Source organism: Balaenoptera musculus, chromosome 7 (assembly GCF_009873245.2).
Source record: "Balaenoptera musculus isolate JJ_BM4_2016_0621 chromosome 7, mBalMus1.pri.v3, whole genome shotgun sequence".
NCBI lineage: Eukaryota > Metazoa > Chordata > Mammalia > Artiodactyla > Balaenopteridae > Balaenoptera > Balaenoptera musculus.
Window position 1 is genome coordinate 77,495,915 of NC_045791.1, and position 288,358 is coordinate 77,784,272.

The 288,358-nt window shown below is 39.3% G+C and overlaps 4 protein-coding genes across 20 annotated transcripts; 2 read left to right on the forward strand and 2 right to left on the reverse strand.

Moving 5' to 3' along the window:
• Nucleotides 1-29,287: 29,287 nt before the first annotated feature.
• On the reverse strand, nucleotides 29,288-159,330 carry FTCDNL1 (formiminotransferase cyclodeaminase N-terminal like). 14 transcript variants are annotated; one of them, XR_005020585.1, is made up of 7 exons: nucleotides 114,102-114,214; nucleotides 111,855-111,981; nucleotides 109,102-109,197; nucleotides 107,384-107,536; nucleotides 85,955-86,140; nucleotides 79,112-79,268; nucleotides 75,819-75,952 (listed from the first exon to the last, which is right to left on the reverse strand). XR_005020585.1 is itself a non-coding variant. In XM_036857789.1 (6 exons), exons 2-5 carry the CDS (start codon nucleotides 111,967-111,969, stop codon nucleotides 106,904-106,906), a joined length of 375 nt encoding a protein of 124 aa, XP_036713684.1. In that variant the 5' UTR covers nucleotides 111,970-111,981; nucleotides 114,102-114,213; the 3' UTR covers nucleotides 45,949-46,570; nucleotides 106,868-106,903. The 14 variants fall into 14 exon arrangements, 11 of the variants coding, with proteins under 11 accessions (XP_036713684.1, XP_036713685.1, XP_036713682.1 ...); XR_005020587.1 differs by lacking the exons at nucleotides 75,819-75,952; nucleotides 79,112-79,268; nucleotides 85,955-86,140 and adding exons at nucleotides 29,288-29,378; nucleotides 36,868-36,958 and having other exon boundaries at nucleotides 114,102-114,213; XM_036857789.1 differs by lacking the exons at nucleotides 75,819-75,952; nucleotides 79,112-79,268; nucleotides 85,955-86,140 and adding exons at nucleotides 45,949-46,570; nucleotides 106,868-106,914 and having other exon boundaries at nucleotides 114,102-114,213.
• A 150-nt stretch (nucleotides 159,331-159,480) lies between these two features.
• Nucleotides 159,481-173,400, forward strand: C7H2orf69 (chromosome 7 C2orf69 homolog). The gene is made up of 2 exons (XM_036858874.1): nucleotides 159,481-159,954; nucleotides 170,411-173,400. The coding sequence occupies exons 1-2, from the start codon at nucleotides 159,601-159,603 to the stop codon at nucleotides 171,236-171,238; spliced, it is 1,182 nt and encodes a 393-aa protein (XP_036714769.1). The 5' UTR covers nucleotides 159,481-159,600; the 3' UTR covers nucleotides 171,239-173,400.
• A 3,125-nt stretch (nucleotides 173,401-176,525) lies between these two features.
• Nucleotides 176,526-196,440, reverse strand: TYW5 (tRNA-yW synthesizing protein 5). 2 transcript variants are annotated; one of them, XM_036858245.1, is made up of 8 exons: nucleotides 196,284-196,440; nucleotides 191,253-191,407; nucleotides 186,846-186,915; nucleotides 184,077-184,121; nucleotides 183,312-183,449; nucleotides 181,490-181,577; nucleotides 180,649-180,765; nucleotides 176,531-177,895 (listed from the first exon to the last, which is right to left on the reverse strand). In XM_036858245.1, the coding sequence occupies exons 1-8, from the start codon at nucleotides 196,359-196,361 to the stop codon at nucleotides 177,639-177,641; spliced, it is 948 nt and encodes a 315-aa protein (XP_036714140.1). In that variant the 5' UTR covers nucleotides 196,362-196,440; the 3' UTR covers nucleotides 176,531-177,638. The 2 variants fall into 2 exon arrangements, with proteins under 2 accessions (XP_036714142.1, XP_036714140.1); XM_036858247.1 differs by lacking the exon at nucleotides 180,649-180,765 and having other exon boundaries at nucleotides 176,526-177,895.
• A 108-nt stretch (nucleotides 196,441-196,548) lies between these two features.
• MAIP1 (matrix AAA peptidase interacting protein 1) lies at nucleotides 196,549-204,962 on the forward strand. 3 transcript variants are annotated; one of them, XM_036858249.1, is made up of 6 exons: nucleotides 196,549-197,139; nucleotides 198,864-198,935; nucleotides 200,248-200,374; nucleotides 201,623-201,770; nucleotides 203,083-203,140; nucleotides 203,525-203,616. In XM_036858249.1, the coding sequence occupies exons 1-5, from the start codon at nucleotides 196,690-196,692 to the stop codon at nucleotides 203,126-203,128; spliced, it is 843 nt and encodes a 280-aa protein (XP_036714144.1). In that variant the 5' UTR covers nucleotides 196,549-196,689; the 3' UTR covers nucleotides 203,129-203,140; nucleotides 203,525-203,616. The 3 variants fall into 3 exon arrangements, with proteins under 3 accessions (XP_036714144.1, XP_036714143.1, XP_036714145.1); XM_036858248.1 differs by lacking the exon at nucleotides 203,083-203,140 and having other exon boundaries at nucleotides 203,525-203,927; XM_036858250.1 differs by lacking the exons at nucleotides 201,623-201,770; nucleotides 203,083-203,140 and having other exon boundaries at nucleotides 203,525-204,962.
• Nucleotides 204,963-288,358: the final 83,396 nt, after the last annotated feature.

Here is a 288,358-nt window from a genome sequence, read left to right on the forward strand (position 1 = left end):
GAAGAATATTTTGAGAAGCACGTTTTCTAGAAGAAACCTTATGCCTAGAATGTACTGTTATCCTTCATCTTCAAAAACTTAACAAATGGTTAGCAAACTATAGCAATTATTTCAATAACTTTTTAAAAATTCATAGTTCCTATATTAGATTTCCAGGGTTGCCATAGCAAAGTACCACAGACTAGGTGGCTTAAAACAGCACAAATTTATTCAAGACACTGAATACCAGGCAACAAAGAACAATGACCATTAAGAGATGGAAAACAAAACGGGTGAGCCCTACAATTTATCCAGCTTAGAGCCTAGAGAGAGTTTCCAAGACCTCACATTTCCTAGATCTAAATATGCACATTACCATGTAGATTGTGGAAAAGATTTTAAAAGCCCCCTGGATCTCATTTTCAGTGTCCCTTATTTTAACCTCAAAATTTCCAAATATTTGCTAAATCTCTAAAACAGAGATCATTTGTAAAAACGCACAAGTAAACATTACTAAGCAGTTTGACCATCATTGTAAGCAACCTTTATGTCAGGAAGATCATCTCTTTGCCAAACACACTCACTATCAATTCCCAAATCTCACTTTTAAAGCAACATTCTTGTGAACTGAGCAGTAAAAATACAAATCCAATAAGCCTATCAACCTTCCCTATCTAAGTGTAAATTGAATTCTCCTTCTTTCCAAATGGACAATTCAAAGTTGATAATGGGAAGAAAGTCCCCAGGTGAAAGAAAGCTTGGCTGAGGAGCACAGGGCCACCCAAGTGGCACAGAAATGCTGGAGGGCCAAGGAGGATGTGACCATCAGAGGACAGGAAGGGCCACACATACAGGAAGAGCCAGGCTCTGCTTGTACAGGGACAGTAGAACAGAAACACAGATGCTATTGAAGCTGTCATGCCTGCCCTGGGTACCTGCCTTCAACATTTTTTTTTTTTTTACCTAAATGAGAAATATATTTCTACCTTGTTTGAGTCACCATTATTTTGTGTTGTATCACATAGGAAGCCAAACCTGATCCTATATTATACATGAGAAATTATCTCATTTAATCATCCCAGCAACCCTTCGAGGTATGTCGTATCATTACCTTTACTTTATAGAGGAGCAAACGGAGACACAAAGAGGTTAAGTTACTTGCCCAGCGTAACATAATTGGTAAGAGGGTTTGCCAACAGGGCAAGGATAAAGGAAAAGAGTAGAAAAGGGCTGGCAACATGGCAATCAGAGTAAGGGCACAGTAAAGGGTCCTTAACCCAGCAGATTAATCCTCGCTCAAAAAGTGTTGTCTCTATATTTCATCCATGGGAATATTAGTCTTTAGAATTATCTGAAGTCTTTAGAAACTTATACCACACATAAAATGGGATTCTTAACTGTAGAGACTCTACTAAAAAAAAAAGTAAGAAACACACATAAGAGAATTTAGAGCAGAGACGTAGCAGCCTTGAGACATTCTAGATAATTGACAGCTCTCTTTTGATTCAAGACTGAGCAGAAAATGCTCTCTGTTTTCATTCTCCTTTCAAAAATTGATCAACTAATTCTTCTTCTTTACTAAATGTAATGAAGATAGTGGAACTTTCATTTGACAAGTGATGATCTAGGAATTGCTGTAAGCCATTACACCAAATCAAACAGTCATTTTGGGTACTGAGGCTTGCGTTCTAGTCCATCGCGGCCCCTGATGAGCTCCTGGTTTTAGACATTGCAACTGACATCCTTGCTCCCTGTTTCCTCATTTATTAAAAAAAAGATGGCCTTAGAAAAAGATCACATTTTCTAAGGCCTTTTCTAGTCCTAATTCTCAATGATTCTGAATATGACTATATCACATACAAATGAAGAAAATATAGAAGGTGTGTCCTAGAAAGTTTTTTTCCTCTTTGTAACTCCCTGTGATGAAGTTATTTAATTGACTCTGTTGCCCGACCCCAGCTCCCCCAAAACAACAGAGTGCAGTAAAAACACTTCAGATTGACGGAGGCCCCTGATTATTTAGGAGCTGCTTAAGTAGGACTTGACTGTAATACTATTTACCATGAGGCCTGAGAAAATTGGTGGGATTCGAGTTACAGCCCTAATAATTTGCCTTTATAGATTTAACCTGAAATAACAGGCTGAAGGGACAAATAAAATTAGCAGTTTCCTAGGTAATTCCTAGATAAATGTAAGTATAAAATCCTGTTTGAAGAAAAGCAACAAGTAGGTAGCTATGGTTCAAAAGAGGCAGAAAAGAGAAATGGCTAAGGTCACTCTGACCCTAATTAAGGGCTCCGCAAAGTTCTGGCTCCTGTAGTTTGCTGCACCTTGGGACAGCTCTGCTCCTTCTCTGGCGTGAGGTGTCAGAGGGACGAGTGTCTTTCCTTGTGGGCAATTTCCCTCGTGTGGAAACTTGCCAGGAATCCAGAAATAAGCAAAAAGGAAAGGAAGGAAGGAAGGAAGGAAGGAAGGGAGGAAGGAAGGGAGGAAGAGAGGGAGGGAGGGAGGGAAGGAGGAAGGGAAGAAGGAAGGAAAGGAGGGAGGGAGAGAGGAAGGAGGGAGGGAGGGAGGGAAGGAAGGAAGGGAGAGAGGGAGGGAGGAAGGGAGGAAGGAAGAAAGAACAAACCTCTTAGGAGCCCAAAGAGCAACAGAGAATATAAATTTAGCTTGTGTCCTTAATATCAATACATTCTCATTCATTCATTCATCCACTCATTCATTCAAGTGCCTCATTAGTCTAGGGGTTGTGGAACCCAAAACGATTTAGAAGCTATAGAAGATACTATCTCAGTTATCAAAGAAATGACAGTCTGTATCACAAATATTTCAACTTCCCATTGACAGGAAGGTGTTTTTATAAAGTTGTTTTTGTATATCCTGTACCTTTGCTTCCCAAACTTCTATCCTTATGGGTTTTTTTTTTTTTTTTTTTTTTTTTTTTTTTTTTAAAGCTGCATTTTATAGCTACTTTATTTTTTATTTATTTATTTATTTTTGGCTGTGTTGGGTCTTCGGTTCGTGCGAGGGCTTTCTCCAGTTGCGGCAAGCGGGGGCCACTCTTCATCGCGGTGCGGGGACCGCTCTTCATCGCGGTGCGCGGGCCTTTCACTATCGCGGCCCCTCCCGTTGCGGGGCACAGGCTCCAGACGCGCAGGCTCAGTAGTTGTGGCTCACGGGCCCAGCCACTCCGTGGCATGTGGGATCTTCCCAGACCAGGGCTCGAACCCGTGTCCCCTGCATTAGCAGGCAGATTCTCAACCACTGCGCCACCAGGGAAGCCCTCCTTATGGGTTTTTTTTTCTCTCATCTTTATCCAATATTTCTTTAGAATTGTTCAAAAGCCATAGACTCTCCCAAGAGCAAATGTTCACATTACAAGTAGAGATGTTTTTGCTTCCTTGGACATGCCAAAGCCTTTGCTGTTTTCATCGAAAAATATTACAACCAACAAAGACTACTTCCAAGTCTTCATAAAAGCACATTTCTACTAAGAGAAAATTTAAATTTCAGGGGGAATGCAGGCACAACTGATTAGCAGAGCTCCTTCCTATGAGATAATGAGGGCAAGGAGGGCAAGACTTGATTTAGAGCTATTCAAAGAGGAACCTGTACTTCCACGGCCTGACGAATTACACCCTCTTTATTCCTTCCAGCACTTGTCATCAGCAGCGCATAAACATCTCTGCCCAATCATTTTCAAAGAACAAGATCCCAGTTACAAATGCAGCCCAGAAGACCCACGACTTGCTTCTCCCATGTTCCTCTGCCAACTCCGCCATGGGAAATAGGCGGGTGACAAAGCCTGCGGCAACACCATCATCCCTGCATTCACTGCTCAAAACATTCTCTTAGGGGCTTCCCTGGTGGAGCAGTGGTTAAGAATTCGCCTACCAATGCAGGGGACACGGGTTTGAGCCCTGATCCGGGAAGATCCCACATGCCGCAGAGCAACTAAGCCCATGCACCACAACTACTGAGCCTGCGCTCTGGAGCCCGCGAGCCACAACTACTGAGCCCGCATGCCACAACTACTGAAGCTCACGTGCCTAGAGCCCATGCTCGCAACAAGAGAAGCCACTGCAATGAGAAACCTGCGCACCATAACAAAGAGTAGCCTCTGCTCGCCGCAACTAGAGAAAGCCTGCGCACAGCAACGAAGACCCAATGCAGTCAAAAATAAATAAATTTAAAAAAAACCGAAACATTCTCTTAATTCTCCTGCAAAAATGGCCTAATGTTTCCAAGGAATTGTTGAGTTATGTGATGCCAGTGAAGTTGTCCTTGAGTACTTGATTCCTTTGCAGGAAAAATTAGGCAAGATTGATGAGGAGGAGAACTTTATAGGACAATACGAAAGTGAATCTAGTTGGTGAGTTACTATTGGTATTAGTTTCCTAGGGCTGCCATAACAAATTACCACAAACTGTGTGGCTTAATACAGCAGAAATTTATTCTCTTATTATCCTGGAGGGGAGAAATCCAAAATCAAGGTGTTGGCAGAGCTGCAATCCCTCCAAAGACTCTAGGGGAGAATCCTCCTTTGCCTCTTCTACTTCTGGTGGCTCCAGGTGCTTCACAGCTTGTGGTGGCATCCCTCCAAACTCTGCTTCTGTCTTCTGTCTTCACATGGCTTCTCCTTTGCATCCTTTCCCCATCTCTTCTCATATGACATTGGATTTAGGATCCAATGTAATTTAGGTTGATCTCATCTTGAGATTACTAACTTAATTACACCTGCAAAGACCCTTTTTCTAAACAAGGTTATATTTATGGCTTCAGGTAGATGTACCTTTTGGCAGGGTGGTCATGACTCAAAGGCATACACTATGTTATTCCTTTAATCGGATCTTATCTATTTCAGAAAGCTTTGTACTACATAGTATAAACAACTGTAACCTGGATTGAAGTCTTCCTGTTCTTTAAGATAAAGATATAATTTGCTAGAATCCCAATTCCATGTCCTGGGGAAATCCAATCCCTCCCCAGGGCTTCTGCAAATTCTTAGAATGGGGTGAGAGAGCTGGGTAAGTGCCACTGAATTAATTCAGTTCATGAATTCTCACTGCTTGTTCTTTCCCTTATACCTTGTTGATCCAGAAACAAAATTTGGCCTAGTTCTTCAATCAAAAACAACCACTCTCACAAAGCTCTAACATAAGTAACAGATTTTATTGGATTATCAATAATGGGGGGGGGTTGAACATAGGAGGGAAATTCCTTTAAATTGAATATGAGAAATTCTTTTTCTCTCTCTCTCTTTTATTTTTATTGGGATATAGCTGTTTTTCAATGTTGTGTTAGTTTCTACTGCACAGCGAAGTGGAGCTCCCTGTGCTATACAGCAGGTTCTTATTAGTTATCTATTTTGTACATATTGGTGTATATATGTCAATCCCAATCTCCCAATTCATCCCACCAGCCCCCCTTTCCCCCCTTGGTGTCCATATGTTTGTTCTCTATATCTGTGTCTCCAGAGAAATTCCTTTTCTTAAATTCTTCAGCCACATTCTCATGTGGCTTGGCCATCATATCTCTCTTTTCCCTTTAATACCTTCTCATTCCTATTTTTTCTAAGTAGTACAGTTTCATTATCTACTTTCCTCCTTCAGCAAGCCCTGCCCTTAGGGGCTTACCTTTACCCTGGAATCTTATTTAAACTAGTTTCCTTTTAGGGATAGTCTCAACCTGAGAAGAATTCTCATGTCAACTATCAAGATTCTAATCCCCTCTTCCCTGCTTACTATAAACCATTTACAATCTATTAGAAAAGATCTTCAAGATAATTTTTTTTTTTAAGTTGCATAACAACCAAGAAGCAAAACCTTTGTGGTAACATTGCTTCTAAGGGAAAAGTCATAAAGAACTTTACTACTTTTATCTATAAAATGTGTTCCAGGCTGCTATTTAAACAATAAAAAAGGGGAGAGGGAAAGCACAAAAAAAGAGTAGGTATTAGAGACACGAAGAATTATTGCCATGATCATGATTGAATCTGATCTATAATTTGATCACATTGAGGGTGTACTGATTCCCTCATTTAATAATATGGAGCCACAAGTCGCTTTCTACCTCAAAAGAAAATTTAAGCCTCAATCAAAACTTATCAGCTTTAATACTCAGGGTGACAATAAATGAACAGCAGGACATGATTAATGTGTTCTGATTTCCCAGTTTCTAACAGCCCTACACTAACAAGTGCTAAAAGTACAAACCCTAGCATTCAGTTTGTCTCTTCAGATGATCAGGGAAGGACTAAAAAGAGAAAGGCGTTAAGAAGCAGCTGTTGTTAAAAAGGAGGGTAGATTTTACAACACTGAGGGCTAAGGCGACCAGTCAAGGCCACGGAGGAAACAAGCTTCACTTCTGCCTAGTCAACTACTCTGGGATGAAATGATGCAAAACGTGGTGTTTGTTTGGAAAATGAAAATGTGAATATACAGGGAATAACTTAAATGATCCTATTAAAGGACACAGGTCTGACCCATGAATATATATTTCTAGAATTAGGTCTACATTCAAAGCCCATCCATGACTCAGTTCATGATCTACTGATGCTGATGGAATTGTAGCCTAAATGAAGGTGAAAGACTTAAAAGGCAAACTTCAACCACCAACCTACCTGAAAGAATTTATTTCCAGAGAAAGACAATTAAAAGGTGAAGGAAAAAAAGTTAGGAACAATGCAATTAAATAGATGACTTGGACCCTCACATTTTACCCATTCATTAACCCAAAACTAGTGCCCCCTAGGAATTTTGAATTTGCTAAACCAATTATAATAGCATAAGCTAAGGGCTTAAAGATAATTATGAACTTAGTTCTCCATCAGGAAATATCCTGACAAGTCATCTATTCCAGCCCCTTGCTATTAAACAAGACCACTGCCGTACTCTTCCTAGAGAGGAGACACAAATTGCTCTCACAAGTCTCCAGGAGGGGGATCTCGTTATCCTGATCTGAGAATTCTCAGGCTGAATCAGCTTAATGTGTTCACAGTCTTCTCCTGCTTCTGTCTTTGTAGCGAGAGAACAATGATCTTCACATAGGAAGACCATTCTCAAGTTCACTGTCAGCCTCATTTTAGCCTTTCTTCCTCACCCTTATTTTCTACTTCTCTAATCTTCATTAGCTTTATTGAAACCCTCCTTTATGTTTTTCACATTTCACCCTAAAATTGTGAAGTCCAAATATGAGTTGTCCTCAAGGAAATTCCTTTAGCCTGCCTCAAGTGGTTATTATTCCTAATCTCTTAAATGAAATGTTAACAGGGTCAAAGGCATTTAGGAACTCCTTGGTTTGGTCAATTCCACAAATATTTATCAAGTACTCACATGTGCAAGGCACTGTGCTAGGTTCTAGAAAAGAGAGACACAGGTATTTGTAATAACAGAAAAGTAAACATCCATTCCTATTATGCTGTGGGGCAGTTACCAAGTGAGATAGATCTCCGGGTACTGACATGACCGTGCCTCCAAGACAGATTACTGAATGAAAAGGACAAACAACAGAGCAAAAGTAATAACAGCTAACACTTAACATAGGTCTTGGCATGCACACAAAAAATAAAGCTACTGTAACTGTCATATATCTAAATACATAAAAAATTGAAAGGTCTTAAAAAATGCACCCCAAATGACCAAACACATGATCATGGTTACCCAAGAAACAGAGTAGGGATTAAGGGAAAATTAACCGTCTTCGTGATGGTTGACCTCTTATTTTTGTGGCAATGGGAATTTATGTGTTAATCAGTAATTGATAACTTTTTAATTTAGAAAATTAAGAAGGCCTGACCCTCACTTCAAATTGTCCATAATTGTGTTGGGCTGGGGGAGAGCAGAGGGAAGTTGTTCAATCTAATCCACAAAACTGTGCTGGGCAAAACAGTATCTGTGTCAGGTGAGGGGTATAGGTTGTCCACAGGGAAGGACAGAGCACACCCACCAGCAATGGCATCTCAGGGAAGATGGTGTTTGGTGTAAGCTTGGAAAGATGGGCAGGATGCAAATGTCAGGATTTTGGAGCTGGGGGATATTTTAAGTTAAGAGGGCAGCTTGAGAAGAGGCTAAAAGGCAGGAAAGAGTAAGGCAGGCAGTGTTTAATTTGACAGACAACAGGGAGCCTTAGAAGGTTTGTGAGCAAGGAATTGCTCTTATTAAGGATGCAGCTGAGGAATGAGTGTGAAGGGTACCTTAGACTGGACAGAGGCTGGTGATGGTCTGAGAAGGAGACCTGCCCAGGAGGGTAGCCATAGGAAGAGAGAAGAGAAAAGAGATGTCTCAGAAGTAAAAGTCATGGGAACTAGATAAGGGAAATGGCAGAATCAAAGAGGCTGCCAAAGCATGAAGCCCAAGATCATCACTGAAAATTTAAATGTGAAATACTACTCAGAAATATGTCTGGTAAATGGAGCAACTTTACCTAGGAAAGCAGGGAGAGAGGTTGTAATTCAAAACCACAACATGACATGAAGTTAGGAACCATCATTGTCAGGTGCTGAAAGAAGCACGTCCCTAGGACAATAATGACAGGCAGATTCTCCCTGCTCTGTTTGCCAAAGCACAGCTACTCTAAGTGTGGTCCATGGACCAATGCTAGGCTATGAGCTGTTTGTTACCCCATGTGATGAGATAGATAGGAATTGAAATCAAGGGAAAGAATTTAGAAAGTTTTATACCAATTTAACAGAGTAATTTTCTGTTTATTGGGGCAAATATTTCTTACAATTGTGCTTATATTTTTCTATGTCTTTTTATTTCATTACTTTTATACCAGTTTAATAGAGTAATTATATGTTTATTGTATCTATTAGTTCTTACAATTGCACTTATATTTTTACATGTCTTTTTTATTTCACTTTTCTAGCAATTCATTTTTATTGTATTTTATAAAAGTTTCAACCCACAATGGATTGAAGGAAAAAAACTGTCTTTCACCAAGAATAGTTTAAGTACCATTGTAGAGTATGCTTCATATTTAAAGATTTTAAAGTACTTTTTATTTATTATTTCATTTTATCCTGAAAAATATCTTCAAATAAGTAGTGCAAGCCTGGTTCCCAGGCTTGTGTAAATGTGCAATTTTACACAGGGAAACCCAATTCTAGAGGGGTTTTATATATTTAAAAAATTTTTTATGGAGGCATATTTGACATATTATATTAGTTTCAGGAGTACAAAATAATGATTCAGTATTTGTATATATTGTGAAATGATCAGCACAATAAGTCTAGATAACATCCATCACCCTACAGTTTCCCTTCTAGAGGGGTTTTACAAATTATCCCCAAATCACACAAAGATGTAGGGGGTCAGGGGTGGAGAAGCATGTGTGGAAAGCCAGGTTTCTTACTCAAAGCCAAAGAATCTCCAGTAGCTCTTACTGGTGCATGTTGAAATTGCTTTTAGGATTAACAATTTTGCTTTTTTAAAACAAGCAACAGGGCTTCCCTGGTGGCGCAGTGGTTGAGAATCTGCCTGCCAGTGCAGGGGACATGGGTTCGAGCCCTGGTCTGGGAAGATCCCACATGCCGCGGAGCAACTGGGCCCGTGAGCGACAACTACTGAGCCTGCGCCTCTGGAGCCTGTGCTCCGCAACAAGAGAGGCCGCGATAGTGAGAGGCCCGCGCACCGCGATGAAGAGTGGCCCCCGCTTGCCGCAACTAGAGAAAGCCCTCGCACAGAAACGAAGACCCAACACAGCCATAAATTAATTAATTAATTAATTAATTTAAGAAAAAACAAAAAAACAAACAAAAAAAACCACGCAACATTTACCGCAGAGGTTCTCAGAAGCAAATTTAAGGTACCCTTAGACAGAGGCAAAAAGCTTCCAAATTCTTAATTCCTTTAACTCTAGGATTCAAATGAATCGCAAATGATTCCAGCTAGACAGGCATCAACCAATATTTTTAATCAATTACTAATGATTATATATTAGGTGAGATATTGGAGAGTATCACACTTCCCCAAATATCCCTTTTCAGAAAATCTCCTTTAGGCGTTGATACTCATCTTAAAAGTTACCTTATCCTAAAATCAAATTATTTTTCTTATTTTTACTCTGGGCCCAACAAAGTTGGATGACACACCATCATCAAAGGCTGTGAACACATTGGTATTTCAAACAGCACCCAGAATGATTGGTTCCTGAGAATACAGAATTGTAAAGTTCAAATTTTGCTTATTCTCAGAAACTGTGACAGAAAAAGAGATAGAGTTTGCTGGAGGATTCACCAACCTCCTAGATAATGAAAGATCTCCAGTAAAATGACATTCTGATGACCTAAGTGTAAATGAACCAGAGATATGTAGATTAAATTTCTTTTGAAACACACATGGTTTTTAAAAATTATGGAGAAAGTACTTGGCAAAATGTGCTAAAATAATTTGCCAAACCCCAAATGTTTGATAGACAGTTGGAGAAATGAGGCTAATACAAAAACTCTGCTTGGTCATTCATCCTCTCCAGGTACTAACTACAAAGGTGTCTTAGACTTCCATCAAGGCTAACAAGCAACTGGAATGTTCTTAGACTTACTTGAATAGTCAATTACACAAAACCACTAACTTTTGAAAAACTGATTATTTCTCAGGGAAACCAGTCCTACATATGAGATTATCCTAGGGGTTAGCAACACAGAAACTCTAAAAAAAGCTTGACTTTTAAAGGACAATTGGCTCAAGGGATGAAAAACATAATCCCAACTTTGACCTGTCAATCGATGGAAGGTTGGGAAAGGTGTGGAGGAAACCCACGTGCCGCATCAATTACGCTGTGCTTTGGTGCAAGCCTACCAACATTCACGAAATAGACTAAGTGTTCAGCTTTATGAGATCCTTTGTACATAAAAGTATTTTACAGAGTAAACGGTTGGTTTGACTTATCCAACAGTGAATGTGACTCTGCTTTTTTTTTTTTAAACGTGTGTACAACAAATTAATGTTTACAGCTTATTTATAGGAGCCTATTCCATGCTTCCTTGGTTTCTCCCTAGACATATCTTTAGTGATGCGCAGGAAGCATTGCATCTGCCCCTCAGGTAAAAGCTTCTTTTATAGAAATGGGCTAAGAACACTGAAAATTTACAAGTGAAAGGGTTCGTGTTTGTCTTTTCCTGTTTATTAGTGAAAATGTATGTATCCAGATACCATATTTGTGTGTTCTTCTCTTACCAAAATTGAAGCTTGTGTAGGCACCATTCGTGTCTGCCACATTCACAGCTTCATTGTGGTTCCTAGCATAGCTCTAGACAGAAAGAAGGCACTCAATAAATATCTGTTTCATATTTATGAATGAATAAAGCAGCCTCGGAATAACTGGCATCTATTTTTCTCTCAAACAGAGACTCACCTATGACAGTGGACAAATCTATTATTTGACTATGCACACTACCTTCTAACAGCCTTTCCTTTCACAGCTTTGAATTCATTCAGAATGAATGGTCTAAGACTTCCTGCGCAGCAAAGTCATTGGAATAGCCAGTGCCAACCCGGAAGAGCTTTGAGACTATTGGGAAGCAAATGGGACAGATGGCATTTTCATCTTTCCACCAGCTCCAGTGTTAACTGCCTTTTAAAAAGTGCTTTTTGATAAGTAAAGCTCCCTAAGCCTGCAGGCACTCAAACATTGATCTGTAAATATTTAACAGTGATAAAGAGATACATGCATGTAAGTGAAATCATCCTGCAGATCTTTACAGAGCAAGGAGACTATCCACCTGACACTTAAAGACATTCCTCAGGTTTTCAGTGTTCTGCCATGCTTCCATGAGCCTCCTTGGGTCATTTACCTGCCTTAGTCAACCTTAAACAAATACCAGCTTGCCCTCTGGCCTCCAACTTGTTCTTCCAGAACCGTGCGGGATACCTGACTTGCTCACTGGCTTTAGAATTTACAAATGTGGAAACTAACCTTGACTTTCTAAATAGAAGGAAATCTTTCCAGTATTATCAGCAGCATTCTCCCATAAAGGTATAAATAGCAGTATGCCTTTTGTTCTTTATTTTGTCTTTACCTCTGTTTTACTAATTCAGTCCATTATTTAATCCATCTAGCTGCCTTCACAGAGGAATAACAACATTTTTACTTGCTTAGATTTGATTAGGAAAGAAGCAAATGCCCTTTCCACAGAGTCAAGCCCGGTAATGTTGATTTTTACAGGAAGAACTTGACTAGTGTCACTCAGCATCACAGCAGTGGCATCATTTCAATCAAAGGCTGTGTCTACACTGCCCCAAAAGACTCAGCTGCCCATTCACTCAATTCAGACAACCAATCAACCAAGTCAAATAAACAGTCAGTGAAATTGGTTATTTGACTAAGTTGAATCATTGTTTGATTAGATTGAATATTTCAGTTCAGTCATCCTAGGGGCCCTGTGTTGCCTGCCTGTACAGCCCTACAGTGGAACGAATGCTCACCACAGTGGACACAGAGAAACAGGACTGTCTGGCAGAAGGTAATTGGCTGCAGGATTGCGGAAGCACAGTGCCTGAATTGTCATGGAACAAACTTCCAAAACAGTAACTTCACTCTCCGTGTCCTCCAGCCTCTCCAAGAGCTGTGATATAGTGGTTAAGGGTATGGACTTTGGAAACAAGACTACCTGGGATGAAATCGCAGCTCTGTCACTTACCATCTTTGTGACCTAGAGTGAGCTACTTAACTGCTCTCTGCCTCCAATCCAAAATTTGGACATAATACTACCCATCTTAAGGGGTGGCTTGTTTGGTGGAATAATGGGTGAATACATGTAAAGCACCTGGTAAACACTCAAAAAATATTTGCCATCATTATTTTGTTACTACGATTTAACAGAAAGACACTTCAGATAGGAGCCTTCATGGTACGACCAGAAGTTCCCAGTGCCTCAGATGCTTTTAAATTTGAAATAATATATCTCCCAGCAAAGACATTTTCATTTGTCAATGAATATTTTATTTTTCCAGAGTTCTCCAAATATTCATAGTTTATACTAGATATAACATCAACAGGAAGGTTATCTGGAATTATCCTATTGAAAATTCCATATTGGCTCTAAAATGACCAGACTTCTTCTTGTACTGACTAAAACATATCACCTCCTAGCGAGATGGACAATGTAAGAGAAATAAATTCTGTGTGGAGGACAAGGGGCTGTTGTCTTCCCGGTGCAGAGGCAGCTTCATGAAGGTACAACCTGGGCAGTTTCACGGGCCTCACACTTACATGGTTTTATGCTCTGTTGTCGTCTTCTTGAAATTCTTAATAACTTTTGAACAAAGGGCCCCAAATTTTCATTTTTCCATGGGGCCTGTAAAGCAAAGCCTGGGTGTGATCTATCACCAGTAGCTAAGATCCTAGGGTAAGGCACGTTCCACAGACTGGAGCCTTTCTGTTAGAAGATTTTAATAAAATATTGATTAGCTCAGCTGGCATGATACTTGTAACTGAAACAGAAGTTTTCCTGTGCTTATTGCCCATGAAGGAGTTGCCTCAGAAGGCAGCAGCTGCCTCAGAATACAGACTCACAGGACGGGCCACAGGCCGGTTCCACTTAGCACCTCCCTCGATCTCATAGGTCAGGGGGATCTGATGAGCAAGGGAGATTCGGAGCTGTTTCCCTCATCCGTGATTCCACTGATGTCGGCTCATTAGTCAGAAACATATTTTGAATAATCTTAAGAGCCTGAAAGTATCTTGATTCCAAACACTGAAATAAGGATTTGGAGTCTTCTGTTCTCCGTCCCAGCCTTCTTTAGTTCACATCTCATTCTTAAGCCCTTGACATGGTCTCTATTGTTTCTCTACAGCAGGAGATAAAAACCACTATTTTAGTTGTTTGATTTTTACTGTGTGATTAGTCTAGGCATGATGGAGAGAAAAGCACGTGAAGCATTATTTTATTTGAAAGCCAGAAGCACATAATGTTTATTAATAAAGAGCCTGGTTTACATAGATTTTATTATTATTGAGAATAAAATGGTTTATATTACAAGCAAGGGTGAAATTACTAACTAATTAGCCTGTGAAGATCGTGTTTAATGGAATATATAAATCTAGGGTGTTGCTTTCTTTGTAAACCTTAAGGGTCTTATTCATTAAACATGTACATATGCAGCCTTTATGCTGAAACAGGGGATTGTCATATATAATTCAAGGTCAAATGATTCAATCTGTGTTTCTCAAAGTCCAAAAATCTCAGAGCTTTAAATTCCTTAACTCTTATGGAAATTGGTTTCAACACACAGCTGCCTTAGTGTACACACTGAATTCAACTATAAATGATGGCAACTGAGAAAAGCAAAAGTGAAGAATTGAAGGGCTAAATTCTCTGTCTGTCTGTCTCTCTCTCTTTCTCTCTCTCTCTGGATACTGTAGCTTAAAACCTACTTAACTCTTCCAAAGGAACTTTGTTTCTATTAATTTAGAGGATTGCACAATCTTTGTAAACACACCATTCTCAACGGGTTTGCATGGTGGAAATAGAGACACAGATGTAGAGAACAAACGTATGGACACCAAGGGGGGAAAGTGATGGGGGGGGGGGTGGTGGTGGTGTGATGAATTGGGAGACTGGGATTGACATGTATACACTGATATGTATAAAATGGATAACTAATAAGAACCTGCTGTATAAAAAATAAAATTCAAAAATTCAAGCAACAACAACAACAAAAACACACCATTCTCATATATTTCAGTTAAATTTTGTAATAGCACCATAAAATGTGTCAGGCATTGCAATAAACTATCAGTCACAGGAAGCACAAATTGTATGAGAAAATTCCTAGAAGCCATGTCTTAGAAGGTAGAAAAAAGCAAAATTCTTCAAGAACTTGGAAAAATAATCCTTAATGTTTCCTTAAAATGTGTGTTTCTTCTTTAAATAAAAATAGAGACTATGTGTTTTAAGTAAGGTATCGGGATTTGAAGCAGTGTGGCTACTTTAACCCTTTGACTTCACCCACCTTCTTCAATGCTAGTTCCTCAAGGCCACTAGAGAGCAGATAAGCTTCCTTCTTTACCTACCCCCTACCACTTCGGAGTCGCAGAGTTATCAGGGGCTAAAGCAGGGAGAGGCAGACATATGCATGCTGCCATTTTTTACTTTCAGAAGAGGTTTTATGGGCAAAACTTAGAGCATATTGGGTTTGCCATATATTACATAATTGGTTGAAAGTTGACTTTCAACTATCCTGATTCTAGTCCTTTCATTCAAAATCCAAGTTACCACAGGTGATCAATTCACTTCTGCTCTGGGAAACTACAATATGCTTCTTTGCAAGAATAAAGAGGCCTCAGCTGAGGGCTTGGACTGGCTGAATGGTAGCAAGTTGTTTTGTTTGTCTCTTGCTTATTTGAACAGCCTCGGGGTGACTACAATAAACAAAATCAAGCACAAACAGAAAACTCAGTTTAGCTACCATGGTAATACTAGAATGATTTTCAGTTACTCTGGGACCATCCCAACAACTCCGAATGATGAAAACATTATTCACAATGAGATAAGCCTGCATGTTGCCATAAAGGCTCTGACGTTCCGTTTTATGGAAGTGCTTTTGTTTTAATCTCAGAACTCAGAACGAATCTAGACCTACCAAACCATAAGATTTGTATTTAGGAAATTTGTGTTTAGGAAGAACCTCGAATGTTTGCTCTGGAGGGCGTGGGATTCTTGGACACGGGGGTTTGAGGGCTCTGAGGGCTGGCCTGGCCACGAGCACATCATTTAAAGATGAACACTGCCCCCTGCTGGGGAGAGACCACATTACCTCCCGAAGGTACGTCTGAGGGTGGAAAAAACCACTGCTATATAAGAGGGAAATTCATTTTGATTCTTTCACTTTTTTTTTCACTTCTTAACTTGACAGCTAAGTTCAGAAATATTATAACTGCCAAGCATCACTATTGCATTTCAAGACAACTTGGTTTATTTTATTATTCTCAGCGCATTATTATGAACTACCGCCCCTGGCAGAAATCCATCTAAATGAAAAGATAAGAGAAACAAAGGCAGCCACTGTGGTGACTGGGGGGCTTTTGAGATGGAACAGGGCATGGAAAAGAGAAAACTCTGTAAAAGGTTTTGATAGTTTATAATTCGACCATAGCCAGTCACAACATCAAACGTTAGAGAGAGAATTCGAGCTTATAGTGCTCGGGGAGCTTGCAAAAGCATCTGAATCATCTGATTTTCTGTCCATACCTTTTCCCCCTAAACTGAGCACCACGACAGAGCTGCCCAGAGAAGGGCATGGAGACCAGGGCTGGGGATCCAGACCCCTTCTTCTAGCCCCAAGAAGGGGTTAGAACACTCCAAGGACACTCCAAGGTGTGCCCTCACCCCAGCTCCCTTCCTGCCTCCTAGGGTGAACTGCAGTTAAGGTGAACTCCAAGAGCAAGGGCTCTTTTCATGAGGAGAATCTGTGGGCAGGTTGCTGAGGGAACCCCTGGAAGCACAGGTCAGATTCAGTTACTGGTGCCCCATCACCAGTAACTGTGCACTGTGCACCATCTTCCTACAGTGTTATTATTCACACTAATTATTCACATAGATTGTCCTTTTAACACTGTCCTATCAACACAACAACTTCCTGAGGAAGGAATTACCCCAGTCCTCTACAAGTTAGGAAATTTGGAATTAAAAAAGATAAAATAGCTTGTTCATGGCCATGCAGTTAGTAGGTGGAACAGACCCTGTGCTCATCCTGCCTTATACATCTTTAGAGTTGACATGCAGCTCTGCTTTCCAAAGTTGCTCTATCAACCTGTATAAATATGTACAGCAATGGGCTGCATGGGGTAATCAAAGAATTCTATTAAATATTCATCCACTTCATTGATGAATTTCCTGCAGGAAGTAATTCTGGCCTCCAAAGCACCACCATGCTTTGTAAATAAGAATTAATTCAGTATTAAGTGACATATTTTTATGCCCAATTTCAGAATAATTATTATACTTAAAGAACAAATTATATATTCCCTCAAAACACCTTCCTCCCTCATAGATACTAACCCTAAATGAAATATGATCACATGTCACTCCCCTCCTCAAAATTCTTCATTGTTCTCTGGAACTGGATATTAATAGTTGCTCAGTATGAAAAGTATTCTAAAATCAAATCAGTTTAGAGAAAGCTTCATTTTATATCCTACTGTGGGTATACCAATAGCTCTAGAAAATCCTACTGTAAGAAAAACTATTTAATTTCTTTGGACCAAACATTTCTCCAACTTATTGGGCCAAAGCATTGTATTAATGGAATATCTATTAACAGATCAAGGAATCTGGGGAACGGAGTTTAGGGAATATTGGCTTACATGGTAAAATCTAGACTCTTTAGCTTGGCAATAAGCCTTTCATAAACCAATTCTTGCCCACCACCTCCAGCTTCATTTCTTCCAATTCTCTTCCGTGCAGCCTAAAATTGAACCAAATATTTGCTGTTTCCTGAATTTATCTTGTTATTTCATGCCTGCATGTCTTTAAACACACTGGTCCTTCTGCCTGGAGCATCCTTGGACCTCCTTATCCACCTGGCCACCTCCTAACCATTCTTTCCAGCCTCAAGTCAGCTCTTTCCCTGTGAAAACGCTTCCTTCCCTAACTTCCTCCAGGAAGGTTTAGCCACTGCTCTGTCTATATCTGGGCCTTTCTGGGTACGTCTTTCCACTTACCACATCATTGTGTATTTTTTTCCCTTCTCTTTCCGCATTAGCCCTTCCAGAAACCCAAAGTATCCCTATTCCCCAGGATTTATTGATGCCTGGAGCATTCATGGATCAATGACTGGGGAATTTGTTCTGAGATTTCTTTCCTTAACTTCCTTCTTTATTCAAAGCAGTCCTATACAAAGTAATTTCATCTCCTCTTAAAAATCTTGATAATACTAATAATAATGATAATGGCTAATATTTGAGTGCTTCCTATGTGCCAGGCTCCACACTATTTTTCACAGACTAGCTTGTTCAATTATCATAACCAAATGATACGAATATATGATTGTTCCCATTTTACAGATAGGGAAATAAAGGCACATGGAAGTCAAGTAATTTGCTCAAGTTCACAGAACAGGTGAATGCAGAGCTAGGATTTGTACCCAAAGATCCTCTATGTATTCTCTATATTGTCCCATAACTTTGTAATATAGGAGCTCTATTATAATATTCAAACATGAAAAAAGTTCATTACAATAGAAATAGAAAAACAAGGAATAAGCTTTCTTCCAATTCACCAAGGAAGGGGAAGAATTAGATATTTATGGTGCAGCGTAGGAGGATCACAGAAGAACCACAAACAGGTCTCGAAAAAAATCCACCTGTCAAGTTCTTGGGGAAAATAAGAGCATTATAAAGAAGGCTGGAAATGTTCGTTACTCCTCAGTAATGAAGCGGCCTTCCGAGGTTACCTGGAGGGCCCGATGGAGGCTAACCTCTGAGTAAAGCTTCTGCTGTTCTGTCATTGGGGGCAGTGGGCTATCAGTGGCAGCTGTGGTTCGGGCTGCAGTCACGTGGTCACCACAGCCACAGCGACTCCCACAGCTGAAATGCATCTGTCCTTTGCCCTGCAGCTTCCCCTTTACAGATAGGAAACTGAGGCTCTGTAAGACCAGTGACTGCTCCAGCTTACCCAGTTAGTAACAAAGTTGAGCTCAACTCCAGATCTCACCCTGGAGGCCCTCCAAAGACTCCCAGGAAAGGAAGCCGTCTTTAAAAGCCCATTAGCATTTTAGTTGCTTCTGTGAAATTTGTATTTGCTCTTGTATTTTCTTCTTGAATTTTAGTCTGGTCATCCAAAACCAGACTGGATATCTCTTGAGACAGACTGTTATGCTTTTGTCTGTTGCTGTGGAGTGCAAAGTACATCTTCATTGAACACTTGTTCACCAATTAATTAAATGAGGCCCAAGACCAAATGTGTAGGTCAAATGGGTGGACATTTTCCATGACTCTCAGGCAGCTGCCAAAGTCAGCCCACCAGAAGGCTGCAGACGTTTTTACATCACTACATGCGGAACCCAGCCGCCCTTCCTCTCACTAGCTGCAAAACGTTCATTAAGTCTCTTGATTTCTCTGTGTCTGCAGTGCCTCATTAATAAAAATGAGGATATAGATTTCTCTGAGGGTCCCTCTAGCTCTAAATTTCTAGGGTGAGATTTTCAACATTGAAGAGAGTAGAAATTCCCCCAAGAATGCTGACATTACTGGTAAATAATTTGCATTTGCGTGGTTTGCAGAAGAATGTGAAAGCCTAAGTACTATGTTTCCAGTATATAGCTTGCCTAGCACAGGGAGATCAATCAGCTCTGTGCTTTGTGACCACCTGGAGGGGTGGGATAGGGAGGGTGGGAGGGAGGGAGATGCAAGAGGGAAGAGATATGGGAACGTATGTATATGTATAGCTGATTCACTTTGTTTTAGGGCAGAAACTAGCACACCATTGTAAAGCAATTATACTCCAATAAAGATGTTTAAAAAAATAAAATAAAATAAAATAAATAAATGAATACAGAAATAGACGGGCTCTCTTCCTAGTTCACATCCTGTTGCCTAGGCTTTCCAACCATAAAGCAGGCTGTAGGCTTTACATATATTTTGTGGTATGGCCGATGCCACAATTCAGTAGTAATAACGGTGCTTCAAATAGGAGCCAGAGATCATAGCACATGCCTTACATTGCCACCACCTTAACACATGGGAAGATCCTTACCTTTTTTTTTTTAAGAAATTCACGTTCTTTTATTTATTTATTTATTTATTCATGACTGTGCTGGGTCTTCGTTTCCCTGCGAGGGCTTTCTCTAGTTGTGGCAAGTGGGGACCACTCTTCATCGCGGTGCGCGGGCCTCTCACCATCGCGGCCTCTCCCGTTGCGGAGCACAGGCTCCAGACGCGCAGGCTCAGCAATTGTGGCCCACGGGCCCAGTCGCTCCGCGGCATGTGGGATCCCCCCAGACCAGGGCTCGAACCCGTGTCCCCTGCACTAGCAGGCAGACTCTCAACCACTGCGCCACCAGGGAAGCCCCGATCCTTACCTTCTAATGACTCTGACTGCTTTACGAAAACTGTTGGGAGGACATCAGAGGTGCCCCTGGTTGCTGACACCTCCACTTTAACCTGAGAATGGACTGTTAAACTCTGTTATGGAGTGAATTTTGTCCCCCCAAATTTATACATTGAAACCCTAATTTCCAATGTGACTGTACTTGAGGCAGAGCCTTTGGCGGGGGGCGGGGGTTAATTAAGGTTAAATGAGGTCATAAGGGTGAGGCTCTAATTCAATAGAACTGATGTCCTCATGAGAAGAGGAAGAGACACACAAGAGATCTCTCTCTCTCTCTCCACCAACACAGAGAAAAGGTCATGTGAGGACACAGTGAGAAGGTGACCATCTGAAAGCCAGGAAGAAAGGCCACAGAAGAAACCAAACTTGCCAACACCTTGATCTTGGACCTCCAGCCTCCAGAACTGTAAGAAAATAAATTTCTGTTGTTTAAGCCACATGGTCTGCGGTACTTTGTTATGACAGCCCTAGCAAAATAATACACCCCCTAAAACCAACGTTGTGATAGCCCCTAAATTAACTTCCATTTTTATTTAGTGACTAAATCGCAGCCTCTGAGACTTAGCCAAAGGCCACAGGCCAAGAGATGGGAAAATGCCACACAAGGCCCTCTCCATTTTGTCCTTAGAGAACTGGTGACTTCATGCCTGCCTCTCAGCTAGCAGCATGGAAGCATGACCACCCAGGGCAGCGGGTTCCAGAATTTTGTACTATTCTATCTGCCATGTTCCCCACCTGTCAGTCTACTGCTTTGCCCAAGGAGAAAAAAAGAAGGCAGGCCATCACTCCTCTGCTGTGCTAGTTTTACTAATATTCATCCATCCATTCTGTCATTCAACAAATATTTATTGAATGCCTACAATATGCCAGGCACTGTTTCAGGGACTTGGGATATTACAGTGAGAAAAATAAGTAAAAATTCCCATCTCCATGGAGCTTACATTCTAATGAAATAACTTCTAATGGAGCCAGAATTCTTGGGTTTTTTTAAATCTTATTTTAACACCGCTCTTTATTTTCCATAAGTTACCTTATCCTACACTACAACAGGTTTCCATCTTTAACCATTTTCTTGATCTGCTTTCCCATGTCCTTAAGAAAGTGAATAACATTACCTTTAGTCCATTTTACCAATAGGGACGTTGAAGGGCAAAAGGTAATTGAGTCTACTTTTTCCCAAAGCACTGACACACCTCATATCAGTGCAAGGGTTGGAAACTGGGATTTCTCAAGTCTGGAGTACAGATTAACCATCAGAAAGCAAAGCACAAGTGCTTCATATTCTTAGTTTCCACTAAAGCCCTGTACTGGCAGTAAAAATACAAACAAAATTCCCCATAACTTCTCCATGGGGACCCTTCTTGGCTGATTTCTTGTAACTCCATTGCACTGGTTCAGACAAAATCAACCAAGGTCATGACAGTGAAATTCATATTGCACGCTGATCCGAGAATTTGGATAGGAGTTACAAGCATGAACTCAAAGCCAGAATACAGAATTTACCCTGTAATTATTTTATTTTTGACTATAGCAAGTCTCAATCAAATGGCTATCCTGGGTTCAAAGCACTGTTTTTTGAAAACATCTAAAAGCCAACTTATACTTATGTGTAAAATGTACACATTAAATATAAATGATTCAGCAACATGGATCAGATTTTACACAGTGTAAAAATCTCTTCTTTAAAGCCAGCCACTCCAGAAATTAGCTTTATCATATTTATAAATCTGTTTGAAGATTAAATCTTTTTTCCCCTTTACCAAAATCAGTAAACAACTATCAATGTCCCAAGGTTTTATGTTAAAGCACGAGAATTTCTCTAGGTTGTGGTTAACCACCCTTTGTATCTTGTGTTTTTTTTCTTAATTCCTCTGACTGTTTTGTCACACTGGAAGCTCACCCTCTCCAAAATTAAGACAGTGACCACAGTACTACTGGCGAGTAGCGTATGGGGGAGGATGTGCTTGGGTCAAAAAAATAGAATGGGGTTTCATTCCAAGAAACTTATCTTAGAGAAGCTGCCTAGACTTGACCTTCTGCCATAGGGGAACACGTTAGAATCAGCTCTTGGAATGGTTGTATAGAGTCAAGGCAATCTGATCATCGAGGCAAAGCTTAATAATCATGCTACAGATCACCAGAGAAATCCAAGTCCTTGCCCTCAGACCGCTATGAGGAAGTCAGCATCTAATGTACAGATGAAACCCAGCCTGCGAGACATTAAAAAAAATAGGCATTGCTTAAAATCACTGGTATTTGGCCACCATACATCAAGCTGGTTTTGAAAATAAATTATAATCTTTCTACTCAGGGCACGGATCTTCTTAAGACCAGCAGAAGCCCTGAACCCTCATGACAGAGAAGGGAAAACAACCTCCATCGAGAATCACAAACAGATGGTTACGACCTCCCCTGGACAAGGTGTTCTCTGCATTTATTTTTCTTTGGGAAATTAAATAAAAAGACCCCACTGCCTGGGCCTGGGTTCAATCCCTGGTCAGGGAACTGAGATCCCACAAGCCGCGGGCTTCTCGTTGTGGTGGCTTCTCTTGTTGTGGAGCACGGACTCTAGGCGCGCAGGCTTCAGTAGTTGTGGCTCACGGGCTCTAGAGCGTAGGCTCAGTAGTTGTGGCACACGGGCTTAGTTGCTCCGCGGCATGTGGGATCTTCCCGGACCAGGGCTCGAACCTGTGTCCCCTGCATTGGCAGGCGGATTCTTAACCACTGTGCCACCAGGGAAGTCCCGAGAGTGTGTTCCTTGTGTTCTGCCAAACTGAGGTCCTTCTTAACTCCTCTTCCCTCCCTCACCTCCACTAACCTCCAACCTGTCAGGTCACGAGGTCAGCTTCAGACTGATGTTCTTCTGCATTTTGTCGTCAGTGTTGGCATAAGCAACATCCTGTTTCAAATAAGAAGGTTTAAAAAAAACCCTCATAAAGCTCCTTGGACATCAAATGACTCTTACAAAACAACAATTTGATAAATTAAGTGTAAATGAATCAGAAACATGTGGATCAAGTTTCCCTCGGAATACGCATGGGGTTAAGTATTCAGAGGGAAAGTGCTCGGGAAAATGTATTCTGAACGCAGAATGTTTGAACAATAAGCTCAAACTTGACAGTTTCCCCACCCCGGGTCAACCCAAGTGATAAATATGCGTGTGTAGGTATGGCGCAGGGTCACGGGGTGCTTGCAGCCCTGCCACCCCGCTAATAACTATGGTATATGGAGTGAGCCGTGAAGAGGGGCTGCGAGGCTGAGGCCTCAGGCTCATCTGTGTTCCCACTTACCCAGGGTTTGTTTTTGTTTGGTTTTTCATATGAGAGCAGAACGTTGTAATGATTTCCACTGCCACTCACCCACCCCCTCCCCATCATTTTCTTCCCATCGCAGAAACCCTCGGGGAGAATCTACTGTGTGTGACAAAGAAATATGTCTTTTCTCTGTGTTACAGACCTTGGATCGCATCCAGGGCCCCCCTTTTCCCCGGAGGCCAGCTCTGCTCGTTTATGATTTGCATTTCATTGCCGTACACTGAACCCAGCGAGAAGTTGTCTGAACCAGCAGAATGGTGAGAGCTAAAAGTAGCAAGCAAGAAGCCTCCATTCTCCCGCTCATTCTGCACAGAGTCTGCACTGCCAGAAACCCAAAGCCAAATTTGATTTAAAATTTATACAAGCAAAGAACATCAACATGAGTACACTCAGTCTCTCTTCTCTTCCCCTTTCCCAAGACCCTTCTTGGCCTGGGAACCTCTATTTTATGTTTAATTTAATTTTGGATTGCTAATTATTATCTTTTTCTCTTCCCCCACCCTTTTATGATCTTGTCATTCACTTTCACAAGGTCCTTATTTTATTTTCTTAAACTTTTTTACCCATGAATCTTTAATTTGCAAAACTGAACAAAGTCAACTTTTGGAATACGAACAATATGAACTTGAAAGAGGAAGGAGTAGGCTCAAGAAGAGGAGTCTAATATTTGGAGGGGAAAATTCAATTTAGAAGGCATTAAAATATACAGAATATACTCTATATAGGGAAAGAAGATCCATTCATCCTGTTCTGTACATTAGCATTTTATAAATGCTAATGAAAGAGTTATAGGAAAGTTTTTTTTAAATGAAGTCATCTCTGATATTCAGATTAGTTTGCTGGGACTACAAAACAAAAGTACTGATTTTAAGACAGAGCTCTGTCCTAAACTACACACCCAATTTTTGGAAGTGATATTGAAATGTATTCTTACCAGCACTTCAAAATAACAAGTAAACTGCTTCCCCTCCTGTATCCCTACCTTTGTTAAGGATAAAGGATGAAGCTACCTCTTCTCACACCCCATGTCCAAGAGGCCATAAAGAGTGATTATTTTCTAAATGCTTCCGATTTCATTCACACCTGAGCCCCTCTGCCTGAATTTGTAAAACCACATGCTCTTCTGTCCCTGACCTACGTGTCAGTCCATCACCCGCACTGCAATCCTAGTCATTTTCTAATATGCACCCCTGAGTGTGACCCTGCCCTGCTGAAATCCTTCTATGTCTTCCGTTCCTGGGGAAGGTGGTTCTCAAGGGTCAAGGGATGGAGGGAAGAGAACTGACTCAAATCTCCCCAGGGAGCTTTTCTACTCTGCACCATTTCTACAATAACTGCCCTTCCTCCCTCTTGACTGGGACATGTGCGAGGGTTTGAAGGGGAACTGGAAAGGAGTCCGGTTCATTGTGAGGTAGTCTCTCTTCCCCTTCCTGCTCACCTCCCCTTCTCCTCCACCCCTCAAAACCTTCTGGCCTTGAAGATGAAGTCTAAACTCCCCAGGGCATAGGAGGCCTTGCAGAAGCAGGGACCAGGGAACCCTTCCCTGCCCCCTGCCCTGCATATATGCTACTTGACCATCCAGACTCTCTCCCTTTCCATATGGGTAGTGCCTGCTTTTTTCTCCGTCTGAAACGCCCTTTCTTTCCTGGCTAACTCCACTTCTCCATCAAGCCTCAACTCAAACATTTCTTCCTAATCACCTGGGGCGCACTGGGCCCTTCACACAAGGACCTGGTATGTTTTACATGTCTGTCTCTTTCCCAGCGCAGGACTTCCTGGGGATGAAGCCAGATCTTAAAGAGTCTTTGTTCCCCCTAGAAGATGCTTAATGGTTTTTGAATGACTAGATGCAGTCATGTGTAAATAAATAAATGGGTGAAAGAAATCACAGTAGTCAGGTCTACATGAGCTGACTCATCATATATGTTTTGCAAACAGTTTGTAGCAATATCTTATTATTGCACAATTAATCCAATCTGGCCACTAAGCTACGAGCAATAACCAGACTACGGTACAAGTGAACTAGTTATTTTGGTCAACTTAACATGCAAATGAGACTTAGACATTTGTTGATCGACTCACATATGAAATAAACTTTCTCCCTAAAAAAGAGTATATAGCAACTATTATGAATTTTAAAATGCTAACATTTATTTCTCGAGTACTTACTATGTACCAGGCAGTGACTTACATGTTTTCTGTGCATCGATTCATTTAGTCCTCACAGAAACTCTAGAAGGAACATGCCTTTATGGTGCCCACTTTACAGATGAGAAAGATACCCACAGGCACCAGCAGAGCACGCACAGCCCATGTTCTCACCCAGTAGGTTACCCTGTCTCTCAGGAAACAAATGGGCAATGTGTGGTTTCTACTAGAAACAGCAAACAATATTTTCCAAAGGAGAACCATAATTAAACTATATACAGCTTCCATCTTATATTCAGATCAAAAAGGCACCGCAAATCCCAGCTGTTCTTGTAGTTAGATCCTGTCACTTCTGTTGGTCAATTCATTTATGATACATAACACACCAAAAGTTGGGAGGTAAAGTTTTTTCTGACTTGACTGAACTGATTTTTGCCCCCTTCCCCATAAAACTGGTTCTGAGATGACTTTAACTTAACCATTCTCTGGAGAGCAAAAAATATGGGTGCCCTGCAGCTTCTAGGACACTGGATTCCAGAAAGGGCCAAAGAAATGTAAACCAGGGGAGGGGACACAGAAGCCGGAGTGACCATGAGAGGCAGGGAGGGGCTCAAGGTCTCTGAAGTGGATGCCGTTCCAGATGGCTGACTGTCCACACGGCCTGCTCTCCCCTCAAGATTCTGAGCTTTTAAATAAAAGCAACCACCGTACTTGCCTGTCAGTACTCTGTTTATCCAAGACAGGAAACGAGGCTTAATTAAAGGTGAAAAACACACTTGTAGCCATGTCATCTTTCACTATATCCTTTTGTAATCCTGTGTTATGTTATAATTACTATAAAATAACAATAAAAATTAAATCAATAATGGTTCCTCTTTCATAAAAGGTAGGCAGGAGGCTCTGACTTCCCATCCTCACCTCCACAGCCCCTTCCCACTTCCCAGAGAACCACAGTTGAGACTTCTGGTCTACCAGGAGACCCTGTACCCTTGTGTACCTGACACTGAATTCTGTGCCCAGCTCCTCAGCGGAAAGCAGACCATTTAACCTCCCTTCGCCTCTATCTCTCCATCTGTAAAAGGTCTGAAAAAATGCAGGCCACCTGCTTTCTTCACAGGAGAGTGGCGAGAATTAATGATATTAGGTTAATGCTGTCAGCTTCCTGAAGGGCTCAGGGAATTTGGAATGAGAGACCCTGTATGGATATCAGATATGATTCCCTAATCAAAGGACTTTGGGCTGTCCATATATCTTTAGAACCAGGGGCACTGGAACACCAGCTTTTCTATTTGTTATTTGAAATGGTACCCAAAAGAGAAGAGGACAAGACATGACTGAAGGATATGACTGAGACAACCCTTCTGGTGACCGTCCATTCAACATCTGTCCGAGGGGAGGCGATTATGGGCCTCAGATTGCCAAGTCCATTATCATTAGCACATTATTTGGTGCTGAACGCATTGAAAGGACAAGTCAGGCCACAAATGTCTTTGTTAAATGCAGAGCAACACCCACCCTCCTCCTGCCCACTCCAGGCCTGTGTAAAGTGAGCCGTGGGGTGCCTTTCTCCCCTCCCCACTACGCTGCCTGCACTACCATCCCACCCCTGGCCCCCACCCCTCATTTAAGAGTTCACAAACTGCTCCTGCCAGTTTAAGCAAAAAATGTTCCAAGAGGTAACAGGGCCACGGTAATTAATTTTGCTCCTTGACTGGAAGGTGAAAAGCTTTTTATTATGTAAATTATAAATGTCCTGAAGGGAAACTTTATCTCCCTCTCACCAATGAGCCCATCAGGCTGCCTGAATCAGGATTTTTTTTTATGTTTATTAGTCTAGGGGGGCCAGTTAGGACGTTTCATATCTTCTAAGTGCTGACATTTATCTATTGCTTCCAAATAAGCTTAGTGGCAGGGAGCCACAGGCAGACCACTAAGTAGGGAGGGGTGGGAGGAGTCTGTCTACAGACAGGCAGAGCACAAAGGGAGCAACCTCTGGGCCTGAAAGGTGGGTGGGAGCCCACTGTTCCCCATGTTGAGGGCTTTTGTCTCTCTCTCGTGTTACCCCTTCACCCCATCCTCCTCCCCTGTGATTCCTTCTCACCTGTCTCATCTCTGCCTTGGCTAATGATACCTTGGGGCTCTGGGCACAGCAAACCCTCCCTGGGGCTGAGGATGCTCTGCTCCTCCCTCCACAGCCATCAGCATTCCCAGCCATACTCTTTTGGCTCTTTGTTGGGGGACCTCCTTGCTCTCAAAAGAACACTGGAGTTTTTTCTTCCCTCAGAGGAACAAGTTTATACGCTATGATGTTTGCATTTTATGTATCACCTTGACTGGGCTCCAGTGCCCAGATATGTGGTCAAATGTTATTCTGGATGTTTCTGTGTTTTTGGATGAGATTAAAGTTTAAATTGGTGGGCTCTGAGTAAAGCAGATTGTTCTTCATAATGTTGGTGGGCCTCATCTAATCAGTAGAAGGCCAGAATAGAGCAAAAGACTGACCTCCCCTAAGCAAGAGGGGATTCTGCAGCAGATAACTTTGGACTTGAATTGCAACATCCACTCTTCCCTGGGTCTCCAGCCTGCTGACTCACCCTACAGGTTCAGGGCTTGCAGCCTACATAATTGCAGAAGCCAATTCCTTAAAATCTTTCTCTATAGATATAGATATAGATATTGATATATCCTATTGGTTCTGTTTCTCTGGAGAACGCTGACTAATACATATGCCACTGAGAATATAGACTACAAACACCACTCTACTCCAAAAGGTTAGGGTATATGATAGTGACTGGGACCTAACAAACCTTGAGAAAGGGTAAGCTTTGGTGTTCTTATTTTACACAATAACATCTCTCTTTTTTTTTTAACATCTTTATTGGAGTATAATTGCTTTACAATGGTGTGTTACCTTCTGCTTTATAAGAAAGTGAATCAGCTATACATATACATATATCCGCATATCTCTTTCCTCTTGCATCTCCCTCCCTCCCACCCTCCCTATCCCACCCCTCTAGGTGGTCACAAAGCACCAAGCTGATCTCCCTGTGCTATGCGGCTGCTTCCCACTAGCTATCGGTTTTACATTTGGTAGTGTATATATGTCCACGCCACTCTCTCACTTTGTCCCAGCTTACCTTTCCCCCTCCCCGTGTCCTCAAATAGGGGAGGGGGAAGGGTAATCCTACTAGAGGATTCTCTTGTAGGTCTGCGTCTTTATTCCCATCCTGCCCCTAGGTTCTTCATGACCATTTTTTTTTTTTTAGATTCCATACATATGTGTTAGCATATGGTATTTGTTTTTCTCTTTCTGACTTACTTCACTCTGTATGACAGACTCTAGGTCCATCCACCTCACTACAAATAACTCAATTTCGTTTCTTTTTGTGGCTGAGTAATATTCCATTGTATATATGTGCCACATCTTCTTTATCCATTCATCTGTCGACGGACACTTAGGTTGCTTCCGTGTCCTGGCTATTGTAAAGAGTGCTGCAATGAACATTGTGGTACATGACTCTTTATGAATTATGGTTTTCTCAGGGTCTATGCCCAGTAGTGGGATTGCTGGGTCGTATGGTAGTTCTATTTTTAGTTTTTTAAGGAACCTCCATACTGTTCTCCATAGTGGCTGTATCAATTTACATTCCCACCAACAGTGCAAGAGGGTTCCCTTTTCTCCACACCCTCTCCAGCATTTATTGTTTGTAGATTTTTTGATGATAGCCATTCTGACTGATGTGAGATGGTATCTCATTGTAGTTTTGATTTGCATTTCTCTAATGCTTAATGATGTTGAGCATTCTTTCGTGTTACACAATAACACCTCTTGATCTGTAGCTGGGCTGTTGGGTAACACGTCCTAGGCTTCAGAATAGAGCAGAAAGCTGAAGGAAAAGAAGCAGGGAGAGGTGAGATGAGTGTTTTCTAACCAGCCCAGATTTGAGGGCAGGCTCTGCATCCTCTGTTTAAAAAGTAATAAATCATAGCCAGGACGTGGAAGCAACCTAAATGTCCATCAACAGAGGAAAGGATAAAGGAGATGTGGTACATATATATACAATGGAATATTACTCAGCCATAAAAAGGAACAAAATTGTGCCATTTGCAGAGACATGGATGGACCTAGAGACTGTCATACAGAGTGAAGTAAGCCAGAAAGAGAAAAACAGATATTGTATAATATCGCTTATATGTGGAATCTAGAAAATTGATACAAATGAACTTATTTGCAAAGCAGAAATAGAGACACCGATGCAGAGAACAAACGTATGGATACCAAGGGGGGAAGGATGGTGGGATGAATTGGGAGATTGGGATTGACTTGTATACACTATTATGTATAAGATAGATAACTAATGAGAACCTACTGTATAGCACAGAGACCTCTACTCAGTGCTCTGTGGTGACCTAAGTGGGAAGGAAATCCAAAAAAGAGGGGATATATGGATATGTATAGCTGATTCACTTTGCTGTACAGCAGAAACTAACACAACATTGTAAAGCAGCTGTACTCCAATAAAAATTAGTTTAAAAAAAGTAATAAATCTATCTCATTGATGGACAGATGGCACAATTTCATAAGAAGCTTATAGGGAGAATTGCAATATCCTCCATCCTACAATACTACAAAGCCCTGGGTACATGGTGGGGGTGAAACAGTGCCTTGTTTTCCTGGAACTTATAATCTAGTGAAGGATTCAGGTATTAAACAGATAAAGTCACATGTAAATGCATGTCATGATACCTGCTGAATCCCATTAGAGGAAATAAACCTGTTTTGTTATAGATTGAAAGGTTAGGAAAGGCATCTCTGAAGAGACAACAGTTTAGAGAAACTGAAAAACAAATAGGAGTTGCCCAAGTTGGGGGAGAGCATTTCAAGTGAGGCAGTAGCAGATGTGGAGCTTTTAGGCAGCGAAGATCTTGATGAAAAGCAAAGGGGAGGGGGCCTGGAGTGAGGGGGGTAGGCCCAGCCATGCACACAGGAGCCTGTCTGCCCTGCAGAGGAAGCTGTGTCTTCTCCAAGTATAGTGAGGAGCTAGTGGAGTATTTTAAGCAGAGGAGTGACATTATCCTAACTTGTATTTGTAAAAATTATTTTGGCTACCTCTGTGTGGAAAATGGATTGGAGAATACATATGGCAAGGCCAACATGATGGGCATTCTCTTTTTACTCTCCTCGCCAACTGGACGAGGAAAAACCTGTATTGACTATTCTTCCCTTGGCTTGTTACCTTTCAAGTGGAGAGATTCTTGCTTACCTGGGGATTGAAATATATAATTGAAAAATGGAGCAATGAGAGAGAGAGAAAGAGAAAACCCATCTGGGGTTAAATATACAGAGGGGGTTTTTTTTTTTTTTGACGTGGGTGAGGGAGGGGTTAGAGGGAAGGAGTTGTAGTAAATAAGAAGCTTATTTGAGGCGTCCTTCTTTTTCTGGGAGAAACTTTCAAGCATAGAAAACCAGGGGGAATGGAAAGGGAAATTTAATCTATTACTGTGGATTATGATGAGATCTTTCTATATCTATCAAGAAAAGTAAGTTAAGGATAGGAGTCCTTTATTAATTACTGTTGGTTGTTAGATGGTGCTTCCTTGGATCTTCCACTGCTCCATGACTGGAGTATGTAGGTTTTTACAAAAGGGTTTCACTTTACAAAAGGGATGCTCAAGCACCCAAAAGACAAGAGCAATGGGCTTGGCCGTGATAGAGCAGGGCCTCGGGACCTTCCTGAGGTGGTGGAGACATAAACAGAAGAGCGAGCAGAGCTGACACTGCCCCCAAATATCTCTCTCCTCTTCTTCCCTTCTTCCACAGTAAAAACATTTAATCTCAGCATTTAGACACCCAGAGCACAGACTCTAATTCCCAGCCTCTTTTGGAGTTGAATATGAGTGACCTTGTGGTCACATTATGGCTAATGGGATGAGTGCAATTTCCAGAACATGCCCCCAGAAGAAACTGTTGTCCCCTCTCCCAGCCCCTTTTCCCTGCTTCCAGGGGCTGGACCGTGGTGTGTGGTAAGGCATCTTGGATGACAGGGTAAAGGCAGCATACCGGGGGCGGTGGAGCTCCAGATGGAAGGCGCCTGGGGCTCTGACACCTTACAGTCCTCACACCCCACCAGGTCAGGATGGCTAACGCCTGGACTCGTATGTAAGGAAGAAATAACTTCTAGCTTATTTAAGCCATTATTTTAAACCATATCCTAACTAATACATGGTGTTTCCTAGAGGGCCTCCAGTGCTCTCCAAAATTTCCCACTAGAGATGTGGAGGTAAAAAAACAAGGGTAGAATCTTCCCACTACCCTGTTCATAGACTGGGGGACTCAGGAATCTCATGACTGTACCCTGAAGTTTAGATAAGCAGGGATTTACAAACTGAATCCATGTTGTTCTGTAACCACTTCCTTAGCTGTGGTTAATTAAAAATTTAAACACACAACTGAAAAAATTTTTTTCCCAGTATTTCTTTAAAAAAAAACAGTTTCAACACTTAGAGTGGTAGAAAGTTCCAGTCAGGCTTTGGAAATCTCTGCAAAAGACATTCCCACATAGTCGAAACTGTGAAATCCATCATATAGAACATGAAATCTGAGTAAAAGACTCTAGTTTTACTACCAGCCCCACAAGTGACATCACAGGCAGGCTGCCTGAGCACTTTAATGCTCTGTACCTTTATTTCACACTTCAGAAAGAGCAGCTCTCCTGAAGAAATATCGTGAGGATTAGCATCATAGAGACTCAGGGTGAAAGAGGACATCCCTGGGCACCTGGTCAAAATACCCATCCAATGCCTGTTTCCCTGTCATTACTTCCTTGATAAGAAGACTGCCATCCATTCTGCTCACAGTCTATGTTTCCAGGTGATAAAGACCTCACTATTATTCAACTTCGTATAGTTGAATCGTAAAGCAGTGAACGTTTGCTAAAAACACCACTTACAGGAATTCCCTGGTGGTCCAGTGGTTAGGACTCGGTGCTTTCACTGCCAGGGCCTAGGTTCAATCCCTGGTCAGGGAACTAAGATCTCACAAGCCGCGCAGCATGGCCAAAAATAAAAATAAAAAATAAAACACCACTTTTACTTTGTTACACTGCTTTTTTGTAGAGATGACACAAAAAGGAAAAAGCAGGGAGGACAGGTTCTGAAGTCAGACGGATCTGGCCTAAACTTAGGTCCACCATTTATGTGATCTGGGGCAAATCACTTAATGTCTTTAAGCTTCAGCTTCCTAAGTTATTGTAATACATATTTTAGGGACCACAAATGGTGAAATATAAAGTGACACATAATTCCTGTACATAGCAATTACTTAATAATTACGTGGTTGTTGTTTTGCTGTTATTATTTTTATCATTATCAGTCTTGTAGTCATTCTAGGAACGGTCCCAGCTTTGCCACTCACCAACTGTGTGACCTTGGGTAAGGTTCTTAATTTTTTCGGTGCCTCCATTTCCTCATCTGTAAATGAGGAGTGATAGTAATACATCACAAGTTTGCTGTGAGGGTTGAGTGTGTAAAAGAATACAAAGCGCTTTGAACAGAGCTTTAGTAATTGTAAGCATTATATAACATAAATGTCAGCTTCTGTAATTGTTAAGGAGTAAAACTCTTAACTGTATGGTAAAATGAAAAGATCGTGAATGGGGATATTTCGGAACAGTGCCTAAAAGAAAAACCTCTTAGGGGAATTCCCTGGTGGCGCAGTGGATAAGACTCCGCACTCCCAGTGCAGGAGGCCCGGGTTCGATCCCTGATCAGGGAACTAGATCCCACGTGCATGCCGCAACTAAGGAGCCCACGTGCTGCAACTAAGGATCCCACGTGCTGCAACTAAGGAGCCAGTGAGCCACAACTAAGACCTGGTGCAACCAAATAAATAAATAAATAAAATATTTTTTTTTTAAAAAGAAAAACCTCTTATATTTGCCCTTTATAGTAAATTTGCTTCTCTAAATATGCTTTTCATTTTGATAATATTAAGTGTTCTCAACGTGAAGCAGTAAGTAGTACAGGGAATAGGAGACAATCTGGGGTTTAAAGCGGGCAGATGGAAGTCTAATATGTTTAAAGTTTTCAGAAATATTTTAAATAAAATGACAGAAAATTTGCATTTGGGACCCTTCTCTTATCTTATTCCCAGCGCTAGCTGAGCTGAAAAACTCAGGAGAAAGCACGGTTGACGGAGCATGGGAGTAGCCTGGCTTCTTCCGGGCTGGGCCAGGTCTTTCCACCAACCAGCTGGCTGACTTACAGTGTGTCACTTAACATCTCTGAGCCTCCATTTCCTTATGCAAAATGAGAGGCTTAATTAGAAGAGCTCTAAGATGCTTGCAATTTCTCACAGTCTAAGATCCCATGTGAACCTGGTCAGATACACATTAGCAGGCAAGCAGCCCTGCCTGGTTTTAGGGATAACTTTCCTAGATGTCTTATTCCGTGTTCTACTAAGTAATCTCAACATGTTAGAGTGGGTTTTTTTGTTTTGTTTTTTTGTTTTTTGTAGAGACCTACAAATGAAATGGTATTGTATCAGTCACAGTAGGTTAGGTTAGGTTATGCTGCATGGCTTTCAATGACTCAGTTTTGTTTTTACTAATGCTACATGTCCTTCAAGGGTCAGCTGTTGCACTGCTCTACGTCTTCATTCCAGGACCTAGGCTGAAGGAGCAGTCTCTATCTGGGTGTTGCTGTTCTTCTGGCAAAGGGAAAAGAGACATTTCAAACAACCAGCTGGCTCTTAAAATTGCTGCATGTAAGTTATATACATCACTTTTGCCTATATTTTATTGGCCAAAGCAAATCACATGGTTTCTCCTGACCTCAGCAAAGAGGGGATGAATAATCAATCCACCCATGGGAAAAAACACAGTGGGGGAAGAAAATAGAATATTTGGTGAACACTAGTACAATCTCCTACAGATGTCAATGGAGAAGGAAGAAGGAAGGAAGGAAGGAAGAAGAACTCTCTCTTTGTTGAGGGGAAACATCCGTACAGGAGTGTTTGGAACCCAAGATCATAAATGTAAGAACACTTCTAGGAAAACTACTAGCAGAGGAAACAGTTTCTTTTTTGCTACTTTGTGAGAAAATAAATGCCAAACAAATAAAGGGGGAAAAACAAGGAAAGGGGTGTTGTTAGGGATGGGGAGAGAGAAGAGGAGCTGGGGAAACCCAGCCTTGGAGAGATGACACCATTTTCTGCAGCTCCAGGCAGCTCCAGCTAATGACTGTGTGCAAGCAGAATGTGAATGCTAAGGGTGCCAGCAAGTACATAAAAGGCAGAGGAAGAAGGATCAACATGTTTTGCTGCCATTTCCAGGAAAGGGATGGTGTCCCCAGCAGCCTCCCACAGTAGATGACCAGAAAAAAAAGCAAACACAAATAACAACTCATTGAAAATCCGAGTCGTGACTACTGTGTTTCACAGCACATCCTCCCTCAAATCCTGGCTGCAAACCAGCCCAGCCACTTAAAGCAGCGCTGGCAGCTTGCTCTCTCTTGGCACCGGGTATGCATGGCAGCTGGATGGCTTGTAGTCAGTGCAGTTTTGCAGCTGGTGGTGGTAGCAGTTGGCAAAAACTAACTGTCCAGATGGGCATTAAATTTTCTTTAATGTTTATAATATGTCAAAAGAGAATACTCCTATGTCAAAGTGGCTTAGAAGAACTTTTACTCAGGAGCTTACAGAAATTCCTTTTTGACAAGATGGAGGTTGCTTTATCTCAACTACATATGTGAGTCTTATTCCCTTAAATTAGGTCGAGGCGCTCCTCCGCAGTGGAATCTCCTTTAGTTAAAAGGGCCTGGAGAGTCTCCAACCTATTCTCTTTCTCAGGTTCTCCACAATTTGTTGATCATTAGCCAACATTTAGCAGTATGGTCACAGGATTTGAACTGAGGACCCAAAAGGAGAATAATGTTTGATTCTGGAATTGTTATGTTCCTCAGAGGGACCAGTACCATTCAGGTAATGTTATAAAATTAGGAGTAAAGTAATAACCGTGTTGTATAGAAAAAAGAGCACTGGGCAAAACATCTTCAGACACATAAAACAGGCAAGGAATTAATATCTGAAATATATATTTTAGAATCACTATAAATCTATGAGAAAAACAAACCAACAACAACCTATTTTAAAAATGTGCTTACGGTACAGTATGCAACTCATAGAAGAGGAGATTATGATGGTTTGTATTGAGCACATTATGAAATGGTGATCAGCCTCATTAGTTTAGTGATCAGGGACAAGCAAGATACCATTCTCACCAAACGTACTGAGGACAAACTAAAGATTGTTTACAGGAAACGTCGTGAGCTTGTGAGGAAACAAGTGCCCTCGTACTTCATGCACTGCTGGGGAGTACAGCCAAGTAGACAAAGCAGTGTGACCACTTTGGAGGATAACTTCTCAGTATCTATAAAAGGTAAATGCAAACGTCCTACGTCCCAGCAAATCCTTCCTCACATCTATCTCCTTCTCCCACCCTCATGCAAGAACATTCACAAGTGTGCACAGGAAGTCTATGCATTGATATTCATTACAGCAGTGTAACTCAGGATGGTCCTTGGACCACCAGCATCAGAATTCCCTGAGAATGTTTACGTTAGCATTTCTAATCATTGTTAGAAATGGGACCATTATTCCATCCCAGAACTACTGAATGAGAGTATGTGTGGGTAAGGCCAGGAGTCTATTTTAACAAGCCCCTCTGGTGATTCTGACGCTAACTAAACTTTGAGCAGCACTGTGTCATAACATTGTTTGTAATGGAGGAAAAATGAAACAATCTAAGTGCCCATGATACACTTATTTATATTTTAGGAAATTAGCCAGCAGTTTAAAAGAAGAGGGAGAAATGTCCTGATCTAGAAAAATATCCGAGACAGACTATATTGTAGAACCGATGTAAAGTATAATAGTAGTTATGTTTTTTAAAAGTTACAGAACAATATCATATATCTCTATACATACATTTCTACATATATGTGTACGTTGTACGTATATGTGTAAACATTCAGCAAAACGTCTGGAGGATACATATCAATTGATAACAGTGGTTATTCTGGAAAGGATTTGGGATTAGAACAGCAGTCAAGAGAGACTGTAGCTTTTGGGGAACTACACTCAATATCTTGTAATAACCTATAATGGAAAAGAATCTAAAAGAGAATATATACATACATGTATGTATGTATAACTGAATCACTTTGCTGTATACCTGAAACTAACACATTACAACATTGTAAATCAACTATATTTCAATAAAAATCTTTTTAAAAAAAGAAAGACTGTAGCTTTTCATTTGTCATTTCATATTTTGGCAAGAGCTTATATTTGTACTATTTGTAAAACTGTATTTTTACCTGGAGATCCGGGTTCTAGACCCAACCTGGGCACCATCCAGCTGCGTCACCTTGAGCACATGCCAGCTTCCCTAGACTTCAGCTTCCTAACCTGCCAAACCAGGAATTAGACCAGTCAAGCCCAGAGTCATTTTACCCAGCTTTATCTTGCTACAATTTTTGCCAGAGTTGTCGAGTATGAAAATTAGGTTGTGTAATAAATCTGACCAAAGAAATAAAGAGAAACATGTATATCTATCTATGCCCCTTGAGGAACTCGTTAATAATTACTTCCACATGTCATCTTAAGACAAATGACTTACATGAGATTTCCTGTGTTTAAATATCACTGTGGCTATATGAAGCTTTTTATATTTAAAGTTAAAGTTTAGAGACCTGATAAAACAAATTGCTCCTCAAACTTTTTCCAAGGGCTTGAATTTAAGTGAATCTTTAGGACCCTGGTTCCAATAGCATCATGTGTGAAAATAAATAATGACTGCCCTGTCCTAGCAGAACACATTGGCTCAGACAATAATCACGCATGTGGTGAGCATATAATTACTTTAGAACACATAGATGGTATTAGATTGAAGAGCTGCAGTGATAGTATCATGTTTTCATTCTAACAGAAAAACTAGAGATTTGTTTTCTTTCTTCAATTTTATATATCATCTTAAAAAATTAAGAAAGAGAAGCAGCTTGTATCATGTATGAATCTAGATTGGTTTTGACTAAGCTATAAAGAAATCTGAATAAACCAGAATTCCCATGGGGACAGATATAAGAACCTTGATTAAATAAGAATTAAAAAGAAAATAATATTTATACTAAAAAGCAAAGAGTAAGGCAAAAACGCTAAGTACAAAGTTCAGTCAACCCTGCCCCATAAGAGAAAGTCCTGCTTTCCTGATCAAATGCAGTATTTAAACACAGCAGTGAACCAGAAGGAGTCTTACAGACCATTAACCACCCCATTATTTTATAACCAATTAATGATAAATTTGAGACTAGAATCCAGCCTTCCTGTCTTTTAGGCCAGGGCTTCTTTCTGAGTGTTAATAGGACAAACACAAATGCCTTTAGCACCTTGAATACGAGTGGATGAGTCAGCCCAATTTTATAAAGAAATTATTTTTGAAAATAGACTTAAACACTTTTCATCATATATCTTTAAAGTGAATTTAAAGAAGATTTATGGGGGAAGCCTTTTATAAGTGTAAATACAGTATACCTTTTAGTAGAGTTTAGTAATTCTGGATATGGAGTCATTTCTACTCCTCTTTTTAAAAAAAGAATGAAATTATAACAGTGTGTCGGTTATTTTCTATGTGCCACCCCAGATCCATTCTCCAACTTTCCCGGCCCTGCTCTGGCTCCTGGAAGCTGACCTCCACGTTGGGCCCCTTGCCTCCAGCCTTCTGCTGAGTTTGTCCAGTGGGAAATAAGGCAGAGATTAGTATTTGGAGGGGACAGTGAGGTTAGGGCATTATCCCTCTGCACCCAGTGCCCATTCCTGTGCTGTCTCCTCACTGCCTTGCTGGCAGTGGCTAGCTGGCAATCCCCCTCCCAAGGCTCCGAGCTCCCTCTGGTCACAGTGATCCCTGAGTCCCTCACCACCTTTTACGGGTGTCCTTGACCTAGCCCTACACCTCTGTAACTAGTCCCTTCACGAAACCCTTATTTGGTTAGTCCCATAAGTGTACCATCAATTTCCTGCCAGGACCCTAACTGCTTACTACACAGAGTAATCAAAAGCCTATAGGGGGGCTTCCCTGGTGGCGCAGTGGTTGAGAGTCTGCCTGCTAGTGCAGGGGACACGGGTTCGAGCCCTGGTCTGGGAAGATCCCACATGCCGCGGAGCAGCTGGGCCCGTGAGCCACAACTACTGAGCCTGCGCGTCTGGAGCCTGTGCCCCGCGACGGGAGGGGCCACGATGGTGAGAGGCCCGCGCACCGCGATGAAGAGTGGCCCCCACTTGCCTCAACTAGAGAAAGCCCTCGCATGAACCGAAGACCCAACACAGCCAAAAATAAAATAAAATAAATAAATAAAGTAGCTATAAAAAAAAGGAAAAAAAAAAAAAAAGCCTATAGGTATCTGTGAATACTGGTATAAAGCCAGCAACTGGTAAATGAAGTCCCAAGCCATCCCTGAATAAATCCCGGCCAGGACCAGATCTAGTCCTGCACAACTGGAGTCTGCACGCTCCACCCTCCTGTTAGGAGAGGCCGCCTGCCGTAGACCTGAGCATCGTGCGAGTTCTCACTCGGTGGGCTGAGAGTGCAAGGCCCAGGCTGCTCTCCACCCAGGTAGTTGGATGAGACGATGTCTCTTTCCAGGACAAAGAGCAGTCTTGCTTACCACTTGCTATAAATAAGGCAGTAGGTTCCCAAGCTCAGTGTTCCTTGGCTGGACACAAACCCACTGGGCATGGAGCAGCCACCCGGCCCATCCATAATGCCCTCGTGGGTCTCCAGGAACAAAGGGAACTGACACAAACATGATGCCCCTACTGCTGGTTGTGCTGAGTCTGACCTGGGACCCACGTGTCTTCTTCATCCATGACATAGGAACAGGCTAATTTATGAGCTTGTAAGTGGGGTAAAATCCCAGACTCCGGCATCTTCAGCCTCTGACTCTAGCCACTCTGGCCTCTTCCTTCGCCAGGCACACAGCTGAGTCCTGTCTTTAGGATCCTGCACTTTCTCTTCCCTTCAGGTGGAACGCTCAGTCCCAAGGTCTTCACATAGCCGATTCCAGCTGTTCTCAAGCCTCAGATCCCTGTGTGTCATCTCCTCAGAGAGGCCTTCCGTCACCGTCCCAATCAAGAGTCACTCTCTCCCATCACGCATTTTAGTTTCTTCTTAACATTTTTTACTCTCATATTATCTCTCAGTTGTTTGTGTAATGCTTCTTTCCCCCACTAAAATGTAAGCTCCAGGAGAAGTGGAGTCTTTGGGGTCTTGTTCTCTGTCTCCCTAGAACTTAGAATAGTTCCTGCCCAGTGAAGTAGCACAATGGATATTTGATGAATAAATGAATAACCAAATGAATGAATGAGTTTTTACAATGCTACCCTTTATTGTGTGATATTATATACTCATTGAATTTCAGGTACCTCGTCTGTATAATAAAAAGTAAGAAAATAATCTGCCTTGTGGCAGATATGTATTATATTATATTGTATTATATTATATTATAATTGTATTTGCATATAATTATAAATTTCATCTTATATGCTATATATAACAATAAAATAACACAATATTCTGAAAACTGTGAAGTACAATATCATTCCTGTAAAATGCAAGGTTCAGTTTTAATATAAAAGTACACATTTGAGGTCAATCTTAATATTTTCTGCTTTGTAATAATATCATTTAGAGAGGCCACATAATAGTCACTAGATGCATGTTCGATGCATGCTTAATTCGTTCCACTCAAAAAGGGGCTGTTAGAAAGTGAAGGAGTGAGAGGCATTTTTCAACACATCTAGTCCTAAGTAATAACACATCAGCGTCTTCCAACCAAAAAGCACTGCTAAGAGCCTATCCAGTTCTACGTCAGCACAGTTATGGAGACCTCATGCAGAGATGACAACACTCCAGTGATTTCCAGGGCTTCACCCTCACTAATTAGGTGGATTCCACCAACCCTACAAGAGAACCAGGCTCATTGCTGGGTGCTCCAGCTGGGGTTTGGAATGTTCACACTCTCCTCTCCCCCAGCATGACTTGCCGTTTGTATTGAGTTTCGCAGAGCCTCCTGCAAGGTCCCTGATTTGCATCCTTATGCTACAAAATAAATCTGATACAATATTACAAGGCAGTGGGGGGACAGGAGGCTCCGTGCTTTACCTATTTTTACGTAGCACCCTCCAACTGAAGATTCACTGGAGATCTTTATAGAAGAAATAATGGTGCCTTCCCCACCTCATTCCAGCTCCCTCCTTGCCTTTCCCCAGCCCTCCACTTGTCCTCTTCTGTTCCCTGTCTGCTGTCAGTGATCTTATTCAGGGATGGAGCAACCTGTGGACTTGAACAGAGAGACCACTCCATAGGAAAGAACCTCATGCGATGCTGAGAAGTAATTAGAAAAATCTCAAACTTTCTGACACCAGTGTCTTCGTGAATACAAGATATTATGGCCAGACTGGAGAAAATCTCTTCGAAAATTTGAAGTAAATTATGTCTAAGAGAATTTCCTCATGTGTGAAATGACAAAGTTGGAGTATTTATTTAACATACACTGCCAGAGTACACACTGTGTGCCAGGCAATGTCCAATAGGATCGCCACTACTAAAACACTGCTAAACATTACTTCGTTTAACCCTCACAAAAACCCTTTGAGGCAAGCACTCTTATTATCCCCATTCTACAGATGAAAAAGTTGAGTAAACTGCCCAAAGTCATGCAGACGACAAAGCAGCAGACCCGGGTTCTGATCCCAGGCAGCCTGGCCTTAGAGGCCATGTCTCAGCCATGGTGCCATGATGGCACTTAGATTCTCACCAAAGTCTCGTACTGTGCTAATGCTCATGATTCTATTCTCTCAGGGCCTAGTTTCCAACACATTCTAACATGTCTAATATTCATACGATAGATGGATTATTTGGCCAGAATTTCTATCTTATAAGCCATCTCATACAGGAGAGGGATTCTACTGCCATTCGGTATTCAGAGGTATTGAAAGCTACTTCTTTCTAGGGCCCAGAGAAGCCAGCCTGCCCTTTATTTTACTGGAGTAGAACTTACTATGGATGCCTTAAAGAAAATGTCCTCAGTGGACCCAGGCATGTGAAACCTGGAATCTAGATGTGCCTTCTGTTGTGACAGCTCTGACCTGGATACACCGTCCCTGTGACACTCTCTCGTGTCATCTAAGTATCTTGTGTCATCTCAGACCATCTAAGTGGGTGGTCTGAGGCCCAACAATATGCCTCAGTGTCCTTCATGGTTAAACAGCCCACACCGAGAATCTGAATACATCTAGGTCTTCTTTCTCCTGTCTCAACACCCAGATGAGCAAGATTCAGTCCCACAATACTCAACAGCAAAAAGCAGTGAATAATAACATGAATTATGAATAGGCAGAGCACAGAGGATTTTTAGGGCAGTGAAATGACTCTGAATAATATGTATAATACCATAAAGGTGGATACATGACATTACATACTTGTCCAAACCCATAGGATATATAGGACCAAGAGTAAACCCTAATGTAGAGTATGGACGCTGGGTGATAGGGTTGTGTCCATGGGGGTTAACTGACTGTCACAAAGGTACCCCTCTGGTGTGGGATGTTCAGAGTCAGGGAGGCTGTGGGTCTGCTGGGGCAGGGGGTATATGGGAACTCTGTGCTTTCCACTCAATTTGGCCATGAACCTAAAACTTTTCTTAAAAAATAAAATCTATAATAACATGAGTTTTTACTTCAGTCTCCTGAAAAGGAGACAAAAAGGAAATCCCACCCTGGAACTGCACCCATATGGCACCTCTTTTCTGTCTTCCCTGAGACTTCAGCTGCTGCGGTTATCCCGCCTCGCCCTTGGGTCTCTTCCTCATTCTCTATCCCTCCCCATTTTCTTCTCTTTCTACTTACAGGTCCACACACATAAGCACACGTACACCACACACATGCACACACACACACGCACACACACACAGCAGCCGAACTTTTCTCATGTAACTTAAGTTAGCTTCCCTCTCTGCCATCCTCCTCCTGCCCTTAGCCCCATCACTCACCTGCCAGGGCCTACATGGAACCCTCCATACATTGTCCAGTACCTGGAAATGCTGTTAACACAATAAGGTAGTACTATAAGTACAAACTTAACATTTTAAATTGCATGCAATACAAAATTACGTGATTTTGAAACAGCACAATTTTAACAATATTAAGAGCTTTATGCATGAATTTTGAAATGTGTATCTCCCACAAATAAACATTTGTACAGATGACGTAACTTAAAGCTGACAAGCTGAATAAACTGCAAACTGAATTTAGCCGTTGCCGTGGCCTTACCACATTAGCCTGTGAACAGAAACCCCCATCATAGTTCGCTTGTCACAAACTATGGCCTTGAACTCAGGCAGATTAGAACTCCATAAGGACTTCAGGGTGTATCTTTTGATTAAATGAGAAGGAGTGTTGTTATACTTTAATAATTTTGTTCCTGCCATATAATTTAGGTAAATATGTAGATAATCACAACGTACTAAACTGTAGGTTTAATAGGGAATTCAATATTTCATTTTCTGCATAAAGTGTTAAGCATTTTCCAAAGAAAGATAATGTATTCATATATAAAACAGTGCTTTTTCAGCATATGTGGCCCTGAACTTAAGCGTTGACTTGATGGTTAATGATGCATCTGCTAAGTGTGCAGATTGTAAAGAAAGTACTTTCTATTGTTCAATAATATGCCCTATTTAATTGCTCTATTATTGAATAAAAATCCCTAAAGAGTTTTCACTTCCAGCAATGGTTTCTGACTTTCTTTTGGTGTCTAGACAATAATGATTTACTGAAATGTGTGGGGAGCAACGTAAGAAAAGGCCTTAAAATATTTAATATTTGTAGTTATTGGAGTAGGGGGAGGGGAGAAAAGACAAAGCAATATTACAGGTTGCTACTAAGTTTCCAGATCAAAACAGTTTTGATATAAATATTGAAAAATTTTAATGATCCAAAACCTCAATGTAAAATAGAAGGGATGAGTGATGTAAGAGTTTGTCCCTCCAAAAAGAGAAGGTCGGAATGGTTGGGCATGGTGAGCACTCTCACGGCGGCCAGGAAATGCTCAGAAGTGTTCTCCCAGCTCTTTCACACACCCCCAAACTCTTCGAGCAAGTCTACGGTGGTCCTGCACTCAAGGGACAGACGCTGCTCAGTGGCCATATGTGTGCAATTCCCTTCCTGACTTCCAAGACTTTTGATGGATGGAGAGTTCTCCACCATGCCTTTTGCTTTCTACTTGTACATCTGTGAGCGCTCATGGTCTCCTGCTCTGCTGATATCTTCTGTTTGCTTCTACAGATCGACTTTTCATCCTTTCCCACCTGTGCCCCGGGAGGCTGAACTTCATCAGTCTTCCAGTTGAATTTAGCCAGGCACAGCCTCCAGAAGGAAACTGAAGGCAGGAGGAGAATGAGATTTGGGTATCTTCCCCCACCCCCAGCTCCCGCTGGCAGAGTTGCAATGGGTTGGCTTCCATCAGCCCCTCTACTGAAGGCTTTCCTTCCTCCAGGACACGCATGTCCTGTTACGACGACCACTCCAACCTCTTGCTTCTTCAGGTCTAGAGTGGTAATGACTCCTTTCTTTTGCCAGCCCAGGGCATTGCATCATCTTCAGTTGTTTACCTAAGCCATGGCTACACCTGTGTAAATGTCCTCTTTATTAAACTCTTCTCAATTACCCAATTTGATTGAGTCATCTATTTCCTGCCAGGAGCATGATTTCACCCTCAAACCAGGAATGACCTATTAGCCCTTCTCCACCCACCCCAACCCTTCCCATCCTTTAAAGCCCAGCTCCCATTTTAGTTCAAATCTCACCTCCTTACTTGTGCATTTTACATTGATATCTTTCATCTGAGGTGCTTTAGACTTATCATCTACAGCACGCAGTGTGTCCCGTTTCAGTCTCTTTTTTATCTCCTCAGCATCGCCAGTACAGTTGATAACGTTCTTGGCTTATATCCTTACAACTCAGTACTGTGTTGGCTGAGTATTAAGTATTCAATAAAAGTCTTTCTTGGGCTGTAGAGGTCATTCCCTCCTTTAAAGGACTGCATGTTCATCCGAAATCTTCAGAGCATGTCACAGGATCATAGATGGAGTAAGAAGGAACTAGGGAGATAATTTGGTCCAATCTCCCCATTGTGGTGATGTGAAAACTGAGGCTCGGAGAGGTGACCTAACAGTCCAACATCTCAGAATCGGGAGGTGGCAAAGCTGGAGGGGAGCCCAAAGCAAGAATTTTTCTATCATTCTTTGCCACTCTGATACTAGTTTTAGTGTCTCTGTGTCTTATTACCAAAAAATTCATCTCTTCATACCTGGATCCTTAGTATATTCCTTCCCTTTCAAAGACAGCAAACATTTGTTTCTCCTAGTGAAATACCATTTCCTGAGTCCCCCAGAGCTGTTATCTATTCATGCATTATCCCTGCACCTACCACTTTAAAAATTCACCACCCAGACAAAGGCTGGATTCTATTCTTCCCTGCATATCTGGGAAGGGGAGAATAGAGAGCCCTTTGGCTGTTTACTTCAATAGTCTCAGATAAATTCAGGCTAGCACAAAGAGGATTCTGGCCATTGTCTGCAGCTTCACTCACAGCTACATGCTGAATAGGAAAGGGATCAACTACCCACATTTAAAATATTCATAATTACACACTCTGTCCTCCAAGGGGCATCTGCCTGCCGGCGGATGCACACACATGGAGAACTGCACAGGGCCGGGAGCTCTTACTCTGCCACGGAATCCAGCCCCTTTAGAGGCGGAACGCTGGAGTTCTGAATATTCAGACCAAGTGCAAGCTGGCAGCGCTTCCTCTCAATCCTCTGATTGCCATGTGCTGGGGATCCTGGACATGCAGGGGGCGAATTTACTCCCCGCTCTGATGGAGAATGGGAGGCATGTGCATCAGCCACCTGACGTTTAACTGGACTCGAATGGCAAGACGAGCACTTTATTACACCATTCCGTTTAGTCACTCAAGTCAACTTCAGCACAACAGAGAAGATGAGGACAACGGGCGGTGGCCCATGGCGTGACCTGGAACATCCCAGCGTGGGTCTCAGACAATGGGTGTGCCACTTTTCCCGTGTTAGACGTATCACTTAGTGCAACACTTTTATTACGTTAAAGGAGGTTCCACATAAAAATGTCAGCAGCGTCTAGTTGACTCATGGAATTGAGAACTGTGCATTAGCTGCCGATTTAAATTGATTTTGCTTCTTGAACCATGAAAAATCGTTCTTTGAACAAGAATTCATGATAAATACACACGTGTAAAAGGCCTTTAATCATAATTATTTTAAATACATAAAACACGATTTAAGCTTCTCAGCCTCATTAATTTCTTATGGTATAAAAGAACAAAAACAACCGGTAAATGAGAAAAGTATAAGTCATAATTTAAATGTGTTATGCATGGTCATTTAGCTCATTAAATGAAAAGATTCTTTGTAAACTCCGAGCCATAGAACATTTCTGTGTTACCCAATGATGGAAGCAATGTTACAAATTTTTTTTGCAGAGAACAAATTTTTTTTTATCATTTAGGTCTTAAAAGAATATCACCAACAATTAAAACAGCAGAATTAGGATAATGAAATCATCTTGTAACTCCTTGGATGCCCTCTTTTGGAGCACTTAGCCCTTGTTTTCCCTGCAGAGGACTAAAGAGCAGGGGTCACATTCTCACGGTGTGGCACATAGTAAGGGCTTAGTAAATAGCAACTGGACTGACTCTGTGCTGGGCAGGATGCTCTATATCTATACAAGGGTACCCAAATCTTCCCCACAACCCCAGGATCCGAATCATGGTAGGGTTTAATCTTCCATTCTCTGCAGCACATGTGTCTTCCCAAGGCTTCCAATACACCTGCCACTTCTGGTCATCCAATCTGATTAGCATGTCTTCATTAATATGGTGGGCCACTATGATGTTCTTCAGGACATCCAGATGAGCCAGGTCCCCTCAGACTGTATTGTGACAGAGGGTGGGATTGTGACAGAGGGCGGGACAGTTAACATAGCCCTGAGGTAAGACCTTAAATGTACACTGTTGTCTGTTCCACCTGAGTGTAAACTGCTTCTGCTCCCACTTCCTGACAAAGATGGGACAGAACACATGTGCCAGGCCTGTGGCTGCACACCCCGTAGTAATAACCGCCGTGTCAACCTGCTAGGTAAAAGACTAACCTGGCTCAGTAACTGCAATCGGGGCTACGACCTGGCTGAGTTTGGAGAAGTCCACTGTCATCCTCTAAGATCTGTTTGGTTTTTGAAGGGGCCAGAAACGGATTCATTTAACGGGGGGATGTGATTCACTACCCCTGAGTCCTTTAGGTCTTAAGGATGGCTCTAATTCCTGCCATTTTCCTTAGATACAATGTTGTTTTTTATTTATTATTTGGTTGTGATGGGGGCAGGGGGAGTTTCAAACACTTCCACTTGACTTCCCCACTATGATAGCTCTTAACACTCAAGCCCACTACTCAACGTAGGGGTTTCGCTAACTACCAAGTATGAATATTCCAATTATGCATTTGAGGAACAGAAAATGACCACTGGGTGGTGAGTTCACGGACCCAGTAGAACCACCATGAGCTGGGCCTAAGCCAAGATACCACTTTATTACCAGTCCTCAAGGGCCCCCCAGTCTAACCAGGGGCCTGGATAACAATTTCACTCCCCAAGAATCAGTGCTACTGTGGGCCCTGCATCCAGCAGCACTCACAAATGTCTGAGTACTACCCAGTCCCCAGTGTATAGTTACCCGAGTAAATGGTCATAGGTCCCTTTGGGAAAAATATGGATAAGCCACTGTATTGTATATACTGCCATGTATACCTGTCACAGTGATGTGGGCCGTTCGCCCTAGAGACCTGGCCTTTCCTTCTAGGTCTGAGAACTGGCTAAAGTCCAGACACCGGTTTGGGATTGTGACTTTTTTTTTGCAGGGGAGGAGAGGCCTGCTTTTAGCCTCCTTAATCTCTTTCCCATTGTACAGACTGAGAGATTCCCTTGCTGAGATTCCCGTGCTGTGTTTTTAACCATCTCTGTGGCCCTATGCGTGTCACATCACTCTGACTACTACCGTGACCTTGCCGCTCATTATGATAAATGCATCACACCTTGCTTCTGATGTTTAAAACCACCACCTGGCCTCTACTATTTTGGGATCCCATCATCCTCGTGGCAGTGAGGGAGCCCAGTTCTCTAATAGCATGTTCCTGGCTTACAGAGGACACCATTGCACTTCTTAGTGTTGCTGGTCCCTCTCTGACCAATGAATTCCTTATTACTTTGGTCGGTGGAATGGCCTCTGGGTTGTCCTTGGAATGTAGTCAGCTGGTGGCTTTTCCAGTCTTATACAACATACCTATTCTTGCATGTCCTCATGCCTGAGCCTTTTGGTCCTTCCACCATCTGTCCCACCAGTTTGGGCTTTTCTATATCACCTAGTGTGGGTCATAACCTTTTCCAGTCATCCAGGAGCCAGCTTAGCATTGTGTTATCTTGTGTAAATATAACCAGTGCCCATTTCAGAGGGTTACATTTTATAGATTAGGACAGTGCTTCATTATCAATATACTCTCCCTTACCCAACTTCACGTTCTGCCCTTATAAATCCAGCATCTTCAGGATCCAGTCCCATATATTTTCTCCCAGATTGTGTGGCCAACTCTTCCAGCTTTTTTGTTGTTTTGTCCCTTTCCTCCCTCTGCAGGCCCAGCAATTCCCTGGACAGGTTACGTTGAACTCTACTCTCTGTTTGCCTAGAGGCCAGAGGACTGGTCGGGGTAGATCCTGAAGGGTACATATTGTCTTGCAAAGCACAGGCCTCTGCAGTTTTCCATCCAGGAAGGGGCAATGCTAGCCTTTAATAGGGAGAAGTAGACCGCATTTGCCAACTGAGAGGTTTCAAGGGAATGGGGGCAGGGTGTTAAGATTTTTTTAGAGCATCAATTCATATATCCCCTTTTTTAGACTCAGGGCTCAATTCTTTCACAAACAGGGCCCTAGTCTTGCTATAACACACTTTCTGGAGCTGAAAATCCAACCTTCTCTGGGGCTCTGCTGGCCTTAAAATTATGGCTTAGAAATGACCCTCAGGTTCTTCTGTCCTTGATCATAGGAGATAAGAGTTTCTTTATATGTTCCCAAAGAGTTCCTCTGACATTCACAACACCTCTTACATTGGTGATTAATCACTCAAACCCTTCCACTGTCTTTATCCAATGCCTGGGATAGCTTTCAACAACAGCCGTTCCGTTCCATCATCCTTACTACCTCCCTCAGAATCTCACAAACTCTGAGATATTTGAGTGCCTTCCCTCCTACCATTATTCTATCCCTGTTCACAATTGATAAAGCTGAAACAATTGCAATGCTCCACTTTGCACCAGCAATAGTTTCTCATTGCCAGCTGGCCGCAGAGTAAGGCAGCTCCAAAATCACATTTCATTGTCTGCTTTCTTAAACCACTCCTGACACCAACTGTCTTAGGTCCAATTCTCCAAGAAATAGATTCTAAGGTTGTGTTTCCTGTTGTGGAGAAAGTGTTTTGGAGCATGCTCTCAGGAATGACACCCAGAAGGGAGTAAAGAAAGTAAAATTAAGCAGAAGGAAGGGTTGAATGCAATGGTGCTGCAACAAAGAACTGAGCTGATCCCCTAGGGAGTTCTTGAGACGAAATGCCCCTTCAGAGTTGGCCCAGAACTGGTCTTTGTTTCCTTGCATTGACCAGTCATTTCCCTGGTAATGGATGTAAACTTGAGTGAGGTAATTCCATTGAGGCCAAGAGCAATTCCGGTAGGGACTTGTTTGCAAGCTCTCGGTAACCAACACTTCTCGGCACCATGGGAACTGAATGACTTGATTTTGAACCAACCACAGAGTCCTTTATTTCCCCATTTTGAAGATCAGAAAACTGAGACAGAGAGTAAAATTAATTTTCCCATAGACACACAGCCCTAGGGCAAGTTTAAGTCCAAATATTTGAATGCAGGTGTATAGAGGTCTAAATCCTAAACCATAACTAAACCATAACTTCCACTAAACCATAAACAGTACAGCTAAGCCTCTGATTGTTCTCCCACCAATTCTGGGGTAACTTCAGCTTTGCTCACATTCTTCCCAAAGAGTTATCAAAGTTCCTGGTTGGGGGCTTCCCTGGTGGCGCAGTGGTTGAGAGTCTGCCTGCCAGTGCAGGGGACACGGGTTCGAGCCCTGGTCTGGGAAGATCCCACATGCCGTGGAGCAACTAGGCCCGTGAGCCACAATTACTGAGCCTGCGCATCTGGAGCCTGTGCTCCGCAACAAGAGAGGCCGCGATAGTGAGAGGCCTGCGCACCGCGATGAAGAGTGGCCCCCGCTTGCCGCAACTAGGGAAAGCCCTCGCACAGAAACGAAGACCCAACACAGCCATAAATAAATAAATAAAAATTAAAAAAAAAAAATTTGTTAAAAAAAAAAAAAGTTCCTGGTTGGGGGAAAGAGTGGAGGTGGTATCCAAACAGCATGCGCTAGTGGACACGTCTTGCTTTTCTGCTCCAGATAGCTGTGCTCATGTGTCTGGTCGCTGCCAATAACGATAGCACTGAGTAGAATCTCCCCATCCTCCATTTCTCCCCCTCTTCCCACAATCTACTTTAGAAAATAAAGAAAGGAACTGAAGAAGGAAAGGTGGGCAGGAAGGAAGGAAGAGAAAGCAAATGAAACTAATATGCCTTGAGAACCTAATATGTACTGGGCTCGGTACTAATTTCTTTAGTTTGTTTCCTGATTTACCCCTCACAACAATCCAATGAAACAAGGAGAGCTTCCAGTTTATAACGAAACCAAGGCTCAGAGTAGATTATTACAGTAGCAGTATCCCTTTTTAAGTGGCCATGACTCCTTGGAATCATGATATAACGTAGGAAATCCAGAAACTGATCTTGCCCAAAGAACCTTAGATTTTTAGGGCTATATCTGTCATGTAATGAGAGCAAGGGTACAGATGTCTGTCACCTAACTCTAATGAGCATCTATTAACCAAAGCTTATATTTGTCACAAAACATCTCACAACATCCGTCTCGGTTTTAACCATGCTCCTCTACTGTACTCGCATTGCCAGCTCCATCAGCCTAACAGCCTAAGTCCTGTGACAGATGGCAGGGACACTACCTGTTATCCAATGACATATAATCCTGAGCACTGAGAGTTTCCCATGCAAGTATGGGATTTAATTAAACATCTTGGCCTCATGAGCATCACTTGGGTCTCTCTCTGTGTCCCTCTCTGTGTCTCACGTTACCAAAACTGCACACAACCCAAGAGTCAACTGGGCAAGGTAAGGTTGGGAAATAAAAACAAAATATTCTACCACTAAAGATGTTGTGGACACTCTTGTAGATACAGGGTGAACCCCACCCACTATTTGGTTCAGATATTAAGATATTATAATGCCACACACACACCAAAAGTAAATGAAAAAGATTACTCACTGTATTAGGGTTCTCCAGAGAAACAGAACCAATAGGATATGTGTGTGTGTGTGTGTGTGTGTGTGTAGAGAGAGAGAGACAGAGACAGAGAGAGAGATTTATTTTAAGGATCAGACAATTATGGAGACTGGAAAGTCCAAAATCTGCAAGGTAGGCTGGCAGCCTGGAAACCCAGGGAAGAGCTGATGCTACAGTTCAAGTCTGAAGGTGGGTCCTGGCAGAATTCCCTCTTCTTCAAGAGAAGTCAGTCTTTTTCTGTTAAGACCTTCAACTGATTGGATGAGGCCCACCCACATTACAGAGGATAATCTGCTTTATTCAAAGTCTACTGATTTAAATGTTAATCTCATTTTTAAAAATACCTTCACAGAAACATCTGTAATAATGTTTGCCAAAATATCTGGATACTGTGGCCTAGCTATGTTGACGCAAAAAATAAAATAAAATGACCATCATACTCACATGATAAAGCTTTCTGGGGAGAGCAGGGCAACTCCAAAGCAGATCTGAAAATGGCTCAAGAGAATTTGGAAAAGGGACTGGCTTGGGGTTTTTATGGTGGTGAGTGGGTGAGGCCAGGGTGAGGGTTCCCACACAGGCAGGGGTTTGCATGTTTTGAACCTCCCTCCAGCACCAAAGCATCCAGACTTTCTTATCATGGATGTGTAGATGTGGGGTGCAAGTGGGGGAAGGAGCATTGAGGCTTAAAAGTTTTCAGCAACCACAGATCAAAAAATGGAGTCAGACTCTGTTGCAAAAGGGTATGCAGACTTTAGTCAGTTTAGTGGATATAAAAAAACATAATGATAGAACCAGTGAAGCAAGAAGAAGAAATATTAACCAAAGTAGGTATAAAGCCTATTGGATTAAAATTGCTGACACCTGCACTTAAACAGGAAGTCCATTTGAAGTCACCACCATGCACAGTGGACACTGACCCAGGACAGCACAGCCAGCAACTGGAATGTGGCCAGTGGGTGCATTTCTAGGTCTAGAGAGGAGCTAGGCCTTATCTCCTAACACATGAATAATTCTTTTTCTCTCCATATTGAGAGCACATTTGAAGAAATTACCACCTAGAAGCTGGTATGTTTCTAGGTGGGGAGGAATAGAAAATTGGGAACACAGTAGAAATGCATAAAAATAGAGACACTCTCCATCAAGTGGGATGACCCAGAAAGTTCCCATAGAGTCTAACTTTGCAGAGAACCTTTCTGCACTGCACGTTACTAACAGAAAAATACCAGTGTCAAAATTCAGTGCCCTCCATTCTGAGTGTCTAAGGGCACCTGAGAGCACTTTAGGCCCCTTTAAGCCATCATGAGACTTTAATTCCTCCTTCCAGGGAGCCAGGAGGATGGTGAACTCAACAAGCTTATAAATTAAGTCCTGAGTCTTATTTTCCCAGCAAAGCAAGCTCAGAATGTACCATATAATTCTACAGGCTTGACATATCTCCATTAAAGGGGATGCCCACTGAGTGTGGGAGTACAAAAAAGAAATTACAGATTTTCTAATAAATGCCTCAAACTGCCAAGAAAATCTGGTTCTCAGGATATTTTTTTTCCTCTGTGGCTGAAAGTAAACATGTTCATTGCTTTATAGTTTCCTGAAATGATGACATTCTAGTGTAATTGCAAATTCCTGTGAGAGGCAAACAATTTTTACCAACTCCAGTGATCTATGAAGTGCATTTATAATGGCTAAAGAAACCTCTATCACTGGACATACGTATCAAGTGATCATCACGAGGACTGTTTTTTTTACTAAGAAGGAGCACTTGCTCAGGTACTTTTCCATCAGATTACAACTGAAACCTTCGCTCAGTCTTAAAAGGCACCTCTCCAAGTTCATGAGTGCAAAGATTGACTGCAAAACAAAGATTTCACACAGCACTGCTTTCCTTAATTTAAGTAAAGAGAAAGCCAACTGAAATATCTCCTGCTATTTTCAAGTCATAGTTACACAGAGAGTGAATTTTTTTGTAAGTTGGCTACATCATCTGAGCAAAAGACTTTATTAATGTCCGTTCAAGTAAAATTTCAAGACTAGAACTAGAAAGCTGAAGCGAAACATATTCTAGAAGGGTTATTTGGTATGCCAAGGAATCTAAACTTCTCAAATTTACTGGAAAATGTAAGTGTTCTTGCCAATTATCTAGGCCTGGTGTAATCATTTCATAGAGAAAATCCATCCATTACCCACGTGCACACTCATAATTCCAACCTGTGTGTCTCTGTTGGACCAAACAGAGGCTGGAGCCCTCGGGCTCTGCTACACATTAGTGGAACAACTGCCCAAACACGTGAACTGGGTCCTGCAGCACCTTCTGGATACAATTCCTCTCCTTCCTTAGCAGATCTAGCCATTCTCTAGCCAAGTTATACTGTAAATCACCGAGTTATTGGTCTGGTAGCCTGCAGGCAGGTAGGGTATATTCTGATTGAGGTGCATATTGTGCTGAAATAAAGAAGACTTTGCAAACAAGGAAGGGAATGCCAGCCTTTGACAGGGAGGAGTGGGCCACTTCTGCAGACCTAAAGAGTTCAGATAAATCTGCAGATTCAAGATTTTCAAGGGCATCATCCCACACGTCCCCATTCCAAGTCTCAGGGTCCCACTCCATCCCAACTGCGGCCTTAAATTCAATGTAGCCAAACTCTCAGGGTTGAGAATTAAATCGGTGTTGATGCTCCATTGCCCTTGTTTAGCCTTTTCTGCCTTCCAATGACTGGAAATGAGAATGTCATTATATGCTACCAAGTAGGCCCACTTGGTGAGTAACTACCCTCAAACGTGCCTTGCCCTGATGTATCAATGGTTGTCAGCAACAGCAGTCTGATTCCAAAATTCTTATAATTCCTATTCTCAAATGCCTGCAATATCCCTCCATCAGTGCATTCCAGTCTACACATATCAATTCCTTGCTCACCACTAGGTAAAGTTTATGATTTGCACCCAAACTGTATGCCAGGGGCTATTGGCACTCCATTTAACACCAGGGATGGGGGGTCCTCACTGCCAATCAGTGGCACGTGATTCAGCTCCAAAATCCCCATTGTAGATTGTGTTGCTTGGGAAACAGACTCTGAGACTCTGGGATTTGCATGCTGGTTTATTGAGGATACCTGTCAGGGGTAAAGGGAGCAGGATTAGGCCGAGGAAGTTTAAAGGCAGTGCAGTTGTAATAGAGGCCTCAGTCAATCCACTGGGGGCCATCGGACCTGGGAAACTCCCTCAGAGTTGTTGAGATTGAGGCAAGGAGGCTGGGGCTCTGTACCACACATCAACCAGTTATGATGTAGGCTCTTTCCAGGGAGGAAGCGTGACTTGGGCAAGGCATCTCCCTTTGTCTGGGGGCAATTGCTGGGAGAAACTCATCTGTGAGCTGTCAGCAACCAACTGTCTCAGCAGCTGGGAACTGAGGGTTTTTGGAAAGAGGGATCTGAGTTGTTCAAAACAGCATCTACACCACCACTGAAGAGTGATTTGTAGCCAAAGAATAGTTAGAACACATGCCCAGTTAACTAGAAATGCTGGAGAAGTTTGATATTCATTTGAACAGAAATAAGAAGAGGAAGAATACTTGATGCTACTCATCTGAAGCTAAAAATTAGGATTTCCCAACCATATGATGAAGTGGAAAAATTTGCTCTCACCACTGTTTGTTCTTTCATCTTCCCTAACTTGACTTATCTATCCTGCTTCACTCACTGTTTGGTTAGAGCATATTCTTAAGTATTTTCACAGATCTCAAATGTGAGTGACCTGAATTATTATATATCATCAGATACTTTTCTTTCTATAAGGGTCTCTGAAACCTTAGAGATTCTTAAACTGTAGTGCTTTTTATTCATAACCTGTAGATATTATTTCAAATTACATCTTTATAAAGTTTTAGCTATTACTGGCAGTAATTCACGATTGGATTTCATGCTGCTTAGTCACCAACAGAACAATAATGTTGTCCTAAACAATTTTGTGTCACACCCTTGATTGTGAGGTTGTGCAATGACCACAGGCGTGAACATTGTCCCAATTCTTGTCTGGGACAATAGGCTGCCTCCAGAATTGTTTATAGTGTATAATGGGGGGCTCCAGAACTTTAAAAGAGGGTTACACTTAGCCCATATCCCAGTTACCATATCACTTGATTAATTTACTCTTATTTTTTTGGCTCTTATGGTATTTACATATATTCCCACCTAGCCCTAAAGACCTTTAACTTGATGGAGTCCCACTTCTTTCCATATTCTTCTGATTTGGCAGTGACACAATTACCTCAGACATTAAATGATGTCTAACTGGATTCTGAGTATTACAAGACCATCTTAAGTCCACAGTCACAATTGCTAAGATGACCCTTCCTATGACACCTGTTTAATATACATTTACCATATTTCATCAATTTCAAGGTAAATATTTTTCACATTTTAATGTCTCAGGGTATGTCTTCAACTTGCCGTCAGCCAGGGGTCAGTATTGAAATATTATCATTGCTTGCACACTGTTTTAGTCTTCTATTGCTGTTCAACAAAACCACAAAACTAGTGCCTTAGAACAATACAAATTTATTATCTTCCCATTCTGGGGTCCAGAAGTTTGGAATGGGTCTCACTGGGCTACAATCAAGGTGTCAGCAGGGCTGCGTTCCTTTAGGGAGGCTCTGGGGGAGTTCCGTGCCTTTCCCAGTCCTGAGAGGCTGCCCTCTCTCCTTGGCTCACGCACGGCCTTCTTCCTCCACTTTCAAGGCCAGTGATGATGGGTCGAGTTCTTCTCACACTGCACCACTCTCACTTCCTATTCTGCCTCCCTCTTCCACATTTAAGGATCTTTGTGATTAGGTCGGACGCACACAGATAATCAAGGATAATCTCAATATTTTTAAGGTTGGCAGATTGGCAACCTAATTCCAACTGCAACCTTAATTCCCTTTTGCCATGTAATCTAGTCACAGCTTCCAGGGATTAGGATACAGATACCTTTGGGGGCCATTATTCTGCCTACCACATGCATTTTTAAAAAATTGATACATAGTTGATATAACAAATTGGCTTCAGGTGTACAACATGATGATTCATTATTTACCACATGCATGTTTATCAAAACTTGTAGAACTGCTGTCAGAGGTTTGGGAGGAGATCTCAGAGATAATAGTGAAGCATTCTTTTAAAATATTTTGCATCTTAATGTCATAGAGGATATTTTGTGATAAAAACATATATGACTATCAATGACTATGATTTCAAAGTGACTCAGAAAAGCCAGACTCTGAATGTGAAAGAAGTTTGGGGAATACTTCATCTAATTTATTCCACTTATACATTCAATTTTATCTATGCAAGAGTAATACATGATTAAAAATCAGTCTGTCATACTAAGTGAAATAAGTCAGAAAGACAAATATCATATGATATCACTTATATGTGGAATCTAAATAATGGTACAAATGAACTTATTTACAAAACAGAAACAGATTCACAGACAGAAAAGAAACTAGTGGTTACCAAAGGGGATAGTAGGGGGGTGGGGGGGAAGAGATAAATCAGGAGTTTTGGATTAACAGATACACACGACTATATATAACATAGATAAACAACCAGGACCTAGTGTATAGCACAGGGAACTATATTCAATATCTTGTAATAACCTATAATGGAAAAGAATCTGGAGGAGAATATATATATGTGTAACTGAATCACTTTGCTGTACACCTGAAACTAACACAACATTGTAGAGCAACTATACTTCAATTAAAAAAATCTATGTCTAAAGAAGTCTAAAAGCAATCGTTAAGTACAAGATTCTAAGTGCTAAGAAGCATCGAGTCATTGAGTTATCCAAGCAGCAGAAATTCTTCTTTCTCAATGGTAAAAAAAAAAACAATGATATGACCTAGACTCAATGGATCTTAGATTTAATAAAACACAGTACATATTCACAGATAGCCAATTTTAATATTTTCATATTTAAATAAAAGTATAAATTATACAAATACATACGAATACATATGTTTTCCAAGGACATAACTTTGTTTTGTATCCTTGTGGTGACAGTGCCATTACCACTAAATGCAAAATTGGAATTGTAAGCATTGCATATTTTCATTCCATGCAAGGAATGTGACTTCTGCATTAGAGAATAATAGCCAAAACATTATGAATAGGTAATGAGAACAGGAGTGCTGAAGGGAAGGGAAAGAAAGGAATGCTATGGAAAAGGACTGTTTTTAAGTAGAAATTTTAACAGGGCATACTCTATGATCACAATGTAATAATATTAAAAGTAAATAATAGGGCTTCCCTGGTGGCGCAGTGGTTAAGAACCTGCCTGCCAACGCAGGGAACACGGGTTCGAGCCCTAGTCCGGGAAGATCCCACATGCCGCAGAGCAACTAAGCCTGTGTGCCACAACTACTGAGCCTGTGCTCTAGAGCCCACGTACCACAACTACTGAAGCCCGCGCGCCTAGAGCCTGTGCCCCGCAGCAAGAGAAGCCACTGCAATGAGAAGCCTGCACACTGCAACCAAGAGTAGCCCCTGTTCGCCGCAACCAGAGAAAGCCCATGCAAAGCAATGAAGACCCAATGCAGCCAAAAATAAATAAATAAAATAAATTTTTTTAAAAAGTAAATAATAAAAGGATGACCAAAATCATCACAGCAACTTGGAAATCTAAAAACACTCTTTTAAATAAACCCTGAAGATGAAGTAAAAAGAGAAATTATTAGATTACAGAAATGTTTAGATTATAAAACTTAAAAAAGATACAGCAAGATCTTTGCAGAGGAAAATTTATGGCCTTAAATTATTTGTTTTTATAGAAAAAAGGCTAAAAATTAAAGAATTAAGTGCTCTCTCTCAAAAAACTGGGAAAATAACCACAAAATAAACCTAAAGAAACTAGGAAGCAAGAATCAATAATAACAAGAGATAAAGTAATAAAATAGAACACACAAAAAAATGGAAAGGATAAATATATCATAAACAGTTAATCCTTTGAAAAGACCTATAAAGTTATTTTAAAAAAATACTCAAAAGCCAGATAGTGATAAAAGTGAAACAGGACGCATTTTAACCACAGGTATAAAAGAGATTAAAAATTATGAAAATACTATATGTAACTTCATAGCAAACAATTTGAAAATCTAGAGGAAATGGATGATTTCCTAAGTGAATACAAATCACCAAAATCAACCTAAAAAGTAAAAACTTAAATATGATAATTACCACAGAGAGAGCTATCATTTTGAAAAAGTCAACAGGGCAATATGGTTTTATCCCATCTTTCAACAATTAGAGTTGCAAACACACTTAAATTATTCCAGACTATAGCAAAAGATGGAAAGCTCTTGAATTTATTTCAAGCATAACTTTAATATCAAAATCTATTAAAGATGGTAACAAAAAAGAAAAAAACCATAGATCAGTTTCACTATAAATATGGGTAAAATTCTAAACATAATATTAGCAAAAATAGAACCAATGTGCCAAAGGAGTAGTTAATACAACTAAGGGCAGTTTATTTAAGGAATGTAAAGTGGTTTAATGTCAGAAAATCTATCACATAAATACTTACATCCACACATTTAAGAAAAAAAATCATTGAAAATATTAATAAATGCCAAAATGATATTTGATGATTCAACAGGCATCTCCAATTATAAAAACTCTAAGAATAATAGCAATAGAAGAAAATAACCTACAATAGAATTTACTAAAAATCAAGAGTATATATTATCCTAAATGGCAAAACATTGCAAGTATCTTAATTAAAATTAGGAACTTAGCAGATATGTTCAGTATCTTCCTTATTATTTAATCCTGTCTTGAGGATTTTTGAAGAAAATAAAACATCTAGTATAAAAATTAGAAAAGAAGATATAAAACTATGTATTTTCTGTTGGTAATATGAATGCATGACCAGGAAGCCTATGAGAAATGCAAGTTTAAAAAAAGAAAAACCTTTAGAATTAACAAAATTGGCAAGATAGCTGGATATAAGATAAATATCTAAATATCAACATCTTTTCTCCATTTAGGTACCTATAAATGATAAATATATTTATAGTAGCAACAATAAAATACTTAGAATAAATTTTCCAAGAAAGATACAGGACCTCTTTGAAAAGGACCATAACACTATTGAAAAATGTCAAATAACGTCTGGCTAGTGGAAGGACAAACCAGGTTCTTGATTGAGAAGACGTAATTTCATAAAAATGTCAATTATTAAATGTAATGCCATTCCAATTAGAATTTCAACAGGATTTTGTTTTGGGGAGGTAGGAAAAGAATTAGATAATTTTATCTTAAAATACTTTTTGAAGGGCTATGTAAAAAACAAATTTTAGGGACTTCCCTGGCATTCCAGTGGTTAAGACTCTGTGCTTCTACTGCAGGGGGCATGGGTTCGATTCCTGGTTGGGGAACTAAGATCCTGCATGCAGCATGGTGTGGGCAAAAGAAAAAAAAATTTTTTTAACTTATGTAATGCATAAAACATCTGCAAGGCAAGAAAGAAACAATAGATATAGAAAAAACATATTTGCATCAGAGATGATATACAAAGGGGTATGTTTGTAATATACAAAGAGATCTCACAATTTGATTTTTCTTAAAAGGCAGAAACTAATAAATGGGTGAGGATATGAATAGGCAACTCTTATATAGATACAATTTTTCAGTAAACATATTCTTTAAACTCATCCAAACTGTCTGCCAACAAATTCACTAACAGTCAGGAAGAGGCAAATTAAAGCAACAATAAAATTTTACTTTACACCTATCAGAGTAGCAAAAACTAAAGAGAATTATAACACTTATCGCGGTAGGGACACAGAGAAAAGATACTCCCAGGTATTGCTAGGTATGAAAATAACGTATTACTGTCCTTCGGGAAAGTAACATGGTAACTTCTATGAAAATTTAAAATACATAATATATTCCTTGACCCTGCAATCCCAACTTCTTGGACTCTAGCCCATAGAAATAAAAACACCACCAGTGAGGACAAATGTACAATGATGTTTACTGAAGCATTATTTATAGTAGAAAAAATAGAAATTAAGCGGTTAAATAAATTATGGCCTATTTACCACATGGAATATTAAGTAGCCATTAAAAGGAATAAATAGGAACTATTGTATATCAATTAATTTGGAAGGATTTCCATGAAATACTGCTTTATTTTTGTAAATGCATATATAGGTCTGTATATAGTTGTATGAAAACAGAGGGGAAAAATGAAAGGATACTTATCATTTGTTAACACTGCCTACTGGGGGAAGGAAGAAGAGAAGTGAGATGTGGGGACCCAGCAAAAAGAGGAAGAGAAAAAGGAGATTTTACTTTAAGAGTGTGAACATGATCAAATTATACATTTATGTAAAGTTATAAACCTATATGTGAGTATACAAAAAAAAATTTTTTTGAACAGGAAAATCTAAACGTCACCTATTGGATTGTGATTGAAAAAACATGAAACTGAAGTAAGACCCAGGGGAAGGACAACACCATAAAGCACTACAATTTAGTCACTATGGTAACCTGCAAAGTATTTTTGCAGAGCTGTTCTCATAGTTCCCACACGTACAATCAAAACAAATATGCTAAACATTAAAATTTAAAGAGAATTGGTCATTTTATGTGTTGTATTAACACATTTAATAGTGTCATTGTACATAATGTGAAATTTATGTTAAATCCGTGTAATATTATACAGTAAAGGCCATCTATTTTGTTTACTCTGATGACTGTGGTTTCCAAAGGACTAAGAGTATAAAGAAAAAATTTTGATGCTACAGTACAAGGTGATGAGAGAGGCTACATGCAAATATAAGGTGTCCTTTTCAAACATATATATGCACACAGGTATACCTATATACCTATTTGTATATACTATATGCTACACTGTATTTGTATACGCTATCAGATTTGAAAAATCACATCACTTATGTGAGTTCATTTTCATAGTGGTACTAGAAGAATTAACTATATTACCCCCTTTAGAAGATAAAAACATGTAGATAAATAATGTGGAGGGTTTTCCATTATAAATTTTGTCTTTTTTCTCCTTACAATTTTATGTATAAAAAATAATTCACTGTGAATTTTGTTAAAAAGAAAAAAACCTAAAAACCTAAAAAATAATGGAAGATGTAATTTGGGGAAAATTATAATTTTTCCATTACACTTGATGAATTGACAATTTTCACAAATATGAAGTCCCAAAGCAATTGTGCAACAAGGTCTCACAAAGTAGTAGGTCTTTCGTTAAATTTAGAAATAATTGATACTAGATTTTAAAGTGCATGGAAGATTGTTTCTCACTAGAGATCACGTCTATCCAACCAAATCTGGTATTCCTTTTGTTGAAAGTGCCTGTCCCGTTCTTCAAACTTTACCTCCTTCTTCAAGAAGCCTGCCCAGACTCCCTCCAGTAGCACAGGATTTTTTACTCTTACCATCTATTCTCACTTACTGTTGCTATATTAGGTGGCTTGCATACTCTTCTCCCTGCTGACTATGAGCTCCTTGAGGGCAAAAACCAAGGCCTGGGGCTTTCTAGACCTTCAGTGTTGACTGCATACATGCCTACCAACAGCACATTTAGGTACCGTTTATTTCCTATTTCTGTGCTCTTGCTTATGTTATCTCATTCTTCAATATTCTCACCCTTCTCAATAATTTATGTTTCCTGAAAAACTGATTGAATTTCCTCTGATGATTTCTTATTTCTACAGACCATTTATGCCCAGCATAGAGATTTATCTCCTTCTTGTGTCCATGTACTGCTTCAAATTGCTCTCTAATTACTCCATATGTGCATACTTTGTATCCAAAGCTAGATCTTAGACAAAAACCATGTGGACTGTTTTTTAAATTTTCAAATATCCTAGTACCAAGCACAAGTAATTTAATCATCAATTCTGGTTAAACTAAGGAAGACATCTTTTTTTCTCTCTCTAGATTCTCATTGTACTCTCAAATATGTTATTAAATTTAGAATTCTTTGATTTGTATTTAATGGATGGATTCAGGGGCACACACACAAACACAGTGACCTCAAAATGCTTCTGGAATCACACAATGGCCAGAGGAGACCCTGGGAAAGTGATGAAATGAGGCTTTCTTCATCTCCCTGCAAGAGGACTCAAGTTCCTTTCTCTTACTGGAGACAGGCCTTGATCCTAATCGCCACGCTTGTACATGTGAAATTAACACCTCAAACCGCCTGCAAGTATCTCTCTGTCCAAAGTTCCCTCAGAAACATAACAAGACTGTTGGAAATGTAAATAACACATGAGGTTGAAAAATAATAATAAATTAGGTGAGATAGGAATAAAGGACATATAACCCAAGGCATAGTTCTTGTCTGGTTTTCCATAGAAACCCTCTGGGGGTTAATGCAAGTTGCCTGGGAATAGATTGAGGAGAGGGATATTTACTTGAGAAGCAACTGACAGAAACATAAAACATATATGAATGTTCATCGTCCATTTAAAAAATAATAAAATTACCAAAAACAAACTAGAGAACAAAGGAAGGGATAAGTATTTTTGAAGTTTGGTGAAGTACATTTATACAGTCATTTTGCCCTTGTGAATCTTTACCACAAAAGCTTATCCATTCTTCAAAGCTAACCATGATTTGATTACAAAGACAGTTAAAACTCTAAGCCAATTTTTGATCTAGACCTTTTCATTTTAAAAAAGCAGAATCCAGTATTAAAATAAATGCAGAGCACACATGAATGAAGAGAGGGTCTAAATGGCTATTGGAGTGATATGTCCCCCTAAACATATGGCACTGACATCAAGAACACACAACCACTTGGGCCAAGACCTAAAACCAGCTGTAATGTGAATCTGCTAAAGAAGTAGAGAAAATTCCTGTGTTGCATTAAACTTCAGTTTCTTTCCAGAGCTATTATTTTAACAGATACTCATTATATGTGCACTTCACTTTGCTATCACTGTTTTTTTCTCTGCAAGGTTAGTTCAAAGTGTAGGGCCAAAACCTTACAGAAAGGAGCCACATGAAGAGGAAAATCTGCATCGCTAATCATCCCAGTTGAAGATCACTTTTCCATACACTGATGTTCAAATGAATCAGTACCCCACCTGACATGTCTTGGATGGATAGAAATCCCTAAACTTCATCACTGAAAATACAGATGCCCTAAAAAATGTATAATTCCAGATGAATAGTAATGGGCATTAATCTCATTAATATTATCTGTTTGAGTACAGACTGGTAGAAAAGGTGGGAGTTGGCAAATTTTTATTTTCCCATAAATTTTTTATATTTTCAAGTGTGCCTAAAGAAAAATTTCGACTTGGACTGTTGCAAAATGCCCAACCCAACACCTGCCACACAGGCATTCAATAAATAGTAGAGGGCAAAATTATTTTTCTAGAATGGTATTTACTGGAGAATCAGGGACCCTTTGACCTGAATACTCTTGTAAGTTGTCTCTTCCGCACTTGTGATGCTGTGTCAAACATGATCACTCAGTACAAGGTAACTAGACAGGAAGGTTTTGTCTGGTTTATTCCAGCTGTCCTACTGCCTTGCCTTTCTTCCATACAAGTACACTGTGTTCTTTCTGCCCTATCTCAGCTCAAAAGGCATCTATCAAATAGGCCATCTTACAAAAATGCAAACACACCCTAGACCCTCACATCCTCCGTATTCTGCTTTTTATTTCTATGTAGTAATTAGCATCAGATGACAGCTTTTCTATTTACTTGCTTATTTGTAGACTATCACTAGAAAGCAAGTTCCCTGAGGGCAGGGGCCTTGTCTCATTCACAGCTCTATCTCCTAGAACAAACACTGCCTGACGCACAGAAGATCCTCAATAAACAGTTATTGAATAAATTCTTTTCTGAGAAGAATAAGCTGCCTCCTGCCAGGTAATGACCTGAAAGCACCAATAGACTGGCACCTCTTCCAAACCCACTGTGGGATTTCCTTCAAGGAGGGGATCTCTGTGCTCACTTTCAGGCTGAAAATGACAATGCAGAGTTTGGGGAATGCTTGTCCCTCTGATCTGTCTATAGCACACTGTCATTCATCCTCTTTTTACTTGTTTGAGTTCTGTCTCTCTTAATTTCAAGCTTTTAGGAAAAAGCTCCGTGTCTATATGATTTTCTACCACCAATAACTTTTAGGTGCTTAGTAAATGCTGAGAGGTGATTTTTGCTTTGTGGAAAACATGCAGCCCTCTGAATTGTAGCTTATTAAAGACAATCTTTACATTCTAGAAATGGTACACTACATGTTGGGTGATATCTTCTATGTCTTCCAGAGATTTATGCTGTAAAAAAGACACAATAGAACACATGAAGTGACTGTGATTTTTAACATTTTAAACAGGATTAAAAATAATTTTTTACTTTTTGGTTACTGTCATTTAAAATTTGGTGTAAGTTCATCATGGTGACAATAAAAACAATGAATATACCAAATAATTCAGAAAAAGCATAATTGTACCTGAATTATTTAGAATGGCTGCTCCAAATTGCTACTTTCCTATGTATCATATTAAATAATGACTAAAAAAAAATCAGTAGTAAACAAAATATTCTCATTCAGTGGACTCATCCCTAACTGAAGCATCTTTCCCCAGCAAATAATATCATCATCGGAGTAAAAATATGTGAACTGTATTTATAAAACTCACAAATTGTATACTACCTAAAACTGACTTCATTGGATTACAATTAAGAGACTATTGACCTTCTGGATGTTGAGTGCACTTGATTTTAACTGTAAACAATCAGCTCTAGGTCAGTCACTTCTTCAAGTCGATGCCTAGATTTTAACGGGTAATTGAAGATTTCAGATCACATACTCATAAGCTGATTAATTGTGATTGACACAGTCCCTGCTGCTAAAGTCTGGATCAATGGCAAATTTACTCATATTACAGAATTTGTTCATGTAGCGATTTTCTTTCTTTAAGTGCTATTCTTTAAAAAAACAAAAGAAAACCAATCTGTTTACCCCAAAATGCCCCTTCTGGCTCAGAAAACAAGCAGTAAATATTTAATAGCCTTTTAAATGTCTAATCCTTTAAAAAGTAAACTGTATTAAATTGTAGGACTCAATGCTTTAAGCCACCTGGATCAACTCTACACTGGTGAGATCTAAATGTGAGCAGTAATACTCTCTCCTTTGCAGCTTCTCATGAAACTGACACTAAATATTCCAGAAAAAAAGTAAAATATAAACAAATCCTACATTTTATTTTATTAAATATTAGAATCACAACCACAATTATAGCAATAGAGCATTATTGATAGGTAGTATGTTTGCTCATAAGCTATAGTAATCATTTCTAATGAGAAATATGATATTGAATAGCTATAAAAGATATACTTTCAATTTCATTTTCAATCTACGTTCATTAGCAACAGTGGAGGCTAAATCTTATTTAAGTAGAAATGAATTTCAATATGCAGGATGAATGAATCAATTTATACTGCAGTTGAAATTCCACAAGATAAACATCTATTTAGTCTAAGTAAGTAAAAAGCCACATCTTCCACTGTCTGGGTAGGAATACCTGAAATTTCATGCTTTTAAGGGCTTTACTTCTTTTTTTATTTACAAAAAAGTCACAAACTCAAAATGCTATTTTAAAATCAAAGAAATCTGTTCTGAATCTCATTTTACTATTTAATAGAGCAGCTGAAAAATGACTTAAAGATGTGGCCATATGGTGTGAAAATCCAGAATCAAGGAAAGAATGAGATACTGCAAACACGTAAAAAGCAATAAGAGGAGGCAACTCTGAGCTCAGTTGAGAATGAAACGCTGATGATGGAGACTGTCTTTTATTGATGACATTTGAGGACACTGACTCACTGGTGTTTTCCAAAACATGAATTCTGCATTTCAAGTGTTTGAGAGATTTAGCTAAGTCTCCTTCCCTCAGCCTGCGGTTGTTTGCACAGAAAGACTCCATAGAATAAATTACTGAACCTTCCAGCACAGCTCAATTAACTGAATGAAGCAGGGAGAGAAAAGCTCCAATCTGGTAACCACAGAACAGAACCTGGCATCATTTTTGTTTAAAGAGTGTACAAGTGGATCACAGGGCATTTAAGAGACGGTCTGAATCTAAGAGTAATGACAATACGGAGAGGTGGGAGGCACTCAGACTAACACTTTGCCCTCTGCTGATCTTTCCATGGGAAGTTAGAGTCAGGTGTTTGCATTCTGGAGTCACTTTATTGCCTGTCTTCATGAAGAATTTTGGTGTCTCCACCCTGTTTCCCCAGCCTCACACATAAGCTGAGTCAAACTTTCTGTTCCCCGGAAGTTCCAAACGGTTCCTTCCCTTAAATGCAACGCCTCAATGTAACTCAACTTCATGCAACAAAACCTCAGGTCTGATAATGAACGATTAAGCCATCTATGCCTAAAGAGTTGACTAGTTCTGACCCACCTCCAGTGTTCTGAATTCAGTTATTTGTCCATTAATTCATTCAACAAAGTTTTTCTCACACCAGGCACTGGTATTACCAATGTGAATAAAACAGTCTCAAAGAGCTCACAGTCTAGGGAGGAAAACACGCTTGCAAACAAAATTTAGAACAGATGAGTTAAATATGCCAGCCAAGGTACACACAGTTTCCAGAGGGGACTTCTGAATTGGGGAAATGCTACAGGTTCTGCTGAGTTATGGTTTACCCAAATCCACAGAGCAATTTTAGATTTAATTTCTTAGGAACATGTGGATGTTTTGAAGGCATCTGAGACATTTCCCTTGCCGCCCTGAGAGTAAAGTGTGGTCCTTCCTACCCAGCCCTTCCCCTTAATTCCAGCATGTGGACAGGTGGCAGAGGAAGATCCGAAGGGGACTACTCTGAGGTTGACTTGCAGGCAAAGAACTTAGACTCTGCTCCTTGGCTCTCCCAAACCACTTGGTGACAAGACAACAATAAAGGAGGAATAATGTTAACGATCGCAGGGTTTGCTTACACATTAAAAACTGACTACTGCCCTCAACCATACATGACCCCACAGTCAAATAAGTCAGTAGCTGTGGAAGTGCAAAAACCACAACTTAAAGGCTGAAAGACCCACATTGTACCAGTGGTGTTTCCTTCAAAACAGACAATATCCTGGTCAGTAGAAAGTGCTGAAAACACAAAGAATGACTGAAAGATAGGAGGGGTGGGCACGTGAGAAAGCAAAGAGATGTTTGCGAGAGCTGAGAGGAAATCCTGACACACCAACCTGACCCCCTCCCCACAAAATCACTAGGTCTCCTTTCAGCCCAAGGCTCCCTACTGCCTGGGGAATCTGGCCTCATTCCAACAGCAGTGCCCTCATGTGCTGAACTGAAAATAAAACAAAGGATGCCATTCATCATATTTTTCAACAACTGGTTTCTTTTCTTAGTTTGGAAGAAAAACTTGGCAATCATAAAGCTCAGTTTTTTATTTTTATATATTTTTTTCTTAGTGACAAAATAAACTGAAAAAGAAAAAAAAATGCCCAATGGTAAGAAAAGAAAAATATACAAGACCCTTCAGAGCTCAGTTGGCCACACACTGCCATTCGGCTGACACCAAAGCGTGGAATACAACACTCTTAAGTTCTCCCAACCCAAAGGGCCAGCTGCCTTCTGCTTCTGTAAGATGTGGCTACTTAGGGAAATTCACATAGGCTCCCAGTGTTAACTATGCTGCATATTTACTTTAATCAAAGTGACATTTCCCAGATGGTGTCATCAGAAAACCTCATCTGAAATGAGGAGTATAAGAGAACTCAGTTGCATATTCTGGGGAAAATTGGATACAGGTGTTCCCCCATTTTAAGATGCCTCAGTTTACGAAAATATAAAAACGATGAAACAGATACATTTATGACATGTGACCAGCACCCCCGCCCCCTTAGAAATGGGTGTCTGGTACCTAGAATGGGTATCAGGCAGCCACATGAAGGTGAGAATGAGTAAATGATAACATCTCTCCATTACCAACTGCACCATCCCAACACTCTCCGGTGTTAACTCTGAGCCTAATGTTTTGTGGTTCCCAGGACCCCCTCCACCACCTCCACCTGGGGTGGGGAGAGGAGGAAAGGCGAGAAAAAGTGTTTGAAGCAAGAAGCTGCTCAAAGGTACCTCTGAAAATTAGTAGACCTAAAGGATCTAATTCACTGACTATACATGCTGAGCCCCTATGCCGTAAACAAAACAGACGGCTTCCTCCATGGAAGGTGAAGCATAATGATGACATTTACTTTAGTAATTCAATTATTGTGATGTGGGCTTTGAAAGAAAGGACAGGCATTATGAAGTCTATAACCTAACCTAGTGGTCTAAGAAGATGTTTCCGAGGAAATGATTCATTGCTCCAGAAATTAGAGAGCAATGGGTAAAAAGCACAAACTTTAGAAAGGACAGACTAAATGGAAACCTGGTCCTGCAACTTAGCAGCTGTACGACCTTAAGGAAGTTACTTAACCTCTCTGAGCCTCAGTTTTTTGTTTTTCCTCCACAACTTATGCATTTCTGGTGCTGGGTACCAGAAGACATATTCATTTGTGACAACCTTTTGGTCCTGCTTTGTGTGTCACAACACTGGGTAAGCCATCGCAGTGGGAGAGAGGAGTATTCCTGGAAGCCATTCCCCCACTGGGAGAGTTGGCAGTAACTTTACGCATGGAAGTGACTATGAACCACATAAATATATCGCACTAAATCCTAATTATCCCCAACTCAACCTCCCTTTAACTGGGTCCAAAAATGCCCATGGCCACTCCCAGAACCAGCTACATAATTTGTGGGGCTCAGTGCAAATGGAAAATTATTCAGAATTTCAGTGACAGCAGAGCACTGGACAAGCACAGGACACCGTGCTACTGCACAGGCTGTAAGTCCATGAGGCCGACCCTGGCCACTCCAATACCACCTGTCATGAGGAGAAGTTTAATAAAGTATAATTGGGAATATACAGCAGTTTCAACAAATTGTGGCTAAAATATCTTATGTTTGCAAGTTTTACAAAATCATACAACACTATGAGCTTATTACCAGGGCCTGTCCCAGGCTTCACAGGGACTTCACACAAGTGAGGGCACTTGTAGCTTAAGTTTCATTAGCATTGTGGTAAATCTGCCCCACTAAAATACAGTAGGTGCTCAATAAATATTAGTGGATGAAGCCTTATCCTCAGAGACTTTACAGTCTAGCCAGCAAGCCAAACAAGAGATCAATTAAAGCCCTGCCACAACTCAACAAATCAAGCCCAAAAAACATAACTGCATGAAATGTGGGGATGTGAATTCAGAGTAGAACAAATAACCCAAGTGACTCTCGGCGGTCTGCCAGCCAGGAGTTCTGGGGTATTGACTGCACAATCCAGATGTGCCCTGGTGCTAGCTGCAGTTTTGGCACCATCTGGTGGCAATATTCTTCCCTGACTTAAACAGTGACGGGGACCATTCTGGGTCCTACAGACATCGTGGCTCTTTCAGGACTGTGAGAGTGATTCCAGGAATCTCCCAATTAATTGTAGCAAGTTTTGTGGCTCAATCCGCAGAAATTCATCTGGGAGAAATCTGGGGATGCGGCGATTCGTCCTCCACTTCCTCACTTGTTGAGGCACGGCTGTGCTTAGCAGCCCTGAATCAGTCCTGCAGAGGAGACACTGACAGTCCAGGGGAGGAAGCTATGAAACTAGACGCTGATGGATCTTCCAGGTACAGGAAGGAATAAATGGGCAAGAATTCAGTATACGATAATTGTGTAAAAGACAGATCTCAAAGAGATTTTAAGTGAGAAAAGAGTACAGAAGTACAGTCTGGAAGAAGTTTCAGGATTCTGAGGTGGGCCATCCTATGGAACTGCCATGGAAGGGGATGTTCAACCAACTGGATGTACAATTTCTCACTAGATCACAAGAAACTAGAGGCAAATGCTGACCAGGTCTAGGAGGAGAGGCCTGAAGTCCTGAGGATGTGGGTCCAAGGGCATTGTTTAGGGTTAGAGCAGTATAAATCTACAGAATATGGGATATGGTGGGAGGAAGCTCCTGACTGACCCAGTGGGCTAAAAAGAACTTGGGGAATTTTATTTCTTTACAGTCATCTACTCCAAAGGGTTGTTGTGAAAATCACATAATAGTACTTGACACTTAGTTGGAATTCAATGAAAGGTAGCCACGATTAATGATGCTAAAAGGGTTCACTGAAGACTTCCTTCTGTATCTCGCTCTTTCATCTTGCTTTTATCCTTGTGAAATAGTGGAGTGGATATCATGAAGGAAGGTGAACTACTAAACACAATTGTAGGGTAGACAGAATAATACTTATCAATTACCAAAAATTCTTTATACTTACTAGAAACAATATAATTTTATAACGCTTGGTCATTGCCAGACTACATCAATCATAATGATTACTTTTCCCAAAGCAGTTGGTCTTCATGAAGATAGAGGTACCTAAGAAGTTAGGAAACAGTAACTGGTTGCAGATGGGGTTTCCTAAAAAAAAGTTAATAGGATGGTACATAAAAGGCTTGGGAAAGATGTTTGGCTAGGAGTCTACCGCCAGCTAAAAAGCATCATCTACCTGGCAGGTGAAGATGGCATGAAAGGAAAGACATACAACTATTAAAAGATTGAAAAGACTTTAATTTTCTTTTCTTTTTTTTTTTAAATGAATTAATTTATTTGTTTATCTTTGGCTGCGTTGGGTCTCTGTCGCTGCGTGCAGGCTTTTTCTAGTTGCAGCAAGCGGGGGTTACTCTTCGTTGCTGTGCGCAGGCTTCTCATTGTGGTGGCTTCTCTGTTGCAGAGCACCAGCTCTAGGCGCGCGGGCTTCGGTAGTTGTGGCACGCAGGCTCAGTAGTTGTGGTTCACGGGCTCTAGAGTGCAGGCTCAGAAGTTGTGGCGCACGGGTTTAGTTGCTCCGTGGCATGTTGGATCTCCCCGGACCAGGGCTCGAACCCATGTCCCCTTCGTTGGCAGGCAGATTCTTAACCGCTGAGCCACGAGGGAAGTCCTGACTTTTAATTTTTAAAATTATATTAGTCTACATTTTTAATGGTGGACTAAGCTACTACATGAAAGACATTCACTGGAAAACTCCATCCAATGATTTACCATGATATTTCCAATCCTTACCCCAATTCAACACTCAGACTCCCTATTAGATGAAAGAATAGCAAGACTGTCAAAGGGAACACAGAACGTGACGATAAGAAAACAATGAAATTCAGAGAATACAATGCGAACGAGAAGAAAAGGCAAGTAATCATCAACAATCATCCTAATGAATAATGAATATTTTCTGCCTTTTTCTCCTTTCCTTCCATTTGGTCTGTTGATAGGTTTATTTCTGACAGGATCTAGTCAGGAAGACAGAAACCACACCAAGTATTTCAAAAGAAATCACGTTGAAAATTTGGTCAACAGTTGTTGGAGAACCAAAAGAGCTAGGAGAGAACGTGGTGCCCAGAGATAAAAAAAAACTGCAGGAAGCACTACGCCCCAAGGCTGGAGGAACAAAGGGAGGGGGCAGGGTTCTCAGAGTCTAGAAGCCTAGAGAGGCCTCGCAGAGCCGGGGCTCAGCCACTGCCGGCGCTGCTGAGCGCACACCGAGGCCAGTTCTCAAAGTGACAGGAGAAAAAAGCTGGAGCCTGGAACCAAGAGCCACTGTCAGGTCAAGAGCCACTGCTGCGGGTGGGGCTGCCCAAAACGGGAAGGAACTTGAAACAGCAAAAGCCCCTCTCCTCCTTCAGCCCTGCAGCCACCCAGTCCAGCTCCCCTGAGAGGCGGAGCCTAACAGCACAGTCCTGGTGGCATAAAGCAGCAGAGGTGAGGGTTGGCGTGGGGCTGAGAGACAAAAGCTGGACCATGCGCGCACTACACATTTAGAAAGAGAAATTCATCCCATGTTTAGGTCTCTGTCGCTCATCGTAACTCACGACAAACCAATTAGCCGCAAAATACTGCAAATTGGGCAAAAGAAGTGACAGAGTAATCCAACGTCAGGCTGAGTTCAACCAGAGCCACGCTTCACCAGCACCTTTCCTTGTACCTTAGAGGAGCGCTCTAAGGGATTGCTGTTAGCGGCCTAACTGTTCTTACCTATGAAAAATGGGCTCCTTTGAAGCCATGTGCGGGCCTGCTTAAAACAATAAGCTTTTCGAACCCCCAAGCGCGACATACTCCGGGAGCATGGTCTGGATGCTTATCAGACAAGTTCCTGGGCCATTCTCTGAAGTTTCTGGGCAAGTACAAACAAAAGAGTCAAATAAAATGCCTTTTAAAAGCAAGGCAGTGGAGCACGTACCCTGTCAGTGAGATCCTCATATCCCCACAGAGTAAACAGTAACATGAGAATATTTATACTAAACAAAACTGTATATCAAGCCTGCTTTGGCTCAGCCAGAGGGAATGATAAATTCCTTGCAGATCTCTCATAGAGTGGTCCTTTGTGGTCCATGGACGCCACTTCCAAGACGGTACAAACCAATTACAGAGCAAGGCTTTTCATTATGTTGAGGAATGAAAATATCACCCCCCATTTTGTCTTATTTTACAGTTATATTTTACTTAGCCCGTCCCTCCCCCTTATGTTAAAGACATTTTAACTTGTGGAGCCAAGCCCAGGTTCAGGTTGGAAACAAATGACAGCCCCCGCCGCACCAACAACAAAAGCCCTTATCACCTCACAGCCTAGCTTTTTGCTTTCCTTGTCCCTCTTCTAAGAAACTAAAACTTGAAGTTTAAAGTGGGGTAGAGTAAAAAACACTAAAGAGTTAACAAAATGTAAACTCTATCTGTCCACATCGATTTTGTCCCATTTACAATTGGCACAAGTCATGGGCAAAGTCATCTGGCAGGAGATGGGGGTTAAACAAGCTATGAAGCCACATTCCATACAATGTCCACTTTGAGGTCCGATGGAAAAAAATACTGCAGAAACATTTGCACAAAGTGTTGGTCTGTTTCTAAGAGAGTAATATGAGAAAAGGTTAATATGAATCAGGGTATTTGTTAGTTTGTTGGGTCAGATTTTTCTCAACCCAATTTGATAATCCTTATTGTTATAGGTCCATCCCGGCTACTTCTGCCAGCTCATACATAGAGAGAGCTGATTATGCCACATCCGTCCAAAGGATAAACCTTCAGCAACTTACAGCTGTTTCAGATTTTCTAAAGAACCATGGTGGAGCAAGGGAGAAGGGGAAGAGAGAAAGACAATAGAAAAAACAGCGAAATTAGAATATGAACAAGTGGTAAGATGTGAGGTTGCGCTGGTTTTGAAAATTGTTTATAACAAAAATAGTAAATTATTGTCTTAAATAGACAGCTGGATCAAATGCCAAATTTAATCAACTCCATTTTAAACCATTAACTAGGCCTCACATGTAGTGCCCAAGTCCATCATAATAGATTAAAAAGGAAAAAACAGATCTTATATGTTTGTACACTTTAATGGATATTAGAAATTTGGCAAAATTTTATTTAGAAAGTGTGGGCTTAGTGAAATTGTCTTATTCAGATGTTTGCTTTTTGTGTTTTTTAAAATTTTTATGAAATTAATATATAATTTTTAGTAATTAATTGTGGTAAAATATACATAAAATTTACCATTTTAACCATTTTTAAGTGTGTAGTTCAGTGGCATTAAGTATTCATATTATTGTACAACCATCACCACTATCCATCTCCAGAATTATTTTTTCACCTTCAAAAACTGAAACTCTGTACACCCATTAAATAGATGTTTGGTTGTGTATAGGCCTTGCTCAAAACTGGCAGTCTAGAATGCAGTGATACGAATCTGGAGAGGTTAATCCAGGTAAGTGGCAAATGAATCAACTCCTACTACAACCCCAAATGACTCAAATGACAACCAAATGACAACCTGTACCCTCTCTCATGTGTTTAATATTGATGACCAAAACTGAAGCAAAGCTCTAGAAGAGATCTGGAAAGAGTGTTAATATATTTCATTTTTACATTACAGCTTACAAAGTACTTCCATTTATCCCCTAGAACACAATCTGAGTGGGAACTCTTTTCCCTATTTTATAGGCAATGAAACTATGCCTACAGGGAAGGTAAGAGCAAGGACCAGAACCCAAGCCAGAATCCACTGTCCAGCGCTTGTCCTACTAGGCCACATGGCCTCTGCCAAAGCAAGAGAAAAACGAGGCATGACTGCTTCTCAGCTCTCCCAGACTCACTGGGTCTAACTGGAGAGCATCTGCTCTCTTCATCACAGCAACTAAACTTCCTTACACCTGAAAACCACACCTGGTTCCATCATTTCTCCATCTTTGTTGTATTTATATTAACAGCAAAAAGAAAACACCCAAAAAAAAGCATAATTCTGAAACACAATTAATGCAATCACAGTCAAGAGTCAAATGTAAGTCAAAAAAATATATTAGGATAGATTACTGGATCCTATAAAAAGACTGAGTTCAACCTCTTTTTTATTTTTATTACTTAAAATAAATTCACATTATGTGCTCTTATTAGACAAGACCATAATCTTTCTTGCTAAACAAAATCTATGGAAAAATTCATTTCTTTGTGCTTTACGAACGGAAAGCACCTTGTACCAAAGAATTATAAGCACTAAGGATTTACATAAAATTGCCAGAACCAGCAAGTGGTGGCTTCTTTTAGTTCACAAAGAGGCAACCTATTTTGATTTCTTTCAAATAAAATTCTTCCACCAAAACCCTTCTTTTTGCTCAAGAGCAATAAATCCCCTAAACCTTCAGACTTCCCATTTAAATTCCAAAAAGGATAAATACAACCCCTTGAAGTCACGCCCAACACCATCATTCCACTTCCCCACATAAACATAAAAAAATTAGACAAATCTGGCTTTTTGGAGTTATCTCCAGAACGAACAGTGGGTCATCCCAAACAAGGCAGAAAAGAACAATCATGCTTCGAAAGAGTAATTTTATTTTATAATTCTCCCCATTTTTTAGTTACTTAGTACTTGATTTTTAAAAGTGCACATTAAAAAAATGATTACTTAAAAAATGAGAGTTGAATACAGGACTCTGGAATAGAGAGGTCAGGAAAACCAAATAAACTGAGTCCGTTTTTTAGTTTATTTCATGATAATTAAAGACGATTTGGCAACGATGGCCATTTTACCCAGCTGATTCAGGAGGGCTTCTAGTACATGCAAGTGCATGAACTTGATACAGAAGAGGATTTCACGAAGTTTTAATGACGACTAGAAATATCATAAGGCGATTATGGACAATCTATAAACATCTGTTGTTGTCACTGGACAGAGAATGCTTCCAGTTTTCCAATTCACAGCTGGAACCAAGCTCTTGGATCTTCCACTCGTCTTCACTGGCCAAAAGAAAACTCTGTAATGGCTGATACTTTTTCCTTACAATTTCAATGAAGCCTTAGATTGGATCACATGAAAATGCCTCTGCGTATCTTCCAGAACTCCCCGATACCTTCCTTAATAGCATATTCAGCACAGTTCTTGCACTCTTGGGGTGTAAATCCAATTAATGCTCTCCCTGTAGTACCAATTCCCCGATCACTTGCCAATTTTTTAACTTGAGCTTCTATGTAATGAGGAGATACATAATAAAAATGGTCCCCAAGGACACTGTAAGCCATGTATTGAGAGCCTTCTGAGGTTTCTGTAACTTCTTGATCTTCAAAACTCTCTACATTGCAAGCTATCTCAATTTTCCCTTCGTGAGGAAAAGCCATCGTTTGGACGCCCTTCAATCCATTCACATTTGAGCCCCGAATGGCACTAGCGATCTCTTTTCCCAGAGCCAAGTCTTGAGAATCTATGGTAACATTGCAGTTCATCACATATGGGCTAGCGCCGATGCCTAAATCATTAGAAAAGCATGTTAATCAAGCAAAGCGAAAGCCTCATTTTGAAGATTCTATTCTTTACCCAATTTTAATCCAAGGAGTTTCCTTTACTTGGTTTTATTTTAAAATAATACACAAATATTCCTCATTATCAACTCCAGAATTGTCTAAAGGTCATACATATTTTTAATAACAAGAGTTATTTGAGCTATAAGCAGATACTTTTATCTACTCTAAATGTATCTGGATGTTTTTTCTAGAATGGTTAAGAAAAGCCCAGACTTTCTAAAGTATCAACAGATATTTCAAAAGGAACATTTGAAAATTAAATATCAACAGCAGCAAAATGTCTTGGCCTTCCATTCATTTCCAAGGCCATCTCCACAGGGGCTGGAATTCAGTGCCAGGACTACGGGTCTGGGAGACAGGAATAAATCACACCCTGTACCCATCCCTTCCACCCCAAACACAGACCTGTCATCACTGAGCTAGGTTAAGATCGGATTCAAATGAACCTCAGCAACAGTCTTGGCTAGGAAAGGAGGTCACTAAAAAGTGACAGTCTTGGAACTGGGAAGGACAAAGGGACTCTTGTGTCTCATGACCATGTGGGTTTGGCAGGGCAGGGTTTGGGGTGCTATGTATACCTTCTTGGTATAATCAGTTGGAGGCATCTCTTTCTTCCATCCCCAGTTTCCCAAGGGACTGGGACTGCCATTGCTACTCCAGAGCCCGGTTACTCTAGAGCCCAGGGGCAACTGTCCTGCTTTTCCCTGCCTTGGGGATGATGCAGCTCATGTTACATAAATAGCCCTGCTCTAATTATAGTCTACATTATAAGATGGACAACTTGGTTAAATTAGCATTGGTATAAAAAGCTTAGGTTTGCAGTTTCTTCATTTTGGGGGAACTTTACATTTCTAAAAGCAAAGTGACTAGGGATTGATGAGGGATAAAAGGCTGACCTCACCTTCAGCATAAGACAATTCTTTAGCTACTATTCCAACATTATTTTACTGCCAATGCTTTTTCTTGCTACTTTCAAACTTATTGCTCATGGTGTCAGTATCCAGTGAGAGATCCTGCTGAATTCACTTTCCCCTAGACAGTCGTGGTTCGGGGGCTTTGCTGCCTAGCCTGGGTACTCTCATACTAATAGACGCTTTACAGAAAATCAGCACACGGAAACCACATTTCATCTTTTTCCCACACATGTACATAATGAAACATTTCAACTCCCGAGGCTGGGCCTCTTCCTACTGGGAATTCTGCAGGAATGAATCAGATTACAGTATTTCTCCATAATACTTATTTCATAAAAATTAAATTTCCTAACAGTCAATACATATCTCTCTCAACCTCATACACCAATCACTTACTCTAAATATCTTTGAGAATTATATCAGTTTTAACATTTCACAGAGTACAATTGGAAATTTTTCTTGTCAATGCTAATGTCATTCATTAATGGAAAGCATCCAAGCATGGTTTCTCTCTCCTCTACCCCTCAACAGGTAATGTTACAAACAGTCCCATTTTCTCATATCTGATATACATACCCTATTCTGACTCAAGAAGTGGCCTCATCTTTATCATTATTCAAACAAATAGCTAGATCACACTCAGATTTTGCTGAAAAGTATGTATTCATATATTGGGTTATACTAAGTATTGATACTATTCAAAATACTTATTGGGCCTATTGTGCTTTGCTATACCAGAACTTTGATATGCCCAGTCAACATTCAGATATTCATATGTAAGTTATCACCTTGGGGGAGCTAGTCACTTCCAAGGAAAGTTCGTTCACATGGACCCAGGGCTCTTCCTCCCCACAGTATGGTGGTGTGGACCATTCCCTCCCTAAAGACATGGGACTTTTTCTGAATCCCCCATCCAGCAGATTCCAAGGCGCCTGTTACCACCATGTGCCCAATAACTGTACCTTTTGTCACAGAATTTCTAAAATTGATCATTCTTGCTAATAAATGAACTCATTACCTAAGATAAGTTATTAGATGTAGAATAAGCTTAGATGTTAAGTCCAGAGCACAAGAGTGCCATAAAGAATTCACTTGTCCCAACACTGATTTACTTAATTAAAATAAAACTCTACTTAAAAAATTCCTTCAAAAGCATACTTTAAAGTTAATTATTTCTTAGAGAAATAAAATTGAACATTAGATGTAACTTTTATATTCTCTTCTAAATAAAATAAGAGTAATCACAAACAACACAGAATAATCATTTCTTTTGTATATGCTCTTGTTATGTGTGTTTGAAATTCTTTTTTAAAATTAATTAATTAATTAATTTATTTATTTATTTTTGGCTGCATTGGGTCTCTGTTGCTGTGCATGGGCTTTCTCTAGTTGCAGCGAGCGGGGGCTACCGTTTGTTGCGGTGCACAGGCTTCTCATCGCGGTGGCTTCTCTTGTTGCGGAGCATGGGCTCTAGGTGTGCGGGCTTCAGTAGTTGTGGCACACGGGCTCAGAAGTTGTGGCTCGCAGGCTGTAGAGCACAGGCTCAGTAGTTGTGGCGCACGGGCTTAGTTGCCCCGCGGCATGTGGGATCTTCCCAGACCAGGGATCGAACCCGTGTCCCCTGCATTGGCAGGCGGATTCTCAACCACTGCGCCACCAGGGAAGTCCCTTAAATACTTCTATTAAACTTTAATTATACAATAATTGATTTTGTTTTATCATTATATCTTATTCAAGCAGTGAATAAACAGAGATAGTCAATGAAGCTGAGAAGTTTCTGGCCTAATCAGGTAGTAGTATCCTCCCTGAGAGGTTGTGAGGTCATGACCCATTTCTTAGAAAGAAAAAAAGAAAGAAAAGAAAGGAAGAAAGAAAGGGAGAAAGAAAAGAAAAGAAAAGAAAAGAAGAGAAACTGCTTTCTGCCCAAATGCACGCATTTCTAATTCCTCCATTTAATCCTTCCCAAGTCTAACACCAATATGGTGATCCAATTCTAATGAATCAAATTCTGCATTTAAATCCAGCAGTCCCACTGACCTTACATGAAATGCTGAATTTGATTTTTTTATGCTAGTTTAAACTTAGTAAAGATTTTTTAAATAAGGGAGGTAATTAATCCCAGAAAATCGTATTTCTAGTTAAATGTCATATAATTAAAGTAATTCCACTTTTTGCTCTAAAATTAGAAACCTGATGTGAAAGTTTGTTTCTCAGTTTGTGGTCTCGCCCCGCTCCTGCCTCCTGCAGATTGGCACTCGGCTGCTCTGGCGGCAGCATGAATCTCCTCACTGCAAAGCTGAAATTCCAATTTTATTCCAACGCAACTGTCACAACGCCCTGAAGCAAGCTAAAAACAAGGAAAAAAATCTTTGGTATGATTTCACTTTCCATGTGTTCTTTAATGAAAAATTTATCATTCTAAATATTGGTGTTTACTCCTAGTTAAATACTTTTTTTATCAAAAAGAAAAAGAAACTGAGATTCAGTTGCTATTATTTCACAGGGAAATATAACAGGCCTGATGTTTTCCTGACAATTCTGTTATTTTCTTGTGTGGAAACACTGTATTTATCATATACTGTACGGCTGGTGATTCAGATATTGTAGAGACCTTATGGTGAACTGATATAGATGTAAACTCTTTATGCCAGATTGTTTAAGCATAAAAAAAACAAATGCACTTAATTAACATCTGATGTGTAGCTTTTGCAAACACAAATGCAATATTTGTGTTTGAGCACTGGCAGTAATGACTGTGAACTATGCTATTAATGTCTGGTTTAAAGATGCTTGCGGTAGGACCATGTCTGGAATAACACAAATAAAAAACTGCATTCAGACAAAACAATAGTGAAGAGCCCATTAGAAAAATGAAAAAGCAGCACTCAAAAGAAACACATGTATTTCTTTTTCCCTTTAGATCAAAATTATTCTCAAAAATAGTTCCAGGTGCCATCATCTTCAATCAATTAATGGTGAAAAGATTCTATATATTTTCCTCCACAGAAAGGATTTCATTTTAGGGAGTCAGAAGTTGCTAAGGGATGTATTTAGAAGTTCTATTTATCATATTAAGTTCCCCTCTGGTGGCTTAGTTTTAAAAGATGCATGAGGAGAGAGCCGAGGTGGTGCTTTGGGATATTTGGCATTTTTATATCTGAAGAGAGAACTGCAAATTTGTGGATTACATTACAGTTTGAATAAATAAAGAGATTCTCATGAACTAATGTGCGACTCCCTCATTAAATATGTTTTTACTGAAAACCTGCTGAGTTCCAGGAACCATGCAGGTTACTGGGTGTAAAAACATGAAGGTTAAAATAAGATAAAAGCTAGCCTAAATGTGGTCCTTGCTTCAGACTAACAAACAGAGTAAGACAACAGACTTGGAACTCAGGTTCAAAAATATAAACAGCTGTTATTACACCAAAAGCAATTAGTCATCATTACGAATTGGTATTTTAAATTTTTTAGAACATGTACTAAAGAGAAACCACAGCTGAAACAGGACATTTGATGACTAAAGCCATAAAACTCAAACATAATTGCTAAGTCCAATACTCCCATGGCGGGAAGAATGCAGGACTCTTATGCATGTGGCCAAATCCACAGAAAAGAAAGCTGAGTGACACTGTGTGGCATAGGGCCGGCAATGGCTCCCCGTGGGTCTGAATTCAAGTTCTACCTCTTCAGGGACACTGCCTCTGCTCAGCTGCCTTTCAGCAAAATGGCTATGACGTTTTCCCACTCTGCAAGGAATTGTGAGCCTCAATTTCTCAACTCCGAATCTTTCAGAGTAACAGTACTTCAGAGAGGACATCACAGAGGTAGATACATGTTAATATCATAATGGAATGAAGCCAGTCCAGTTGAAAGGAACCTCAGGTGACCTGCCTGCTCCCAGGTTTTCTATAGGAGAACAGTGTCTTTCACCAGCTCATGCAGAGACAAAAGCAAAGTCCTTCATGCTTCTATTACAGGTTACACACTTAATTACACATTGAAACTTTCATCTTCCATCACTCCAATTAGATTTACAAGCAAATGTAGAAAATTATGAAAATAGGTTCCTCAAAACAGGACTCATTCTAAAACTAGAAATTATTTTTCAAAGACTAGGTAAAATTTTGGGTGTGAAGTAAATGGCATTATTCAATGTCAAGAAAAGTGCCTGATGCTGCAACTTCTCATTTACTGAGACAGAAGTAAGCAGGGACAGCGCTCACTAACCCACTGAAATAACTAAACAGAAGTCCTTGATTCCAAGATGTGCCAATTACCTCCACTATGATTCCTAAGGCATCATATGAAACTATAGTTCAAAGAATTGTCCCTCTATTTTTAAACAATGATGCATATATGCAGGCCAGTCATATATCAGCCAGCGGTGTTTAAATTATCCTATAAATGTTTAGGGTTTTAAAATATATATGTATAAAGTATTTATTTATAGATCTAAAAGTATCAACTATTACTGCTTTGTCCTTATTTATGTTCCTCACGAGCTGGCCAACTACAAACTTTTAAAAGGAATTTGGTTTAAAAGATTTTGTGTGTTTGGCACTGACTATGGGTGTTAATCATTTCTGAGCTCACTTTTTTCTCTTCTATTTATAATATTCTCAGGGAACTTCAAAACAGAAACCTGTTCCCTTATAGATTCTGCTTCCTCTCAGGTACTGTGTAGATTACTTTGTCACTGGAAAGTTAACTGTAAGTGTTCAGTTGATAGCACCAATCATTTCTATTTAATTTTTTTAGGAAAAGAAATAAATATAGCAATGTGTTGAAGCTTTTCTGTTTTGATGGGAGGAGTGGAAAACTATGTTGAGAAACACTGATGTAAATAAAAAATGTTAGAAAAATATATAAAGCCATTAAATTTAAAAATAAGGAGGGAAATCGCCATAGTTAGGAGCTAAATTCACTGAAAAATTAGATGAATAACATTTCTACCCTAATGACAGAGGTGCTAGAAATTCTCCTTCAGTAGATATTACTTTTAAAAATGAAAACATTTTACTCCTTACTAAGTGTTTCTTAAGAGATAATTCGTGCAAGTAAGGTAACCTAAGATTTCGGTTGATTATATGTCTTAAACTCGAATTATAATCTTGTTCATGAAATATTAGAAACTGTTTATCCATATCCTTTATTCACTGTTCCTCTCTGAAACATTTTACTTTTCTATTAGAATCTGCTTTGAGCCTATTAAGTGAGGTGTCTCTCAATGAATAACAGTCTACCTAGCCTTGGCAACTTATAATTTTCATGTTTTTTGCACAAACTGAGGATTCTGCCACTTAGCAGGAGATATTAGCAAAAAAGACATACGGAGGGGAAAGTTGTGCTACTTTTCCCTTCTTATCTTAAATCTTTCATCAGCAATCTGAATGAATGCATTGAAACCCAGCTTTTATAAACTGACCATTGATAAACCTCAATAATTACCCTTTATGAAAGATGATGGAAAGTAATCACAAGATCAAATCAATTTAGAGAAATAATGAAAATAAGTTGAAAGCTTTAAGAATTTAAAAACACTTTTCTTACAAATATATAACATAAATAAAATAAATAGATGCATACATATATTTTACAATATTGAGATCATACTGTTTATACTACTTTATACCCTCTGGCCTTGACACTGGCTGTTCTCTCTGCCTGAGACTCCTGTCCACATCTCCACGTGGCTAACTGCTTCTCTCCCAGTCTTTGCTCCAACACTGCCTTCACTATGAGGCCTACTTTGGTTTATCCCATTTAAAAACTGTAGTTCACTCCCATCCCAGACACATGATTCCCACTGTCCTGTTCAGTTTTTTTTTTTGGCTGTAGCACTTACTTTCTAACATACTATATAATTCTTTATTTATTAAGCTTGTTATTTACTGTCTCTCTCTTCACCCCTTCCCCACTGGAATGTAAACTCTTTTTTTTTTTTGGCTGCTTTGAGTCTTCGTTGTTGCTCGCAGGTTTTCTCTAGTTGCGGCGAGTGGGGGCTACTCTTCGTTGTGGTCCGCGGGCTTCTCATTGCAGTGGCTTCTCTTGTTGCGGAGCACGGGCTCTAGGTGCGTGGGCTTCAGTGGTTGTGGCTCGTGGGCTCTAGAGCACAAGCTCAGTAGTTGTGGCTTGCGGGCTCTAGAGCACAGGCTCAGTAGTTGTGGCGCATGGGCTTAGTTGCTCCGCGGCATGTGGAATCTTCCCGGACCAGGGCTTGAACCTGTGTCCCCTGCACTGGCAGGCAGATTCTTAACCACGGGCGCCACCAGGGAAGTCCCTGGAATGTAAATTCTTTGAGGGCAAATAAATTCTATTTTTCCCACTGACGATAGTGCCTAGCACATACTAGGTACTTAATAAATATGTTGCATTAATTAATAAACTGCAAATTCTCTCTACATGGTATTGTATTTTTCAAGTCTCTAAAAATTCTTCCAAACCTTCACACTTAATTGCTTGCATAATAGTCTTTCACCTAGGTATAGCCTATTTAATAATCACTCTCAAATACTGAACATTTACATTGTTTCCCGTATTTACTATTATAAATAGTTCTTTGATAAACACACTCGTGCATAAGTACATGTACCTTTTATTATTTCCTCAGGAATAAATCTATTTCTTTAAGATAAATCTATCACTAGAACTAGAATTTCTGCAAAGCAGTTACATATATTCTTGGAGCTCTTTATACACATCACCAACTCACTTCCAAAAAGTTTATACTAGTCGATGCTACCGTTAGTAGCATGAGCGCCTCTAACTACATCTTTACCAGTATCAAATATTACCTTTAAAATACCATCTTTAAACATTTTTGTGCCCATCTTGGCATTTTAAAGTAAACTTAGGATTTTCAGATGTTGATGAAATTCTCCATGTAAATCAAAGATCTCCACATGGAGCAAAAATAGAGAAGAAATTAGAAATCCCAATGGCTTGTCCATTCCAATCAAACAATGTAAAATGGGTGAGATTATCCCAACCCCAGACGATCATTAGGTGAGATGCGGGAGCAGTGTTCACTTTGGTTTAGACAATTACAAACCAAGTTTGTTCTTAGAAGATTGAATATGATTAGTGATAACATGAACATTTAGTCTTTAACTCAGATATGCTTTTTAGAGTTCTCTAAAGTTCTCCCCAAATACTGACCCATTCAGTCTCATAGCAATGCAGAAATGAGAATGAAGCTTTTCCAGGGACTGCCTAATCCAACACTAAAGCCAGTTCTGTTCTCTAGCACTAGGATCCCTGCTTCTAATTCCTGTCCACTGACTGTAATCCCAGTCACCGGGCACTGCGCTGACTAGGTTTGTGAAATAATCCTTTCAGTCTTTAGTGAGGCCCAAATTAGAAACCAGGAAATAGCTTTCTGAAAATTTAGTCACAAACTTACACTTCTACATTTGTGAGACAAATCGTGGGAAAATATGTGAGGTTCAAATTGGCAGGGAGCAATCAGCTTCCTCCTTTTTCCGTAAGTAAAGACTAACACACACTTTTTTATAAATCTTTTCTCTAAATGGAAGGAAAAAATGGCCCCTTAGTACTGTGTTTGTCACTTAATAGACATTATTTCAACTTCACAGTCTCATGAGGGAGATATAATTATTATGTCCATTTTACAGATATGGGAACTGAGGCTTAATGAGTTAAGGAACATTCTGAAGTCACAAGGCCAATGAACAGCAAGGCCAGGATTCGAGCATAGTCTCAAAGCCTGCACTGTTTTCATTGTACTGCTCTGCTTGATTATAGATATCATTGGTTTGAGAGCAGAATTCTGCACTAGGGATTAGTAACCAAAAGCCTATGTGTAACTGCACCATGGGGAAATGTGTTTCTTATGGTGGCCCACCTCTTGCTCCTTGGGGACCTAGTATCTTAGTAACGGCTAAAATATTAACTGACTATGAAAATGCTACCTAGCATGGTTTAATTTGTGATCCCTACAGAAGATACTTGAGGGTGAAAGAATTAAGACTCAAATAAATGGCACTAGGATGGTGAAGTGCAGTGAATGGGTATGGCGTTTTGGATGGGGTGCTACTGCCTTTTCTGAAGGTAAGCTCTAAGCAAGGAGTGTGACTGGAGTAGCAGAGAGAGGTAAGACTTGGTGAGATCCAGGGGAAGGAAGAATACTATTCCCTATGTTTGTTCTCTCTGGCCTAGAGCCTGCTGTGTAGAAAAGCTTGTCTCCAGGGTGCCTCTAGAACTGACTTCCAGCTGTAAGCATCAGCTTGGACACACTGGATGTTCAAGTGCTGAAAGACTTTCCTACCAGCTAAAAGTAAGCTCTACCCGAGTCCTGAGCCACCAAGTGTCCCCAGGATACACCCTCATGCCCAGCACAGCAGAGGGCCTCCAGGACCTGTCCTGGTGTCAACCATTCTCATCATCAGTGGCCATGCTGCAGGGTTTGTTATTTATCTTGAACATCACTCTTGGGGGCTCTCATGGAATATATGATGAGGGCTTCCAGCCTCTCTGGTCAGCTCATGAAGGCATGGGTAAGAAAGAGCCATGAGGAGACCTTCAACCAAGTCAAGAAGGAGACCCAGCTGAAACCCTCCTGCATTATGTGGGAGGGACCAAATGAAGGTGACCTCAGGATTCTCAAGTTTAAAAACAAAAGCAGAGGGGCTTCCCTGGTGGCGCAGTGGTTAAGAATCCGCCTTCCAATGCAGGGGACATGGGTTCAAGCCCTGGTCCGGGAAGATCCCACATGCCGCGGAGCAACTAAGCCCATGCGCCACAGCTACTGAGCCTGCGCTCTAGAGCCCACAAGCCACAACTACTGAGCCCACAAGCCACAACTACTGAAGCCCGCGTGCCTAGAGCCCGTGCTCTGCAACAAGAGAAGCCACCGCAATGAGAAGCCCGTGCACCGCAACAAACGGTAGTTGCTCACTGCAACTAGAGAAAGCCTGTGTGTAGCAACAAAGACCCAACACAGCCAAAAATAAATAAATAAATTTAAAAAAAAAAACAACAACAAAGGCAGAACAAAACCATACTGTGAACCTGTTAAACCACATCTTCGGGCAGGTGCAACTCCCAGGTCAGGTTTAAGAGCACTGAAATCCCTCCTTGTGAACCAGCCCAGTTGTTTCCTTCTCTGGACAAGAGTGCGCTTCTCAGGCAGGTCAGCCTCACCAAAGAGAAACACACTGCAGCCAGGAACACCCTGGACCAGATTCTCAGCAAGGCCTATGGACAGTGGGAAATTTTAACAAAATTAAATTAAAATCAGGCCTAATGAAAGAAACTAAAGCACATAATTTTCTTATTGTGGTAAAATATATTTAACACAAAATTAACCATTTTAACTATTTCTAAGTGTACAGTTCAGTAGCATTAAGTGTGTTCCCATCACTGTTATAACCATCACCACTAAAGCATATAATTCACACAAATTTTAAAAATCAAAGTTTGAGCATAATTAATTTTCCCTTGAAGTTAGTCTCATAATAAAAAGTTTGTCTATGTACAAGGAGGCTAGAATTTCTAAGCCATTATGAAGCTAATTCCATAAGGAAAATTCATCACTAAGATTAATAAAATTGGTACCTTCAATATTTTAACTATTTTATAACAGCCCCAAATTGTGTATACTGTTAGGAGAAAGAAAAAGTTAAGAATACAAGGGCCAGATCTGCATTGTCCAATATGGTAACCCCTAGCTACACGTTCCATTAAATTTTAATTTTAATTTTAATTAATTAAATAAAATGCAATAAAAGTTAAGTTTTTTCAGTTGCATGAGCCACATTTCAAGTGCTCAATAACCACATGTGGCCAGTGGTCTTCCTATTGGACAGTGCAGATACAGAACATTTCCATCATCACAGAAAGTTCTACTGGATAGCATTGGGTCAGATATTCTGTAAGGAAGCCTAGTATTTAAATATAATTTTATGGAGGCTACTCTCTGAATAACGTTTTTTCATTCTCTTCTGCCATTTTTATATCTAGATTCTGTCTCTGACCTTATCTTTTCAAGGCAGATTACAGAAGTACCTTCCTGTTTTTTCTAGAGAACTGCTTCAGGGGACTGCTGTTTGCAGCTGACAGCATGTTTTCACGGCACTAATCACAGTCCCCTGTAAGCAAGGATAGAGGCAGCATAATTTTTTTTCTGATGTATAGATGTAGGTATTTGGGAATTTGGGTACTGGCCTGGGACAGCAGGAGTGTGGGCCTCCCTTATTTGGAGGCCCATCATGGAACATCAGAGGCTGAGATGGGGCCTTTAGCCCCAAAAGCACAGGAAACCTCTCCAGCTGCAATTCTGAAGGTTGGTTATTTGTTTGTTTCTAATGTAGACTGCTATGATGATGGGAGGGGTGAAATGTGGAGGGCATTAAAAGAATTTTGTACCTCTGGGTTGTATGAAGTCTGGGGAAATGTTCTTTTTTAAAAATATTTATTTATTTATTATTTATTTAGTTTGACTGCACCAGGTCTTAGTTGCGGCCCACGGGATCTTCGTTGAGGCACGTGGGATCTTTAGTTGCGGCATGCGCACTCTTAGTTGCGGCACACATGCGGGATCTAGTTCCCTGACCAGGGATCGAACCAGGCCCCCTGCATTGGGAGTGCAGAGTCTTACCCACTGGACCACCAGGGAAGTCCCGGAGAAACATTCTTTCTCTGAGTCAGGTAGAGACTCTAGCATTAGAAGCCCGTAATATGTAGACACCACAAAGCCAAGAAAATCTCCCAAATTTACTAAGTGAACTCTACTTCTTTAACACTACTTTAAGATACTAAAGGACCATGGGCTTCAGGGCAGGGGGGGCGGGCAGATGCCAGTGACACAGTTAACAGAGGTTTAGGAATTGTAAAATAATGTTTAGGCAGTTACCTAAGTACTCCCCTCAAATCTGGAATGGCAGAGAGCAGGGGTGGCAGAAGAAAGGGAAAATGGTTTAGGAGAGTTAGTTAAGACATCTTAACATCTGACAACTCTCCAAATTGTTCGGATCACCGTTATCTGCTCCAACCATAACTTAGAGTGACTCACACTTTGGTTGTCGCAGGAGCCTAAAACACAAACTGTGATGCTAAAGCCCCTCCTAAATAGAAATAGTGTGACCTGTTTCCAGGCTCTGCTCAGTTCTTGGCCTAGCCACGCCAGCACCTCCATTTGGAGCTATAGTTCTGGAGTATTGCATAAGTTTATAAAGCCCAGAATGCTGTAAAGGAGGATTCTTGGAGCCTGGTTCTTTTTTTTTTTTTTTTTTTTTAATTTATTTATTTTTGGCAGTGTTGGGTCTTCGTTTCTGTGCAAGGGCTTTCTCTAGTTGCAGCGAGCGGGGGCCACCCCTCATCGCGGTGCGCAGGCCTCTCACTGTCGCGGCCTCTCTTGTTGTGGAGCACAGGCTCCAGACATGCAGGCTCAGTAGTTGTGGCTCACGGACCTAGGTGCTCCGTGGCATATGGGATCCTCCCAGACCAGGGCTCGAACCCGTGTCCCCTGCATTGGCAGGCAGACTCTCAACCACTGCGCCACCAGGGAAGCCAGGAGCCTGGTTCTTAAAGGGCAAAGCAGGGGGAGATATTTGCAGTAGCAACTCCCAGCTGTCAGCAGCTGGGGGGTTGAGGGCAGGGGTACATTTTGGTTTAGTAGAAATAGCATATGCTTTTGAGGCCAGAAGATATCGGTTTGAATACCATTTCTGTTCCTTAATAGCTGTTTGGGATCTTGAGCAATTTTTTTTGACATCTCTGAGCCTCAAGTTCTTTGTCTGTAAAGTGAAAACGGAAAAAAAAAAAAAAGCTTCCTCTAAAGCACCAACTCCTTATCTAGAAATCTGGCAATTAAAAGGGATAAAAGTAAGCATTTATCCTGCCTTTCCTGTATAAACTGTATTTCAGGGTAGCCAGATAGCCTGAACTGATGATGGAAAGATTTTTTAATAGAAAAAAATCTAACTAATAAATGTGGAAGAAATGATATAATTAGAAAATCACCATTTTGGAGCCCCTAAGAAAATAACTGTTTCAGGCAAAGATCATCAATGGATAAAACCCTCATGAAAAGTCAATTAGGAACAAAGGCAATTCATCTCTGCATCACCAGATGTGAGATAATCAGACATTGTGGCTTCCTGACAGGACACATACGAAGCTCACAGCCCACCTTTGAAGAAGTTTTGCCAAAAAAAAAAAAATGAACTTCAAGCCAATCAAGGGGCTAACTTAAAGTTTGTAGGAAATGAGAGAGAGAAAGAAACAAATTAAATGACACCACAAGGGAGCAAACAGATGATCCAGAATGTGGGAATTCCATAGGACAACTGACCCAGTTTCTGCAACCAGTGAATCGGAGGAAAAAAGGGGGGCGGGGATCTGGGCTAGATCAAGAGACAGAGATACAACAATCACCTCGATATGTGAACCATGTGTAGATCCAGATTCAGACAAGCCCATCATAGAAAGACATTTGCTTGGATTATACACTGGATGTTAGATGGTAACAAAAAATTATCATTTTGTTGGGTGTGATAATGGCACTGTGGCGATATAAGAAAATGTCCATATTGCTTAGAGATATTTTAAATATGCAGGGGTGAAATAATACGATTTTTGGAACTTGCTTTAAAAAACCTTTAATAAAACTAAAGGAAAAAAGAGGGAGATAAAAAAGAGAGAAAAGGAGAAAAAAGAAAGGAAGTAAAGAAAAAAGAAAGAAAAGAAACTACCTCATAGAATGGATACAGAGATTAAGATAAGATAAACTAAGAAAAGCATCTAGCACAATGCCTGGTGCACAGTAGCCAGGGTATGTTGCTTCCTTTCCCCTCTCTAAGTCTACACCACTGTTCTAAATTCTGAAAATTCTGAATACCTTCCTGGACAGGTATGTCCCTACTTACTAGAAATCCCCATATATTTTAACAACACTTCTCTTCCATTATCTCTTCTACACCAATTCATGGTGGAAGGAATCAAATTTAATTCTTACTCTCCAATGAAGAAAATAAGATATTTCATTATTCTCATACAATGAAAAGACCACCAAAGCCAAAATGATATTTAGCAATAGAGACAGCACATTATACTCTTCATACTCAAGGAAGTATCTTTTATGTTTCTAATGACTGCAAGCCAAGGGCCCAAGGTAGGTATTTGTAATGTAGCTGAAGAGGAAAATTTAGATTGCCTGCATTTCAAAGAAATGTCTCAAATTCAGTCAGAAGAATAGTTACTAGCAAGCTATTTTATTTGTTATATAAATTGCATTCAAAAAAGCTGGTTTTAATTGTATCCTTTTATTTTCACAATTAATCTATGTAAAAATTATCCCCTGTACTGTAATTTCAAATGCTCACATCATGCAAACAAACAGGCTTGTTAGAAGATAAAATCTTGAATTTCAAGATAAAGATAAATTTCAAGATAAAATCTTGAATCTTCAAGCTCAAGTCTCACAGTGTTCAGATAAGTGACATTATTATTTAAAGCAATAGTTCTGTGTGCATTTCCCATAAAGTGATTGTTTCCCCGACAGTGAAGTCAAGCATTTCCAGAGCAGGAACTTTTCACATTTTCAGTGAGTCCCAAGAAACCAGAATTTCTGAGCTTATCCCTGCTTTGTCACTGTGCTCCCCCTCCACTGAAATTAATTTCTCCCTCTCATGTTCATGTAGTATTTTACAGCTTTTATTGATAGAATATCAAATCTAATCTACTTGTATTATATAGTTAATCATGGACTTTTGTTTCTCCATCTAGGTTTCAAACTCCCAAAACAGTCAACATTTGTTAAGGTGAATGAATTGAATTTGGTTCCTAAGCACTTTGCAGATGCTGGACGCTGCAAACCTGAAATAGCAGCATCCATTCCAAACCTACACAGGAGAGTAAGGGGTCGCTATGCTAACAAAATGAGAACAGGGTTTAAGACCAGCAGGTGTACGATGTACCCCTAGTGAGAAACCATGAGATCAATTTTCCATCACCGGCATCATGTTTTATGAGCTCTTCTCCAGCCCCCAGCTGTCAGAGTCACCTGCAGCTGAGGTCTACCTGAGACAGTAAGTAATGTCAGACAGGAAAAATATCCGAATCACCTTGTGCTGACAGAGTATGATGTCATCATGCCGGCTTGAAACAGGTAAAGCAGCTTCCTAAATTGCTATTAAAAGACAAATATTTTCTAGTTTTTCTTCCATTATTGACAAGTTTTCCCCACCACTATTATTAATACTTCTGATCTTTCCATTTTCACAAGTCATATTCTAAAAAGGCTAATTTAATGACAATATTTTTTTAAATATAATTTAACCTTTATGGTTGGCTGATTATATGTACTGGAAAATGATTTTTAGTCATTTCTATACATGTATATCTATCACTTTCAGCCTTAACTTTAGAGACTTCTATGAGTTAGGTTATTCCTCTTTGTAAAAGAAGGATCAGCACAATGAGACAGGAAAGTTTAAGCTTCATATCCTCAACACGAATGTTTGTTTCTGAGCCTGTAACAGACCTAACTATGGCTGAAATGTAGTATTTTATTGAGAATGTACAATATTTAAGATAGTATTTAAGAATCTCTTTCATTAAATGTATTTGCCTGCCTCACGCTAACACGCACCTCATGTCTACAGAGGTATTTGATATCATTCTTTCCCCTTCTGCTTTTGTTTCTTTCAGAAGCATTTTAGGACTACTGGTATAAATGGAGTTGAGATTTAACTGTTAAACAGAATTGCATTTCAGCAGCTCAAGGAACATAACTGATATGCTTGGTTTTGTTACATTTTCGATAGCAGTCAAAATGCACAGCTAGGAAAAACCTCAAGCCTGTCATTCCCTTTCCTCTAGGAATAGATAAATTCTATTTCCCCTGGCCCATGGTATGAAAGTGTGGCTTATTATTATTATTTTTAAACCAGAACTCTAATGATACTCAAAAAAGTCTACTGACACATTCTCGTAAGTACATACTAATCAAAAAGAGTATTTTTCAACCCCATCACCTCATACTCAACAAAAAGCAAAGGGAAATAAGCACAGAATCTAAAAATTAAACTGGGTGCTAGACTTGAAATCTTAGAAGCATCATCTAGTTTTAGTGTAGTTCTCTTAATATAGCCAAGTTTTTTGTTTAGTTGATTTTTTTATTTATGTATTTTTTAATGAAAAGGAAAAATAAGATCCTCTACCAGAAGCCATAAAAATCTCTCAGATGGCAACACAGATAGCCCTAAAAGTTTTTGCCTAAATTCATACACATACCTAAAATAAAACTGGCTGATTAATCTTGCTACAGTACTTTGAAAAAGAAGACATTTGAAAATACAGTGTAGTTGTGATGCTGCACTGCCTCTAATTAAGTGCAGACTAGGAAAAATTATTCTTAGTTTAGTCTATGGAAGGGAGGTGGTGGAAATTTCTCTTTGCAATTCAAAATTATTTTAAAGATGGAGTGTTTCTTTTCCAATGTCTTCATTAAACAGAGCTGTTAAGAATTGTCTCCCAACCATCCCCAAAGAGCACAAAGCTACCCAGTATTCACCCCATATGCTCGGCTTTGAAGTGTGAAGCTGTGACCATCCTACCAGACTCTTACGCCACCATCAAAGCCATCTCATTACGCCCAGCGCTGAGAGTTAAAGCGCGGGGCCTTAACCACTCCAACACACACACTGCATTAACAAAGTAACCGCAATATTCCTCCCCCACATGGCTAGAACTTGAAGAAATTTTTACCATATGTACACATGCACGAGATACGAAAATTTATTGTGCTAGAACATCATTGAGAAGTACATTAAACATGCTGACTAGAACTGGATGTTATTCTAAGGGACTGGAAAAAAATAAAATGCAGCTGATCTTTATGATGAAAGAACAGAAACATCAGACTGAAAAACAAGATCAAGTGCAATTCCTAAATTGCATTTCTACTGACACATTCTGTTGCCTGTTTTTTCTTGAGAGAGCAGAAAACAATTTAGGGGGTAAAACAAAACTCTACTGCATATCACTGGATGCTACTGTTTATCACGTTTCATTTCTAAACGACAAATAAACTTACAAATGATGCAATGCTGATAACAGCGTCTATAATTCGAAACGAACAGTACTTGTTAAGAGAAAGTAATTTTACTGTGTTTCTGAGCTGTCAATTTACCATTGGCATGGCAGTAAAAAATAAAATGCAAAGAAGAAACTTGTTATGTATAAATGGAAATGAGGTCAGGATAGGCATTTGATTAATTTTCATATAAAAATTAATCTGTAAAAATATTTTGAAATGTTTGTACCTAATGATCCATTCCTTTTTCTTTGCTCTAGAGAAATCCTTACATTTGTATACAGGAAAGTATATTCAAGAGTGTTCACTGCTACACTATTTGTTTTGGAAAAAATAAGAAATAATCTAAGTGTCTATAAATAGGGGAACAGAAAAAATGTGATATATGCATACTATGATAACTATACAGCAGTTAAAAGGAATGAGCTATATGTAACACCATGGATAGATTTCCAAGATATCTTGCCGAATAAAAGTTATAGTATAAGAATCTGAAAGAGAATGTACGTATATATATATATGTATGTATATAGAACTGAAGCACTTTGCTGTACACCTGAAACTAACACAACATTGTAAATCAGCTATACTTCAATAAAAAAATTAAATTAAAAAATTTAAAAAGTATAGTACAATAGCATTTATACTACAAACACGTACAAGAAATACTATATTGGATTTATGAGTACATACATAGGTATAAGTAAAAGCATGGGGAAAATTCTGGATTGAGTGTGAGCATACGATACCATAACTCGGAAGGGGTGGTTCAGGGAACCAGGAATGTAGTTGGTGGACAGAGGAAACTTTAACCTTATCTGTAATGTTTGAAATTCTGAAAAAGAAAATTAATAAAAAGTTCCAGGCAAGGTCTGGCAAATAAACAGTTGTGAGGATCCTTTGTTCTGCTGCTGCCTAGATGGAAAACTATGAGTAAGTTTCTTAATATTTCTAGGTCTGTTTTCTAGCTATAGAATAAAAAAATTGGACCTATCCTCTATCCTTATCAAAAACATAAGAATCATGTGCCCCCAAACCCTTAGTAAACCATACAATTTCATGGAGATATAGGTATCCATAAAAATATGGTGTATTAGTAGTCTGGGACATATTTTACACATATGTCTTCCTTCCTTCCTTCCTTCCTCCCTCCCTCCCTTCCTTCCTTTCTTTCTTTTTTTTTTTGGCTGCGCTGCATGGCTTGTGGGATCTCAGTTCCCCGACCAGGAACTGAACTCGGGCCATGGCAGTGACAGCCCAGAATCCCAACCATCAGGCCACCAGGGAACTCCCCCACACATATGTCTTCTAGACTTAGGACTTAGGACTTAGAATTTTAGAGCTGAAAGCACTTCAGAGATCTCCTGCCCAAGTGGTTTTCAAACATCTTGTCGCGCAATCCCTTTCCTCAAAAGGTACTTTATTTGGGATCTTGATAACATAAAGCAGAGAAGAGGGATCCACTCTCTTTATGGTGGAGGGGGATAGCCTGGGTCCCCACTGCTCCGCAACCCTCTCCATAAGGCCACAGAGAATCACTAAAAATAGTGGCAGCTCTTTACTGGTGGGAGGTAGGGGACCAGGGGCTTTACGTGTGGGCACTATTTTCTATAACCATCCTAACAGGATGATATTATTCCCCATTGTATAGATACAAAACCAAAAAGACTATAAAAGAGACTAAACAATTTTCCTAAAGTCAGCTAGCAAATAAGTAGGAGACCTGGGGCTTGAACTCAGGTTTATTCAGCTGCAAAATTCTTATTCTGTCCACTTACCATTTGGCTTCCCTGTCTAGCCATTCAATGTGATTTAACTGTTTAGATCACATTGATCAAAAACTTATGGGCACGTGCATATATATATATATATATATATATATACACACACATACGCATATGTAAAGGGTGGGGGGGATTGGAATTGGCCTGTCGCTTCCATATAGTGCACCCCCTTTGTAAGGACTTCTCATTCTCCTTCAGGGGGGATATTAAGAAGCTGGGACTACCCCAAAGAGTAGTTCAGATGGGACATGGCTAAGCTTTGGGGATGGCCAGGAATCCTTCTGCTGGCCAATGTATCAGCAATGTGTAAACAGCCTTCAGTATAAAGCCCACTCCCCACAGCAAGGAAGAGTTAAGGTGGCTCTCCCATCCAACTACAGCTCTCCAAATGTCAAACAAATAGTTCACATGAGGTAGTTTGGTCTCCTTGTATGTGTTCGGCTCCCCTACATCTTCCATCTTCCTGGCCACTGGCCACGGACACCATTCAACCACCTCTTAGTAGTCTCAAGCCTAGCCCTAATTCTTGCCGCTTGCCCCCAAAACAGGTCAAGTCCTCCAATCCCCATGCCCCCAAAACAGATCAAATCCTCCCATCCCCCCACCCACAATCCCTCTCCTTTTTACCACCTCTCAGGGGATGCTCATTTCCATGCACCCATGCCCACCACATTAAATCTCCTTTTGAAGGAAAATGCTTCCTGCCCACTACTGATGTTTACTTCCACATGGAGAGAGTCCTCCTGGTCTTGCTGGCTGTTATGAGTTAAACTGTGCCCCTTGAAAAAATTCATCTGCTGAATTCATAGCCCCCAGGACATGAGAATGTGACCTTATTGGGGAATAGGGTCATTGCAGATATAATTAGTTAACATGAGGTCATATACTGGAATGGAGTGGGGCCCTAATCCAATATGACTGGTGTCTTCATAAAAAGGGGAAACTTGGACACAGACAATATACAGGGAGAATGCCATGTGAACACGAAGAGGGCCATCCACAAGCCAAAATGGAACACATCCTTCCCTCACAGCACTCAGAAAAAACCAACCCTGCCGACACCCTGATCTCGGACTTCTAGCCTCCAGAACTGTGAGACAATACATTTCTGTTGTTTAAACCACCCAGTCTGTGGCACTTTTGTTACTGCAGCCTTAGAAAATTAAAACATTGGCCTTGTTTCCTCCCAACATCCATTCCCTGATGGGGAGTTTGGGAGAGAAGCTGGGTTTGCATAGGCCTACTCCTCTCTCCCCTCTTCCTTCTTAGGAGCTAGCTGTCAGCAGGAAACATACATTCCGCTCCACCTCCTCCTTGCCATTAGCTTGCCAGGGTCAGGCCTGTGCTGTCTAGTGCCGCCTGTTACTGGCTGCATGAGTCTGTCTAATTCTCCAGGTGGGGAAGCCTAGCTGTCATAATAGTTTTAACAGTAGTAAAGTTAGTATTTCCATTTCTCATCTGCCTTTCTCTACTGTCGAATTGGTTCAAGATTTGGGAAAGGAAGAAGTGTACTATTTGTAATGCTCTCCTCCCAAACCCCACCCTGAGTCCTCATCTTCCTGGGAGCAGTGAGTGAGGTGGTCTTTCTTCTTTCTCTACTCTATTGCTATGGAATAAACTTTGTAACCTGCTTTTCCAAGCCCTCTCCTTTTGGTTGTCAAAAATTCAAACATGAACACTGACTGTAACTTCTTCATTCTCACTATAACAATTTTATACCCCTCAAGGTAGCAAATAACTCAAAACTGTCCAGGAAACAGTCACGCATAAGCTATGGGGGAAAGAGAGGCACAACAATTATCATCTTGATCCTACTATATATTTCTTGATTAATTAAAATTGGAGAGTGAGTTATTTAATATATGCAATTTTGAGTCACACAATAAATGATAACCTAATTAATAATAATGCTATAATTATTGTAATAGCACATCATGATAACCATGTGTTGTCGTCATTACTATTATCACATGCTCTGGGTCTCCTGAGAAGCACACCCTCACTTGCCCACTGGAGACCAGGTGGTGGACGCATGAGGGTGTACAGAGACTTGGGTTGATGCACTTAACCTTATAGGTCCATCAAAGCCACTAGCATCACTATATTATTTCCTTAGAATTTTCTGATCCTAGTGGTCTTGACACTGGAAGTCACTGTATATGCTAGGAAGGAGAGATGGAAAGGAAAAGGAATTTAGGAAAAGCGCAGCAAAGGTTAGGAGTCTGGGCTGAAAAAGTTAGCATCATATCAATCATATGCTATAAATCCCCTATTAGGTCCCAATTCTCTAAAACACCATCAGCAATAACATAAATTTAATCTCTGAGTGCTATATATATATATATATCTACTGAAAATCAGAAAACTTAGAACCCCTAAACTTTGAGGCTCCCAGGGCTGGCTCTGCTAGTAAGGGGTGAATGTTAACATCTCCCACAGTGACCCATGGCTTGATCCTGAGTATTCTAGGAGACCCCTTCCCTAGGTGAAGTGGTGGGGGCGGGGGTCTTCCAGTTTTAAACTATAGACTTGTAGACTGGGGAAGAATTACAAGAAATGTACAGTCAGGCAGCAAAGGTTTCATGCACTCCACCTACTCATCCCAATTAGAAGATTCTTATGGTACATTTATTCCTGTCAAAATGTTCAATAAAGTCTATTCAGTATATACCAAGAGTAAAACAGGGAAGAAGGGAAAGCCAATACGAGGGTGTGTTATCAAGCTAGTCATCGCTACGAGCAACTGGAGCTTGGTCTTGCTGGAATGGGCCTTAGAATTGTCCGTCTACCAGCTCAGGTCCCCCACTGGCCAAGGGGTGCCTGTGGGGTATTAATTTACTTGGACTTCAGGTTGCTGCAGAGCCAAAGTGAGAGAAAGAGAGCAGCTTTTTCAAGTATGGCTGTGTGCATCGGTAATTGCTGGTCATGGAAGAATAGGTTAGTTTATCCCAGTTCTCCCATTTGGCCTTTTCCTTTCTCATTAGTAGCTCTGTTTTACAGTGGTTGATATAATCCTGTTGCATTTATTAAGCTTGTAGCAATATGCATTTATGAACAACCTGGTAACTCTCCTTCATAGTTAGAATGTACTCAAGTTGCTGGAAATCAATTTTGATATTTTATGTACTTTCCCAATGCACAATCCCTTTTTTTTTCCAGCTTTTTATATGGTGGCAGTATCCTATAATTGTCAAAGTAAATGCTATGTCCTAAAACTATGTTAACATATGCTTGTAAAATCAACCATTGCTTTTATGCTATGGCAATGAAGGTAGTACTAATGGTGGAGAGAACTATATCAGAACCCAACATCTAAACTGACTAATCTCAACAAAATCCAAGGCTGTTTTATGAGACAATCTCCATAGCAACTGGAGAATCAGAGTAGAAAATTCTTGAAGTGAAAAGTTGTTCCTGATTTGTCAGATCAGCCCATGTTTTGACAATCTGTAATAAGGTAATCGAAGGGCCTTAAGACTATCACACAAGTGTTGATGTTGTGTGAATCTGTCATGGCACATGTCCTCTAAGCCATGAAAATACTCAAAAAATCATCTAACAAGGATGATAATTCTAATCAAATTCATTAATGTTGTATCTATTTTAAGATAAATCCAAAAAAACTCAATCATGTAAGAGCTAAATCTTTACTTATGTAACTTACTTAACTAGCATTTTATCTTTCCAATATTCTAAATAATGTCAGTTTTTAAAGCATCATATAAACCTTATTTCATTTGATTAATGACATAAAACAAAAAGCAAGTTTCCATATGATTTACAAAATTTATAGCTATGGTCCAGACTTTTAAAGCTGAATATTATGAACCTACATGTTAGTTAAGCCCATTTTCACCGGCAAATCATTGGGGAGATTTGCCTGAGCACCTTCTGCCCTGACCCCTCCCCTCCACCTTCACTCAGTCCTTCTCAGGAAGGTTTGTGTGTGCATGAGAAACAAGCTCATGTTTCAGAGACGCTGGCTCCTGCAGGTGAACCATCGAGTAAGGAAGATGTGGAAAACATACAGGCAGCACGATGGCCCACAGTAATCCTTTGGAGAAATTGTCTATACAAAATTTATTGAAGCCCAGAAATTGAGACTAAATACCTTCAATATTGAGTTAGAAGTCAGAAAAAAGAATAATGTTCCTGTAAATTTACCTTTGGTTCCAAATTAGGTGAATTCGTTGTTCTTGAAGGATCTAAGATAATCAAAATCACCAAGAGGAATTAGAGAAGTAGGGACTTCCAAGTAAAGATGGGAGCGTAGATTCCTATATTTACTTTCACTTCTTCCAAATACCCCAGGAAACAGATGGTAAAGAGGTCTATTCTTTAAAGCACTGGTTCACTCAAACAAATAGAAATGGAAGAAGAAGCAATGGCGTTGGAACTTGGAGAGCAGATATAAGAAGAGCAGGATATTCCGCAGACCCCAGACAGCACAGAAGCAGCCTGACTTAGAGCACTGGCACCTGGAAATGGTCAGAACTGGTGACCTCACTCTGGGAGAGAAGGTAAAGGCATAGCTCAAAACAGGGAGACTGGTGGAAAGTCTGTTTAAGCAGCAGTTAGACCCCAACCCCTCCACACAGACAGGCAACTGGCAGAAGACACAAAAGGTAAAAACACAAGGCGTCTGAACTACGGGATACAGCTGAGGGTTGGGGGGATTCATGAAAAGAGGGGAATTAAGGGAACATGTACACAATAAATGCAGTGACTCTTCTAGCCCTCTTCTGCAACTCAACTCTTCTGCAACTCAACTCCTAAATCATGGACAACTGTGTGTATACTCCAGGCTGAAGACTGGAGAATCCTTCTCTAAGAAAATTGAACAGCCCAAGAGGAAAGACCCCAAAGATACTGAAACAGGCACTCCCCATAGAAACAACCCAGCCAGATCAGCCTACAGCTGACAAACCCCACCTAAATACTCAGATTATCCATTCAGTCCTTTAGTGTCCGCTCTTAGAGTAAGCAGCCAACCAATGATCATCTGACATCTGAGGAAAGCCTTTAAAACAAACAGGAGAAAAGAAACTGGTCGTGTGGATGGGGGTGGCGGGGGCGTGTTGGGGAACAGACACCATGCAGAAAGAAGAAACTGTTAAAAATTATTCACTGACACTGTATTCATGAGACATGACAAGGACACTATTTAGAATAAAAAACCAAAATGAACATTCAGGGAGTAAAAGCACTTGGAAACTAATATAGAGGAAATGAAAAACTTATTGAAGACTTGGGACATAAAGTAGAGGAAATTTGTAAGAAATTATTATAAAAATATAAAGTGATTTAAAAAAAGAGAAAGTAAGTGTACAGAACCAATACAAGAGTTCCAACATCCAAATATGGGGTTTCCAGAAAGAACTGAGAAAATGGAAGAAATATCAATGGCAACCTAACCTTACACCTTACACCTAATGCACTTAGAGAAAGAAGAACAAAAAAAACCCAAAGTTAGCAGAAGGAAAGAAATCATAAAGATCAGATCAGAAATAAATGAAAAAGAAATGAAGGAAACGATAGCAAAGATCAATAAAACTAAAAGCTGGTTCTTTGAGAAGATAAACAAAATTGAAAAACCATTAGCCAGACTCATCAAGAAAAAAAGGGAGAAGACTCAAATCAATAGAATTAGAAATGAAAAAGGAGAAGTAACAACTGACACTGCAGAAATACAAAGGATCATGAGAGATTACTACAAGCAACTATATGCCAATAAAATGGACAACCTGGTAGAAATGGACAAATTCTTAGAAAAGCACAACCTTCCGAGACTGAACCAGGAAGAAATAGAAAATATAAACAGACCAATCACAAGCACTGAAATTGAGACTGTAATTAAAAATCTTCCAACAAACAAAAGTCTAGGACCAGATGGCTTCACAGGCGAATTCTATCAAACATTTAGAGAAGAGCTAACACCTATCTCTCTCAAACTCTTCCAAAATATAGCAGAGGGAGGAACACTCCCAAACTCATCCTACGAGGCCACCATCTCCCTGATACCAAAACCAGAACAGATGTCACAAAGAAAGAAAACTACAGGCCAATATCACTGATGAACACAGATGTAAAAATCCTCAACAAAATACTAGCAAACAGAATCCAACAGCACAGTAAAAGGATCATACACCATGATCAAGTGGGGTTTATCCCAGGAATGCAAGGATTCTTCAATATATGCGAATCAATCAATGTGATAAACCATATTAACAAACTGAAGGAGAAAAACCATATGATCATATCAATACATGCAGAAAAAGCTTTTGACAAAATTCAACACCCACTTACGATAAAAACCCTCCAGAAAGTAGGCATAGAGGGAACTTACCTCAACATAATAAAGGCCATATATGACAAAACCCACAGCCAACATCGTTCTCAATGGTGAAAAATTGAAACCATTTCCTCTAAGATCAGGAGCAAGACAAGGTTGTCCACTCTCACCACTATTATTCAACATAGTTTTGGAAGTTTTAACCACGGCAATTAGAGAAGAAAAAGAAATAAAAGGAATCCAAACTGGAAAAGAAGTAAAGCTGTCACTGTTTGCAGATGGCATGATACTATACATAGAGAATCCTACAGATGCTACCAGAAAACTACTAGAGCTAATCAATGAATTTCATAAAGTAGCAGGATACAAAATTAATGTGCAGAAATCTCTTGCATTCCTATACACTAATGATGAAAAATCTGAAAGAGAAATTAAGGAAACACTCCCATTTACCATTGCAACAAAAAGAATAAAATACCTAGGAATAAACCTACCTAGAGGAGACAAAAGACCTGTATGCAGAAAACTGTAAGACACTGATGAAAGAAATTAAAGATGATACCAACAGATGGAGAGTTATACCATGTTCTTGGATTGGAAGAATCAACATTGTGAAAATGACTAAACTACCCAAAGCAATCTACAGATTCAATGCAATCCCTATCAAACTACCAATGGCATTTTTCACAGAACTAGAACAAAAATTTCACAATTTGTATGGAAACACAAAAGACCTCGAATAGCCAAAGTAATCTTGAGAAAGAAAAACAGAGCTGGAGGAATCAGGTTCCCGGACTTCATACTATACTACAAAGCTACAGTAATCAAGACAGCATGGTACTGGCACAAAAACAGAAATATAGATCAATGGAACAGGATAGAAACTCCAGAGATAAACCCATGCACATATGATCACCTTATTTTTGATAAAGGAGGCAAGAATATACAATGGAGAAAAAGCAGCCTCTTCAATAAGTGGTGCTGGGAAAACTGGACAGCTACATGTAAAAGAATCAAATTAGAACACTCCCTAACACCATACACAAATAGAAACCCAAAATGGATTAAAGAGCTAAATGTAAGGCCAGACACTATAAAACTCTTAGAGGAAAACATAGGCAGAACACTCTATGACATAAATCACAGCAAGATCCTTTTTGACCCAGCTCCTAGAGAAATGGAAATAAAAACACAAATAAACAAATGGGACCTAATGAAACTTAAAAGCTCTTGCACAGCAAAAGAAACCATAAGCAAGATGAAAAGACAACCCTCAGAATGGGAGAAAATATTTGCAAATGAAGCAACTGACAAAGGATTCATCTCCAAAATTTACGAGCAGCTCATGCAGCTCAATATCCAAAAAACAAACAACCCAATCCAAAAATGGGCAGAAGACCTAAATAGACATTTTTCCAAAGAAGATATACAGATTGCCAACAAACACATGAAAGGATGCTCAACATCACTAACCATTAGAGAAATGTAAATCAAAATACAATGAGGTATCACCTCACACCAGTCAGAATGGCCAGCATCAAAAAATCTACAAACAATAAATGCTGGAGAGGGTGTGGAGAAAAGGGAACCCTCTTGCACTGTTGGTGGGAATGTAAACTGATACAGCCACTATGGAGAACAGTATGGAAGTTCCTTCAAAAACTAAAAATAGAACTACCATACGACCCAGCAATCCCACTACTGGGCATATACCCTGAGAAAACCATAATTCAAAAAGAGTTATGTACCACAATGTTCACTGCAGCTCTATTTACAATAGCCAGGACATGGAAGCAACCTAAGTGTCCACCGACAGATGAATGGATAAAGAAGATGTGGCACATATATACAATGGAATATTACTCAGCCATAAAAAGAAACGAAATTGAGTTGTTTGTAGTGAGGTGGATGGACCTAGAGACTGTCATACAGAGTGAAGTAAGTCAGAAAGAGAAAAATAAATACCGTATGCTAACACATATATATGGAATCTAAAAAAAAAAAAAAAATGGTTCTGAAGAACCTAGGGGCAGGACAGGAATAAAGAGGCAGATGTAGAGAATGGACTTGAGAACACAAGGAGGGGGAAGGATAAGCTGGGACGAAGTGAGAGAGTGGCATGGACATATATACACTACCAAATGTAAAATAGATAGCTAGTGGGAAGCAGCTGCATAGCAGAGGGAGATCAGCTCGGTGCTTTGTGACCACCTAGAGGGGTGGGATAGGGAGGGTGGGAGGGAGACGCAAGAGGGAGGAGAAATGGGGATATATGTATATGTATAGCTGATTCACTTTGTTATAAAGCAGAAACTAACACACCATTTTAAAGCAATTATACTCCAATAAAGATGTTAAAAATAAAAATAAAAAAGAAATATCAATGGAATAACTCAAGAGAACTTCCAGCACTGGGGGACAAGTTTCAAGAATTCAAAGGGCCTACCAGGTATCCAGCATAATGAATGAAAACAGACGTATACAAAGGCATATCACAGAAATTCCAGAACACTAGGTACAAAGTGAAGATCTTACAAGCTTCCAGAGAGAAGTGACAGGTCACATACAAAGATCAGGAATCATAATGGCTTCAGAAGTCTCAATAGCAACATGGAAATGAGAATTGATACAACATCTTCAAAATAAAGGAAAATTATTTCTAACCTATTATTCTATACATAGCTAAACTAAAAATTAAGTGTGAAGGTAGAATAATGGCATTTTCAGACATGTAAGTTCTCAAAAATGTACTCTCCCTGCCCCCACCCCACTTTTTTTTGGAAAGCTAGTAGAGGATATGTTCCACCAAAACAAGGACATAAAAGAAGGGGGAAAAAAAGAGAAGATATGGGATTCAGGAACCAGGGGATCCAAAATAGAGAAAGATGAAGGGAACACCCAGGATAAAAGTAATGGGAGATGCCATGATGACAGTCATCCTCAACAAATTGAGAGCAATTCGTCCTAACTGAGCCAGGTCAGAGAGTTCTAGAAGAAAGTTGGGGTTATTTTTGGCCACACTGTGCGGCTTGTGGGATCTTAGTTCCCTGACTAGGAATCAAACCCAGGCCCTCAGCAGTGAGACTGCAGAATCCTAACCACTGGACCACCAGGGAATTCCCCTAAAAGATAGTTTTTTTAAGAAGATGAAATTTATAGAACAGTCAATACATGGTGTGTTCTATCTGAATGCATGGAGAGATGTCATTAGTGACAGAGTCTGGGGTTAAACCAGTGGTAAGTATATAAAAAAGTAAGCAAACAATCAAAAAGATAATGATCAATTGCAACAAAAAGAAAAAGTTGTACAGAAAGGGTAAAATAATAACATTCTAAATGCTTCATTGTAAATAATGTTTACATAGTTATAATAATGTGACACTAAATACTGTTCCAAGATATAACCATATGGTGAGGAGGGAGAATTTGGAAATAAGTGGAAAATGTGTGTGTGTGTGTGTGTGTGTGTGTGTGTGCTGGGGGTGAGGGGTGGGTGAAAGGAAGCTACATTCTCATCTTCTGCAGTGAGAAGTCAATAGACAATGCCTAAAACTTAAAAAAAGAAGTACCAATACAGGTATGATATTCAGATATTTGGATTTGAATCCTAAATAATAATAGTTGAAAGTACTTGGCTCAGGGGAGAAGGAAACTGAAGTGTGTACAGAGTGAGGAGGAAAGGGAAGTTATGCAGGTCTAGAGTTTGGGGAACAAACCCTGTAGATTTGACTTTTAACCATGTTCATGTATCATTTCGATAACAAAAAGAAGCAAAGAGAGGAAAGGAAGGAGAAAAGAAGGCAGAGAGGGAAGGATGGAATGGAGAAGGGAAAAAGGGAGGAGGAGAAAAATTTTAGAGACATAATGCAGATAAAAATGAAATGGAGCCTAATAGCTCAAATGTGGTTTTTTTATAGAAAATGAAAACCAAAGTCCAAAACATTTTTTTAAATTATAAGCTTTAAATAAATATAGACTAGATCTATGTGTCGCCTTTTTTACATGGCAGCATCTGTAAGTGAAGACACTTTCATACCACTGCTCATACCCCAACCTCCTATGGAGTCTCCCCATTCTCTCCATTCTCTATTATCTTAGGCCACCATCACCTTTCCAGACTGATCTACCTGCTCCTTGTCCATTCTCTATCATACAAACAAAGTAATCTTTCTAATGTTCAAAGCCAATCATAGACTTTCTTTCTTAAAACTCTTCCAACAGTTTCCACTGCGTTTAGAATAAAGTGTGAACTCCTTAAGCTGGCATATAAGACTTCATGACCTCGCCTCTGATTACCTCTGGAGCTTCATTTCTTAACCTTCCCCCCGCCCCACCCCATCTCTAAGTTTCAGCCAGCAACACTGCAGTCCTTTCAGGTCCTCAAGCCCAGGCTGCTTCCACCTCTAGGACTCTGCATTGCTGTGCCCTTTATTCTAGAAGTTCTTAAACTAAAATTATATGCAAAATTATGAGTGTATCTATGTATGTATACACAAATGCACATCATAAAAACTTACAAGTGATTTTGACATTATTTATAAGTCCCCTGAACATCAACTTTGGACCTCACTTTAAGAATCCCTTCCTTAAGGAATAAGCAAGCTTCCAGCTGCTATCAAAAGGCTCTAAAATATATTATCCAGAATTTTTGCATATAAAACATACATGAATTACACATGTCAATATCTACTATCTTCTATGTCACTGGAATGTTCTCCATTGCCCTTCCTCCCAAAGAAAGTTAGTTAAATTATTTTAACGTGGTTTCCCTGACAAGGGGTTACTCTAGTGAAAAACATCCTGTCACTGTTCTGAAAACAGTGAGATCCTAGAACATGAATACTTCTGCCTCATACGAATGCCTGAGCATGCTGTTACCAAAAAAAAGGAAAAAAAAAAACCAAAAAAAAAATTGGATGATATTAGACGAACAGCTGTGTAGAAAGGAGAATGTAAAAATAAAAACTGCATGTTGGAGCATCAAAATAGTAACCATGTACAGTATATGACTGGTTTTAATCAGATGAAGATTGAAGCTATTACATTTCAAATCGAATGTTATAAATTAGTTCAAGAATGCAGCTGAGCTCTCATTTAATTAGAAATGTCCATGTTTAAATCATGAGGTACAGTAGCTGCCAATGAAGCAAAAGGGCAAAGGAACGGAGAAATACTGTGTCCAGACCCTCCTGTTGTCAACTGTCTCCTACTCTGGCCGAACATCTGGGGTGGACTAGCCCTGATGTAATGAAGAACTTCATGTACTAGCTAATTTGAGATTTAATGTAATTGAACATAATTGTTTTGAAGACATTATAATCATTATTCTGGTCTGGACAATTCTGAACTCTTCATTTTTGTGTGAAATGCATTTTCCCCCATGATGAATTTTAACTCTTTCTTAGATGAAAAGTAAAGCAAATTTTGGGCCAAGATTTCTCTGGGAAATAATCCATCGATTGTCAGGTCATGTAAAAATGCAGCACATGGAGTGAGATACACCTTTGGAAACAAGTCTCATTTCATATTTCCAGCGCTTGATGGAGCTCAGCTAGAGTCCAAATCTACATCCCAAATGTTAGACATTTCCCTATTACCTAAAAATGAGGCACCACCACAGAGGATTTCTGAGGTCATACAGAGAAGTTTGCAATCATCCTAAGGCGGACTTTTCTCCAAAGGTTATGAGTCTCTGCATCTCATAAGTAACCAGCTAGACAGTCCAGGCAAAAGGTCTTTCTTTTCTCCCAACTTGCTTAATTCAAAAACACCTCAAGTGACATAGCTCAAATTTTCCAAATTAAACTTACCCATGGGGCTGAAATCAAGCATGTGACAGTTCAGTTCTAAAGAAAATCTTAAAGAGCGTTGTGCACAAGGAAAAAAGAAAAAAAAAAAAATCAGAGGAAAAAGGGGTAGGAGTTAACATTTAAGTGGGTTTTCAACCTCATCATTACTCCTGCTCAAGAGAATAGGACACAGATGGGTGAAACACACCATCATTCTGCCCCAAAGAGTCTAAAGAACTCATTAGAGTTCTAATGTTGTCTCCTCATGGTCTATCGTGAATTTGTAAGGGACACAATGGTTGATTTGCTGCATCCCACAGCATTTAGTATTCCAGAGTGTCACAGGGTAGAAAGTGGAAGGACGAGTCACAACGACACAGTGTGCCACTGCAACCCATGGAAGCTTACTGTTGATACAATTCTTCAAGGTTGACTTTTCCCAGGGAACTGAGGAGTGATTATATTGTCACAAGCTGTTCTGACTTGTAAAAATGGTTTCCATTAAGGAATAACACACTACCCCAAACTTTCTCTTACTTCTGGCCACAGCTCCACACTCTTCCACTCCAATACCAGAGAGAGGGTAAATGGGAATCAGGTCCACTGCTCCCAGGCAAGGATGGATCCCCTCTTGAACCTCCATATCAATTGACTGGAAGGCCTCCAGGCAGGCAGCCAGAATGGAATTGCCTTAAAAATGTAAAATTGTAAAAAAAAAAAAAAAAAAAAATCATTAAACTTTCAATCGCATCTAAAGAAGTAGCTATATTTATTATTGTCCCACCAGTTGTTTTTCTGTAATATGTATAGAAGATTGTTTTTCCATCCAAAATAAAGAAAAATGAAAGACCCAACATTTCCCCTCTCCCCACCTCCCAAGTGTCATAAAGTTTCACATTTCTTCTAACTCTTTACTCCCCAAAGTGGAGGAAGTATACAAAGTTTATCAGTCTTAAGACACTTTGTATTGTATTTTTTTACAACTGGTTACTTTAAATTTTTTCAATTTTATCAAATTAATCTGATAAAATTCCTTGTTATTTTCAGAATATTTTATGAATTTATAATAAAATATACACACAAACATAAATTTTTAAAAGCATAAGTATTTTAGTTTTGCTCTTAAAATTAGATTTTTCATTAAATTATTCTATCTAAATACATATTATAGACACCTCAGAGTGTTATGTTATTACTCTGAGTTTTTATTCACAGTGCAGTACGACCATTTGGCAAGAGAGCTAAACAACAAGGAAGATAATCGGTCCTACATCTGCTGGGAACTATCCATCAGCTCTTTGTTTTCCAAACAAATATACCTTTTGAAAAAAGACAATCTGCTAAGTTGAAGTCAAGTTTATTTGAAAATATTTTAGGACTTCCCTGGTGGCGCAGTGGTAAAGAATCCGCCTGCCAATGCAGGGGACACAGGTTCGAGCCCTGGTCCGGGAAGATCCCACATGCAGTGGAGCAACTAAGCCCGTGAGCCACAGCTACTGATCCTGCACTCTAGAGCCCACGAGCCACAACTACTGAAGCCCGCACACCTAGAGCTGGTGCTCCGCTACAAGAGAAGCCACCGCAATGAGAAGCCCGTGCACCGCAACAATGAGTAGCCCGCGCTCTCTGCAACTAGAGAAAGCCCGCACGCAGCAACCAGGACCCAACGCAGCCAAAAATAAATAAATTAATTAATTTTTTTTAAAAAAGAAAATATTTTAAACCCTTTACCAAGCAATACTAAAATAATACAGGTTTTTGTTTAAACAATTATGAACCTTCAAATTCAAGTTGTCCCACTAAACCTTAAAACAGAAGACTTGAAACGCATTTCATTTCACCCAGCGGATCAACTCAAGATGTCAGGCTCCCAACCCAAAACACAACTTCTTAGCATGTTTCATTCCATGTCAACTTATCAGTGAAATCAAGGCTGACTTCAACACTATGACTTCACAGGTTAAAACCTGAAGATATTTTTCTTAACCATAAAGGATATGTGATCATCTTCAAGGAAAGAATCTTATTAAATACTGGACCCCCAAGGTTCATTTTAATGAAGAGGAAATGGGAAATGTTTGAGAGGTACATGTTCAGAAAAATGATGATATGCAGTTTTGAGGTAGACTCCCTATGTAATGGAGGGGAGTATCCAGATTAACACAGGAAATCAGTGATTAAAGAGCATTCAGGTGTACCTGAAGCTGACCCTTTGCCAAAAGACATATGTAAAAAAAAAGAAACTGAAATCTTACCTAACTCAGCAACAGAAGCTGCTATTGTAATGACTGATCTGTTGTACTCTTGATCAGAAAATATGTTGAGCACTGATACCTCAGGATGTTTCTGCCCTATAAAGAAAACAACACATAAATGCAACAATTTTTTTCTGTGATGAAATCTTAATACTTTATTTCTTCTGATATAATTAAATAGAAATAGTTTAATAGTTTAAGAGAAAAATTCTGGGGGGTGACCTCTGAAGTGACACTGACTAATCATGAAATTTGTAGACAGTAATGCCCACTACAAGCAGACGGCTCAGCTCAGATACTAGGCTTTGGTGTCTATGAGAGAACTTTTCCGGCACTTGCTTCTGAACTTGCCAAAGTTCTCTTAACTCAGACTAAGACGGTAGCTCTTCTTTCAATCGCCAGATCATATCACTCTAAATTCTGTTCCTTATCAATCTCATCTTCTAGGCCTTGTCAATTTTTCCTTCCAAACCCAGAAATCAAAATCTAACATCTGGAAAAACTAGGATAGGCCAATTAGTGCCTGGAGCAGAGGTTTCTGGGATACGTGCACCTGCCTATTAGAAACTGTTCTGACTCCACCATCTCCTTTTCAAAGGCCACCAACAGCCTTCAGATGTTAACGACTTCCAGCCTTCAGCAGCTTGTGACTCACTTGAATGTGTAACCTGAAGGAGAAAGCTGCCATACCCTTGTATGGCAACCACACATAACCCTGTAGTTATTTTTGAAGTTTACAAGCCTGGTTCAGGCTCCTTAAAAGTTCCTCGTATGCCTACAAAAGCAAATTCAAAGTGAAGGACAAAAGTTTTCAGACGGTAATTAAACCTTTCACTATGCCATTATACCTTTGTCGCCCTGTCCCCTGGCAGCTTAACAATTAATCTTTTCAGAGGAGAGGAAAAATAAGTTACACACAGCAACTACAGAGCTTACAGCAGCCCCGCACTATTAATTTTAATAACATGAAAAGATAAACTTATGTCACTCACTCATAGCCAAATGAGCATCTACAGAGAGCTGCCCTGGTGTAGGTCTAAAATTTATAATTCAGCTTTCCTTCCATAAGACCTTTTAGGTCATTTAAATGTTTTCACATTGCTTAATTGGAAAAAATATAGGTGATACAGTTTTATTCCACTCACTTAAAAATAAATGCCTTTAAAGTATTTGTAAAACAGCAGGTCATTTTCTTAACTAGTGCTACCTTCCCTGCATTTTTAAAACTATGAAAGGTGGAGTAGGAACACGATCATACAACCTCTTTTTATGTATTTTTTCAACATACTTAAGCTTTTAGAAGAAAAGAAACGATTTTATTTTATTTTTTCATTCTAAATCTTCTTCAGAAAAGCTTTTATTCTCAGTTTCATATGATTCAATTGAATCAAATGCTGAAAGAATGAAACACTCTCTCCTGAAATTTCTTAAGCATGCACATAGAAAAAAAATTACTGCTGGCAGGAGGAGCTGTCAGTATGAACCTCAGCAGAAGTAACTTGTTTGGTATTTGTAATGGAGTGTAATAGCTATAATTCCATTTGAGCTGCTGTCACTAATAAGCTGATAAAAACTGTGAGTTGAGACCCAGGCATCCATCAGTGTGTGGCTTCCACAAATGTCTCTGCCCAGTCACTTAATCACAGAATATGTCTCTGCACATTCACCCAATCCCATTAGATGTACTATCTGACAATGAGGGGCCCAAGCTGGCTCTTACTGCAAAGAGAATGCAAAAGCACAGCTGCACACTGACTCCAGAGGAGCTTTCTTATCAGAAATTATCAGGAATTTTCACAGACATTTCCAGCTCCCTCAAAGTTGCAAGACAGTAACTTAAATGTGCTCAGCGTTAGAAACGGGCTGGGGGAAAACACTTCTCCCTCATGAAAAGCAATAACCAAATAAAAAATGACAATCAGAAATTAAAATTGACTGTCTCAAATGCTTTAGGGCTGTGACCCTAGTGTTCACCTGTTGCCAAAAAGCTGTTGATTTCAAATAACAAAGTTAAGTGATTGTAAGTCTATAAATACACTATGTTCTGTGTATGTGTGAAAGTAAAAACAAATGTCTAGAACTGTATGTCATCACATGAACATTTTAACAAGGGTTAAAAAAAAAGAGAGAGTAGTATCTCTTATAGTAAATACTGGCCCAGGGAGTAAGGAGGCTTGAGTTTCAGTCTTCTGAATTGAATCGCAGAGTAATCATACACACATCATTTAAATGCAACTGCCTAAGAGTCTTTATGTGGAGAAAATGGAGTAGAAATATTAATGCTGCAATGACAGCATGGGCTTTAGTGGCAGGAGTGCTTTTGAAGAGTACTTGATATTTGGTAAGTTTATTTTTTGTTTAACCTGCTGAATAAAAAGCATAATATACAATTATGCTCATTCTATTAATGATCATATAAATGGCCCATGAGGGAAACATTAAACCTTTATGTAAATATATCCTCCTCAGGAGCCTGCCAATATCCTGAATAATGTGCATTTCAGACACTCTCTCCAATGTGAAGAAATATGCTGTGGATTGTATGCAGGCGTTTGGAAAAGAGCATATGTGCATCTGAGTAAGTCGTCTATCTCAGTATCCTGGAGTCCTGCAGAAGCTATAACAGCCCAAGAACAAGGGGGGAAATTCAAGAAGAAAGAAGAAGAGTGTTCTATAGACATTGTTAGCAGAGTACAAAAATTACTGTATTATCAAAACACTACATATTCACTTCAATTGCCTGTTGTTCCTACCATTTTTTTCAAGAAGAGCTGCTTTCGCTACGTTCTCAACAATGTATTTTCTTCTGGCTTCTGAAATGTTTAATAAACAGACAGCCAAACGGAGCCCCAGTCTGGAAGAAGACATGGTAATTTTCGTCTAGAGTAGGAGAAAAAGAAGCCTTCATTTTGGTTTCTACAGTTCATTCATATTTTCACGTTCATTAAACTTTTTTAAAAAATCATAGCTTTTTGGAAACCAGGCAGTCATAATATGAATACTTCACTATTTCATTCCTCAGTAACACCTAAAGGATAAAATCCTCAGATTGACTCAACCAGGAAACCATGTATATGTGGTCATGCACATATGAACATACGAAGATAGTAACAACACTAGAAAATAACCATCAAGTTACTCAGTCTGAATTCTGTCCTGTGAAACTTCTTCATTAAAGTATGTTACTCCCTTTAAGAATTGTCTTCCACAGTTTAATCCTGTTTTCAAACAGGCATGATACTTTTGTTAAATGAGATTACTAGGGAAATGCAGAAAAGAGAAATGAGGCAGATTACTTAATATGCTGATTCTCACAAAAACTATTCTGACAGAGAGAAAGGGTATCTCTACAGGCCATGCCATGGGCAGTATATGAACTAACAAAAGGGACTCATTTGGGGGCTTTAAATGACAACTCTATGACTAAGTTTCTCTTGTACTTTGATCTCCACAGTCCCTATATCAGCTTAAAATCTTGTTTCACAGGACTCTGTACCTTGAACTGACATGGACTACTCTGATATGTTACTCAATAATCAGCCAAAAATGTGACTGATTTTGTTGAAAATGGAATGATTCCACACAAGCTTTGGTGGTTGCTTTGATTCTCCTTAGTACTCTAGAATGGCATTTTCAACTAGTTACCTTTCTATACCCCAAATGATACTATGAACTAAAGAAATTTCAATATCTCAAAACAAAAAGAAAATAATTCCCCTTTTTAAGATCAGGCCATCATATTTCGGCCTCTTTTAAATATAGCTAAAAGTGAATGTGGCCCTCATGAACTCGATCAGCAAATATTTGATGAGGGTCATTTTGTGGCACGTAATGTTCTCCGTGTGGGGATACTGCAGGGAATGATGTCCAACTCTGAGACACACGTTAAGCTCATAAGTTTAAGCTAACATGCTGTGGTGCCATTAATAGTGTTCTCCATGCATAAATCCACTGGCTTCTGTTCACTAGGATTGTTCGTTGGCCTGATCACTTTAACCTAAGAGGGGATACAGGGCTTCATGGTTAGTTCAGGTTTTCATATTGTGACCATCATCTCATGATTGAAAATTCATAAAAAATACGGTCATTAGGATTTTGTAGACATTAATAACACTGTTGTAATAAAGCAGCTCAGACATCTCTCGTTTTTATGTAAACAAAAAATTGCTTTACACAAGGGGTGTGGGCGTCTTCTGGCTTTCATTTGTTTTCAGTGTGTTTATGTAGCTTAATTGTCTCATCAGGCACTTTCCCAACATAATTATGCTTTTTAACAAATGGTGTTTATGGCAACCCCTAACAGTGCAAAAGAAAGGATTAGTTTCATCCTCTCATTCCACATTTTTATTCCCTGTGGACAGCTAAATCACACAAAGATGGTGTTAGAAAAATCCACCTTCACCGCAAAAGCTGAAACTAGGGGCAATATCAAGCTTTTGGCAAGCAGTCAGGCTTGTTAGTAAGAAGGGGAAGTCTTTCTCTCCCTTGGCCTCTAAGAATGTGACCCCGAGCAAGACCCCAAACACTTTGTGGTTTGAGAGAGTGTGATCCTAGTCCTCCCACCACTTCGATCACCTTTGGGAGTACTTCCGGCGAGAGACCTAAAACCTGCCTCCCCCGGAGGAACCGGCTGGGCCCCTGAGGAGCTGAGCAGTTCGCGATGGCTCTGCCACATCACCTGTGTCCTGCGCACGCACCACCGTCGGCACTTTTAGGGCGGCAGAGGCTCGCCGAGGAGGCCGTAGTGCGAAGTCTGGGGCAGACACCGTCGCTGGGACCCCCTGCGCGGTCCCGCCCAGGTTCTGGTGTGCAGTGGCCCAGAGCCACGTGGGCCGAAAGGTAACCCGAGGGACTCGCTGAGGGCCCCGGGAGACTCCACCAGGGGTATCAGCGTCCGCGGGCGGCGGGCCCCGGAGCGAAGGTCGGCCGGCGGCGGCGCTGCCCCGGGCCCGCCTCGAACCTGCGACCACGCCGGCTGCTCCGCGGTTTGGGGGACCCACCTGCTGGCGCGGAGGGCGGCGGGGTAGAACGGCGCCGAGCCGGAGTCGCCGCGCGTGACCGGCGCGCAGCTTCCGTCGCTGGCCCCGCCTCCCGGGCGCCCGGGCGCGCTCCAGCCCCGCCGCCCGCCGGCTCGGCTCTGCAGTTCCCTCCCTGACCCCACCCGACCCCACCGGCCCCGAGCGCGTGCAGGCGTCCCGGAGAGCTTAACGTTCTCTCTAGAATTGCTTTCCCGCCCCACCTGCTTTAACCTGTAACTCTCCACAATTCTCTAGTAAATGGGTGACTTTTTAAAAGGGCATTAGAATCTAATGATGAGGTCATTACCCACTGATCCTACACCAGCAGGGGGCTCTTTTCCCCGGTTTACACACAAACGCATCTTTGATAAATTCCCTTTTGAGAAATACTGCCCGCGAGCGATTTGCGAATATGGTCTGGACCCACCCCAAGACAAAAGCATATACCCATTTAGTCTAAGTTACAGTGAGTAGGAACCAGGCATTAAGCATTTCCCTTCTTTTTAGGCCAGTGAACCTTGAGAATACATTTCTCTTCCAAAAAATCAGGACCTATTTTTTTTTTAATGTAACAAGGATTAAATGTCACCATTTTGATCCAATTTCGTTCCTGAAGTGAAATAATCACTAAATAACTACTTTGGCGGAATAAATTAATTTTTAAATCTATTTTTTATTTTCTAATTATACTTTTTAAACACAGATTTGAGGAAATTAACATTTATGTGGACATTTGGTTTCTAGCCTAATGTGGCATAAAAATAAGTAACATAATGAGTGTTAAAAAAAATCAGGTTCATGATGCTTCTCACATCATCATCATTGTACTTAGATGTCACAACAGTATTATGTGCGATTGTGTCAGATCCAGCCTTCTCCATCTCAGAGTGTTGGCAGGTAGGAGGGTTGTTGGCAAGAGGAGGGGTGTTAACCTCAGGATCCTGGATCCATTCCAAGTCTGGTAATTACATTCTGCCAGCCAGAATTCATCCCATAATTTTAATTGGATAAATCCTTTCTGGCCTAAGCTACTGCTATGCCTGTCAAACTGTTGCCACATTTCACCCCAGAGGTGTCTGTGTTTTAGTTGCAAGAATCAGTCCCTTTGAGGTTGGTTTATCAGTTTAAATCCTCAAAATGCTTTGGGACCCTAAGGAATTAAATATATATTTAGGGTTTTTTTCTATTGACTCTGCATAGAAATGCATAAAATAGATTTATACTCATGTTAATGCCTAAAAACCAATACCCATCTAATGCCAGCAGATAATTTTGAGAGCTCTTTAACCAGATCGACATCCCCAACTTTCTCTTCTTTCAAGAAATTTTATTGCCTATAACTTTAACTTCCAATTTCCAAAAAGTTCTGCAGTATCCTAAGTTTCCTTCCATGGAAGACAATGGAACTGAAGCTCCTGTATTTCACCTTTCCAACAATCGTATGATGAGATGACTTGCTAAAACGAAAGACAGAGTAGTAACATTACACCTAGTCTTATCATATCCCTCCAGAGAAAACAGTGTGACACCTAGGGGCTTCATGGTTCTAGCTGTAGCACCTGCCAGGACTAAATCTTCCTCCCTGCATCTCCTAATCCTCTTTGTGAGAACCACTCTCTCTTCCAGGGCTGCTGGGGCATCAAGTAAGATAATGCTTCTGAAAGCATCAACACAGAGGAGTTACTCAGTAAACTTTAGTCCCTTTCTCCGCTCTACTCATGTCAAACACAAATGGAGAGGAACCAGGGCCCCAGGGTTCTTTTGTAAGGGGGGCAGCATCTGCCCCTGCCTGAAGACTGTAAGCATATCTTTTTTTAAAAGGCAAGGAGACAGATACCAGCAAGGCTGATGAGAAGTTTAGCAATGAGATTGGAAGTATTATTTTGACCTCTTCAAGAATGGAAAAGTACCCTTGGTGTTAGTTTAGCTCTATCACATGTAATCCTGCCCATTTCATGCTTTAAAAGAGTTTATGTCACATTTACAATGTATGTATATCAAGCCTCTCATTTTTATTTAACTTAGCATGCTTTGGAGGGATTTTTTTCATACTTTTTGGGTGAATGTGTTATTCTGACTCCTCATTTCTCCTGCTAATAAATCCACATTCAGGGCATTAGTTCTTTTGCTCATCATGGATCCTGTCCAGAAACAAATAAGTACTAGAAGAGAGAACAGCTAAAAGTCCCAGTGTCAGTTCCATCAATGACAACTGCTTCCTACACTCCCATAGCTTCCCTATGAGACAAAGAGGAGGACACTTTTCTGTACTCTTCATTTTCAGTTTTGCAAGCAGGGAGAACGTAGCTCTTGTAAAAGCCTTCCCTGGCCCATCCGAGTCGAGGCGGGTGAAAGGGAGAGACTGTGCTCTAGTGTGGCTCCATAGAGCTACTTGAATGGAGAGCCCAGTACTGCTTGAGGGAGCCAGGACTAGGGTGAGCGAGGGAGGCATTCAGCTTGGGCACAAAATATAAGTGGGTGCCAAAAAATTCGGTAATGCAATATTTTAAGAAGTCAAAATTAATACAAAATAAGAAATCAGTGCTAAACAAAATATCAAAATTTTAAGTAAAGCAGGATCCTACCCTGCACTTGCACTCACTCACACTCACCTCACCCTGATCCCTGCCCTGTGGTTGTGTTCCCCTTCATGCCAGCCTGTTTCTGATTTGTAGGGTTGAGCGGAAACTGCACCACTCTGCCTCGCCTGCATCCTCTCTTCTGGCCCCCCAAATGGGCAACAGAACCAAAAATATCAAGGGTAGAAATTTCCAGGCCAGCGGATACATATAATTTACAGTTTGTTCAAGAGTTCCATATATAGGAGACTCGGCCAACTTATCACAAAAGAAGGCAAGCCCTTATTAGAACAAGCAAAAGAATCAACTTTACTAACTTAATCCATTTCACTACCTACTTACCTGATGCATTTCAGAATATGGTAATTAGAAAGCTTCCAACTGTGCTGTGGAATTTTGAAATACTGTTTCAAAGAACATTTTAATTACTACAATGAATCTTTTTTCTCTTTTCATATTCTAGCATTTATCTGTGTTCAGGGAAATATGAGTAGAGAATTTCCCTTAGAAAGACAGAAGTGAAAAAAAAAAAAAAAAAAAAAGAAAGACAGAAGTGTAGGGAATTCCATGGTGGTCCAGTGGTTAGGACACCAAGCTTCCACTGCAGGGAGCACGGGTTCTATTCCTGGGGGGGGAGGGGGGAGAAGGGGAGGGGGAGCTGGGGGGCAGTGGGGGGCAGGGTTAAGACCCCAAGCTGGGCAGCACAGCCAAAAAAAAAAGAAAAAAAAGACAGAAGTCTAATTCCTTGTGCAATTTTTCTAAGATTACACTTTCACCATATTTTTACACTATGTCAGATTTCATTCTGCCTTCTTCCCTCCTCATGGAACATGAGAAGATTTTGTTTCTTCTTCCATATAAATGTGGTCTGATAAATGAAGAATTAAAAAAGAGTGACTTTAGTTGTCATTCTAGGACAAGTTAAGTGCAGAAGTGGTTTTAATTGCTTGTGAGTAATAAATTATTTGAATCATGTGACATTATGAAATATGTGTTCTATTAGTCATTTTCTAAAATAGCAAATGGGTTTCACTGCTGCCTTATTTAGTTTGGAGTGGAGGAAGCTATGCTATTCATTTATTTTAAATGAAGAAAAGGAGTTTGATATCCAAAGATGCTACAGCAACTAACAGAAATAACGCCATTGCCCTTACGTCTTTGCCTTAATTATGGGAAATGGATCTCTAGCCACTTTTGTCTGAATCAAGGGGGAAAAAACAGCAAAATTCCCAGAATTAACAAGTTTTCATCTTAATATTTGGGAAATGTCTTTCCCTTTACACAATATGGACTGGATTCTTCCTCTCTTGTTAGCTGATCTCTTTATTTTTCTTTATCATGAAAAACCAGTAGAGCACAATGTAAGCATAGTTATTAGCTTAAATTGGAATCACTGGTTATGCATTCTATTCCTTCACAGCCAGAATATCTCATGTACTGGCCAAAAAAGTAAGTCTATGATCCATTCATCCCTTAATTCATTCCTTTCCTTTTCCACCTTCCCTGTGGTCATTCCATTGTGCATTCCTTTATTATGGAGGCTAGGTGTTGAATGGAATAAAGTGTCTCCCAGAGCCTCTCTCCAAAGCTGTTTTTTGGTTTTTTTATACCTATTAGTTATATTGCAGATGAAGAGCAATCCCTAAAATAGACTTGAGTTTTTGCTGAAAATGTGTCTTAACTTATGGGACTACATTAAGATTATTTCTAAAACTATTATAATTCACAAAATGTATCTTATCTCCAGAAAAATACTGAGAATGTTTAGAAACGCTGTCCTCTAAGTAACATGAATTTTTGTTGCATTATGAGGTTTAATCAATGAATATTTACTTAAAAATTCCAACCAGGGCTTCCCTGGTGGCGCAGTGATTAAGAATCTGCCTACCAATGCAGGGGACACGGGTTTGAGCCCTGGGCTGGGAAGATCCCACATGCCATGGAGCAACTAAGCCCGTGCACCACAACTACTGAGCCTGTGCTCTAGAGCCTGCGAGCCACAACTACTGAGCCCACGTGCCACAACTACTGAAGCCTGCGCGCCTAGAGCCCGTGCTCTGCAACAAGAGAAGCCCGCGCACTGCAACGAAGAGTAGCCCCCACTCGCCGCAGCTAGAGAAAAGCCCGTGCACAACAACGAAGACCCAACGCAGCCAAAAAAAAAAAAAAAATCCAACCAGGGGGTGATGACTGCCAACTTTTATTAAGAAAAACGACACATCTTGTGACAGTCCAGTAGTGTCCAGTCATGCTCTGTGCACTTGTAGGCACTTCTGTGCTACTGTTGTTTAATGTCCTATGTATGTATATCTAAGTGAATGTCAACTCTTACTGACACCAAGAGGGTAATCTCCCGTATGCACAGGAATCAGACACCCTGAACGGAAGCATCCTGTGATGTCTGCATGCCCTAATTCCCATGTGTCACCCCTTGCTTTGAAAAGGACCCCTTCTGGAGAGAACCAGCTCTCCTGCTCTTGGGCAGATCTCCAAGGTCTATCTCTGCAGGACATTCAAACTGAAGGTTCGAATTAAGGTTTTCCTGCTGATCTGTTTGTCTTTTACTGTATATCTCAGTGTTTGAAGGGATTTAACTTTTTTAAATTGTCTTTTCATTACATTTAAATAGAAAATGTCTAATTTCATAGGAAGAAGTAGAAAAGTTAAATTTTTTGGTTCTGTTGTTTTTAATGTTTTCTTTATCCTACCTTGTGCCTCTCAGTTATTACTGACAGCTTTTACTTTAAGTTCTATGTTTTTGAAAAAGATTTGAAAATAAAAATTCATACAACCTCAGGTCAGAAGGGACCTTAGAAATCATCTGGCACCTCCTTGTAATGTTTGTTCAAACAATATTGGATCTGGAACAAACAGGCAGTAGAGGTGGAAGCAGAGTTTATGATGAAGTGGGGTTAGGGGTGGGCACTGGGGGTGTCCCTGCAGTCCTACACTTTGCCCCCATTACTGCTTCTTCCAAGGCCCCTCTCTGAATGCTAAGGTGCCTTTGAAAACCACTGACTATTTCAACTACTTTGTGGGGCTTGAAACCCTTTTTGTAACATTATACAAAGTTCTCGTCTTTTGAAGATTAACCTTCTATCTTGAATCGAGTCCATAACGCTGTCTCAAAACACAAGCACTGTGGAAAATCCACACCACTTTTTTTTTTTTTTAATTTATTTTATTTTTGGTTGCGTTGGGTCTTCATTGCTGTGCGCGGGCTTTCTCTAGTTGAGGCGAGTGGGGGCTACTCTTCGTCGCGGTGCGCGGGCTTTTCATTGCGGTGGCTTCTCTTGTTGCGGAGCACGGGCTCTAGGGATGTGGGCTCAGTAGTTGTGGCACGTGGGCTCAGTAGTTGTGGCTCCCGGGCTGTAGAGCGCAGGCTCAGTAATTGTGGCGCACAGGCTTAGTTGCTCCGTGGCATGTGGGATCTTCCCGGACCAGGGCTCGAACCTGTGTCCCCTGCATTGGCAGGCGGATTCTTAACCAACCACTGCACCACCAGGGAAGCCCCACACTACTTTTTAAATTATTGGATTGGTTTTAATAGTAATTTCTGTGGAGGAAAATAAATACGAATGGATATTCAAATCTGAAATGATCCATCAAGGGTTTTAATTAATACTTGCGGAAATGTGGTACAGAAACCGGAAGGATAAAGATTTGGGGGAAGGAGAAAAAAAGGATTCAAGAAGATGCAATCAAATAGAGTAGACAATTATAGTCAGACAACAGGCAAGGATGAAAGCGGCTTGGTTACTGTATCACTAACCAGTTCAGAAGACTGTAATACAGCCCTGCCCTTCTCAGTGCCTCTGTCACTTTTGACATCAGTATTTTCATTTCTATATTTGGGGCAAAAGGATGGCAGTGTTCCTCCCAGGAGATTTTTGTATTTTATTTAGATATGGGGCCCATTTTTCTTTTTTGCACCCCCCATCCAATTTTTTTTCTTTTATTTCATGTTATGCCATTTGATCAATGGGCTTAAATTCTGAATGACAATAGAACTGGTTTGTAGCAGCGGTCTCAGCTACCCATATTTTAAAGCTGAATTTATATTACAAGTGTTAAAATATTAAATGAAAAATATGTAATGAAAATACATTTTGTAAATCAAAATCAAATATCCACTTGATAGCTACTAATTTACTCAAATAAAATTCAAACAATTGTTAATCTTTGAGTTTTCTTCATTTATCAGTGTAAGACATAAAAGACCCCAATGTTTTTTACGGCAACATGGATGGACCTACAGATTATCAGACTAATTGAAGTAAGTCAGACAGAGAAAGACAAATATCATATGATATCATTGTACGTGGAATCTAAAAAAAATGGTACAAATGAACTTATTTACAGAACAGAAACAGACTCAGACCTAGAAAACAAACTTATGGTTACCAAAGGGGAAAGGTGGGGGAGGGATAAATTAGGAATTTGGGAGGAACATATACACACTACTATATATAAAATAGATAAACAACAAGGACCTACTGTATAGCACAGGGAACTATACTCAATATTTTGTAATAACCTATATGGGAAAAGAAGCTGAAAAAGGATATACATATATATTCTTTTGAATATATTTTAAACATGTATAAAAAAACTGAATCACTTTGCTGTACACCTGAAACCAGCACAACATTGTAAATCAACTATACTTCAATGAAAAAAATAAATTTAAAAAAAGACCGCAATACATTTTTGAAGTAATTATTCAAATTATAAAACATATGTTAAACTACTCCAATCTAATTAGATTATCTAAAACTTATTGATAAAAGCACAAATAATAGAGAAGGTTGTGTGTGGAAAAGATATTTTAAAAATTTATCCTGGGTCAACCTAAAGTAGTTACTGATGTAGGAATAAACCAATCAGAAGACTGTATATTCTGTAAGATAGCTTGATCTTCTCAAGTATGTCCAGTCTTAAAATAAACACCAAATATATTAATAGGAATATATTATATTTTGTTCATTATAATGAAAGTAAATATCTGTGATAATACAAATTTTGTGTATGAAAAAAGATTTTCTTCAGAGATATTGTGATTTTTATTGATGGTTATAATATAAATCAAAGAATATACAGTATTTAATATTTCTAATGGATTGGCTTTATTATTATAAAACATAGTTTTAAAGCTAAAAGGAAACCTGAAATATATCTCATCAAATACTCTAAGGGTGTGAAACTAAAAAGTTTAAGTGATTGCCACATGTCTAATATGTCTTCTGTTTTAAAAAATCAATGCCTGGAAGGTGGAATCCAAGGCCCTTCTCAGTGGGGCCCCATCTGCTTTTTCTCCTTTCCTTTTCCTAACCCTCCTCCTCAGTCTAATCTCGTACTGCAACAGTATACTGCTCACCCAACACACTTTAAACTACTATGTGTCTCTGGCTTTACTTGTGCTTTGCTCAAAATTTTATTCTATGACCACCCTCCACCCACCTAATAAACAATCTCCACCTCTATGACGCCTTCCTGAATTCTGTCCTCTTCTCCAAAATTCATCATACTCTGCTGTGTTCTCAGAACATCTTACCACTGAAACACTGATCACATATTATTGTTATATTATTTCATAAGTGTCTCTTTTCCCTGTTAGACTGAACAGGAATAAAGTAGTTCTTGTCTTTTTAATCCCCAGAGTTTAGTCCAGTCTTGAATCATAGACACTTTATAAAAATTTGTAGAAGAGATGAACTAATGGACTGATGGGTAGATAAGTATACACATAAGTGAATAAATGCATGAACTAATTAATGAATGAACAGACAAACCAACAAAGGAGTGAACAGATAGGTCAAGTTTTTTGATCTTAGCACTATCGATAATTAGTGGAGGATAATCCTTTGTCGTGGAGGCTGTCATGTGCATTGTAGGATATTTAGGAGCATCCCTGGCCTCTCCCCACTAGATGTCAGTAGCAGCAACCTCCCCCCTCCCCCCCCCGCCAAATTGTGACCATCAAAAATGCCTATAGCCATTGCCAAATGTCCCCAGGGGTAAAACTGCCCTTGGTTAGGAACAGCAGGAATAGACGGAATGATGGCTGGAGGCAGCAATTCAGGTGGAGGGCAGAGATTAGAACTCTGGTCTCTGTTTCAGTCCGGTACTTTTCATATTAAGACTTAGTGAGATCCAAGTTCAATTCTCAGTCTTCTCACAATATATTCTTAAAACTTGAGATCAATAACAGAGTTAACGGAAGTATAATTTATGGGATAAATTATTAGAAAGCAACATTAGGAGTAAAGGTATGCCTTCCCTATATCAACGAATCTCGTTTACATTGCTTTTTTAAAAATAGCATTTATCTATACTGGATGTTATTAAATGGTACTTATTTGGTCCTGCCTAAAAATTGCACCTAGAAGGCATATGGTTTTTAAAATTTTTTAAATGCCGCTTTATAGCACCATCTTGTGGATTTTAGAGGAATTCACTGATTTCAGTTTAAAATGTCTAGCTATTTCTCCAAAAAGGAGGAAAAGAGAATAGAGAAACTATAAAAAAAATTAGGACATTCTTTGCTTATTGAAATGTTCTACCAAACTCTGAATTATGGACTTAGTGTAAGTTGACTTTGGTATTTGGCCAAATTTCTATTTGGCTTCAAACTAACAGCCTGGCCTTTGGCTTTTGGAAAGTCAAATAGCTACATACCTACGTCGTCATCATCATATCTGCATCTGTACAGTCAGCAAAGGAGGGCATAATGCCAACAAGGAAGGATATTCTAATGCACTGGTTAATATTTGAATATTCACTTTGAATGCACAGCTATAACTTGGAATTAAAAGTTCCTTGTGTGCTGGAAGTATTGGAAGAGCAAAGTGTTGCAAAATTAAGGAAGACTGTGAAAGCTGATGATCTTATATAGAAAAAAAAGAACTTTTAAGTTTTTAAATTGAGAAATAGGGAAATAGATTGATAATAATATGAATATTTGTTTCTGTACCATGATATCAAACTTTTAAATTTGTTTACCGAGATTTTTTTATTGTAAAACGGTAATTGCAATTACATTTCACATTTCTTCTTATATTCAAGAAGTTTATTCTATGATGATATCTAGCTTCAGCCTCTGAAAATTGTTGAGATAATACTAAGCCATTTGGCATTTGGCCTAAATATGTATTTATATGCCTCTATTGTAAATCTAAAAGGAGAGTAAAATTGAAAGATGATGATGCAAAACACAATAGACTTGAAGTTTCTTCCTCTTTTTCAAACATCTGAATTTTTCCTTTTTGACTTGAAAGAAAATATTCAAGCATAAACTGTCAGGAGCATCAAATTCTAAGGGCAGTGCTGGCAACCTACATGGGATTACTGATATGGAAAAAGAACTTCTACTAGCAGATGTAATTAAAATCTAATTTTATAGGCAAAATGTTTAATTGGTTATAATTCTTATTTGTTTTTCCCATCCCAATATACAATCTCCTTCTCTTCTCCATGAGATAAACTTAGCATAGCCATACACTAAAAGATTTTGTTCCTTGATCATCTCCTTTGTTCATCTCTTCAAATGGAAGAATTGCCAGTGGGGTTCAGTCCAGGGCAATTGGATATCCAAGCTCCTTTCTTCCTAAGATAAGTTACTATTACTTTGGGAAATGGGAGAAGGCAAGGGTGTTAAAAAGAGAAGAAATCTTCCTGCAGGAAACTTCACATAATTGTTTTGACCCCAAAGTAATTATTTATGGTATAGGACAGTGGACTACCTTGCCTGCCTGTGTGGCTTAAAATAGAGCCCCAGCAGGAGGATCAGGAAGTGAAATCTAACAACCACAACGACAATAATTGCAATGGCATTTAGCTCTCTTTAACCCACATTATCTCTGTAAGAAGGCAGTCAATGCTATGAATAACACATTTCTGGCTCTGAGTAGATACCGAGATTAGTCAATGTTGCGTAGTGGAACAAACTGCAGACCAGAGATCAAGAAGCTGTATTTTTATTCCAGCCTGTCACCAAGTGTGTAACATTGGAAAAATGACTCAGGCTTTCTGCACCTCAGTTTCCATATCTGTAAAATGAGGGAGCTGGACGAGGTATTCTGTAATGTCATTTCCAGCTTAATAGGTTAAGATTCTATGAATTTCCAGCTTAATATGTTAAGATTCTATGAATTGTCCTATTGGGTAGGAGAATAGCCCCACCTCCGTATTCTCTTTTTGGGAGTGGTACCAAGGGATGATTTGAATAGTGTTGCCCTGCATAGTTTAGGGATCTAACAAGACCATCTCTAACTTCTCCTCCTAGTTATCAAAGGTAGAAGATGTTAAGTTTTTAAACTTAATACAATTTATTTTCCATATATAACACATCTCTGCAGAAAGAGTTCATTTTACTTGTAAATATTTTCTTCAAATTTCAGAGGATAGTGCCTACTTCTAACTATTCAAAAATCTAGGTTTCAATTTTCTGAACCTTTCTATAAATCATATATCTTTAAACAATCTTTTCCTGAAGAGGGCCTGCAGAATATATATTCCTTGAGATGCTAAGTTTTCCACAAACAAAATAAGTTTGGATCTCACCACATGGTATATTGTTTTCTTGGATATTAACAATGGCCACTATAATTTTAATGATTATGAAATCCACTTTTATCTTTATTTTTGACTGTTTTGTTTTGGGTTAGTTTATTTTGGTTTGGTTAATCTGGCAGAACTTTTTGGGGGGTGTGGGGGGAGCTAATCGTTTTTGGGAAATGGCTTTATCTTTCTAAACCTATTTCAGCCTGATCTGACACAGAAGCCGTTCCTGGAGATGTGATGCTTCTGGATAGGTTTTCCAGCTCCTTTGTTTTTATTGTATTTAATTATTTCTTCCTAGAAACAAATAAGAACCTCTGAACTTTCTCTTTAACATGAGGATGACCATTTAGCAGACACATGAACTACCTTATTCCAATATTTAGGTACTCTCAAGGTTCAGGTATCTCTTGTTTCGTACTGAAACTATCACTGTAGGTAATTCAAAGGTAAACTAAGAACATTTGAGACAAATTTGGTGGGTTCCTTTGTGATACCTTGTTCAAACATGGCTTTGGTAATGAAAGTCCATGTTCAATATTCACCGGAATAAAAAGTACTTGAGTGTGAGAATTTTTTAAAACTATACACACACACACAGAGAAAAGTTATATATTTACAAGAAATGAGAAGATCAGTTAAGGACTTGGAAACCTGCTTGCAATAAGATAAGAAAGGGATAACATTTCTACTTAATGCTAATCTCTTACTTTACACTAAAGCCTCACCTACTGAAATACATATTAACTTCATAAAACCAGAATTCTGACCTGTCTTATGTTGAACGTTAGGCAACAGTTGTAGCAAAGGTGATGACTCAGTTAATCTCAAACTTAGGCATGGTTCTAAATTTAACCTATAGATACATGATAATAAGTAGTATTGAGGCAACCAACATTATTTATTGGCATTGTACATGATGTTATATTATCAAATATTCTAATTAAAATAATCAGTCAAAGTATTTTTGGTAAATGAATTTCATACCATTTCTATATCTTTATTAATGCCATAATACGGACCCATATATTTTAGTATTTTATGGCATTTACTGATGACAATGTTGTTTCTATTTAATATTCAAAGAAAAGATTTTCATGTTTTTCTCTTACAGTTATCTTATACGCATTCATGTTATTTTTATCTTATTTAAAAATTAAGCACATTTAAATTACTAATCTACTTATAATTTTAAATGAGAAATGATTTTCAAAAAAGCAACAGGAATTAGAGTGCCCAAAATATTGAAAACATAATCCCTTTAAAAATATCCACCATCCCTCTCCTCTTTCTCTAATTCAAACTAGTTAGTTTCCTTTGAAGATGTCTTTTGCCAACGTTTCTGCAAACTATTTTTGTTTGAAAATTTCAGGGTGGAATAGTTTTTCAGATGAAGAAAACTGTATTTGCAATTACAGCTTATAAAGTAAAGAAAACCATAAACTCCCTTTGGCATCAATTTGACTCAAGGTCAAAATTAGATTTCCTCTTCCTATAATGTTTGAATTATAAACCTATCTTCTTGTAAGTAGATTTGAGGGATCAGCTGGAAAATGAATACTAGAGTTAAGGTACTGTTTGAAGGGAACAGCTCACTTAATTTTGACCTTGTTCTGTTACAGTAATGAGTTTTCAGTTTTAGTACTGATGCCATTGTATATTTTCTTAATTCAATAACAAGACTGGCTTTTAAAATTTCAGATTAATACTATTAAAGATTGGAGTCATTTCTTTTCATGTCACACTGGATGGTGATAGCGTTGGTAACAGTTGCAAAGAAAGGTGTTGGGGTCTACTGTGTAACAGAATTATTTATTAGATGCTATGAGAAAATGAAAAGGTACTTGTGGAGAGATAATTCCTGCCCCAAGGACTCTGTAACATATAGCTGGGGTTTTTTTAAACTTTTATGACAAACATTTTCAAATCAATCTTCGTGAAAATATCCTTTGAGGAGGAAAAAAATCACCTCATTTCCTCTCATCATCTCTTACCTGAATGCATCACATCACTTATGATGGTGCCTAAAGATAAATTGAGAATTCAAACTCATTTTACCTTAATTACTTAATATATATTAGACTGTTTATTTATGAAGTCACAAATCACTGACCTGAAAAGACCTGAAAAAACCCCCTGAAAAGGCAGGGATATACATGTGTCGCTTCTTAAGGAATTAGATTTTAAGATAAATGGAAAATCACTAAAGGGTTTGCTATAGTCTGAATGTTTGTGTCCCCTCAAAATTCATATGTTGAAGACCTAATGCCCAAGCTAATGGTATTAGGAGGTGGGGCCTTTCAGATGTGATCAGGTCATGAGGGTGGAGGCCTCATGCATAGGATTCATGCCTTTATTAAAGGATACAGAGAGAAATCTTCAGTCTGCGACCTGGAAGAGGAACCTTCACTAGAACCCAAACACACAGGCACTCTGATGTCAGACTTCCAGCTTCCAGAACTGTGAGAAATAAATTTCTGTTCTTTATAAGCTACCCACTCTATGGTATTTTGTTACAGCAGCCTCAGTGGCCTAAGTCTGAGTCCAGCACCTGATGATAGGCCCCACCTAAGTCTTTTCTGCAGATGGCCAACAGCAGGTGGGCTATCAAGGTTACCTTGGTTATTTGGTTACCTCTCCAATAATCTCCTTGACTTCCTCAGCCCTTGTCCAAGTAAGTGCAAAGATGTGCTGAGGATGACTTGAGCTTTGTGTAAAATAAGTCTATGCATAGCTCCTTAGCTTTACCCCAAGATTATTAAAAGCCTGATATTAATATGTATATGTATAACTGATTCACTTTGTTATAAAGCAGAAACTAACACACCATTGTAAAGCAATTATACTTCAATAAAGATGTTTAAAAAAAAAAAAGCCTGATATTAGTGATATGGTAACAATTTCCATCATAATTGTTGCATCTAGTGCTAAAAGTAATTTTTTGTCATGAAGACAAATCTTTTAAAAAATTTCCTTAATCTACATATTATAAGAAGGGTTTCTAAGATGAGACTATATCTACCTATCAGGCAGTATAAATGTTTATTATGTCAAACTCTTAAGTGGAAGGATGTGTGGTTGTTTATTTTCATAGAAAAATTCAAACACTAAAGTAGAGAAGAGTATAATGGATCCCATGCACCTAGCTTCAACAATTATCAACATGTAGCCAATTTTATTTCATCTATACCACATCTATTTTTCCTGTTCCCTCCACCCTACCCCTCAAAGTATGATTTTAAAGGAAAGCCCAGCTATCATACTTCATCCATAATTTTTTACTTCATCTGCTGTGCCGTAAGGCTTGCAGGATCTTAGTTCCCTGACCAGGGATGAAACCCGTGCCCCCTGCAATGGAAGCACGGAGTCTTAACCACTGGACTGCCAGGGAATTCCCCCATTCATAATTTTAAGAGGAGGTTTTTGATGTCAATAGATCACTGGTCTTCCCATGACTTACATCTGCTTTGGAAAAGTCAGTTTACTCAAGTGGCCATTTTCCCTCAAGACTCCCTGATCCCAGTCATGGTTCTGTTCTCTCAAATATCTTCAGTGTGTCTACTTCCTACACCACTCGCTGATCAGCGGGATCGTCTTCAGTTTACCCATGACTGTTAACGTTAATTTGGCAACTTGATTTAAAAGGTGTGCAAAGGAATCACTACTTATTCATCCATTCGTATACTCCTTTGTTCATTCAACAAATATTTGTTGTTCTAGACACCAGAGGTACAGTGTTGAGCAAATTAGACAAAGAACCTGCTCTCCGAAATTATTTTCTAGAGTTTTGACAAAGAGGCAAACACTAGTCAGAAGGCTACCTCTTTGGGCATTGATGCTCCTGGTTCCACTTTATTTTCCCTCTGAGAAACTCTTTACACCCTCACAAAGGACCCACGCTTCTTACATAATGGTTAACAAGTTTTACATGTGTCAAATGCCACCCCACTCCCCCAATTCCCACTTGCTGCCCTGCAGATTGCTCCAGGAAGGTCTGGAAAAAAATGTGAATGGCCATATTTTCCTCTCAAAATAAAGTATTAATAGAAAAAAAGTAACCTGTGTCCAAAACTCATGGTTTTGAGAATAAAATTTCTAAATAATTACATGACAGCATTCAGAAAATATGTATGTCTCTACATAAAAGTAGTGTATAATTTAGTAACTATAATGTATTATTTTAAAATGAGTGATTATGCAAAATTAGTTCCCTTATATATCAATCTCTAATTTAAAACTGGTGTTTAAAGCTATAAAAGTTATCATTGCTTTTTGCAACATTGAATACTATCTAATTTGAATCCCTTTAGAAAGCCATCTGTAGTATTTTGAGTTTTGGCTGTTCCAAGATTGACTTCCTCTCTTGACAGGTACTTGATAGAGAAAAACTCAATATTTAAGCACACAATATATGTCTGTCATGAAAAAAAGTAAAATAATAAACATTCACATAAAAGTTTTCTCCCTTTTTTAATTTAAATTAAGCTGGTTTTAGCTGTTTATTTTTATTTCCTCAATCAAAAAAATTACATTGTAATATGCTATAGTATAAGGTACTTTCTGCTGTTGCTTCTTTGGAGATTGAGAATAGAAATGGTTTCTAATTTTAAAGATTGAAAAGATTTAATAACTGGATGGATTATATTTTTAAATTCCCATTAATTTATTTTCAAATGAGGAAAACCCACAACTTTGAGAAACTGATTATTATGGGGTAAAAAGCCTTGATTTGTAATTGTACCCAAATATGAAAGCCTACATTTTGTAAGCATAAAGATTACATTCTCTTCAAAAGATTTGCAGATTCTCATAGTCACATAACTTAGAGAATGAGAGGATTGTAATTTGAAAAATTACAGATTTCTTTGTTTTTTTGATGTGTGAAACCTATAAACAAATATCAAGAGATTGTATTGCAAGACTGAAAATCCCTTGTTTAATTTTATAAGGGACAGTGCCCTGTGTGGCTTACAACCCTGACTTAAAAGAAAAGTGCAGAGTAATGCAAAAGACACTCTAATCACTGCATCTAATTACAAAGAAGAATAACTCAGTAAAAAATGTAAGTATCCTTGGGCAGGCGTGTGGTCTGGTGGTCAGAGCATGGGATTTCAAGTCAGTAGTCTAAATTTCTATTTTAAACACCACTTCTAAATTTCTCCATGACTTTGGGCATGACATTAACTTTATTTTTAAATATGAATTTGAGATTTGTGCTTGATAATTACAAAGTAGTCTTTTAATCCTCTATTAGAGGTATAAATCTAACACTACAGAAATATTAACAGACAGGTGTTTTCTTGACTTCAAGAAATACATACCCATGTGCTATTTCAAAGTTAGTTCAGGGCATTATTTAACAATCAACCCACTGATAATGGGGACTAATTTTGATAGCTTTCCTCCAAATTGCTCCTTTGCTTCTGAGGAAATGGTAGTCCTCAGTAGAGCCAACGCTGCTCTTTTTATACTAATTGTTATTGTCACTCTAAGAACTTGTACTCCATAGTGATGAGCCTGTTTTGTATTTTGTTTATGTGCAGTGTTTTTTAAGTGTTCCTCCAAGTGTAACAAGTACAGACAAATTACTGTGTAAGTTTTCTTTAAACTACTGCTAGATTTCTAGGGATAAATGTAGGTAAGTGATGCAAATTCTAACACACCTCTATAAACCAATTACCATAGTAATTTTCATTGGGAATAATTATTAACATTTGAATTCAAGGAATGTGACCTGACTTACAGGACCGTTCTATTTCTTTCTTTTTTTAAACAGAGTTTGAGTACTCTGTGGATTTTTTTTTTTTTGAGTATAATAATATTCTTGTATGCTTTTTACTCCTTAGTTTAGTTAATGATAATGCTTAATTGTTGGGAAAATCCACCCAGTCTAATTTGCTAATAGCCAGTATACAAATTAGAAACAAAGAGCCAAATCAGGAATATTGTGGAATATTAATACAGCAGGAAGGGAGGTTACAAAACATGGCCAAAATCTCAACCCCAACAAGAATCTTCAGTGCCTGATCTATTGCACAATTTCCAGGCAAAGTGATCTTTAAAAACAGCAATTTATCAAGATAATGCCTCGTGAAAGGAAATGGAGACCATTATAAGGCAAAGTAAAACAGCTTAAGGACAGATCTTGTTTTATGTTTCTCTGATTAGAAATGCAGTGTAAGAATGCCTTACTAAAGTACTTAAAGCACTATTAAATGGTCCGAATTTCAAGTGAGAAATCATGGAGTTAAAGGATCAAATCCCAACAGGGTCAGTTTGGTCTCCTAGTATTATATGGGAGGAAAATTAGAATTGAGCTTTCCTTAAATTTGTCCTCTAGGGGAGATCTCAGAATGGAATCGTTGGGTGGTGGTTTGCAGTAGCTCTAATAGCTTCAGGGAGTGCCTGTAGTTTCCCAATTGAATTTATATTAAATAAAAAAGAGAGAAATCCAACTTCTCAAGTTCATGAAATTAAAGTTGTTTTTTTTTTTTTTTAAACCTGAACATTTAGGAAAATATTGTATTAGTAGTCTCTACTCAAAATACAGACATTTAGTCCTGTATTAAGTCCACTATTCTCAATTTCCTGCTTTGGTGTTCAATGCATCTTACATTCAAAAACAATCACAAGAAAGAGAAGAATTCCTTGAAATTTGTTACCTTAGTTATAAAACACTAAATTTTCCCTTTTTAAATCAAACTCAGAGTCTTCATGTTCCCTATGGGTTCCCAAATCAACCCCACTTTATCTCCCCATCCCCTAAAGATACAGTGGAAATAAATTAAAAACAACATTTCCTACACATGTGATGCTGTCCCTCTGAGAAGGGAAAAAAGGAAAAACCAAAATTTAAACCATGGGGTAAAATTCTACTATAACAGAATTAGATATAATGGGTCAATTTCTAGTATAGTGAATGCAGGACTTTGACCTTCATTCTTCAGAAGACATTTTTCTAAGTATCAATTATAATGATAAACTGTAATTCCTTGACTAGTTTAGCTGACACTTGAACTTTCTCCAAGAGTTCATATTTCCTCCCATTAGCCCATTTTATCCAGTATTACAACGTAATTTTTGCATTCCAATCCTAAATCTGCTAGAGTATTTTATACGGATATAGAACATTTGGCTTGGTGCAATAGAGCCAGAAACCTGGTTGGAAACTTTGGAAAAAGAGAGAGTCCCTCTGCTGTCCCAATGTATAACTCATCCTATAAAACTCAAGTTTTATTTTTGACACAGCAAAGCTGTCTCTAAAAGGTTACCATGGAATCAGAAGTAATTATTTTAACAATAGATTTATGTCATTTTCATCTTGAGTTTATTTTAAATTGAAGTGTGCTACAAACAATTCTTATGCTGGATTGCTAATTACAAAAGACTTTTAATAATTGTAACTGAGAACCTATAAAAATGGCAACATGTATTAATTGCCATTAAAATACTACAGTCTTATTGTTGGCTTAGGCTTTTGAAATGATACCAAATACCGCTTTATTAACTTTCACAATCATTATTATTTATCATGATAAAATCATTAACATTTTTTATGATAGAATTTTATAACACAAGTAATTACCATTAGGTTCAACTGTGAGAGACAGAAACCCAAATTACTAGGTTAATAAGAGAAAATTCTCTGTCTCATATAAAATCCAGAAGGCAGTTTCAGGGCTGGTATCATGGATGCACATTCAGACTCAGGCTCTTCTTACCTTATCCTCAATATTCACTTTCCAAGTGATTCAAGGTGATTGCTCTACCTCCAGTTATTGCAATTTAGAGTCCAGGTAGCAGGAACCAAAAGGGGGCATGCTCCACCCAGGACATATCATTGTAATTTTATGACTAGTATGTGATCATGATTCTATAATGTGGTTAGCATATTCATAATTTTCAATTCTTTCATCATTATGTTTGATTATGTATGTTTGATACATTTCCTATGTTAATAGATAATTTTCAGAAGAAGGTAAAATAATGGACTCTCACACCAAAGCAATCTCGAGAAAGAAGAACAAAGCGGAGGCTCATGTGTCCTGATTTCAAACTATATTGCAAAGCTATAGTAATCAAAACAGTATGGTATTGCCATAAAAACAGACACCTAGATCAATGGAACAGAATAACAAGCCCACAAATAAACCCATGCATATATGGTCAATTAATTTATGATGAAGGGGCCAAGAATATACAAATGGGGAAATAATGGTCTCTTCAATAAACAGTGTTGGGAAAACTGGACAGTCACATGCAGAAGAATGAAACTGGACCACTATCTTACACCATACACAAAACCAACTCAAAACGGATTAAAGACTTGAACATAAGACCTGAACCATAAAGCTCCTAGAAGAAAACATAGGCAGTAAGTTCCTTGACATCAATCTTGATGATATTTTTTTGAATTTGACACCAAAAGCAAAGGCAGCAAAAGCAAAAATAAATAAGTGGGAGTACATCAAACTAAAAAGCTTCTGCACAGCAAAGGAAACCATCAACAAAATGAAAAGAAAACCTACTGAGTAGGAGAAAATATTTGCAAACCATATATCTGGTAAGGGGTCAATATCCAAAATATATAAAGAACTCACACAACTTAACAGCAAATAAACAAACCCATTTAAAAAGTGTATCTGGGGCTTCCCTGGTGGCGCAGTGGTTGGTGGTCTGCCTGCCGGTGCAGGGGACATGGGTTCAAGCCCTGGTCTGGGAGGATCCCACATGCCGCGGAGCGGCTGGGCCCATGAGCCACAACTACTGAGCCTGCGCGCCTGGAGCCTGTGCTCTGCAACAAGAGAGGCCGCGATAATGAGGGGCTGGCGCACCACGATGAAGAGTGGCCCCTGCTTGCCGCAACTGGAGAAAGCCCTCGTGCAGAAACAAAGACCCAGCACAGCCAAAAATAAAAAAATAAAAAAATAAAAAGAAAGGCATTCCTTTAAAAAAAAAAAGTAAAATAAATATCCTTTAAAAAAAAAAAAAGTGTATCTGAATAGATATTTTTCCAAAAAAGATATACAGATGGCCAACTGGAACATGAAAAGGTGCTTAACATTACTAATCATCAGGGAAATGTAAATGAAAACCACAATGAGATATCACCACATACTTGTTAAAATGACTATTATCAAAAAGACAAGAAATAGCAAGTGTTGGTAAGAATGAGGAGAAAAGGGAACCCTTGTGCACTGTCGGTGGGAATGTAAATTAGTGCAACCATTATGGAAAACAGTATAGAGGTGCCTCAAAAAACTAAAATTAGAACTATCATATGATCCAGTAATTCCACTTCTGGGTATTTATCTGAAGCAAATGAAAATACTAACTCAAAAAATATATGCATCTCATATTCATTTCAGCATTATTTACAACAGCCAAGATATATGGAAGCAATCTAAGTGCTCATCGATAGATAAATGCATAAAAAATGTGATATATGTAATATTCTATTCTATATATATATATATATATATGAATATTATTCAACCATAAAAAAGAAAGTCTGCCATTTGCAACAACATGGATGAACCCTGAGGGCATTATGCTAAGTGAAATAAGTCAGACAGAGAAAGACAAATATTTCATTTATATGTGGAATGTAAAACAAAAAGTCAAACTCATAGATACAGAGAACAGATTGGTGGTTGCCAGAGGTGGGGGGTTGCAGATGAAATGGGTGAAAGTGGTCAAAAGATACAAACTTCCAGTTATAAAATAAGTAAGTCCTGGGGATGTAATATGTAGCATGGTGACTATAGTTAAGAATACTGTAATGTATATTTGAAAGCTGCTAAAAGAGTAGATCTTTTAAGTTTTCATCACAAGAAAAAACATTTGTAACTGTGGTGATGGATGTTAACTAAACTTATTGTGGTGACCATTTTGCAATATATACAAATATCAAATCATTACTTTGAATACCTGAAACTAATATGTTATATGTCAATTATGTCTCAATAAAAAAGACACATTTGAATGCGTTTAATCAATTTGTGTATTTTAGTTTGCAGTATACTGTGAGATTAATATAATCCCATATATATGGTACATTTATTATATCTAATAGTTATTTATGCTAAATTTAAAACATGTGTCGTGTCATATCATAGTTCCTAAAATCCAGGGTAATGAAGTCAGATGTGGACTCTTCTAGACTGCTTCCAGTTACCAGCTAAGACATAAAATATATGACATTTTATGACATAAAAAATGACATTTTATAATTTTATTTATAAAATGACATTTTATAATTTTATAACTCTTCCAGTTACCAGCTAAGTAGCCTTGGACAGTTTCCAAACTCAAATCTCAGTTTCTCTGCTATAAAGTGGATATAAGAAAACCTATCTTAAAGGGTTTTTATAGGAGTAAATCAACTAATAGCATGTGTATGTAAAATTATAGCACAATACCAGACACACAGTATGTGCACAAAAAGGATTAGTTCCCTCACTATCTTAGGGAGCAGAGCTAGAGTAGTGTTTTTTTTGTTGTTGTTGTTGTTGTTTAACTTTACCTTGCCTAAGAAGGAACTTGGGAATTGTCAAATGGAGATTCCTGGGCCCCATTCTCATGAATCTGTGAATCCTCGGTTTGGAGCAGAAAATCACCAAAGATGCAGAGGGTCCTTGGATCCTCTTTTGAAAAAAAAAAAAAAAAAAAAGGTTCAGGCAATAAGGGCACCAGGTGGTGGGGTAGATGTGGGGAGAGCTATTCTCTGATCCAGTTTGCCTTTCTAACAGATTTTTTTTTTTTTTTTTTTTTGGCTGTGTTGGGTCTTCGTTGCTGCGTGGGTTTTTCTCTAGTTGTGGAGAGCAGGGGCTACTCTTGGTTGCGGTGTGCAGGCTTCTCATTGTGGTGACTTCTCTTGTTGCGGAGCACGGGCTCTAGGCACGTGGGCTTCAGTAGTTGTGACTCGCGGGCCCTAGAGCACAGGCTCAGTAGTTGTGGTGCACGGACTTCGTTGCTCCGCGGCATGTGGCATCTTCCTGGACCAGAGCCCGAACCCGTGTCCCCTGCATTGGCAGGTGGATTCTTAACCAGTGAGCCACCAGGGAAGCCCCTCTAAAAGTTTTAACATATGGTTTAAGGCAAGATATTTTCCTTTTTCTCCTTCCTTTAGCCATCTGTAAAATGTGGATAATAACTACTTCCCTATAAAATACTAAATGAGAATTTAGAGATCAAATCTATTGCTTTTGTCCCAGGTGAAACTTTTGTAAATAGTGACCAAGAAAAAGGAGAATTAAAGTTTAAAAAGGAATAAAACCAAGAGAAAATGTGTTTGGTAAAAGGCATAAAATTATGTTTGGAATGAGGCAGGAGATGAACAAACAAACAGGAAAGGGACTGGAGACAAGCAACAGAAATAAGGGGCAGATCAGCAACTAAATACTAAGTCTTGTATGTTTATTTTGGGAATTGGGGAATGAATAGTTACACTCTCAGAAAAGGGAATGAGTTAAAAGGAAAAGTGGCAAAAGGTACAGGGAGAAAAGGAATGAATACACAGGAGAGGAAAACTGAAGGTCAAATGCAAGAAAAGGAAGGCAGAGTGGTTCTGGAATTTGTACCTTGCCTAATTGTTCCCTTAAGATTCATGAGAAAAGAGAATTCTGCTGAAGGAAAAGAACTAAGCAGAATTTCTGAAGGGAAGAGCACAGAACCCAAAACCTAAAGGCCAATTTGTAGTTGAGAGATTTTTCTTTTAAGCCAGCAAATACCCACACAAGGATTTCATTGAAGGAAATTTGATTATGAAGTCACTAGGGATGATTTAAGGATTTTTCATTGACTCAGATGCCAGGATGAAAGACTGACTTTCAGGAATAGACCAATTTAAAACAAACTTTAAAACCTATTTGCGAGGGAAGGAAAACTTCTGGCTATTAATGCTGTTACACTAGGATATGGAGTTTTTAAATGAACATTACTTATAGTAAACTGATGGGAAGGGATGACATAAGTGGTAAAAAATATTCTGAAAAATTGAATGTGGAAAAAAAATTATAAAAGTGTAATAAAACATCTATAGCAAGGTAATTCGAGTTGTTAGTTTGTGCTCGTCCTCTACATACTTCTATTTTTCTTTCCCTCCATTTCAAACAGACAGCTATGCTTTAGATTCCCTTTGTCAGGGGACTTTTGTAGCTGGTTTAGTTTAAAAGCAAAAGTTGCATATACTCAAACTCTTTCCATCTTTTGTAAAAGACAAGATTCATCAAAGATATTATGTCAGGAACCCCATTGGAGAGGGGAGAAAGGGCAGCCAGAAAGAGAGGTTATCAATTGTGACAGTTGAGTTTTGAAATGTTCTAAAGGACTTTTATGGTTGAAAAGGAGTACAGTACTTAACAATTGTTGTGCTTTTAATAGCATCCAATTTATTGCAAGTATAACACTAGTTTTTCTTAAGCCTTGAAACACAACTTAGAAATCTAATAAATTCACTTTATTTTATTGTGGACTTTTAAAATTATAAAATGTCATACTTATAAAAGAATGTATACACACATAAAATAATATACGTGGTTCAAAGAATTATAAACATCCATGTAGCCAACACCCAGCTTAAGAAAAAGAACATCACCTTTGAAGTCCTTTGAACCTCTTCCTGATCACATCCTCTTTCCCTACCACCTCTTCCAGAAATAACTACCTATTTTATTTTTATGTTTATAATCCCCTCACTTTCCATAGTAGTTTTATCTACAAATGAGTGTATATACTCCAAAATCATATTGTTTAGTTTTACATGTTTTTGAACTTAGATGATAGCACATACTTTGTGATTTGCTTTTTTACTCAACACTATATTTCTGAGATTTACCTAAGTTCCTCCCACTCATTTTTCACTGCTGTATAATATCCCATAATTTGAATAAACAACAATTTACATATCCATTTTCTGTCAATGGACATTGGGTTGTTATCAGTTTTTGTTTTGTTTTGTTTTGCTATTATGAATAAGGCTGCTATGAACATTCTCAAAACATATCTCTTAGTGTATACATGTAAGAATCTTCCTAGGATAAATACCTAGGAATAGAATCACTGAGTTGTGAGGTCTGGCAAACTGTGTTCCAAAGGGTTCCATCACTTTGTATTCCCTCAAGCAAAGTGGTCTTCATCTTTCCCAACACTTGTTATGGTCAGACTTTTTCATCATTATCAATGCTCTGGGGTATAAAAATCCTTTATAAATCACTTTCATTCATTCTTTGGTGAATGTTCAATTAATTCATAAGTTCAACAGATTAAAAGTCCTTAAAAAGTTCACTCCTCATTTACAAAAAAATTAGTCTTTTAAACTATATTGACATATTTAAGATATCTGATTATCTGAGCCACTTTACCCAGGTGACCAGGCAGACTAACAATTCAATAAGCAAAATCTAAGATTTATAACTGTTAAAAATCTAATGAATTAACAAGGACCTACTGTATAGCATAGGGAACTATACTCAATATTTTGTGATAACCTATATGGGAAAAGAATCTGAAAAAGAATATATATATCTGAATCAATTTGCTGTATACCTGAAACTAATACAATATTGTAAATCAACTATACTTCAATAAAAATAAATAAAATAATTTACTATAAAAAATCTAATGAATTAAACTCATACATGTGTTAAATCAGGGCTCTCAAACATTCAAGCACTATTCTTGTTCTTTTATACATTTCAAATTAAAACCTTAGGTGTAACATCAAATTTTCTTAACTTTTCTGATTTAAATCACAAGCTAATATTTTAAATTCTCTTTACTTTTTCAAATACTTAAAATACTACAACAGCAATAATTACAAAGTTGACTCCTAACTTATTATTACTATGAGTTTGATTTACTTTATCATTACAATTGACTTACCTAACTATATAGTGTATATTTCCAAACACAGGCAGGCTAGATCAGAGATTCCAAACTCTATATGGATCCACAGTTAGAAATTTGAGACCACAGTCAAGATCAGATATCACTTCCAGGATCATTCTACCAAAGTTTTAAGTTAATTCATGGAGTCCTTATTTGGGCTTCTGCTCGCCCTATTGATGTTCAAGTTATCTATTGCTGCATAAAAATTCCCCCAAAATTTAGTGGCTTAAATCAACTTATAATTTTACTATATCTGATGAGTTTATAAGTCATAAGTTCAAGGATTGCCTAGGAGATTCTTCTGCTCCATACAGCTTTGACTAGGCAGCCATTTGGTATTATTCAGCTGATAGCTGTGCTGGGCTAGAGGGTCAAAGACAGTGCAACCCACTCATCTGTGTCTTAACGTGGAGGTATAGAAGCCTGGGCTTAGGTGGGCCCCTCTCCACATATACTCTCCTGCAGAGTAATCAAACTTCTTAAATGGCTGCTCAGGGCTCCAAAAGGGAGTGTTCCAAGAGACCCAGATAGAAGCCTCTAGGCTTTTTATGACTTAGCCTCAGAAGTTCCAGAATGTCACTTCCACCGTATTCCATTGATTAAGCAAGTTACTAAGTCCAGTCTAGATTCAAGAAGCGAGGAATAAGACTCCATCTCTCAATAAAAGGATTGTCAAAGAATTTGCTGCCATCTTTAATCCATCACAACTGAATTCTGCTTGCTAACAGTCCTATCTGTACTCATGCTGATACTCCAGAATTTAGTTTCCTATAAAACCATATGTTCTAGGCATCTTTCAAAATTCACATTTTCCAAACTTTTACTGTAAACATTTTCAAATTTTAATCGCCTCATTTTGGAAAATAGGATTCTGAACTTCCCACCCAGGTTGCAGCTAATCTCTTAGTAAATGATGAGTTAATTTAATTTTATACTCTACCACTACCCCAATCTGGCTTGTAATACTTTACCTCAATTTTCCTTTTTATCTGCCTCTCCAGTCACAGTTTTATAAACATTATATTACATCCTTTATTAGGAAAGGTCAGAGGTTGCCAGATCCCAGAGTATCAGCACCGAGTACATGATAAGACATCAGAGGGCATGCAGGGAGACTGAACTGGAGACACAGAAGCTACTAACTAGTAAAAAACTCCTATTCCCTAAGTAGGCAGCAGAGTTACTGAATATAAAGGACTGGTCATGGGCTGAGGAGCAGTGGCTATTTCACTAGTAAACAGAATGAGCTAATAACTTAAATCCACTTGTCTAGAGGGGCCTCTGCAGTACTGGCTTTTGTACAATTCTGGGAGGAGAAGGTTAGGGCACCCCAATAGTTATTGAGAATGAACTACTCTCCAGGTTTATTAACTTGAGGCTTAGAGTTAAATTTAAATTGGCTTAAAAAATAGTGTGGTATTTTCTGCAGATCTGAGTCTGTGGACAAATGTTCACACTGGTCTTAGTTCGGACTTTAATACTATCTGCCAATCTTCTTACTATCCTTTGGTAAAAACTCCTTCTCTCACCCCATCTACCAACCCGAGTAGCTATAATAAACTTCTACCATTCTCCTCAAGGCCTCTACTCTCACATTCTCAACTGATGGCCCTGTTGATTCTTCACAGAAAACTCTCAATTTCCTGTCCACCTGTCTCCCAAATTTATGTATGTCTGTCCATACGCATTCTTCCCTCCAGTGTCAGAGGAAGAAGTGTTCATATGTTAGGAGAGTTAGCCAGCCCTTTTCAAGGCTAATTACTCTTCTGACTCCTGCCTTCTCTAGCAACTGGACTCTCTTACCTGTACCATCAATTTCTCTCTATTTGACACTTTAGCTCCATCTGTAAGTTAATGAAATCTTTTCAGTCTTTAAAAAAATGTCTTTGGTCCTAAGTTCCCCTCTAGCCACTGCTTCACCTCTCTTTCTTTCTTTTTATTTATTTATTTTTGGCTGTGTTGGGTCTTCATTGCTGTGTGCGGGCTTTCTCTAGTTGAGGCAAGCGGGGGCTACTCTTTGTTGCGGTGTGCAGGCGTCTCATGGCGGTGGCTTCTCTTGTTGAGGAGCACGGGATCTAGGCATGTGGGCTTCAGTAGTTGTGGCACGTGGGCTCAGTAGTTGTGGCTCGCGGGCTCTAGAGCACAGGCTCAGTAGTGTGGCGCATGGGCTTAGTTGCTCCACGGCATGTGGGATCTTCCCAGACCAGGGCTTGAACCCGTGTGCCCTACATTGGCAAGTGGATTCTGAACCACTGTGCCACCAGGGAAGTCCCACCTCTCTTTCATAGCCAAGTTTCCAAAAAACTTATTCTAAACTATTCTACAGCTCTAATTCACTCTTCAACCCACTGTAACCTGGCTTTGACCCCCACTACTTACACTCAAATTTCTCTTGCAAAGGTAACAAAGGCCCAGGCCCCAACTTTGATTCCTTTTGACACTTTTCAGCACTGGTCTTAATTTATTGCTCAGCAACTTTCTACACTGTAAACTAAACCCTCCTGAAAGATACCTCCTTCCTCCCGTGTCTTAAGGTACCCCTATCTATCTGATCATTCATTCTCAAGTTCAAGCACTGAATTCTCTTCCTGTGAACAATTCTTACAGGTTCTTCAGAGTTCTGATCTTGGCTCCCTACTTATTCAACACTGTTTCCTTGGGCCATCTTATATGCTTCTGCATGTTTAAATCCTAATTAGGATCCTAACTTGTTTCTCTTTTGAGTTCCAGATCAATACATTTAACTCAAGTTAAACTCCACAAGAGGCTGGGATAAGAATAATGGGAGGATAACAATCTACCCTCAATAGAAGTCGGGGAAGACTTGTTTGGAGAGGCATAAATTGAGATCTGAAAAAATTAAAAACTAGCCAAAAAAAAAAGGAAAAAGAGCAGAAGAAAGAATGAATCAGCAGAAAATGGCAAAAGTCCTGAAGGTGCAAAGAGTTGGGTTAATCTAGGAAATCAAAGACCAGTATGGCTGGAACACCATGGGCAAAAGGGACATAGAAGTGAGTTTCCTAACACTAAACCTCAGGGTTAGCCTGTTCACCCAGCACAGTGCAGCACCGGGCCAGGGCAGACCTCTTCCCATCTTTGTACAGGGCAGAATACAGGAGGATGTGTACTCTTTGTAGGCAGGCTTATTAAGAAAAATAACAAGAAGGCGAAAAAGGCAGGAGTTGAGCTGAGCATGCCCAATATATTCTTCCCCAATTTTCCAATCAGACAAGTTTCTCTACCTCTCCAGGCAGAATGAACAAAAAGGCAAAAACAGGTATTACCAAAGGAGTCATCATAATAATCACCCATAGACTTAGACAAAAAGGAAGGTAGAGAGGAAAGGGGGTTGATTGATGATGAAAATGGATGTCAGAGAACTGGGTGTCTCAATTAAATCAACAAATTGTGCCTGTGGATGTTCTACAGAAAAAGACCTGAAAGAATAAAAGGATAATTGTCAAAAAGTCAGATATCTGCAGCCAAGATTTCAGAGGTAACGCAAACTTTGGTTCTGACAAACTCAGGCAGTGGGTATGGGAGTGTGGCTATGATGGAATGGAGGAAAAGGGGTTGGAGGTGAGAAGATCAAAGGTCTAAGAAAGTGGATGTAGAATTACATGCAGAGTTACCCACATGAAAAAGTTCTAAAGATGACATAGGAGAATAAGGGGAAGAGAAAATCTGTGAACCAAAAGCTAAAGTCTTCAATGGATGAGATGGGAAGAAGGTTAAATATTGGTGATGTTAGGGATAGAAGGGGAATGAGTTCTGAAGAAAGAGAAGAAGGGAGTGAAATGGTTTGAAGGAAGTTATAGGATGCAAAGCCATCTATTCTACCTCCTATGCCTGAGGTACTTTGGGTGTGAGAGAGAAAAACAGCTTCCACAAGGGAGGACTGCAAGAGTGGCAAGGACATCAGAGCTGAGGCAGCTTTCAGCTAATTTCAGGAACCATTCAAATGAGGCTGTAGGGCAGTTTGCTGATCACAGAGTACGACATTCTGGGGGCATTTTTGGAGATCACAGTGAAAGGATTTAGGAGTTAAGGAAGGGGTAAGCAGGACATCATTCACCTCATACACTGTGTACTATTTGCATACAATGCAATGTGAAGAGTACTCTGAGTTTTACAACATGAGGGCCCTGGAGGTAGTAATTAGAGCACTATGAGGATGGACATTTGGGAGAAAGTTGGCCCAAATAGAGGTAAACAGATAAACAGAGATGTGAGACATACTAGAACTATTTCTTATAGTTCCTTAAAGGAAAGTGGGACTTTGATTCTAACTTTAAGTAAGGTATCAATATCTTAGTTTGATAATGCAGCTTTGGGGCAAATGTTCACAATGGCTTTCCCAAGGAATACTATTGGGTTGGCCAAAAGGTTTGTTTGGTTTTTTCCATAAGATGGCTCTAGTAGCACTTAGTTGTCTTTAACTTCATTCAAAACAATTTTGTTAGTATTGTGACAGCTGTCATATCAGTATGCATTTAAAAAAAGACTCATCAAAACTGGTGAATTTTTGTGTAGCCATTTTAATATTGAAGATGGAAGAAAAAAAGCAACATTTTCGTCATATTATGCTTTATTATTTCAAGAAAGGTAAAAACGTAACTGAAACGCAAAAGAAGATTTGTACAGTGTATGGAGAAGGTGCTATGACTGATAGAACATGTCAAAAGTGGTTTGCGAAGTTTCATGCTGGAGATTTCTCACTGGACAATACTCCATGGTCGTGTAGACCAGTTGACGTTGATAGCGATGAAATCAAGACATTAATTGAGAACAATCAACGTTATACCACCCGGGAGATAGCTGACATACCCAAAACATCCAAATCAAGCATTGAAAATCATTTGCACCAGCTTGGTTATGTTCATCACTTTGATGTTTGGGTTCCACATAAGCAAAAAAACCTTCTTGACCATATTTCTGCATGTGATTCTCTACTGAAATGTAATGAAAACGTTCCGTGTTTTAAACAAATTGTGACAGGCAATGAAAAGTGGATACGGTACAATAATGTGGAATGGAAGAGATCACTGGGCAAGAGAAATGAACCACCACCAACCACACCAAAGGCCAGTCTTCATCCAAAGAAGGTGATATTGTGTATATGGTGGGATTGGAAGGGAGTCCTCTATTATGAGCTCCTTCCAGAAAGCCAAATGATTAATTTCAACAAGTACTGCTCCCAATTAGACCAAGTGAAAGCAGCACTCGACCAAAAGCATCAAGAATTAGTCAACAGGGGGCTTCCCTGGTGGCGCAGTGGTTGAGAATCTGCCTGCCAATGCAGGGGACACAGGTTCGAGCCCTGGTCTGGGAAGATCCCACATGCCGTGGAGCAACTAGGCCCATGAGCCACAACTACTGAGCCTGTGAGTCTGGAGCCCGTGCTCTGCAACAAGAGAGGCCACGACAGTGAGAGGCCCGCGCACCACGATGAAGAGTGGCCCCCGCTCGCCACAACTAGAGAAAGCCCTCTCACAGAAACGAAGACCCAACACAGCCAAAAATAAAAATAAATTAATTAATTAAAAAAAAAAAAAAGAACGTCAGGTCATACTAAAAAACAAAAAAAGAATTAGTCAACAGAAAATGCATAATCTTCCATCAGGATAATGCAAGACCACATGTTTTTTGATGACCAGGCAAAAACTGTTATAGCTTGGCTGGGAAGTTCTGATTCATCTGCCATATTCACCAGACATTGCACCTTCGGATATCCATTTATTTCAGGATTTACAAAATTCTCTTAATGAAAAAATTTCAATTCCCTGGAAGACTGTAAAAGGCATCTGGGACAGCTCTTTGCTCAAAAAGATTAAAAGTTTTGGGAAGATGGAATTATGAAATTGCCTGCAAAATGGCAGAAGGTAGTGGAACAAAAGGGTGAATACGTTGTTCAATAAAGTCCTTGGTGAAAATGAAAAATGTGTCTTTTATTTTTACTTAAAAACCAAAGGCACTTTTTCGCCAATCCAATAAATCCTGAGACTCTTACTTTCTAAATATTTCTCTAGTTAATTCTCTCTTTTCTCTCCCCATTGTCACTGCCTCAGTTGAGGATCTCTTTTTCTTTTCCCTGGACTTTTGTAGAAACCAATATCATTGCTAGCCTTGCCCACAACTTCTGAGTCCTTTGTTTTCCCACTATGTCAGTTTACAGGGCACTTTCTATCCAGGCCATGCTTTCTCACCCCATGTGCCTTTGTACTTGCTTTCTTCTTCTGCGTTGTCCTTTCTCTCCTCATTTATCAGCTAACAACAAACCTTATTCATATTTCAAGACCCATTTTGAGTACCATTCTTTAATGCCTTTCCTGACCATCCCCACTTTGATCTCTCAAACTTACTATTTCTCATTTGTGACTCTGCTTCTTTGTAGAACTGATTTATATTTGTCCCCTGAGTTATGCTATAAATTCCTTGGACCAAGAGTCATAAATGTTTCTATTCATAGTGCTTCATATGTACTAAGTTCTCGCTAAGAGTTAGTTGAATGGATGATGAAATGCATCAAATAGTCCATCCATCTGATGTATTTTTCACCGAAGGGTATCTCAATATTTTTCTTTTTCCCTGTCTCATAAACCTCAAAGGAAAATGGTCCCCCAATTCCCTCTCATGTTCAGTCACAAAGCCCTTACTCCCAGCTCTTTTATGCATCTAAGGGACTTTATCAGTTCCTTCATTTCCTTATTTATCTCCTTACTCTCTCCTTTTCAACCAGATTTTTCTCTCTGCCATCAAGTATATTCAGATTTTAATTATTCATCCACAATATTTACCACCTTGACTCTGCTACTCCTTTGTAGATACTTTGTTGTTTCTGCCAGACCTTCCCACCAACGTGAGTTGCAAAAGTCTCTCTTAATTTTTCTACTTGTCCACCAGGTAAACTGTCAGATTGCACATATACAGGCAAGCACGAAAACAAAAATAAGAAATAAAACCCTAGCTCATACAACTCAATAACAAAAAAACAAACAACCCAATTAAAAAAATGGGCAGAAGACCTAAACAGACACTTCTCAAAGAAAACATACAGATAGCCAATAGGCACATGAAAAGATGTTCAACACTGCTAATTATTAGAGAAATATAAATCAAAACTGCACTGAGGTATCACCTCACACCAGTCAGAATGGCCATCATCAAAAAGTATACAACTAATAAATGCTGGAGACGGTGTGGAGAAAAAGGAACCCTTCTACACTAGTGGTAGGACTGTAAATTGGTGCAGCCACTAAGAAAAACAGTATGGAGGTTCCTTAAAAAACTAAAAATAGAGTTGCCACATGATTCAGCAATTCCACTCCTGGGCATATATCCAGAGAAAACTATAATTTGAAAAGATACATGCATCCCATGTTCATAGCAGCACTATTTACAATAGCCAAGACATGGAAGCAATCTAAATGTCCATCGACAGATTAATGGATAAACAAGATGTGTTATATATATACAATGGAATATTACTCAGCCATAAAAAAAAAGAAATTATGCCATTTGCAGCGACATGGATAGACCTAGAGATTATCATACTAAGTGAAGTAAGTCGGAGAGAGAAAGACAAATATCATATGATATCTATTACATGTGTAATCTAAAACAATGATACAAATGAACTTATTTACAAAACAGAAATAGACTCACAGACATAGAAAACAAACTTATTGTTACCAAAGGGGATGGGGGGGGAGATAAATTAGGAGTTTGGGATTAACATATACACACTACTATATATAAAATAGATAAACAACAAGGACCTACTGTACAGCACAGGGAACTATATTCAATATCTTGTAATAAACTATAATGGAAAAGAATCTGAAAAAGTGTATATATATATATATATAAAGCTGAATCACTTTGCTGTACACCAGAAGCTAACACAACATTGTAAATCAACTTATACATCAATAAATAAATAAGTAAAACACTTAAGGAAAAAAGGAAATATTTTCCTAATATTCCATAATTTGCTGCACAAAGGCCAAGCCAAATTTTAGAAATTACTACTTGTTTTGGCCCACATAACATTTTAGATAAAGGCCACTTTCGTCCTCAGCCTGTGACTTGTAGGCAGTGTCTTTGTTCCTCTAGTCATATACATAAAGTCCAGAAGGACAGAGATAATTCATAATTTTTGAATGATAGACAATTGAGAACTTGATGAAGGTATATGTACCCTCGCCCCAGAAAAATGCACATGGTCATTTTTTTTTGCTTAGTTTCAGAGGTTCACAGGTCCTCTGAACCCCAACCATGGACCCAGTTTTTAAATCCCAGTGTGAAACAGCAGTTATTAGAGATGGTTTAAAGGTTTCCTTTTCATTCACCTTTATTTTATAATTTCCGTAACATGACAATGGATTGTGTAAAATATATGTTTTCTATAAAATCAACGCATGCTATATGATACTTAAAAGTTCTTGTAAAATAAATTCATTTTGTGATAAACCTGTCGAAGACTGACAGACTTTGAATTAAAAATGGTTGTCATATAAGGCACTCAGTTTCCTCATCTGTAAAATGGAGTAATTAATATTAATTAGTCATCATGTTGTAGAGATTAATACCTGCAAAATTCTAATAATCATGATTTATCTATGCTCCTTCTGAGTAGTCTCTGTTATTTAGGTTGTAGTTTTCTTCCCTCTTGAAGCAGATATAATGCCACAGCTGTTTCTTCAGCTATTCTATTTTCCGTGAAGGAACACCTGCTTAGAATGTACCTAAGGAGTTATTTCTTTGTTTTTTGATACTTAAAGCACTGCTATGGTGATGGCTGACATCTGGATTCACTTTTAAAGACTTCACTGTGTTTTTCTGGCTCCTGGGAGATTCATGAACTATTATGCATTCGATGGAAATGTGTTGATGGGCTTCATTTTGCAACAGCAATTTTACTCTTGCTTTGTTATTTCCCAACTGCAATGAGTGAGAGCTGCCACTCTGTTACTGCTGCTAAGAGATTAAGGGAACTGAGTTGAGCTCCAGAAATTTAGTATGTCATATAATGCCTGATTATTTTGATTCTGGCTTTGACTTGAATTGATAAACTCACTTGGGACTGCTTTGCAGAATCAATATCCAGGGATTAAATTTTCTTTATAAACTGGTTCTGAAATAATTTCTTTGTGGGGACATGAAAGTCTAAGTTCTCTTAACTATTTCCAAGAGCTATAGAGAAAAAACTTTCACAAAATTATTCTAATATTATATATAATTTCCTCAAAAGCTATATTCTTCAATCTCCATTCAGTTATAGCTCACTAAACTTTTCTAGGATTCACTTTCTAGAATTATGTACTTTTGTTTAAGGTGATTATAAATTATATACATTACTGCCTCTACCTTGACATTTTTCTTAGCCTGCTACTCAAAGCTAACAATACCAATGATGAAATGTGTATCAGTCATGGCTCACAGTTGCAAGTAACATAAGCTAATTCTGACTGAATGAGCAGAAAGAAGTTGAAAAGGAAGTGGGAGATCTCAGAAAATTGTTAGGAGGCTGGAGGAACAGGGGTGGAACTAAACTTCCAGGAATAATGCTTACAATTACCCGTAGAACTGCCCCAATGAGGAAGTCAGAGTCTTACTTACTTCTGCCTCAACAGACACTAAAAGCAAGTGCTGCCACTCCCACTCCCACCAAGGCCACTTCTGCCCTAGGAATTTAACGTTGCAAGCACTGCACCCCCAAAAGTCAGATGCCTTTATCAGCAAATTAGTTTCCAATCAGAATCTTTGCTTCCTCAAAGCTACTAACTTCCAGATCAAATTCTATGCAGGTGTGCTGAATGTTGAAGCCTAGGTCACATGTCTGTGCCCTCGCTTTGAGAGTCTGGAAATTTCGTTTTCAGAGCTTACCCTGGGGAAACAGCACTTACATTAAGATCGGAAATTCCCTAAACATAGCAAATATATTCAAAACGTCCTGGGCAGCCAGAAAATATGAAAATGTTTACTACAGGAGAGAATTAATATTTGTTGAGAATATATGCTAAGTGCCAGGTACTTTAAATACATTATTTAATCCACAACAAAATAGATATTTTAATCCTAGTTTTTAAATTGAAGTATAGTTGATTTACAATGCTGTGCCAATCTCTGCTGTGCAGCAAAGTGACTCAGTTATACACATACAGACATTCTTTTTTATATTCCCTTCCATTATGGTTTATCCCAGGATATTCAATATAGTTCCCTGTGCTATACATGAGGACCTTGTTGTTTATCCATTCTAAATGTAAATAGTTTGCATATACCAACCCCAAACTCCCAGTCCTTCCTTCCCCCACCCCTCCCCTTGACAACCACAAGTCTGTTCTCTATGTCTATGAGTCTGTTTCTGTTTTGTAGACAGGTTCATTTGTGCCATATTTTAGATTCCACATATAAGTGATATCCTATGGTATTTATCTTCCTGTATCTGACTTCACTTAGTATGATATAACCCTACTTTAACGATGGGAAAACTGAGGCTCAGAGAAGTTGTTACTAGCCCAGATCATTTTGTTGGTAAAATGGAGAATATAGATTCATGTCCAGGCTTCTTTCCTTCAGAATTCTTCCCTGTCTCACAATATATCTCTGATTTTAATTTCCCAACTTCTAATTCATACATAAGCAGCAGTGTACCAAGTGGGGCAGAGGGGAAAGAGAAAACATCAGCTCCAGGAGCAGGCAATACGGGATGCATTAGCTGCAAGAAAATTTAAAGACAATAATAAAACAGACTAAAAATAGGTCTATTTTTTATTATCTTTATCATTATGTGACAGCAACTTTAAAGAATGTCAGCAATAAAATATTCCTTCTTGCTGAGGTGGACTGTTCCCCACTCCTTGGTACATCAGTATATATAAGAAGTCCTCAACTGAATTTTCAAGTTTTTTAAAGAGAAGGATGTTTAGAACTTGTCATTAAAGTGCCATAAACAGTTTTACGTTCCTAGAATAGACCACAAAAGGAACATTTAACACATGACATGTCTAAGTACCTATCTTTTAACATTATTTCTAAGAAAGTAAATTCTAACTTTCCATTTAGGAGTATATCTCTCCCAAGTTTGGCAGTGTGAGCGGGGGCTCTTTTATCTTCTAGTAGCATCAGAGGCTCTGATAATAAGGCAAAACCTCCTTGGAGAGTTCCTTTGGCAGTAGAGGTTCTCTTGGCAAGGGGGCTGTTGGTGATGAGGAGGGAGATGGATCCTAGTAATTTATATAGTAGACTAGGAAGAAGTATCTCTTTAAATTAGCAGGACAAAGATACTGTCTAGATGAATCCCCAGGTGTAGAGAACTTGAGATCTGAAAGACTTACTGTACCCCCATCACCAAGTCTTATAAATCCTATCTCCTAAACATCTCTCAAATAAGTTCTCTTTTCTCCTTGGCCTACTCAGATCCTAATACTATACAACCTGGACTACTGTAACATTCTGCTAGCTGGTCTTCCTTCTGGTCATTAGTCTCAGCCAATTCCAATTTATTATCCACATAACTGTCAGCATGATCCACCTAAGCATGAGTGAGATCATGACATTACCTTGCTTGAAACCTTATAATGACTTTCATGTCCTTCAGGAGAAGAATGCTAACTCTTTTGCAAGACTCAGAAATTTCTTTAAGACATAGCCCTTCTCAGCTTCTTTGGCTTCATCCTTTGCCATTCTTTAACACTATGGTATAGCTAATCTGAACTACTTGCACTCCAAGTGTGTTCTGATCTCTTAGGCCTTCTGCTATTGCATATGTTGTTAATTCAGGAGCCTAACTCTTATTTGTTGTCCTCTGATAAGTATTCTCTCCTTCCCAAACTCAAACTGTATTAAGTACTCCACACTCTGTACTCTGTCCCACAGTATCAGAGGTTTACTTTCATATTAAGACTTAAATTACAGAAAAGTAACTGCATTCTGGTCTGGCTTCTACTATTCTATAATTTTTTTTAAGGCAGTGGCTATATCTTTTATCTTTGCCACTCCAGCATTTAGTGCAGTTTTTGGTAGATATTATATAGTCAGTAAATTTTTTAAAATGAATGCTAGGTTCTACATACTATACAAGCTGTTGAGGAGGTGACAGTCTAGTAGTTAAATTCACATAACTAAAACACAAGGCATAAGATGTGTCACAAGTGAGGTTTAAATGAAATGCTTTGGTTATTTTAAGGAGAAAGCTCTCAATTCCAGTTTTAGGGTGAAGTTGGGGTACAAAATGGCAAGAGTCAAGGGAGAAGAGGCATTTGAGATGAACTTTGACAGAAGGAATTTTAATACTTCGAGATGCAGCAAGTATAGGAATAGGTTAGGTGATATACTGATATAGTAAAGCGAGGGTGTAATACAAAATCATAGAGTAGTCCCACTGAGCAAGTAAGAGAGTACAGGAAAAAAAGCTGGAGAAGTAGTTTAGGATTTAAATGCTGGCTAAGTACTCAGTATTTAATTTAGAAAGCAACTATACTATAATTAAAGGCAGTAAACAGCAGAAGAGAGACTATTAGAGCAACTGTAATAGTCCCAGTAAGGAGTAACAAGGTCATCTTCGACAGGTAATACAGTATAGACAGGCAGACAGACCTGGATCACTTATAAGTGGTATGATTTTCAACATGTTACTTAAACTTGCAAACCCCAAGTTTCCTCGTTTATTTCAAAAGACTGCTGTGGTTAAATTTATGTAAAGAGATTAGCACAGTGCTTGGCATGTACCAAGTGCTTGAATTAATCAGTGATATTTCAGCAGCAACTGATAAAAATTCAACTCAAATCAGCATGAGCAAATAAGGGAGATTATTAAAGGGCTATTGACAAGCTCAGTGGAACAGAATAAAGAGCCCAGAAATAGAACCACACAAATATAGTCAAATAATCTTTGACAAAGGATCAAACGCAATACAATGGAGCAAAGATAGTCTTTTCAACAAATGGTGCTGGAACAACTGTACATCATATGCAAAAAAATAAATTTACACACAGATCTTACACCATACAAAAAAATTAACTCAAAATGTATCATAGTCATAAATGTAAAATGCAAAACAATAAAATTCCTAGAAGATAGCATATGAGAAAGGCTAGGTGACCTTGGGTTTGGCAGTGACTTTTTAGATACAATACCCAAAGCACAATCCATGAAAGAAAAAAACTGATAATTTGGACTTCATTAAAATTTAAAACTTCTGCTTTGTGAAAGACACTGTTAAGAGAATGAAAGACAATCCGTAGGCTGGGAGAAAAATCTTTGCAAAATACATATTTGGTAAAGGACTTGTATCCAAAATGTATATAGAACTCTTAAAACTCAGCAATAAGAAAAAAAAAATTTTTTTTTTAAATGGACCAGGAACTTCCCTGGTGGTCCAGTGGTAAAGAATCTGCCTTACAATGCAGGGGATGAGGGTTCAATCCTTAGTGGGGGACCTAAGATCCCACATGCCGTGGGGCAACTAAGCCCATGTGCCACAACTACTGAGTTCGTGCCCCTCAACTACAGAGAAGCCCGCGCGCCACAACGAAAGATCTGCATGCCGCAACTAAGACCCAACGAAGCCAAAAAAAATAAACTAACTAACTAAATAAAAATGGGCCAAATATCTAAGCAGACACCTCACCAAAAAAGATATACAGATGGCAAGTAAGCATATGGAAAGACACTCAACATCATATGTCATCAGAGAATTACAAAATGAAACAATGAGATACCACTACACATCTATTAGAATGGCTGAAAGCCAAAACACTGACAATAGCAAATGCTGGTGAGAATGTAGAGCAAAAGGAATTCTCACTCACTGCTAGTGGGAATGCAAAAATGGTACAGCCACTTTGGAAGACATTTGGCAGCTTCTTGAGAAACTAAACATACTCTTAACATATGATCCATCAACCCTACACTCCTTGGTATTTACCCAAATGACTTGAAAACTTATGTCCATAAAAAAACCTCCACACAAGTATTTATAGTAGCTTTATTCATAATTGCCAAAACTTGGAAGCAACCAAGATGTCCTTCAGTAGGTGAATGGATAAAGAAACTGTGGTATAACAACACAATGGATTATTCAGCAATAAAAAGAAATGAGCTATTATGCCACAAAAAGACATGGAGGAAGCTTAAATGCTTATTGCTAAGTGAAAGAAGTCAATCTGAAAAGCCTACATGCTATATGATTTCAACTACATGACATTCTTGAAAGGGCAAAACTGTGGAGACAATAAAAAGATCAGAGATTACCAAGGATTCTAGGGGAAGGAGGAAAGGAGGGATAAAATAGCTGGAGCACAGGAGATATTTAGAGTAGTGAAACTATTCAGTTTGGTACCTTAATGGTGGATACATGGCATTATATATTTGACAAAAATCCATTAAATGTAAAAGACAAAAATTGAACTCTAATATAAACTATAAATGTAAGTAATCAACATTATTGGCTCATCAATTGTAACAAATGTACCACAGTAATGGAAGATGTTAATAATTGGGAAACTAGGGTTGGGGGGAGGGGGAATATGGGAACTCTCTGCACTCTCTTCCCCTCAGTTTTTCTGTAAATGTAAAACTTCTCTAAAAATAAGCTATAAATTTAAAAATTCACTAAGCAGTACATATAAAATTCATGCACTTTAATAAAATATGAAAAAGTTGTTCTTAAAAAAAAAAAAAAAAAAAAAAGGCTAGTGAGGTAACTCCCAGAAACAAAGGCAGCCCAGGGCCTCAGGGACTAAAACTAGGATTTGATTCCCTTTGTTTTCTTTTGTTTTCATTCTCTGGTAAGTAAGAAGTCTTTCTTCACATATCAGGAATAATGACATTCCCTTTCCCTAGTAAAAAAAAAGGCCTAGATTGATATATGAGCCTGGTGGCAGTATGGGGAATCTGGGATACTAAGTCAATTAGGAAATTATATTGAAGCCTTGAAAAATGGTGACCTATGTTATGTGATAGCAAACAACTGGCAAAACTGTTGCCTGCAGTAAGATGAAAAATGAGCCTAATGAAATTTTTAAAAATTGAACTTATATCCAAATGACTATAGATTCATGTGCAGTTATAGAAATAATACAGAGAGATCCCATGTACCAATTGCTCAGGTTCGCCTAAAGGTAACATCTTGCACACCTATAGTAATTTTCTTTGCTCTGAAGTCAATTTTACCTGATACCCTTGTTTTATTTTGTTTAATGTTTGCATATTATATTTTTTTCTGCCCTTTTAGTTTTTACTTGATATATCATTATATTTGAAGTTAGTTGCTTATAGACAACATAGAGTTGGGATGTGCTTTTCAATCACTTCTGCCAATCTCTGCCTTTTAATTAGTGTACTCAGACCGTTTACATTTAATATAATTATTTATATGTTTAGGTTTTAGTCTGCCATTTTAAATTTTGGTTTGTTTGTTCTGTTCCCCAGCACCATCTCTCCCCCAAGCTGTCTCCTTTTTCCTGCCTTCCTATAGGTTATTTGAGCATTTTGAGAATTCCATTTTGATTTATCTATAGTGTTTTTTAAGTGTACCTTTTTGTATAGATTCTTAATCAGTTGGATCTAAGTATTATTTTATATATCCATCACTTATCACAGCTTACTGGTGTCATCATTTTACCAGTTTGAGTATAGATACCATGCCTCTCTTTGCCCTTCCATTTATAGTATAACTGTCTTAAATATTTCCTCTATACATTTATATATGTATGTAGAAGAAAAATTATAGCATCAGACAGTGTTGTAATTTTTTGCTTCAACTGTCACACATAATTTAAAAAAACTCAAGAGGAAAAGGAAGGCCTGCTGTATTTACCCATATTTTTGCTCACCATGTCCTTTCTTTCTTCCAGATATTCCAAGGTTCTATCTTTTATTGTTTCCTTCCTGTTTAGAGAATTTCATTCAGTTATTCTTTTAGGATAAGTCTGCTGGTTAAAAATACTCTTAGTTTTCTTTCATCTGAAAATGTCTTCATTTTCCCTTCATTTCTGAAGGATATTTTCACTAGGTACAGGATTCTGGATTGACAGTTCCTTTTTTGTCAGCACTTGAAAAATACTGTGTTACTTCCTCCTGGGCTCCGTGGTTTCTGATGAGAAATTTGCTGTCACGTGGATTATTTTCCCCCTATAGGAAAGGTGTCAGTTTTCTCTGGATGCTTCCAAGGTTTTTTCTTTGTCTTTAGTTTAACTATGATGGGTATTGGCATAGATTACTTTAGATTTATCCTGTTTGGGATTCACTCAGAATCTTAAATCCATAGGTTATGTCTCTTGCTAAATCTGGGTACTTTTCAGCCATTATTTAATACTTTTTCAATCTTACTCTTTTTCTCCTCTTCTCCAAAAGTCTAATGACATGAATGTTAGGTGTTTTGTGATGGTCTCACAAGCCCCTAGCATTCTGGTGGTTTTTTTTTTTCCAGTCTGTTTTCTCTCTGTTGTTCAGACTGGGTAACTTCTATTACTCTATCTTCAGATTCACTTATTCTTTCCTCTCTTCCCTACATTCTCCTTTTGAGTCCATCCATTATGTCTTTTTTTTTTTATATATATCTTCTATTTCATTGTTGAAACTTTCAATTTCTTTTGTGAGGCTATTTGTTTCAAGTGTGTTTGTAATTGCTTGTTGAAACATGTTTTATATTGCTGCTTTAAAATCTTTGTCAGATTATTCTAACATCTCTGACATCTAACTTTTGGTATATATTGGTTGTCATTTTTCAATCAGTTTGAGACTTACCTCATTCCTGTTATAATAAGTGGTTTTCAAATGAAAACTGGAATTTTTTATATTATGTTTTATGATTCTATATCTTATTTAAAACTTTGGTTCTAACTCACTTTCTCTGATACCACTCCAGCTGAGGAGATGGGTTACAACCTTATTACTACCAGGTGGAGGTAGAAGTCCAGATTCCCCACTTGGCCTGTTTTGACACTGGATGGGAGGGAACAGTTCCTCATTACTACTGGATGTAGATGTTCTGGCTCCCCACATGGTCTATAACGACACTGTGGTAGAGGAGACCTCACTATTGCTGGGCGATGGTGAAAGTCCTGACTCTCCAGTCCAGTGTAGTATCCACTGCACTGTGGGGGGGTGCAGGTGGGGGGATGGAGATAAAAGTCCAGGCTCTCTACTTGGCCTTCTCTGACACTACCCTGGCAGGGGTGTTGGGGTATCTCATTATAAGAAGTTGAGGCTCCTCACTCAGCCTTTGCTTGTTGGGTGTAGCCAAAGTCTTTTTCTGTGATATTTGGCTGGGATAGAGAATTTGTTTTCTGAAAGTTTTCTATCTTGCAAGGCTTCCCCTTTCCTGGTGCTGTGTCTAGGAGAGGCTTTTCTTGAGACTTCAAGACACACATTTGTCTGTATCCACTGGTGTTTCTGAATTCTTTAGCATCACTTCTGCAGTATGTGAGGCAAAAATAAAACCTAGGGTATTCACCACCTTGATATTCCTCGAGTCCCAAGGTCCCTAGCCTGTATGATTTCTTTTTTCCACCATTCAGAGTCATCTTATGTGTTTTATAAATAATAGCTTAGCCAAATCTCCTTGATATCTTATTTTATTCCCCTTGTGCTTGATCTCTGAATTCTAATGATCTGGAGTGGAGCCTGGGTGTGGTTGCTCTAAAATATGTCCAAAAGAGTTTTGGCAGTCCTCCCTTCAAGGAGCCTAATCTCTGTTTCATTAGTTGTTTTTTCCGGTTTTTCTCCTTGTTCTTTTGTTTGGAACAAATTCCTCTGTCTTCTCATTTTGCTTAACTTTCTCTGTCTCTGTGAAATTAGGTGAAACAGTTACCTATCCCAGTTTTGAAGGGGTGTCCTTGTTTGGAAACATCCCTATTCAGTCTATGTGTGCCCAGTAGCTTTGGTGGGAGAGCTGGATCTGAAGTGAGCACTGGTCAAGTCTTCTGCTAGGGTGTGCTGGTAGCTATCACCTTTTTTGAGGGGCTGGAGATGGAGGGGCTAGAACCAGAGCCACATGTAAGCTGGGCTTCTCCTGTGCTCAGTGGGTGTCACCACCCTCTCAGGGGCAGGATCAGGTCCCAAAGTGTGAGAGCAGAAGCCCTGAGGGCCAGGTCCGAGCTGATTCTGTTCCTTCTAAGCATGAGATCTCCCCCCCTCCCAACAATGACACCTTCGCCTCAGAGGGGAGCAGCGCTGGAGCAAGAGGGGCCAGAGTGAACACCCAGTGCTATTTAGGTCTTTAATTTCTTTCAACAATGTTTTGTAGCTTTCAGTATACAAGTGTCTTCCTTCATTAAATTTATTCCTAAGTATTTTATTCTTTTTGATGCTATTGTAAATGGAATTGTTTTCTTAATTTCATTTTAGATTATTCATTGCTAGTGTATAGCAATATAATTAAGTGTTGTATATTGATCTTGTATCCTGCAACCTTGCTGAACTTTATTATTTCTAATAGTTTTTAGTGGAGATCTCTATCTGTTAGAAAGGAGTAAACTCAAACAACTGGTTACAGTAACTTTGTATGTGTAAGACCTCTAGAGAGGAAGGAAAGCCCAGCTCTTAAGGAGAATAAAGAGAGGAAGTGCTGGGCTGTCTGTGCCCATGGTTGTTAGAAAAGTAGTGATTTACAAAACTGGTCTTCCTGGAAAAAGGAAGAGGGATGGAGAAAGAAAACAGATACTTCAATAATATCACTGGGACCTATCAGAAGGAATTACAATGTTAATGACTTACCATAAATGACATAATACCTCAACCGATGAATTGAGAGCTATTACTTTTTCTAGAAGCGGCTCCTGTAGGGTTGTGTAAATCCTTGACTGTGGGGGAAAAACCTTGTGCTCACTTCAGTCTGTTTCTTTACTCTGCCCTTTAAATCTTTATTTGTATTTCTCAAAGACTTCAATTACCTTAGAGCTATTGAAATAACTTTTTGTATATTTAATGGTTACTACAATTAATTTTCTTTCTAAAACACAAGAACTCCCCACCCCATCAATAGTGACAGATTCAGTTAAAATGTCAACCTAAAAACAAGACCACAAAAATCAAAAGCTGCATTTGGAGTACATGAACATGTTTGGGCTTTTGGATTACATTTCAGTAATCCTCTACTTAACAAGAGACAGTAACAACGTGCATGTGATTCACAAAATAGAATGAAGGCTGGTTGCCAAAATACGGTTAATATATATTCATTATTATATAATTAGCTTCTGCTTCTTTTTAACCAGTTATTTTTAAGTATATATATATATATATATATATATATATATATATATATATATATATATATATATATTTAAGAAAGTTACATTTTATCATTTGCTAATTTGTGCTCTTACTTCAAGGCTATTTATTAATATTTGATACGTGGAGTAAAGAAAACAGTATGTGTGCTTAAGCACACACATATATAGACTCAGAACAGTTAATATATGAAGTGCCTAGTTCAATTCCTGGCCTATAGTATGCCCCAATAAATGCTGGCTGTAATATTTTAAATTCTCGCTAATATTCTCTCCCACAAGGTTCTTTACAGTGCCTTGCCTCACAAGCACTTAAATTTAGAATACTGGACTCTCCCCTCCCTTCCCTGTCTTTAGCATACATTTGTCCAAATCTTATTCATACACAACTGGCCACAGATTGTTGTTGGACACCTATGACTTTCCTACTGTTCAAGCTGGTTTTTGAAAACCTTAAAACAGCAAATCCCGTTGACTGCAAACACCGACAGCAAATGTGTAACAATTAACGCCTTTCCCCCATGTGCCCTGCTCCCTGCTACCAGAGATGCATTAGACTTCTTATCTAAATAAATTCCCAAGAACCTAGAAATCTTTGTGTACCTACAAAGAAACTCGAGGGTATGAGAAGAGGGAGATTCCCTTCATCCAGGGCATGCAGAAAACTTCCCACAGATTTCTGTAACAGGACAGAATTACTCTAATCTTTGGGGTTGTGTCTCTTTTAAGGCTCGAAGGACTAGAAAAACCTCACCTGAAAGTTGAGCTTACCGAAAGGGGAGCATGGTATACTCAAAACTCTCTACCCCGTACTGGAAGCGACCTTCGGGCAGCACCGGCTTCTGCGCCTGTATCACAACTGCCGCCCTTCTTGCTCGGGGTTCTCGGTTTATTCCAGCTTCCTTTGCTCTCTTCAGGCTCTTTCCCAGACTTCCGTTCGAACTTCCCGGCCGCGGCAGAACCCACCAATCACAAACGTCCTTCCTCGGGCCACGCCCCCCCATGTCGCTCCCTCCGGGAACCGGAGTCGGATTTCGCGCACACCCCTCCTTCCCTTACGCACGCTGCGCGCGGACGTCGGCCTCTGACGCCGTCGTTGCCCTCGGGGTCGGCTCTCGCCCGGGTCGCTCCCGCAGACGGTTGGGCGCCCGGCCGAACGTCCTCGCTCAGGCCCTCCCACACCCTAGGAACCGCTCTGGCGGCGGCGACCCATGTGGGGGTTCGGGCTCCTGCGGTCGCCGCAGCTGCTTCTCCTGCTGCCGCAGCTCGGAATCGGAGTCGCAGCGTTCAGCTCTCAGGCCAGAACCATGAACCTGGGCAGCAGCAGCAGCCGCAGCGGCGCGCTCTGCTCCCCGTCAGCCGAGCGGCGCAGGCAGCAGTGCGTGCAGCTGTCCGCGGTGCCGGGAGCCGACCCGCAGCGAGGCAACGAGTTGGTCCTGCTGGCGGCGGCGGTGGCGGCCGCCGGGGAGGGACCGGAACGGCGGGACCTCCATGGGGACCTGGCGAAGGAGGAGCCGCAACCACCGCCCCAGCATCACGTACTCTATTTCCCCGGGGATGTGCAGGTAACCTGCGGCCTGCCTGGGCACATGCTCCTTCTTCTTGTACATATGCGAATTCTCGAGATTCCTCCCTCGTAGCTGGGGCCCGGTTCCTTGCCTCGCCTGGACACACTCACACATGGCGCTAAACGGGGTGGCTCCACGAAATCCAGAACCGCCCCTTCCACGCCCTGACCCCCTCCTCATAGAGCCCTAGACAAGAGGTGTCCTTGGGAGGGCTACGACCTCGAAAGAGCCAGCCGTCAGTCCAGGTTTCGAGGGGGTGGAATTTTAAGACCTAGAAACGAGACAATGTGTATTTATTCTATAACTTGGTTTCTCAGAGGATCGGTGGGGGAGGGGGGCAGGAGGCGGAGAGAGGGCTTTTAAATTAGCGTGCTGGCAGTTATTAAAAAGTAAACAGACAAAATACTAGTACTAGGGTGTGACACTCTCAGTAACCCTAAGAAAGGGAGAATGGGTGGATGAAAAGGGACAGTAATTGCTGAGCATGTCAATATTTTGATGCTCACCAAAATTCTGTACTTTTGTTTTTGTGTGTGATTTTATCTTTATTATTAATTTTGCGGCTGCAGGCAAATATACATGGCTATGTTGTCCTGGAAAGCTGGGCCTTAATCTAGATCTTAATCTAGAACTGCTTTGTCTAATAGGGTAGCCATTAGTTATATGGGGCTATTTAATTAAAACTAAATAGAATTAAAAATCCAGTTTCTCCGTCGCACTAGCTGCATTTCAAGTGCCCAGTGGCCCCTAAGGTTTGTGTGTGCTGTACTGGACAGTGCAGATACTGAGCATTTCCACGGAACATTCCCATAATCATAGAGTTCTCTTGGGTAGTGCTGGTATAGACAGGTAAAGCTAAAATATGGCTGGATGTGTTTCTTAAACCGTGAAATAATTAGTTTATTAAACAATTGTTGTTTTTGAAATTAGTGCTTTAAAAAAATATGCTTACGAACGTTGTGCCCTGAGTCAGATGATGATGAAGGTATATGTAGTTTTTTCTCTTGCTCTCCAAATAATTGACTGGTCTAGTTGACTGCTAATCAAAACTAGTATTTCGATTTAAGAGGAGGAATTTAATGTACTCAGTTGATGCCCTTTTGCTCAGTTTGGGAAATCAGCGTGGCATTGCTGACAGTGACTTCCAGGGTTTTGTGGACCAGCTACTGTGTGCATCTATAATAATGATGATGATGATAATAATGATAACTAACCTTCATTGAACACCTACTAAATATTTTTAAAGTGTGCAAGTCAGAATATAGCACAGATCTTCAGGTGAAGTCTATAAAATGCTAAATGTAGTTAGACTAATACCTCGTTTCATTTTGACATCATCCATTTCTTTATGAAGCCTGAGATTCCATTAGCTTTTTGGACAGTGATATACTGTTGATTTATGCAGAGTATGAAGTCCTCTAAAAACCCAGGGCTTTTAGAGAAGAAATAGAGAATAATAATGCATCAAAGGCTCTGAGGCCAGATCGCCTAGTTTTAAACACTGATTCTGCACTTTTTAGCTATGAAACATCTGGCCAATTGTTAAACCTCTCTGTGTTGCAGCCAGCTCAACTACAAAATGGGAATAATGATGAATAGGATATCAATGAGGATTAAATATGTGAATACCCAATGAGTTACCCTCCCTTCTTATCTTTCTGATGACCTTTTTAATTATTGGGGAGTTCTGTAGCGCTCAGTTCTTGGACTTTTCCTCTGACTACCTTTACTACCTTTGTGATCTCTTTCAGTCTTGTGGCTTTACATGCTACCTATACTCTGACGACCTTCAACATTTGTGTTCTAGCCTAGACATATTCCTGGAACTTTAGACTTGCCAGTTACGTGCACGTATTTCCTTTCGGACATTTAATAGATATCTCAAACCTAAAGTCTCTGGATCTTTCTCCCTAAACTTGCTCGTCCTGTAGTCATCATCTTGTCTCTCAGTTAATGGAAACACTTCCTATTTAGTTGCTCAAGTTAGAAATCTTGAAATTATCCTTTTGTCCTCTCTTAATACATCAGCAAATAAAGTGGCTTTACCTTCTAAATGTATCTAGAAGTGATCAGAAAAATCATTTAAAAACCTAAGTCAAATCATACCACACCTCTGCTCAAAACACCAGCAGCTTCCCGTGCCACTCAGAGTAGAAGCCAGAGTCCTCTTGATGGCATGCAAGGCCCTTCACTCTATTTACCTTTCCCACCCGGTAGCTTTTCTTTTTTTCTCTTTTTTGGCCACACCGCTTGGCACGCAGGATCTTTGTTCCCTGACCAGGGATTGAGCCTGTGCCCCCTGCAGTGGAAGCTCGGAGTCCTCACCATTGGACCACCAGGGAATTCCCACCCTGCTGCTTTTTTTTTTTTTTTTTTTATTAATTTAACATCTTTATTGGAGTGTAATTGCTTTACAATGGTGTGTTAGTTTCTGCTCCCTTTTTTATTTATTTATTTATTTATTTATTTTTGGCTGTGTTGGGTCTTCGGTTCGTGCAAGGGCTTTCTCTAGTTGCGGCAAGCGGGGGCCACTCTTCATCGCGGTGCGCGGGCCTTTCACTATCACGGCCCCTCCCGTTGCGGGGCACAGGCTCCAGACGCGCAGGCTCAGTAGTTGTGGCTCACGGGCCCAGCTGCTCCGTGGCATGTGGGATCTTCCCAGACCAGGGCTCGAACCCGTGTCCCCTGCATTAGCAGGCAGACTCTCAACCACTGCGCCACCAGGGAAGCCCCCTGCTGCTTTTTTGACTGTTTCCTTTATCTGTTTTACTCTCCACAGAAGGCTCCAGCCCCACCAGCCTTCTTCATATTGCTCATGGTAGACACACTTGACCTCAAGCTTTGCACGTACTGCCTGGAACAATCTTCCTGCAGATGTCTATAAAGATTCATTAGTTCACCTATTTCAAGTCTTTGCTCAAAAGTTGCCTTCACAGTGAGGCCTTTGATGACCATGCTATTTAATAATCATACATGTGCACAGGATCCCTGTCAACTTTTCTCCTAATAAATAATTAGGATAATTTATTTTTATCCATTTCATTTACTATATTAGTTATTCATTTTGGGTTTTGTCTGTCTTCCACTAGTATGATGCACGCTTCACGTCTGTTTTCTTCACTGTTGTATCTGCGATGCTTAGTGAGCGGCATGAAGTAGGTGTTCAGTAGATAGCTTGTTGAATGAATAAACGTGTGTAAGTTCTTTTGAACAATGTATTAAGTGCTACTTGGCTATTATTATATGAAGGGCTTTTAGGCTCAGATTTCCTTCTCTTTGCACTTGATTCTTTTGAGCCTAATGTCTATTCTGATGAAATTTACCCTGTGAGATACAGCTCATCTTTTAGTGTATTGATCCTTTTAGAACCTTTATTTTCATTTATATCATATATAGATTAAATAAGCATTCTTTCTATATCTTTATTTTTAATTTGGATAAATATTGAACAGAATAGGGCCAAACAGAACTTTGTAGGATACCATTAGAAGTTTTGCCTCATGTTAACACAGATTCATTATTTGATGTTAATTGGATCTGGTTGACAGTGTAGTTTTAAATGCTAATTACCATTACTTTTTTGATGTTCTTCTTGCAGTCATCTTTTATTGTATGTCCTTTTTAATTCTATGCTTGCCCTTTTATCCTTTGAATTACAGGAAAGCTGAGGCCGTAGTAATTCACTTTTCTTTAGGTACCTCTTGATGTTTTTCTTATCAGTAATGATTTTGGAGGGGGATCAGAATTTTTTTAAGTAGGTACTGTCCAGTTTTCTTGAGTTTCTTGCTTTTTAAATCCTCAGGATACAGAATTGTAGGTCTTTCTATTTTTTTTTTTTTTTTTTTTTTTATGGCTGTGTTGGGTCTTCGTTTCTGTGCGAGGGCTTTCTCTAGTTGCGGCAAGTGGGGGCCACTGTTCATCGCGGTGCGCGGGCCTCTCACTGTCGCGGCCTCTCTTGCTGCGGAGCACAGGCTCCAAACGCGCAGGCTCAGTAGTTGTGGCTCACGGCCCAGTTGCTCCGCTGCATGTGGGATCTTCCCAGACCAGGGCTCGAACCCGTGTCCCCTGCATTGGCAGGCAGATTCTCAACCACTGCGCCACCAGGGAAGCCCGGTATTTCTATTTTTAAGTGTAAGTTTACAATTTGATGAATTTCAACAACTACAATTACGTAACCATCACAATAATCATGTAATACAACATCTTCATCACCCTAAAAAGTACCCCTGTGCCCTACTTTAGTCAATCTCTTTTCTCAGCCACAGGCAACCACTAATCTGCTTTCTTTTCAGTACAGTTTTGCCTTTTCTAGATTTTCATTAGTTAGGAATCACGTAGTATGTAGTCTTGTGTCTGGCTTCTTTCACTTAGCCTAATGCTTTTGAAATTCATTCTTTCTGTTGTCTCTATCATGAGTTTATTTCTTTTTAATGCCAAGTAGTTTTCTGTGTATGGACATACAATTTGCTTACCCATTCAGCAGTTCACGAACATTTGGGTCATTTCCAAGTTTAGCTTTTAAAAACTTTTGCTTTCCTAAACACTAGGATATATAGATGACCATGCCCTAAGTGTATGTCCTGGTGAGTAGGAAAAGACTCACTTCTCCTGTGTGACTCTCCTTTGCTATTCACACTATTACCACACTCAGAACATTTCTGACAACAGATGTGTGGGTATTTCCCCCCACACCAAGCAATTCTCTGCAACACCAGCTGGGGTCCTATAATTCAATTCAATTCTGATACTGTCTACCTGGAGTTAGTGTCAGATTCCACACGTTAAGGGCTCAGTCCCACAAGTCTTTTCCCCTCCGCACTTCAGACGCCAGTCGCCAAGTCCCAGTTTATCACCTGTACTGCTGACTGACCAGTTATAGATTGGGGTTTGCACGATCCCCCTCCTTGGGTTCAGTTAGTATGCTAGAATGGCTCACAGAACTTTGGAAAACAGTTTACATACTGTTTACCCATTTATTATGAAAGGATATGATAAAGGATACAGGTGAACATCCAGATGGAAGAGATGCATAGGGCAAGGTATGTGGGAAGAGGTGCAGAGCCTCCATGCTCTCTCTGAGTGCACCGCTTTCCTAGCACCTCCTTGTGTTCACCAACCTGGAAGCTATCCAAACTTGTACTTTGGGGATTTTTATGGAGGCTTCATTGCATAGGTATGATCAGTCATTAACTTTATTTCCAGTCCCTCTCTGGAGAATGGGGAGTGGGGTTGAAAGTTCCAAACTTCTCATCATGTCTTGGTCTTTCTGGTGACCAACCCCTATCACCCATGAAATTACAAGGGTTTTAAGGAGCTCTGTGCCAAGAACCATGGGCACGCGCGCACACACACACACAAACACAAACACACACACACTACTATTTCACATCTGACCATATACCCTGGGGCTTCGTGTGCTATGTCGAGCAGCCTTCTTAGGCTGTTCCTGTTACGGTCCTTTTAGCTTGCTTACGTGAGATGTCCACTTTATGCCCAGCGAAGATGCCCCCTTGACCCATTTTTTATGGAAGTACAGCTCGTACCCTATATAGCTCTCCTCACTCTGCTATAACAATAGCCCACCTAACTTAAGTCTTTATCATGGAGACACATGTCAGGTTTTTCTAAAAATCCTTTGTACCAGTACTTCAGTAGCAGTGTGGGATGGGCCTTTATGTTTTTGCAGGTCAGCAAGCATCTACTTGTGGAGTAACTACCCCTTAATCTCTCCAGGAGATTCTCTTGCCACCTGCCTCACTGGGGATGAGGAAGCATGCCTCCCACCCTTTAACCCCTACAGGGAGAGTAAGTGCATTGCATTCCCAACTGGGATGAAAACTCTCTCAAAAGAAAACCCTTTCTTCCCACTTCTTCCACCTCTTCTGTAGATTGGCCTTGGATAGTAGCCTGGGTTGCAGAACTGGTTTTGACTACCTGTTAGCAAGTCCTATGGGGATGTCTGGTGTCTCTTTCTAGAATATAGGAGTACTTATCCATTGTTCTTAGATCTGGACTTCTTAGACACAAGAGTAACAATCTTATTTTTACATTTTAGTACATACACACAGTTACTTAGTATAAGCATTTTCCTCCTCTGATCATGTAAACTCAGGTTAATCGAAGAAAATACCAAGTTTTTAGGTTTACCACCTCCTATGTGGTAGAGACTAAACAGAGTCATAAAATCTTGTTCATTTTAGCTCATTAAATAACTATATAATATAAATAACTGTATAGTTTGTAGGAGCTCAGTTTCCTTAGCCATAAAAACGATTTAGATATTTGTGCTTTCTTTTGTATTTGGCACTTATATCTAACTATTTAGGAATCCATAGAATAATTCAGTGTTGGCTCTGTTCTTCCCAACTAATATTTGGGTGTCTTTATGAAGACCTGACTAATGTTCCTACTTCAGACATAATAGGAATTCTACTGCATAATCCTGGAATTTCTACTAATACTACAAAACTGAGCTCATATATTTGTGGAGCCTTCCCTGATGTCCCAAAACATAGCTTGAGTCTCCCTTTCTCTACGTCCCCTCACAGTTCTTCACATATCCCTGCTTTACAGCAGTAATCATATTGCCTTGTAATTATTTATCTCTGTCTCTCCCACTGGACTGTGTTCTTGAGGGACTGTGAACTGTGCTTAGTGACCCCCAAATGCCCACTGATGAATATATGAAGAAATGGAAGTCAAAGTTCAATAGGCAAGAATATTTCCACCTTTCAATTTGTGTTGGAAATGTGTTCCTTCCCTTTCTGCTGATGCCCATGTGTGTGCGCGCATGCCCACCTCTGCATATGGGGGTACTTCCTTTCATGTTCATCCCTCTATTCTTTACACTGGTGCCTGAACTGCAAATTCTTTCATTTTTTGGACGAAAGGGTTCTGTGCAGAAAAAGAGTGTAGATTTCTTATAGGTAGGGACAAGGGAAAGGGCCCAAATTTGCTGTCTCACTGAAATAAAAAAAGAGATATTTATCAAAAAAAAAAAAAAAAGGATTTAGATGAGCCCTTTCAGATCTAAGCTCCTATGATAATTTTATATCTCATAAATCTGGATGTGCAGAAGGCAGTAGCAGAATCCATAAAAAATTAAATGATGGCCTTCTGGGAATAGATTTTTTTTTAACATATATGACGAACATAATGAGGTAAAAACTGTTAAGAAGGACTTGAGCATCCTGTTGGGAAAGTTATCAAAGGATATGAATAGAGAATTAACAAATGAAAATTGCCAATAAACATAGAAAAATGTTCAACCTGATTAGGAATAAAAATATGCAAATTAAAAGTAAAATAGTTTATCTTAGTAGCAAAGATTTTTAAAAAATTAATGCTAATAACCAGTGTGGGTAAGGATATGAGAAAATAAGCACTCTTATATACTTCCAGTGGAAGTATCAATTGGTATTAATCTTTTTGATGGAAAGTCTAAAAATTATACAAATATATACTTATTGATAAGAAATCATGCCTGTAACATTTTAAAGTGAAAACTGTGTATCATCTTGCTGAGGGAAGAAATAAAGAACGCTCTCTTACATACATACTTGTTTATGTGTATGTATACTAAAGAACACTGGAATACTAGACACCAAAATTTTAATAGTGATTATTTCTAATGGTGGTTTTATGGATTGGTGGTTTTCATATCTTCCTTATACCTTTGCATGTAGACTAAATTTTTGTAGTATTACTTTTATTAGTCTTAATTTTTTTAATAGAAAAATGTGTATATTGCTAAAAATTCATTTTATTTAAGGTTGTACATTGAAAAATAAGTCTCCTTTTCATCCCTTTGGATGAATGGAGGCAGTCTCCGATTTCCCTTCCCTAAGGCTAACCATTGTTACTGATTTATATGTCCTTCCAGAGACATTCTATGCTGATGCAAACTTTTTTTTTTTTAAACACAAATGATAGCTCAGCATTCAGGGGGGTTTTTAGCCCTTATTTTACAACCCATATGAGTACTCATAGAACTGCCTCATTCTTCTGAAGCAGGAATAAATGTCCTTATACAGATTTATTTATGCATGTGTGCAAGTATATCCCTGAGATAAATTCCTAGAAGTAGAATTACTAAGTCAAAAGAGAGGTGCATTTAAAAATGTTTGGTATATGATTGTTAGAAATAAGGAAAAATTACAATTCTATTTCTCTTCTCTCACACCATATACCCAGTCCATTAGCAAATGCTGTTGACTCTACCTTCAAAATATATACAGAATCTGACCAGTTCTTACCACCTTTGCTTCTACTACCACTGTGGTTCAAGCCACCTTCTCTCATTGGGGTTACACTTAAGTAGCCTCCTACTGGTCTCCCTGCTTCAAACTGTTGCCCCTTTGCACACAGGAGTCAGAGTAATCCTTCCAAACAGATTATATCAGCCGTCTACTCCACACCCTATCAGAGCAAAGTCCAAAGTCCTCAGGGTATCTTACAAGGCATGATCAGCACCTCCCCTCTTCACCAGCAATCTCTGTGACCCTCTTGGTGGTCACTTTTGCTCCTTCTTCACTTCACTGGGGGTACACTGGTCTCACTGGTGTATCTTGGTTATACCAACGATGACTCCACTTCAGGTCCTTTTGCAGTTCCTTATGACTGAAATAATCGTGACTCAGTCCCTCAGCTCCTTCTCAACTATTGCCTTATTGGAGACTACCCCGTGTTTAAATAATAATCTTCCACCCACTCCAAAACTTTGCGCTCCTTTTCCCTTGCTTTGTTATCCATCGCACTTATCACCGTATAATGTCTTGTGCTGTCTAGCCGCTAGCTACTTGTAGCTATTGACCGCTTGAAATTTAGTGTAATCAAAGAACTAAATTTTAAATTGTATTTAACTTTAAATTTAAATTTAAAAACTGATAGTTCAGTTCCTGGAAAACTTTTAAGTGTATTTGAGCAACTTGGGTATGTGAATCTACTTTTGCAACTGTAAATCTTATGAAATCTAAATTCAGATCAAGTATTTCCGATGAAAATTTAGCACCCAAATTGAGATGTGTTGTAAGTGTAAAATATACACTAGATTTCAAAAACTTAGGAAGAAAAAGAAATGTAATAATCTCAGTATTTTTTATGTTACATGTTGAAATGATAATATATTGGATGTATTGGGCTTAATAAAATGTATTATTAAAAATAATTTTGGGACTTCCCTGGCGGTCCAGTGGCTAAGACTCCATGCTTCCACTACAGGGGGCATGGGTTCAATCCCTGGTCGGAGAGCTAAGATCGCGCATGCCGCAGGGCACGGCCAAAAAAAAGAAAAAAAAAAAATTTCACCTGTTAACTTTCTACTTTTTTTTTAATGTAGCTGCTGGAAAATTGTACATGTGGCTTATGTTATATTTCTGTTGGAGGGTGCTGCTCTATTAACTCATGGAGTTTATTATGTATCTCTGTACTAGAATGTGCACTCTGTGTGGGCAGGGGTTTCATCTGTTCTGATCCATGACTGTTCAGTAGGTATCCAATAAATTTTATAGAATAAATGAAATAAATTTGAATGAATTTCCCTTTTTTAAGGATATTATGAATAAAAATTGAAAGGAAAACAAAACTTACATGCACGTCCCAGAACATAAACAAAAAGTTATTAATATATATAGAATACTTATAAATAAACCAAATAAAAAAAGGCAAAAGATATGAACAGGCACAAGTAGAAATCCAGATGGCTAATAAATATATGAACAAAATTTCAACTTCATTTAAATTTTTAATAAATTCAAATTAGAATAAGTTATCCTGTGCCAATGAAATTTAACAAAGATAAAAGAAAAATTATACATACTTCTCTGGAAGACAGTATTGTAGTCTATATAGTCAACCTTAAATTATGAATATTCTTTGACCTAGTTTTTCCACATCTGGGAATTTATTTTTAAGGATGTAATCACAGATGTACATGAAGATTTTTCTATAATGTTCATTGCAGCTTTGTAATACTAAAATTGAAATTAAACATAGCATTCAGGTTGCTAGAGTAATCCAAAGAGGGAGGAGTTCAGGATAGCAGCTTTAATAGGAAAATATTTTAAAATTCTGTGTTGGTCAAAAAATCTAAGAAACCAAATTTTTATTTTCAGTTAATGTGTTAGGAATAATAGATCATATGTATACTAAATAAAATCCATTAAAAAATCTATAATCGTTCTAAAGTGTTTTATTTTTAAAATTTCTACTGTGCTATTTAGCTTTATCTTATAACCCTGTGTTTGATGGATTTGAGGCTTAAACTGAAGAAGTGATTTGTTTAAAATCTTACAACCAGAAGGTAATAGATTTATAGTTTTCATTTCTAGTACATTAACCACAGGTCATTATAACATCCCTACTTCCTCCCCAATAAAAATGGGAAACTAATTTTGTGGAAATAATTTTACATAACTGTGTATTTAATATTTGTTTTATCTTTCTTACCTTTCAGAATTACCATGAAATTATGACTCGTCATCCTGAGAATTATCAGTGGGAAAACTGGAGTCTAGAAAATGTTGCCACCATTTTAGCCCACCGGTTCCCCAATAGTTATATTTGGGTGATAAAGTGTTCCCGAATGCATTTGCACAAATTCAGCTGCTATGACAATTTTGTGAAAAGCAATATGTTTGGTGCTCCAGAACACAATACTGACTTTGGAGCTTTTAAGCACCTTTATACGTTATTAGTTAATGCTTTTAACTTAAGTCAGAAGAGTTTGCTACCAAAGAAGAATGTGAAAGATTTGAATAAGGACGCCAAAGCATCTAATTGTAGATCCAGTTCTTCTCATACTACTAATGGTTGCCGGGGAGAAAAAGAGAGGACCTGTGAAAAATTTGATGAGTCTGCCATGAGTTTTTATCCACCATCACTAAATGGTGCTTCTTTTACTTTGATTGGATTCAGTAAAGGTTGTGTTGTTTTGAATCAGTTGCTTTTTGAATTGAAAGAAGCCAAGAAAGACAGGAACATTGATGCTTTTATCAAAAGCATAAAAACAATGTACTGGCTGGATGGAGGTCATTCTGGGGGAAGCAATACTTGGATTACTTATCCAGAAGTCTTGAAAGAGTTTGCACAAACAGGGATTATTGTTCACACCCATGTAACACCTTACCAAGTACATGATCCAATGAGATCTTGGATTGGAAAGGAGCACAAGAAATTTGTTCAGATACTTGGAGATTTTGGTATGCAGGTGACTAGCCAAATTCATTTTGCAAACGAAGCTCCTTCCATAGAGAATCACTTCAGGGTTCATGAAGTATTTTGAGACTGCAGTATTATTAATGCAGAAGAGCAGAAGCACTTTGTGCTATAAATTCAGACAATGAGATGTAATTCATAGATGCATTGTCAGGTTTTTTTTTGGTGGGGGGTGGGGGGAAGGAAGCACACATTCCTAAACTATGAGTGTAATGTGCAGTAGTGTTCCTTGCTTGTGAATGTGGATAGTTTTTAATTGGGACTGGGTTAGAATTAGTTTATTTGAAATCCAAAAGGTGGTTTGTGATAATCCTACAGGGAGATACAAGACCCTTAAGAATGAAAGTTATAATATAGTCCTTATAAAAGGCAATTAAGGTTGTTATTGTTGGAAATAGTTTATTTTCTGAGTAATGTTTAAAACCAATTTTGGTGATACTTTAAGGGTAATTAGGTATTTTGGCACTGAAAACTTTTGAGTGGAAACACTGTTTCTCTTCAAACAAAGCGAAGGCACACTGATGTTCTCCATCAATTTGCAATAACTATACCCTGCCTCTTATGTTTATAAACTTATGGTGTCATTCTTCAGTGTGCCATCAAGTGTTTTTTCTTAAGAGTCAAAATGTATTTGTTTCCACATATCTAAGAATGTGCGGTAGTATAAAGTTAGTTTTTAAAAATACTACACTTAAGCACTGTGGCTTAATTTTTAATTGACAACTTTTGGATAAGACATTTTGGAGTTTCTTGCATTTTGGCAAAAAACCAGTTCTTTTGGAAAATTGTTTCAAATTGAACATAATTATGTATACTGGGTAAAAATATAGTACAGATTTAAAATTGTTTCATCCTATCATCTTTTGAAAGAGGGCAACTTAGGTAAAATATAATACTCTATTTGGTAGTGCCCTATTGAAAAGGAGACAGATTCTATAGAACTAATTCATTATTTCTCCTGAAGCATGATTTTGTCTGCCCAAAGAAAGCATCTCTCCTTGGCCAAAATGTACAATTATATTGCTATATGAAAAGTTGAAAGAGAAAGTTTGAAGACACAAATGATTTAATTTTGGCTCAAAGACTGAATTTGCTTAACACTGCTACATAATTTGGGTGAGGTTTCCTTCTGCCCATTTTTCTTGACCTAGATAAATACATTTTGAGAAACCAAGATCTAATGAATGTCAACTAACTGAAAGATTACAATAAAAGGTTAGTGGTCTTTTTAAAAATTGTTTATTAATAATTAGCTTTTGCAGGTCATGAAATAATTAAGCAGGGAAGTAACATGCTGCTTTCAGACTGAAAAAGAAAAAAAGACTGAAGCTTAATATCAATAACCCAGAGGGTCTAAATATATAAAACAATAGTTAAAATGTTAATTTCTTGGTTTCGTCCCAGAATTATATTTTAATGACTCTATAAATATATTCCAAATATTCAGACTTATAAGAAAGGATTTTTACTTACCAGATGCTTAAATTCTATGAACTTCAGAATAGTATCTTTCAATGGTTTTTTCTTAAGGATGAAGTACAGTAGTTTTATATTGCTTTGGTTTAAATACCTGCTGCTTCTTTTGAGACCCAAAATTCCCAACAAGGAAACAAGTCAGCCTGATTCTAACATTTGATTTATTACCTGGTCTTAAAGCACCATTATTGATTGGATGGCTTCTTTCAATACGTTTAATAATCCTTGGTTAAATTTATGTGTATCTAATGTAACATAGCTAAGTTACTGAGTACTTTAATGAGGGGGGAAGGAAAGGCATTTATTTCTACAGGATTAACTAAAATGGAAAATGTATGACTTTTAGCAGAAAGATTCATTTAAAAATCTGAGATATTTAAAATATGGTCCTTGTAGCTATCCAGTCATGTAAATGCTTAATTGTAATTGTTATATGTTGAATGGATATTAAGAATAACTCTCTGGGACACCTGGAATTGCCATTGCATCAAAATGAGACAGTGTTGAAAACTAAAAATATTTTCTTTAATGAAAATATATTCACGTTGATCCATATTCAAATATTTGTTTAATACTTAAAATGTGTTCTTCACATTTGTTTAAAACTATTATAAATGTTAGTGTATCCTTTGGATTGTGGCTTTGTGTTTGTGTCATGAAAGAGTCAACTGAGAAATGTAGTCAAACAAATAATGTGAAAGTTGTTACCGCCACAGCATGAATGTACAGTTGTATTAAATTTAATCCACAGAAGTCTGTTTGGATGTGCTGTTTGTTACTAGATTTGTTAAAACTTTAGATCGTTATTCAGAAGGAAGCGATTTCTCTCCACGTTGCCAGTTTGGGTTTGTGTGTGTTTTCATTAACCTCCATGTTTTTTCATACAGGCAACTTTGAACCTTTCCTATAAAAATACATCTCTTCTTTCCTTTAAATTGCTCCACAGAAAATAGCATCACTTCCTTCTGTTGGATTTCCTAGACAACAAAATCTGTCAAAAATAAGTTCTTCCTTTTCTATGCTAATCATCTGTATTCCTTTAGCTGTCATCAAGAGACTTGGTTAGAATATGGTGTGATCTGTTCTTCATTTCATTCAAGCAATATCTAAGCCCCACCAAGGGCAAAGAAGGTCTAGGCACTGAGGATACAGTACAGACAAAACAGTTCCAGCATGTGAGGATGGAAATGTGTAATAGACTAAGGCTTAAGAGGAAAAATATGAAACAAAAGGTATTATTCTTAAAAGAGCTATTCTGTTACACTTCATTTAAAGGCTTTTAAGAGAAACATGCTTTAGAGGATAAGATATTCATGTTGATAGACATCTGTGAATTCAGGTTGCTCTTTACAAAGGCAGAGAGGCCAAGCAGCTCTTAGTGATAGAGACAGGCAGGGTCACTTAGGATGGTCATTTTAGTATCCTATTTAATGGAACTTGAAAAAATACAATATAACTTAGGTGTATTTAAGACACCCAAACGCCCATGGCCTGTATGCCTGAAAAAAGACTGTAAGGTAACACCAGAGATATGTGGGTGACTACCAATCTATGTTAGTTCCTCCTGACTATATCTGTTTTTTAGCACTGGGGGAAGGAGTCACAGCAGCACAGTTCCAACTCCATCCACACGTGCATTCCTGCTTCCTGCATTTTTTTGGGGGTGGTCAACTTCTTAGATTAAGCTTTGATGTCTGTTGGCAACATTAGATGGGTAAGAAAAGCCTCATTACTAAGGTTCTTTCCAAATGTTCACATAGCTGCTGTTCAAAAGGACAGAAAGAATATAAGCCATGTTGACCTTGTTTCCCTTGTTTTGATATTTCATCGAAGTGACAAGTTTGAAATTACTGAATAAAGAGAATTCAGATGTAATTATGTACCAAGACAAATACTGTTAATGTTTGTGAGACGAAAATAATTACAATCTTCACATGTATTTTTAAAATTTATTTTGAAAGAATAATATATACCAGGGCAAAAAAAAAAAAAAATCAGATAATAACTGCAAATTCCAGTCTGCCCATCTACTTGTCTAACCTCAGAGGCAGTCACTATCACTGGTTTCTCATGTATCCTTGCAGAGATAATTCTATGCATATACAAATAAATGTTTACTTACAGCATACCTTTGTTTTACACAAATGGCATCGTACTGTACTCATAGTTTCAAACCTTTTTCTCATTTAATTACCTTGGGAAAATACCTTGCCAGTACATACATATACCTGTCTCATTCTTTGACTGCATACTATTCCATTTTTATATTACACTCTGCTGTCTACCTGTTCATTAGTCTTACTTTGTATCTCTTGTCTGTGTAGCAAGCAGCACGGTGAGAAGTTTTGCTGGCAGAGGAAAAAATTCCTTTGTGCCCCTGAACTGTAACCAGAGAATAACTATATAACGTATCCCTAAGTATCTGAGGTGAGCTGCACCTCAGGGTAAGAATGGAGAGTTACTAATCTGGGCACCACAACTATAATTTCAAGTTTCTGTCACCCAGGTGTGTCAGCCTAGACAGTCATTTAAGCAATCTGGATTGACTGGATGATTTCTAAGATCCCTTTCAGCAACAAAATTCTGAGATTTGGAATTCCTGACAAGTTGCAGCTAACATGCTGTGTACTATTTTATATATGAAAAACATCTCATTTGGTCTCAGCCAGGTAGGCAAAAAAGATTAAAATATTTTGCACTTAAAATAAAAGACCCTAGGGGACTTCCCCGGCAGTCCAGTGGTTAAGACTGCGATTCCAATGCAGGGGGAGCACGGGTTCAGGCCCTGGTCAGGGAACTAGGATCCCACATGCCTTGCGGCGCGGCCAAAAAAAATAAATAAATAAACATAAAGACCCTAACATTAAAAATTATGACCAGGAATTTTAAACCCCCCCCAAAAATAAATAAAACCTCCCAAAGGATTCATCAGTATTGTAGATATTATAATTTAATGTTGCAATAGGAACTACCTCAACTCTCTCAGCAAAGGAATATTAAATGAAAGCTAGCACCAGCCGTCAACTATGCTCCTGCCCTTGAGCTATCTCCTTTATTTCTGTAGCAATCCTATAAAGTTCAAGTTTTATTTTAAAGACGAGGAAAATTAAGCTTCTTAAGAGACTAACTTGCCTAAAGTCGTCCAGTTTACTTTCCAAATAAACTGAATTAAAATGAATATTCGTTAGGCAAATTGTAATCTCAGCTTTACTTCCTAGTTTTCCACATGACTGTGGACATACATATTTTGCACTGATTCTCTTACTGGTTAAAAAAAAAAAAAGGGTTTATTAAAGAGCTGACTCTAAATACTATTCCAACTAAAAGGGGTTTTGCTCTTTTTTTTTCTTCCCAAAGAAAATCATTAAAGAAGTTCTTAACCTAAGAAATAATAAAAATCAAAATCTAATAATTAGATATAAAACAATTTTTTTGACCGACTTCCTTTTGTTGACCTGAGTAACTTCATTCTCTCTTCCCAAAGATGCCTGTGAAGTTGAGAACAATTTTTTATATACTTTTCCTTTCTTATTTGTTGTAATTTGCTTTTTATACCTGAAATTAATCCAACTCCAAACACGGTATGAGTGGATGAATTATTTTTAAAAGAAAGTTTTCTCCATAATTAAAATGCACTAAATCGATGTACTCAGATTGCTTTAGATGGGCACATTTGTATTCAGTAAATATATATGGTCTTTCTTCAATGACACTGCAATAAAATTACTAGGTGCAAAACAAAGAATGGCATAGATCCACATACAATCGCTGATTGTCTTCAATAATGACGTTATTGGGATCTCTCGTATTCATTCTTAAAAGAAATTTTTTTTAAAAAAGGGGGATAGGCAGAAAACATCTACTGGGGAAAACTTGAATTAGGTTAAAGTTTAGCCATAGGTATAAATTAAAACTGATTTGAATATTTTCTGACATTCAAAAACTGAAAAGGGCAGGCCTTTTACTGGGTACCAAGAAAACCAGGATCAGATTAAACATTTGCTTTGGACAAATCACAAAACTAATAGTCCAAATCACTATCATCTAATCCAGTTGTTCTCAATCCTAATTATGCATCAAAACAATCTATGAGTTCTATTAAATAGATACCTATGCCAAACCCCCAAAATACTGAATCAGAGTCTACAAAGATGGGGCCTAGGCATCTGTATGTTATAAAAAGCTCAAAAGATTAATGTAGTACATATTGTTCGTTGCCCATGTTTTTTCCTTATCTGGATTCTGATTCTAAAAATTATCCATTCTGCCCCCATATATATACCTCATGTGTCTCAGGGGCAGTGGATTCTACTTCCAGCTCCAGTAGCCCCAACTGACCTAAGAGTTATTCCATATCCTTTACTAGTGACTGGCTCAGGGATGGACAGGTCTAAGCCACTTTAGATCAATGAGACCCAAGCATCTGGCGGCAAATTCTGGGAAAGCTTTTGCATGTTAAGAGAGGGCCCCTGGAATCCTCCCTGATTCCTCCACTTCATGTAAATGAACATGCACACAGCCCCAACTGCTATTGGCAACCATCCCATGACCACGAGGGTAGCCAGCACTAGGATGATGCCAACGCTGCAGTTGAAAACGGGAGAAAAAACCCCCAAAGGTTCCTGGTGACACTTCTGAATCACTGGAATGGAAATACTGAAGCCCTTTCTATCAGTAGACTTCATGTATAATGATTCAATACATTTTCTTATTGTTTAGGTCATTTTAAGTTGGATTTTTAGTTATTTGCACCTGAAAGCTAAAGAGCTGTCCCACTGCAGCACTTTTTCAACCATAACAATCTGTATTAAGTAGAAACCACACAAACATGCCTTCATACTTATTTAATCTGTAAATCTGAGATTGATTTATCTTTCCTATTTTAACAAAGGATAAATCTTTAAAAAAATAATTTACATCTTGTTATACTTTTCCAATATTTGAGTTGAACTGTATTTAAAAGTTTATGCTCACTGCATTCACTTCAATATTTATTCAAAGTTTTTGCTATAGGCTTTGTCTTGAATGTGCAAGACCATTCGCCGTGCATAGAAGTCCCTGTATTCCTCTGGTAATTCAGCCAGGGTTTTTAAGGCTCTGTCCAAAATTTGTGCAGCTCTTGATGCTGCTGTAGGATCTTTGTTTCCATAGGTATCCGTTTTATCATAGCATTCAGATGGAAGATGCTTCCAAAAGACATTCACTCCCACTCCAAACTCTTCAGATACTACATTATGGAACCATAAAGCTGGAGAAGTTTAAAAAAAAAAAAAAGTTAAAAATAAAAGCTACAGTTAAAAAAAAAAACCCAAAATGTCAGTGAAATATCACGAATTGCATTATAGCCAATGCAAGAAATAATTCTTGTAACTAGATCCCTTCGTTAGCACACTCCCAGCTTTTAACAGAATCATTTTAACTTTTACGAATTGCCAACCAATTTAAAGCGTCAATAGCACAACCCTACGTTTAAAACCTTTGGAAGTAGCAATTTTTCCTTTTAACTTGAAAGACATAATAAAGTTATATTTGTTTTGTAGTTCTGTAATTTGGGGCTGTGTTTTGTGTTAATTGTTTACACTTCCTGAGTCACACAACCACATCAAAAGTGTTCATTTTTTATACACAGAACATTTCAATTATTTGAGGAGTATCTTTGACCTTTTCTGACTCAGTACAGTACTTTTGTTCTCAAAGACTTCCTGTGCAAGCTGCATTTGGTTTTCTAACTTGCTTGAATCTGCATTCACTGTAGCCTCCTCAGTTTTACATTTCTAATGCAATTATAATCGTCTTATATTTCTTTCAGCTCCTTTATAATAAGTATATAAAACTAAAGCAAATATTTTGGTTGTGGAGAGGATGAGTAAACTTTTATCATATAGCTAATTAATATTTTACTTCCACTAGAAAGCTTACTTCTTTGTTTTCAATTGAGTCTATTTTCAAAACACAGGTGCTACAGAAATACTAAAGCAACACTACAATATAATAAAGATGAAATACTAGTCACATCCAAAAAAAGTTTAATCTTGTGGAAAGGAGAAAGGAAGATTTACAAGATGCTAAATTTTAGAAACAAACTCATTCTGAGTGCTCTAGGAGAAACAAAAGCTTAAAATATTTTGATTTACAAAACTAGGTTCCAAACATGGTTTTAATCTTAACTACTCTTTCTTTCAGAACCTTTTTTTCCATATTCAATGTAACAGGAAAAAAAGGTAACCATTCTGTTAAATTTACATCCAAAGATGGGACTTGTGCTCTTACTTCAAAATATATGCAAATGTTCAGTATTTCTGTTTTGTTTTGTTTTTTTTTCTTCTTTTAAAGTTGTATACAGAATAAGGGAGAACTGCATCACCCTTAACCATGCTCTCAAGACACAAAACCCCAAAATTTAAGTAATGGCAATGGACTTAAAAAATATGTGCTGGTTGTAGCAATCCCACTACTGGGCATATACCCTGAGAAAACCATAATTCAAAAAGAGTCATGTACCACAATGTTCACTGCAGCTCTATTTACAATAGCCAGGACATGGAAGCAACCTAAGTGTCCATCAACAGATGAATGGATAAAGAAGATGTGGTACATATATACAATGGAATATTACTCAGCCATAAAAAGGAACGAAATTGAGTTATTTGTAGTGAGGTGGATGGACCTAGAGTCTCTCATACAGAGTGAACTAAGTCAGAAAGAGAAAAACAAATAACGTATGCTAACACACATATATGGAATGTAAAAAAAAAAAAAAAAAGGTTCTAAAGAACCTTTGGGGCAGGACAGGAATAAAGATGCAGACATAGAGAATGGACTTGAGGACACGGGGAGGGGGAAAGGTAAGCTGGGACGAAGTGAGAGTGGCAGGGACATATATACACTACCAAATGTAAAATAGATAGCTAGTGGGAAGCAGCCGCATGGCACAGGGAGATCAGCTCGATGCTTTGTGTCCACCTAGAGGGGTGGGATAGGGAGGGTGGGAGGGAGATGCAAGAGGGAGGAGAAATGGGGATATATGTATATGTATAGCTGATTCACTTTGTTATACAGCAGAAACTAACACACCATTGTAAAGCAATTATATTCCAATAAAGATGTTAAAAAAAAAAATGTGCTCGTTGTTTTCAATGAAGATTAAGAAGTCAAGGTATCAAATTTTTATACACAATTATGTGAAGGACCTTTTATCAGGACAATACAAAGATTAACAAAACATGGTTCCTTGTCCTCAAGAATTTATAATCTAGTCCCAAATGAGATCATCATATTATTATTAATACTTTTTAACTTAATTTTATTATCACTGAAAAGTTATTATTATAAGCATATTAACTTAGATATAGAAAATAAAACTATATAAATAGAATTTGTTAATGCATCCCTTTAATCTTAATTATGATTTTATAATCTTCAGGTATTCAGTTTTGCATAATAATTACAGATGTTAATTATATCACTGGTTACTAACAATAACTAATGCCTATTTACTGTTCAAAAAAATTAAGTGACACTAATTCAGACTGTAGAAAAATAATGCATACAAAAGATATCATAGGTATTAAGACTGTAACATTTTGATATTTAATAAAATCTCTGATCTCTCTTGGCTTTGAAATATATTTACTATTTCTTGGTAAATACTTAAGTGACAGTTCTAAAACATGTTAATATTTTAGAAACAAAATGATTTTAAAAGTACAATGAGGTATAATCTTCTCCCAGATAATAAAGTATCTTGTTTGATATCCTTTAATAAAAGAACTTAGAGTATAATAATATTATATTTATAGGTTGCCTTTGAAAACAAGATTGTTAATATTGTAAGAATTTGTCTAAGCATACTTTAAACACATACACATCTGTGTATAAAAATCATCTTGTATATGACAGGATACATCTAACAAATTTTTTTTACTAAAAAAATCATATAATGGATGGATGACAGAGTACAAATATTACAAACAGCAAATTACTGAAGTCTAGAAATCTTACCAGGAATGAATAATACATCTCCAGCTTTAAGGGAACATTCATACCGTCTAGCCTTGGAAAACAGTGGATATTTAGCTAAGTCTGGGTTATCTACATTCAGTACTTCTGATTTAGTACCTGAAAAGTTCCAAAAAAGGATAATATAGATTGAGCAGTTAGCACTTTTTTAAAAAGTAACCACAAATATAAATTTGAAAATTTATTTTTTTCCTGTACAACTACTTTTGTGTACTCACAATGTGAGAATGATTACTATTCTCCTGAAACCTAAGACAATTTTCAATAACCCATCCTTTATTTATAACCACTGACATCCATGTAATATAATTAAGATAATCTGAAAATCTCATTCTTCATATTGCCTATCATCACATGTATACACGTACACAATGGAGAATACAATACATCATAATTAGGAAGAAGCCCTACAAAGTTTTTCTATGAGAATGAAGTGATTCAAAAAAAAAAAAAAACTACCTGAATAAATAAAACTTCAGAAATTTAAACTTAAAAAAAAAAATAGGGCTTCCCTGGTGGCGCAGTGGTTGAGAATCTGCCTGCCAATGCAGGGGACACGGGTTCGAGCCCTGGTCTGGGAAGATCCCACGTGCCGCGGAGCAACTGGGCCCGTGAGCCACAATTACTGAGCCTGCGCGTCTGGGCCTGTGCTCCGCAACAAGAGAGGCCGCGATAGTGAGAGGCGTGGCGTGCGCACCGCGATGAAGAGTGGCCCCCGCTTGCCACAACTAGAGAAAGCCCTCGCACAGAAACGAAGACCCAACACAGCCATAAATAAATAAATAAATAAATTTAAAAAAAAAAAAAAAAAAAAAAATAGTACCTGATAAATATAAATATTGGGCATCTCGAGGACTGAATAGTACAACACGCTTTTTTCCTGTCACTTGTATTAAGAAGTTATCCATTACCTGAAGACGAATAAGAACTTATGAATAAGCAGTACCTAAAATTCAAATACACAGAACCAATGGTATTTCAAACAGTTAACCGTAAATCCTATTCTTTAATAAAGCTTGACTCACATTACCTAAAACTTACAGTAATATTGTAATCTAACAAGGAAAACAGTTGTGTTACACAACTGTGTCGTTATTTCTCCAACACTGTCTTAAAATGGGCAGGATTGGCACGCTGGTAGGAAATCTGAAGTCAGAAAACTATTTGCCTTTGCCCCACCATTCTGACAGCAAGTATAGTTACACCTATTTGAGGCTCCCCTTGGTAAGTATCTATCTTACTTATCTGTCAAGGAATGCTATAAGGCCAAAATTAGACAACAGGTTGAAAGCACTTAGGAAAACCAGGTGTTGGGAAAATACACGGTACTGCTGCAATTACTGCTGAACTCTTTTACTATATGGCCAACCATAATTTGGTTATTGGTATGTATCTTGATTTCCAAATTATTTCTATAGGACTATAACTTGGCAAATTTTCTTGATGAACCTATTAATAATGGAGCAATCCTGACTTTTCCTGTGTTTGTAAGGGTACACTACATTAGTACAAATTTTGAAAAATGTTAAAAGGCAGAGAGCTGCATAATTCTCAGCTAAGGAATTAAAATATATACTAAGCAAGATATATTCATGATTATTGAGTACATATCACTTCTACCTAAGCATTTCTCCTTTTACCACTAACCCTTGACTTATGTAAACTTTAACTATATAACTAGCATTCCTTTGACTTATTTTTATGTTTAAGAAAAACTTTATATTTAAGATAAAATGGATACTACATAAAATATAGTCACTGAATACAGTTAAAAAGTATGAGTTAACACATCATTTTCTCACCTTATCATTCATGTAAATAAAACCTTAAAAAATATGCTAAGACTTTATATCTATCTCATTTAATTATAGAGTTACTATGTTAAAATCCTCCCGAGGGCCTCAGCTAAACTGTAAAACACACTTCTAAAACTTTATTAAATTTAATTCAGAACTTTTCAAAATATTCTTTTATCTTTAGAAACCTAGTAGGTATTGCTTTAAGCTTTCTAAATTTCTCCACCCAACACCAAACCAAACACAATACTAGATTTTTAATATTTTTAGATACTTATATGCATACATTTAAGCAAATAAAATTGTAACACCATAGAATAAATGATCAAGGTCAATACTCTACACATCTTGCTGCTCAATAAATACAGTAGACACTTGACATGCTCAAGGGATATATAGCCTAAGACCTTCAGGTGTCCCCAAATTCTTATAATTGGAAATGGCTCTCTACAAACTTCTGCCTTTCTCCTCAACAATGGTTCCATCTAGTCATGTATCACTTCAACATCCTCATACCACAACCTTAACATTTTTCCCACTTTCGCAGCTTTCCCCCTCATCTGGTAAAAAAAAAACACTTCAAAAAACTTAGTATATATATAATGAGGAACCAAGAATAAGACCACAGAGAAATGCAAATATAAGAAACTAACTAGGCTTTGGCATTAACTAAAATAATTCACTCCCATACCACTGCCTTGCAGAGCACCTGTTTTCAAACCTCATGTTTCAGCAAATTACATGTCAAAGATCTTTGGGGTAACCTCCAGAAAGTTGAAACTGTGAATGTTAAGTCCATAAATTCTAAAGAGCTACTGTAGTTTTAGATTTCTCATTTATGTAGCATACATCATAGTGGGTCCAAAGTTGTAACCCTGGTGAGCTAATTCGAAAAACACTGGAAAAGAACTGCTCTTCTTTGAAGAATTTTGGAAACTTAATATCTCCTTCCAATAAAGGAAACTGCTTTCTGATATCTGCAACATCCTGCATTGAGAGAAACATAATGAGAATTTTAATAATAAACACAATATTAGCATAATGCTTATTTCATCTAAGGCTGCCATCAGAGCCCATGATAATAAGGAGGAATGGGGCAAAACTCTGCTCACTGCTTTAAAATACTAGGATGTGACCATAGCCAACGCATGATCTTTCGACTGAAGGAATGACCGACTATGTACCAAGACATTCAACAATGTCACTATTGTTAAGCTTAATATGCTTCATTAATAGAAAAGTTCTTCCTACTTTAAGCAAGAATCATACAATTGCCATCTACTCTAATATTTAAGTTTAGGAGTCATCAACTTGAATGTTATCAATTACATAAAACCTGTGGGTACTACTAAGGGAGAAGAATAAAAGAAGGTAAAGAAATAATAGTGCCATAAAGAGAAAAAATAGAATCTGACTTGATCATTTTAGGGACCACTCCTTAACACTGTGTCCATATCAGTTTGATTCTGAATACATATATATGAATTATCCAGGATTTTTATAATTATTTTAGATTATATTTTATTAGCTGAATGGCCATCTGTAAAATATACAGTAGAGCAGATTTCTTAATTGTGGAGAGATTAGACAACTTGTTACATTCAGAATTCTTACCTTTCTAGGGTCTTCTCCAAGTGATCGTAGGTAGTACTTCTCATCCTTAAACATCCCAAAGAAAAACAACATCAGTATTCACTTAAAAATATTAGAAAGTAAAGATGGAAGGAAATGAATCTGAAAATCTAACCCTCTTAAGTCATTTTTGAAAAAGTTCCATTTTCTTACCCTTTCTACTAATGCTCTCTGGTGGCTGTATGAAGAAATGTCTCTATATGCTGCTTGTAATAACGATAGGATCCACAAAACATTAAGTAAAATAAATCCTAAAGGCGACACACACATACCACATCTAAAGCCACAATGCTTAATTTAGACTTCATACTCCAAATTATTTACAATCTTAACAGTGTCTTAAGACTTAAAAGAACTCCCATTTGTATAGCACATATGATCTCATAGCATTGCTAAGGGCCAACGACAAACTAATATAAATGTAGAATAGAAGATAAATAAAATACTTTATACTTTTAAAAATAATTTTTTTAAAATCTGAAACATTGCATTTTATAAAGCTAAGTTTATCCCTAATCATATAATTCTCAACCCAAATCCTTAAGAGTCAGCTCATGTACAAATTAGAAATATGTCATTTCACAGTAATAAGTTTAAGTTGATGCTTTAAAAAATTGTCATTATAACTTCACTGAGTAGCTCTAATAGGGAACTATTTGAATTATGAAGCACTGTATTGCCTGCATTTCCTGTAATAATTAGAGAACTGAGATATATCAGGTCAAGCACAGGGGCAACCCAACTCAAGAATTCTGCCTCTTTTATACTTACATTGACCATTATAACACAAACTTCAAAATATATCCTATTTACCCTAACAATATATTATACATCTCTGTTCATAAATTTTACTAAACTCCTAGATTCACTGTTTTTAAAATTTTAACTAGTACCATATCAAATAAGTTCCATAAATGTATTACTGGCTAAATACAATTTTTTTTTAAAAAATATTTTATTTATTTATTTATGTATTTATGGCTGTGTTGGGTCTTCGTTTCTGCGCGAGGGCTCTCTCCAGTTGCGGCAAGTGGGGGCCACTCTTCATCGCGGTGCGCGGGCCTCTCACTATCGCGGCCTCTCTTGTTGCGGAGCACAGGCTCCAGACGCGCAGGCTCAGTAATTGTGGCTCACGGGCCCAGTCGCTCCGCGGCATGTGGGATCTTCCCAGACCAGGGCTCGAACCCGTGTCCCCTGCATTGGCAGGCAGACTCTCAACCACTGCGCCACCAGGGAAGCCCTTACTGGCTAAATAGATTTCAAAGTATGTTCTTCAAAATTCAAAGAGTTTCTACCAGTTCTAGTGTTTCAAGATTTAAAAGGCAAATTCATGTGGCAGGTACAGAGATGCACCGCAGACCCCCCCTTCAAGAAAGGATTCATAACTTACTTGCAAGGAGTGTGATTAAGTTACAGCTGCCAGCTGTTAACTCCTGCAGGTCCACCTCACCCTTTGAACTAAAGGTCATGCTCTTCTTGGGGTAGCCCCAGCCAAAGACTAAGCAAGATGGTAGAAGGCCTAGACACTGCTACCCAAGACAGGACTCCTCTAAGAGGTCGTCTTCGCTCAGGAGCTCCACACTGAGCTGGCAGAGAGACAGCTAGCTCTGTATCAGTGTCCAATGGCACCCTCTACGCAATCCTCTCCTTTCCTTTCACAGGTATTAGTCCCCAGTAAACCTTTTGTAGTCCTAATTCCATCTCAGCATATGCTGCCTAGAGAACTGAACTGAGAGCCCATATTCATCTTACTTACACACTCACCCTAATTTTTAGACTTTAATCCCTTTATCTTGTCTCTGTTTCTTTTACTTCACTTGACATTTCATGGCTATTTACATCTGTGCCACTCATTACCCTTGGACAGGAAAGGACTGATACCAAAGGGCAACTGAACATATATGTTAAAGCATGGCTGTAACGTTAAAAAACATTTTTCAGGTATAGCTAATAGATTCAGTTTTAGTAGATATTCTAGTCATACTATAGAATACAGATTTCTGGAGTTTGTAGGGATACTGGTGGATATAGTGTAAACGTTACCCGATGACAGAACTGTGAAAACACAACACTTTTTACCACCAAACTGACAAGCAGCCCAGCTGGCTCAGATGCAGACAATAGCTTTTTTCAAAGCTTAAAAAGCAGTTTATTTTTCAAATGTGCTTTTGAGATAACAGAGTAAATTTTTTTTAAAAAAGGTATTTATAAAAGCCTCAATGCCTTATCTCAAGACATTTAAACTGAATTATTTAAAGCTGGATTATAATGTAAATATGAATTCTTCTGCATTTAATTCCGAACAAATATTAAATACACACAATAGAAATCACATTGATAATAACAATAATAAAATATAGAAATAGTCTAATAGTAAGATATGAAAATAAAGTTATCCATTAGCATTTGAACTTGGCATATCAGACCAAAGCATTTTCAGAGGAATATTAATAGCTAACATTTAGTTGAGTGGTTCCTACGTGTCAGGCACTGTGCTAAGTACTCTATAGATTTTCTTTAGTTAACTGTCACAAAAACCTTGTGAAATAGGTACCGTTATTATTCCTATTTCACAGATGAGAACACTGAGGCACAGAAAGATAATTTGGACAAGGTTTGAGACCTAATAAATAACACAGCTAGGATATATGGAACACTATAGTTCTTACATATCTAATATTCTTTTATAAGAAAACAATTTAGTATTTACATATTAATGCTTTCTTAAGAAAATGTGTTAAAAGCAATTACCTCTGAAATAAAGAATTCCTTATGCTTTTCTTCAGAGGCCCTCTGAACCAACTTGCCAAAAGGTAAAGTTCTGAAATAAACACAAAAGAATCCTTGGACTTAGTAACAATAAATCATCTAGTAATACTCTAGTCACTATAAATATATATATGTGTATATATATATATGTGTGTGTGTGTGTGTATATATATATGTATATATATATATATATATATATACATATATATATATATATATACACTGCTTGTTGGAGTTAGATCTATCTTCTGTTTTACAATATCCATAATTTTTATTATAACCTATTATGTAGAATTCTAAGTTTTCAAAATTCATTTAGCATTGAGCTTATTTGACCTAGGTTGTCTGAAATTTTGATTTCAAATAGATCTACAGTACAGATGGATCGTTCTCATATCAATATACTTCTATTCCAAGTTGCTGTTAAGAAAAATGTTTCTGGTTCTATGGTATATATGGTATCTTTGAAAATACACCAACTTTCAAGCTTTTATTGCTACTAATTTTCAAGTGTCCTGGCAAAACAAGTCTTGTGATGAATGGGGCAAGCTATCAATACCAATGCTACTTCGGAAGAGACAACAAGCAAAAAGTCCAATGAAGACAAAGCCCCTCTGCTTCTCACCTGCCTTCTGGCACTAGCACACAAAACTGCTCTCATCCTCCTGTACCACCCTCTATCATTTCAGGCTTCTGAGGAATAGCTCAGGAATTCCAGTGAAGTGACCAAATTTTATTCTTCTTACATATTTCTGCCCAAATGCCTGTCTCCTTCCATCCTGGTGAACAGGGCTGAACACTGCAGAAGCAAAGTTTGTTTCCTTTACCTCACACTCTTGAGCCTGAAGGGCTATCTTTTCTCTGCATCACATCCTATCCATTCAACCTTCTAGAATCAAATGTACTGCCCCCTAGATGATACCTTATCAGGAACATCGAGACAATGACTTCAAAAGCATCTGGCTCACTGTACTCCATCCTCCACACCTCTGATTAAGAGTTGTAATCTTTCACTCTTATTACCAAATATCTTTCCACTTGATATCTGTACTTGGGGAGGTAAGATTTCCTTGTAAGATGACCTTGCAATGTTTTCCTAGAAACATACTGGGTTAAGATAAATGTGGAATGTCAGCTGTTAGAACAGGTAACATTGTTTATTGTAAAAAATGACCCTTTGGGAATTCCCTGGCGGCCCAGTGGTTAGGACTCCACACTTCCCCTGCAGGGGACACAGGTTCAATCCCTGATTGGGGAACTAAGATCTGGCATGCTGTGCAGTGCAGCCAAAAAAAAATAAAAATAAAAAGACCCTTTCTTTATTATGTCTAGACTAGAAGGATAGTGAGTGAACTAAACCCCTTGTTAGGAAGTAGAGAACTTGGCTTCTCTGTGTGCAGTGTGACTCAGTAACTGAGTATGGTCCTTGGAGGAACTGAGAAGCTAAGGTCATGAGCCATTTCACGCTGCTGGTTTCTGCGGACTAAGTGGCTTAACTAAGCTACGGTGTTTCTGCATCCACCTCTATAGTCAGTCTTGTTCCCTTACAAGTAAGCTGTCACTTGGTGAGCCAAAAAATGGCTTCTGGATTGGTATAAGGACTCCCACTGATTCTATCCTGCTGGAATACTGTTTCCTGCCTTGTATCCTTTTGCAAAGCTGAGTGAGTCTGACGCCAGATTATGGACTAGCAGGTGTCAATCAGAATTTGAGGACACACTGCTGATAATTATGTAGAGTGAGCACTCCAAGGAGTCTGTCATCTACTCAGACCAATCTACTACTACAGTTTTGGCTAATAATATCAACAAATTTATTTGTTCAATGTTTTCCATCTCTGACCTCACTATATACTCTTCACTCCTACCAAAGCATCTTTGAAGAGTTTGGGAACAATGTGGAAGCCTCTCTGGGCCAAAACTACCTCTGAAATTGGTGCAGTTGCTAAGGCTTAGCTTTTTTACTAGAGAGAACCCAAGACCTTTACAAGAAGAGGCCAGATAGAGTAGCTCAGTCCAGAGAAGCAGAACTCGGGTGCCCCCAGCAACCTTCTCCTTTAGGTCATAGTACCTGTCAGAGCTTCTACAGAAACTAAGCTGAGAGAAGAGGAAATGAGGTATGTGAATTGTTAAGTTCCTTGGCCTTAAGGTCTTATCTATCCTATGCATGTTTCGATAAGAAGGGCATCTGCTATAGAAGTTCCACTCGTCTGGACTGACATACAGACCAGTAAGGGAGGTAGTATCAAAGAGGGGTTAGGATTATTAGGACTTGGTGGGGTCAGGCAAATTTGGGTATAAGTCTTAGTTCCATCATTTCAAGCTATACAATCTTGAGTAAGTTATTTAACGTTTTTAAACTTCCATTTCCTCATCTGTATAATTATTATTTAAAAAATGTACCTCACAGAAGTTTAAATGAGTAATATAATCTAGGATGCACAGTACCTGACATATAGTAAGTGTTCAATAAAGGACAGATGGTGGGGTTAACAACAATGATAATGCAGCAGCATGCAGCAGTTACCAACATTTAGAAAAAGAAGAAAAAAAATCTTTACTGTTCTGCTCCCCATTTTGGAAAGGCTGCTTCGCAAAATCAAGATCAGGAATGATGAAAGTATAACAAACAATGAGAGCAGGATGATGATAGGAGTCAGATGATGTGATAGGTAGAAGCAGTGAAGCAAAGCTTATATAAGATTCAGACTTAAAAAAAAAAATCTATGGCCAGAAGAATACCAACAGTATCCTTTCACTACACAAGGCTCTTCTTTTTTATAGTATACTGACTCTGGAAGAACAGTTAGAGCTACCAAGAGGAGAGAAGTAAAAGCTAAGACTTGGAAACATATTTATCTTCAAATGTTTAAAAAGCAGAAATGCAACCTTAAACTGAACTGATAATAATTATATATGTGCGTAGGTTTTCTTACTTTCTAGTCTCTGTCTTTGGTCTAGATGCCTCCCTTCTTTCCTACTCCCTGATAACTGCCCAAAATGACTAAATCTATTTTCCTTCTTACTCTAAGAAAATAATCTTGCAACTCCTTAGTAGCTGTAGTGAAAGGCTTAGAGGAAGCTGGAATAGGAACTATTACATAATATACGTGCTTCAAAACATGTTTTGAAAAGTTTATAGGACATGACATAACATCAAGGCAACTCAAGATGAAGTTTCAATACCCATTTGTTACAGCATTGGGCTCCCTGGGAAATAAACATCATTAACTGCAGGCTGAAAAATGCTCATCATTCCAGCACTTTCTTCCACTTTCTTGATTTAATAAAAAATGAAAAGTTCTTACACTTGAAAAAATTTATGGTAATTAAATTCAATCCATGGCCTATTAAAAACCAAAACTGTAATGGCAAATATTCAAAGGATCAAAAACCGAGAAATGCTTTGGCAAGCTGCTATATGAACTTGGGAAACTCTACGGAGAAAAGAATGGCCCTGGACATTAGAAGCTCTGTTTAACTCATCTTTAAACTCTGGAAGGAACAGTGAAAGCCACCTTTCTTTAAAAATCAGTCTTTTGTGAACAACATGGTTTTTCAATAGACTGAATTTGCTGGGAACTGCACGTGCTCAGAATTTGAAAGTTGTTTGTTTTTAAATTTAACATTTTTAGTGAAACTCAAGGGAATAAACTCATGGGAATAAATAGCATATTAAATCTATAAGACTGTAGCATTTAAAGCTTTCAAGTTTAGATATTCCGCAGCATTTAACTATCTTTTACTTTTAAGACATTCCAAAGCATAAAACGACAACCATGAGGGAATTTTAAAGTATTTAGGATTATTTGGACAAAAAAGAAAATTAAGCCTGATTTATCCAAGTTGATAAAAGATTATACCAAACATAGCAACCACTTGTCTTATATTTCTGGAGAGGGCAGAAAAAGAAAACATGAGCTTATACTTATCTAAAAACAATCTGGAATTAAAAATTATTCCCAAAATAGGGCATTTAAAAATCAAAAGAGGTTATAAAGGAAAACTTTAGAATTTATTACTCTAGATAACAATTACTAATGTGGGAGGATCAACTAATTAATGAAGCATTGAATGAATAAAGTACACCGAGCTTTAGATGTAATCTAACTCTAGTTACAGAAATTCTGCTCTTTCCATGACTCCAGAAGGTATTGGGTAGACACCATATTTTTAAAATGGTCTTTGGAAATGTCTTTGTATAATTATGTAAGCTCAGAATTCTTGTCTTTTAAAAGCCATTCTTTAAAACTTAGTAAGCTACTCCACAATTATATCAAACTAGCCAAAAGAGAAAATGCCATATGGTCTTTGTATAATAATGCAAAAATATTTTAAAGGTTTAAATAAAGTTATGTGTATCCCGAGAGTAAACCTCAGAAGAAAATACCTATACACAAAGTTCTTACTAATGAAGTCCATCTGGGCAACTGCAGCAACATGAATCTTCACCTCTTTCCTCCCTCCAATTTGGCTTAGGTAATCCACCGTCCATTTGCTTGTACATGTCCCCACATCAATTCCTTCCAACACTAGAGGTTTTCTCTGTGTGGAAAAAATCAACCAAAAATTAGGGAAAACCAACAATGTATCAGGAGCTGTATCTGGTAATAAAGGGATAAAAACAAATAAGAAATGATTCTTTATCCCAAGATGCTCAAAATCAAACCTTCTGACAATTCATGCTGTAACTAAAACAGGAAGAGGACCCATGTGATATAGTTAGAACAAAATTTTAACATTAGGAAAACAAATCCAAACAAAACAGAAGTGCCACCATAAGCTTAGAAACAAGAGAAATCTGAGTATTATTTAAAGCATTCTCTAGAGTGTTATTTATGACAAAAAATACGACTGATTAAAATTTGTGCTTTATACTCAAATATTGTTTGCAACTTTTTATTTTGATACCATTCTAAACTTATGGAAAAGTTGTAAGAACACTACAAAGAACTCCCATATACCATTTACTCTGAGTCACTAGTTGTTAATTTAACATTTTGCTCCACTTACTTTACCATCTGCTCTCACTCTTGTTATGTGTGTACAGAGAGAAACATTTTAAATTTAATTTTTTCTAAACTAGTTCAGTGTAAGTTGCTGACATCATGCTCCTTTATCTCTAAAACTTGAGTATATTTTCTGAGAACAAAGACATTCTTTTTATAACAGAATAATTATCAAAATTATTGGGCTTCCCTGGTGGCACAGTGGTTGAGAATCTACCTGCCAATGCAGGAGACCCGGGTTCGAGCCCTGGTATGGGAGGATCCCACATGCCGCGGAGCAACTAGGCCCGTGAGCCACAACTACTGAGCCTGCGCGTCTGGAGCCTGTGCTCCGCAACAAGAGAGGCCGCGACAGTGAGAGGCCCGCGCACCGCGATGAAGAGTGGCCCCCGCTCGCCGCAACTAGAGAAAGCCCTCGCACAGAAACGAAGACCCAACACAGCCATAAATAAAATAAATAAATAAATTTTTAAAAAAATTATATTTAACACTGATATAATACTTTAATCCAGTCTGTATCCAAATTTTGCTAATCATCCTTATAATATCCTCTATATTTTTTTCCCTATTTCTGAGATGCCACATTGTATTTAATTACTATACCTCTTTTACTCTGGAACAGTTCCTCAGACTCTCTTCTATGACCTTGACATTTTTGAAGAGTACAGGCTAGTTATTTTGTAGAATGCCCTTCAACTTGGGTTTATCCGATGTTTCTTCATATTAGATTCAGGTTACTCATTTTTGGAAAGAATGTACCACAAAAGCAATGTTGTGTCTTTCTCAGTGCAACACATGAGGTAGCACATGATATTTTCCCTATTATTTATGATGTTAATTTTGATCAACTGGTAATTCCTGCCTCAATCAAGTATTGCTACGATGAGTGTAAAAATCGTGATTAAAGAAAAAACTCCATCACCTTCTACATGTTAGTACATGTATTGGTATTCTAATGTAAAAATCAGCTCTAACTTCTCCATTCACTTATTTTATTCACTGAGTTATAATCTACTGATATAATTTTGATGCTCAAGTTATCCCAGATTTGGCCAGCAGGAGTCCCTTCGAGCTGGCTCTTGTGACGTTTTACCCCAGCACTTCTTACTTTATGGAAAAATAACACAATCCAGTATCCTTTTACATCTCTGTCCCAGCCCTCTAGTCATTTCTTCAAGCAGCTCTGGTTTCTTCTAGTGGGGAATGCTGTTTAGAAACCATGATCTGGGTTCTGACTGTGTTTATGACTATTGGTGTGTCATTACTTCTAGGCCTTCTCAGTGAACAGAGCTAGGAAACACATGAAGGTGTGTATATATTCACTCTCTCCTCCCCAAATATATATATACACACACATATTCTGCATATGCATATAGTTATATCTATTTATCTATTTCTCTTTCTCTCTCAATATGTACCATACACACACACACACACACAATTAATGGATGTATGATGAACCACGATACGTCCAATACGGATACCTAATTCTGATCTTATATCACAAGATTTATTCTAATATTCATTGTTTATATATTTGTAAACTCCCTTCTCTTAGTGAGAAACCTGGTTCCTATCATCCTCAATGTTTAATCAATTGTACAATCCCAGAATTCACAATAAGTGCTTTTGCAATTGCTAAGTTACACCACTGTAAAAAAAGTCTACAAACTAGAATTCAGTATTGTTTACAGTTCTTTTTGTTTTTAGACTGATATATAATCAAAGTACTGTGTTCAAAAGTGACTTAGGTTACTTCTCCTCCTCTCCCTTACTTAGGTTCACTTGTTACTTTTATATTCTATATTAGAGTTTGGTTGGTTTTTTTGAACCATTCCTCATCCTTGTTAATTTTATTATTATTATTATTGTAGAATATAAAACAGTAACGTGATCTCCAAAGTCAAAATTATACAAAAAAGGTCACCGCATCTATAATCACCCACCTCGTAATCACTCATCCCCTACAGATAACCAGTCTCATTAATGTCTGGCTTATCGTCCCTGTATTTCTTTTTTGCATAGTGACCAAAAATATATATACTTTCTTATTTCCCCTTCTTTTTTATACAAAAAGTGTCTTATTATGTATTGTTTTTGTAATTTGCTTTTTTAAAAAAATTTAAAAATATATCCTGGAAATCACTACTATCAGTTCAGATTATTTCCCTCATTCTTTTTTACAGCTTAGTACACCTTAGTGTAAATGGGCAATTTAATCAGTCTCCTATGCATAGGTTTTTAGGTTATTTGTAATAATTTGCAAGCATAATAAACACTAGAAATTTTCATACTGTTGGAAGTGTATCCCCAGAGTAAATTCCGAAAGAGGAATTGCTATATCATAAATAAACACATCAACAGTTTTGTTAGATATGCCAAATTCCCCTCCATGAGGGTTGTACTACTTGGCATAAAACGTGAGAGTACCAGTTTCTTCACAGACCCACAAAGAATATTATTATTAAAGCCTTCTGATTTTTGCCAATATTATAGATAAATGGTATCTCAGTTTAATTTCTCTTATGAATAAAACTGAACATCTTTTCATGTGTTTAGATGCCGTTTTTATCTTTTTGTCAACTGTTCATTTTTTAATCAGATTTTTGCCCTCCCCCCCATTAATTTTTAAAAGTTTTTTACATACATGGGCTTTTACTGCCCTTTAATGAAATATATATGTTGCAAATATTTTTCTCCCAGTTTGTATTTTATGTACAGTTTTAATCATTTATCACACCTGAGTCATAGTTAGAAAGCCCTTCCATAGACCTAGATTGCAGAGAAATTTACCCATGTTTTCCTCTAGTACTTAACGTAGTTTCTTTTTTTTTATTTAGATCTCTGATCCATTTGGAGATCACTCTTGTGTACAGTGTCAGATATAAATCTAATTTTATCATTTTCTAAATGACTGTGACCATCCACTTGTCCAAGCACCATTTATTTAAAAGTTCATCTTTGCCCCAGTGATTTTTAAAATGTCATGTTCATCACATGCTAAATTTCCACATACATATAAATATCTCCAGAGCCTGGATAAATACTTGTGTGTGTGTACACACATCTGCCTTCATCCAGACTTTCTATTTTATTCCTCTGGTCTGTCTATTCATGCACCCGTACCACACTGTTAAATATTAAAACATGTTTAAAAATCTGACAGGACTATACCCCCTCACAGCTTTTCTTTAGTGTTTTCAGGTAAAAATGTCTTGTTTTGCAATTTAGTTATTAATTTCTAGTTTTATTACATTGTGACCAGAGTGTTGTTTGTAATTTTCCACTTTATGAAGCTTAGTGATGCTTTGTGACATATTGTATGTCTTGTCTGGGAAGCCTAAATTACAAAACACTTTTTGCTATTCATCTTCCAAAGTATTTCCACATACATACATCATTTGGTCTTCATAATACTGTCCTGAAGGCATCTTATACTAACGTGTCCTGCGGTGGGGTAGGGAGGACAACAACCTATCTAGCACTAGTCTCCCAAATAAATTAAGGCTTGAATCCTCCCTATAGGCTGCTAACTCCTAAAAGAAAAAAACTTCATCCCTGACTTTTGTAATACTCAGGACTGTAGCTCAATGACCACCCTTATAGATGTAAATATCAAGTAAAATTGCTGGGGGGGGGGGGCGGGTTTCTTTCTCATGAGCAGGCTAACTGTAAACCTGTGGGTTTTTTTTTTTTTTTCTGTAAATATCTGCTGGCCTCTTTATTCTTAGTTTTTCTGAAGCCTGGATTCCCTTGCAAAGCACGGCAAGTAAAAACACTTTTTTTCCCCATCAGTATTTTTCTCTGAGAACTAAGGTTCGAATTATACGTATAAGAGAATCGAACGTCTGAACTAGAACCCACGTTAGTTAGAATCCAAGACCAGTGGAAGTTTGTCGGAGGATTCCCATTGCTTCCCCTTTTGGCTCAGTGCAGTGAAAAACTTCTCCTTCAGATCCAGTAACTCGCGTATACTGACAGGCGCTGTTCAAGCCACTGGCTGGGGTTGGGGTCGAAACCTCCTCTAGATTTTAGGAAACCCGATGGAAGACTTGGGGTGGGGTGGGGGGGGGAACTCCCTGGGTTGCCATGGTAACGGTAGAAGACTTTGTAATCAGACTCCCGCAAGGCCGCTAAGCAGCTAGCAGGGCTTCTTAGGCAAAATATTTCTCGTAGCCAGCGCTCTGCCGTCATCTGCTCCCCAGAAACGTGGAACGGAAAACTTAACAGATGAGCCAGTCAACATCCCCCATGTACCCTCTCCCTTGGCCGCCGGGCCAACCAGCCACCTTCTGCCGACAGCCACCTCCTCCCCACACCCTGGATCGCAAGAAAACAATTCGGAGCCGCTGGAGCGCTAGGGACGGGTATCCACCGGCTTCCCGCGGTTCTGCCCCGCAAGAGGGCCTCACCTGCGGATAGAGGTGCTCCATGAACTGCTCCTGCGAAACGCCCTCGAGCCGGGGTACCGGGAAGCACTGCCCGGCCATGGTTGCTCACGCCCGTCCTCTTCCAAGTCCTGGGAACCTCGGCCCTAACACGTTCCAACCGCGCGGACCGCCCGGAAACAGGTACGGGAGAGAAAAGGTCCGGGAGAGAAAAGGTCCACGAGGCCGGCTGAGTCGCGAGAGCGGCGGGTTCCGAGCGCGGGGCTGGGGCCGACGGGCATGTGATGGAGAGCAGGGAAGGGGCGAACTCACCAGAGGTGCAGTAACAGGCCAGCTTTACTCTCCAGTTTCTTTCTCCGAGTCCCGCCGAGGTGGTTTCCCGCCGACTTTCTTTCCATACTGCACAGGCAAGGGGTGAAAGGTCACAAAAATGGCGCTGGCCGTCAGTCTTTTACCCCGCTTGCTGCTTTCTCGGCCTCTGCCGGGCTCGGCCGCCCGACTCTGGACTCCCGGTTCGGCCGACGTGTGGCCGCCATTGGCTGGACTTTGCTGCTTCTGCCGCCGCCGCCTCGGCTCGGGAGCGGCCCCATTTCCTCGAGTCTCTTGGGCCTCCGCGGCCTTGGCGCTGCCTGCTCGGGCTCCTCAGCGTCCCCTGCTCAGCCCTCTGGGACTCCGCACAACCCTTCCCGCTTTCCCTTTCTGCCCTCGGCGAACCTACAGCACCGAGGAGCAGCCCCAGCAGCGCCAGAAAACCAAGATGATCATCCTGGGGTTCTCCAACCCCATCAGCTGGATTCGGACTCGAATTTACTCCTTCCTTATCTGGGCCTATTTCGACCAAGAGTTCAGCATCGCAGAATTCATGGAGGGAGCGAAGCAGGTTTGTTTATTTTTCTACAGCTAATCTATCCGCCTCTCATGCATTCAACTATTAAACACGCAAAAGTGTTTAGCGGGGAGGTTTCCACTGGGTCTCAAATTATAACGTGGGTAGTGACCCAGACACAGAGCCCTCCGGCCACTTCTTGATTTAAATTAAGCTTCTGCTTCTGTTGCAAGGTCGCCAAGAAATAGGGTTTCAATGGAGACACCAAGGTGAAGTCCCTTAATTACCTTTTCTACTCTCTACAGGTTTTGAGTCAGAAATGGATTCAAAGCCTGTTTCTGCCACTTAAAAGCTACATGGCTTTATTTTTTCTGATTTTATGCAGAATGAAAAAGACAATATTGATCGTATGCTGGTATTGATATATAACATTAGGGAAAAGTTCTAGATAGAAAGGCATAAGAAACTATTACCATATCCCAAGTTGTACTTTAGTTAGTTATCTATCTATGCCTTGATTTGGATTTGGTTGGCTTTCCAATCTTCTTTTTACCTTCTTTTGTAGAAACTGGATAAAAACACTATATTTGGAGAATAAGTTAATTGCTAAGGTGGGGCACCTTGTTGGTTGGTTTCTTCTGAGGCCTCTTTCCTTTCCTTGTAGATGATTGCCTTCTTGCTGTGTCCTCACGTGTTGTTTTTTTTTCCCCCCCTCTGTGCATGTGTGCCCTAGTATCTCTGTGTGTATCCAGATTTCCTCTTGTAAGGACACCAGTCAGATTGGATTAGGGCCCACCCTCATTTGACTTCATCACCTCTTTAAAGGTCCTGTCTCCAAATATAGTTACCTTTTGAGGTACTGGGAGTTAGGGCTTCAACATATGAATTTGGGGGAACACAATTCAGCCCATAACAATTATGAGTATTGTCTGTCTGACACACCTGTGCATCCTCTTTCTCTTGCCAGTTCTTCAAATTTCATCTTAGATATTACTTCCGTTAGGAAGCCCTCTCTTTTCCTCGCAGATAGCTTAAGTGCTCACCTGTATGCTCCCAAATCATCCTGTTCTTATTCCTGTCATAATTTTTGAACTTGTCAGTTTTCTTGGCTCCCTCCTCAAGTAGACTGCAAGCTTCTCGAAGATAGGTAGAGTCTTAATGCACAATTCCATTCCTCACTGCTAGGAATGTGGAGGATTGCAGTTGGTTCCCTCCCACTTTAAAATGGGATCTCATACTTCAAAGTTGGGATCTACTGTATTAGATTGTGCAAACTCATTATCTTTTCTCCCGCTTTACTAAACCTGCCTTATCTATCTTAATGAGGTACAGCTGCAACCCAGATCTCCAGACTCCCAATACCGTATAGGTTGTGCTGCTGTATATTCATGATTAAGAGGAGGATCATATAACAGTCACGATGGTTGATTACTTCATCATTATTTTAAAAGGAAATATATAGGAGATTTTTTTATTGAGGACGTAGTATGTACACCACACGCAATCTTTTCCCAGGTCCTTGGAGTAGATACATAATTAGCAATCTGCTCACTTACGACTGTCCATGTGGGAAGGCCATATGAGAAAAGAAAAGTCAACCAACTTTGGAGGAGTTATGCCTAACACCGATATCTAGTGTTTGACATTGTCTATTGCCTTTATCATAAAATAGTCTTTGTTACACTTAGCCATTCAAGTATGAGCATTGTACATTGTACGGTATTTCATATGATATCTTGAAATAATAATCACCACCCTCCCCCCACTGTTTTTTTAAGGCTTTTGCTCATGTGTCCAAGTTGCTGTCACAGAGTAAGTTTGATCTACTGGAAGAACTTGTGGCCAAAGAGGTAAAGTATACTTTTATTTTTCCTTTAAAAATGAATGTATTATTCTCTTGCAGTAGAATGATATACGTTGTCCTTATTTATGCTTTAAAACAGTATGCATGCTTACTTCTTGTCTCACATGTAAAATGGGATAGTAGTAGTATTGTTGGGAAATTATGTGAGATAGTATATGTAATGTAGAGCACTTAGAATGGTATATGGTTCAACCAAAGACTATATATGTGTTTGCTTTCTTCATGGTATTGTGTATATGCAATATAATTAATTTAGCTAGTTTCCCATTGATCAATGTGTAGCATTTTCAATTCCTCTGCTATTCCAGTGTTGTTGTCAATATTCTTACGTATCCATTACCATCGGCAAAAAAAAAAAAAAAAGAGAGTCTCCTTATTTTTCTCCTAAAAGATTAGCTAGGGCTTTCCTGGTGGTGCAGTGGTTGAGAATCTGCCTGCCAATGCAGGGCACACGGGTTCGAGCCCTGGTCTGGGAAGATCCCACATGCCGCGGAGCAACTGGGCCCGTGAGCCACAACTACTGAGCCTGCGCGTCTGGAGCCTGTGCTCCGCAACGAGAGAGGCCGCGATAGTGAGAGGCCGCGCACCGCGATGAAGAGTGGCCCCCGCTCGCCGCAACTAGAGAAAGCCCTCGCACAGAAACGAAGACCCAACACAGCCATAAATAAAAATAAATAAATAAATAAATAAAAAAAAAAAAAAAAAAAAGAATTCTGTATAAGAATTGAAATCTGTATAAGAACAGTTCTATTAGGAATTATCTAATTGAATAATCAGATCCCTTTTAGCCTTGCTTTTTTTTTAATTTTTTATTTTATTGATTTATTTTTGGCTGCATTGGGTCTTTGTTGCTGCACATGGGCTCTCTCTAGTTGCGGCGAGCAGAGGCTTCTCTTCGTTGTGGTGTTCGGGCTTCTCATTGCGGTGGCTTCTCTTGTTGTGGAGCGTGGGCTCTAGGCGCATGGGCTTCGGTAGTTGTGGCACGCAGGCTCAGTAGTTGTGGCTCTCTGGCTCTAGAGGGCAGGCTCAATAGTTGCGGCGCATGGGCTTAGTTGCTCCGTGGCATGTGGGATCTTCCCGGACCAGGGCTCGAACCTGTGTTCCCTGCACTGGCAGGCAGATTCTTAGCCGCTGCGCCACCAGGGAAGCCCCTCAGCCTTGCTTTTGAAAATGAATAAATATTGCAGTAAATTTAAAAATATTTTTACAAAATTCATTCCATGAAGAATTCACTCCACTTTTTGAAAAGCTTTTGAAAATTCACCAAGTGAACTATGGTTTGCTTTTTCCATACTTAGACACTACGTGTATTGAAAGAAAAGGTTACTTCACTACCTGACAACCATAAAAATGCCCTTGCTGCTGACATAGATGAAATTGTATATACATCAACAGGAGACATCTCCATTTACTACGATGAGAAAGGTAATGCTGGAGCATAGTCAACTTTAAACGACTCACAGTTGTCCAGATAAGCTAAACTAGTGAATAATCATGGAATAGTGATATTTTGTTGGTACAAGTGGATATTTATAGAACTGCAGAGAAAATAATATATTCATTCTTTAAAGCCCTAGCTCTGGAAGACTTGGGATATGGTAATAGTTTCTTATGCCTTTCTATCTAGAACTTTTCCCTAATGTTATTTAATTCACAGAAGAGAGCATTGTAACTTAAGTTAATGAAAATTGTTTAAGACAATCTGCTCCCATATCTTAAAATGAAAATATTTGTGTTTCTGATTTCCTAACTGAAAGGAAAACAATTGAGTATTTTAAGTGTCCAGCTGTATGTTAAGTAGGAGTAAAGAGTAAAAGAAAAAGTAAATAATATTAGCTAAAGACTGTTTTGAAAGTAACATTAACTCAGAACTCCCAAATTGGATTTATTTGGAGACGATGAAAATAGTTGAAAGAAACTTTAGCGTTTATCTTGTTCTTCTCCTTGTCCTATTTTCCCAATAGCGTTCCTGAAAACTTACTGACTTACTTACTCCTTTTACAAATATTTGCAGTGTATTATGTGCTAGGCACACAGGAAATCTAGTCTTTGCTTACACACTTGCTAAGGCAGTTCTGACTGAGGACTGTTAATAGTGAAAAAATTTTCACACACATGTTAATTTGAAACATTTGTAAAGGTACTTTTAATGATAAATATTTTCTTCTTCCTAATATTTCAAATTGCATCTTAGCACCATGGTTACTACCTGATTTTTGCACAGGACGTTGTCATAATCACTGGGCACAGTAAAGTGAATTAGGGGTAGAATAGAAGGCTTCTTTCTGGCAGTTGGGGTTAAGTTAATGACACAGCAGCAAAACAGTGTTCCCCCCCCCTCATTTTTGGTTTGACAATAGATATCTGTTATCATAATTTTAGAAAATGCCACAAATTGAAAGTAATCCATGTAGTACACTTGGTAAAAAGTACCTGCTCAGTAAATAGTAGCTCTTACTACTGTGATCCAGAGAGAAAGGTGTCATAAACCCCAGGAGAATTTTCTAAAAATAAAAACGTGTCAATACAGGTATCTTAAGTTAGACTAGAATGAGCCCAAAATTTGGTCTGTAACAGCTGTATAATTACTGCCAATTGCTGATTTCATTAAGGATATAAGGATGATAGATTATTGTGATTTGTATTTGTATGTGTGTATGTTTTTTCTCTAAGGAAGGAAGTTTGTTAACATCCTGATGTGCTTTTGGTATCTAACCAGTGCCAACATCCCCAGTGAAACTATAACTGGAGCCAGTGTGTTCCAGGTTAAGTTGGGGGATCAGAACGTGGAAACTAAACAACTTCTTAGTGCGAGCTATGAGTAAGTCTAATCGCATTTCGTTGTTTCCTTTCTCTAGAAAATAGAAGGTAGTATGAAGGTATGAAAACTACAGGGAGCTTTAGGAAGAAAAAGATTGAAATTTGACAAGTTATTTATGAAGAGAGAAAGTCAGAAAGACACACTGGCCACGAAACAGGAGTGTTCAGAAATTAGGAAGAGGTAATATTGCTGAATTTAATTAAACTGTATTTCAGCTGTCTATTGCTACGTTACAAACCACTCCAAAACTCGGTGGCATCAAACAGCCATTCATTTTGCCTGCTATTCTACTGCTCAGGAATTTTGGAAAGGCTCAGCTGTGGAGTTTTCTCTGCTCCCTCTGGCATCAAGTGGGGTGGCCGGAGCTAGGGGTTCATTTCCACATGGCTTCTTCACTCGTGGGCAGCACCATGGTGCTCCTTGGCTTCTCCACATGACATCTCATTCTCCAAGGCCTCTCTTTGTGGCTTGGGCTTGTGGTAGTATTAAGCTAGTCACATGTTTACATGGTGGTTGGCTTCCAAGAGGCAGAAGACAGAAGATGCTAGACCAGTAAAGGGCTATGCCCAGTATTGGAACAACATCATTTCCACCACGGTTTGCTGGTCCAAGCAGTCACAGGATCTGCACGGTGAAAGGTCATGGAGAGACTCCACCTCTTCATGGGGCAGCAGCAAGGTCACACTGCCGAAGAGCATGTGGGATGCAAGATGTAGTTATGACTATCTTTGGAAAATAAAATCTGCCATAATTGGCACATGGACCATCCACTCACTAGACATTTATTGACCATCTCCTATTTACCAAGTACTCTGGTAGGGGTTCAGATACAGAATTGAAGAGTTCCTACCCTTAAGGAGGTACTGTCTAACAGGAGGTTAACAAACTATTTAAAAGAGACACTATAGTGTATTATTGTACTAATAAAATTTGGAACAGTGAACAAGTCAAGCGAGTCAGTGGAGACATAGTTTAATATCTGTCTAAAAGAGAATACTGTTATGTCACCAGAGTTACACAAATTTGCTTTAAAATAATGAACAAATCCCAAAAACGACCTAGGAAAGAAAATGTATCCTGTTTCGCTAAGGTAAAGGGAATTATATCTTCATTTTTTTCGCTTTTCTTGAAGGGGTTGTGCTTTCTTTCTTTTCTTTTTCTGTTTTGAATTTTGCTTTATTTTTAATTACCCAAAATATTCTGTATATTTAAATACTTAATTTAAATCTACTGAATCGTCTCTTTTTTAAGATGTCATTTAGAACACTATAATCAACACTAACCTTTGGTTCTTCTGATATTCCCTACTAAGATCATGGGCAGCTCATAAACACTGCTATTTTCAAGATCGGTCTTAGTGCAAGCTATGAGTAAGTCTAATCACATAAACCAACTTCCATGAAAGTGCTGTTTTTATCACCATATTCCAATTTATTTCTCCTCATATTAGGCATATATTATGGCTAGTGCTTAACAATAGAATAACATTGAAGTTCCTCTCAAGGACTGGCAGATGTTGGAGTGTATGTAGATCAGCCCATTAAAAATACTCACTTTAGTTGAGAATGCACGTCTGATTTTGTGGGGATATATTTTGTGATCAAATAGGTAGATTAAACTTTTTGATTTTTATTTACCATTAACTGTTAGCTTTTGCTAACAACTGCCTCTAATATATACTTGCAAATTATGTAGTTATCCAGGAAGTATTTGGACTGATATAAGATTCACATTATTTATAATTTTTTCCCTAGATTTCAGAGGGAGTTTACACAAGGAGTAAAACCTGACTGGACCATTGCACGGATTGAACACCCAAAGTTATTAGAATAATCGATCTTGGAAAAATCAGCTTATTGGACTTTTAGCAATTACTGTGAAGAACTAAGGAAGAAAAAATTTTCAGATCAGTTGATCTTCACTTAATCAAGTCTGTGGATTACTTTTGTATTATTTTGAAATACTCCTTGTAGTAAATTGGCATGATACAATAAAGCATTTTCCACAGATTGTCATCACTTTCTGTAGAAGAAGTCAAAGTAAAAAAATTACAGCAGCCCATCATTGGCATCATATTCAGTATCATTTCTCATGTTACATGTATATGTATATATACACAAACTCATTTTATAGACAATAAAGAAGATATTGAAAAAATTACACATTTCTAAATTAATAGTCCTTAAATATTTTATTTGTGGTTAATACACTTATACCAATAATTCAAGTATGTGTAAGATTTATTTTTAAAAATCACTGCTGCTATTTGATTACCTCTTTGGTCACTAGCTGAATGAGAAAGAACAGATGGAATTATAGCAGATGGGTCACTACAGTACTAAAAATCAGTGAGGCTTACTAAAGCACAAAGAGAAAAAAGAAAAAAACAGTAACTTAACTCCCCTATGAAGTAATATCAAGTCTTCTAACATACTTGTATTTGGACTCCTAGAAGTTGGGATAGGGGAGACAAAAACAATGTAAGAAATAATGTCTGAAAGTTTTCCTAATTGATGAAAACTATAAACCCACCGATCCAAGAAATTCAGCAAGCAGGGAAGCACATAAAGAAAACCTCACTAAGGTACATCATAATCAAATTGCTGAAAACTAGAGAAAATTAGAAAAGCAGCTAGAGAAAAAAAAAAGACACATTCCATACAGAGAATGACTGTATTTCTTTTCTCAAACTATGCAGGTTAGAGGCCTTGGCATGACATCTTTAAAGTACTGAAAGAAATAAACCTGTTGACCTAGAATTCTATATTCAGCAAAAATATCCTTCAGAAAAGGTGAGAAAAGACTTTTTCAGACAAGGAAAAGATGAGAGAATTTGTTGACGGAAGACCTGTTTTATAAGAAATGTTAGGGGCTAGTGGACAGAATAGAGTAAAAGGACCCATGCATATTGGACAATTGATTTTTGACAAAGGTGCCATAGTTATTCAATGAGAAAAAAAAAAGTGTTTTTAACAAATGGGTAACTATATATTCAAATAGGAAATAACCTCATCTCTCACCTCACACCATACACAATTTTAGTGCAAAATTTAGATTGCAAAATGGATCATAGACTTAACAAAAGCTAATACTCTAGAAATTGTAGAAGGAAACATAGAAATTGCTGTCTTGGGATAGAGAAAGATTTCTTAGGAGACAAAAAGTGTGAATCATGAAAGAAAAATTTATAAATTGGAATTTATTAAAATTAATACTTCTGCTCTTTGAAAGACAGCAGTGAGAAAATGAAAAGCCAAGTCACAGATTGGGAGAAACTATTTGTAATACATATATCTGACAAGGGGACTGTATCCAGAATATATAAATAATGCTCATAGCTTAATAACGAAAAGTTAAACAGCTTTGTACAGCTATCATGACTTATCAAACTGTGGACTTAAAATGGGTACATTTTGTTATATGTAAATTATCATATATATATACTGTTTTTTTAAACAAAGTGAATCAGCTATACATATACATATATCCCCATATCTCCTCCCTCTTGTGTCTCCCTCCCACCCTCCCTATCCCACCCCTCTAGGTGGTCACAAAGCACTGAGCTGATCTCCCTGTGCTATGCGGCTGCTTCCCACTAGCTATCTGTTTTACATTTGGTAGTGTATATATGTCCATTCCACTCTCTCACTTCGTCCCAGCTTACCCTTCCCCCTCCTCGTGTCCTCAAGTCCATTCTCTACGTCTGCGTCTTTATCCCTGTCCTGCTCCTACATTATTATATATTTTTAATGCAAATTATACCTAAACAAAGTTTGCTAAAATATTTAGCAAGAAAAGTAATTTGCAGGAAAATAAGCTCAAATGATTAAATTTTTTATAAAGTATAAAACAGCTAATCTATGTTTCATCTAATCTTAGATGAAACAGATAATAGATCAGTAAGGCACATATTGCTAAAATGAAAACAAATGCAACCAGTTAAACTATCACTTGCCATCTGTTGTAAGATGCATCTCCAGTGATTTTAAAATGGATGGTGAATGTGTGATTTAGAATCAATGAAATACACTGATTTATTGTTTGTGAAAATATACATAAATTGTAAAACTTTTTTAAAATGCAAGAGATTAATATGGCACTAAACTCATTATAGTGGCGACTACCTGGGGAGGACGGGAGTGGAATGTGACTGTAATGTTTTGTTTCTTAAAAAAAAGTACCTGATACCCAAATAATGCTCTCTGTATATGGTTTCTCAATAAAAGGAGACGGGCATTGGGAGCAATTCCAGGTCTATGCAGAAAGCGAGCAAGAGTAGCCTGAGACATATTCTTGGGCTGGGAAGCAAGGACACTATCAAAGCTGACTGCGGTAATGTTGAAAGTTATTTATTACCATTTAACAAACCCAAAATTTAGTAGCCTAAAAATAACAATCACTTATTTTACTCATAAATTTGGGCAGGGTTTGACTTGGCAGTTTGTCTGCTCTATGTGGTGTTGACTGAGGTCGCTTGGGAATATTTATGTGAAGGCCAAGCTGATCCAACATGGCTTTACTTGTGCGTCTGGCTCCTTCTTAGCGATGGTTGAAAGGCTGGATGCACTGGGTCACTTTTGGTCTCTAACCAATCTTTAAATTTTCCCCCCAAATTATGGTAGATACAGATGAAGTAAATTGGCATATCTTCTACCCCAGAAAAATTTTCCTATCCGTGTTATTGAATATAGCTGTTTTATCCCTACTGTGATGGGTCGTTTCACCAAAGATTTTGACCATTTAAGGTGGTATGGTAGGGGCCCTAAGGTATTTGTCTTGACCTCACTAGCTTTTATCCTTACAGATCTTACAATCCAATTGCTCCCAGTGAGTTCAACGTTTTTTTTTTGTCTTTTTTATTTTTGCAGCGGGGGGGTGAGGTTCCACATATCAGTGATACCATGCAATATTTGTCTTTGTTTGGCTTATTTCACTTAGCATAACGTCCCCCAGGTTCATTCAGGTTGTAGCACATGACAGGATTTCCTTCTTTTTTAAGGCTGAATAATATTCCATTATATAATTTACCACACACACACACACACGCACAAACACACACAAATATTCCATATCTTTATTCATTCATCTGTCAATATTTAGTTTGTTTCCATACCTTCACTATTGTGAATAATGCTGCAATGAACATGGGAGTTCAGATATCATTTTTAGATAATGATTTCATTTTCATTTTCTTTGAATATATATATGCAGAGTGGATTGTTCCATCATATGTTACTTCTATTTTTAATTTCTTGAGGAACTTCTATACTGTATTACATGGTGGCTGTACCAATTTATAATCCCACCAACAGTGCACAAGGGTTCTCTTTTCTCCACATCCTTACCAGTGTTTGTTAATCTTTTGACTTTTTGGTAATAAACATCCTTACAGGTATTAGGTTTTTATTTTCACTTGCGTTTACCTGATGATTAGTGATGTTGAGCACCTTTTCTAGTACCTGTCGGCCATTTGTGTATCTTTTCTGGAAAAATGTCTATTCAGATCCTTTGCCCATTTTTTAATTGGGTTATTTGGGTTTGTTTTGTTTTGTTTTTGCTGTTGAGTTGTATGAGCTCCTTGTATATTTTGAATATTAACCCCTATCAGATATGTGGTTTGCAAATATTTTCTCCCATTCCACAGGTTGCATTTTCATTTTGTTGATGGTTTCCTTTACTGTGCAGAAGCTTTTTAGTTTGTGTAGTCCCACTTACTTAGTTTTTGCTTTTGTTGCCTTTGCTTTGGTGTCAAATCCAAAAAAATCTTTGCCAAGACCAGTGTCAAGGTCCTCCTATGCTTTCTCTAGGAGTTTATGATAAACAACTATATTCTCTTCCCTTAGATTCATCAAACATTAACATTTTGCTATCTCTTTTTCCTTTTCTCTCTTTACACACACACACACACACACACACACACACACACACACGGTTTTTATCTAAACCATTTGAAAGTAAGTTTCAGACGTCGTATACTTTACTCCTAAATATTTCAACATGCATGCCCCCAAAATAAGGACATTATCCTATATAGACATAAGAACATTAGCAATAATTCCATATCATCTAATATTTAAAACCAAATATAAAATTTTACCAGTTGTCTTAAAAATATCTTTTTGAACTGAGATTCAAGCAAGGTTCACACATTGTATTTTGTTATTATCTCTTAAGTCTTTTTAAAATTTTTAGGATATCCTCCATCCTTTTTATGACCTTTCAATTTTGAGAAGTTTAGGATAGTAGACATACAGCATGTCCCATATCCTGAATGTGTTTGATTATTTTATTATGGTGTCATTTCTATAACCTGGAAGTTAGGGCTAAAGGCTTAATTAGATTCAAGAATATCTTGTAAGTGATTTATGTACTTCATAATATCTAACACACATTATATATACATATACATGTATATACATATATGTACATATATATACACACATACATACAATTTGTGGTAGGCTGAATAACGGCTCCCAGAGATGTCTACAACCTTAGCTCTGGACTCTGAATGTTTTATCTTACATGGCGAAATGGCACTTTGTAGATATGATTAAGGATCTCATGATGGGGAGAGAATCCTGGATTATCTGGGTGAACCCAGTGTTTATCCCAGTGGTCCTTATAAAAGGGAAGCAGAAGGGTCAGAGTCAGAGAGAACGAGATGCTATAATGGAGCAGAGGTTGCAGTGATGTGAGAGTCAAGGAGTGTAGACAGCATCTAGAAACTAGAAAAGGCGGAAACATATTTTCCCCTAGAGTCTGCAAAAGGGACACAGCTATGCTGACTCACTTTCGACTTCTGACTTCCAGAACTATAAAATGATAAATCTGTGTTGTTTTAAGCCACTGAGTTTGTAGTAATTTGTTACGTCAGCAACAGGAAATTACTATACAAGATAATCCTTACATGAATCAGTATTCCATTATAATTAGCAAAATGATTCTCTAATTCTATAATACCTTTTGCTGGCATTCTATAAAACAGAGCCCCCTTCCCTTTAAAAATATCACCACAAACTCATGAATTTTAATCATTCAATGTAATATCAATTACAGTAGTTATTCTTCTTGGTGCTTAAATCGCCCCCAGTTTGCCAGTGGGATCCCCTATAATCTGCTGTTTCAAGTTAAAGACTATCACGACCCTGTCTGAATGCTTCTGTGTTTTCTGGCACAACAACATGTCCCAGGATCTTCTTGTCCACTTCCTGCCTCAGATGTGAAAAATCAGTGCTTTCTCCAAGGAGTCATGATTTCTTTTGAGGGAAATTTCTATAGACTGAATATTTGTGTCCCTCCCAAACTCATATGTTGAAATCCTCAGTTGGATGTTATTAGGAGGTGAGGCCTTTGGAAGGAATTAAGTCATGAAGGTGGAGCTCTCATGAGTGGGATTAGTGCCCTCATAAAAGAGAGCCCAGAGAGCTCCCTCCTTCTGCATGTGAGGATATAGTGAGAAGGTGGCCCCCTACGAACCAGAAAGCAGCTCTCGCCAGCCACGGAATCTGCTGGCATCTTGATCTTAGACTTTGCAGTCTCCAGAACTGTGAGAAATAAATGTTTGTTGTATAAGCCACCCAGGCTATGGTATTTTTGTTATACCAGCCTGAAGAGTCTGAGGCAGGATCATGTTTAGAAACCAAGATTTGGGCATCTTGAAGCATTTTAACCTTTTATGTCTGCAAGAGAATGTTCATATTTATATGTATTTGATATTTTGGGTAATTTATCTAAATGAACTTTAGGAGAGCTAAATATGGATTGTTTGCCTTTATTTCTGTCAACGCTATTTAAAAGAACCCCTCCCCATCTCTCTCTATGCCCTAACCCAGACTTAATTTGGTTTATAGCACTTGTCACATCCAACATTGTAGTAAATATTACTTTGTTGATTTGTTCCATTGTCTGTCTTTCCAACTAAGGCAGGAACTTTGTCTATCTTGTCCAGTGCTATATCCCCAGGGCCCAGAATAATATATGGTGCATAGTAGAGTTCAGTAAATATTAGTTGAATAAACAAATAAATGAGTGAGCCTCACTACTGTTGCGTTTCCTGGCTCACGTGACAGAAACATTTTCCCTCTTGCTTTTGATTTAATGCCCTAGTAAGCTGGATGTACAGCTTGCTAGGGCATTAAATTTCTTTTATCATGTACAGTCCCCCCCTCAAGGCGTATATGGTATTACTGGCTACGTGACCTTGCTTTTATAGTCCTATAATAAATGTTATTTATTCTGAACACCACACGGTGGAGCCAGTTGTGTATGGAATGTAAATGTGGGATCGGCAGTAAGTTTGATAGGGTCTGAAGTCACTGAGAAACAGGAGGATTGCTTTGCTTACTGACAGATTTTTGTACATAGATATGTTATAGGCAACTTTTGAACAGAATTTGCAGATGTTAAAAGGGTTAAATGTATGAGTCAAATCAGAGGGAACTTTTACCCTCATGTCTTCTCTGATTGCTGGAACCATAGATTATATCATTCACTTCCTCTGTGATTACTGCCATCCTCGGAAGGTTTTTTTCTGGATGGTGTAATGCATCAGTCAGGATAATATAGATTATGCTGCAGTAACAATCCCCAAATCTCAATGGATTGAAGCAAAAAACGGTATATTTCTTGTTCAAACTACATGTCCAATAAGAGACACTTGGGGACACTGCTCAGTGGTGGCATCACCTGCCCTCCTGGACACAGGTGATGGGCAGCCACTACCTGATACTATGGTAAATGAAAAATACAACTCTGAAGGGTCTCACATGAGCAATACATGCCAGACTTGGAGGTGATACAATTCACTGGCCAGAACCTGGCCCTACTCAACCACAGAGATCCAGGAAGTACAATTCTATCATGTGGCTGGAAGGCAGAGTCTGAGAAGCATTTGGTGAGCAGCAATAATGATTACCACAAGCTGCAAAGAACTCTCTCTCTTGTTTTAACCCCAGGGATGGCTACTGTAGAGCCGGTCAGTGCACACGATTGCATCCGGGAGATCAGGAGCCTCAAGAGATAGAGGGACTTCTGGGATCTTTTGGTGACATAAACTGAGAATTATTGATACACTGCTATAGGAGCTTGAAGATCTCTCTAGTCTCTCTCTAGTCCTGTATACACCAATGATTGCAGATGTCTTAAACCAGTTTTAAATGAAAAAGGCCATAGAATACCTGAATTCTATTCTCTTCATTTGATGAGATCTGCCAAGGTGCATTAAAATACCCCTTAGATTAATCAAAATTAATCAAAACAATTTTGATTTAAGACTTTAGATAGTGTCAATCTTACTATAAATTGTTTATTGTTTCAAAATGATAATTTTAAGAAACTTAGATAAAATAAGACTTTATGAGAGTACTTAATCTTGGTCATTCAATCTCGCAATATGGGTACATTATACAAATATTGGTGTACCATTTAGGATTAGTTCTGACTGCATTAAACAAAAACTTTAAAATCATGATTTAAATAATATAGAAGCAGCTGATTTCTCTTAAATACAACAGAAGTCCAGAGATAGGATTCTTTGGGCTGGTATGCCAACTCCACAAAGGCCTTTGGGATCCAGGCTCTTTCTAGTCACCACTGCGTTCCTTAGAGTATGACCCTGTCCTCATAGCACAAAATGGCTGGTAGAGCGCCAACCATCATATCCATATTCCAGGCAACAGAATGGGAGAAAGGAAAGAATGAGCTAAGTGTATACATCAGCTGTCTTAAGATGCTTTCCAAGAGTTTACACAAAACACTTCCACTTAATTTCATTGGCTAGGAGTTAGTCATATGGCCACATACAACTTTGGTCGTAGTGGGAAATATAAACATAGTCTTTTAACTGGGTACAATTTATTGTCCTGAATAAAACTAGGGGTCCTAAGATTAAGGAAGAGGAGGAGACAGCAATTTGCCCTAATTGGGTTACTTGAGTCATGAACCAGTGCTGACTCTGGTAGCTGGCTGGTGTGCTTTGCCAGCTTCGCTAACTGAGAGCTAGCTTTAAGAGCCCATGTGCTTTCTAACTGGGGTCTGGTAATAGTCCTAAACAATGCCCAGCAAATTTTTAAAACTAAATTTAACAGAGCACCGGAGAAGACTTTCAATTCTAGAGCTGTTTAAGGATGCTCCAAACAATCTGTCCAGACCTCTGGGGGCTCAGTCCCTGTTATTTACACCACACACACATTTCTGCCTGGAGGACCCTGAATATAGTTTATCCCATCTTCAAAAATAGAAACCTCCTTCTGCCTGCCTCTCCCACTCCATTTTATAAACCAATCAGTCTGTTAGACATTCTATCAAAATTTACTTCATTTACTTGCTTAATAAATTACAACTCTGGCTCAGCAATATGTGAGAAATTCACCAGGAACAGAGGAAGAATTAGATAATCGATTCCTTTTATGGACGTTTCTTTAGCCTCTGATGTTGTGAGTACAGAGTAGCTATGGGCAAGGCTGGCACGCTGCCTGCCCTCCTCCCCGCCTCCTATCCCGGCTTTATTGATTCTCAAAATATTGCATTCTACTCAGGGCAGCTGAAAGGCTCGAACGGAGCAAAATGGAACTGTGTTCCGGTCTCCCTCCTTTTAAACTTCCTCTTATGGTACTGCATTTGAACAAGCCCCATGCTACAGAGAACAGGAAGACACAATATGGTTTACCTCAAACCGGAAGTAACCAAATCCAGTAATTGACCTTGTTAACTAATTCATTGCCAGGGAAGAGACTCCCTGTTATTGCTTCCTAAAGGAAACAACAACAATTTTAAAACCAACTTAAAATTTATATCACATAACAAATCACATATTTTAGTTATTGTCAAATACTTTGAGGCAATATTTTTTCCTAGGGAGTAAGTACATCAAGAAGTAGGACTATCTAAAGGAAGCCATCTGTGAGGCCTTATTGGAATTTTATTTGACTCCCTATTTCCCTCCCTACCAATACTTGCTAACTTCCCATTCTTTCTGTCCTCAGTCACATCAAGGTTGTCCCTGCTTTGACACCTTCGCAGGATTTGCTCCTTGGCCAGCCAGGCTCTTTGCTCAGATCTTCTGTGTCTGGTCACTTCCTGTCATTCAAGTCCCACTGGAACGCCATCCCCTCTAAGAAAAGGTTCTGCTCATCCACTCGAAAGAGCCCAACTCCATCACTCCCTGTCTGCCACTCTGCTTTATTTTTATCACAGAATTTCTTGTCATCTAATAGTTTCCTGTTTATTTACTTGGTTATTACCTAGCCTCCCTCCATTAGGATGGGGGCTTCCAGTTTCAACCCAGCCCCTGGCAGAATATTCTCCACCTCACTGGTGTTCAGGGTAGGGCAGAGTTTCTCGGCCTCAGCACTATTAACACGTGAGGCCATATAATTCTTTGTGGGGAGGCTGTCCTGTGCGCTGTAGGATGTTTAGCAGTATCGCTGGTCTCTACCCATTAGATGGGCCCTAGTTGTGACAACCAAAAATGTCTCCAGACATGGCCAAATGCCCCCCGGAAAACAAAACTGCCTGTAGTTGAGGAACGCTGGTTTAGGCTGTTGGCTGCTGTGTTGCTGCTTTTATGTTCAGGAGGCAGTATCTTCTCAGAGTAATAAGCTATCAGTCCTTGAATATCTACAGATATTGGGCACCGTTCTATGGGTTTTACATTCAATCTTTACAACAACCCTTACAACCGGTACTGTTATTATCCTCCTTTTCCAGATAGGGAAACTGAGGCACAGAATGATTGATAAACTTGTCTAAGTTCACGCCATCAGTAAGAGTGAAGCCTCGGGCTCAAACCAGACAACAGGCCCCAGAACTCTGTGCTAACGGTAGTCGGCACTGGTGTGGGAATCTCATTGCCTCTGGCGGCAGAAACTGGGCATCAGATGTGCTACGCATCCCCCTAGCCCACACAGCCATTCATTCACAGTGACCATGAGCAAGTGACAACTTTCCTCTCCAAGCCTCAGTTACCTCTGTAAATAATAATAATAGTAACTTCATGCAGGATTGCTTGAGGAGTTAACTGCAATAGCTTAAGTGAAAAGAACTTAGCCTGGTTTCTAGTACATACTAAGTCCTGAATTCGTATCTCCTCTTCTTCTTTTGCCCTTGGCTCCAAGCTCCAAGCACCGAAAGCAGAGTTTAAAAACCCTGGTCAGACAAGCCCCTGGGGAAATCTAACCTATAAGCAATCTGCCGCATTTGTTGTTGACCCGGAGAGGAGAAAGCGGCCCCCTTAGAAACAGGAGTCCAGGCTGGCATCACCTCTCCTGCCAATGAACAACAGCACAAGCCATCAGCACTTTCCCATTAAGCCAAATGGGGCTTTTAAATCTGTACTGATTCGATACCCCCGGGGCCTGGCTGACAAGCAGCCTTAACGCGCTTCATTTCTTGATGTGAGTCAGTGAATTAATTGCCTGACGCATTGTTTCCTAACACGGCCAATTAAATGTTTTGGGATGGATGGCATGCGCATTTTGGCCAGCAGGGGGCCGCCTTTGCTAACATAACGGAATTGGTACTTGGGCTGGCAGAGCCCCACCAAAAATTGGGTACTTTTGAAAAGTTTGCTCAGAATAGGGGTTCTAAATATGGGGCCCACCGATCCCTAAGAATAGAATTCTGTGAACTTGGATGAGAAAAGAACTGTGTTTATTTCCACTACCCTCCAACTGAAATTTAGCATTTTCTTCAATTATGAATGTAGACAGCAAATCATGGATATTTGTCGAGCTCACCACGGTTTCTGCAGAGATCTTGAAATATCGTTTATATCCCTCCTTACTCCAAAATTACAGTAGCTGTAGGACTAGATCTTGTGATTTAGTACATTAAGAAAGAAGCACATATGGACCATATCACAAGTCTCTTGTTTTGTTGTTGGTATTTTAATAACTGTCTTTTGATATTATTGCTTTGCTTTGTACTGTTTTATTTATTTTATTTTATTTTGTTTTGTTTAAAACATTCTGAGAAGTAGCCCATGGACTTAGACTGTCTGAGTGTTCATGAACACTTAACAAAAAAACAAACACCTGGCTGAGAGGCTACTTAGGGCTGGTCTCAGGAGGAAAGAAGTTAGACCTCAAGAGAATCTTTATACTTAATGATTTTTAGTCATGACTCATTTCTTGCCCTTCGATCTCTTCCAGTGACCTAAACATGTACCACAGTTATATCAAACCATTAGCTACAGTGCTTGGCAGTGTAAAATTTACATCAGGATGAAATTTCGGTGTCTTCAGAATTGCATTGACTTAATTTTAGAGCATCCAGGATGCCCATCGTTCTGGCCTTGGGGAGGAAGGGGCCTAGCTTTTCCAGCTGCCTTTGACTTCATATTTTTGTTATGCTGCTTGGTTCATTTCCAGGACTCAGGAATCTTCTGAAATAACAGGAGTTTCTCTCCACACTCAGTGCTGAGATTCACTTACTTTTCAGGGAGGAGGCCTCTACACTCTGCGACTCTCGCTTCCAGAGTCAATTCTTCTCCCACTCCCGTAAGAAAAATTCGGAAATACCTGTACCAGAAGGAGAGGAAGAAGTGGGCACATAGAGAGTTTCTTTCCCCAGATTCTTCAGTTTCTTATCCCTCAGGGAACTGAGGCCACAATGGGAGGTGGCTGGCCTGGGCCAGGCTGAGGTGTCCAGTTTTCCTGCCTAATGCCGAGTGCATCCCAGGCCTTGACCTCTGAGGGCACAGGAACCAAGCAAGCCCAGGCAATGTGTGTCCCTTCAGCACTTTCTCCTCCCGCTTTCCGAACTTCCTACTTTTTCTCCGCTGCCCCTTCCCCTGCTACTCCTCAGCCCTGTCCTTTCATTCCCAAATCAAACCTTTTTCTTTATTCCCTAGAAAAGCAAAGATGACCCCAGCTGCAGCAATAGTAACAGAAAGTAATATCCACCCCTGTATCTATTAAAGACCTATAATGTGCAGGTATTATATGAGGTGCTTTAACTGCAACCTTCTCATTCAACCCCCTAACCAGTTATCCTGTGTTGGTAGTGCCTCCCCACCCCAAGAATTCATGTCCACCTCGAACCTCAGAATTTGATCTTATTTGGAAATAGAGTCTTTGCAGATGTAATTAGTTAAGGATCGAGATGAGATCATCCGGGATTAGGGTTGACCCTAAATCTAATGACTGATGTCCTTGTAAGAAGGGAGAACAGAGACACAGAGGGGAAGGCCGTGCAAAGATGGCAGGGGTTGGAATTATGCTGCCATCAGCCAAGGAACGTCAAGGGCCACCAGAAGCTGGACGAGGCAAGGAAGGATTCTTCTCTAGAGCCTTCAGAGAGAACATAGTCTCGTTGATACCTTGATTTCAGTCTTCCAGCCTCCAGAACTATGAGAGAAAAAGTTTCTGTTATTTTAAGCCCCTAGTTTGTGGTACTTTGTTACGACAGCCATAGGAAACAAATACACCAGCCAATGAGAAGGGTATTATTACCTCATTTGTCAAATGAAGAAACCCAGGCTCAAAGTACCTGCATAGATTTGCACAGTCGGTGGAGGACCTGGGATTTGAACCCAATGTAACAAACCCCCAAAGCCTTCCAACTTCCCTTCAGTAGTGTTGGATTCAATTAGCTGTTGACCTTGATAGTTGATTACAGTAATTCATTTCCACGTTGGAGGCAGACATGGGGCACAAGCTGTGGGAGGTGTGTTGTATAGGGGAGTATAGGATTCCCAGAGGACTTCTGGCCTTTCTGGGGAGGGAAGGGGAGAAACTGGAGCAACTCTCCACCCTCTTTCCGCTGAACTCTTCTTAGAGTGAATCACATGGAACCTGCATTCCAGGACCATTCCCTGGGGAGGTTTGCTCTCCTCCCTTCATTTGCATTCCTGTCTAAACAATTTAAGGGGTTCTGCAGATGTTCAAATGAGGAATCAAGATCTCTCTCTGAGACAGGCCTCTTGTTATTGTGGGAAACCCTCATTTCCCAGCAGATTAGGGTCCAAAAGACTATGAGGAACTTTTTTATAAAAGTGCACCGTAAACTGCTAAGTCATCTGTTGGTGACAGAGAGGCTTGATTTTGCCTACCTTTGCCTACAATTTTCACAGGAACATTTCTAAGAAGATGGGTGTCTGTCCTACAAAAAAATCGCTGAATTCCTGAGGTTCTTAAAGGTTTTGCCATATTTCACATACCAGGCCCCCGTAGTGTGGTATGAAGTTCCTAGGGACATGAGAGACCTGTGGACCCCAGACGGTGTCAGCGTGGTACGTGGCTGGCCTGTGACTTGCTACAGTGATGCTGCCAGTGACTCATTGGCGTCAGGTCACTTGGCTGAGGGCTGGAGGTTTATCAACGTCCCTATCCCTGACTTGTCAAGAGTTACAAGGGTGTATACACTGAGAGGAGAGTTTTTATTTAAAAAAAAAACAGGATTTCTAAGACAAGATCAATTTTAGTCATAGCAGTCCTGATACTGTCACTTTAGGTAAAACTCATCACAAGTTCAAATCCCAGTTCAGTTCTTACCAGGTGGGTGTCCTCAGGCAAGATCTCGAGCTTCCCTAGTCTCTGAACCTTTCTGCTCTAAAAATACTAACCTATCTCAAAGACTTGTGGTAGAGACTGAAAATCTAAAAGTCAAACAATATAAAAATGGGGAAGAGCAAGGTAATAAAAAGTTTGTGTTATCCCCTTCCCAATTTAACACGTAGGGTGATAGTCAGATGTGGATATGGTCTTGGAGCTACTTGCCAAAAGCGAGAAACATACTATCCTAAATGAATTTTTTTTTTAAAGCTGTTTACCCCCTTCCTTTTATTTCCCATCTAGTTCCTAGCAAGAGAATAGATGATGAGGGATAATAACCAGTGTCAAGTTGGCAATTTTTGTACTTCTGTACACGACTGGGCTATTATCAAGTTTGTGAGATCAGGGGGTCTGCAAATGTGTAAGACGAGTCTTTCTAGTCCAGTTTTAGCCAGGACCCTTGAGTTCTTTTATAATAGAATCCTAGCATCTTGCAGAAACAGCCTTCAGTGTCAGCTGATCCAACCTCCTCATTTGACAGAGAAATGGAGGCCAGAGAGCCTCCTGGATTCATTTTCCTCATCTGTAAAATGGGGGTGACAGTCTTTACCTCAGAGGGGTTTTCTCTGTTTTAAGGGTATAGAAAGGTACCTGGCATGTAATAAGCCTCATATAGATGTTTGCGAGGCAGCAACGCTTGGTAATGAAGAGAAAATTTGTGTATCAGACTGCTGAGTTCATACTCTGGTCTTTTCCTCCCTATTTTGTGACCTTAGGTGAAGTAACTAAAGTCCCTTTCCTCATAGAGCTGTTGCAAGGATTAAATTAGTTAATATACGTAAAACACTTAGTGCCTGACGCATAAGCACCGTACAAGAATTAATTTTTATTACTGTTATTTTACAATTTTTATTACTGATATTTTACAAAATTTATTATGTGGTTTATATAAGACTGCCCACTCAGTAGCAGAGCCAGAAAGAGAATAAAAAATGTTGGCTCCTAGCTGTGCGTACTGTCTACCAAACTAATGTTCCTCTCCAAGGAAACTGGTTCCACATAAGCATAGGGTCCATTTATAACCTCTCTGAGGCCATTTCTGACTCCTATGATTATGACAGAGCTGAATTGTTTACTTCATCCCCCAGGATCATAGAGTTTGCAGCACAGCTTAATCGATAAGCTGGAAATAGGTTAATGAATAAACTATGCACATGCCCTGCGACTGAGAAAAATGCTCAGCCACTTGTGTCCATGCGGGGGTGCCAAAGGGAGACAGAAAGGTGGCAGGAAGAGGAAGAACTAGCTGCTTCCTGCTTGCTTCCTGTTCCTGTGGGTGTTGCCCAGCAATGGCCCTTCACCCTAAGCCCTCCCCAGAGGCAGTTGATTCCGGTTTGCAGTGTTCCCAACCTTTGCAGACACCGCTTTGTCAGAGGTCTGAATCTGTCCTGGGAGGGCCTGAGGCAGTAGCACCAGCCGAGCTCCAAACTCCTAAAGTGTAACGATCCCAACCTCCTCTCTTTGTTCCCCAGGCCTAGGTGATGGCTGCTTTGTGCAGCTATTACCCCTGTGATATTTCAGGGTCTCCTTTTTGCCTCTTCAATTCTGTAATATCTAGTGTAAAATTCTTTATATTAAATTCTCACTGTTAAAATAATTGGGGTGGTTTATTTCTTCTGACTGAGACTCTGGCTGATACACACGTGAATACGCATTTATAAAAATAAAAATAATCCACAAATAGAGGTAAATCAAAAGTCCTCAATCATCTCCTCTCTCTCTCTCTCTCTCTCTCTGTCTTCTCACACCCCGTACTGGATGTGGTCACATAAATTAGCTCTCGTTTGGGTTTACTCAATCACTTAGTTACTTCATTCCCTAGAGGAAATCACAGTTATTAGCAGGTGTCTGTCCCTCTAGAACTTTAAAAAATACATTTACAGGGCTTCCCTGGTGGCGCAGTGGTTAAGAATCTGCCTGCCAATGCAGGGGACACGGGTTCGAGCCCTGGTCTGGGAAGATCCCACATGCCACGGAACAACTAGGCCCGTGAGCCACAACTACTGAGCCTGCGCTTCTGGAGCCTGTGCTCTGCAACAAGAGAGGCCGCGACAGTGAGAGGCACGCGCACCGCGATGAAGAGTGGCCCCCGCTTGCCACAACTAGAGAAAGCCCTCTCACAGAAACGAAGACCCAACACAGCCAAAATAAAATAAATAAATAATAAAAATTATTTTTTTAAAAAAAGCATTCCTTTAAAAAAAAAACATTTACATATGTATAGGTACACACTCTTATATTGTAGAGTATGATCACCAAATGAAAACATAATGAAATAATGTAGTGTAAATATAGCCGTACATTAGCATTTAAAAGTCCTTTTTCTCTTTTCTAAGAAAATTGATCTCTTCCATTTTAAAATCTTAATTAGAATTAGATCCCAGTTCTCTCCCAGTTTTAATCTGTTCCTGCTTCTTTTCACCACTCAAAATGACATACTCTCCTTTCGATTCTTTTTTTTTTCTTTGCTCTTGTCATAACTTATGCTAAGTATATAGTAATGGGACAATAAACGGTAGCTATTATTATTACCACAACAGAACCCCACTGCATGGCTCTCCTAGGATAATAAGATTCAATGAGCTCATTATGAGATTCTGTGTGTACTTCATCAACCAAACATAACTCATTTTTAAGTTAACTTTTACCAAAGGAGTAACGCCTCTACCAAAATGTGCAATGAAAGGTATTAAGGGAAAACACAAAACATATATGATATTGTTCCTGCCTCTAAATTTCTTATAATCGAGTTGGCTTCCTCCTTCTGGCAGTTAAACAGTGTCAAATGAATGTGAAAGGTAGTACATGGTGGAAGAGTTCAGAACAGGAAGAGATCGCTTTCAATGGAGAAGCCAGCAAAGACTTTCCAGAGGAGATGGAATTTGGGCTGAATCTTGGCTAAGCACTTGGCCTTGAAAAGACAGAAGAAAGAAGCCAGAGAGGACATTAAGAGCTCTGATCTGTGTGACCCAGATTCTCTATCACAGTGAAACAAGTTGCTTTCTACATTGTAGAGCAGGATTATACAAAATCCACTTATGAGGTGGACCCACGAAGGGAAGTATTTATGTATAAAACCAAGGGTGGACCCAAGGAGAAAAATGTCTATTTCTCTAGTTTATACTGTCATGTCCAAGATGCTGTAAAATTCATGCTCTTCTTTCTTTCTCTCTTCCCTTTCTTTCTTTCTTTATTATTTTTTTGGCCCATCACGTGGCATGCAGGATCTTCTCCGACCAGGGGTCAAACCCATGCCCCCTGCACTGGAAGTGCAGGGTCTTAACCACTGCACCACCAGGGCAGTCCCATGCTCTTCTTCTTTACCCTTTCCACAGCTCTGACAATTCCTCTTTCCCATTCAACACCCCTCAAGACTCCTCTCCCCACCTCAAAAACCCCAAACCCTCCCACAACAAACAAACAGGAAAAATATTTTTAATTTCTTTCTTTTATTCACCTGAATTTGCAGACCCTGGTCTTACATTCAGAGTTAAGCAGCCCTGCTGCATTATCAGTAATCCCTTTAGATTTTTCCCTAACATCTCAATGAAATTCTCTCATAAATCCCCTTCTTTGCTGACCAAGTGCTGTGCAGTTGCTGATTTTGCAAGATACGTGCTAATGTAAAGTATGTCACCTTTGAGTCTCTTTATCATTTGGTTGCTCTCTGCTCCACCTTCTCCATATTTATGTCCTTATCACAGCCGCACACGGTATTTCAGATGAGCCTCAGTGTTCCTCCTGCCATGCCAGAACATTGACTGTAATCCGATAGCCTATCTCAAAATTGGTTTGGGGGCTTCTTTTTCTCCTTGTGGTCAAAATAGCTTGCCTTGTAAATGCCAGAATATATTTTTGCAGATTAGGGTTTTTTTTTTTTTTTTTTTACAAAGGACGGTGTCAAATGCTTTCCGGAAAGATGTTTAAATTATTTGGATAGCCTGCTTCAGCCATTAACATTTTCCTTTGCAGTTTAACCTCACAGATGTGCAGGACGGTTTCCCCACTGAAAATTTCTGCTGATTTCTTTGTAATTAAACATAACTTTCTTAGCGGTTCTTACATTCAAGCTATGGCTTAGAGCTTCAAAACACTTTTCTCTTGCTGCTGAAATCATGAAGTCTGTGGTCTCCCACATCTTTTCTAAAAGCCTCTCTTAACAGAGAAGAAGCCTTCACAGCTTCTGTCCTATTCAGCTGTTGCCACTGATAATTTCAAAGACATATTCACAGACTCGGCTCTGCATCAGGCAGCTGTTATGTGGTTACTGAGTGTTTGTGTGAGAGTTGGTGGCTCCGTATCTCCTTTCAAGTTTCCATTTGCATGTAGAATTGTCTGTTTGAGAAAGCTTTTGTGCTTTCCCCCCAGTGCAGCATGTTTCCTGTTTTCCTTGGGAGGGCTCTGTACTGTAATCATTTTTCCATTCCAAGTTCCTTCGACGCTGATTTACTTAACTGTTTTGCAGCCTTCTCTGTGTCGAAATTTGCATTTCTGCAGTACAGTTTGGTCGTTTATTTCGAGTGGGTAGAGTGTGTTTCACTTCTGTCTCATTCCTATCATTTCTCTCTACTCCATTTATCTCCGCACGTGCCACATCCTTCCAGACCTAAGACCTGCAACCTTAGTTCTGCTTTTCTAAGTGCTTGGACTGATGTCAAGACAATTTATAAACCACTCTCATCCCAGTACAATGGGCCAATGATACCATCAGTTTGTCAGCTTCTGGACTGCTTACCTGGACTTGCCTGTTGACTAAGGCCACTGCCATGTGCAGCTCATTCCACGTGTGCCATCCAGGAAGCCCTGGTTTATAAGCCAGTCACTTATGATGAGCATTATTTCAGTCATCATTGCATGATGTGCCTTTGGCACATTTTGGATTCACATTCATAGACTGCAGTCACCCGTAATTAAATCCTCCTCTGTTGCATGAATTATTTTATCTAGTCATATTAATTCACCTCCTTCTTCTTTGGAAATCTCTAGTGAGCTTCAAACTTCATCCTCTAGATCTTTTGTCTATGTCTGAAGCTAAAGCTAGATTTATTACACATTTCGGCCTTTGAATACTTTGTGCTAGTCCTCATGCCAGGAATAAAAAGCAAGGTAACTACCAATCTAGTTTTCTAGTCTCCTTCTTTTGTGGGTACCCAAGGTTTCACTGCAATTCACCTGAAGATGGTTAAGTGTTCCTCTAGACCTAGTGGTTCTCCACTGGAATGATTTTGGTTCCCCAGGGACATTTAGCAATTTCTGGAGACATTTTTGGTTGTTTACCACAGATGATGGGGTGACACTGACATCTAGTGTGTAGAAGACACAGATGCTACTAAATGTCCAACAGTGCACGTGACGGCTCCTCACAACAAAGACTTATTCAGCCCCAAATTTCAATAGTATGGAGGCTGAGAAACCCTGCACTAGACCATATGATTCTAGACGTATTCAATACTTAAAATGTGGTGGTGATATATCTCTAAATGTCCCTTCCCAAATCCCTGATACCTGTTCTCTGGGTTTAGGCACCATCAGTCTGTCCTTTGATAACACATCTATATTTTCAACTCCAGTTTTCAGGATTATGCACCTGAATTTCTGAAGCTCTGTGTGCAGAGCCCAAATTTGCTATTAATCCTTGCTGCTTTCTTAATTTAGCTACACATGATTCTTTGACCAGAAGAGAAATAATACAGCAGCCAGTGTAATTTCATTCATTCATTCATTCACAAATATTTTTTGAGTACCGACGATGACAGGCACTGTTGCTAGGAGGTGGGGAATAGCAATGAACAAAAATGATATGCTTTTTGCAATCTTGGAACTTACAGTTCTCGTCAGGAAGACTGACAAATTTGGGAAAAGTATTATGAAGAAAACAGTGTGGTGATACAGAATAATGAGAGGGAGGAAGAAGGGAGAACGGGAGCTGGTTCTTATTTAGACAGGGAGGTCAAGAAGTCCTCTCTGAAGAGGTGACATGCTGCCAAGGAGCATCCAGTCCTGCAGTAGCAGAGGTGGAGGGAGGACCTGTGGGAAGGACAGAACAAGGTCAGAGCAAGCTCGGTGTGTGGGAAGGACTGGTAAACAAGGGAAAATGGAACTACTGAGGGCAGAAAGAAAGAGAAGGCTACTCCACTCAGGCGCTTTAAAACCAGGGAATACAGTGGATTTTATTCAAAGTGGTTTGGGGCCTCCCCGCCCGCCCCGTCCACCTCCCACCCACCCTGCCTCATAATCCCCACCAGTCTTCCTCCCCTCATTCTTTTAATTGCTGTTCCACAAATTCCATACAACCTGTATAGAAATTCTGAAGCTGCCTTCACATTGGGACTCTGGAAGGGGCAGTGATATCATCTGGTTAGCATTTTAAAAGTATCATTCGGGCTGGTGTGTGGAAAACGGGAAGAGAAGCAAAAAGGGAAGGAAGAGGCTGGAACTGGCCGATGCAGAAGTCTAGGTCTGGGTGAGGCTGGTGGCAGTGGGAGTGGAGGGAAGGAGGAGGCTTGATGAGATCTGTAGACAAGTCTTGCCTGTGATTGAATTTGGAGGGAGTTGAGGCAAGGGAAGGGAGAGGAGCCATAGGCAATGCCGGGACTACAAAACTACTCAGTGAAGGGGATACGAGGACTTTGGGTCACCTGTTGGCCACAAACATTAGTCCAGAAACCCTCCAGTCCTCACTCTGGATCTCCCGAGTGAGTTATGCCTGAAGGCGAGGAGAGGAACAGGAACAGGAGTTCATTAGCTCTGACCAGGTGGCCTCCACTGACCTGGGCTAGGGGCATAGTGCTCGAGAAGGCAAGAAGGCAGAGAAGGGGTAGGAGAACAGTGGGCATAGGGACCATTCAGAGAGAGAGAGGCAATCTTGTCAGAGGTACTGTGGCTTGTCCCAATGCACAGGCCACAGATCCCTTCAAAGGCAAAGAATCCACCTCTGCTTCTCTTGATTTTTCAGACAGTTTACAAAGGGGACACTTTGGGAGAGACAGTGAGCTGGAAGCGAGGACTGGCCCCCTCTGCCCTCAGTGGGGAAGGAGAGAGCACAGAACAGCAATGACGTCTCCTTTTCCCCCTCACCAGGGATGGTGGGACAGTCCCACCTCCATCCTCTCTAGATTACTTGGCATGTATGTCACTCAGTAACCCACACAAAAACTAATGCAGATCATCCTATTTATGGCCCCATTCCCCATAATTTAAGCAAGCCAGCAGTGGGTCAGAACTCTCTCTAAAAGTATAATTCTTCATATTCAGAGACCAAGTTTTGGGGGCCTGAATGGTCTAGAATATATCAACTTGCACTTAGAACAAAGGGAACCTACTTCAATCACAGACTGAAGTCTGAGAGTATTCTTGGCTCTGGGCTCTGGAGAGTCAGCTAGTATGCTTCTTGGGTAATCTATACATGACCTTCTCAGTTGTTTTCATCTAGAGAAATGGTTTCAATCTCTTTCACCAGAGGAGCACAGTCCTTTTATTATTTTCTTTACTGTTCTGAGATGTGTGAGTTTTCCTATGTGCTCAGAGTGTTTCTTTGGAAATCAAGTCAGACCATTCCTTCGATGTCCCATACTTACATCCAAATGAGGATTCTTGCTCTTCCTTGGCTCTGATCTTAACTGGAACCTTGTAAATGTCTTTAAAAACCCTTTCCCCAGATCACCTCTGCCAGCTCGTGTTACTTGGCCAACCTGAGGCCCAGGTGTAACAGGTATCAGCATGAAGGGGTTGGGTGAGGTGACTGCAGACCCAGTCAAGGGGAATCATTGCTTAGACTCCTAAGTCTTGACTCACAGAGAATCAAGTTCACTGAATTCTTGCCTATCTACAGGAGCTCCTTGGAAAACAACAAAAACAATTGCCCCAAATCTCTCTCTCTCTGTCTCTCTCTCACTCTGTCTCTCTGTCTGTCTCTCCGTCTCTCTTTCTCTATATATATATATTACTATTTTTAAAAATAAATTTACTTATTTATTTATTTATTTTTGGCTGCGTTGGGTCTTTGTTGCTGCACGTGGGCTTTCTCTAGTTGTGGCGAGCGGGGGCTACTCTTCGTTGCTGTGCGCGGGCTTCTCATCACGGTGGCTTCTCTTCTTGTAGAGCACAGGCTCTAGGCATGCAGGCTTCAGTAGTTGTGGCACGCGGGCTCAGTAGTTGTGGCTCACGGGCTCTAGAGCGTAGGCTCAGTAATTGTGGCTCACGGGCTTAGTTGCTCTGTGGCATGTGGGATCTTCCCGGACTAGGGCTCAAACCTGCATCCTCTGCATTGGCAGGCGGGTTCTTAACCACTGTGCCACCAGGGAAGCCCTAAAGTGGAGTTTTTAAAAAGTGCTTTTTAAAACCCCAATAACCTGAAGCCACTGTTCCTAAGAGACTGTACTATTTCTCTGGAGTAGATTGCCCTCTGTTTATCTGGAAGACAAGTGTCCCTTTTCTCCTCCCATCCTGCCCCCTCCCACCACTCCTCTGGTTTGAAAGAACAGGAAGAGAGCATTAAGCCACTTTCCAAAAGAAATGAGGTGAAAAGCAAAGGCAAAGGAGAAGAGGGGCTGAGAAATGGCGCCAGTGAAAACTCAGCAATGGCAGGGTGGTGGTGCTACTGCTGGGGACTAAAGGACACTTAAGGACAGCAAAGTCTAATATCGAAATGTAAAGCCGTTTGTTTTATAGTGCCGTAGCATGAACACTCTGTTGCTTCCCTGGCTGCCTCTTCTCCATCCTGACCAGTGCTCCAACACTTCAGCAAAGTCTGCTGTTTCCTCATATGTCTGGTTTGGTGGTGTTTGAGGCCAATGAGAAAGAGAAAGCTGAGTTTCTCATATGGGTCAACTTGGAGCAGAGAGCTAAGAACAGCTGCATGAGAAGAGATGTGAATGAGACTGAGAATTTCCAGGAGCAGAAAATTAAAACCAGAACTGCTCTTAGGAACCTAAGACATCAGGAATTTGAAAACATCTTGACGAGGGCATTGGACTTTTGCAGGAGAGGGAGTTCCTCTCAACTATATGTAAATCTGAAGGAATGGGTACCTCAGCTGGTATCTGAATTACTTAACATTCAAATGAATGTGAAGGTAGGACCAGATATCTCAGGAATGCACATGTAACTTGATAAGTGAAGCACATCTGAGTCATTCATTTATTATTCAATAAATGTAGAGCAAATGCTACAGACCAGACCCAGTGGCATATGATGGTGAACAGGACAGACAAGAGTCTCTAACTTTATGGAGTTTACATTTGTGGGAGGAGTAGGGGAAAAGATGAGGAGAGATGATAAACATTTAAACAAACAAATGGTGAAAATAATGATAGGTTCTCTTTAATGTTAATAATGGGAGAAATGTAATAAGAAAAATACCAAGGCGGGCTATTTTAGGAGGGATGGTCAATGAGGTTTCCTGAGAGAGTGACATTTAAGCTGAAACTTAAAGGCTGAGAAACAGCCCTCCATACTGAAAGCAATGGGAAATACACTCTAGGAAAAGAAGCAGAAAGTGCAAAGGCCCTGAGGTGGAAAGAGACTGGAAATTTCCAGGAATTCATGGAAGACCAATGACCAAAACTTAATGAGAAAATATGAAAGGGTTATAAAATGAGGTGGAGGAGTTAGACAATGGTCATTCAAAGCTTTGTAGACCAAATAATGGAGTTTCAATTTCCTTTTAAGCCAAGGACTGATATCATCTGATGCTGTAAACAGAACAGATTGGCAAGGAGAAAAACTGGAAGCAGCAAGACAAAAAGAAAGGCTCTTTCAGACATCTAGGAGAAAGATGAGCAGAATGGTGGGCATGAGATGAAGATGTGTGGGATATGGTTTGGAAGTTTAATTAATCAGACTTGATGCATGGGATGTGAGGCATGAGAAAAATTGAGGGAATCATTCATCCAACAATATATATTGAGTCAGTATGTGTCCATCACTGCTCTAGTTGTTTGGGACCATCAACCATGAAAATAGACAAAGATCCCTTCCCTTGTGGAGCTTACATTTAACAGGGATTACTGGCTTGAGCAACTAACTGGATAGAGTTGTTATGTCTTTTTCTTGATCGAGGAAGGCTGAGGAAGAAAGAGGAGCTTAAGGGAATCAAAAGTTCCATTTTGACCATTTGAAATACCTATGAGACATCCAATGGAAAATTCTAGTAGTGAGCTGAGTCTGGATTTCAGAAGAGAAGTCTGAGGAATATTTATGAATTGAGGAATAATCAGCATATAAATGGCATTTAAAGAGATCTAAACCCATGAGAATGGATGAGACATATGTTGCCCTTGAAGAGAGGCTATAAAAAAGAAACAAATAAGGCTGTGGGCTGAGCAGTGAGCTACTCCAGTATTTAGTGGTTGGATAGAAGAGGGTATGCCAGCAAAGGAGCCGGAGAGAGGGTGATTAGTGAGCGGGGAGGAAAACCAGGAGACAATTGGGATTACGGATGCCAAGACAGGAAAAGGTTAAAAGAAGGACAGCCATCCACTTCACTGAGGGCTGATGCTAAGTCAAGGGAGATGAAGACAAAAAGCATTCCTCTGGGGCTGTCAACACGGAGATTGTTGGAGGTCTTGATAACAACAGTGGCAGCAGAGAGAAGGGAATGGAAACCAGATTGGATTGTGTCGTGGAGGGAACGGACATGAGGAAGGGAGACAGAGAGTGCTGACAATTATTCTAAGAGGGTCTGCGAAATGGGGTAGTGCTTAGTGGGTGATGGAGGGTGAGGACAGGGTCTCTGTTTTGTTTTGTTTGTTTATTAAATGGGAGATGATCAAGTATGTTTGTATGGTGATGGGAGCGATCCAATCCAGAGGGCAGCATTGACAGTGAAGAGGAGAGGATGACTGAGGGAGATGCTGTGAAGGGCTGGGACCTGAGCCCCAGCAGAGGGCTGGCTTCAGGGTCTCCTTGCATTGTGAGGAGGAGGAATAAGGTGAGGCAGATGCAGGTCTCACCGCTTATGTCTCACTAAGGAAGCAAGTCAGGTTTCCAGTCTGTCCATTTAAACCTGCATCCTGCTCTGATCCAAGAGAAGATTTCAGCCACTGTGGGGTGTTCCAGAGGGCCCTCGGCATCGAGGGACTTTCAGCCACCGGGACGGCATGTTTTCACAGCTGCGAATTTACTAACACCCTGGACTGGCCAGGCCCCGTTCATCTGGGCTGACGTATTGCTTAGCTAACAAGCAGTTTTTGTGGTCGGAGAAATTAAAGACTTCCTCTATAAGCCTCTCTGGGGCAAGGAGAACTTGATGGGGGCCAGGCAGCTGTGGAGAAAGGACAGTCTGTGACTGGTGAGCAAAGAGCTGCAGAAGAGGAGTGCCCAACCAGACAGTCAGGAACAGCAAGACAGGAGATTTTTTGCTGGGGGCAGTGGGGGTGGGCAAGGACTATTAGACACAGCAGGTTTTCTGGCGCAGTCCTCACATATGCCGCAGTGTTTCCAGCCAGGGAGGAGGAAAGGGGGAAGGAAATTATAGCTTGTGGACCTGAATGGGCCAGAACTGGTCTAGGATTTTATGCAAATTACCGTACTTAAGCTTCACAGCAATACTGTGAGCTACGTCCCCCTCCCCGTCATTTTACAGGTAGGCAAACCGAGGCTCAGAAAGTTACAACGCTTAAGACTATGTAATTAGTAAATAGCAGATCTGGCATTGTAACCTGTGGCTTCAAATCCCATGCATGTGCCAGAATGGTGCTCCACCATCCTGGCCCTTCAGTGAGTGGCTAGTGGTGGAAAAAACAGACCAAGAAGAGTTGTTCTGGGAAAAGAGTTACTAGGTGAGGCAAGTTAACGCTAGGATTCGGCCTGAGTGGCAGCTTTGCTCTCCTTCCAAGGGATCTGTCATGCCATCGTTCCTCGCCTAGACTGCTGTGTGACAAAGTCTTTCCTCAATGGGCACCCAGGAAGTCCTTGACTTTGAGGGGCTAATCAGGAAGGAAGACAGCAGACTCTCATAGGAAAGGCTCATCTATGGAAGATAACTCCCGTGCTCCTTAATTTGCCCCCTTAGCCCCCTTTCAACACCCTCTCCAACTTTGCTGATAGGATTTAGAGCTGCCCCTCCCTCCTTTAATCCATGGACTGGGTTAAAACCCTCCCAGGACGCATTTAGCCAAACCAAGCTTCCTTGGAGTTACCCATGCAGAGCACATCCTCAGTGTTTACATGTTGAATAGTTTATGATTTGTTCTACATCTGATCAGGCAGAGTCAACTACCAAAACTGCTGATCCGTGGAAACTTCACAGCCTTTCTGGGCATAATAACGGCTACAGCTACAGCTCATTCAGAGAGAAATAGCCTTTGATGAGCAGTGCAAGGACAAATTAAGACGTGACTCCCGCTCAGTGTCTAGATAGTAGCCTGCTGCTGCAGGCTTATTTGAGAAGAAATGGGATGGGGAAGCTGGGAAGGCTTCTGCCACACCCTCCTAAACAGCAGCAGAGGGACCAGAACATAAAGGTGGGCATATTGCCCAGGACTTTTCAGTGAATCAGTAGCAAAGTGAGGCTGTTGCTAAGGCAACTCTTTCTGTCATCTCTTCTCTTCCAACCTGTGGCAGAGTCGGCTAATTGTCCCTAAGTTTCCATTATCTACTTCTTCTTTAATAATGCAAGCCCTAATTTTTAGGAGGGAGGGACCCTGGTTGACTGAAATCAATTATGTATTTCCAAGTCCTTGCAGTTGGATGTGATCATGTGTCTAAGTTCTGGTAAAGGGAGCGGGAGAGGTATATCTTCTACTCTTCTTTCCTGCTGACTGGAATGTAGACATGATGACTGAAGCTTGAGCAGCTATCTTAAACCATGAGGTGGAAACTATTTTTCAGAATGACAGACAGAAGGAGCCTGGGCCTGTAAAGACTGTGGCACCAAGATTGCAGCCTGAACAGCTACTATATAGGTAATTGATATTTTTTGGCACTTGTAGTCAAACCTAATTTATCTTAGGATACCTTCAAATGCCGCTAATGGTCACTGGAAAGTCACATATCTCACTAAAACAGCCTTTCCAAGAGAGGGAAAGACAGCCACCTCTGTGCTATTTATTAGGAGCAGTGATTTCAGGGGCACTGCAAGCCTCTGCTGTCTCTGACAACTTTCTACCATCTGTCAGCTTGTGTGGGAAATCCCACTTCATTTCATTTCTTTAGCTTAGTGATGTTCAAGTTTCTTTGGCTTGTGGTTCTTTGATCAAACTTTACATCCACATTTCCAAAGGTCTACAGGATATCTCCATGCGGATTTCTCACCAGCTCCCCAAACTTGACTCATCTAAAAGCAAACCTCTTCATTCTGTCTCTCTGAATAGCCCTTAGACCTGGGAAGGAGGAGCTCCTGCCCTGGACCTCAGGCTTTAGGGGGCCTCATTCCTACCCTTCCCCAGCCATGCCAATCCCTAGGTTAGAAGGATGTCCCCACCTAAAGCCCCAATCACCCCTTTTTAAAAAATTTTTTATTTTTTAATTAATTTATTTTATTTTATTTATTTTTGGCTGTGTTGGGTCTTCGTTGCTGTGCGTGGGCTTTCTCTAGTTGCGGCAAGCAGGGCCACTTTTCGTTGCGGTGCGCAGGCCTCTCACTGCAGTGGCTTCTCTTGTTGTGGAGCACGGGCTCTAGGCGCCTGGGCTTCAGTAGTTGTGGCACACGGGCTCAGTAGTTGTGGCTCGTGGGCTCAGTAGTTGTGGCTCGTGGGCTCTAGAGCGCAGGCTCAGCAGTTGTGGTGCACGGGCTTAGTTGCTCCACTGCATGTGGGATCTTCCCGGACCAGGGCTCAAACCTGTGTCCCCTGCATTGGCAGGTGGATTCTTAACCACTGCACCACCAGGGAAGCCCCCAATCCCCCTTTTTTGACCACATCCACTTGGGTATCCAGGACCCCAGAATTCCACTGTCCAGAGAGCCCAGGCCTGCTTCCTGCTTCCAGGGCCCATGCAGGCATCTTCCCTGGGTGGACATCTGGAGAACGAGGTGGGTAAAGGGAAGATGTTCTCAGGGAGTGTGGATGGAATTTGGGCATGAGGGCTGGGATGTCCACACATGTCCTTGCAAGACCCCTCATCATGTGGAGACCTTCTGCAGTGTGGGGGGAAGGGCAGTTCTGAACTGAAGGTGGAGACAGCCCCCCCCGGGGAGGGGGCCAAGCCCCGCCTTCCCAACAGTCAGTGCGGCAAGGCTTGGGGGAGCTTTGCCAGAGGTGGTGCTTCTGATTGCTTGCTCTTCTGTCTGGTGAGCACTGCAGTTACGCTTCACTAACATGTTACTGTTATGGGCAAAATGTTATCATTAGAGGAAACATTGCAAAGCAAGGCTCTGTGGGCCGGACAACACCTGATACTGCTGATCTGTGTAGACCATCTCACAGTCTTCAAAACCCCTTCCAAAGCAATCCCCTTGTTTATTCCTCACACTAGGAAGGCAGGGCAGGTTTTTTATTGTTCCCAGCAGCAGATGGGAAAACCAAGGCTTAGTGAGGTTAAATAACTGAGAGCTCACGGGCAAACAGATTGGAAGGGTCTAGACAGGAAGCCAGACTTTTTAACTCCTAGTTTAGTACCCTTTTCATCTCACACGATCCTGATTGAATTCAGAAACAGAAATGCCAAAAGAAAACTCCAGCATTTCTTTTCTGAAAGAGCCTGTGAACTGTATTTTGTGAAGGGTTGGCGTGTCTATTTATGAGACTTCTTTAGTTCTCTTTGGTTAGTGATATTTAATCACATGTACCCTGCAGTAAGCCAGGATAATGGGGAGAGATGCATGGGGTCAACTAACAACTTGTAATTTGATAAAATTCCAAAGCTTTTAGGGAGCACAACTGATCCATTATATAAGATCTCATAAGCCAAAGGTAAAAGTAAAGTTAGAGAAACTGCCTAAAAATGTCAGGTATGTGTACTGGACCATGAAGTTTCTTTCTCTCAGGTGGTTTCAGGATCTGATAACTCAGCAAGATTGAAAACCTTATGTGTGAAAGTTGGATATATAAAACAAGTCAGTAATCAGAGAGGTCAGTGTTCCTTTTGATAAGCTGGTATCTTGGATGTCTCCAGTGAGCCAGATAATGAAATATTCTACAGTACTAGCCAGGGAACACAAGCTGTTCATGGTGCTGAGGTTCTCATCACTGGGTGCTGTAGAGTTACTGTATCAGTTAATCTGTGCTGCATAACAAACCATCCCCACAAAGTAGTGGATTGAAACAACAATCGTTGATTAGCTCATGATTCTATAAGTTGGCCATTTGGGCTGGACTCACGCGGGCAGTCCTGCTGGTCTAACTCAGGCTTACTCATGTGGTTGCAGTCAGTTCATGGATGGGCTGGAGGGCTGGGGCCTATTTCCACATGCTCCATCTTTTAGGAGGCTAGCTCAAGTTCGCTTACATAGTTTCCAAGCAAATATTTCAAATCCAGCATGCAAACACGTTTCAAGCTTCTCTTTGCTTCCCATTTGCTAATGTCCCATTGGCAAAAGCAGGTTACAGGACCAAGTGTTAATGGGAGGAAATTCAAAGAAATTGTGACCCCTTTTTTTCAAATCTACTACAGTCTTTACATGCCCCTCAAAAGTCTCATGTCATTATGGCATTAGACTTGAAGTCTAGGATTTCATTATTGAAATCAGGTCCAACTGCTGACGAGGTGCTTCAGGTGTACTCTTCCAGGAGAGCAATTCTTGATCTGAAGACTTATGAACTAAAAACACAAGTTATCTCCATCCCCTCCCCCACTCACACACACCCTACATCAATGGTGGACCGGGAGAGGATACACCAAACACTCTCGTTTATAAAGGGGGAGAATGGAAGTTACAGTCACTGGTCATAGCAGTTCTGAAATTGCTATGAAATCCACTTGGGCACATCCTGCCAGATCCCCTTTCTCTGCAGACAGTGAATGTTCTTTATTAGGGCATCTCTGGGAGTAGTTCTTCCCATCCATTTCTCCCTGGAAGTGTTCACCAATCTGTCATCTTGTACCAGTTCCTGTGAGGGAACACAAGAAACAGGAGAAAATATCCCTGCCCTCAAAGGGCTTAACACTTCAATTATACAAAAGTCACAGATAGTTAACATCAAATGTTTTACCCGCAGACACAAAGTCTTCTAGAAGGTCAGAAACACAGGACAGATTAGGATCCGATGCCATGTTAGTGATCTCGCAGGTAGATGAGGATCCAAAAATGGGTGAAAGACTTTCCATTCTGGCCTTTTGATTAAAACCTGGCAGGTTTGGCCTGTATAGGTTGGTACATGATTTTGGTTTTCAACAATAATGTTATTAGTTTTTTGGATCAAATGTCTTAATTTTTAGAATATTCTTATTTGCTCTCTAGTTAAATGAAATGAGGGATCTTCAAGTTGTCCTCTCTCTCCCTGCTCCCAGATTCCAGTCTTGTTGCTTGAAATTTTTACTCATTAAAAGTATGATGATAACACAAAAGGGCCAATTAATTGATCCTTATATTTTAAGTGGTATTTCATACTGAGATGCCCTAATGCAGTGGCTTTCAGGGATATCTTCCCCTAAGGACCATTTGGAAACATGGAGGAGAATTTTCTAACTATCGCAAAGAATGGCACAGTTGCCAGACACTGGGTAAGCGTCAGGGATTCTGTGCATTCTGCAATATACAGGACAGTCTTGCGTAGTGAATAAGGGATGCATGAGCTGCACGACTTATAAATGTCCCAGAAGACATCAATGTAGGGGAAAAATCTGTTTATAATGATCGAAGCCTAAAGCCTTACTCTATTTTTATATAAACACAGACTATTTTGGATACAGTTTAAATATATACTGAATTTTTCCATGAGTGCAACTACCATTCAAATGGGGGGAAGAGTACACTTTGCTTTGTTGGGAACTAAACAAGAGTTGTTAGCCACTTCAAAAAACTGGGGCACTTGAGTTGCCAGCATGGCACCTATATCAGTTGGCAGTTGGCACTTTTAGCTGTTGAAATCATGGCAATTCTACATATAGGTGCAAACATCTGACTTTTTCATGCCGTCTTCTCATGCAGTCATTTCTGAACTTTTTACATATCGAAATATGTGTTATATTCTATGATTAATTACTTTCCTTTTATTTCTCCTTAAAATTACAGCTATGGCATTATATAGATTTTTTTAAAAAAATTATGTGTGAAGGTTAAGATATTATCTGTGACTATAATCTCAAGATAGGAAAGAAGATGTTATAAAATATTTGCTCTAAAAGGAGACATTGGGTCTGATATGGTTTAGAAGCACTACGCTAATAAAAACTTATCAGGATAGAATATCTCTCAGAGGCCTAGATGGCACAATTTAAATATGAGAGAGGCTATCCATTCTATAAATTCTTACGCAGGGTCATGGGTAAGCAGAAAGATAAATTTCACACTGAAATGCTTAGAAACTAGGTGAGACTCTGACAGGTTTTTCTAACACACCAGTAAAGAATGTGATTTTCTCTTTTATAGGTTTAGAAAGATATTTTCTTATTTTTATTTCAATATGTTCTAGAATTTAGCCATGTCTTTATGACCTCCTTAGATTCTTCCAGTCAATGGTCTTGGTTCCACTTGTATGGAAGCAACTGTCCTGCACTCAGTTCCTTGTCCCCTCCACCAGATTCAGGCTTGGTTGTGAGGGTTGGTGCAGCTCTTGCCCCAGGCCAAGAGGGGCTGCGGTTCCCAGCCAGGCACTTGCCTCTCCCAGTGTTCAGAGAGAGGATGAGCCAATCTGATGCTTGGACAAGGCAACTCTAGCTCTGAAACTGGCTTGCCTCCTGTGCTGGCCAACATCTTGTTTCCTGGGTTTGACCCATATTCTGGCCCTATCAACTCTACTGATGCTAACCTTCACCAAGTTACAGCTTTTTTCTGGGCCTTTTGGTATCTCCTACTCCAAAAAGGGGGACTTGAATAAATCCTCAGAGGAGACTGATGGTCTGTGATATCCCTCATCTTGATAAGAATTGGAAATTTGGTTATTTTTTTTTAGTCCCAGAATCCTTTGTTTGTCTCAATTTGTGAAAATAAACCTTATCCATCTGGATTCCCAAACACCTCCTTAGACTGACCAGATGTGATCGTGATGGATGGTGATTTTTTTCCCCACAGTGGAAAGAAGTTGGTCAATCTGCTCAGTCAACCCCTTTTCATCAGTGTGGACCCCACAGGAACATTTCACTCTGCCCTACTTCTACACTTGCCGATGCCTGGCAAAGCTGTTAATCTTTTGTAGATAGTAAATCAGCTATTTTACTTTTTTTGATACCTTCCTTTTCCATCTCTGCAGCACTGATCGAGACCATAAACTAACTGGCTGGCATTTTAAAAGAGCCCTTCTTTCTTCTATCCTATTGTTTGGGAGGTGGATGTATCTTACTTGGCTATAGAAGTTTTCTTTTTTAAAATTTAGTCTGTCACACTCAGTAGGTATATTATAATCCGCTGCTAGTTTGGCCCTCTCTATACCATGCCAGAGGGTTCCTGGGCTTCTATCACCTTTCAGATCACGGCCATTTTCCCTTACCTGAATGGAAACTGTTCTGGATAGACAAGTTACATGAAGTAGCCTTCCCCTCTGGCTAGAGCTGATTGATACAGCATTGGACAATCAACCAAACCTAAGCAAATCAGATTCTCTCTGGAATCTCCGGTTTTGAATGGAGGCATACAGAGATGGGATCACTTGAAGCTGACTCACGTTAATGGCAGTGCTCTAGAGCAGCGGTCCCCAACCTTTTTGGCACCAGAGACCAGCTTTGTGGAAGACACTTTTTCCACGGACTGTGGGGTTGGGGGACGGTTTCAGGATGATTCAAGCTCATTACATTTATTGTGCACTTTATTTCTTTTATTATTACATTGTAATATATAATGAAATAATTATACAACTCACCATAATGCTGACAGGCAGTAACGCGAGCAACGGGGAGCGGCTGTAAATACAGATGAAGCTTCGCTCACTTGACTGCCTCTCACCTCCTGCTGTGCGGCCCAGTTCCTAACAGGCCACGGACCAGTACCACTCCATGGCCTGGGGGTTGGGGACCCCTGCTGTAGAGGAAAGGTCCACAGATCTCTGGTGCTGAGGTTTCCAACAGCCTTGGCTGTTTTCTTCATCCTCGGATTTGGAGAGCTGCCTCAGCATTTTTTCAATAAATTACCTTTTTTTTTTTTCCCACATCTTTATTGGAGTATAAATGCTTTACAATGTTGTGTTAGTTTCTGCTGTACAACAAAGTGAATCAGCTGTATTTATACATATGTCCCCATATCCCATCCCTTTTGAGCCTGCCTCCCACCCTCCCTATCCCATCCCTCTAGGTCACAAAGCACCGAGCCGATCTCCTTGTAAAATGGATGGCTAGTGGGAAATTACCTTTTTCACTTAACTCAGCCAGAGACTGTTTCTCTCACTGGCAACCAAAAGAATGTTAACTAACATACAGATTATGGCAGAGAATACCAATGTAGCAAAATGTCTGCCCCCCTTAATGACAGAGGAATGAAGACAGGCAGCCTGAACAAAATGGGGCAGTGTTTTCATCCTGGGCATACTGGTGACCTTGGTTTCCAAATTAAGAAGTAGGAAACATGATCTGACTGGTATGAGTATGCTTTTGGGAAAAGAACATAATCTATTTGAAAGCTGAATTATCTAGAAATACATAAGGTGTTTGGTGGCTTGATGTCTAAGTGTACATACAAGACAAAGAAAAACATAATGGGCCATAGAGAGGAGGAGAATAATACAGTATTTGATAAGCCACTCTAAAATTAAAAAAAAAAAAAAAAAAAAAAACCCTCTTTGCTTCACCCTGGGATGGCTCTGCTTTCTCCTGGTAACCCCAAATTCAACTTTCTCTCAGGAGGAAAGCAGCAACAGCATATTAATGAGAGTTCAACTTTACATTCTTATAATCAGTGAGAACAGCCTAATAGTCTCTTGATCACCTTGGGTCACCTTCCTGTGCTGTTTGTTTGTTTTAAATGCAGCAGAAAAGCTGCTTTGTCTACAGCTTTGGAGGTCACCGGCTCCAGCAGAGAAAGGACAGGGAGTCTGAAGGAGACTCGTTGTCATGTATTGCTTGGAAGGGTGCCTTTTCAGATGTGAAGGGCAGTTTGGTTTCCTAAACCTGATTATTTGGAGTCGTCTCTAGGAGAGCCCAGCTGCCCTACTCCTGGTCCCCTGAAAGAGTTAACATTTCTCCCAAGTCCTGACTCAAGACAACAAAGTTACGATATGCAGATGCCATGGCAATATTTATGATTTGCCAGTGGCTCCATTTGGCTTTGTAAGTTTAATGTTTTCAGTTTGATAGGTGATAGCTGTGATTAGATTTATGCATCCAATAATCAACTGGGAAATATTTCTGATTCAATAAGATACATTATATGGCTGTATCCATTTCAGTAAGTAATGTCTCTGGATTCCTGTACCTGCTAGGGAATTCATCAAATTTTTGTCAAGAGGGCTATATCAGATTTTTAGGACAGTATATTTATCTCAGAACAAAGACAAACTATTGCTGGTAATATAGCTGGCTAAGTTAATCTAGTTTGTAGTAAAGTAGTCATTTTGAGATCAAATTCATGGATACTGTTGGTAAAATCTGAAATGAAATGAAGATGTTCGTAGCTTTTGATCAAATGAAGGACAAACCAATAAGAGGAAATGCACTATTCAACATTCCACTAGTGGGACTTCCCTGGTGGTCCAGTGGTTAAGACTTCGCATTACAGTGCAAGAAGTGCAGGTTCGATCCCTGGTTGGGGAGCAAAGATCCCACATGCCTCAAGGCCAAAAAACCAAAACATAAAACAGAAGCAAAAAAAAAAAAAAAAAAAAAACAGAAGCAATATTGTAACAAATTCAATAAAGACTTTAAAAATAGTCCATATCAAAAAAATCTTAAAAAAAAAAAAATTCCACTAGTATTCTGACTAGTTACAGTTTATCTAATTTGGAGAAAACAAGCAGACATAGAAACAGCCTCAGTTAGTGGAATGTTGACTTTACAATCATTGGTGTGGGAAAAAATGCTTTTAACCCCAAAGCTCCTTTATAAACCAACTGACTTTGGTAGGCAACATGGTGAAACCTTGACTAGAATTCACAGTCTCTCTGTTCCCTGCAAACAGCTGTATCAAGTTCAGAAGTGCCTCTTCTCTGAATGGAAACCATCACTGCTGGATCCCCACAAAACTGCCAATGACATTTCCAGAGAAATATACAAGCAGATTAAAGTTTTCAAAGGTCTTTTTATCTTTTTCTACTTAGATATGTTAAAACTTGCCCAACAGTGAGTCCATGCATGAGAATCCACTTTAGAGTTCTTTTTTGCTTTTCTAAGAAAGACCTGTAGGACTCTTAACATTTATCAAGTACTTCTTATATGCCAAACACTTTTTAAGAGTTTTGCATGTGTGAGTCATTTCATCCTCATAGTGGTCCCACCAGATGACTGCTATTCTTTTTTTTTTTTATAAATTTATTTATTTATTTATTTATTTATTTATTTATTTTTAGCTGTTGGGTCTTCGTTTCTGTGCGAGGGCTTTCTCTAGTTGTGGCAAGCGGGGGCCACTCTTCATCGCGGTGCGCGGGCCTCTCACTATCGCGGCCTCTCTTGTTGCGGAGCACAGGCTCCAGACGCGCAGGCTCAGTAATTGCGGCTCACGGGCCTAGCCGCTCCGCGGCATGCGGGATCTTCCCAGACCAGGGCTCGAACCCGTGTCCCCTGCATTGGCAGGCAGATTCTCAACCACTGCGCCACCAGGGAAGCCCGACTGCTATTATTATCATCACTATTTTACAGCTGAGAGGTTAGCTAACTTGTCTAGGGTCTCATAAATAGTGGCAGAGCTGGGGATTGAACTGCATTTGGGGGCTGGGGACTGCACTCCTTTACTGTATGTTTTGCCCTCAAAACTATTACTGTCGATACACATGAAAATGTTCTGAATTTTCCGTGTGCTTGAATTTCATGGTAAGTATCTATTATCAAGGCCTCTGGGGGAAGCAGACGTGTCAGGAACCTTGAAGTTGAACAATATGCCAGAGCCTGTTTCTTCTGAGGGTGCCCCGCATCTGTGCTCCTGTTTTACTGACTCTGTCTTAGTAACAGTTTTTTGCCCCCTATATTTCTTTTGGTCAAATAATATCTTGACTTTCCCCTCACAGTAAAGCACATAGATCTAAAGTGTACAGTTTGATGAATTTTGACAAATGTATGCACCTGTAAACCCAACCAAGTCATAGAACATTACCATCACCCTAGAAAATTGTCTTCAAAGTCTGCAACCACTCCCCTCAGATAACCACTGCTCTGATTTCTATCTCCATATGTTAATTTTGCTTGTTATTGAACATATGGTATGTAATTCAGGGTCTAACTTCTTTCACTCAACGAAGTCTTTTAGAGTCTCATGCATGTCATTGCCTGCATCAGTTGTTTCTTCCTTTTTATTGCTATGTAGCATTCCATTGTGTGATTATGCCATAACTGGTTTGCCCGTCTTTTTCCTCTTTGGCAATTTGGTTGTTTAATAAATGATAATGCAATGAATATTCTTATTTAAATCTTTTTATAGATATGTGTTTTCATTTCTTTGGGGTATCTAGGCATAGAATTGCTATATCATAAGGTAGCTATATTGTGAACTTTAAAAAAAACTGTCAAGTAGTTTTCCAAAGTGATTGTATCATTTAACTATTCCATCAACCATGTATGAAAGATCCAGTTGCTCCACATAATCTCTACGCTTGGTGTGACCACCACTTAAAAGAAAATAATTTAAAAATACTTGGCCACTTCTTAGTGTTTTGGTTATACTTTTAAGTAGGGTAAGTTGGCTATGGCCATATAAAAATAAGGTTTATGCACTGCTTCCCTAAACTGGTTTGAGATACAAACCAATAGTGAGGCAACTGCATTTCTGGTGTCAGGTTTGCTTGCTTCTCTCAAATTCTGGCAGGAAAATGTAAGTTATTGCCATCTTTAGAAGTCTTGAAAATTAACATAGTAGTTGAACAGTTTCTTAGGCGTAGTTGCAAGAAGAAATTCATTTAAGCTGGGCTAATTACAGAGAGGTTTATTGTAAGGATACAAACACATCTCAAGGCGCCCAATTTTAGCAAGTCTAGCAGAATTTTACAGAACCAGAGAGGTATTAGTAAAATTCTTGCTTTTGTTCTCACTTTCTTTCTTTCCCTGTCCTTTTGGCCCCATGGCCCTTGTCTCTGCTGCACCTGCTTCATGCTTTTGTCTTTGGGAAAATATCCCATTACAAATGTCCCTAAAACAGCAGCTTCCACTTCTGATTACAAATGGCATTCTAGCCTGTACTTCCACAACCAGGAGAGAGAACGCGATGGCCTCAGCTTTGGTGAGATTTCAACCTTGGTCCAATCAGCTCACACAGTCCGATAGGCCAGGACACATTATTCTAATGTCCCTTCCAGTCACAACCAGGCATCCTCTCTGAGAAGGGGAAGTGAACAGCAAGAAAATGAGAGGTGGGTAGAATGACAGTCATCTCCAATATAAGGTTTTATGAGCTGGTATCTATTTAATTTCTCAATTGCTATTACCAAGTATCAATAGCCATCTTATCTTTAGCCTTATAATTTGGGACGGACTCACAAAGAATAGGTTACCCACCTATTCCCACCTGCCAAGAAAATGTTATTGTGTATACACGTTGATTATAGTAATTCCTTCTAAATTATTATATTTATATAGATTATTATATAGATGTTATGGAAAAATAGATAAATAGCTCATACCCTTCAATAATAATTATATCTATCTTAATAAATGCTCTTAGTAGCTCACAAAGGTGCTTGGTGAAGTCAGAAAGATTCTAAACTATGTTATTTTTGTTGCCAGTGCTAATGTGAGGTTTTGATAAAAACCCTGAAAATGATTGTTCTTAATGAAACCAGTTAAGAAAAGATGCCTCGTATTTAATAAATACCTTCTCTTTCTGGTATGTGACATTAAAATCATTTACTTAAAGATTATTATTGAACTTTTTCCTTTAAAAATAAATATCCTCACATTTTCAAAGTTAGAAAGTAGCTAAAGAGAGTTACTTCAATTCCTAAAAGCAAGACCTTAGTAGTTGCCTTTTAGTGTTAAAGGATTACCATAAAATTATCATAAAATCCTTCTGCATTTCTTTCTCTCCTCCTCTCTCTCTCTCACACACACACACACACACACACACACACACACACACACACACACAGAATCACAGATACCATAGAAATTTTACTGTTGGCTCCTAACAAGTATATATGTTTAAGAATTCTCGGGAGTTCCCTGGTGGTCTAGTGGTTAGGACTCCTGGTTTTCACTGCCGTGGCCCGGTTTCAATCCCTGGTTGGGGAACTGAGATCCACAAGCTGTGGGGTGTGGCCAAAAAAAAAAAAAAAAGCATTCTCAATTTTCTGGCTGTGAATTACCCATTTGTAATTATCTGTAGCAACTATTTAATCCCAGGCTCATGTACCATTGCCAACCAGCATACCGGGGCCATTCTTCCCATTATAAATTAGTGTGTGGTCAGGGATAGAAAATGACATTGAACATTAACCTAGGGAATATGCAATTAGAAAGAACTAGCTGCAAGAAGAAAAAGTAATTGATTGTGCTCCTGAACTAAAGAGCAATGTGTTTTTGAATGATCTGCCTTTGGGATTATCTCTGTTTTGGCTCCTCTCCGCTGATGCAGGTGACTGATAGGGAGACCATCTCTGATAACAGTTCCTAAAACCAGGCAAATCTATTTTCCATAGCCTGCTTCTCCACGTATCCTAAGCACTGTAGAGTCAGGAATTATATTTTCTTAAAAATGTAGGTATCAACGTTTTCTTAAATTTATAAAACTGATTTAATGTTCTGAAAAAAGAAAGTTTCTCCCACAGGAGAAAATGTCGTCCTAGTTGGTAGGACCCTTCCCAAGTTCCCAGATCTTAACTCTGCCTCTTGTAGAGTAGGATACTGTGCACAGAAAGAAAGGAGAGGAAAAGCAGATATGCTTGGATAGCCTCTGTAATTGCTCATACTCTGGCTTTTCTTGGATTCTTGGTGAAAGAATTCACTTTGATCAAGTTCTTCAAAGCTTCCAATTACCTACAGGATAAGGATTATGGGGACCAATTTACATTGATCATAATTTAGAGGACTCTAAGTATTTAAACATAATACTATAGAATGATTGAGAATAATTAATATTAATATTACATACTTATAGCACCTCAATATTCATCATGCTCTCATATACCTTACTGAATTCAATTTACAAAGACTTTGTGATAGGCTAGGAACCTAAGGATAACAAGAAAATGTACTACTGATTTACCAATAGTAAGCAGGCACTTGGGCCTGTTTTGTGAATACTCCATTTCTTCTTCAGCCAGACCTGCACACTGTTGCCTGCCCCATCTTCCAAAAGATCACCTTTCATCTTCTCTCTTCTGTTCCTCTTCACCTTTCCTGGAGGGTAAAATCTAGACTTATTTACCTGCCATTCAACCTGCTCTATCTTTCTAATCTTATTTCTCCCTCAGCCTCCTTCTCCACTGACCCTCAGTTTTGGTGGAGGTGGCCTTGCTATTGCTCAGTTATGAGTACTGTTGGGGAATTCCTTTTTACCAAAAATCTCTCCCTCCCTTTTCAACCCCCTGAATCAATTCAAATCCTGGTATTCCTAATAGCTTTAGATTAATGTTTTGATATTATTCTGAGGCTCATAAGTAGGTATTCCCAAGGCTTTTAATAGTTTATATCTCTTATCATCATAAAATAATTCTTTTTGTTTCATTTAATACTTTTCAACTTGAATTTTAGTTTGTTCAATAATAATATTGCCATTCCCGCTTTGTTTGTTTGTCTTGTTTTGTTGTAATTTTCCTACCTTTCATCTTCAAAAATTTAATTCAGTTTTAAGGTATTCTTTCCTCTCTTGCTTTCTCTCTCTCTCTCTCTGCCTGAACACAACGTAAGACGTAAGAATCTCTTTTAATTGAGGAATTTAATCCATTCACATTTATTGAGATACCAGCATGCTTGATTGCTTGATTAAATCAGCTAATACTTGTAAAACACTTAGAACAGTCCCTAGGACAAGGCAAGTGCTTCATATGCTTGTTCAGTCAATCAATCCATTCTATTCTTGCCTTCTTGTGTTGTGCTTTCTGTTTGAAAAGCTTTCTTGTCTTTGGTTTTGCTTGTTTTTTGGTTTTGTTTTGTTTGGCCTGTGTTGTTTTGGGTCCTTGTTTTTTCACTTTTGCTAATAAGACTTTCTTTTTTTTTTCTCCATGGTATTTGAAAGTTCTAAGTCTTATGCTTATTGTCTCAGTATTCTTAGGTTTTAATAACTATATTTAAACTTACATTCTCTCTTGAAATTGATATTTAATCTGTATCTAAAATCTCACTCTCCTCAAAACAAGGCAAATCTTTTAACTTAATTTCTATATCCCTTTCCCTTTCTCAGGTTTTGTTCAAATTACTCTGAATTTTAAATTCTAATTATTATGAATTATTTTATATCATGCTTATCTTTTCTTAAAAAATTATAGTGTGTTTTATAGCCATATTATCAACGATTATTTACTTTTTAATTAAATCTCCTATTAGTATCTATTTTTTCCTTGAATTGCACTTTTTTTTTAAATCAATTTTTTAGTTTGCCTTATGTTCCAATAACTGTTCTAGGAAGGATTCTTAAGTGGTAAACTGATACCTTAAATGTCTAAACTTTCCCTCCCTCCATGGATATGTGGATGACAGTTTTGCTGAAGAAAGATTGCTAGGCTCAAAATAATTTCCTTTAAAACTTTGAAGGCAGAAGATGGCAGACTAGGAGGATGCAGAATTCGCATCTCCGCACAACTAGGGCACCTACCAGGCACCAGTGGGGGACCATGGACACCTAAGGGGATGGGAGGAACCCCCAGTGACTGGGTAGGATGTGGGTCATGGAGGGGAGTGAGGGAGGAGGAGAAGTGGAGGCGGGAGGGGACTGGCGCCCCTGAGGGGCAGCTGGGGGAAGGGAAGGGATCCCATGCCCGAAGGGGGAAACTAGGGGACCATTGGGAGGACAGAGGATCAAAAGGGAGCATGACCAGGTTTCCCCTGCCCACTTGGGCCCCAGGGAGGCTGCTGAGATCCCAGGCCTGATACTCTGCTCACCTAGGCCCCTTCCAGCCGTGTGGGTCCTGAGGGAGTGGGAGGGAGGGAAGGCGGAGCAAAAGTAAAGGCTGGACCTCTGGGACCGGCACCCCTGAGGGGTGGCTAGGGGAGGGGAGGAGTTCCTACACCCAGCGGGACCCACCCACGGTTAGGGGTCCAGCAGGGACGGGGGAGACCCTGGAGGAGACATGGGACAGGGGGCATGGAGGAATGGAAGGGAACAGGGCCAGTGGTTTCCCTGTCCACTTAGGCACCGGGGAGCCTGTTGGGCTTCTGGGTCTAATCATCTGCCCTCAGAGCCTCCCTCCTGCTGTGCAGAGCCCAAGCCCTGCCCCTACATCCCCATCCAGGGCCCCACCTCTACACTCGGAGACGCTCTCTGAGACGCCCTCCAATGCACTGGGCCTAAACCCCACCCACACGCCCTCAACCAGGGCCTTACCTCCAAACTCTAGAACTCCACACTCTGGAAGCCCTTGTTTGGATGTACTGCCTCTCGCCTCCCACACGCAGGTCCTAAGCAGAGGCCCCACCCCACGCTTGAACATCACCCCACCTAGGCCCTGCCCCATGTTCAAACATCACCCCCCACCCACCTAGGTCCCTCCCCATCCTAAACCCCACCCCTGCCTAAGTTCCACCCCCGCCTAAACTCCACCCCACATAGGCAAAGCTGGTTTTTTTTTCTCCTTATTTAGATTGGGGGGGGTTCTGTTTTACCTTGTGGATTCATTTATATTTTTTATTTTTTCTAATAAATCTTTTATTTTTCTAATTTTATTTTATTGTTTATACTTTGTTATTGTTCTGCTCCTTTTGGCGAGTCCCCCCCCCTTTTTTTCTTTTTTTCTTTTTTCTGCTGTGGTTTTGTTTTATCCTATTGCAGTTGTTTCAATTATATTTTTATTTTTCCTACATATTTTTTATCTTTCTAATTTTATTTATTTTTTTAAATTTATTTTTTAAATGTATTTATTTTATTTAGTTTTGGCTGTGTTGGGTCTTCGTTTCTGTGCGAGGGCTTTCTCCAGTTGCGGCGAGCGGGGGACACTCTTCATCGTGGTATGCGGGCCTCTCACTATCGCGGCCTCTCTTGTTGCGGAGCACAGGCTCCAGACGCGCAGGCTCAGTAGTTGTGGCTCATGGGCCTAGTTGCTCCGCGGCATGTGGGATCTTCCCAGACCAGGGCTCGAACCCGTGTCCCCCACCTTGGCAGGCAGACTCTCAACCACTGCGCCACCAGGGAAGGCCCTCTAATTTTATTTTCCTTTTTATTCTTTGTTACTGTATTGCTCCTTTTTTTTTTTTTTTTTTTTTTTGCCACATCACACGACTTGTGGGATCTTCGTTCCCAGGCTGGAGGTTGGGCCCGAGCTCCTGTGGTGGGAGCTCTGAGTCCAAACTGCTGGACTAACAGAGAGCTTCAGACCCCAGGGAATATTAATCGGAGTGAGGCCTCCAGGAGGTCCTCATCTCAGCCCAAGACCCAGCTCTATCCAACTGCCTGCAAACTCCAGTGCTGGACACCTCAGGCCAAACAACCAGTAAGACAGGAATACAGCCCCACCAAAAAAAAAAAAAAAAAAAAGCCAACAATGAAACCACAGAAAATTATGTTACAGACGAAGGAGCAAAGTAAAAACCTGCAAGACCAAATAAATGAAGATGAAATAGGCAACCTACCTGAAAAAGAATTCAGAGTAATGATAGTAAAGATGATCCAAAATCTTGGAAACAGGATGGAGAAAATAAAAGAAACATTAAACAAGGATCTAGAAGAACTAAAGAGCAAACAAACAGTGATGAACAACACAATAACTAAAATTAAAAGTACTCTAGAAAGAATCAATAGCAGAATAACTGAGGCAGAAGAACGGATAAGTGAGCTGGAAGATAAAATGGTGGAAATAACTACCAGGGAGCAGAATAAAGAAAAAAGAATGAAAAGAATTGAGGACAGTCTCAGAGACCTCTGGGACAACATTAAATGCACTAACATTCGAATTATAAGGGTCTCAGAAGAAGAAGAGAAAAAGAAAGGGTTTGAGAAAATATTTGAAGAGATTATATTCGAAAAATTCCCTAACATGGGGAAGGAAATAGTCAACCAACTCCAGGAAGTGCAGAGAGTGCCATGCAGGATAAATCCAAGGAGAAACATGCCAAAGCACATATTAATTAAAGTATCTAAAATTACATACAAAGAAAAAATATTGAAAGCAGCAAGGGAAAAGCAACAAATAACATACCAGGGAATCCCCATAAGGTTAACAGCTGATCTTTCAGCAGAAACTCTGCAAGCCAGGAGGGAGTGGCAGGACATATTTAAAGTGATGAAAGGGAAAAAACTACAAAGAAGATTACTCTACCCAGCAAAGATCTCATTCAGATTCGATGGAGAAATCAAAAGCTTTACAGATAAGCAAAAGCTACAAGAATTCAGCACCACCAAACCGGCTTTACAACAAATGCTAAAGGAACTTCTCTAAGTGGGAAACACAAGGGAAGAAAAGGACCCACAAAAGCAAACCCAAATCAATTAAGAAAATGGTAATAGGAATATACATATCAATAATCACCTTGAATGTAAATGGATTAAATGCTCAAACCAAAAGACACAGACGGGCTGAATGGATACAAAAACAAGACCCATATATATGCTGTCTACAAGAGACCCACTTCAGACCTAGGGACACATACAGACTGAAAGTGAGGGGATGGAAAAAAGATATTCCATGCAAATGGAAATCACAAGAAAGCTGGAGTAGCAATACTCATATCAGATAAAATAGACTTTAAAATAAAGACTGTTACAAGAGATAAGGAAGGACACTACATAATGATCAAGGGACCAATCCAAGAAGAAAACATAACAATTATAAATATATATGCACCCAACATGGGAGCATCTCAATACATAAGGCAAATGCTAATAGCCATAAAAGGAGAAATCAACAGTAACACAATAATAGTGGGGGACTTTAACACCCCACTTACAGCAATGGACAGATCATCCAGACAGAAAATAAGTAAGGAAACACAAGCTTTAAATGACACAATAGACTAGATAGACTTAGTTGATATTTTTAGGACATTCCACCCGAAAGCGGAAGAGTACACTTTCTTCTCAAGTGCACATGGAACATTCTCCAGAATAGATCACATTTTGGGTCACAAATCAAATCTTGGAAAATTTAAGAAAATTGAAATCGTATCAAGCATCTTTTCCGACCACAACTCTATGAGATTAGAAATCAATTACAGGGAAAAAAACCAGTAAAAAGCACAAATACATGGAGGCTAAACAGTGTGCTGCTAAATAACCAAGAGATCACTGAAGAAATCAAAGAGGAAATCAAAAAATACCTAGAAACAAATGACAACAAAAACACCATGATCAAAAACCTATGGGATGCAGCAAAAGCAGTTCTAAGAGGGAAGTTTATAGCTGTACAAGCCTACCTCAAGAAACAAGAAAAATCTCAAATAAACAATCTAACCTTACACCTAAAGGAACTAGAGAAAGAAGAACAAACAAAACCCAAAGTTAGTAGAAGGAAAGAAATCAGAAAGATCAGAGCAGAAATAAATGAAATAGAAACAAAGAAAACAATAACAAAGATCAATAAAACTAAAAGCTGATTCTTTGAGAAGATAAACAAAATTGATAAACCTTTAGCCAGACTCATCAAGAAAAAAAGGGAGAGAATGCAAGTCAATAAAATTAGAAATGAAAAAGGAGAGATTACAACTGACACTGCAGAAATACAAAAGATCATAAGAGACTACTACAAGCAAGTATATGCCAATAAAATGGACAACCTGAAAGAAATGGACAAATTCTTGGAAAAGTGCAACCTTCCAAGATTGAACCAGGAAGAATTAGAAAATATAAACAGACCAGTCACAGGTAATGAAATTGAAACTGTAATTAAAAATCTTCCAACAAACAAAAGTCCAGGACCAGATGGCTTCACAGGTGAATTCTATCAAACATTTAGAGAAGAGTTAACACGCATCCTTCTCAAACTCTTCCCAAAAATTGTGGAGGGAGGAACACTCCCAACCTCGTTCTATGAGGCCACCATCACTCTGATACTAAAACCCAACAAACATGTCAGAAACGAAGAAAATTATAGACCAATATCACTGATGAACATAGATGCAAAAATCCTCAACAAAATACTAGCAAACAGAATCCAACAACACATTAAAAGGATCGTACCCCATGATCAAGTGGGATTTATCCGAGGGATGCAAATATTCTTCAATATACGCAAAACAATGTAATACACCATATTAACAAAATAAAGAATAAAAACCATATGATCATCTCAATAGATGCAGAAAAAGCTTTTGACAAAATTCAACACCCATTTATGATAAAAACTCTCCAAAAAGTGGGCATAGAGGGAACCTACCTCAACATAATAAAAGCTGCATACAGCAAACCCACAGCAAACATCATTCTCAATGGTGAAAACTGAAAGCATTTACTCTAAGATCAGGAACAAGACAAGGATGTGCACTCTTGCCACTATTATTCAACATAGTATTAGAAGTCCTAGCCATGGCAATCAGAGAAGAAAAAGAAATAAAAGGAATACAAATTGGAAAAGAAGAAGTAAAACTGTCACTGTTTGCTGATGACATGATACTGTATGTAGAAAATCCTAAAGATGCCACCAGAAAACTACTAGAACTAATCAATGAATTTGGTAAGGTTGCAGGATACAAAATTAATGCACAGAAGTCTCTTGCATTCCTATACACTGACAACAAAAGATCAGAAAGAGAAATTAAGGAAACAATCCCATTTACCATCACAACAAAAAGAATAAAATACCTAGGAATAAACCTACCTAAGGAGGCAAAATACCTGTACTCAGAAAACTATAAAACACTGATGAAAGAAATCAAAGATAACATAAACAGATGGCGAGATATACCACGCTCCCTGATTGGAAGAATCAATATTGTGAAAATGACTATACTACCCAAAGCAATCTACAGGTTCAATGCAATTCCTATCAAATTACCAATGGCATTTTTCACAGAACTAGAACAAGAAATTTTACAATTTGTATGGAAACACAAAAGATCCCAAATAGCCAAAGCAATCTTGAGAAAGAAAAACAGAGCTGGAGGAATCATGCTCCCTGACTTCAGACTATACTACAAAGCTACAGTAATCAAGACAGTATGGTACTGGCACAAAAACAAATATAGATCAATGGAACAGTATAGAAAGCCCAGAGATAAACCCACACACATATGGTCACCTTATCTTTGATTAAGGAGGCAAGAATATACAATGGAGAAAAGACAGCCTCTTCAATAAGTGGTGCTGGGAAAACTGGACAGCTACATGTAAAAGAATGAAATTAGAACACTCCCTAACACCATACACAAAAATAAACTCAAAATGGATTAAAGACCTAAATGTAAGGCCAGACACTATAAAACTCTTAGAGGAAAACATAGGCAGAACATTCTATGACATAAATCACAGCAAGATCCTTTTTGACCCACCTCTTAGAGTAAGGGAAATAAAAATAAACAAATGAGACCTAATGAAACTTAAAAGCTTTTGCACAGCAAACGAAACAATAAACAAGACAAAAGGACAACCCTCAGAATGGGAGAAAATATTTGCAAATGAAGCAACTGACAAAGGCGTAATCTCCAAAATATACAAGCAGCTCATGCAGCTCCATATCACAAAAACAAACAACCCAGTCCAAAAATGGGCGGAAGACCTAAATAGACATTTCTCCAAAGAAGACATACAGATGGCCAACAAATGCATGAAAAGATGTTCAACATCACTAATCATTAGAGAAATGCAAATCAAAACCACAATGAGGTATCACCTCACACTGGTCAGAATGGCCATCATCAAAATATCTACAAATAATCAATGCTGGAGAGGGTGTGGAGAAAAGGGAACCCTCTTGCACTGTTGGTGGGAATGTAAATTGATACAGCCACTATGGAGAACAGTATGGAGGTTCCTTAAAAATCTAAAAATAGAACTACCATATGACCCAGCAATCCCACTACTGGGCATATACCCTGAGAAAACCATAATTCAAAGAGAGACATGTACCACAGTGTTCACTACAGCACTGTTTACAATAGTCAGGACATGGAAGCAACCTAAATGCCCATCAACAGATGATTGAATAAAGAAGATGTGGCACATATATACAATGAAGTATTACTCAGCCATAAAAAGGAACAAAATTGAGTTATTTGTAGTGAGGTGGATGGACCCAGAATCTGTCATACAGAGTGAAGTGTCAGAAAGAGAAAAACAAATACTGTATGCTAATGCATATATATGGAATTTTAAAAAGCGGTACTGATGAACCTAGTGGCAGGGCAGGAATAAAGACGCAGACGTAGAGAACAGACTTGAGGGCACGGTGGGGAGGCAAAGCTGGGATGAAGTGAGAGTGTAGCACTGATGTATATACACTACCAAGGGTAAAATGGATGGCTAGTGGGAAGCAGCCGTATAGCACAGGGAGATCAGCTCGGTGCTTTGTGACCACCTAGAGGGGTGGGATAGGGAGGGTGGGAGGGAGGCTCAAGAGGGAGGAGTTATGGGGATATATGTATACATATAGCTGATTTCACTTTGTTTTACAGCAGAAACTAACACAACATTGTAAAGCATTTATACTCCAATAAAGATGTGAAAAAAATAATATTAAAAAACAAAAACAAAAACTTTGAAGGCATCACTCCATTGTTTTCTAGCATCTTGTACTGTAGGGAATATGCAAATATGATTCCTGCTCTTTTGTAGGTAATCTACTTTTTTTTCTCTCATGGTTTTTAGGATTCTCTTTTAATCTTAGAGTTCAGAAAATTCACCATGGTGTGTCTAGGTTTGTTTCTTTTAAAATTATTCCTGCTCAGTGCTCAATGAACTATTTCAGAAATTTTACATAATTTTTTCTTTTAAAAAATGTCTTATTAATTAAATGCAAACACAATCTGTAATATATTTGTTTTGCTTTAAATTTTTTTATTGTGTTAAAATGTACATAACATAAAATTTACCATTTTAACTATTTTTAAGTGCACAATCCAGAGGCCTTAAGTACATTCACATTGTGGTGACCATCACCACTATCAATCTCCAGACTTTTCTTATCATCCCAAAATGAAACTCTGGAACCATGCAGCAATAACTTTCCATTCCCTGCTTCCTCCAGCCCCTGGTAGCCACCATTTTACTTTCTGGCTCTACAAATTTTACTGCTCTTAAGGGCTTCATATAAGTGGAATCATACCATATTTGTCCCTTTGTTTCTGGCTTGTTTCATTTAAGCATGTTTACAAGGTTTCTCCATGTTGTAGATGTATCAGAATTTTATTCCTTTTTAAGGCTAATATTCTATTATATGGATATACCACATTTTGTTTATTCATTCATCCATTGATGGACATTTGGGTTGTTTCCACCTTTTTGGCTATAGTAATGCTGCTGTGAATACTGGTATACAAATATCTGTTGGAATCTTTGCCTTCAATTCTTTTGGATATATACCTAAAAGAGGAATTTCTGGATCATATGATAGTTCTATGTTTAATTTTTTTTTGAGGAACCACCATACCATTTTCCACAGCAGCTGTATCATTTACATTTCCACTAACATTCAAGAGCGTTCTAATTTCTCCACATCCTTGCCAATGTTTGTTGTTTTCTGTTTTGTTTTTTTATAATAGCCATCCTAATTGGTGTGAAGTGGTATCTCATTGTGGTTTTGATTTGCATTTCCCTAATGATTAGTGATGTTGAGCATTTTTCATGAGCTTACCTAATTGCTTTTTTGGTTATTCTCTCTTGGTCTTTCTCCCCTTCTAGAACTCCAGTTAGGTGATGTTGGATCTCCTGTATCTTTCTTTCCTGTCTCTTAATTTTGCACCTATTTTCATCTTATTATTTTTTACTGCACACTCAGAGATTTCCTTGGCCAGATATTTTAATTTACTAACTTTATCTTCTACTATGTAAATTCTGTTATTTGGGCCATCTGTTGTTTATTCTGGTGATCATATTTTTAATTTCCAAGGATTCTGATAGATTCTTTTTCACAGCCATCTGTTCTTCCTTTGGATGTGACATACTCTTGACTCTGTTAACTCTGATTTCTTGTTTCTTCTATTAACTCTGTTTCTTTAGGAATTAGTTCTTCCACTCTGAGTTTGCTCCCTCTCTTTCATGTTATTCATTTCCTTCAAATAATTGGTGATTGTTGGCTGTATATTCATATTTATTAATGACCTGGATTGGGAGCTGGAGTGCATTTCCCTAGCCCAAATGAAAATCCCTGCTTCTTTGGCAGTGACAGGTTCTGAATAGAGCAAACTTTCTTTTGATAATTGATAAGGGAAGCAGAAGGAAAGATGTACAAGTTGTTTCTTTTTCCATTGGGGATTGCATAGTGATCATATGTTACCTAGGCATTAAATTATCCTGATTTTCTGATCCCAGCAACCACCTTTGGAAAGCTCTGTATCAGATTTTTCATTTATTTGGCCAATGGAAGACTGTATTCTGGGGCACAGTCCTGGGGCAAAGAACAGAGTCTGCAACTCTGAGAGCAGAGGACTGGTGCGCTGTTCTGCAAGACTTTAATTATTCACCCAGCCTACCACCCCATAGCCAGCTGCTTCTTAGAGCTTGAGTCTAACAGCTTGGGATTTGCCAAGAGAGGACTGGGGCTGAATTACGGAGAGCTGAATTGCTTTGCATAATAACATGGGACAAATTACTGGCAAGGAATGAGAGAAGGAGAGGGCTAAAATACATAGCAGGATGCTGGGGACTTAATTGTTGGAAATATCTAAAGAACTTTTAAAAATATAGAAATCGAATACTTTTTAACCTATTAGCTCTTCTGTGATGTGAGTCCTCTTCTTTTCTCCAAAGTTTGAGTGAAGTTTGCTATACTCAAATATGCCTTTTTTTAAAAAGTGTGAGTGTTGCTGGTTTGGTACAGATCAGAGAAAGGAAGCAATTGTAGGGCAGAAATAAAAGTGAAAATAAGATTCCAGGGGTAGTATATACTAAGATTCAAAAGTGACCTTGAGTATACAAGCCTCTGGGATTCTTCATGTAACTTTGGGAGGGAAAGAAATGTGGAGTTTCTGCTGGCATCTGGGTTACATATTTATTATTTGAACTTTCACTTAATTGTGTGTGCATATGCTCATTGTAAACTCCTTAGGTATAGGCAGTTGTACTTTTTGTTGTGTATATCTATCTTTTTACTGCCCATGAGTCTAGCACTGCAATGTGCACATAATATGCTTTCATTAGGTACTTCCCTGGCAGCCCAGAGGTTAAGACTCCACACTTCCACTGCAGGGGGTGTGGGTTCAATCCCTGGTCAGGGAATTAAGATCCTGCATGCTGTGAGGTGGTGTGGCCAAAAAAAAATTTTTTTTAATGCTTTCATTAAACAGTTTTTTTTTTTTTTTCGGCCGCGTTGGGTCTTTGTGGCTGCGTGCAGGCTTTCTCTAGTTACGGTGAGCAGGGGCTACTCTTCTTTGCTGTGCGCGGGCTTCTCATTGCGGTGGCTTCTCTTGTTGCGGAGCACGGGCTCTAGGCACGCGGGCTTCAGTAGTTGTGGCATGCAGGCTTCAGTAGTTGTGGCTCGTGGGCTCAGTAGTTGTGGCTTGCGGGCTTAGCTGCTCTGCGGCATGTGGGATCTTCCCAGACCAGATCTCAAACCCATGTCCCCTGCACTGGCAGGCGGATTCTTAACCACTGTGTCACCAGGGAAGCCCCTAAATAGTTTTTAAATCACTCAACATATTGAGTTTCCACTGATCCACTCCTATCCCTACTTCTTTGTGAAAAAAGTTTAAAAGACCCATTCTTGTGGTTGGACTAAGAGGTAAGGCTTAAAAGCAGATTGACCCATTTGAGGATTAAATTCATAACAAATCTACCCTACAACCAGGTATTGAGGCACTGAAAATGCTTCATTTTGATGAAATGAGAAAGTATATACATAAACAGAAATGACACGGTAGAAAGCACCACAAATGAGCCAAAATATGATTTACCTCTTTCATTTGATAAGCATTGATTTTCTAATTCACATGAGGTAATAAAATATCTCTAGAAATGAATACCTCTTTTTGTTTTGTTTTTTTTTTGTCTGCTCAGAATCCCTTTTCCTTTCTTAGGGTAGACAGTCATTTGATTTTCCTTTGAGAAGCCATCCCCAACCTGTTGCAGATTGGGTTCAGTGTTCAGTCAATGTGTCCCCCTTCCCTTGGCCAAGACTCAAGCTGTGCCAGTCAGACTCTTCCTGGAATGTGAATGTTAAAGCCAGTGACTGTATTAGAGCTAATTCATTCCTACTATGCTGCCCTCAGTAGAGTGTCCATTCGTTCCTGCTGACAAGTTCAGCAGAGCTGCCCAAATTATTGTTCTGTCTGAATCTGGGTTCCTTAAGCTTTTTTTGTGGGGGGGGGCATTTCTGAGCTACTCAGATCCAGTCCAGTAAATTACTTCTTGCTAAAATCAACCAGCTTCTGTTTCTGCTGCCTGCAACCAAAGAACTCTGACTTATACAGCTCCAATACAAATGGTCTGTACTTAGAGTATCTATAACTATTTGATAAATTAATTTTAAAAACTTAGGTGGCAGCATTTGCTCAGATAAAAATTAGCTTCCTCAAACAATGACACTAACTAAGTGTCCAGTTACCGAGGTGTTCCATCAAAAAGGACAAAGTAGGGACTTCCCTTGTGGCCCAGTGGGTAAGACTCCGTGCTCCCAATTCAGGGGGCATGGGTTCAATCCCTGGTCAGGGAAATAGATCCCACATGCATGCCACAATTAAGAGTCCACATTCTGCAACAAAGAAGTCCACATGCCGCAACTAAGAAGTCCACATGCTGCAACATGCCGGAGCAGCCAAAATAAATAAATAAATATTAAAAAAAAAAAAAAGACAAAGTATTTTCCAAGTCTTCATGGAGGGGAACAAAAGGGGAGGAACAGTATGTTTCTTTACTTCTAGGGCATGTGAACTGAAGAAGGACATACACAAATCAAAACTTGTATAGTTCCTTCTCTATTTTTATTTATTCCATTAATGATATTCCTACTGTGGTATAAGGCCCAACAGATGTGCCTTGACATCTGAGGGAAACTGAGAGTGCTTCCGATGGCCTAACCACAAGTCCCCCTCCCCACTCTGCTCCCATGGATAAGGTCTTCTACCCTTATCATGGGAACCAGGCACAGAGCCTGCCCATCCCTGAGTAGCAGGCTTTAGTTCCCTGCCTGCCCATGGAATTATTCAAAGAAGCCAATCCCATGGAACTCAGCAGGCACCTGATTTGATACTACCCTTTTGATACTACAACTGCACTCTCCCACAGCCCCCGACCATTCACTCTGTTCCCAAGTCCCCACATGACAATGTTTGGTATGTTGTGTCCTCCTCTCCCGGGCTATGAGTATATATGACTGATAAACTGCTGTGCAGTGTTAGGTGTCATGCTTTTGGCCATTTCCATAACCCTAGGATAGAAATCCCTTTTTCACCAGTAGGGTGAAGAGGGGGTGATTAAACACTTACCTGAAGAGAAGAACAAAGCTTTCTTCCTCAAGCCAAGAGAAATGCACTTGGGAATGAGACAAGGACATAATTTGGCCACTTTCTTGTGCCTCCTTTCCTTCATTTAGAAAGTAATGCTAAGGACTGGAGGGAAAACTCCAATGAGAGATGCAACAGCTAAAAGCTCTCACTTTTGGCAGAGAACCAGGAAAGCTTCATTTGTAACAGGGTGATGAGAAGGCCCGGACTGTCTCCTGCTTGGCTACTATTAGAAGGCCAACTGGGAGCCAGGGCTCGCGGTGGCCTATCCCACCTCGCCAGGAGACCACATTGGGCTTTGGGGCCCCAACCATCACTGTAACAAGAAATGTACCTTTATTTAGAATGTAAACTGCACACGTCCACCTCTCAGGTAAGGATTTGAGGATTCGAAATCTCAGCCATCTTTCTGTTGATCATGACCAGTGTGTGCCATTTTCAACCACACCAAACGAGTGACTATCGACCAAGGCATTTGGTTGGCTAATTTTTCTTTACCATCACTTTCACTACCTTAACCCCCTCCAGGCCAATCCAACCTTCTTTTATATCCTGACTACTAAGATCCATACGAGATATCAGCTCCCTTTCTGCTCCCCTTTGAATATTGTTTTAATTTTAATATGGGATTCATTTCAAAGATATTTACTTTGTAGTTCATTTACTTTATCATGTAGTGGCTCAAAAATGGAAGTTGGAGTCTGGAAAGAGCTGTGCTTGGTTTTTTACTAAACTGTGAGACTGTGGGTGGGCTCTGGTTGTTGGTTTCCGCTTATGTAAAGCAGAGATAATACACCTTCCTGGGTGGGTTGCTGAGAGTATTTAATGAGGTCACGTATGTCAATCTCTGGCACAGTGTCTGGTGCATAACAAATCCTCAGCTCACGTTCATTTCCACTCCTATCTATCCTTTTAATTTGTAAATGGGTTCCTTACTCATCAAAGGTTACTGAATATCAACAGAGGCAAGAAGATTGGAGTGTAAGACCCAAAGGAGTAGATGAAAGCATATGGGCAGTTTTGGGGGATGTGTACTACTGACTCCTAAAAGTATCATCAATAAAGTTAATTATAGCATAAAAGAATGGGCAGTGAGTAGGGCTGGTTCTGTGTGAGTGTGACTATCTTTTACAGATAGAAGGATAAAAGTGGGCTGGCTCTAAATCTGTCTCTTCAGGCAGGCTTGTTGGCAGTCATAGTGACTCTGGTTCCAGCCTTCTTGTAGAGTCCCAGAGCCTCTCCACAACTTCATTGCCCTCCTTTAGACTTCCCACTCCCACTCCCCTTTGTTTCCTTGAAGCACTTCCTCCCAGTTTGTTATCAAGCTGTAAGGGTTTGAAGAACTCATTGACAATGGAGTTGGTAATTGATAATGCCTTAACATGTAATGCCTTCAAAGGAGATTGGCAATTAATAGAGGACTATGTCTTATGCCAAAAAAATGGCTTTCTAATGGTAAAATTTAAGAGTAAAAACCTGAGCATATGGTTTAGAACTTGAATTCTGACAATTAGACATGCACAGATTTGAAGCCTAGATTCATCACTTAATAGCTATGAGATCATAAGCAAGTTACTTATCCTAAGTCACAGTTTCCTTAACTGTAAAATAGGGATAATAATACCTACCTCATAAGAGTATCATGAAGATTCAAGGAAATAATCCCTGTGAAGCACTTAGCCCTATGCTGGCACTCGACAAATGTTAGCTGTTATTGTCATTACTGTTTTATTTTGTGAAATCCCATCCCATTGGCAAGGATCAATTCTATTCATATGTAAGTCCAACCCAGAATCCAGGAAAGGTAGATATAGATTTAATTCACTTAATCTGAATTAGTTGTTGGAAGTGGCATATTCAGGTCCCTTGGTCCCCTGCCCACCCCGAGCTGAATTCATGGCTCTCACAGCAGAGCCCGAGCACTTCTTGTCTTTTCCAGGCAGACTGTAGAAGCTTCATGTCTCACTGCTGACGAGTTTAATTCTAAGGCAAAATATTTTACCCGTTTAGCATATTGTTAAATTAGACCGACTCCCTATCTTCTGAAATGCACATTTTGGGATTGATGGATTTAGAATTTTTTTTTTTTAGGTTTTGCTGATCACAGGTTTAAGTCTTTAAGTCTTTTCGTCTCCTCTTACACAGAAAAACATTGACAAAAATGTAATCAGTGAGTAGCCCAATTGAATAAAATGAAACTGTCAAAGGAAGCTATAATGACGCTTAGGGTTTGGTGGTTCTTGGTTTCCAGTTTTGCTTTTGCAGGTTGTAGCCAGTTAGAGGTTGGGATGCTAAATCTACCCTTTGCGAATAAACAGACAAATGATTTGGTCTTCCATTCTTCCAGGCCTTGATCTTTTGAGTTAAAGAAAAGAGTGTAAGTAATTCCTTCTTTGGAGCAACAATTTTCAGGGACAGCTGTTTTCTAGCTTATGGGGAGGAGGAATTTCTGGCTGCTAGCTAGCTTCAGATGAAGGGTTTGCAGAATTCCTGCTCTTCCCCAGTTGGTGCTAACGCATTCCTCATTGTCTGCTGTGGTTGGGCTGCTCTCTTCATTAAGAGAAAAGGGATAGGGATCAATTTTCAAAATCACAGACATCTAAATGTGTGCAGAATTTGGATATTTTAGATATCAGTACCTAAACTAAGATGAAAAATCTCAGAGATAGCAGATAACATCATGTTTCAAGGTATGGAGAAAACTTCCCTTCTAAAAGGGCTGCCTTAAAGAATAAACAAGGCCTTAATGAGAAAGAATTCCAACTTCAAAGTTTACATTTGGAGTAATCTGATGAATCATTTTTATAATTCCAGTTTCTCTATCTCTAACATGAGTACAGTAGCCCAGATCAGGCTCCAAGACTAGTTGTGAGAACTGTATGAGATACATGATTTCATCCTATTATGTTTTTAGTTTTGGAGATTGAAAAAAATTCTGGGCATGTATCCCAGAGAAATTAAAACTTAACATTCACACAAAAATATATGCATAACTCATGGTAGCTTTATTTGTAATAGTCAAACACTAAAAATAATCCAAAGATCCTTCAATGAGTGAATGGATAAACAAACTGTGGTACATCCATACCATATAATACTACTCAGTAGTAAAAAGGAAGTGATACATGCAACGGCTTGGATGGATCTCAAATGAATTATACTGAGTTTGAAAAGGCAATTCAAAAAGGTCACATACTCTGTGATTCTTCCATTTATATGACAGAAAGCAGAAAGCATTAGGTGCTTTAGATTTAGACAAAAGCATTAATGCTTTTGTCTTGAAATGACAAAAGTTTAGAGATGGAAAACAGATTAGTGATTGCCAGGGGATAGTGATGGGCGGGGAAGATGGTGTCTGTGGTCATAAAAAGGCAGTAGAAGGGATCCTTATGGTGATGGACCTCTTATCTATTTGGATAGTGGAAGTGATTACGTGAATCTATACATGCAATATAAAATTGCACATTATTAAGTGCACAAACAAATAAGTGCATGTAGAACTTATGAAATATGGATCGATCATTGGATTATAGCAATGTCAATAGTTTGGTTGTGATATTGCACTATAGTTATGCAAGGTGTTATCTGGGGGAACTGAGTAAAGGGTACATAAGGTCTTGCTATATTATTTCATACAACTGCAAGTGATCTACAATTATCTCAAATTTTAAAACATAATTTTTTTTTTAGTTTGGACCTTTTGACTGCCTTCATCCAGTTCCCCTCCCCCACCCTCTGCCTCTGGTAACCACAAATCTGATTTCTAGATGAGTTTGTTTATTTGTTTTCGAAGTACAATTGACCTACAACACTATGTTAGTTTCTGTTATACAATACAGTGATTTGATATTTCTATACATTTCAAAATGATCACCACAGTAAGTCTAGTTACAATATGTCACCATACAAAGATATTATATAGTTATGGACTATATTCCTCACACTATACATTTCATACCCATGTCTCATTTATTTTGCACCTGGAAGTTTGTACCTCTTAACCTCCTTCACCTATTTCCCTTCCCCCCATTATTTTTTTTTTAAATACAGAGAATTAGAGGGAAAAAAATCTCTCTTCCATGACTGGCTCAGTAAGATATTAATCTCACCTTTTATGTCAGTCGAATTTCTTAGTACTCTTTTTCTGTATTTCTGTATTTGATCCATGTGTTTATCCATGTATGTGTTTGGAGCAGAGTGAGTTTTCAAAGCTGAATTCACGCTGCCGTATGAGCCCAGAATACCTCACTTTAACGAACTATAGAAGCATTGAAAGGCTGCACTCAGAGTCAGTGCTGGGCAGCAACTCCATCCAGACAGTCCTCCCTTGGGGTTAACATTTTCATGGTAATTTGAAGTGTTCACAATATTACTTACTTCTTTACAACAGTTTCATTAAGTTATACGAGAAATTCATCTTCTCTACAGAAAAGTTAAAAATTCAAAGAAGCAAAAGAAAAAATAAAAATCAAAACCCAACTAATTTCTAATCTGATTTTGGAAAGTAAACTTGTCACCTCAGAATAAACTCCAGAACGACTTTGCTATTAATTGAGATGTTTAGCAGAAAGTTTATCAAGACAGAATATGGATTTTACTAAACAGGACTCAATTTATAATCAGCAATCATTTGGCTCTTCTCACCTCTGAAAACTGACCAATAGTAAGAATTTCACACCACCAAATGAAAATTTGCATCCACTGTTTTGAGATAACCAGAGGAACAGCAGAGTTCAAGGTAAGCAATATGACAAAACCTCATAACTTTGGGCTTACTGTTTTGAAAAGTGTAAAATAAATCAGATAATTCAACTGATGAGATATTCAGAAAAGTAGTGCTTAAATGTTCTGGGCCTCGATGGTAAAGGACAGCTGTTGGACTTAATGAACGTACTCATATGATGATAGTTCTATGAGGGAGTTGCATGTTTATATCCATAAAAAGAGGTGGAAGATAATTAAAGATTCAAATGAGGTAATCATTCCTTAATAAGGTCTACTAAGGCTCTAACATTAGGCCATTAGAAAAGAATTTGATGAGCAACTGTCAGGTTTGTATCAGAAGCAATCAAGCATGTGTGCAAACTCCACTGCTGTTACGTGAGTGTGAGGGATGGAAATGGCACACAGGCTTTGCTGAAGAACAATCATCCTATGATAATGAAGTTGGGATTAATGCTAATGCAGGATATATTTGGAAACTTAAGCAGGTGCTTTGGGAAAGGCTTATCTGTGGTCAAATGCTGGTCTCCAAGGAAAGCAAAGAGATGCCTGGGCTCCCTGTTATCTGAATGGCTGGTGGAGATGCTCCAGTTGGTTCTGAAGGCACAAATGCCTAAGAGTTATTACTGACTTTTTAATATCCACCTAGGTCTTTAGGCCCAAATGCTGGGGAAGTGGACAGATACATGTGACAGTTATGGACTTTGTTCACCCCATTAACTTAAGGTTGAGATAGACAGTCCTGATTGCTATCTCCAGGCCCCCTTGTTTCTGGTCCCCCCTGCCACCATTGTCTGTGAAGTCTTCAAAAAGAAGCACTTCCCAAGCAGGAGACCCTCGTCTACTCCCATCCTACCCTCCAGCTGCCTAGGAGGAAAGAAAGCTAGAGAGAACCAAAAAGAGGGAGTTTAACTCCATTTTGCTCCTCCTCTGAAATTTCTATTTCCTTAGCACAGAAGACCCCTTATGTCTTCTTGAAAAGTGAATTTGGGCAGAAGGGAAGTTATGACTGTGCCCTAGAGGTCAAAGTATTTGATCAGGAGTATATGGGGAGGGGGCATTCTCCTCCTACCCCCTTGTCCATACCTCAACACCCTGGAGCAGGACATTGATGAGAGTCCCATGTCCATGGGGTCTTTCCTGGATGGGTCTAATGTGCCAATGGCTCATGCTAATCCTTGGGTCACTTTTTTTTCCCCCTTTTGGGTTTTCCTAACTTCAGATGGAATTGCTTCATATAGCCTGATCTTCTATAGCTGCTTTAGACCTTCACCTGCTGGGAAGGTCTGAAGTTCTCCAGCTTTTTAGTCTCATTAGTGGATAAGTTCAAATTGGAGTAAGAGGCTGAGTGTCTCTGCACATTACGCAAATCAACTTTGCCAGCACCGTACTACTTTCCTCATCGACTCCTTGAATCTAGTTATAAATAGGTTAGAACTAATAAATGAGGGTGAGTGATGGGTCCTCGCCACTTCTAACAACAAAGTAAAACAAGGGTATCATTGAACCTTAAATGCAATAAACAATTCTTTATTTTTTAAAATAAATTTATTTTATTTATTTATTTATTTTTGGCTGTATTGGGTCTTCGTTGCTGCACACAGGCTTTCTCTAGCTGCGGCCAGCAGAGGGCTACTCTTCTTTGCGGTGCACGGGCTTCTCATTGCGGTGGCTTCTGTTGTTGTGGAGCCCGGATTCTAGACGCACGGGCTTCAGTAATTGTGGCAGGTGGGCTCTAGAGCACAGGCTCAGTAGTTGTGGCGCACAAGCTTAGTTGCTCCGTGGCATGTGGGATCTTCCCAGACGAGGGATCGAACCCTGTCCCCTGCATTGCCAGGCCGATTCTTAACCACTGCGCCACCAGGTAAGTCCCACGATAAACAGTTCTTGAAAGAGAAAGGAGGGGCAACTCAATTATTGAGAGGAAAGAAATATGACTGGAAAAAAGAACATAGCATATATGTTCTTTTCTCTTTATATATATATATACACACACATACATATGCTGGCGTGGTAGCAAAATTTCAAGAGCTACATTGAGGTGGAATGCCAAGTTTGGGCATATTTGGGGAAATATTGGATGGGCCGCCCAGAGTCTATTTAAATGAGTTTGAGCAACTTCCTGAGAGAAAAAGAACTCATTCTAGAAAAAGGAATCTGACTCAATACTTTGAATTAGAATGTTACTAATTCTTAAATATGGATGAGAAGGGCAGTTCTGCGGGTAGCAGAGTGTTTGTCCCTTGGATATTTCTCCTGATCTGATCCAGATCTCCACTAGAAACATGTCTAAGTCTGCTGTACTGCCTGTGTAGTATTTTATTTTGAAACAGTTCAGTATGAACAATGTGATACATGTGTGTAAATTAATTTTAACCTACATCTAAGGGTTAGTATAATCTTTGGTTAGCACTGGAAATCCCCCAATCTTCAATCCACACACCAAAAACAGCTAAGAAGTATTTCAAATATCCTCATCAAAATCTAGCCAAGCACCCATCTTGAATACCACTAATTTCACCGCCGAAAAGTTATTTCTTTTTTTTTTTAAATTAATTTATTTATTTATTTTTGGCTGTATTGGGTCTTCGTTGCTGTGCGTGGGCTTTCTCTAGTTGAGACAAGTGGGGGCTACTCTTCGTAGCACCGTCTCGTTGTCCTGGCTTCTCTTGTTGCGGAGCACGGGCTCTAGGTGTGCGGGCTTCAGTAGTTATGGCTCACAGGCTCTAGAGCTCAGGCTCAGTAGTTGTGGCACACAGGCTTAGTTGCTCCGCGGCATGTGGGATCTTCCCGGGCCAGGGCTCGAACCCGTGTCCCTTGCATTGGCAGGCAGACTCTTAACCATTGCGCCACCAGGGAAGCCCCCGAAAAGCTATTTCTAACATCTTTTATGCTGATGAATCAAGTCATGTTGCTCTGATGTTCCTCTAAGAGAATCTAAGGAGAAAGACACATTTTCCCCTACTTCCCAACAGCAGTCTGGGGATCAAGTTCCCCTTGAATCAACACTAGAAGCCTGTGATTTCCTGGAGGAGGCAGCAGAACCTGTTGGATGAGTGGTCTGGCCAAAGTGGTATCCAGCTAAGGCAGTGGCATCCGGAAGAGGGGATGGAAACAGTAGAGTCATGGGGAAGTCTTGGCTGGTCCAACAGGTTCAGGAGAGACTGATGAACATGGCGGCACCCAGGGAAGTGACAATGAAGCAAGAAAAGAGAATGAAAATATCACAAATCACTAATGAATCACCTCTGAGAACTCCCAGAAATACTTGGTGGAGATTTTGTTGGGATTTGAGGGTCAGCACCTGAAAACGCAGATTGCATATGTATAATTGCATCGGAGTGGGAAGTTCGACATGAAAATACTTAATTGCCATAGAAATCTGCAAAGGGTCTCCCAAAGGGTACTTTCAATTCTGTACTTGGCCCAGCCAAATACAATTGGCTTGACTCCTTAGGTAGAACAGAAGGTACCTGGTAGAGCTAAGTTTTCATAGATGCATGTGGTTCCCAAGAGGGCACAGAGCTAATACAACTGAAAAGGTGTACACCTGTGACTTCAGGCATCTTGTGAATGACCAGGCCTGGCTTGATCATTCACAAGATGCTTAAGTTCAAAGCAGAGATTTTCATCTGGGAAGCAGGTTGGGGCGGAAGGAAATATTCAAATGGCCTGGAGAATCTTTTCAGAACACAAATTCCCCAGGCCCCACTCTGGATCTATTGACCCAGAATTTCTGGTAATGGGATTGAGAATGATTTTGGGAGCCCAGTGTGTCTTCAGAATTTGGAGGCAACTGGAGAATCAAGGAGTTCTAGGGGAGAGAGGAGGAATATTTGCTCGCGTTACTAGGAGATGGGTAGGGAGGAACAGACCAGAGATACAGAGACTGGGGTTCCAGAGGAGGTGGGAGGGAGAAGGGGAGAAGGGCAGGAACACAGGTGGTCTTAAAGGGAACTGGAGGAGAGACCCTCCATTAGCTGGAAGAAAAAAGGCATGAGAGATCAGCTCGTTGCTTTGTCACCACCTAGAGGGGTGGGATAGGGAGGATGGGATAGGGAGATGCAAGAGGGAAGAGATATGGGGGCATATGTATATGTATAACTGATTCACTTTGTTATAAAGCAGAAACTGACACACCATTGTAAAGCAATTATACTCTAATAAAGATGTTTAAAAAAACAACAACAACAACAACATGCATGTCTTCAGAAGAAAAAAAAAAGAAAAAAGGCATGAAAAGGTGTGGCTGTAGATGAGCCTGAAGCTGGAGGGAGTGCAGATAGCCTGAGGTTGGGACTGAGGGTTGCCATTTTCTCTCTGGAGCGGACTGTAAGGCATGGCCAGCTGCAGAGAAAGGAGAGGGAGGTTTCGAGAGGCGAAGTAATTTCTTTGAGCTTCTGTAAGGGTGAGTAGCTGATCTGGGCTGCGAACTGAGGTCTGTCTCAGTCCAAAGTCCCTGTTCTTTCTCTGATTCACTGTCTTGTCTTTGTGCAGTACTGTCTAACCAAACCCTGCTATTATGCCTTTCTGTTAAGTAACCTCCTTGAAAAGTCATTTTTGTCACAATTAATTTGATGGATGCTTGAGACACAACAGCTTTTTACATTAGACTAAATTGTTTCCACTTCTCCACAGTCATCTCTTTGCCTCCAAACCACGCTCCCCCAAGTCCCTGGTTAGTTAGGATCTGTAACCTTCATCGCTCAATGTGAAATTTAATTTGGGAGGAATCCCTCACTTTCTTGGTAACTATGTATGATTGCGCTACACTTTGGGTCCGCTCCCCCTCCCCCTCAATTATCTTTCTAAAAAGAGCTCTTATTTTTTTCCTCTGGGATTTTTGGCTGCTGTTTGATTCTGAAAGAGCACAATAGGAAAAACAGGTTGTCCATTCCTACTAACCTAAGCCTCCTCTCAACAAACCACAGAGCCCGGTCTCCTTTCCTTGGGGAAGCAGGTATTCATATTCCAGAGAATCCACTGAACTCTGAACGCTGAGTCCTTGGTGCCCATCTGATGCCCATATGCCATCTGTGTGACAGTAACAGCGCTCTCCCTGCTACAACCTCATCGTAGAAACTCCATCCAAACACCTTAAAGAAAGAGCTCACAGATGTTCGGAAAAATACACAATAATCCTTGGATGATTAATTTAATATTCTTTGGAGACATTCTATAGATCACTAGGCTGCTGCTTTATTCTGGAAGCCATAACCTCCCCATTCTTACGCCTGTAATGTTTCATTCTGATTCATCTCAGGGCAAGGCAGATGATACCCAAACGTATGAACCAAGAGGCTGAAACATAGATCATTGCCTCCCTGATAAGAATATCAGTGCCTAGGAAGGAAGCCTTCAGCAGCAATGTTGAAATGACACATGAAAGGACAAATGATGTGGGGAACGTGTAAACCATTTTACATCTTGCCAAATGACTTTGTGTATATGTGATTTTTTTAAGATGACAATTTTAAAATTGTTTTATGTTACGTGTTTTCTATGCTATTTGTCTAGAATGTAAACCTTACTTTAGCTTTCCATAAAATAAACAAAACAGAGATATAGATCTAAAACATGACAAAAATATGTGATTTTTGTATATTTGTTTTGTTACCCCATCTAGTTAGTGTGTCTGTAGCAGAGGTTGGCAAACTTTTTTGGTAAAGGACCAAAGAATAAATATTTTGGGCTTTTCGGGTCATATAGTTTCTGTTGCAACTAGTCAGCTCTGTTATCGTAACATGAAAGCAGCCATTAAACAATACATAAATAAATGAACATGGCTGTCTTCCAATAAAACTTTATTTACAACACAGACGGTGGGCCAGATTTAATCTATAGGCTGCAGATTGCTGACCCCTAGAAGGTAAGCTACATGAGGACACGTGAGTCCCCTAACACACAAAGTTTGCTAACATTATTGAGAACTAATTATGTGCTAGGCATCATGCTAAGGATATATAAACTTTGTTTAATGAGGTGGGTATTACTGTTGCATTTTGTAGATTGAGAAATGAAGGTCAGAAAGCTTAAGTAACTTACCTGGGATCACATGGCTAAGTAGTGGAGTCCCACGGCCTGCCTTTCTGTTGGTGAGGGTATGGCACGGCTGGTGGGTACAGTGTGCCCTCTAGGGCACTAAGCTGGGATTTGTGTCACACCACTTATCAGATACTTGGGCTCAGGACCCCAGGAATTGTACCTTCAATTTCATATAAAAGAGATACTAAGCAGTCTTGGGGTAAGAATCGTAACTGTCGTCCTTTGTGTTTTCCACCGAGCTGTCCAGTGAAGTGGCTAGGTGTGTGTGTGCTCTGGAACCTGAGTGCCTGTGTTCAGATTGAAGTCCTGCTCGTGTGACTAGGCAGGTTGGTTTATGCCTCTGTGCTTCCTTGTCCTTGTCTGCTAAATAAGGATAGTGTTACTACCACCCAGGAGGGTTGTCGTGTGGATTAAAGGAGTCAATACACGTGAAATGCTTAAGCAGTACATGATGAGCATTGCTATTTTGATACCAAGCACAGGTCATGGCACAAAGAGTCTGCTTACACATGTGGCCGTCTGACAAGACTTGTGATCAATGGGCAGGAAAAGGAGGGAAGGAAGAAAAAGAAAAGTAATATGAAAGATGAAGAAGGAAGACAAAGAGTAATAGGAACACAAATGATATGAGGGCGTTAAGGGCTGAGGTTTTGAAAATTATATTTCGTTCATGTAATAATAATATATGTGGATTGAAGAAAAAAATAAATATACCCAGAACCCTCCTTACCCGAAAGTATATTTGGTATATTCCCTTCCAGGATTTTATATCGGTCTCATGTGTTCTAGAGATGCTTCATATGTTCTCCAGTCTGCATGTTCCACCAACACACCCCAGTTGCTCTCCTTGCTTCTTGCTCTGCACTGGCAGCTGCTCTGCGCTTCTCTCTCAGCATCTCTGGTGAGCACTTTGCTAGGCTTCTTCTGCTCACTTCTGCCTGCTTTGCTGCAAAGGGTGGGGACTAGCCCATCCTGTTATTCCCCGTAGCCTAGCTAGCATGAGGCAGTCGTGTTTAACAGACCTTAAATGTCTTGAGGATCCCACAACGGAACTTCAGTGCAGGAAAGGAAACTGACAACAGAGTATCTGACATTGCTGTGTCCAGCATCCATTAACCACACATATCCCACTGGACATCTCTTTCCCAAATCCCTGACTTGTTGCTACTATTGAGAAAAAAAATATCAGTAGACAGCATAATGATGATGACTGATCAGACTGTAAGCTCTGTGAAGGCAGGAACGGTGTCTCTTTTGTTTAATACTGTCTCCACTTCACCAAGCACAGTGCTTTGGCACATAGTGGAGGCTCCATAAATACTTGTTATTTGAATGCATGGAGGTGCTCTGTACAGGTTCCCACTGCCTATCAAAGTGAAGGCAGACTTTGATTATATATATATATATATATATTTGGGATTTCATCTTGTTTATTATGTTTGAGATTCATTAGGTTTCTTTTTTTTCTAATTTTTGAATTTTATTTATTTATGGAATTTTTGAATTTTATTTTATTTATTTTTTTATACGGCAGGTTCTTATTAGTTATCCATTTTATACATATTAGTGTATATATGTCAACCCCAATCTCCCAATTCATCACACCACCACCCCCGCCACTATCCCCCCTTGGTGTCCGTACATTTGTTCTCTACATCTGTGTCTCTATTTCTGCCCTGCAAACCAGTTCATCTGTACCATTTTTCTAGGTTCCACATATAGGCGTTAATATACGATATTTGTTTTTCTCTTTCTGACTTACTTTACCCTGTACGACAGTCTCTAGATCCATCCACGTCTCTACAAATGACCCAATTTCGTTCCTTTTTATGGCTGAGTAATATTCCATTGTATATATGTACCACATCTTCTTTATCCATTCTTCTGTCGATGGGCATTTAGGTTGCTTCCATGACCTGACTATTGTAAATAGTGTTGCAGTGAACATTGTGGTACATGTCTCTTTCTGAATTACAGTTTTCTCTGGGTATATGCCCAGTAGTGGGATTGCTGGGTCATATGGTAGTTCTATTTTTAGTTTTTTCAGGAACCTCCTACTGTTCTCCATAGTGGCTGTATCAATTTACATTCCCACCACGAGTGCAAAAGGGTTCCCTTTTCTCCACACCCTCTCCAGCATTTGTTGTCTGTAGATTTTCTGATGATGCCCATTCTAACTGGTGTGAGGTGATACCTCATTGTAGTTTTGATTTGCAATTCTCTAATAATTAGTGATGTTGAGCATCTTTTCATGCATTTGTTGGCCATCTGTATGTCTTCTTTGGAGAAATGTCTATTTAGGTCTGCCATTTTTGGATAGAGTTGTTTGTTTTTTTAATATTGAGCTGCATGAGCTGTTTATATATTTTGGAAATTAATCCTTTGTCTGTTGATTTGTTTGCAAATATTTTCTCCCATTCTGAGGGTTGTCCTTTTGTCTTGTTTGTAGTTTCCTTTGCCTTGCAAAAACTTTTAAGTTTCATTAGGTCCCATTTGTTTATTTTTGTTTTTATTTCCATTACTCTAGGAGGTGGATCAGAAAAGAGCTTGCTGTGATTTATGTCAAAGAGTGTTCTTCCTATGTTTTCCTCTAAGACTTTTATAGTGTCCGGTCTTACATTTAGGTCTCTAATCCATTTTGAGTTTATTTTTGTGTATGGTGTTAAGGAGTGTTCTAATTTCATTCTTTTACATGTAGCTGTCCAGTTTTCCCAGCACCAGTTATTGAAGAGACTGTCTTTTCTTCATTGTATATCCTTGCCTCCTTTGTCATAGATTAGTTGACCATAGGTGTGTGGGTTTATCTCTGGGCTTTCTATCCTGTTCCATTGATCTATATTTCTGTGTTTGTGCCAGTACCATATTGTCTTGATGACTGTAGCTTTGTACTATAGTCTGAAATCAGGGAGCCTGATTCCTCCAGCTCCGTTTTTTTTACCCTCAAGATTGCTTTGGCTATTCGGGATCTTTTCTTTCTCCATACAAATTTCTCCATACAAACAAAGATTGTTTTGTTCTAGTTCTGTAAAAAATGCCATCAGTAATTTGATAGGGATTGCATTGAATCTGTACATTGCTTGGGGTAGTATAGTCATTTTCACAATATTGATTCTTCCAATCCAAGAACATGGTATATCTCTCCATCTGTTTGTGTCATCTTTGATTTCTTTCAACAGCGTCTTATAGTTTTCTGCATACAGGTCTTTTGTCTCCTTAGGTAGGTTTATTCCTAGGTATTTTATTCTTTTTGTTGCAATGGTGAATGGGATTGTTTCCTTAATTTCTCTTTCTAATCTTTCGTTGTCAGTGTATAGGAATGCAAGAGACTCCTGTGCATTAATTTTGTATCCTGCAACCTTATCAAATTCATTGATGAGTTCTATTAGTTTTCTGGTGGCATCTTTAGGATTCTCTATGTATAGTATCATGTCATTTGCAAACAGTGACAGCTTTACTTCTTCTTTTCCAATTTGTATTCCTTTTATTTCTTTTTCTTCTCTGATTGCCATGGCTAGGACTTCCAAAGCTATGTTGAATAATAGTGGCGAGAGTGCACATCCTTGTCTTGTTCCTGACCTTAGAGGAAATGCTTTCAGTTTTTCACCATTGAGAATGATGTTTGCTGTGGGTTTGTTGTATATGGCCTTTATTATGTTGAGGTAGGTTCCCTCTATGCCATCTTCTGGAGAGTTTTTATCATAAATGGGTGTTGAATTTTGTCAACAGCTTTTTCTGCATCTATTGAGATGATCATATGGTTTTTCTTCTTCAATTTGTTAATATGGTGTATCACATTGATTGATTTGTGTATATTGAAGAATCCTTGCATCCCTGGGGTAAATCCCACTTGATCATGGTGTATGATCCTTTTAATGTGTTGTTGGATTCTGTTTGCTAGTATTTTGTTGAGGATTTTTGCATCTATATTCATCAGTCATATTGGTCTGTAATTTTCTTTTTTTGTAGTATCTTTGTCTGGTTTTGGTATCAGGGTGATGGTGGCCTCATAGAATGAGTTTGGGAGTGTTCCATCCTCTGCAATTTTTTGGAAGAGTTTGAGAAGGATGAGTGTTAGTTGTCTCTAAATGTTTGATAGAATTCACCTGTGAAGCCATCTGGTCCTGGACTTTTGTTTGTTGGAAGATTTTTAATCACAGTTTCAATTTCATTAATTCTGTTTGATCTGTTCATATTTTCTGTTTCTTCCAGGTTCAGTCTTGGAAGGTTATACCTTTCTAAGAATTTGTCCATTTCTTCCAGGTTGTCCATTTTATTGGCATAGAGTTGCTTGTAGTAGTCGCTTATGATGCTTTATGTTTCTGCGGTGTCCATTGTAACTTCTCCTTTTTCATTTCTAATTTTATTGATCTGAGTCCTCTCCCTCTTTTTCTTGATGAGTCTGGCTAAAGGTTTATCAATTTTGTTTATCTTCTCAAAGAACCAGCATTTAGTTTTACTGATCTTTGCTATTGTTTTCTTTGTTTCTATTTCATTTATTTCTGCTCTGATATTTATGATTTCTTTCCTTCTACTAACTTTGGGTTTTGTTTGTTATTCTTTCTCTAGTTCCTTTAGGTGTAAGGTTAGATTGTTTATTTGAGATTTTTCTTGTTTCTTGAGGTGAGCTTGAATTGCTATGAAATGCCCTCTTAGAACTGCTTTTCCTGCATCCCATAGGTTTTGGATCGTCGTGTTTTCATTGTCCTTTGTCTCTAGGTATTTTTTGGTTTCCTCTTTGATTTCTTCAGTGATCTCTTGGTTATTTAGTAACCTATTGTTTAGCCTCCATGTGTTTGTGTTTTTAAGTTTTTTTCCCTGTAATTGATTTCTAATCTCGTAGCATTGTGGTCAGAAAAGATGCTTGATATGATTTCAATTTTCTCTAATTTACTGAGGCTTGATTTGTGACCCAAGATGTGATCTGTCCTGGAGAATGTTCCATGTGCACTTGAGAAGAAAGTGTAATCTGCTGTTTTTGGATGGCATGTCCTATAAATATCAATTAAATCTATCTGGTCTATTGTGTCATTTAAAGCTTGTGTTTCCTTATTAATTTTCTGTCTGGATGATCTGTCCATTGGTGTAAGTGAGGTGTTAAAGTCCCCCACTATTATTGTGTTAATGTCGATTTCCTCTTTTATAGCTGTTAGCAGTTGCCTTATGTATTGAGGTGCTCCTATGTTGGGTGCATATATATTTATAATTGTTATATCTTCTTCTTGGATTGATCCCTTGATCATTATGTAGTGTCCTTCCTTGTCTCTTGTAACATTCTTTATTTTAAAGTCTATTTATCTGATATGAGTATTGCTACTCCAGCTTTCTTTTGATTTCCATTTGCGTGGAATATCTTTTTCCGTCCCTTCACTTTCAGTCTTTATGTGTCCCTAGGTCTAAAGTGGGTCTCTTGTAGACAGCATATATATAGGTCTTGTTTTTGTATCCATTCAGCGAGACTGTGTCTTTTGGTTGGAGCAATTAATCCATTCATGTTTAAGGTAATTATTGATATGTATGTTCCTATTACCATTTTCTTAATTTTTATGCGTTTGTTTTTGTAGGTCCTTTTCTTCTCTTGTGTTTCCCACTTAGAGAAGTTCCTTTAGCATTTGTTGTAGAGCTGGTTTGGTGGTGCTGAATTCTCTTAGCTTTTGCTTGTCTGTAAAACTTTTGATTTCTCCATTGAATCTGAATGAGATCCTTGCCAGGTAGAGTAATCTTGGTTGTAGGTTCTTCCCTTTCATCACTTTAAATATATCATGCCAGTCCCTTCTGGCTTGTAGAGTTTCTGCTGAGAAATCAGCTGTAAACCTTACGGGAGTTCCCTTGTATGTTATTTGTCGTTTTTCCCTTGTTGCTTTCAATAATTTTTCTTTGTCTTTAATTTTTGTCAATTTGATTACTATGTGTCTCGGCATGTTTCTCCTTGGGTTTATCCTGCCTGGGACTCTCTGCGCTTCCTGGACTTGGGTGGCTATTTCCTTTCCCATGTTAGGGAAGTTTTCAACTATAATCTTTTCAAATATTTTCTCGGGTCCTTTCTCTCTCTCTTCTCCTTCTGGGACCCGTATAATGCAAACATTGTTGCATTTAATGTTGTCCCAGAGGTCTCTTAGGCTGTCTTCATTTCTTTTCATTCTTTTTTGTTTATTCTGTTCTGCAGATGTGAATTCTACCATTCTGTCTTCCAGGTCTCTTATCCATTCTTCTGCCTCAGTTATTCTGCTATTGATTCCTTCTAGTTTATTTTTCATTTCAGTTATTGTATTATTCATCTCTGTTTGTTTGTTCTTTAATTCTTCTAGGTGTTTATTCTTTTATTCTTCTAGGTCGTTGTTAAACATTTCTTGTATCTTCTCGATCTTTGCCTCCATTCTTTTTCCGAGGTCCTGGATCATCTTCACTATCATTATTCTGAATTCTTTTTCTGGAAGGTTGCCTATCTCCACTTCATTTAGTTGTTTTTCCTGGATTTTATCTTGTTCCTTCATCTGGTACAAAGTCCTCTGCCTTTTCATTTTGTCTATCTTTCTGTGAATGTGGTTTTCCTTTCACAGGCTGCAGAGTTGTAGTTCTTCTTGCTTCTGCCCTCTGCAGACTTTGATAATATTAAACAGAATATTTTTTGCAATTGGATTTGGATTATTCTGCTGCTTCAGAGCTTCCCCAAGGACAACGGCTTAGGCACTTCCCCTCCCCACCTTCCCAATCCCTAACTAAGACACATTTCAGCTTCTATCTAGGAATTCAGAAATGGCTGAATTTTTAAACATAACATCATTTCGTTTGCAATGTGTGTTGGATATATTATTTTACATAGTTAAGATCATGGTGTATCCATTGTTCTGTATCTAATTTTCACTCCCCCTCTGCCTTTGAACTTGATTTTGTCAACGTGACTTTTAGTGACTGCATAACATTTCATAGAATGTGGTAGATGTACATAATTTACTAATCATTCTTTTTTCATTGTACATTTGGCTATTATAAATAGTGTTACATTTAAATCTTTGTCCATGGTTTATACTATAAGATAGATGCCTGGGAGTGAAATGATGGTATCAAAATATATGAATAATTTTATGGCCCTGGTACCTCTTGCCAAATTGCTGTCCAGAAAGATAGTCCCAAATTATATTCTCACCATAAGGCATGAAAGTGCTTATTTCATCAAATCCTCCTCCGTATTGTCATCATTTAAGAATCTCTATTAATCTGATAGATGAATAATAGATTGTTAGTGTTATTTTACATTATGCTTCTTTGATTACTAGTGAGTTGAAAGGAATGTTTAGAAGCCAGGTTAGCATTTATAGTTTCCAGCTCTAATACATACTACAACTATTAATATATATAAGCTTTCTGTATATAGTTTACTTTCAGACCAACACCTCCACTGCTGAACAGAAGGCTGTGATGGGTTATGCAGCCCAATCTCTGCCATATGCTTGGTGCTTATTATTAAGCCCAACTACTGAGCAAAGAAAGACATAATTAGCCTTTGGGGGAATTATTTTAAGCCTTCAGCAGTAAAAGGCCTAAAGTTGATTTATTTCCCAGAATCTATTTGTATCCGATGCCTCTTTCAGTCGAGTCAGACTAAATGACCAGCATGGTTTCAACCTCCTGTGAAGGAGGTTCTCGACAGGTTCTAGGAGGTTAGTCAAAACTAATCGCCTTAGTGTCTTTGTACACCTCCAAGGTGCCATGTGGAGACAAAAGATTGAGTCCTTTGAAAGGAGATAGAACCACTGGGGCACTTAACAGAGACAGCATAAGTTGAATTTATCTCAGATTACCAGTGGTCAAGATTGAGGCACTGTGCTCTGGGTTGAGAGAGCCTTGAGCTCAGCTGAGGGGAACTTGGCCTTTGCATCTAAGGTGGGGGTTAGGAGAAGGCACTGTCTGTAATAAAGACACATTTTCTTTCAGGGGACTGACTTAATCAAGAAAGCTGCTTCTGCCAGTGATTATCATAGGCCAGACTTGAATCTGTGCTTCCAAAACAAAAGCAAGTTGTCTGATTCTAAAGCCTTCCTACACATTATTGTGCTTCCAAAGACTGTATTGTTTTGTAATGATAGCAAAGGATTTTTACCCCCAGAGCACCTGGAAACACATTGTAATTCCCAGCCTCACGTTTCACCCAAATTGTTGTCTGGATGATTGTGCTTGTTTGGGCTGTTATTCATCGATGGCACATTTGGAAACAAAATCTCGAGGTTGTCATGGGTCTGCACGTATTGACGGAGTTCTCAAACGCCAAAATGATAAACACCGTGCAGATGTTCCATGGGACAGTAACCCAGCCTGCCTTTGACAGTTTCACATGCAAATGACTAAACACGTCAGCTCTGGAAATAGATGCTGCAGCACGGGTTCACTGACTTTTCTTCTCATGAAAAAGTTAGGGCCAAGATTAATTAAAGCCAAGAGCTGGTTACTTTTAAAGACCCCATGATGATAACCATACCAAAATGTTTCTTGCAATTGCAGAAACTCTCTGGGGAGAGCCAGAAAGTAAGAATATAAAAATGCTTAGATGGAATTCTGTAGCTAGAGGCCATGCCTACTGGCAGACCCTTGCAAATATTTATTGGACAGATATAGTATTTTTGAATGAATAACTGAATGAATGAACAAATGATTGAATGATTGGTATAACTTCTCTAGTTCTGTGTTGGCCCAGTTGGTGATGCACCATGTGATGAACAGTAGTGCAAGCCCCCAAGTATTGGGGATTTACATAGGGTCTTAGCCCTCTGTAGAGTGCTTCCTACACCTCTCCTTCTCATGAATTCCTCACAATGACACTACAGAGCAGGTAGTTCTATTTCTGTCTCAGAAATGTGGGGACTAAGGAAGATATGACATGTCAGGACCAGAACTAAAACCCAAGTCTGCTGGATTCCATAGCCCATGTTCTTAACCCACATCCTAGAGTGCTGCTTACTTAACAAGAGGTCACGTTCAGCAAAAGGTCACTATCTTTTCATGGTCTCAATTATAATTTCCTCAGCTACCGAATCCGATGTTACTAGATTTGGAAGGTTGCTGAGAGATCACTTGGCCCAAGAGCCCTCCTGCTGTAGGTGGAGAATCTGAGGTTCTGCCCACGTCTGTGATCGTTTGGCCAACCTGTGCAAGTGAGAGGCAGGTCTGGAACAGGTCAGCTAACCCTTGATCTGACACTTTCCCACCTCACCTCACTGAACGTAAGGTCAAAATGGGAATCATGTAAACTAAAATAATGAATGTGGATCATGCATATTTTAAAAAAATCTCTTAAACTGACACCACAGTAGAATCATCCTTGTGCACACAACTCCCTCAGTAAAAATAAACATTAAGAGGACAGATATACGAGAAGTACTTTCCTTTAAAAACATCATTAAAATGGTGAGAACATGACGAATGTGCAGATTGCACAATATCTTCAGCGAATATTGAATGCGGTCTTTTACAAAATCGATGTGTATGCTGCTTGTTGGTTCTTGACAGTGGGAGAAACTGACGATATGTCATTGGTTAAAGTTAAAAGCAGGAGTGAATTTAAATATGGAAAATACCAGCCACTAATTCCCTCTGATTTTTCACCCTGAACTGTGTAAACGGGTCTACTCTACCCTCCGTTCTTTCCGGCTCTTCTTCCACTACTCTAACCGAACCCCTCAGTGGGACCAATGCAACTGCTCCCCATCAGGCTACTTCCCTCTGGTCCTTCCACTCACGGTTTCTAAACCAGTTTGTCTAAAATGCAGCCTGACTTTTTCTGCTCCTCTATGGGAGACAGTTGCTGGCTCCTCATTGATCTAAGATCTTTTGCATTGCTTCTCAAGTCATCTCCTTCCTCCTGCCTCTCTCCTTTATGCTCCAGAAACATAGTTGGTAAGGACCCCTCATCTATAAATGACCATGCGTGAAATTCTTGGGTGGTTTACCAAGTTACCCAAAGTTACAAATCACAAGAGGATCAGCCAGGACCTCCAGACCTCCCTCCAGCTCTGTGATCCTGTGACTAGACAGAACACAGCTCACAGCCACCAAGATGCTTATGGAGAGTCATGTTAGCTTTAAGAAAAGACAAGAAAGAATTTTTCAAGAAGGACTAAATAATATAACCAATGCCCTCCACACTTAATGTTGAGCCAGATTCCTGAGATGACAGCTGTTATCTGTCTGCTTGCGAATCTGCCCACTGGTATGAGCAAAATGGCAAAGGACACAAGGGCAGGTTCTTGAGGAAACAGTGGAGTAAACTGTGGTGGTTATTAATTTTGCCTGTTTAGAAAGCTCTCCCACCTAGGGCTGCCAGATTAAATATAGGACGTCTTTGTATTTGCTAAGTCTGGCAACACTACTCCCCATCCACCCCATTTTTCAGTTAATAGTTGCTATCTCCCTGGCCACAGGAATAAATATATGCCCAATTCCCATTCCAACAGAGGCTGGCCCAAGTCGTGTACACATAACCCAATTAGGGCCAGACTCATTTCTTGGGGTGGAAAGACACCCTTTGGCTATGGCTGCTAACTTGAGGTTTCTGGCAGCCATGCCCCCGTTACAAAATAATGAGAGTGAAAATGCAAAGAGAAGCAGCGATAAGCAGTGAACAAAATAGACACAGAACACTGGTAGCTTTGAGTCCCAGTTACAGTTTCTGAGACTCTGGTTGCTGCAGCTTTTCCTTTGGTGCTGTGTGCTCCCCATTGCAGTTGTAGGAACTGGTAAATCCCTTTTTACTCCATTAACCTGATTTGAGTTGTGTTTCTATTACCTGTTCCTGAAAGAGCTTCTGACTCATACATAGAGAATTCTGATTCTTTTCCTTAAGTAACACATAGAGAATAGAGAAGGGCGTACAAGATAGAGGTGTATGATACCATGAGCTAAGCTTACCTCTTATCATGCATTTGTAGATTTAGGAACCATTTGTGGCAAGTATTGAATCCCAGGCTCCTTTCTCTCTTTTGTATTGTCTTCTTTCCATTTCCCTACGTCATAAAACCAAAGACCTCATTTTACAGATGAAAAAAACCTTAAACCAGATGAAGTTAAACAACTTGTCTTAGGGATCAAACAGTGAAAATCCAAGTTTCAAATCAATTATTGTGTATTGAGGTTATGGAAATTAATTTTAATATGAGCCTCAGATAATCAAAAAAAGAGAAAGACAACTTGTATGTCTAAAAATCTAATGTAGTCAATAGGGAAATGTAAATGCTTGTATTGCTTTTATGATTATTGATTGTAGCAAATCACAGATTAGAGGGACTGATTGTTAGTGAATCTCTTGGCAGTTATGTCTGTGACCACCTTCTTCCTTCTGCTATCAGATCCTGCTGCTTTGGCAACTGGGCTGGGAACATGACCCAGGTCTGCTCAGTCATAGCATAGAACTCGATCCTCCTGGCTACAGGAATGGCTCTGGGGATGGGTCATTGCCTGAGAAAGAAATAACCAGTGACTAAAGGGTAGTATAATCAGACTCCTATCCTGAGATTTGGTTTTTATTAGAGCTGATGGGGAACACATTTCCCTCTCTGGTTGTTGAACTGTGGGAATGTGTGTCTGGAATGCTTTGCACCCATTTCTCCTACCATATGGGAAAAATCTGTCTGTAGTTGGAGGAAAAGAAAAAACAAAAAACAGCACAAAGAGAGAAGCAGAAACAACTGGCAGACTTGGTCTTTATGACTTTTAAATCCCCAGATCCACCCATTCCTGAGGTCATATCCATCTCTGCCCTTTCCTGCTTAATGCGAGCCAAAAAAATGTCTTGTTTTACCAAAGCTAATTCGATGGAAATTTCTGACACTTGAAACTAACAAAGGGGCTTCCCTGGTGGCTCAGTGGTTAAGAATCTGCCTGCCAATGCAAGGGACACAGGTTCGAGCCCTGGCCCAGGAAGATCCCACATACCACGGAGCAACTAAGCCTGTGCGCCACAACTACTGAGCCTGAGCTCTAGAGCCCACAAGCCACAACTACTGAGCCCACGTGCCACAACCACTGAAGCCTGCGTGCCTAAAGCCCGTGCTCCGCAACAAGAGAAGCCACAACAATGAGAAGCCCGCACACCACAACGAAGAGTAGCCTCTGCTCACCACGACTAAAGAAGGCCCGCCCTCAGCAACAAAGACCCAACACAGCCAAAAATAAATAAATAAATAAATTTATTAAAAAAAAAATAAGAAACTAAAAAAGTAGTTTTATTTCATTTGTGACACTACTTTTCTTTGTTGGCATGGATTATTGAAAGTTGCCTGCTTGTAATTTTCTAAGTTAATAATGATCTGGTAAGAACTAACAGAAAATCTAAGGGTAGGTTTAAATTCAATATGCATTTTTGGGGAAAATGTTATACCAACCACATGCAGTATTTAAAAATAAGTTTTAGCTTTAGACTTTGTTGTTAAAAAACAAACCTTAAGATAGAGGAAAATATATGAGAAGTATTAGAATATGTCTTAGGGTAAGGAAGGGCTTCACAAGCAAATCTAAAACCCAGAAACCATAAAGGAAAGTATCAACAGATCTGACTGGGGAAATATTTAAACTGTTGGAATATAAAAGTTGCTATTAACAAAATTAAAAGACAAGTGACAGAATGGAAGAATATGTTTGCAAAATATATAATTTATAGTAAGTTAAGGTCCATAATATATAAAAGGTTCCTACAGGTCAATATGTGAACATAACCCAAGAGGAGAATAGACAAAAGTTATAAATAGACAATTCCCAGAAGAAAAAAGAGAAATGCTCATTTCAACCCATTAGTGCAAGGAACACAGACAGGACATAGAAAATTTGAAAAAAATCAGAAGATACAGCATTTCCTTTGAGGAAAGCCCCCTTTGCCTACAATTCCCTTTCCTCCTTTGCTGGTCTGGAAACTCATTTGTATTTTCCCAGCTCAGGTCCAAGCAGAGTCCATCGAGTTCTCCTTCGTGCCTCCAGTATACCTTGTGCATGCATCTCTTATGACCCTCAGTCACTGCATTTGTTGTGTGCTTACCTGTTTGCTTTCTCTCATTGCCCAAGGGCTGCATCCATCACTTGGTCTTAGTGATGAAAACAATCTCTTTGAATTCCTGATATCTTACCGAATATGTGTCCATAGAACAGATATTCCATAAATATTTGGTAAATTAATAAATAACAAATAAATCTTGGATCTTCGTGGACACTGTTAGAATCAATACCTACATTTTATAGGAAAGTGTCTTACTTTCATTTTGACTCTAGATGTTGACACATCTTATTTTACTCATATGAGAAAGGGAAAAAAGTAACAGAAAATTCTGTATTTAATCGATTCTAATTTATCAATTTTGGGTGACATTGCCGTGCATATGTCAACTGGATTATTATTCCTGGTGGTGTGACAACACAAAGGCAATTCCTTGACATTTCCGTCAACAAGCAATTCAATTGTCATTTGAGAAAGAACTATCCATTCTGGCTGTTGAATGAAAACCTTCTCTTCTTGTCATTCCGTGAGATCCAAGAAGCACCAGCATGAAAACTTGTAGAAAAAGTGTCAGTGGCTTAAAAGATGATCCGGCATCTCCAGCACTTTTGATGCTCAGAGGATATTGTGTAGGAAAAACATGGCCATCCGCAATTATGAGTCAAAAAGCAATTCAGGGAGTCAGACTCAGAATGTGAAGAAGCTTAGAAATATCTTAACCATTTTTTCACTCATATCTCCCTTTTCATACATGCATAAGGGTTCTGTAAAATAAAATCTGTCTCCATCTAAAAGGCCTATCTCAGTAAATGTAAAATAAAAATTCTAAGTAATGAAAAAGCAAAAGCATTACATCATAATTGTATAGTTGAACTGGTAGTGTTTTTTTTTCTTTCCTAGTGGTATACTCCATAATGGTGCATCTTGCAGTCACTATTAGATTTGATAAAATATGGTAATAATAACACCTAATATGTATTGAGCCCTATTTTTCCAAGGCACTATCTGAGGCACTTTATGTGCAAAATCTCATGTAATTGTTATAACAACTCCATAGGCAGACTATGATTATCCTCATTTTACAGCTAATGAAACTGAGAATTGGAGAGGTTAATTACTGGCAGAACTAGAATGTTTGAGTGAATCAGAGCCTAAGCTGTTAATCACTGCATGAAGAAGCAACAGCAATTTCTTAGGACATGTACATTTTTATCATGCCTCAGATTTGGGGGAAAATTTCCCAGGTACACAATAATATATTTTAGTGCCTGTCCTGTTAAAATTATGAGAAAGTCAAATTAATCACGTGTGAGCATGTAGTCATGTTTATAAATAATAAATATGAATGTCTGTTGCAAACGTGACCTGTCAAATGCCAATATTTGTTGTACCATGAGAGATGTGTTTGTAGAGCTGTATGTACACCAACCAGTACAACTGCGACAAAGCACCCTCTGAGGTGATAGATTCAGTCAAGTCTTGTCCCCTTGAGGGTGGTGGAGCATAGTGCACCCCTCTCTCCCCATCAGAGCGCCTAAACACCAGCTGCCATCTTACATTTCAATGGCAGTTCTACTGTATTTTAAAATCTATACTTACAGTAGTAGCTCACAGAATCAGTTGAGTAGTAAATAAGTCGACTTAGAAGTGTCTCCTAATAATAAGTATAAAGTCAAGTTTAAAAATGCTGCAAATGGGAATCAGCTACTAAACCTGTATAAACATAAGCCATCTGGAAGGAATCAGCAATCTTAGCTAAAAGTGAATTAGCTCTTAAGATTTCTCTCCAACCTTCTAGGAGACTTGATCTTATTAGCAAATCATTTGGAAAACTGCTTTATTAACCATAGAACATCTTCCCAGATGGTAAAAGTCAATAGAGAAATAAGTTTTAAGACTTTTCATGGGTGTCAGGAAAAGCTATTTGCTTAAACTCTTACTTACATAGTATTCTATTTATGAACATCTTTGTTGAATCGATATTAGAACGACAGCTTCATCTGAAAGTTAATTAGCTTGGAGGTGAACACATGTCTATGTAAAGGTATTATCTATCATGTTTTAAAAGAATATTGCTGGGGCCTTCCCTGGTGGCACAGTGGTTACGAATCTGCCTGCCAGTGCAGGGGACACGGGTTCGAGCCCTGGTCCGGGAAGATCCCACATGCCGCGGAGCAACTGGGCCCGTGCGCCACAACTACTGAGCCTGTGCTCTACAGCCCGCAAGCCGCAACTGCTGAGCCCACGTGCCACAACTGCTGAAGCCTGTGCGCCTAGAGCCCGTGCTCCACAATAAGAGAAGCCACTGCAATGAGAAGCCTGCGCACCGCAACGAAGAGTAGCCCCCGCTCACCACAGCTGGAGAGAGCCCGCATGCAGCAACGAAGACCCAACACAGCCAAAAATTAAATTAAATTAAATTAAATTAAAAAAAAGAATATTGCTTACTTCTCATTTTATCCAGTCTGCGTCTCCTCCAGTACCATCCATTTTAAGGTAGAAATGCGAGTTTGTATTTTTTCCTCTTCACATAACTTTCCTGCTGGTGGGTCTCTAGTGTCAGTTGCAGCTGTCCTCAAACTCGGAAGGTACAGTAAAATTAGTGGTTGCAACCCGGTGGCAGGGTTCTTAGTACTTTCTGCTTCAAATTCTGTCAGTGCTTAACCATTTATGTCACCTAGAGGTGGATATTTATTGTTTCTGCTGTTCTGGGAGAAATGTTAGGTCTTGGCCACGGGCCTTTGGAAACAAGGGCCTGGGGGTTTGCATCAGGAGGGACATGGCTCTGTGTGCTTTCTTGGTGCATTTGAACTTTGCTAACAGTACTCTGGAGGTGGGATTTCTGTTTCCTGGCACTCGTTCCCCACCCCCCTCTTTTTTATTTTGAGGAAGGGGAAGGGCCAGGATATTCTGCTCTCTTGTTCCTAATCAAGAAGGAATTTTTCTCATCTCTTTTTTTGTAAATACAAATCTGTGCTAGTTACTAGGGTGTCAAACAGCCAGAGAATTTAATCTATAACAGGTTTAGGTATAATCCTATTAAAGGGTCTTCTGTGTCCTTTGAAATTTTGATTAGCTGGGGAACTGCCCATGTTGAAAGCCATACAGTCTTGAATGAAGGGAATTTGGCTCCTAGCTACAGTTGGCTGGTAGGATCATGTTTTTTATTGTTGGTTTTGGGATTTTTTTTTCTTTTTTTTTGCCTTACCCAGGATCATTTCTCTTCACCCACTATTCTCCTCTATTTGAGAGTTTAAAAAACTCTGTGAAAGGTGAAAAATCTTCGTCAGTAAATAAGAGAATAAATTAACTAGCGTGTATCAGACTAAAAAAGCAATCTCCTCATTGGTTTTCAGTGTAGCAAATACTTCATAGTCAGGGACTTCGTCTGTCTTGTTGATGACTAAATCTCTACTTCCTAGAGTAGCAGCTGGCACATTGCAGGCATTTAATAAATATTTGCTGAATGAATGAATGAACCAATGACAGTTATTTGGCTAAACTTGAGACATTGACTGTAATGTGCTAAGGATAATTGCCTAATTTCTTTATTATGATCATGTATGAACAGGACAGGCTAACATAAATGTCTTTCAAACCATCGAAGTGCTAGAATGACATTTCACTGTCGTAAGCAAACAGGTTTCTGTCTGTGGGAATACCATATCCATGTTTGGTAAAGCCAAGCTACATGGTAAAGGCAAATAAATCCTCACACGAATCCATCTTTGTGGTTCTTCCAAATTGACCAAAGGATGTTTGCACTGTCACACTGCTCTGCTATTTTATTACTTGAAAGGGGAAGCATCAAGACTCCTTTGTTTTCTACAGGTGCATTAGGGGTACTTATCATGCCTGCTGCTCCCGGTTAGACTCAGTGTTCATGGTGCGCCCTCTTCACTGTGACTTCAAAATCAATGATAAAGAATCGGGCAGCATTTGATTGTGTGCTGGTTACTACCAGCCTTCTCGATGATGAAAAGGCTTCAGACAAAGATGGTAAACTAAGAACTCATGTCTATAAAGACAATTTGTTTTTTTGTTGTTTATTTTATTTATTTATTTATCTATTTTTGGCTGTGTTGGGTCTTTGTTGCTACGTGCGGGCTTCCTCTAGTTGCGGCGAGTGGGGACTACTCTTCATTACCGTGCACGGGCTTCTCATTGCGATGGCTCCTCTTTGTTGTGGAGCATGGGCTCTAGATGCGTGGGCTTCAGTAGTTGTGGCACATGGGCTCAGTAGTTGTGGTGCACGGGCTTAGTTGCTCCATGGCATGTGAGATCTTCCCGGTCCAGGGCTCAAACCCATGTCTCCTGCATTGGCAGGCGGATTCTTAACCACTGCACTACCAGGGAAATCCCTATAAAGGCAATTTGGAAGGAGGGGTGACAGGCTGGATCCTTTCCCCTTTTTATTATAACCTTTCCTCATTTTTATTTTCCTCTCCTTCTTTTACTCGTTTCCATTTTTATCTCCACAGGTTTTCTTTCTTTGGTCTTCTTTTTTTTCTTCTCAGTTTCTTTTTTCTTTTTTTTTTAAATTTAATTCTGAAAAGAACTTTATTAGCTTTATCTGAGTAGTCCTTCAGTCAGTTGTGTTTATATCTTTTTTCTACCTACAAAGAATTAAAAAATGGTTTCTCTTCCTGAATACCATGTTTAAAGATTTTTTCTTTTTTTTGTCTACGAAGTTTCTCTTAGGTAAACATTCCTTCCTTCCTCCTGCCCCTTTAAAAATTCATCAAAGTTATATAATCACCTCTCAGAGCTTCTGATTGGCATGACATAGTGAATGTTGTTATCAATATTCTGTTCAAAGTAAAGAATCTTGAAAGTTGGTCTTTTAGGTAACTTATGAAGTAGAAATCTAGGTGACCTTGCTGACTAGTATACAAGCTATGACAAATTATTTTCATTAGATCTACCTTTACCCCATACAGACTGAACAAAAAGAAAGGGAATTGTGGTTTACACAACAAGATAGTCATGACTGAGTAGTTAAAGAAAGTAAAACATAGATTTATATTACTATATTGAAATTATTTAGCATAAGTAACTCATCTTATTGCAAATCTCATGCTACCTAGTGACTTTATATTGTTGATGCTAACAAAACAATGATGACATTTCCATCAGGGAATCAAAAATAAACGAACAAAAATACACTCAATAACTTGTCCTATAGAGACCATATTAGAAAATTTTAGTAGCTTGTAGATGCTGAATTAAAGGTTTGAGAATTATGAATTGCCTTTTCTTTATTAAGCTAATATATTGAAATGTTTGCTAAAGTTTCATAATCATTAGAGGACTTTTCTGAATTCAGTTATAGGGCTAGAATGTATTTCTGAGCAATTAAAAACTTTCACTTATGTATAAAATATGCTTACATAAACTTTTAGATGTGAACAATGTGTATTGAGAACAGGAGTCGAAAGTTCCTTTTGTGTCTTTCATAATTTGCTGGCTCCATCACTGAGAGGCTAAGTGAACTTATAAAATGCCTTACATTTTCCACCAAATTGAGCAATTAATAGGCAAAAATTCGTACCTGTCTTGAACAAATTGGGAGGTGGAGGTGGTATGTAGCACAAGAAGTAATTCCAAACAGAAATATATTAATTGAATAGATATGTTATTCCAGCTTAAGTCTAAAGGATAGTGGTAGGCAAGGCACTGGATATAACCCAACAAATTCTATTGGTATGTTGTATTCATTTGACTCTTTAAGATTGGAAGAAAGAGACTGGCACCAATTACTCTTAGTAATGAGGATTCGTGATAAGGAAACAAAGGAATAACTATCTTCTTAGCCAACCAGATACTCCTTGTTCCAAACGTTCCCAAACAGAAAAAAACACCAGACAAAAGGGGAAGCTCTTCTTCATTTGGAATGCAGATTGACCATGTGACCTACTTTGTAATTAGCATCTACATTTCTCCAAATTAAAGATATGATGGAGATGCTTTACCCCATCCTATACAGAACTGCCCTTTGGGCAAACTTTCAGGTCAAGCTGTTTCAGAGGCAGTTGTCCTCTCTAGGTAGAGCCCATGCACCAATCCATGGCTGTATTGTTGTGGCTAGAATGGCCAGAATGCGGAATGCAGGCAAATACCTCTTGATACTTTAATTTTTTCCCTAGCAAGAAAGAGTGACAACAGATGATCATTTGGAAACTTCATGGTTTATTCAATACATGTGTGGGCTGAAACGAGGCTGGATAATTTCCCTCAATTATCTGGATGAATCAGGCAAAGTTGTTGGTTCTTAACCTCCAAAGTGAAGATAATTATAGCTTAATAGACTGTCTCAGAAGGACAAAAGTCTTGCATTTTATTTTCAAAATGATTATAAATAGACATCTATCGTGTTTGAATTGTAAATGCAGATTAAAATAAATCTCATTTAGTAAAAACCAAAAGAACTGTTAGGAATATACTTCCCTTAATAGCTTCCCTCAGTTTCCTTATCTGTAAAATGGGGATAATGAGAGAAGCTACTCAGATGGTTGTTTTGAGAACTAAATGAGTTAATACAAATAAAGTACTTAAATTAGTCCCTGGCATGTGCTAAGCACTTAATAAATGTTGGATTATTATATTGTTATTAATAATTGCAAATACAGATAAACAATATTGTACACAAGAGAGAAAAATAAAAATTTCTGAAGAAGGTAGGTATTCTGAATCTGTTAGATAATCTACTAGAAGGGTACAGGTTTCTCGGGTTTTTTTTTTAAACTGAGACTGGAAAATACTTTGCTATTCAAAGTGTGTGATCCATGAACCAACAGTATCAGCCTCACCCAGGAGCTCATTAGAAATGCAGAGTCTCAGGCCCCAGCCCATACCTGTCCACTCAGGACCTGCCATCTAACAAGACGCCCAGGTGATTCCTATGTACATTAATGCCCATTTATTTAAACATAAATCCTGTTTAGGAGCTAATTTTTTCAATTGGTCTTTGTTTTCAGGTTATAATATTGAATGGTATGCTGATATGTCTAGTTTATTTTATATCGCCCACACAAATTAGACTTTATGTTCTTTTCTCTTGACTGTCTTGGACATCCTTTGTAAAAGAGGCCACCTAGAAACACCACAGAAAGAGCGAATGAGCGCCTCAGTTTGCACCATTACCCCTCACTGCCTTCAGCATGACGAAGGGTCACCTGTCTCACTGTCTGCTGTCCAAGGTGCAGACCTGCTTCCCCCATTGCCCAGTCACCCTATCTTTACCTCTCTTGCTTTGTACCCTAAAAGGAGGTGTGTTTATGCAAGCTTGGTCCGCTCTCTGCTTTGGAGTCATCCTCTGCCTTATCCCTCCAGCCCTGGCATGTTCCTCTTGCAACACCTGCCTCGCCGCACTTCCTGATGGAAGCAAGGCAGTGGGCAGTCATCTCCACCTGCTGCTGCATCCTCTGTGACATCCTTGGTGGAGGGCTGTGAGTGCATGGAATCACTATGGAGCTAGCTTCTGGTCCTGAGGAAATCACTCCGTAGGAGGGAATCAGTGTGGCATGACATGAACGCACGTACAAACACACACACACACACACCCCCTCTCCCAAGGACAAATATCGATTCTCAGAGAAAGTACAACCTAAATCAATGTTTTTCAAAATGCCATCAATGAACCTATTCTCAAGGGTTCATGAGAACATTTTTTGCCTTTAAAAACAAAAGAGGGAATAAGTTTAGAAACACTGGTGTAAACCCATAGGAAGAAGTAGAACCCTTTTTCTAATTGTCCTGTAATTTCCACACCTGCCTGTCTCACAAGAGCATTATTTTATATGCGTCCCAGCATCATCCCCTAAACACTGCCCCACTTCATAATCCAAATGGACATGCATCTCCTAATGGCTGCTCCCCTGGCCACCCTGCAGCCTGGAAGGGGCTACTTTATCTCCCAGAGCTGGAGCCAAACTCCTCTCTCTCTGTCTCTCTTTGAACTTGCCTGATGGGAGGGTTGGCTGCCTGGGGCCCCTCACTGCAGCCGTGGTCTGGGGTCTAGCTTTCCTGGGAGCTCACAGGCACATGTCAGCCCCTTTCCTGTCTGCGGTTGAATTTGACTGAAGTACTCATGGGTCCCTGAGGAATGAAAACGGAGTAGAGGGAAACCTTCTCTTTCTATGGAGTCTACTTTGGGATGTTTGTATCGAGTTGGCCAAAAAGTTTGTTCGGGTTTTTCCATAAGAATGAACATTTTGGCCAACCCAATAGATATTTTTCCAAATTCCAGAAGAAAATCATCTTTTAGAATTTGTGATGTAGTGAAAGAAATACAGGACTGATATTCCCGAGACCTGGCCGTGCCCCTCCTTTCTCAGCCTCAAGCCCCCTTAACTATAAAATGAACTAAAATCCCTCACAGTGCTGAAAAAACAGTACGTTATGCTTAAATATGTAGTACATGATTTATTTTATATTTTTTCATACTACTTATT

What these genes read in the sequence shown, in the direction of transcription:
- TYW5 (XM_036858245.1), bottom strand. Translation starts at nt 196,361, where the DNA reads ATGGCCGGGCAGTGCTTCCCGGTACCCCGGCTCGAGGGCGTTTCGCAG. An exon ending in TGGAGCACCTCTATCCGCAG is followed by an intron (nt 191,408 to 196,283) that starts GTGAGGCCCTCT and finishes TTTTCCACACAG; the next exon opens with AGAAAACCTCTAGTGTTGGA. An exon ending in AACTTTGGACCCACTATGAT is followed by an intron (nt 181,578 to 183,311) that starts GTATGCTACATA and finishes ATTCGTCTTCAG; the next exon opens with GTAATGGATAACTTCTTAAT.
- MAIP1 (XM_036858248.1), top strand. Translation starts at nt 196,690, where the DNA reads ATGGCGCTGGCCGTCAGTCTTTTACCCCGCTTGCTGCTTTCTCGGCCT. An exon ending in TCATGGAGGGAGCGAAGCAG is followed by an intron (nt 197,140 to 198,863) that starts GTTTGTTTATTT and finishes TGTTTTTTTAAG; the next exon opens with GCTTTTGCTCATGTGTCCAA. An exon ending in CATTTACTACGATGAGAAAG is followed by an intron (nt 200,375 to 201,622) that starts GTAATGCTGGAG and finishes TTTTTCTCTAAG; the next exon opens with GAAGGAAGTTTGTTAACATC.
- FTCDNL1 (XM_036857782.1), bottom strand. Translation starts at nt 111,969, where the DNA reads ATGTCTTCTTCCAGACTGGGGCTCCGTTTGGCTGTCTGTTTATTAAAC. An exon ending in GTGTGGAGCTGTGGCCAGAA is followed by an intron (nt 86,141 to 107,383) that starts GTAAGAGAAAGT and finishes CACTGTCCATAG; the next exon opens with GCCTTGCTGAGAATCTGGTC. An exon ending in CCGAAGATGTGGTTTAACAG is followed by an intron (nt 75,953 to 85,954) that starts GTTCACAGTATG and finishes CTAATGATTTAG; the next exon opens with GCATCGGCGCTAGCCCATAT.
- C7H2orf69 (XM_036858874.1), top strand. Translation starts at nt 159,601, where the DNA reads ATGTGGGGGTTCGGGCTCCTGCGGTCGCCGCAGCTGCTTCTCCTGCTG. An exon ending in ATTTCCCCGGGGATGTGCAG is followed by an intron (nt 159,955 to 170,410) that starts GTAACCTGCGGC and finishes CTTACCTTTCAG; the next exon opens with AATTACCATGAAATTATGAC.